This window comes from Catharus ustulatus, chromosome 2 (genome assembly GCF_009819885.2).
Source record: "Catharus ustulatus isolate bCatUst1 chromosome 2, bCatUst1.pri.v2, whole genome shotgun sequence".
Classification (NCBI taxonomy): Eukaryota; Metazoa; Chordata; class Aves; order Passeriformes; family Turdidae; genus Catharus; species Catharus ustulatus.
In genome coordinates this window covers 91,974,770-92,263,127 of record NC_046222.1, presented here as the reverse complement: position 1 = coordinate 92,263,127, position 288,358 = coordinate 91,974,770, and the positions used below count along the sequence as shown (strand labels likewise).

General features: G+C 39.7%; 1 protein-coding gene across 1 annotated transcript; it reads right to left on the bottom strand.

The window, feature by feature from the left end:
• Window positions 1-158,081: 158,081 nt before the first annotated feature.
• On the bottom strand, window positions 158,082-276,893 carry GABRB3 (gamma-aminobutyric acid type A receptor subunit beta3). Its single transcript, XM_033051844.2, has 9 exons — window positions 276,683-276,893; window positions 276,408-276,499; window positions 276,247-276,314; window positions 194,959-195,179; window positions 189,180-189,262; window positions 187,995-188,132; window positions 178,645-178,797; window positions 173,507-173,751; window positions 158,082-162,012 (listed from the first exon to the last, which is right to left on the bottom strand). Exons 1-9 carry the CDS (start codon window positions 276,760-276,762, stop codon window positions 161,662-161,664), a joined length of 1,431 nt encoding a protein of 476 aa, XP_032907735.1. The 5' UTR covers window positions 276,763-276,893; the 3' UTR covers window positions 158,082-161,661.
• Window positions 276,894-288,358: the final 11,465 nt, after the last annotated feature.

Below are 288,358 nucleotides of genomic sequence, written 5' to 3'. Positions count from 1 at the left end.
TGGATTCTAGGTGGGCAAAACCAGCTTGCTACATCTCACTCATCTGTTGAGGTGAGGCTGTGGAAAATTCCTGTTTCCAATAGGAGAATATTCCTAAATAAGACAGTAGCTCCAGAGGTGTATATGCAGCACAGAACTGCAAATCCTGCCTTTTTTGGAAACTTGTGTTAATTTGTGCTCCTTCCTCTTCTTCTGCTGTGTGTGATGCTTCTGCTGAAAGAAAGTCCTTTCAGGGAGGAGCAGCACAGTGGCCAGTATTAGCTGATAGGCTGAATTAAATTTATGTAAAATGAATGAGCAAAGGTGAGAAGAGTTAAGAACACACAGTCTCCATCTCTAAAAGCTGCACTCTGTGTGGTGGTTTAGTTTGGAAATGCATTTTCATATGTCTAATAGAAAGAAATGTTCTATCAATTTCTGTTTTTAGGTGGAGAGGCTTGCATTAGCCCAAGATTACCAGGAGAAATCACAGCTATAGCATCCTAGAAAGGTATGCACCATACGTACCGGAAATATGGATTAAAGAAATAATTAGTCTCTTGGTATCCTCATGTTACGATCAGTATTTTTTATTTCTTGCTGGCACACAATTTTTAGCTTGGAAGTAGTTTTTTGTGGGAGTATATGTGTACAATTTTAGTAAAAGTAGCCTCTGTTGCTGAGGTAAAAACCCACCAGTTTGCCTCACTTTAATAATAATATTGAGAAAAGAAACAACTCTGAAAGCAGCACATTGTAGCAACTTACAAGTTTACTTAAAGGCTTATTTTTGTTTAAAAAGCAAGTAAGTTATAAAGGGGCTTGACAGAGCCCCTTTTTTCAAAAATCTTATTTTTCCAGAGAAGCTGATCAGCCTCTTCATCTCTGTAAACAAAAAAGAGAATTACTGGAAATCTTTTTAGGCTTTTGAAATTCATTAGGCAGTTACCTAATAGCAGTACTGACATGCTATGAGCCAGCGCTAAGGCACATAATTTGAAAGGCATGAAAGGAGAAAGAAATAAAAGCAAGGGTAAATTACATTAAAATTTATCAAGCAAAGTTCTAGGGAGGAGGTAGTAGATCCACATTGAGTGGAGCTCTAAGGTACAGCCCATATGAGTTCTTCCCTGTGGCAGGTTTACAGGCTGCAGGGAAGGGAGATGTTGACAAACCATCTGGCTGGACTCTGTTGGGGTGGTCACTTGAGTACCTCGTGGGATGGGCCATTCTCCTGGCCTGTAGCCTGTGGCTGTGGCCATAAATTGGAGGCTGCATGACCTGCTGTGGAATGTGCTCCTGGTGTCCTCCCCAAAAGCCCTTGGGAGGTGGCTCTGTGCGGACTGAGCACACGTCAGCCTGTGGGTTTATGTCAGGTGATGTGGTGGAGAGGGGTCTGTAGTTAAGGCAGAAAAATGTAAGCCACACCATCACAAGCAGAGCTTTCAGCCCTTCATTTGGCCTTATCCAAAATCCAAAGGGAGAGCAGCAGACAGCCCTGGAAGGGGTCACAGGTCTGGAGAAAGGTGCCAAGAACAGGACTGATAAAACCTGCTTTGCTGAGAGCATCTGATGTGGCCGTCTGCGATTTGGATCTTTAGGAACAGACACCCATCACCTGGAACAAGATTTGCCCTGGAGCTGATTCAATTGAATATTTTCCCATCTTGTTGTGAAGGTGTGAGAGCAAGGTTGAAGCTGGCAAACACAACCCCTCTGCAGGGTGGCAGAGGGTAGGGAAAGTGAGGTGGCAAACATCCTGAAAATTGGTTCTGTACCTCAGAACACTCATGATGAACTGAGCAATGCAAAAACTGGTGTGAAATTCACGGGGTGTTACTTTGTAAGGAAAATTGAAAAGTTCTGCACCTCCATAGGCAAAATCAACTCACTGCCAAAATAGAAGACCATAGAACTTGTGGATCCCATCCCTGGAGTTGTTCAAGATCAGGCTGGCTGGGTCTTCTAGCAACATTGTTTAGTGGAAGGTGTCCCTGCACTTGGCAGGAGGGTTGGAAGAACAAGATGGTCTTTAAGGTGTCTTCCAAGCCAAACCCCATTCTATGGTTCTGTGAAAAAGCACAGCTGGCTACAGGAAAGAAAATGAGAGAGGTTAAACACCATCAGAGGAGATTGATTTTTTTTTCTCAGGTATTATTACAGTCAGGCTAAGTAGGAAGCTTTTTTTGGGAGACATTGTCATCAAAGGATGCCTTAAAACTCAAATGAAATAAAAATCTGTCAGGAGTAGTATGGGATCTCAGCATGAGATTAGGACAAAGTTAGCATTAACATATTAGATGTGAGCAACTAGGTCATCAACTTCCATGGCTTTTTTGTATGGTCTGCAGAAAGATATAGGTTAGTCAGGACATCTAATTTGCTCTTATAGTTCTCTATTTACTACCTAATGCACTGAGACTGTGCTCCTTTCTCAGTCAGTTGTATTGTATTTAAATTTAGGCACCAAAGTTCCCCCAACAATAGCATAAAACCAAGAGAAATTTTTAGAGAGTGTTTTTTGCACTGCATGCTCAGAATTGCTTCTGCCCTGGGTGGCTGTATCAGGAAATCCTGCAGCATTATCCTATTTCTTTAATCTGGTGTAATAAGCAGAAGAAACAATAAAGAGTGATGTGCAGGAAAGGGAATGAAAGTCAGATCCCCACAGCTGGAGAGGGTTCTGGTGCTGGGAAGCAAAGCACACATGAAACCAGGCTGATGTGCTGCATCCCTTGAAAAAGGGAATCCAAAGTAATCTGTGAATTTGTAGAAGAATCAGATTAACTGAAGCCACCAAAATATATTTCCAGTATAGCAGGTCTGCAGCCTCAGAGAACCCAGTCACCTGTAAACCTTGATGCTTAATTGCTTTCTCACATATGAAATTAAATTCAGTTTATCCTAATTTTCTACAAAAGGGAAAAATGATGATCTGCTTGTAGACAAGTCTTAGCTGTATTTAGAAATCAAAGCATTTTCTACCAAGGGGAATCCCCCCAGCTCCACTAGCACTAGGCCACCAGTGAAGGGAGCCTCATGAGCACAAACCTGATGGTAGAAATCAGCAGTTTGCCTTGATGGGGCTCCTTCCTTGTTCAGAGGGAAGAAAATGCAGCAGTGTAAATAAGGTCCTCCCAACCTCTTCCCTGATAAAATCTTGGTGATGTCAAAGAATGATTTCTGGTTTAAAGACCACGTTTTTTTTTCATTAACCTTTCTCATGACCAAGTCAGAACACAGCCAAGGGAGGACACAGTGAGAATGCATTTTAAATATAATGAGCATGGACTGTGGACTGAGCTTCAGGTGTGTTCAGCTCAGCTCACTCCTGTGCATGGCTGTCTCTCCTCCACGTCAGCAATTTCTCTCCACTGAGTACAACGGCTGCTAACGTCAATGATTTCCACCCCAGCCCTGTTAGTACTCACCATAGGAACCAGTATTTCATTAAAGATTTCCTTTCTGGATAGTCTTTCTGCAGTTGCTTTTGTTATTGATCCAGTCAAAGAGATGAGATCAAAAAAATGAGTGAAAGGACACACAGTGCTACAGTTTTTAAGACATTTTATTTTTGTAACTTCAAAAATTAATTTTATGAATCATCTTCTGAATTTGAGGTGAGAGCTCTTTCTCCTTTCTTTGACCCGAAAATTCAATTTGGAATGAGAAAGGAGGGGGAAATGCACTAATTTTTTTTTGTCCGCATTATAAAATTCTTTGGAAAAAGTGTCTACCATAAGGCAGTGTGTCATGACAGCGTGAAGTATGTCCAGCAGCATGGTTTGCTTGGTGATTTGGGGTGGCCACCTGGTTCACCTTTGGCTAGAGATGATCCCAACTTGGCACCTGCCCCACCCAAAGCAGTGCACTGCGGCTGTGGGGTGTCATGGGCACTTTGGGGGGTCACGATGCTCAGTCGGCAGCTCCCACCCTCCACACCTCCATCTGAACATGCCAGAGCTGCTTGTCTCCTGGCTGGGCCAAAAGGGACTTAATTCGTGCCCCAGAGCCAGCCCTCCTGGTGTGACATTATTTCTGTTGCAAAACACTTCTTACAGCCTGGTTGATGTATTACCAAGGACCACTTGACAAGGCTCAGATTTGACCAATGTTTCCTTAAAAACATGGCATGACGTCCCTGACAAATGACCACAGGCTGGATAAACAAGAAAGATATGACCAGGTGGTTCCTAACCCCAGAAGTGCTATAGATTATGTCAGCATTGGCATTCACCATAGTTTATATAATTTTCCCTGCTTATTTTTGTCGGGGGGAAAAGGCAAGGGAGAGTGACAAATGAGGGAATCTGTTCCTTTAGGAGAGATCTTAAAGTGTAGGGTTTTCCTGCAGTTCGCTATTCCTGAATGATGAGAAAATGTGCAGTAATCTTATCCTTGTTATGAGAACTTAATTTCTTTTTCCATTTTAATTTCTACTATTTTCTGCTATTTAATTCTGCTTCTTCTAGTCAGGTCAGTCTAACAATGTGTAATGCAACAGCAGCTCACTAATTTGCAGTAATGATTAGAAACTCTTTGAAAAATAATTTAATTTGCAAACTAACAAGTAGCTAAGCAAATGGAAATGTGCAATCAGTCAAAAGGTGTGTTCAGCTCATTTATGTTGTCATCCCTGATTTGCTGTTTATGACAATGGCATGTTTTCAAGCTGCAGTACTAAGGCAATTCCTCATGTTATGCTCACTAGCCCATGTGTTGTAGCTAGGAGAAATGATGCTATTAATAGGAGACTGCAGTACCTTCCATTAAATCTTAGATGAGAGGTGGAGAGGCTGCCAACTTCTGTTGCAGATTATAAAGTGTGCAGTCTAGCAAGTGCATATTTGCAAGACGCAAGTGCATATATATTGCCATCTATGCCAGGTACATTAAAATGTCCAGACATCTACTTTTTTGCCATTTCTGCTGCCATAAGGTAGAAATAAACATGAGTCATTTGGTGAAACCACAACAATGGTAAGGACTTCTATCCACTTTCACCACGATCTGTGGTAATAATTGTTCTTAAATAAACATAATTGCAGATTGCCATCTCTGAGCACAGTGACATCTGAAATATGCTTCAGGTTCCATTATAAATGGTACATGACCAAAATGGGCTGTCCATACAGAGGGAAATCTCCTCTTGTGCAGAGGGATGGGCAGCACTGACAGGTGCCTGATGTCAGCAAGGGCTGCCAGACCCAGCTGCTCAGGAGGTCACAGCCTGCTGGGGTGGTGCAGCATCTCCCCACCTCTCTGCCACCAGCCACAGGTACTCTCCTGCCACGTGGGCCACTGGAGCTGCCTTCATCTGGGGGTGCTGGCATTCCTGGAGTCAGTTGTTCCAGAATCCTTTGTATGGCTGTGGAGATATTGCACCAAATGGGACTTGAATGCTTGTTCATCACAGCTGCTTCTGGAAATGCACAAAGTGGTGCCCTGGCAACTCACCTTGCTATCATCTCTTTAAGGATAGCCTAGAGTAGTTATTTGTTTCCTGAGTACACAGGACAAAAAGTCTTCAAAAACTTTTTATAATAAATAACTTAATTTTTTTGGATTTTTTTTTAAATCAGCTCAAATGTGCTAGGTGCTGCACAAGCTCATGGAAGACTCAAAGTCTCTTTTGCAAACAGCATCTATTTTCATGCCAAAAAGGATTCAGGTAATCCATAAAGTGTATATTATCTATATATTTTTTTTAAAAATTGACTAAAATATTAGCTCTATCATTCAAAATACAACCACAGTATTAGTTTATGGGTTAATTCACTATCAGGGTTGAAATTATTTGTTGTTTTTAAATTCATCCCTTAGCAACCTGGCATGTTCTGCCCTGAAATAATGAAGCTGACCTCCCATGGCAACATGCCCAAAAAGTTTGCTTGTGTGTAAAGAAAATTCAAATAAATTATTGCTAGCTTTCTTATAGGATTGGAAGATGGAAATAGACTGCCAAACAGTGGAGCATAAAGAAATTTAGGACCATGCTTCACAGCCATCATTGGCTCTTATTCTCAGTGTCGTTTTCCTACTGTCACCCTACTCATCTCTGTGTGCCATTCCCTGCCTCACAGAAGCTACAAGGATGGGGCAACCTGCTCTGGTTTTGAACTTCTTTCTTATTTGAGCAGGGGTTAGGTGGCCTCCAGAAGCCCATTTTAACCTAAATTATTCTATGACCTCATGATAAATGACCTCCCCTCTGCATGGAAGCAGCAATTCTATAATCACACATGCAGCTATCCAAGCTACTGCACCCAGCACTGGAGCAGGATTTTGCAGTGCACCTGTTGACTGCACTTATTTTTCCCTGAGATCTTGCACAGTTGAAATGTTCACACCAGTGCAGCTCTCCAGAGTCCCTCCATTGGGAAGCAGATTGGTCTGACTAATGAGAAAACATCAGTGTTGGGAAATTTCTAGCTGTTAATGTGATAAAACCTGGTGTGACAACTTCTCCCTTAGGAAAAGCCAAGAGAGGATCTCTGCTACTGGCACTGCTGGGAGGTTCAGTCATAGCTATGGGATGACCCTCACCTGAGTTCTTTGTGAAAGGGTGTGCTGAAGGAGGAACTTCCCAATCCTTCTTCACTCTTGTACTCAGGCTAGGATTCAAATCAAATCAACAGAGATGAAAAAACTTTTTTTTTTTTAATTGACTTTTCTTCATTGAACTGCTGATGGCAGCATGGTTTTAACACATTAGCAAAACCTGTGATACTTTGGGCTTGATCACTTCGCAGAGGAAGCTTTAAGCTTTTGCACCTATGTGAAAGAATAAAAAACGTTGGGTACTCACAGCTCTGCAATTTTAAATAAGGTTAGTATTTTGCTAGCTACTTATGCCTAATCCTTGCATATGAGAAAGGTTAATGGGATCATTGCAAGATCAAATGTTTATGTGGCAGTGGATTAACCTTTATTTCTAACTCAGTTTTTTTAAAATGTAAACTCTGTTCAGTAGGGATACCTGCTAGATACACTATGGCAACAGTTCAAGCCTTCATTAACTGAGTGTTAAATTACAGTGATAATCATGTAATTTTTAAGCATTTGGATCCTTCTATATTACCCATCACAACACAATCACAAATGGCATATTCAAACTTCAAAAAAACTTGAGTGAGAAATAAAACTATCTTTTAAACCCAGTCTGAGAAGCTGGACTTGATATATTTTTATTCTGCTTTGTGGTAAGAATTTTGTAACTCCCCAGGGAGGGAGAGATTTGTGGTTTAAAAATATGATTTAGATGTGGCATCTTTATTTCTTATTTAGACCAATCTTTTTCTTCAAACTGTCTCCAAAATGCATGCTACAAGGACAACTTGCAATTGATGGGGATTTTTCTGCCTTTTTTGTGTTTCTGAAGGATCTTCTGAAGGAGTCTAGCATGACCCTGAAAGACAAAGTGGAGGCTTTGTGCTTTATTACCTCTAAAATGTAGCTTTAGATTGGGATCAGCCACAAACAGAAACATCATCTGACATCTGAAGAGCACTCAGCATGGATGGGAAGCCTCTGCTGCTGCATTGGCCTCTGCAGGGTCACACAAACAGGGAGCTCAGAAGCTCTCATCCATGCTTTGCTAAACTCCAATGGCTGTGCTCACATCCTGCAGTCACTGGGATCCAAGAAGCCTGTGGGTGCTGATCAAGGCTCGAAGCTCATCTTAGCTAGGTCAGGTTTTGAGATTACAGTCTTTTTATTCCTTGCACATGTGCAAAATCATTATGGATAATTCTTTCACAGCAAGAGTCCCAAAGTCAGTGGTTTTCTATAGGTCTTATTCCAGAATGTCAACCCATTGCATTTTTTAATATTTTCATTGTCATGTACACTTGCAGGGGAGAAGAAGAGGGCAGGTTCACATGAGATCTATTTAAATAATTACCTTTCCAAGAGATTTTTTTCCACACTGCCTCCACCCAGGTTCCATTTTGTGCAGCCATGCTCAATGTATCACCCCAAAATACCAACTGGAGACCCGTTGCTGAAGACGAGGTGGAACTAGACAGGAGGAATCTGTTTGAAAGGAGTATCTGGTGAGGCTAAATTGAAATGTACAAGTCACAAACCAACCCACAAACAACTTTGCAATGGTGGGATGAGGGTGAATTCCTTGGTTAGTGTCTTGTTTACAGACCCTGGATTATCAGTGTTACGATTCTAACAATTTCAAATTGCATTAGAAATATTTTTTCTTCCTTTACATGTGAAGCATGAAGGAGAATACATGAACAAAGCCAATACCAGAACAGGGATTTGTTCAGTTCTGAAAAAATTATATGAGGAAGAACACAATGGAGTAACAGTATTGAAAAAAGATGCTCATGAACATCAGGAACACAATGTGTATTAACTCTATCAATCTCTTTGGCAAAATAATAGAAAACTAAGTACAACACACGCCATTTTAAAGTTTTTATGAAACTTCAGTCAGGTACTATGTTCTACCACTTCCAAACTTATTCAAGAAGTCTTATTTGTACTACATTTCTTAATTTCCAGGTGTTAGGACAGATCTTTAGCAGATGAAAACTGACACAGCATGAAGCACCTAGGGAGCATACTCAGGAGGGTAAAGTGAAGAAACTACATGTGTATTTATATAGTTCATTATTTTCAGCTCTGCATCTGATGTTTTTGGCTGTAGACTAGTGACAACCTTGAAAAGGTTGAATTTTCACAGCAGAAGGTTGAGGGTTTTTCATGCTGTTTAGGGGTAACACATGCCTCATTAGCCCATAACAACCCAAGAAATGTTGCAAGCGTGCTAAAGAACATATTTTCAGTCCTTCGAGCAGAAGCTGGTAAGAAAAGTTTTATTCCTTAGCTCTTAAAATTGTTTGTTTCCACTGTTTTAATCCCTGAAAAAGTGTTGTCCTCTATATGGCCTTCTTCATCATGAGGGTTCCATCACAGAAAAAAAAAGAGCTGGTTAAGGATATGACTGTATAATTCTGAGGGGGCATTGCTGTGGGAGCATCCAGCAGTGGGGAACCAGCCAGGACACTACAGGAATAAGTACAACATGACCTTGCTACAGGTTGTGTGCACCTAAAAGAAGAAGCCTGCACTGGACTTGAGGGAGTCCTTCAATAAATATTCTTCCATGCACCAGTCCTACTCAGGTGTGGCTCAGGCCACTCTTCATCCATCCTTCACGTTGCCCAGATACATAATTAGCTTTAGACTGTTGTATTTGTATCATTTGATAAAGATAAACCTCTGAAGCATCATCATATTAGAGGGAGACCAATCCATATAATTAATAGAGCTGCTTTTCAGAATTCAAGAGCTTTAACCAGAGACATAACAAGTCTGGCTATTTCTTATCATGATTTAATATAGGTCTAGGCTGAGAAGGCTACACAGAAACAAAATCTTGAATGGTTTCCATAGGATAGCCATGGACTCTTGAGCACAGAACAAAGTCTTGGACAGCAAGATATTCCTTCACCTTCATTAAAACACTTATGTCAAATACTACTTCAGATTTCTTTAACTGTTGTAGACATTAAATTACTGTGTAGATGAGGAGATCAGCAGTGGGAAAGCAATCTATTTTAGCTGACTTTATGACATTGTAACATTGATTATAGAATTCCTTCTTCCTTAACATGACCCCAAATGAAAGCTGCAAAAAGCAGAAGATACCAATACCATAAGAAGAAATATTCCTAGCATATCTCTCTTCTTCTTTCCCCTTATATACAAGAACCTCTCACTAATGATGGCATCCAGAACAGAGATATACTTGATTTTTCTATCTGTGCAAGAAGGGTGAAATCTGGTTTAGTCTGTCCTCTTTTGTAACTCTTGTCAAACTTTGATTTGGAAGAAGCAGTTTGCAATGGTTGCAAGCATCCTACAGGAGAGATAAGAGGATTTATAACTATTAAGATACCAGCTGAGAATTTATTCAGATATTTCCTGCTCTTTTTATTATCTACATCTTGAGTTTGACATTTTTGCAGGAAAATTGCTGAAGAAGATCTTTCTCTGGCATTTTTTCCAGAAAGTTATTTTATTTCTTTATTTATTTTTAATTTTGGTTTTATTTTTGCAAAAGTATGTGTTCCTTCACCACGATCTGCTGCAAACATTTTTAGCGGACTTGGGGCCAGATATAGAAGACATAAGTATTTAAGAGGATATAAATCCCCAGAGTCTTTCTAAGTGAGAACGGCCACTTCAGAGCTGCTGAAACTCATTGTATGTCTGTCTCTTTCACTTCAAAGCCAAAGTCCCCCAGGTCTGAGTATTTTGGGTTTGAATGTGCTCTCGTAGCTGGAGTTGATGTGTTCATTTCTCCTGCCTGAACCCTGCTGGCAGCCAGGCACTGGGCAGAGCAGCAGCTCTCAGTGGGACCTTGCATGGTACCATGCATGTACACACAGAACCTCACAGAAAGGCAGAGTAAGAGCAGTCAGTGCTTGGTTTGCATGTAAGATATTATCATTTCCCAGTACATCCCTTGCCCATTCCCAGCCTGTAGGAGTCGAATTCCTGACACAGTGCCCCAGCCAGGGTGGTTATAAGATTTGAAAACCATGGCGATTTCTGATTTCTACATAGACCCTTACAGAGATGCTCATGCCTGCAGACAGTTCTGATACATAAGAGATTTTAAAATGGTATTTTCTTAGAATTACTATGTTCAGCCCACAGGAGTGAGACCTTTGTGCATAAATTTTTTGGGAAACTCAAAATAGCTTGTGTTTGGGCATCTGGTGTAAAGAGGGGTCATATGAAATGAAAAGACATGCTGATTTCCTTCACTCTCTTACAAATGTGCTGCTGCAGATTTCTGCCGAAGTATTCATCAGTATTAAAGCAGTATATTGGAGGTCACACACATTTTCATATGGTGATGTGTATAATCCTTTTATCATGGTATTTTACTTGGAAAACTAAAAAAAGTGAGATGGCCGATGAAGTAAACTGAATTTATTCCTAGACAGAAAGATCTCTTAAATAAGTTTGTTGGTTCACTGTTGATGGGATATACCAGGAGTATAGTACAGATAGTGACTGAAATAGTGATACCAGTAACTCATGGTAAGTGCTGTGATTATGGAAGGATCAAGGCTGCCTGGTAGCATGCAGGTTTGGGAACTTCATTAGAAGGATAATACATAACCGTTTCTGGGGAAATGTGGGAGTATGGGAATAATTTCTTCCCTAATAAGAGCCAATTCAATATTTACATGGTTTAAGCAACAGTAGGTTATTTGTGGGATTGTGGGATCAGTTAAAATGAGCTAGGGGAGGTAAGCTGGTTCACACCCCTGCTCAAACCCAGGTAAGCTATGGCACCAGACAAGATTGCTCGGGGATTTGTCCAGCTGGATCTTGAAAACTTCCAAAGAGTGCACAATCACTCTGTACAACCTGCCCCATTTTCAGACTGTCCTTGTGGGGAAAAAGCTTTTTCTTAAATAAAGAAACCCTCTAGTTCCATGTATGGAAATTTATGCCTCATTCTCCTGTCTTGTACCACTATGAGGAATCCAGTTCTGTCTCCCTGATGACCTCTGGTAGGCACTGAGGGGCTGTTAGGTGCCCTTAAAGTGATCTCTGCTCCAGGCTGAAGCAGCCCAGCTCCCCCTGACTCTGCTCACATGCCAAGGACTCCAGCCCCTACTGCCCTGGAACCTTCTAAAAGCTCCCTCCAGTTTTCGCATGTGTTTCCTGGATTGCAGGGCCCAAAACTCAATGCTCTATCTAGTGGTGAGTGCCATAATGAGAGGGACAATCCTTTTTCCTTGGTCTGTGTGTCATGCCCCTGTTCATACACACAGGAGCTGGTGGCTGCCTTTCCTGCTGGGCACATCACATGCTCATGTTCAGTTTGCAGCCTCCCACCTCCCAGAGCTGCTCCCCAGTTTCATCTTTTTCAGGAGAAAAGCTTAGATGATGCCCTTAAATTAGGCCCCTACCTTGCAGATGTTTATCTTTTCCACTGTGTTGAGTGGAATACAAACTGTCATCCTAACATGCATTCCTCATAAAAGGTTAATTTAGTACCCTTGACTTTACTGGGATGAGTCATGAGTCACGAGTTACTCATGTGCATAAATGTTTTCAAGATCATGCCTGGAGCATGTACCTGGGTTTGGAGGTCTTTTGATTGACAAATTCATTCTGTTCTCTTTTCTTTAAATATTCATTTGTTAACTTAAAAATCCACTTATTCATACATTACTCATTAAAATATGAATAAAGTTAGTTATAAAAGGTCTAACCTATAAAAAAACCACCTGCTTTTTTCTCATTTCTTTTGCAAGCTCTTAGGAAAAGTGTTATTCCCATTATATTTGAGGGATGCTAATGATTAACAAGGTTCATTATTACTGGTGTATGCTGATATATCAGCACTTTGAAGATGAAAAATCTTGGCTTTTCATCAAAATGATTAAACTGTTATCTCTGTCCACTTCAAAATCCTTTAAATAAAAGATCATTTATTAGTAATAAAGGATTAAGCTGCCTAGGAATGATGCAAGGACATCTTCATTTTCATTGCTTAATAAAGCAAATGTGAATTCTCAGTTTTCTATTTTTGGGTTTTTTTTTCCCTTGAATTTCTCTCAAGGTCTCTCTATAATTAATTTCAGCTGGTAGCTAATTCACCTTAATTATTGCACCTTCACAAATGTATCCTCTGACCAAACGCTGCAAAACCTTAATATGCTGGGTCATCTTTGGGAAAAACATTCCAAGTTTGATGATTTCTTGATTTATTGCAGCAAAACTTGCTTACAGAATGATTCCAGGTTTGAGATGAATTTACCCAGGGAATCTTTTGCATTAGCAGGGAAAAGTGATGGTACCTGGTTTCTTTTTTGCCAGGTAACTGCCTTTGACTGGAGATATATATTCTCTCTGAGAATGAAGAGAATGAAGTCCAAAGACAGGATGAACTTCATTCTTGTTTGATTGCAAAAAAAAAAAAAAAAAAAAAAAAAAAAAGAAAAAGAGGATAATATGACTTTAATTTGTAATCTTGACTGTGAGTCTGAGACACAGATACCTCAGTGGACAGGTTTGTTTCTTCTGCTCTGCATAAGCTAAAGACAGTGGGATGGTGTGACTTTCTTTCTTTTTGGTCCCTGGTGGTATTTACCAGGACCAGAGAGTGCTAATATCAATTAGCTGCCTCTCAGAAAGCTTACATTTAGCCAGCAGAGAAAAGACTGGAGGCCTTACTTGACGAGTTCCACAAGAACCTTTATTTCATGCGAGGGCAGTCAGGCAGGATTCTCTCTGAACAAAGGGCAGACAGTCATATTTATAAGTTCAGGGGGGATTCAAACTACAGCCAATAAAAGTTTATACAAAGAACAGCATCCAATCTAAGCGAGAAGTTCTAAAGGTGAACTGACCAATTACACAGACTAATTTCTAACCAATTATCTTCCAAAGTGTTAGGAGAGTGACCAAATTCTTAAGGAATTTGGCTCAACCTTGGTATCTAGTATACCTTATCTATTATAGCAAGTTCCAGGGGCCAGGGGAAGATGGCTTTGGAGGAATTGTATCATCCACAGGATGGGGCACCCATGGCTGTGGAAGTGCCAGAAAAGAGGCTTTGCCTTCCTGCAGAAAAGTAAAGCCTTGGGGTTTATGACTTGAGGACAGTAACAGTGCCATGTATTATTTGAGTCTCCCTCCTTCCCCTTGGACTCCCTCCTTCTAATTGGTGCTGTGCAAGGAAAGCTGAAACATATGTGGAATTTCACATGGACTTTGCTGCTATTTGAGGTCTTCCTGTTGGAATTAAAAGCATGGTCATTAAAATTTCATGATGCACTTCCAAGAAAAATGCTCCCTGTTTAGTAAAATAATTAAAAGCCTGCATGGTCTCTGCAGTAAGTGGCTATGGAGGGATGAATGGGAGTGCTGTAGAAGAAGTGTACTCGCTTTAATCTGCATTACATTAGCCAAGTGGGATCCATGCAGGAGAACTGCTAAAAATCTATCATTCAGTAGGGCTGCACCATTTCCAGACTCTTGGGGAGTGCTCCATGATAATTTTGCATTTCAGACACACTGTGGTTGGGTCAGACCAGAGTAAATCTAAGCCATATTCCTCCCCAGGGTGCTTATATAATTCTAAATAAATAAAAACTTCCTACAGCAGAGTATAATACATCAGAAAACCACCCCTCTGTCAGCCTTCAAGGTGTTTCTGTCAGCCTCTGTGCTATTTTAAGCTCCTATATAGGTGGCAAATGCTCATCTTGGCACTGAACCTCAGTGACATAAATGCTGCATTTCAGCAGCAAATGATGTTGAAGGGGAGGGCAAGGGAGCTATGGCACTCACTCCTCTGTACAGAGAAAGGGTATGTTTTCAGATTTTTTTTTTATCCATCCACCCCTACAGCCCTCTCTACTCCTTTAAATGCATGCAGGCTACTATGAGTATCAAATTTTATGTGGTGGTCACTAAAATTACACTGATGGCTTCTAGGAGGCTCAAGTCAGCAACAGGTGCCACCATAAGCAGCAACTTAAAAGTGTCTAAAAATGTGTGGAAGTGGGAGAAGTTTGTCATTCCACCCAAAGGCTCCTAGTAGCTCCTGCATATAGTGCTGAGGCTACCTAGATTATACCTTGCCAAACTGCAGCATTCAGCTGCCTGTTTTCTAACTTTCCCTACTGCTGTATTCAAATCAGTGGCACACAGTGTGTTCCAGAGCTTGTGCACTGAACTGCTTGTAACTGCAGTTGTTCACCACAGAAGCTTCTTCCCCATTAGAACTGCTTCCAAACATCCTACAGCTGCTACTGTGACAGTAAATAGAACAAAGAATTTCTTGTGCACAAACCTGATAACATGGATCTCTAGAAGAGAAGTACAGAAGGAGCCAAATTCCCAACACTCCTGGTTGGAAAAACAATGGCTTCTGGAAGCTGCTGTAAGATGCATTCAATTTATTTAACTTGCAGAAACTCTGCATCTTTTTGCAGGCTGAAAAATGTTCAGCTCTTTTCATAAGCATGCACTGCTTGGCCTACAAACTGGACATAAACCTTCAAAGATTTTTGCGTTTGATCCAGCAATTTCTCTTAAGCAATCTAGTGATTTAGTTTTGTTTGCATGTATGAGGAATCTCGTTGAAGTCATCTCTATAAAGTAAAGCAAATCCTGAAGTGCAGCAATGAACAACAGTGTCAGAACCAGGCCCAGATTCCAGGTCTGAAACCATTGGGGAAGGTTTTGGAGTGTGTTCTCTTGTGGGGTGGCATCTTATCTATTATTTTGGGTAACAGGGCATGTTCTCCTCTGCACTTTCTTCAGTACTTGGCAAGGTTTACATTTCCTCAGGGTCTTTTTCCTAGCCATGTTCTCCTGTCACAATCTGCAATTTTTGTTTTGAACTTAGTAGCAAAATGCACAGTAATTGGACTGCAGCAGTGTATGCTGAAGATTTTAGGTCTGCTTCACCTCTCTGTCACCAAGACCTCTGCATGACCTTGCTTCCACAATCTCTGCTTTCCCTGCTTCCACTGGCTCTTGTGGGCTGTTAATCACATATTGTTTCCCTGACTCTAATTAGGGGGAGACTAAAATGGGTTATTTATGCCAGCAGTTTCTGGAAACTGTATATGTATAATATGTCCTGAACAATAACAGAAATATCACTCTGAAAGCAAGGTACACAGACAGATTTGGGGAGGGGACTTTCCTTACAGATTTTGTAGCAAAGTCTGTGATATTTATTGCAAGGATATTTTTATGCCGTTTGACTGAAAGGGGAGGATATTTTCCTGAAAGAACATTTGTGTAATATATGGAGCACTTATTTATTATTAGGTATGGAGAATTTTGAATTCGGCAACTATTTTCTCTGCTGCCCCTGGCTAAGTTCCCACTACTGGCATAAGTCACAACAGCAAAATGCCACCTCTCCTAGCTATAGAGGGGAGTTGCTTGCTTGGGAAGAGTTCGACAGCTTTATCCTTTCTTTCAATAGTGCCACTTTTAATGGCCTTGCAGTTCTCCAGATAAAGGAAGTTGTACGTCTCGTTTCTAAACTCAAGAGCGCACAAGCATTTTTCAAAACTTAGGTCTTAAGCAGGAATGTTTCGATTTTTGTAGAATATCCTCAATTCATCCTGGTAGTCTTGTACCTGTGACCCAGGGTAGCTGCTTTTCTGCCTACCCTAAGGCATCTCAAGGCCAGGCTATGTGTCTTCATTGTACCTGGGATATTCACATGGCATTACTCTGAGCTGCAGAGCAGTGCAGGTATTAGCCATGCTCACCCACAAGGTGGGCAACTGGAAAGAGAAGGATTTTAGATGGTAACTAGGTATATGATTGCATGTATATGATAGTAGAGAACTGAGAAACATCCAGAGATTCGACAAATATCAGTTAATTTTCTGGACCATGAATGAATATCTTTCTTCAATTGTCTGAACAATTTCCTTTACCCTTCAACCTTTTCTGCTCATAGTAGAGCTCCTTCCATTACAGTGAATTTGCAAGATTTGGTCTTTCTGCAGAAACTGTTACTGTAGTCTGTTCTTTGAGGAAACAAAAATTTTAAAGTCAATGATTTGAAAGCCCACAAACATTCACTGGATTTATATCTTACTTCTAACCATTCTCCTTATCTCAGTGCTCGTTTCTCCTGACAACCCTCTTGTACTCCTGCAGTGAAAACTTTTTTATGTAGATCAAAATACAGTATTCATAAATTACTCCAGAACAGCTCCATTTCAGTGTGTGTTTTCTGTCTAATGCAGCCAAAAGCTTTAGGATATACTCAAGACTGTGTCATTTATGGCAGGAGCCTGACTTAGTATTCAGCCAGTGCACTTTAGTCACAAGGTATTTATTCAGTCAGAGTTCTTAATCAGTCCAAAGTCTGAAGTAGATTAACAGATCTAAACTCATTAAAGACACCAGTACTAACCTTAAGAATATTTATGAATTATTCAGATCATCTTCTTAACTTCAGATTAAATATTTGTTATTTTCAAGTGCTTTCTAAAATTATCTTCATTGTAGGTATTTGGGTTGCTTTTGGTATGAACCCATTTTCTTTTGCCATCAAATATAATCATGCAGAGAAAAAAATATGTTCACTAATCATAGCTTGTTATTCCTTTTTATTGCTAATCAAACTTTTTTTAGCTTTTTGAGATGCATCTGAGTGTAGAGTAAATGACAGATTTCTATCATGTTGTCCCCATTTCATTGTGTGGGGAAAGAACAAAGTGGACAAAGACACCATATGCTGATTGATTTTGCATAAATAATTCGGTGAATGTTTGTGGAAATTGAGCTGATTAGCAAAAATCATCCTGATTTGCCAGGTCCTATCACTGCAAAACAGGGCTACATTTACTGGGAAAAATGATTCGCAAAATTTCTCACTACCTAAGTTCTGTTTCTCACCCTCAGACTTAAAATAGATTTACATTGGAAGATGTCTAGAATGAAATTGCCTCTGGTACTTTGCAGAAAATACAAAAGGCTATGTAAATTTTATGTCAAATTTATCACCCTTCAGCTGCCCTGCCCCATTGATATGGCACATCAAAAACGCTCATCACTGAGGGGTTTCAGTGACAGAGCATTTCATAATTGCTAAGGAAGCCAAAATGAAAAGGCCATGGAGGCTGATCATTCTTTCTTGCTCTGACCCTTCAGACTTTCATGTTTCTATTAATTCCTTATCAGAAAACCAGTAAACACCTGGAGTGTTTTCAAAACATGACTAGTCTTCTTTTAGATCATATAACTCAGATCCATAGAATTATGGATGTGTTTTCTGTCTTTCTGTACCTCAGAATCTTCCCATTGAACTCTTTTCAAGTTTGGATCTTTCTACAAAAGTTTTAGTTTACCTGACAAGCACTTTTTAAGAAATATCCTATATGTTTACTAAGCTACCTGTGTAAAAAGGTTTGTAGGTGAGACAGACACAATGTTGTATCTGTGTTAATATATTAAAATGAAAATTCAGAAAACCTGTGGGTTTTCTTTCTGTAGCTCACAGAACATACTTTAGTAATACTTTTAAAATACAATTTTTTTTTACAGGAAATGTTACAGGAAGCTAAGAAAATTTCCCTTTTTTCTTTGTGTCCCTTGTTAATATGCACAACAAATTCCAATCTTTTCTTTTTCTCTCTCCCATAAAAATTCCCACTGCTTCAGAAATCCTTTTATACTTGGACAGGAAGAGTAGTTTAAAGCATTGAAGAAAATGAGTTAGGTGATCTGAAACATTTAGAGTAAAAAGGCATTTCCAGAGCATATATGTGTTTTTAATAAGTTTATTTAGGCATTATGGAGTCAAACAAATATTTTGCTTTGTTTTTCTTCAGAATATAGATCATATTAATGTTGCCATTCTTTACAGACACAAGCAAAAATCCATTATGTGCAAGTAAAATAAGTATATGATTAGAGTCAAATAGTTCACTGGTCTGAACATTAAAAATATCTGTGTGCTTGTTAACTTGACAACAGATTGGGGTACAACCCTGGCCCACAACTCCCTCAGTTCCAAGTATGTACTGTATAGCCATAGCTTCATCTCATTGACTCAAACTGCATCATTACATGAATGCATTACTACCACTCAAGTGAATTATTGATCCACATAATTTCTGTCCTTTGTTACTCATTCTTAAACTAGGTCGTTGAAGTGCTGTGATTACAGAATATTATTGTTCTAGACTGATCTGTGGTTGCTCCTATAAATTATTGGTCTCATTTTCTCAAGCTGATTTTTTTTTTTTTGAGAATTCCATTTTCGACCTTATTTTGTTTCAAATGATTGAGTTTATGTAATTTTGTCATCATAGCAACATTGTAGGTGATTAGAGAGATGTAGTGTTTCTAAAGGACCAAGAAAAAATCACCTAAAAAAGAACCACTTTCCCTTTGATCAGCAACCCATGGAAACCTGCTGTCTTCTTTTAGACTTTATAGCTCTTTTAATTAACTTAGTACTGGCTTTGCTATTATACAGAACTAAACCACTGCAAGAATGTTAAGGCGATAATAAACATCTCATTTAAATCCACTAAAGAGAGAAAAAAGTAATTTACAGGAAGATCTCTGTCCTTAGTTTACCCTTTTGTGTCAAACATTTGGAGAACATCTGGGAACTGACACAGTTTTTCCTAGGACATAAAGGAGTCCCTCCGGAGAAAGCAGGCTCACTTAGTGAGTGAGATGAGAAACATTCATTCTTTGCTGCCTAAAATATGTCTAAGAAGCTGGGATCAGTATCAGCTTGCAAAATTTTCTTCATTTCCATTTCCTTCTTTTGGTGAATGCAAACCCCAGTTTTAGAATTACATAAACCTTCTAATTTTTTATCAATTTCTTATATTTTTTCAGCTGAGACCTCAATGCACTGATGACTTTTAATGCATGGATTTCCAAAAAGGAGGAAAATTTGATTCAACTAAATTCCTTCTGACTGAAAAAATGGTATTATTATGGTATGGAAGAAAAAGATATCTCATTATTTTAACAAGTTTCATGGTTACCTTTAGGCAAAGAAGGGAGGAGTTTAGAGAGGGCTTAGGAAAGAGCATTGGAAATAATCCAGAAATCAAGATAGCCTGCTTCCCTCAGCAAGGGATTTAAAAACTTCAATTTATTTATTTTTTAAGTAGTACTTTGAAAGATGATTTGATCAAGTGTGGCAAGTATGTCCATGAATAAACAATTGCAGGTGCTGTAGAGATTGTTCATCCACTGATGATCAGCAAGAAACTGAAACTAATCACGTTCCAAATGGAAAATAAATGTGATTTTCTGGCCATGATTGTACCAGAACTCAAATGGAGGGGATAGAATCCAGGTTGCTTAACACCCATAAATCCTGAATAGATACATTTATCAAAATTGTTCTCTGTCAGATTTTGCAGACATAATGCAGGCAAGTGGACTATTTGATAAGCCCTTCATGTCCTGGCGATGCCTCCTACCACAGAACTGGCCTGAACTAAATTTTTCATCTCAGATGATAACATTTAAATTGAAAATGTGCATTCTGAATGAATTTGATAAGTGATGATCTTTAAAGTGCATTAGATCCTTTTTCCTTTAATAACTTAATTTTGAGTTTTCAGTGGCTAAGTTAAGTTTAATATTCTATCTTTATACCCAGATTTGCAATGAGGAAGTCATGCAGGGTGCACCTAGGCCTAGCTGCAGGTCTGCACATTCAGCAGTGTCCATCCCAAATCCTGTCTTCCATTCATCCCAATCTGGAACCATTTCATTTCACACCACTTCACTTTGTCTGGCTAGTCTTGTCCTAGGAGCTTGGAAACACTCTGAATGTTCTAGCTAGGGCATAGTCACTGTAATTAGAGAGTGGAAAATTGCTTTGCAAGAGCACAAGAACACTAACATGCTATCTCCTATGAGAAACGGAGAAGTTCCTGAAAAGGATGTGTTTTCCACTGGGGGAAAAAGGTCCTTTGGGGATTGATCCTGCTGGCTGCTGACTAGAGAGACATCTCCTTGGCAGGCACTAGGCAGTGCCCCTTTGGGGAAGCAGCACGAGGGATAAGAAGGCACCTTAGGAAGTGGCATTTACTGCACAGCTCCTTGAAAGCCTGAACCCCGTCAAGATTTTCTGCAAACCCTGTAAAACCTTCTCTTAATGATGAGCTGTGCTAATCCACTCAGAAACAACAGCAATCCTGTACAACTTGTCACTATTATCAGCTAACTAAAGCAGTTTCACTATTGGACTGAGTCAATCCAGTGGACTGAAAAGACTTGCAACATGGTGTGTAAATTCCAACAATGGATAAATTAGAGGTAATTGTGAGCTGTTTCTGGATATTCTGTGAACAGAAGAAATAGCTAAACTCATTAAAAGTACAGTTCCTTGCAAAATAACTTTTTCAGTCTTACTAATGAAAAATCATACACAGACAAAATGTCTGCTCTTAAACCTGGTCCCTAATGCAAGCTGTTTTTCAGGAATGGAAAACAGGGGTGTCACTAGCCCCAGTAGTCTCATCGCAGAAATGTTGTGCTTTTCTGTGCAGTGTTAATAGCTGTCACTGTTGCTAACTGAAAAGTACTGCTGTACTTGGCACTTTAATCTCTTCCATCTTACTTGCCAATAGCCCCAAACTGCTTGCTGAGGTGGAGAAAGAATTGAATTAAGTCAAGTTCCATGATGAGACACATACCTGAACTCTGCTAAGTTTATTTGGAGTTCTTTCAGTTGCTACTTGCTGCTTTTTCAAGAAAGGTTGAAATTCTGATGCCGATGGTGATTATGGGCTATTGTCTGAACAACATGTTTTACTGTTCAGAACTTAAAAGGAAAATAGCTCTTTTCAAAATGTGATGTGGGTGATGATTATTTCACTCCAGCAGCTTCATTTCATTGAAACAGTGATGAAATTATCAAAACATTGGCTCAGAGTTCTTGCTTGTATATGTTCTCTCACAAAATGTAGGAATTCAATGCACAAGAGAGTAAAATAATGAGATTAACTGTATGTCTTTGTGTGGTTTTAGCTATTTACAATTATAAGAAAAATAGAGCAAAACCAGATTAAATTCTGTGTGCTTTGCAGGAGTTTGGCATCTCACAGGACACCTTTTAATGTCTTCAGTTTTGTGACTTTGGACTAATACAGTGGCTTTCAAATTCAAGTGCCAACCTGTGCTTCCAAACTGTCATTAAATGGCAGTCTTCCTCTTTTTTATTTCAATGGATCATTTGATCAAAACAAGTTACAAACCCAAGAGTTTTTAGCTTATATATTTGTTAGGAGACAAAATTTTTACATGTCCTATTTCTGCATAGGCAACATGATTTTGTATAAGTCTCCAGAATGCTTCATTGACTCCAATCCACTTCATAGTCCATTGGGTATGAAATAAAACCAGAAGAAAACTGGCATTCACTGACACCTTTTCAGTTCAAGGGCCTATTGTGCATTCCAAATATATCTGAAGACACATTACAAGGCCACTCATCATGGGCATGAAGTCACTGATGGTGTTGCATGGAAGACTTTAATCCATAGAGATTGTCACCAGTGTATGAGCTTTGTGCTCTTGATGAGAAAGCAGAGAGAGCTTTGGAATGACTGTGGATTTCATTTCAGGAAAGCAAGAGCAGAAAGGAGTGGTAGGCTGCCACTTCTGCAACATCTGATGTTTGATCTTGGTGGCTCAGCCATGTGGGTTCATGAGAGAGGATTCCAGATTTGGGACTGTTTTGACACCCTGAAAATGACAGGAATATTTACTTTCTGTTCACACAGATTAAAGCGGGGGAGGAAGAAAAAGAGTTTTACTGAGAAGACGCAGCCAACAACAGAGAGGCCATTTCCACCCCATACACCTTGTTAGTTAGAGCTTTACATCCAGCTTGCTTTTGGCAACTACAAAAACATAATAAAATTAATAACAGTTCATTGCCTCCAGCTGCTCACAAGAAACAGATGCAGTTGTGGACCTATTTAGTCAGCATTTCTTCCTTCCCAGTTATACCTCATCTTGAGCAGGGAATATTTGAATAATGAATTGTGTATTTGACTATGAAGTAGGACAGATATAAATAAAATTATTCTCCTCAACTGCTGCATTTTACTAAGAAGCAGTTTTACAGTTCAGCATGGGAGATTTAGGGGAAGCACATTGTGAGGAATGTGCAGTTTTGTGTTCATTCATTTGGGATGTTTCCTCTCAGTTGCATCCAGTATGAGATAAATGTGTACAGCAAGGAGAGTTCTTTGCCCTGACATGAAATGGCTGATCTTACCCTCCATCTTGGGCATACTCTCGGATTTTGTTACCTGCCTGAATCTTTCTTTTTCCTTCACAGATAAGAGACCATAGCATACCCACACCTGTGACCCTTCTGCCAAGGCACCTAGATAGAAATTTTTGTTTGAAATGTTGCAGATCCCCTTTTCTGAAATGTGTTGTGACCCTGGCATACATCCATTGCAAAAACATTTCAAGGGAAATCACATGAATTTTGAAGCCTATTAAAAACATGATTTACATGTCCTATATAATTCAGGGTAAAATATTTCCCCTTGCTGAAAAATATCCAATTCTGTCTGAAAGTAGGAGCCAGCAGAAGAGGAATTTTTCCATTGACCATTGACCTTCATATAAGGATAGCCAAATCAGTTTGGTAAATTAAGCCTTGGATAAACACTTTGCAAGACTTTAGAACTTGTGTATAACTCAGCTGACAGAAAACTGAGAGGTTATTCATATAGTCAATTATATCTTAAATGAAAAACAGGCTGGAAGCATTCATAATTTAGAAGAAACTCGTAAGTCCCTAAAGAAAGAAAAGAGAAACTATTTTAGGTACATTTCTACTTCAAATTAAATGGTCACATAATGGCAAGAGCTGTGCCTGCAGCTTACATCACAAAAAAAAAAAAAAAAAGAAATAATAATAACAAAAAATGACAGTAATAAATTTAGACAGCCTTATTTAAAGAACCAGGCGACTGGAAACAAATGGTTACAGCTAGAGATATAAATAGTCCAGGTAAAAGATAATGCTAATAATGAAATATTAAACACCAGGATAAGAAGAATTTTAAGTGGCAGCACCAAAGGCTTTTATTCTGCAGCCCCCCATGTCCTGACTGGCCAAAGAGGTGCCTGAAGTCAGCATCATGGTGCTCTCACAAAGGAATCCCTGCAGCTGAGCACTGCCTGGCTCCTCCCCTGCCCCACCACTTTCTGCTATCCTTCTCCTTCAGGAAGGACCTCAGGGAGTCCATCTTGGCCACCTTCTTTCATGAAGATTTTGGGAATTTTTAATCACATGTGGATTGCTTGAAACTGACCAAAAGGTTCAGACAGCGTTTTGGAGGCAGGAGAGACACAGGCACTCAGGCAGTGATCAAATACATCTAATTGCCTCGGGAATGCAGGTAAAAAGCAATGCCCCAATGAAGAATTCCATTTAAAAGCTGCTTTCTTTCACATGCTCTGTGATTCTCTGAGCTTCTCAGTCTTGGTTATGAGAGGGAACCTCATCAGTGTATACAAATATCCAAGAGGGGGTGCCAAAAAAAGGGATACAGGCTCTTCTCAGTGGTGCTGAGCAATAGGACAAGAGGCAATGGGCAGAAACTGAAGTTCCACAGGAAGTGGATGGGCACAGGAAGTTCCACTTGAATATGAGAAAGAACTTCTTTGCTGTGTGGGTGATTGCACATGAGAGCAGATTGAGTTCTGTTCTCCATACAGAGAGGGTGTGGAGTCTCCTTCACTGGGGATATTCAGGAACTGACTGGGCACAATCCTGTGCCATGTGCTCTGGGATGACCCTGCTTGAGCAGGAGGTTGGACCAGCTGCCCCACTGAGGTCCCTTCCAACTCAACTGGTTCTGTGATTCCTTGAGTTTTATAAACAATCAGAGCTCTTAGGAAAGTAAGAATTGTGAGGCTGCAGAGATTCACAGATTCATCTTACAGTGACTCATACATTTAATTCTTTCATTACCTTGCCTTTTTCTTAAGACACTCAAGCTGACTTCTGCTGTGGAAGACACTTTTTCCAAATTTGCTAACATCTTCCTTTCAGGGTTGGTAACACTGCACGTTTTTGAGAATCTTGCCATGTAGTGTTCCAGAGACAATGTTTTCCAGTCTGGAAAAATGATTCCAAAAATGGGGATAACATGTTATGTCAAGCCAGTGTTATACTAGTCACAGATCTAGCATTGAGCAAGACTGAGAGATAAAATGACTTGCTAATAAGAAAACACAAATTTGCTACTATGAAATAAAGTTTAAAAAATAAAGCAAAATTATTGAGTTCATGCTTAATATAAGAAACTTTCTGTGCTACTCCAACATTGTCAGGCTTTGCAGGTCAGTTCACACTGGCCTCAGCACCCTGCCCTGGGCTTGTTAGGTGCTGGGAAGCTCCCAGTACTGTGTCTTTCCTGCTCCTAGCTGGGGCTAAAGTCAGGCTAGAATGCAATTTCCCTTTGAGTTTTTTTTTCTTTTCTCATGACCAGCCATAATCCTGAGTTCGTGTTATGCCCCCTTTTGAGGGCTGCAGTTTGGATTCCCATTTCCATTTTTAACTAGAAGCAACAGAGACCTGGCTTTAGGTATCAGTCTCTTCTGTTCTGTTCTGTTTACTGGGCCCTTAAAGCAATCCATAGATAGATAAAACTATTTTGTCAGGAGATATGAAATGTACAAGATTTATTACACTTTTTGCTACACATGACAGTAAATCTAAAGGATGACAGATATGAGTGTGGATTGTTTGGATAGCACAGCACACTCATATGCTTCGTGTAATAGAATAACAGAGGTTTACCACCCTGCAGTTGAAGTTGTTTTAGGTCTTTTCTTAGAATGTAAATGCTCAGACTTTTAAGGGCTACAGATACTTTTATACCATGAGCTTTAGCAGGTACAGACCTCTGATCCTCTACATAATAACATGAAGTCTGCTTGAGCATTAATTCTGCTCTTAACTGTGGTTTGAACAAGACAGTGTGGCCAGGCTGTTATTTAATTGGGTTTTAGACATATCATTTAGCCACAGTAGATGATATTTTCTAAGAAAATTCACTAGAGGGGTTTAAACTGTAAAACCTTTGAAAAGCATAGGTTTTCCAAATTATATCCCTTGTAAAACCGTGTAAGGGATATCTATAAATGCAGGTCATTACTAAATCCCTTCAGGAAATATAAACAATGGCCACTGAGTATGTTTGAACAGGATTGAGAACTTTGGGTGAAATGGCTTTCTGGGACAGGATGTGCTGTGGTATGTGTTATTAGCTGTTGACTCCCTTGGTTGATTACAACAGCTTTCGTGTCACTGCTGAGCTGTTCTGAAGGAGAAGATTTTCAGTGCATGCATAAATACTAGGATGTCACAGTATAATTCATTTAAATAATCAGTCAGCTAGTTGATAGCTGACTGATGATGTATTTGAATTAGAGAGAAACAGATTCAGGGTAACTCCTGGCTTGTTAGCTGGAGTGCTCACCAGTTAATGTGTCTGAGTGTCACATTATCCAAATGGTGTCTGCTGGACTGGGTCTCTCAGGGCATGTAGGCACTAGGAGGTTAAAGCATGTATCCCATATGGGCTTCAGCTTCAAGCAGGTCTTGAGCCTGATGCTCAGTTCTACCACAAAATCTCAAGCCATGCCCCTCAGTTTTCAATTATATGAGTACTCAAGTAGATTTTTTTGTAAATGACACCCTTAGAGTCCTAGATCTAGATCACTGCAGATGCTAAAACTTTGTTGCTGACCCTCAGCACCTAAATCAAAATGTACAGGACGTACATGGTGTTGAATTCAAGTATTTCACTGAAAGTAATGGAAAGGCTGGGCTGGAATGAGTGGACCCACAGGAATATGGAGTGACGGAATTTCAAGAAGTTAAATTTAATTTCAACAATTAAATACTGAGCTCTCTGAATAATGAATAATTGTATCATTGTAAGTGTCCACTGGCCAACACATTAGCTTGGAGAAGTGTTGATGCATGATGAAATATGCAAGCAGATCCAAACCCTGCTGCTTGCAGGGACATCATGCAGAGATAGATAGGGACAGAACACAGATTTCTTTGTCATGATGGAGCAGTTCCAACCCCTCCAGCAGCCTATCATTAGGCTGGTGGAAACAAGAGCTTGAGACAAACTGGGTACCCAACTTCTTTGTTCCCTCCTCACAGCACCTATCCCCAACCTGATGCCTGACCCCAAGCATCTCTAAAGAAGCACTGTGAGCCAGCACGGCTGTTTGCTAGTGCTCAGGTGGAGCTAACACACCCAAATCAGCAGTTACTTGCTAAAAATGACAATTTCAGCCCTCTTCTGAAAGAAGGCAGCCAGGTAAACTGTCACTGTGAAATGTGCTGTAGCTATGCCTAGCACGGTGCGCTACAGTGAATATTTTGATTTCGCTTTCACAGCCCTGAAAACACAAGGCAGTGTCTGGCGGTGCAAGAGCCATGCAAATTTCATGAGCAGGGAAACAGCAGATTCCTGCTCTTCTCACTGACACTGGCTTAGTGCAAGCTCTCGCTTGAAAAACAGCCTGGCAGAGAGGAGTCAGAGATCCAGATGCAGCACAAAAAGGAAGTAGACTAAGAGCAAGACTACATAGACTGGAAACTGGCATTTTCTGAAGGATAGGAAATGAAAAGTTCCTCTTACTCCTTTTCCAGTGACACATGGCAAGTAGTTACATAGAGTGCTCTGGGGTGCATCACCCCTGGTAGTTTAGCTGGGGGTGCTCCAAGAGATGCTCCAGGGGATGCCTGCACGTCCCTGAAGCTGGTGCTTTGGGTCCCTGTGCATGAGCCCCCATCTTTTATCTAGACCTGTCTCTATACAGTAGCAGATCAGTCTTTTTCCAGCTGATTCTGGAATTAATGATGGTGTGGCAGAGGGATTTACTTAGCCAAACTCATTAAAAAATAAAACAGCCTGTGAGAACATGGTAATACATAGTACAGCATATCTGTAAATATGGGCCATGACCAAGGACTATATTAATGTAATTATCTTCTTACAGTAATATTTTATGCTTGCTTACTGATTGGTATTTAAATTTGTGGGAAGTTTGCAAGGACCTTTATATAAGTACTCATAATACCCTTCCTAAAAACTTCAGATGACGTAAGAAAAGAGAAACTAACTATTACCAGGGCAAAATTATTCCATCTATTTTACAGCTGAGCAGGTGAGGGGAGAATTGAATAGGCAGCCTGCTGAATGCCAGACACCAATGCTATGTCTGTGAGGTCTTGTAAAATCCTATCTGATGCAGCCACATCCTAGACAGTCAGAAATAATGTACAGATATATATACAGCAATTCCAAATATCTCCTGGGGCAATGTGTGCACACAGGAATAGCAACACTATGTAGCCTGTGGAGATATCAATGAGAAAACCAAATTTAGAAAAAAGAGAACCCTTTGCTTTTTGTTTGCTCAGGTTTTATTTGCTTTCTTATTTTTCTCAGTTTCTGTTTCCCCTGGAGTACTGTCTTTTCATCTTTTATCTTTGTAACAGAACATTTCGTTTTCAGTAGTCCCCAGCATGCAGTTCCATCAATAAATATTTTTACACTTGATGACTGAAAAGTGTCCAATATCAACCTGTTGCTCCTGTGTGTGCATGAGAGACTTCAGAATCCTGATCTTTCAGGGCACATGTACTTACTGTGAAAAGCAAATTTGGCTCCTAATTTGGCCTTAACTTTTGCAGCATCTATGCCCAATTTTTGGAAAAATATTGGTGCTTATAGATTAAAACATAATGATCTCAGGGAAATTTAGACAGGAAGCTGAAACAATTCTTAAAGCTTTAAGTACTGTATAGAATCAGCAGCTTTTAGCTTTACATTTCCATTGCTATGTCTGTCATAGAAATACCATTTAGCATTTGTCTTCTCTTACTTCTCATTTATTTCTCAGCATTTTTAGTGATGCAAGACTTGTTGATACATGGGAGAGAAAAATGATACAAATACTGCTGCAGAAAATATGGTTGTAATTGACGTTCATGCTTTCCATCAGGTTGCTTTTAGTTCTGTCAATAAGCCTCAGTTATGGAGAAAGATAGTGTGCTTTCCAAAATGCACAAAAAGCCTGCTTCAAGTTTACACCCTACCCTGCTGCTCAAGCAGCAAATAGTATTGTCAGTAGGGACTGCTACCTATGCAGATGGATTGAGCTCCTTAGAAGCACCAGAAATTATGTTCTGAAAAACTGTAGGACTGTGTGCTTCCTTCTATTTATGCTGTCTCTGGGGCCTTAGTGCCTACTACAAAACAGTTATGATAATAAGTAACTTGAGTCCCAGTGTGCCTCGTGGAGAAGCATAATGAAGCTGTCTGTTTAGAAGCTCGTCTGGCCTTTAATTAGCTCCTCCACAGAGCCAAGCACACCCTGCATTGTGCAGGAAGGAACAGTCCTGTACATGTTTGGACCACACAGCTTCCTACCCCTCTGGCTGTTGGTCTGGGAGCTGCTAGCTCACACGTCCCCTGCACATCCTCCATCATGTGGCTGAGTCCCCCAGGGAAACACAGGAGGGCTGCACTGAAGCTGGCACCACAAAGGACATACTCCCCTCAGGAGCATGGTCAGGATCTTCTCCCATCACCTCTGACTCAGCAGCTGAACTCTGGGCACATCTTTTGCTTGAGAGTTTCAGGGAATGATTTCCAAAGGTCTTTGAACTGAGAAGACCAAACACCTGTAGAGGTCTCTCTTTACTTGGTCAGAGGAGATTTATCTCCCTTCCCACCAAGACTCATGCCTCGTGCTCTGCAAATCCTCTCCAGAAAAAGCTGATAACGTGGTAAAACTTTCAGAAATTATCGTTTCTCAGGTTGAGGTAATTCATACAGAATCCTTACTATTCAATTTATTCTGCCATTTTTGGAGTGATGAATTCACAACATTCTGCAGTAATCGTCAGGCAGCCACATCTAAACCATGTAATAGCTGGGTGTTCTAATGGGAACTGACAGCTGACATGTACCAAAAGTGTTACTTACCATAGCCTGAAATTGAGGGAATTATGTGACAAAATTAAATACTTGCATGCTTCCAGGCAGCAGCTCTGATTTTAGTAAGGAACAAAGAAATACAATTACTGCACAAAGTTTTCCTGTCTGTTAAGTTTGATCTGGGTTTTATATCTAGAAGATACCACTTCAAACTATGCCATCACGTATGCATGTAAACACATTCATTTTGATGGATGTCTCAACTCGCTTGACACAAGAAGCAGGACAATTTCCTGCCACAGCAGTATCTTTGAGGAAGAAAAAACCCCAGAACAACTACTACCCAGATTTCTTATCCTTTTAACAGGCAGCCATTTAAAAATACTTCTTTGTAAAATTTAGTTTAACATATGGGAGTCATTGGACAGGATTTTTCTTCCATCATAAAGATTTTTAGGCAATTTTATCACCTTAATTTAGTAGCTCTGATTTTTTACCTTTTTTACCATGTAAAGATACAAGTTTTTCAAGTCCAACAAAAAAAATTTTAAAAATCCTGTGCTCTGCTTTTTAACAGGTGTATTTTGTAAGTAAAAATGGCAAGTTTCTTCAAAAGGGATTCCTGTAGGTGGACTCTGCAGTAGCTGAGGTGAGAAAGTGGAGGACTTCAATAGGTATCAGCCTGTTTTGCTTTCCAAAGTGCCAGGTTAACAAGGATCAGGTGGTGGTGTAATGCCTTACACATACTCAAAATATCTTTCCAGCAGGGGGATGTAGAATTCCAGTTTTTTATATGTTGCAAGACTGGTGGGATGATTATTTTTCTATGTCATGAATACCAGAATGGATCTATTTCAAAAGAAAAAAAAAATAAGAGCAAAAAACCCACAGAAATTTGTTAGAAGCATTCCCAAATCTGAGCAAATGCTAGATTGTTTCTTTTTTCATAATCTGAATAAATGATGACCAAGAAGGCATTGTAATCACTTGCCAGATCACTGTCTGGGAAATGACTGGGCCAAGTACTCCCCAATCTGGTCAGAAGAAATTATGGATGAAAAGTGAGATAGGATATTGATGCATACTGATGATTTAGAAACTATTTGGCCAGTATGTGGCTCACTTAAGACAATGCAAACTGGATCTCACATTGTTCTGGAGCATGTTTTTCCATGGCAAAATCAAATTAAAATAAAGTAGTGTTTAATAAAATAAATGAAAATTGGCTAAGTAGACTAGAATCTTTAGACCAACAAATAGAATTTCCCTTGCTAATGTAGTTGAATTCTAAGGAAAAACCTGAGCCCAGTCCAAAGCAGTTTCTTAGGATTTTGACCAACAGATTAAGCATTAGCACCTGCCACTGAGTCTCATGTGGTCATTGACAGCCTGCTCCTGTGGAGCCAGCCTGGATCCTCTCTTTCCAAGAGAGACGCTTCCTCCTTAGGAAGTTGTAGTTATGTCATTGTGAGTGCAATCTCCTACCTGTCCTCTCTTTTCAGGGGAGAGGTGAAACCTGGCTTGATTTTTAGGGCAGTGCACCTAAATGTGATTAACTTAATGATCAGCCAGAGCTATTGAAGGCAGGTGGGAGCCAAATGCTGTCCCAGGAACTGAGTGGAAGTGCCTCACCTGCTGCCTTGTAAAGGACCCGAACTTCAGCTCAGGCAGCAAATGTCTGAGAATCATAGCATATTCTGGGTTGGAAGGGACATACCAGGATCATCAAGTCCATCTCCTGGCCCTGTGCAGGACACACCAATGGTTACACCTGAGAGCCATTGTCCGAATGGTTCTTGAGCTCTGTCAGTCTGGTGCTGTGACCACTGCCCTGGGGGGCTGCTCCAGTGCCCAAACACCCTCTGCATGAAAAACTTTTCCTAACATCTAATCTAAACTTCCACCATCCCAGCTTCATGCTGTCTTCTGCTCACCAGCCTTCCTTTGTCCACCCCTGGCTGGTGTAAACCAACAGCATTACATTCAACCACACAGGATTCAAGAGGACACCCCTGTGAGGCTGCATCTGCCCAGAGCAGGGTGTGTAGGTGCAGCCTTTGAAATCCTATTTATTTCTGCCTGAGACACGAACCGTAAAGAGAAATAGTCTGGGTTAATTCTTGAACTCCCAGTTGCCAGACCTCTTTCTCACATTAACCCTGTTTCCTTTTTTACCCAAAGATTCCTGATGCATGAAGAGATGCAAGTTGGAATTTATACTTTTGACTGACAGCTACTTACTCTTCTTGTTGATTGAAGAAAGAAACATTTCTTATTTAATCAGAGCAAATTACATTCAGAGATATAAAATCATTACACAAAACAAAGTGACTGGTTAATCCAATTAAGATATCCTAAACTAGAAAAACAAGCTGTTGTCAATATACCAGTGTCAATTCTCACCAGAGCTTTGAGTTATCCTATAATTCAGCTCTTTCAGGGGGTCTAGTCCTGCTTTTATTGAAGGCAATGGCAGAACTCCCAACAACACCACGAGGAGCTGAATCCACTTAATAATCTGCAAGCTGCTGGTTCAGTAAGTCATGGTAATTATGCATATGGCCATATAAAGTTCAGCTGAAAGTCTTTAAAAAAAAGGGGAAGAGAAATTCTGTTGTAATAGAAAATTACTGAAGACTTAGATTGAAGAGATAGAAGGTGATAAATCATTTGACATTATAGGATGTGGACAAATTGTAAGAGAATTACATTAGGGATATCAAGACGGGCATGAAGAACAGGTCTGTATGAATGAAGTCTTTGAAACTTTTATTTCAGCATTAAGATAGAATTTTACAGGTTTAATTACATGCTGAGATTTGCACTGTTGGAAGCAACTAATTTCAGCAGGGCTGTGAAGAGTATAAATTAGTATATTACTGACTTACTCAGATTTGTGTTCCTTGAAATAGGGAGCTGGCTTCAAAAGAAAGGGAATAAAAAGAGGGAAATCTGTGTAGATCTTACAGCTAGAAGGAACCATTTAAAATTGCTTCAGGGGAATTTCAAGTTAAATTTGGAAATAATTTGTCTCCAGAGATTGTGAAATCTTTATTAGTAGCAGTCTTTGAGAGTAGGTGTTAGATAAACTTTTTTTAGGAATGTCAGAAAAAAGAGCAGATCCCAAACTGGGAAGGGAAGGTAGGCTAGAGAATGTCTTGAAACCCTTCCAGGCGTATTTTCTTTCATTTCTATTTTTATTTTTTCAAAGTGATGATTTCTTCTAATTTATAGGTCTCATAATTTTACTCACTGCTGCTTTATAGAATGTAAAGACTCCTATTTGGCATGTGGTCTGGTTTTAAGAGCGTTATAAAATAAAGATTCCCTTCATCACATTTATGACAGCAGTGCCTAATGACCAAGGAAGAATGGTGCCACTGCACTAAGTGTGGCACTCAGCAAGCATTAGAGGGCCAGCTCCTCTGAGGCTTTGGGCTGGAAACCCTTTGTTTCCTTTGTGCACATGGTGAATCACCCTCATGCCACACGGTCCATTTGGAGAGCTCTGTTGCACTTCCTATTTTCTTCCTCTGAAAGTACTTACACTGTAATAAAATAATTATTTTGGTCAGCAGATTTGACTCTGTTCTGTGAGCATATCCCACTGGGACTGAGATGCCCTGTGCTGCGAGGTTCCCTACCTCTCCTCTAGATAAGGGGGAGGTACCTTCCAGGCATGTGAGATCAGTGTTGCCTTACAGCCATGGTTCTCCTCCTACTGAGTATGTAAGGAAATTTAGATGTCAAGACCCCTAAGCTAGAAATTTCAACCTGGTTGAGGGTTTTTATATGGATTTATTAATTAAATTTCCCCAGTAGGATGCTTTCTCCTTTTTTTCCCTCAAATTCAATGGCTTCTTTCTTCTCAGCCAATGTTTCTATTCTCAGTCTTTTACCAGCAATGTCAAGTGCAGACCTTGTTTTTACCACATCTGTCATGAAGGTCCTACCAGCACATGCTTCTGAAGCAACTATTTTGAATTATAATCTTTCCACTCACTCTTCTTTATCTTTACTCTTTGTTGGGTCTGGTAAAATGAGCCTGCAGACAGGAGCATGGACACAACCACCATGCAGTTACAAGATGCCAAGAAGAGATTTTGCTGCCAGTGGGCCTTATATCCATGTCAATGCCAGCCATCTGCTGTCATTTAGGCATTTTCCCAGACTTCAAAAAGTTGTGTTGCTCTTTCACTATTGTTTTGATATTTGGAGTTTGCTTTTAAGGATTGATCTCACTGTGGGAGGCATTTCAGTTCTAGCCAAGTACCTCTATCAAATTTGATTCTGTGCTTTAATGTTTCCTTTCAACATCCAATGTTTTGAAGTAGGATTCCTAATCTAGGTTCACTTTTTTTTTCTGAAATGATACAATTTTCCTCTTGTGGTGCACTATAGTGACACTCACTGCACAGACTCACAGAAATTAGACTGCCATGAAACAAGACAGAATCTATTTCATCTTATTATTTTGTCAGCTTCTTACTAGTTCTGTTTCTGTTTGGAGGCATGGCTGGGGGAAAGAAAACCTGTACTAACCACTGTGAAGAAAATTAAGTCTATCCCAGCTGAACCAAGCACACTAGTACACACACTGAGCAGTACAGCACTAGTCAGGCACCTGCCAGTTGATTCTGAATAAATCTGAAAAATTCTGGATAAGTGCTTGGAAACCACAGTGTTCACCATTTGCAGCAGCAGTTGTAAGAGGGAACTGTGAAACATCATGACCTCAAAGAAAATAAAATGAAATCCACGCTGTAAGGGAGGTGATGGGAGAAATACAGAGCAGATCAGCTCTTTTTGATCAATACCAGCAAAACTGTAGTGGGCTTCTCTTGTTACTAATGGACACCTAGTCAAAGCCCAGCAAATGCAGCCTGTATCAAGATGGTTTCACTGCTCTTAATGCCTGATCTTTCAGTTAAGATGTTGCAGCAGTACCTGTCCATGCTGAAATCATACCCTCAAGTGCACCATAGAGCCTTCTAATGATAAAGATAACGAACCATTGAAATGAAGTGCTGGAAATTGTGAAACCTCTTTGTTGAAGGTCTTTAAATGGCAGCAGAATAAAAGGCTATCTGGAATGATGCAGTTAGAGATGATCCTGCCTTTGGGCAAATAGACAAAGTAATTGACCTCTTGATGTCCTAGCCAGGTGCATTTTTAAACTTCATAACCTTACATTTTCATTGGATAGGAAGCCTTGCTAATCTGTTTTTCAGAGGCTCTTGTACTGCCTCGGTGCAATGCTGATGCATCAATCTTCAGAGTGACATCAGAGCACTAGTAATGCCTGCTATTAGGTTTGCTTGCAAAATTACATTCCAAAATGACATTATTCTAAGATTGCTCTGAATGTAACAAGTCACCTCCCTTCCTGCTGCTAGGCTTCTCAGGTCTTTGAGTCTTCTTGCACTCAGAGAAAGCCTTCAAATGTGATGAACTATTTATCATCAAGGTTGGCAGCTCCATACTTTTTCAATTTAATAAGGGAAAATATATCCCTAATGTATAGAAGCTTGCAGGTTCGTTAGTTCTGTGGGCTGCATGTAAAGAATTCATTGCCTTTTAAATTCTGCATATCCTTCTCTCCAGTTTACCTACAGAATTTGCCTGGGGCATAATTTGGTTTTGTAACGAGAGCGGGTGTTAAAATTATCATTAGGGTATGTGTCTACCAGATTTATCTCTACCAAGTTCCAAAGTACGTGTTCAACTGGGTTTCTGATTGCTAATTAATTAAAATGTTATTTGGTTGGTAGCCTGGAAAATGCTTCTGTAGAACAATCCAGGTAGAAGAGATCCGCATTTTCTTCCTGGACTCTGCTTTTTTGGGGTGTAATGATCCACAGACTATGACATGTCAGCAAATTCCTATGGATTTCCTTGAAGAGGGGGACAAGTCTGAGAATATTTTGTTATGATGTGTTTGAAATGAGTATAATGTAAATAAAACAGGGTTTAAATTCATGGGTTCCTGCTCTAGATAATAAGACCCAGGACCCTCCAATGCCTTTTTTCTGTGAGAGTGTGTATTTTCTGTGCATATTTACCTTCATTATATTTTCTTATTACACAAGTTATTGATTATATTATATGATTTAGATGCAGCCTCTGAACAGAGAGAATATATCCCTATCTGATATTTAATATTTTCTTGGGCTTTAAAAAAACAACTGTTAATATATGAATTTAAAATTTAGTTAATACGGTATTTAAGATGTAAAACTCCTTAGTTGTTTAACCTGTCATTATATCTGGTTATTCCACTACATTATGATCTTGTTCAGAATACAAGAGAAAAACATCTTGTCTTCCTGACAAGGCAAAGCAGCAGAAGAAAATGGTAACACAAAGAGATAGTGGGTCCCATTCTGCCCCATTAGATTGTATTTGCACCACTGTTTTTCCAGGCATTTTAGCAAAGTTATTCTGAATTTACATCCATGTTGCCATGGACAGGATTTGGCCCACTCTGTGTAAAGGCTACATCCAGTTGTTATGGCAACAAGATTTCTAAAAACTGTGAGAGAAGAATACCAGGTTGTTGTGATAAATGATGCATCGAAAGTGACTGCTTTCTTGTGGATTGGTAGTTTTAATTGATGAGTAGAATCCGTCTATATTGATGGATGCAATTAGTCAAGATGCTGTTATAACAACTTTATCATTCCAATGACCAGATATTGCACAGGAGATGACCGGGTTAGGTTTCATAGCAAGATGAGAGATTGGTTAGCTTAAATGTATATGACAAACTTATGTTCTGTGCATTCCAACTGATGTCTGCAACAGCTGTCACACAGCAGCAGGAAGCATCCTAAAGCTAATGTTATCACAGTGACAAGAAGGAAACTACATTTTTAACATCTGAAGCATTCTATATTCTGAAACTGGCTTGTGGGAGAAAAAAAAGTTTCTGTGAGTTCCTTTACTTGTTTCTTTCAAAATCCTTGCCTGGAGATGTAACGTGTATAATGTTGCCTAATTAACTTCTCTCTGGTCTGTGCTGAGTTGAGGTTTGAAGTCTATAAATCTATTTTTCCAGCCCTCTGAATTTACAAAATATTGGGCTGAATTGGCTTGAGTGGCTCCACCAGCCCCACCCCCCATTACAAATTAGTCTGCAGCAGTCGAGTCCTTGGCAGGAGAGACCTGACTCACACCCTCCTCCTCCAGAGTTATGGGCAGCACTGATTAAAAAGCAAACACAGAAATGAAGCCTTGGGAGGCTGAAGGCAGAAGTGAAATAAAGGTGAATTCAAGTTTTCACAACACAGCATATTACTGTGCATATACAAAGAGATGCAGTTCTGTTCAGTTTGCAGACATGGAAGTTCAGATGCTTGCATGTGGGTGTCCATATGTGCCTAAGCTTGCAGCACAGCCAATGGTGCCCAAGTCAGTGGCACGTGGTTCCTTCACCTCAGTGGCCACCTGTTGCCATAATAGATGTTTTGGGGTGTCAGAGACATCAAGGACTTCTGGGAGGTCCAAACCATATTTGAAGCAGAAATTGGATATAGCTAAAATGGCATCAATATTTAGGCAATTGGATCTTGTATCTGTAGATTCTGAAGTCTAACTGTAACAGTCTTAAACAGCAGTAGATACCTTATATTACAGACCTCTTATTGTCTAAAAATGGGAAATGAATTTTGCACCTTGTTTTCCAGCCATAAGCCTAACAGCAAATTAAACAAAGACAGAAAAGTGTTTGGGGCTTTTTGTTTTTAGTTAATTTCTCATTAGGTCAATTGAACTCAGAAAAAAATTTCTACTATTTTCAGAAGGGAGAAGGCAGAATGCAAGATTTAGAAATATAGAAACTTAGTGATTTAGAAATATAGCTCACTACTAATGATGCCATCTGGAGGAGTGTGCTTCTAAGTCTTCATAATCTTGTTTGTTTAAGATGTTTAAACATAATCTAAAGTGCTATTTAGACTCTTTGCACTGTCATTGTAGAGAAAGACACTTCCACAGGGTTTCCTTTCCACTATTAACTAGTGAGCCTGACTTATGGGGCATTGTGTTCAGAAAAGCTTCTAGATGACCAGAGTTTGATTAGATTAATTACCATGAATGATGCAAATAACTGGTACAACAGCAATTTGGCTGCTCCAGTCCATAGGTAAATAGGAGTGCATGAGATCAACTCCATGTTTTCACTTTGACAAAAAGATTTAAAATATTGACAATTACTTATATTGAGAACTTTTTTTAGGGCTATATAAATCTGGAAATTAATTGATAAACTAAGTTTTCAGGTGAAATCACTAAAATGATTTAAAAAGGGACACGAACCTTCTGTGAGCTGGTTTAGGTTCTGTGTTTGCGTCCTGCAGTGGGACCAGAAAATTTTAGGATACATATCAATCAATAGGAAGAAAACAGTCACCAAGACTCAAATTCAGCAGGGTACTTGAGCATATAGATTGTTTGTTTGCTGAAATTTCTCCTGTGCTAGAGATTAGGCACTTGCTAATCAGAGCCTAGGTTGCTACAAACTGTAATTTGCAGCATTATCCAAGATATTGTTCTGTCTTTCAGTTGCTCTACTTACCTCATTCCCTGGAGGTCATGGCACAACATTGCTGAGATAAAAGGAAAGTTAGGTCCAGTAAATTCTCAGTGCACTTCATGCATTGTTTTGATGGAAATTTCTTCTCAGAAGCCAGGATTTAAAGACCCCTCAAAAGGCAACTGCGTCTGTGGCCAGGTTCTGGGTGTTAATGGGTGATGCTGCTGGGAATGTTCCTGTGTGATGCTCCTTCAATCCTGTGGCCTTGCTCTTAGCCAGAAATTACTGCCCCATTGGAGGAGCTGCAAAAACCAGCATATCCTGGCTCCTCAGCTCCTGCAGCTCCCTGCTGTGCTCAGGGCAAAGTAGCCTGCACACTGCCTGCTCCCATCACAGCATGGTCTCTGAATGGCCAGGAAAAACCACAGCAGCTCAGGTGGGAGCGTGGGGGTGGTCAGTGCATGGGGCTAGGGCCACAGAAACTGGCTGTTAATAAATCAACCAACACCTTTCAGTCAAACTGTTGGAGCTGAGCAGTTGGTTGGTTTTTCTTCCTCTGACATAACGTGTGCATGCACATATACTCAGAGAAATAGCTCATCTCTTAGAAGGCAGCAGAAATGAAAACCACATTCCACTGCAAATAATAATGGCTGGAGGCTGCTATAGCATTGTCATTTTTAGCTCTTAAGCAGTGACAGTGCTTTCTGTGCTGTAGAAAATGAAGGTAAAATGTAAGTCCTGTTCAGATACTGTTGCTGGGAAGAAAATACATAAATATGCAGCTTTAATGAAAAGAAAAAGCAGCAGTGGTTACAGTCAGAAAACCATGACATCTTTTTTATTTATTCTGGGGATACTATAGGGATACAGGTTGAAAAATAAGTTAAATACTGCAGGATATTTATACATTATAGCCCTGACCTTGAGTATGCTAAAGCTGCTTTCAGATGTGCACAGCAGGTGATGGTTTTGCCTATTTTTAACCCATGGAACTCCAAAATAGGATGAAATTAAGAGAACATACATAAAGCAACAGAACCAATTCTAGCAGATTCCTCTTTCCCTCACACTCAGCTGTGCACATTGTGATAAAATCTAAGGCAGCCTATTTGCTTTCTGATTTATTGTGGGAAGCTGCAGGTGTAGCTCAAGAGAGGAGAAAAATGAGCAAGATGGAACTTATCTAAAGCTGTGACTTGTGAGCCCCTCAGCAGTAGCAGTTCAGCCAAAGTTTTGTTTTTCAAGGATCTTTGGTCTCAAGGCAACAAGGAATCTGGGTAGTTTGGAGTAGTTAGAAAAGTCATAATGTTCCCTTGTCCTCTGGCAAACAGTCAGAAAGGAAAAATGGATCTGGAACAGAGAGCAGACATCAACCTTTCTTCTGTTCTCTGTAAGGCATTGACCAGGGCAGGAGCATGAAATACTGCCTTGGCACACAGAGCAAGCATCTGAGCTGATGTAAGATTCCTCTGTTGGAAGCACAGGGACAACATCCCTTGTCAAATTGCATAGAAAGGAATAAAATGAATATACATTATTTTCCTTCATATTTGCAGAGTTGTTAAAAAACTCATGGCTCCATTCTTCAAGGAATTAATCAGGCATTAATTAAATGAACTGAAAAGTGTGGTTTATGTCTATTTGGAGTGGAGTTGGAAAGTGGACATGTACCAAAACTGACTTTGGTGTGACCATCATACACAGTGCTGCATCCATTTCCATGGAAGTTCATGTGAAGATGAAACAGGCAGAAAAGTCTTTTTAAAAGCCTGAGGGATGTTTTTTGATAGAGGTCAGGTTTAAATGACCTGTTGCTGCACAAGTTGGGTTGGTGCCACAGATCAGTCTCAGGATTAGAGGGTGAGAGATGGGGTACACCTATTTATTGTTCTCTGTCTGCAGTCTGCAAAGACACACAAATAGGAATTTGAGATGGATAATTACTGAGACCCTCAAAGCGTGCCCAGTTACACCAGCTGATGGATTTTCTGTCTCTGCAATGAAAAGAGTTGAGAAAGAACAAAGTGGCATGGTGATAGAAGCTGATGTAACTTCCTCTTTTTTGCTGAGAACATGTACTGTGATACAAAATCAGGAAATTAACAGCACATTAAAAAGTACTTTCCATATGGCCATTTAGCAAAGTTAATAATTGAAACAAGTAAAATACATAAAAGTGCACCATGAACTATATTAAATTGGTGCTGTTTCAAATTAGATTTATATTTCAAGAGGACATAATGGGACCAAATATTTTGCTGAAAAAAAATTAAAAAGGATAGCAATTATTACTAAAGCAGCTGGAAATTTGCCTATCTTACTAAGTTATGACTTCTCCAGTAAATATTGGTCAATTAAAATATTGTGAACATTAAATATTAAAATTGTCAAAATCCACAAAATCCTGAAATTGATACTATGAATTTAAATCTAGAAGCACAAAATATTTTGAAAATTAATAAGTAGTAAGATGCTACTTTCAGTTTTTTCAATGAAAACATTTCATCTAATAGTCTAAATAATTTTGCTGTTTGTTAGTTACCAATCCCATAATAATAAAAAAACCTGTTTGGAATTTGCTCATTTTTAAATTTTTTACTATACTTTTTATTTGTGTTATATATATACTCTCTTTAGAATTATTCTCATTGTGTTCCTTTCATTTATCTCAAAGGGTTTCCTGCATCAGAAAATACTTTACAATAGATATATTTTATAAATTTCCCTTAACCATCTTTTTATTCCACACTGATAACCTCCTCTTATTAATTCTTTTAATCCATGCAGTGGTAGATTTACTAATCTGAAAAGACATCCAATTCCAATCTACTAGAAAATAATCTTAAAACCTGATTTCACCTAGAAGAAAGTTTTTAAGCAATCATGACTGACTCTTCTTTGCTCAGCGCTCATGTTGCTGAAAGATTTTAATCATCAGCTGTTTGGCCCCAGGTATCAGGCTGAGAAAACTGATAGTTGACATATATTTTCTCTTCTTGAAGAAGAAAACACAGCATTTCTGTGAACAGATGTGTAGACAATAGAAGTCCAGAACGGTAGTACTCTGTACTAAAATGAACTGTGGTCATACAAAAAGTTAAGAAAATAAAATTACCAGGTAGTATTAAGGGGGTTCTTCTTTGTTTTTGTTTCTTTATTGATTTGTTTGTTTTTGGAATTTAATTTACCTGTATGTTTAAACAGGACAGTTGCATAATTTGACTCCACAATTTCACCAGCAAAATCCATCCCTGCAGCATAACAGTGGTCTGAAATCTGCATCACCTTATTTCTTCCTTCACTGCAAATCATCTCTGCTTTTTCTTCCACACAACTGATTTAATCATTCCCGAATGGCAGATACTGACCGTTGGATCCATCATCTCTGAACAATGAAATCCTGAAACAGGATTTCAATAATCCAGTTTGTTTCATTTAATTTATTCTGAAACATTTTTAGAGAGTACCATCCAAGTTATACAGTTTTGTGCTATTTCCTTCAGATCTGATGGAAAATATTGTCCCTCCCAGGCCCTGGGTTAGGCAAAAATATCCAGGGAGAAAATGTTATTAGGTAAACAGGTAGTGGATGCTGCAGACAGGTATCCCTATTGCTTCACAGGAAAAATAAGAGCTGCTTTCTGTCCTGCAATGGGACTTTTGGAAGAGAAAAACATGGGGTTCTGGGAAGGAAAACATCTGGGAGGAACAGGTCCAGGTGTCCAAGGGCAGCTCAGATCCCAAAGGGAGCCCTGGTGTCACTTCCTGGGTTGTGAGAAGCCAAAAGCTCTGGGCAGCTTTGTTGAGAGGGTCCTCTGCAGAGAGGCAAATTGTGTTCCTCATCCTGTTTCCATGGGGATGGGAAATGTGCCTCTGCAGAGACAGCAGCACAAGGGGGACCAGGGGAAGAAAGATTTGAGGCTGCTCCTCTTTCTCAGGCACAGCACATGCTCCTCTAAAAGGAAATAAGAAATTTGTTTTCTGCATATTCTGTAAACATTAGGTGAAAACACCCGAGAGCTTTGTTTCTCCTCCCAGATACCCATCCTGCTAATCAATAAATTCTACAGCTGGGGATGGGAGGATGATTTATGGAATAGTGAAGTCTCAGACTTACACTCCTTTGTTGATGTATTGATGCAGTATATTATGGAGGCAATATACTGCAGTGAAACATTGATTCAAAACATGGTTTTAACCACCAGCAGCAGCATGGAATAACCCTGTCTACCTTATTACATTCTCTTTTTCTCTGTCCATGCAATTAAAACATTTGGGGTGATGCCATTATGACATTGCTGACCTCTTCAAAAAGATCCTCATTTCTATGAGAGTCACACTTGGACAAGCTGCCCCACTCAGCTGGTGCACAGAAGGTGTTGGATGCTGTGCCCGCTGGGGGCAGCTAGATGGTGCAGACACAGCTGGATGGAGCAGGTGGCATTTGCAGCCTGTCCGAGGGGGGCTACCAATGCCTCTGAAAGAGAAGAGGCTGCCTGATCCCTGCTATCACACTGCCAGCACACTTTATTTACTCTCTTTGTCCTCTCTCCATCAATGATGAGCAGTGTTTGTTTTCAGGAGGCTTTGCTTTGCCACCTCCCCAATGAGCTAGGAGCAGTGCAGCCACCAGAGGATATCGAGCAATAAGACTGCATTAAGAAACCTCCTAGGGAAGCTGGTGTACCACAGTGTTGAAATTAGACAACATGTTGTACAACACAGCCTCAGATATTCAGATGCACATTTTTCCTTGAGGTCCCATAGGCACACTCAGGTCTGAGCAGTGAAGAGTACAAACAGCTGCAGTCCTCAGGAGCCAGTGGAATGCTGCTGTCACCAGCTACTGAAGTCAGTGACTTTGGCACACCTTGAGGAAAATGTCTGCTATCCAAACAAAATGTGATTTCTCATCAGGGAGTAGAGCAGGGGCTTGCAGGAGAAGCAGAATCTGATTGCAGAGCTCCACAAGGAGATTTGCAGAAGGGAATTCAGTGTTTGGGTATTTGAAATTTTTTTGTCTGACTAGCATCACATATCAACACAGATGTGCTGGTATACTCTGATGTAGAGTATTGCCTGCTAAAAAATTCTAACAAATTCTTTTAGGGAAGAAAATAGCAATGGGTTATATGCAATGAGAGTGCAAATCTTGTTATAAATTCAGTGATCCAACAGACTACTCATACATTTAGATCTTCAGTGTGCCTCAGATACAGTGATTGTTTTAGAGCAGATGGAGAACTGAGAAGACACCCAAAGCTCAAGGGAACACCTGGCATCCTTTCTGAGGACTACATAACTATGCATCTTTGGACCATGTACTTATTAGCTTGTTGGGGAGCCTTATGGGATGCAGCTAATGGCATTAATGAATTTATTTTCTTGTAAGGATCATCATAAAAAAGAAGAAGCCGAGAAGAAGGATCTGTTTAAAACTTTTTCTTGAGTAAGATACAAAGGCAAAAATTAAATCTGTGTTCTAGAATAGGGCATGCTCAGGCTGCTAACCATTTGCATTTTGCAATGCACCCAGTTTTGAGGGAGTGGTAAGAAAGTTGTATGGTTCTCTGTTGAGGCATCTCCACACATACAGACAAAGAAGAAAAAAAGCACCCATTCCCTTTCCTCCATAGCCTGTAAGTATATCAAGGAACTGAATATGTCTCTGGAGAGTGACACAAACATCCTTAGCATCCTGGATTGCTAAGGAAACACAAAATAGAGCAAAAGAGATGAATTAGTTTTTCTTAGGCACCTGAAATTTTCTTCAGGCAAAAGTAGTCTAGCATTCAGCTACCAAGCAGGGAACCACTTAACACTACTAAGCACTTGTTAGAAATTTTCAAACTAGCGGAGGAATTCTGGTGCAGATGTCACTGTCTGTGTCTATTTCTGGCTGTGTTGCTGTGCAATTAAACTAGAACTCTTTCCTGCTCATCTAAAGGGTAGGGTAGCAATAAATGAAGGTAACCTTACAGCATTTTTTCCATGAGGACATTAGCATTTGCAAAATATTTCCTTGCAAGAGTCTCAAAATATTTGATGTCAGTTATTATCCTCTCATATGAGACAAAGTTTAACAGCAAGAATCTGATTTGTGGCAGAAATTTCATTCACTAGTGATAGAATTTCAAAATAAGTGATAGAATCTGGCACCTAATAGTGTATATCCTTTTCAGTATGTCTTGATAAAAGTTTCATGTTGATTAGTTACTTGGGCAGCTGGCCAGTGTTCTCTGCTAATTGTAGAAGACAGAACATTTATTTTGTAATAGACTTTGGGAAAAAAAACTTCCAACTTAAATTAGAAGATGCTAAATGAGAGCAGGTCTGACTTGTGTTTTGAAAGAAGAGAAAGAAAAGAGGAAGCAATACTGACACTTCAACTTCAGCAGATGTGTCTCTTCCAATGAAGTTTTCTTGGATTCCTTTGGATTTTCAAATCACAGACCAGGGAAAGACTTTATTGCTTTTCTGAATTATTCCATTTTGAGGAATAGCCTTTAGTGTCAGAGCACAGAAAAAAAATAATGTGCTGTCAATATATGCTGGAAATTATTTGTAACTTGACAAGAGACCATTGAAAGGTTTTTTTTGTGTGCCAAAAAAACACCGTAGGTACATCTTCTCATGCTGCATCTGTGTGAAGTAGGTTTTTGCTTGTATGTTTGTGCTTGTTTTGAATTGCAGCTCTCTGGAGGCCTCCATACTGTTCTTTTTCCACAGTAAATCCTGTCTAAAGTGGAGCAAAAAGACCTTCAGCTGCAGAATTAAAGGATGCTTCAGAATCAAAGGAACTGAATTCTTCAGAATTAAAGGACTCTGAATGCTTCAGAATTAAAGGATCTTCTTTGTGCACTAGAGATTTTTCCTGGAGTTTTTGCTTCCTTCGAGGAAAACTTGAAGAACAGACTCTAAGAGTACATGAACCATTGTAAGCCCTTTCAAAAGTCTCACTGAGCAAGTTGATTGGGGCCTTACACTGCTCCATTAAACATTGTTGCAGGGAAAACTGCCCACATCCTTCATGACGTGGTGTGCTGAAGAACAGCATTCTTCTGCTGGGAAAGCAGAAAACTGCTCACCAAGGAGGATTTTCCTTGACTATGGCTGCTTCCACCAAGATAATCAGCCTAGAGAGGACATAAGAGAATCCTGATTATGTTTCAATCACTGACAGACACAACAACTTGTATACACTATTAATCAGTTTGTCACACATCACAGTATGCACTGAAAATATTGTGATAGATGCAGCTTCAACTGTATATGGAACTGACAGCAAATGGAAGATGCTGGAATTTTGCCTTCAAAAATACAGAAGTTCCTTGGCCTATTCATCCAGCATGTTACTTTTCCACTGAGAGGAAGTGCAACTCTTAAAAAATTGTTCTGTATTCTGCATCTCATGGATATTTTCACCTTGATTTTCTTCTATCTTAAAAATAGTAGGATAACCTGGGTCAATAAATTCATGTTAGGTGCAATTGAAATAGATCACTTGTGCACAAGTGGTCTTCACAAAGTCAGGATTTAATAAGGAGAAAATGGTAAGGGGCAGAACCATGTTAAAGAAAGCTTGGGATGTTGCAGAAGATGACCACTGAGAAGTGGAATACAACATACAACTTGGAATCAGAACAGCAGTCCTCAGTGACAGAAAGGATGATCAATTGACAGTGTGTAGAACAAATAATTTGTGTCCTCAAGTTGACAAAGACATTGGAAAAATAGTGTAGCATTCAGAGGTAGGTTATAAGGAAGATTCGAAATATGAGCAAGTTAAGTGCAGTTAGACAGTAAGAAGCACAATATGAGGACATATAATCACCTGCTGCAAATACCTTGGCTGAAACATAATGCACTTTTGGAAAAGCCATACTGACAAAAAAGAAGACTTGTTGCAGAATTCAAATGGATGTAAGCAGAAAGGCAGAGGATAATACTGCAGAATTATTTGCTGAGTGATATAGATATATTCTCAGTTTTTTGGAGGTAGTTTCTAATTCTGGTATGGATTCTCAGGCTCTGCATGGAACCTGTGAGATTCTTTTGGCAGAATAATGAGGATCATCAGGTTTGGTATCCTGAAACTATCCTCTTCAGTGGCTCCATTTTAATTGATTTGCCATCTTTTTTTGCCTGGCTTTCATCTGCTGGTACAACTCTAAGCAGCGAAAATAACTAAATTTTCAGGTCTAGCATAGTAACACTTCTGAATAGTCTTTCTTGCAGAGACCATCATCCTATTAGTGTCCATTTCACTCTAAGGTTTGTAAGATTTAATATGGAAGATGAGTTATAAAGACAACTATTCCCACAGTCAAATCGATTTGTCTGAAGTGCTCAACAGAATCAGGAATGAACAGAGTCAGAACTATGAAAAACAGCAGAAGAAAGTATGTTTCAGACTTTTTCTAAGTCATAAGCAGAAGATAGGTGGTGTTTGACTGCCAGAGGAAGCATGACTGGTCATGTAGACCATTGCACTGTAGCTAACAGGAATTAGGCAGCCCTGCAGACACAGAGGTGAGAGCACAAGAGGGGATAAGGTTTCCCTGGCAGTGGTGCAGAGATTCCCTTGCAGCCCACGGAGAGCTGTGCTGGAGCAGATGTGCACAGTGCAGCCTGCACAGGACCCCACCCTGCAGCAGATGGGTGGGTACCCTTCACCTCAGCCCTGTGCTCTTGGACAGGGGATTGGAAGAGTGGCTGTGTGAGCATCCAGCCAAGGTTAACCCAAGACATTGATCTACCACTTTCAAGTTCTGCATAGTGGTGCCTTCTTTGCATTGCAGCATATATAATTTACACAAGTATACAATTTACACAAGTATAATTTACACAAGTATAGCCAAAAAAGTTGAAATTATTAATTCTTCTCATCCTTTTCAAAATTGCTGTTAGTTCAGTGCATTAAGCCAAGTAACAACAGAGAGACCTTTAGGAAAAGGCTTAGAAGGACAAATTCATTCTTGCATTCCATCTCTAAATTTTAGTCAACTTCCCAATTCCCTCACATTGCGCTACACAGTTGTTGTGTTTAATTACAAACATTAATAAATTTCTCAGTATGAAGCACACTTGTGACTTTTACCTTACACACTAATAAGTTGAGTTTGACAGCAGGAAAAAGAAAACTTCAAGCACTGACATCGTTAAGGTTAATAACACAGTAGTTTACCAAAGCAGCTCCATGCCCTAATTTGAATTGATTATCTAAATAGTTTCATTACAGGATGCTAACTAAATCAAGCCCATTGTTTCACAGAGAAATGACTTTGCTATCCTAATTATTAAGGTAAAACATCTGTGCACTTTGTATCTTGCTTGTGACTCCTATCACTTTGTTAGGTTAATTATAAATGTAAAAAAATATTTAAAATAAAGTTGGATACAGAGTGAAAGAGTCCATGGACATCAATGAAACTTTACAATTAAGAGGAACAGAGCTTACAGTTACCTAATTCCTCCAAATGAATGCAATTTTGACTTAAGTATAGCCCTCCTTTTAAAGCAAAATTCTTATAACCTTGCATTCAATGCGGAATTAAATTTGCAGTGGCATGGGAAAGCAAGTAAATGTAGGGATTTTTGGAAAGTTGAGATCCTTATAGTGGAAAGTTACAACAATGTCTACACATGGGCAGACATTACTTGACTGTAGGGGTCAGACCAAAAGTAGATTTGCACAGAGGAGAAGTCAGTGAGGCAGTTTTGGGGAAGATAGGAAGGGCAAAAGAAGATATAAATTACATGGGCTGAGATGTGGGGCCACAACAATCTCTTTGTAAAAGTTAGGTAAGCCCTGTGCAGGGGAAACATCTGGTGGAAGTGAGGTTAGCAGAGAAGGGGAAGAAGTGACACCCCCAGCAAGACAGAATCATCCTCACTGTGCTGCCCAGGTGCTTCCAGAGGTGATGCAAGGAAATATCCTTCTGTTTTCTTGTTATTTTGCCCTGTCCTTTCCTCAGAAACCAGCTCTCAGGTGGCTCAAACAGTTGTTACATACCGACTGGAGTCTCAATGTCTCTAAAAGTGCAAAGCCATGTGTTAAAATTCTGTGCTGGAGCTACCGTCAGAAAAACCCCTGCCCTTAAGTTCACCAGCTCTTAAATATGCAGTATCACAGTGTTCTTAAACCATCCTTTCACACAATAAGTCTTAATTATACTCTTTTCACTGGATTTTTACAACTCCTCCAGTAGTCCTTGTACCAGACTGCAGTAGCTTCACTGTGTTTATGGAAACATTTCCTGCTGGTGGGGCATATGAAAACAAAGGCATTTAATGATGGGTCTGCAGCAACCTTGGAAGAGCAGCGCTTTTGTCTGCTTTAGATCACATTACACAATCTTCTTTATATCTTTTTCATTTGCATCAGGGATACACTGCCTGAAGAATGACCTACTTTTCTTGCAATATTTGCCTTGCTTTTAATTATAGCAATTATCACGCCCTGATCGCTGGCATAGTCCCCAGAATGTTGACTTTTTTTCTTAATGTTATTGTTATATAGATTACACAGACTCTTTGCCAGCATGTTGCCCTCTAATTATCGAGCTGAAGATGTTGCCTATGCCTCAGACAAGCAGGAGGGTTTTGTGTGGAGGATCTTTGAACATTTCTCAGGAGGCTGCTGTACAACAATCGTTAAACATAGACTCCTTTGGGGTACAGGTACGGCTCCATGCTTCTAAATATCCTCTTCTTTTTCAGATCGTTCTTCCCTCACTTCTGTGCAGCCTTTTAAAAAAAGTGTGTAGCACAGAAAGAGCAGCCTGGAAACCATCGAATGGCAGGCACAACTCTCAGTCTACTTGTAACAGGTACCACTTTTTATAATTTTTAGACAAATGCATTAGGAAGTTTTATCTTCACAAAGGTATTTCAAGTTTTTTTCTTAACTAGATTTTTAGATTTCTTTTTCTGTCTTTAACCTGAAAATTAAATCTAAGTTAATTATATTGCCATTCAACAACAGTAAAATTTGTATGTGGTTCAAGTGATTAGGAGAGTGAACCAAACTGGTTGTCACACCAGAGAGAACAGAAGTAATACTTTTCTGCTTCGTGAGGCAAAGCAGTATTTGTTATTCTGAAACCTGGTTTCAGAGCAACAAACATTTGGGCTTAAAATCCCCAGATACTAGTAAAGATCGCTTTTGCCAGAAACATAGTAAAGAGGGGAAATATTCTTACATCATGAATATTATAGGATTGATTGCATGACTTGATTAATGGAAAACTGTTTCAAGAACTTACATCTGGTCGAAAATGCTATTGCTTCAATCTCAATCTTTGCTTGCAACTGTTCTGTCCTGAATCCTTATTAAAGAATTTCAATTAAAGAGTGAAGGGTTTTTGCTGAATGAGATCTATGTTGTGTCCCAGTCTGAACAATAAGAAAGTAATTGGCTAGCCCAGACAGGGAGGGTATGGCTGTCATAATCTGATGTTACAGGTGTCTTTTCTTATTGTCCTTTTTTGAAGCAGACTCTACATATGTGTGGAAAGCCTTGGTCTCATACTCCAACAATATTACCAGGCAAGGAACAGTTAATTGACAATGTTTTTATATTTATGAAAGTAACTGAAAGATGTAGTAGATGTATTATTGATACCATATCAGAATCACTGCTGCTTCTACACTGTCTAATAATTTAGTTTCCCATTTCATCCCTCGGTGAACTGATCGTATAATTGCTCATGCTGCAGAAATGTTAATTTTCTTATGGCAACTTTCTTTTGGAACAAGCTGATGTGCTCTGATTAATGAAAACAAATGAAAACAAAAACCTGGCTTTGCTTCTGGGGGAAGCCCAGCTCAGGAGCTACTCCCAGTGGGCAGACGGAGGATTTAGTCCAAAACCTACTTCAACTCTATCGTAGCAATTTTTGCACCTCTCAGTATGCTGTTGTCCCCATACCACGTTCCAGGACAATCACTGCATACCCAGGTTTCATGCCAAAACAAAGCCCAGATCACTCGAGAAATCTACATCTGCAATAAAAAACCATTGGTTTCTGATGACTAAATATATACCCCATGCACCCTGGCTGTTTGCTTAATAACATGGACCCAGCTGCTCTACTCTGGAGAGGCATCCAAGGCACTCTGCTCTGAGTCCCTCCACACTATTTAGTGAAGAGTTGAAGACCATTTCCAAGAGCAAACAAAATTTTGTAGTGTAGGTGCAGCCAACAAGAAGTCCCAGCTGTAACCCTGCACCAGTGTCAGCTCCAATTGTTATATGAGATGAGCAGGCCCTGTTCCTACAATGTTATTCTTGTTCTGGCAACCCCTGGGACAGATCTCAGGTGTACCAAAATATCTTGCCTGGGAGGGCAGGTGGCCTAAAACTGCCAGTTCAAGTGGGGCTTGGTACATCCTGACAAAACCCTTCAGGTACTTACTTAAAGGATGTCCACAGCCATGTTCATTCCTTCCCCACCAGGGAGATGAAGGGACAACTGTAGACAGTAAGATCTGTCCCACCAAACAATTTGGGTTTGTGGCTTGAAAGACTTCTGCCTCTTCTCCCTTCCTTTCAGATGAATTTGTTTCTATTGCTATGAATTCATTCACATTTCTTGACATCTGCATGCCGTGCTATATGTTTGCACTAATTTCTTCATCGGCCAAGCCAGTCCCTTGGCTTTTTAGTGATGTTCTATAATAAATATCCAACCCTGTGAACACAGCAGGAGGCTTCTGACAGTTTAATTTTATTCCTCAAGGCGTGAAGTTCTCATTGTGATCTATCTTTGATTATTTTTTTTTTTTAACCTGGAAAGGCGAAGTTTCTGGTTGATTTCATCTGTTTACAAGCCAAGGAGTTGTATTCCTTTGGGGTGCTGTAAAAGGCTGACCGCTTATGCAGACATAAACATGGTGTGGGGATTAACAGGGGATTGAGAGGACATGACTTTCTGTAAATACAGCAGGAAAACATCAATTTTAAACAATGTTTTTCTTCACAAGGTGCTTGATAGGGTCATGGCACACATGTACAAAATGGGCATAAACTCTATCACATCCTTCTTGCCAGAAGGGAAAACAGAGCCTTTGCAGACACAGACCCCACTGTTAGCTGTGCACAGTAAATAACTATAGAAATGCAATGAAGGCAATCAGCATAGAAGTGGTTTTTCCCAGAGTTAAACATTAAAATGTGTCAGAAATCTGAATTAATAGATCTTCATCTATACACATAAATTTGGTCTGATTTAAATAGTGTGAATGTGTATATAATTATTCAATTTAATGATGATTTTCCTTTCCTTATTAACCTGCTCAAGACATATTTAAGCACCACTGAAATAAGCAAGTCTAAAAACAATTCAAATATCTTACTTGAGTCTCAATAATCCATTCAAAATTTAGCCCAGGTTTGAAATACCACAGTACTTGTTTTGGACAAACTTTATATATTTCAATGAGCTACACCAATCTCTCCATTATTTATGGTTATGATTTCATTTGCTACTAAAATAATGTCTCTTTACACAAACATCGGTATCATAGACAACCAGACATACTTGACAAGGTTATTTAAGATGGAGACATTTCAAAGACACAGGAAAAGTCTTGAATGATGACCCTTTCATTCAGGAACACTCTTTTGTAAAGATCTTGTTATTTTTTTCCCTTGATGGGAAACATCACTGCTACTGGAACCTTCACTCATCTGCCTTAGCCCTATGGGCTCACCTTGGCTCAGCGAGTCTAAGTTCTCATCATGGGAAGCCAGAACAACTTACTTTGAAGCAGTGCATTATTTATTCAAAGGCAGAGAGAGGGAGTTCAACAGTGTCACTTCTATATTTCATTGCAGGTCAGGGTGATCTGCTCGGTTCAAATCCAAGTTCTGTAACTCCAGATAGGAAGAAGTAGAAAAACCTTGGAGTGCTTCTCCTTCAGTGATGCCTCTGACTGCTGCTACCTACATGCTGCTCTTGTTAAACAGAGGAGAAAGAAAATCTGATAGACTGGTGACACTCTGACTTCAGGTACTTGAGTAGAGAGAAGAACACTTTGCTAGCCCTGGCTGATTAGCTGATGACCTTCCATTTAAAAGCTCATATTAAAATATTGTAAAGAATTATTGATAACATTCTCCCGCATTGTACTTCACCTCAGATAATATTTTACGTAATTTTTTCCCCTCTCTCAAACTCTAAAAGCCTCTTTTCATTTCACTTTATCCATTATACTTTTGTAAAAGTAGTAAGTTGCTCTCAGTCAGCAACAGAGTTCCAGAAGAAGTAGGAGATAAAAGAGAAAAAGACTAGATCTGGGAAGCTTAGTTCTGGGAAGCTCTCAAACATCATGTAGTCAGAAAATACAGAACTTGAGTGATATGACACTCAAAAAACAGAGAACAGTGTAGATTCTTAAGTGTTTTTCAAAGGCTTAATGGTATCTATTGAAAAACTTTGGAGCATCAGCCCTAAGAGTTACTGTCCACACGTTTGTTTAACTAAATTTTGACAACAGAGCAGCTCAAGACAATTCAAAGAGGTTTGTAACATCTTGTTCCTTCCTCACTTCCTCTCAAGTTTTAATGAGATCTTTGAAAGTGAATGAAACTATGGAAAGGAGACACAGAAGGTTAGGTTCCAAATTACCTAGATAGCAAGTTCTCATCCACATATTTCTTGGCTCTCCCCTGCCTTGTGGCTGTTGTAAAGGAAATGCCCTGAGGGCTATTTGACACTCATGGGCACTGTTAGTTCTTTGTTGAAAACTATCCTCAATCTGAATGAAAGATGAACTTCCTCTGCAGCAAGTTTCCATTTAAATGAAGCAGTAATTTGCATTAGGCATCTAATGATCCTGTTGCTTTTTCTGCAGAGCCACAGAAAAGAGAGGTTGAGAGTTCTGCCAGGGATGGTGGTGATGTGAGTTTAACCTGTCAAGTTTCTGTGTTTTGTAAGAGACCAGAGCATATATCAAAGCAGGATTTTGCCTAGTTGCCTCCCCAATGAGTGCAATATTTTTTCCATTCAGTAGCTGCTGGCATAAGATTACTAAGTGGTACCAAATTTCCATAAGATCACTTTTTCTAAAGCCTCAGTGTTAGCAGATGGTTGAAGTACTACAGGTAATATGTAGCCAAAAAGAACCTATAATGGTATAGGTTACTATAAAAAAAATATTACAAGTCTGAGATGGCTGCATTAATCATCACTAACATTTCTTAGGCTAGTAGCAGGAAAACTTTTACAGCCCTTCACATTGTCATATAATACCTGTCCCCACAGGTTTTTAAAACAGGCATAAAAATCCAGTAAGGCCAGAGTTTTTGTAATTCTTTTCCGTCATTCATTTCTTAAATATTTAGTACCCCTTACTAACACCAGGCAAGAGATGGCCACCAATGTAATCTGAAGTTACTTCTGAAAATGATGAATGCAATGGCCTTTTTCTGGGAAATAAAGACGTTCTTCATGCTTTTGATAGGAATATAGAGTCTAACAAAAGTAAATCTTAACTAAAAATAAGAACTCTCTTCCTGTCTCTTCAAAGTCTGACATAAGTCAAGGAAAGTACGTTTTTATGTGTGCCTTTCTTCTCCCCATTCAAATGACTGGGAAGACCATCAACAATGGTCAATTTTTACACTCTTTCACACTCCCTCATCACCTCTTATAGTAAATAAGGGGCAGTATGACTGCTCAAGGAAAGCATTAACAATTCAAAAGCTTTGCAAGCAGATATCATGAAAGGAGGAGACTTCTCTCTAGCAGAGTGATAAATATTAAGATTAGATTAGGAAGGCAGAGTGATAGCGTTTCAGTTCACACCTCCTGCAACCCACAGCACTTTATCCAATTTGTTCTCATCACCAACCCCGTTTATAAATGAGGAAGCCACATACCTCAGTATTTATAGGTCAGAGCTGCAGATCTATTTAGTGACATTATGAATTCTGTAAATCAAATCACATCATAAACTATGAAAGGGTTCAACAGCATCACAGTAAAAGAAGAGAGAATTTATTGCCAGGTAGCAAAAAATATTATAGATTAGTTTTTTCTCTTGCCTAAAATGGATGTGTTGAGAGGGTAGAAGAACTACAATTAACATCCTCATATGAAGCAGAACCTTCTGTGGGCAGCCAGGAGTGATGAGATGAACCATAGGTATGATTCCTTTTGATCAATTTTCCCCCTGCCTGTCTGGTAAACCTGCCCTGGAAATAAACAGTGCAATTCCATCCAGTTCTGCTTAGAGGACATGGAAGGGAAAACAGAGACAAAAGAACAGTGTCGAGCACTCATATGCTGCAGTTTCCCCCTTTTGGAACAGTTTCTTACAAGTCCCTGAGCAGCTGATGATGGGTTTTAGGCTGTTTTAGGCCATTCAGTTTGGCTCCAGCACTTGTCAGGTTCAGCCCCAGCTGTAGCAACAGGGATAGAGCAATATAGTGCAATATAGTGTTTGTCTGTCTCTGAACTGGGTGAACTCTCCACATGCTCTGAGACACAGTTACTGACAGGAGCATGAAGTGCTGGATTTGAAAAAAACCTAAAAAGCCAAAATGGTCTGACTGATGTCTCCCTTTCCAGATAGGAGTTTCTGGAGAAAAGTGAACCAGCTGACTTCAGGCATCTATTGAAAATCAAGTTTTAAACGCTCTAGGAAGAAACGACTCCTTGCAACAAGAAGTTCAATGCTTGAAGGACCACTTACTGCTGTTTTTGGCTTGCAGCAGCTTTTGTCAAGTTGACACAAGCATGTGTAAGACATGTACTTGGCCCAGGTGTTTTCACCTGAGTTAAAATGCTGCAGTAATGATCCTGTTTGTAATTTGTGCTGCCTGGATTTCGGGGCCACTTTTATCACTTGGTGTCCTTTGGATTCAGTATTGCTCTTGACCCTGATTCCATGTTGGCTTCTGGTGTCAACATTCTCTGTGGTAACAGGTATGAAATGCCAGCAGGAGCAGCCATACAATCCCAACATATATTTACCCCAGACACTGCATTATCCCCAGACCTTTCTATCAATTCTTGAGCCTTTATGGACAACCATGTATTACCATACCTGTGTTTTGCTGGCAAATGCACAAAAATTAGTGCCTTGGAAACATCGCTATTGCTTTTGCATGAGTATTTTATGTTTTTATAACTGAGCCTGCTTCTAATTTTTTGTATTCCTTTATAGAATGGAGTTTAATTGCCGAGACCAAAGTAGCCCTTATATCACCCCAGAGAATGATAGTTGTTGTAGTCAGAAATCTACTATGCCTGGAAAGTGTAAAACAAGAAACTTTGATTCTGCATTGTTTGTCCAATTTTGGTGGGTTTGGGCTGTACATTTCTTAATACAAATATAGTAGTGCTGGCCATGGTTAGTTTCAGAGAATGTTTATGTCTGGGAACACTTCAACATCAGATTCTTATTGAATGACAAAGCCAAACTGGAGATTTGACCAAACTGGTCACAGTGGAATCACAAGATACTATGGTTTTCAGAAGGAACCTGAAAGCTAATGAAATTGTATGAAATGTGTACAAGTAGGGTGTGTTATGTCTTTGTTTAAATAAGCAATTACTGAGCATTAATATGAGGTACTGAGTAGTCTTTAAGGAAATGAACCTTCTGTTTCCAAAGTGGAGCATAAATTTTACAGCCAATTAATTGTTGTTTAAAGAAAGATTCTATAAATTTAAATTAATGTCTGGCTAAATGTGGGAGTTGTTTGGGAAATACAATTCTGCAGTTAGAGCTGCTGTGTGGTTATACTAGAACTTTGAGTACTCAGCTAGCACATTTGAAAGATCCTTGAACTTCGTTGCAGACCTTGTCAGCAATGGAACAAAAAATATCTCAGAAGCTATTGAAAGTGTCATTCTCTTTCTTAGTTTATTCTTGTGTTTCCTGGGCACACAGATGTATTTTGAATACATTTGGCTTTGAGGATCTATGTAGCTGAATGGAAACTTGAAGATGCAAACAAAAGGGAAAACAAAATGTTCAGGATAAGACAAGGTGAAACAAACAAGCATTAAGAGAAAGAAGAGGCAAGAAAATCAGTATTTTCAACAGTGAGTTCTCCTAAATCACAGAATTTTGTCCTAAATGAACTTGGGGAGACCAACACGCTGCTGGAAGCATCCAAAACCAGTCTGGACCTGCATATATCAATGCCATGGTGTTTCAAATGTACCTGAATGAGCAGTCAAGATATTTGTCATACGTGCACACTGTTAATTTTCAAAGAAGGAATTGTCTGAATATTAGAAGTCTGATATCAAACCTGTAAGATATTTCTGGCAGGACCTGGAAGATGTTATGCACCAGTTAATGGCAGTAGATGTTGAGACTGAGTGCTGATGGTCTCCATAAAAATTCTGTACCCTCAAAAGGAGAGAACACTCACTGTGTTAGCAGATGGCACCAGGTTGGAAAGAAATCTTTACATGCTGGTGGGTGGAGCTGCCGTTCACAAGAACCACAACAGAAGAATCAGCTGAAAGAAGAAATGAAATCCAGCAAATTAAAATACAAATTCCTGCACCTGGAACAGGAACACTCCATATAACTGTGCAGGGAGTGAGCAAGGTACTAAGGAGCAGCTTTGCCCAAAAAGACCAGGAGAACCTGGTATGCAGCAGGCTGAACATGAGTCAGGATCATGATGAAGACTAGCAGAGACTGGGCTGTATTCGCAAGAATATATAGCCAGGAAGAGTTTATTCCTTTTTGTCTGGCATTTACAAGGGTTTGAGGGAGATTCTGTGTCAGCTTTTATCTTCCTCATTCAGGAAGGACATCACTGAGCAGAAGAGAGTGTGTGGAAGGACCACTGGGAAACACATGATGAGTGGAGGGGAGCCTTGACTTGGTCAGGCTGCAAAAGAGAAGGCAAAAAGAGGAATTTAACTGTTTTCCCAGGGACCTTGTAGGAAAGGAGAGTTGAATGCATTCCAAAGGTGCAAGGACAAGAAGTGGTGGTTGCAAGCTTAGCAAGGGAAACTTCACATGGATAGAGGGGGAAAAGATTCTTCTTGTAAGTGTGGTTCAGCACAGCAGTGTTGTCTCAGGATGTCATGGAACAGTTTGGAGACATTGAGGTAGGAGAAGGCACTGAGTCACCACTGATGCCAGTCAAAGAAAGAAATTATAAATATATTTGAAATTATGATAATCAAGGGAAGATGACTGAGGACCTTTTTTCTTCTTGGCCTAAAAGCTGGAATGAAGACTGCCAGTGAGATAAAGGGGGGGTAAAGTAAATAACACCAAGTTTTTTCTTACATGATGAAATATTGGGTAAAACCCTGAAGTTACAGTTTTAAAAGATGATACAAGTGTCTGGAGGATTACAGGGATAAGTAGAACAAGAAGAGCTTTATTAGTTACAGTGCCAAAAAAGGCAGATAAGAAGAGAGATAGAACTCCACATTTGGTTTTAAAGAAGTTCTAGACATCTGAAACTCACGTGAAGTCTTTGTCAGGGCAACTTAGGCCTTGTCTCTCTGCTACAAAATGTTTTCAGCAGTCCCAGACAAGAATTTATGTTTTAGGATATAAAAAAAATCCCTTCCAAAGCAATAGAAAATTTTATACAACAGGACCAAGCTTTTCCTATATAAAACCATGTTATTCCATTTTATATGATATATAAGAGCCAAAAAGTATAATAGAAACATCAAGTAACAATCAAAGAAATTTTTTTCTTTACACCTAGCAACCAAGGTCAGAAAATTTGCTTTATTCATTTAATAATTGGTCAATCCAAAAGTACTAAAACCTCTCTGTTTCCCATAAAGTTTTGCTAAGATCATAAAACTTTGCGAGGAAGTACTAGCACAGGTCATGTCAGACTGCATCAAAATGTCATGTGCTGCTTGCAGTGATGTCTATGTCAGAATAAGCTTTGGCTTTCCTGATGCGAACTGAGAAATGCTTCTGCTGGCTCCACTCGAGCTCTGGGGTTCAGGAATGCTTTTTGGTCCTGGATGGGGTTTCCCAAAGCCAGGACATGTGGATGAGATCTGTGTTCTCCCTTTCCATCAGGTGGAGCCCAGGTGTGGGGATGAGGAAGGACAAGGATGTGATCCTGCAGTTCCCCAGCCTGCAGGGCTCCCCAGGGCTCCCACCACCAAGGGAGCACCCCTGGAGCTCATGCTGGAAGTAGGTGCAGCCACTGTGATTTATTCCTTCCTACAATAAAAAATGCTGCAGTTATTTCCCAGTTTAGCAGAGAATTTAAACACACCAAATTTCCATATGCAGGTACATCTGAAAACATCATGAGAGGCATTTAAATGTAGACTAGGACCACTTGGACAATTGGAGCATCATTGAATACACAGAGATTTTTTTTTTTCTTTTTTCCTATGGAATTGTATTAAAGATGTAGCAATCTGGAATTAAAGAGTAATTTAGAAGTAATTTTATTAAAACTTACAGACTGTTAAAGATATATCTGAACAAGAAGACAGAGGGGTTTTTTTACTATTACAGAAGCCAAACTGAAAAAATGAAGTCAGGTAGGCATTAGATGTGCAGCGCTGATGTTCATAACTGGAGTCATGATGAAAGACCACAAAGTCTTATTGAATTTCACAACACTTTCAAAAATTCTATCATTATCTATTTATGAGACTCATTTAAAGACTTAAGCAGAACTCAGCAACTGCAGATTATATAAAGACTGAAATTTTAAGGAGCAGTAAATATTCAAATTAATATAAAAACTTCAAGATTTAAAATTCACTATAATAATGCTGTAAACTTCTTGCAAGGTTTCTCAGTCTTATCGTACCTTCACCTCTTTGAACTGTGGTCTGAACAAACCCAGCTAAATTAAAAATTCAAAAGCTCTTGAGACTCACATTGATATTCAGGTACTTTGGTGCTTGGACATTCACATTGCATGGTTTAATTAGCTATCTAACAGCAATCTCCACACTTAAGGAAAGGGAGCACTTCACAAGAAGCAGTCAAGAAGTTTGCTTGTATGTACTTATGAAATATAAAAATATGCCTGGAAATTAATCTGTGGACTCTCCCATCTCCCCTACAAATGACATCTGCTCATACTACAGCCTTGAAACCGCTTCCTTGAAATTTGCCATGTGCTTCGCTTCTCCTGAATGATACATCTTTTCATAACTGGTGACTCATTCATTTCCCATATGTATTGTTTTTAAAGTATCAGTGTCAGGGAAACACATAGCATTATTTCAAGTGAACAACATTTCTCTGATTTTGCTATTAATGAATGACTCTATTGTAACAATATTATCTCTGCTGAAAAATAAGACAATACATGAGGTAATTTTACAGCAATTCCTACAGCTTTATTGCTTAACAGACATGCAGAATTCTTTCGCTTCTAATTTCTTTTTCCCACCAACACTATAATTTAGTGTATGCTTATTTTACTTCTGTTATGTCCTTATTTAACCCTTATAAATATCCTTTTATCTTTCTGTTTTGACTCTCCTTGACTTATGAGACTTGATAAACTTCAAGATGTCAAAGGTTCCCAGTTTTTACCAAAGATGCTCTTATTTTTACAGTCCCTCTCCTCGTGGAGAGCATTCCCCGGAGAGACATGTTTCAGGCAATTGGAAGGCTCAACATTAGGACATGTAAATGTTTAAATTATGGCTTGCAGATCAATGACAAGAAATAGGACATCTATTTCTGGTAACATTGTGGATTTATAGTTATGAGTCAAGGCTAATGCAAGGTGAACTCCTCCCTTTATGATCACTGGCACAAATGCATTAGCTCATCCATGAATTTAAAAATCGACCTCCAGACAGTTAGTTGGTAATTTGGCACCTTGCTTTGATTGTATACAATTTAACAAAAGAACACCCAGCACTAATTCAACAGTAATATTGCTTCTGCCTTTCAGGAATGATTTATTAATTTGGATATGATGTCCAAATTGCATTTCTAAAGGAAGGGTGTTTACTGTGTTTGCAGTTTATTGCCTTACTTCTCAAGGACATGACAAAAGTAAAATTGTTGCTAGTGATTATTAGCTTGAATGAAAATATGTCCTGAATGATGGTCCTCTGCACAGAAATCCCTGGGGGTGGAAAAGTGGTTGGGAGGGTGGTTGTTGCACCATGATTTCTGGCACTTTACAGCCTACCTCATCTGGAAACTGCTACCCCAACTATCAGCCATGTAAAACAGGCAAGGGTTTTGCACACCAGCACTGCAGACCCCTGCGGATGCACCAGCACTTTGTGTGCCTCATTCTTGCAGCTGCAGCATGGCCATCTCAGCACTTCCCCTGTTCATCCACCACTCAAGAGGCTCTGCCTTGCCTGTGTTGGACTCCCTTGTAGTGCAGTTATGTGCTGTTGTAGTGTCAGAGCTGTTTTTCACCAGTAAAACAGGCTTGGGTTTGCCCAAATTACAAACATCAATCTTTAAACTGAAGTACAGAAATGTACTGCACTGTTTTCTGTACACCAGATGCCATCCTTACTCTGGTCCTAGAGGAAAAGGCTTTCCTTTCTTCACCGCTGCCTGAGGTACTAATACAAAGCTTGACTTACTATTATGTACAATGTTTTTATTGTCAGGGCAGAACTAAGAATTTAGACATTGGATCATTACTTATATATTACTTACATTACTTATATTTTCACATAATACACTTATTGTCAATTTTTAAATCACACAGTTTAAGTGTTGAAGTGTTAAAGACTTCTTACATTACTGACATTTCAAATGAATGACCTGCTTAGTTATTGACTCTCTTCTCAGTTTACTCTTTCTGTTAGCCACTTGCTCCCTAAATCCTTTAGAAATTCATTACATTAGTTATTGTCCCTAAGACTGTCTTGGATGTGGGCACCCAGGTATGAACTAACATTCCTTCTTGTCCTACTTTGTAGCCATAGCCCTGCTGGATATCCGGTGAAGAGCACTTCAAAAGGGTATTTTCTAAAGGTGATTATCTGCTCTATTAGGAGGTCATGCAGATGTAGGTCTGAGATGTAAATGTCTCTGCAGCTGTGAATCTCACATTGACTGCTCAGTGAGGCCTCAGCTCTCTCAGGGCTGTGCATTGTGTCTCCAGGTAGCTAGTGAGAGGTCATCTGAAAGGATGCTGCATGTTGGACAGCAAGGCAATTCCTGTCCTGGAACTGAGCTGTTGCTGTACATATTCTTTTTTCTCCATTGGATGCAAGGGAATACATAAAACCAAGAATGCCATCCAGAGAATAACTGTAATTTTTTTTTTACCGTGGTTTTTGGTTGGTTAGTTGGTTGGTTAGAGTTGGTTTTATTTTGAGGATTAGTGCAGAAGTCTCTCTTTTCCTGTCTGTCTCACTCTTTTCCTCACTGCTTTTCATTAATTTCCTCTGGCTGATAATCTTTGGGGTATTTCCATATGAACGTAAGTAGCACTGGGGCGATTCTCTTTCCCCTTTCTGCTTTCCCTTCTCTCAGGATACCCTCTTTTACTCTGTAACCTTCCAGTATCTGTAGTCTTGCAGTATGCGAAGCCTCTCACTCCCTACAATGTCCATAATTAATCTGCACTGCTGAAAAACTTACTGGGCAAATGTGAAACAGCTGTAAGGCAGAGGATCAAAGAAAGGCTCTGTCTCACCTTGAGCACACTCTATTACCTTAGCTGGGATCTCAGAAACTACTTGCACCTCCTCTTTCACATAAATTCTTCTAGGTGTTTGCACAACAGAAGATGGGGAGCTCAGATGCCAAAGCTTTGCATCAGGAGTGAATTTGCAACACCCTGACTTGGCCTTTCAGTTCTACCAGCAAAAATTAGAAAATGGAGCAAGAGTATCAGACACTCTTCAAATATTATGGAGGTAATATCTTGGTTGCCTCTTCCACAGTTTTAAAGCTGAGATCATGGGAAATCAAAACTCATTACAATGCCATCATATTTACTTTTGAAACATTTATTTTTATTCCCACACATTATTTAACTTTTTATTGGCAATGTCACTTCTGTGGCTACAGTTGTGCCAGGGACAAGGATTGTGCATTGACAGGACAGGAGGGAATGGTTTCAAACTGAGAGAGAAAGTTTAAGTTAGATATTAGGAAGTAAATCTTTACTGTGAGAGTGGTGAGGCACTGGAACACGTTGCCCAGAGAATTTGTGGACTCCCCAACCCTCCAGGTGCTAAAAGCCAGGCTGGATTTGGGATTTGAGCAACCTGGTCTAGTGGAAGATGTCGCTGTTCATAGCAGGGGATTTGAAACTAGATGGTTTTTAATCTCCCTTCCAATCCAAACCATTCTAGGATTCTATGATCTGCCCTGCCCATTTCCTAAGGCAGAACTTTCTCCTGGATCCCTTTAGTATATTCTCTTGAGCAGGCCTTAAGACTGCTGCATGAATTACAGGGAGCCTCTTTATTACCTTTAGCAACTGTGGTAATGCAGTGAAGGCCTTTTGGTCCCCAAAACTCACCTCAGAAATGGGAGAGGAGTAAAAGTAGCACAAATAAATCTCACGGAGAAAGGGAGGCTTGGGGAATGAAATCCCAGGCTGAACTTTGGACTTTGGAATTGCAAGTATGTTCTCCTCATGTTTGTTACTGAATTTGTGCCCTGATGACCAAATGAATGAAAAATTCCTTTCAAAACCTTGGAGAGAACCTTGATGTCAGGAATAGCATGCTAAAGTATACTCTGGATAGCCTTATGATAAGGATATAGTAGGAATGATTACACCTTCCAGGCACTCACTATATGTATGATAACCCAGATTTCCTATAATTCAGTTTCTGTCTGAAAATATAATTTTAATGTTGAAAGCATTTATTCTTTGCAAATTCAGTTCAATTTTGTCTGCTTGGCATGGATGATAAATTTCCAGCCTCCATAATCAAATATTTATTAGAATTGTAATCAAGTTATTTTAACCTAAAAGGGATTTACTTAGTAGTCTCAAAAAATTGTTCATCTCCTAAAGCAGGGCCAAAGATGATACTGTCCTTCAGATTCAAGTAAAACTCCTGCTGAAATGAAAGGCAGTTTCACATGTGCAAGGACTACAATATATGCTCAGGCTCTGGCATTGCTGTTAGGCTGCTGGTTTAAAAAGGTGACGTGTCTGAACTGGGATTAAAGATCAAGTCACCAAGCCCCACCTTTCATCCCACATGTGGGTTGCAAGAAGTCTGTGCTGGATAACATATGACAATTTAGTTTTTTCATAAGATAACTCAACAAATAGTAGTTTGTTATTAAATCATTTGACTTTTATTTCACTAGGGACTGCACTAATTTATAAATTGTAGCAGCTGCATTTTTGGATTTTCCCAGCTGCTACCACATATTAAATTTGGAAATCCTCTGACACAAATAAAAACACTGTGTTTTTCTTTCTAAGAGCATTAAGTAGGCAAAATTGAAATTTTTGTTCAAGGGAAATGTGCTAAAGAATCTTTTCACCTTCTCATTTATTCCAAGTTGAATCTTCTTTTGTATTCTGCCATTGGGTCACTCTGAACATCACAGACACGTCTAAGGATCTTGGTGGTCCTTTCAAGAATAATGTGTTTGATAATCTCACCTCTATTTCTAAGTGGTGTTCACTGTAAAAAGCAGCATTGGAATAATGTAGAAGTGGAGTCTCTTTCATGGGTCACAAGGCAGTAACACAGAGGGTATGAGAGCTGTCCCCTCAGTGCCTTGACTCACTATGCTGCTTGCACCTCCTGCTCTGGAAGTCTCTGTTCGAAGAGGACAGGAGCACAAAACAGTCAAACCACTTCTTAGATAAGGTGGAAGAATGCTGTATCATATGTCATTTTAATAGGTAAATTCACCTCCTGTAGATTAATTTTTTTGCTGCCATCTGCAGATGTGCTTATAACATGAACATGGACAAAACTGTTACCAGAAAATATATCGAGATATTATTGCCCTTTAATCCCAGCAGGCTGCACTGCTGTGAACTCAAATTTCTGTCTAATCAACTGAAACTAATTAAATAGCAGCTTTCAAAGTCATATTGATTCAGCTTTACAAGTCCCCCACTTTTCTAACAAGATAATGCTAAGCCTCAATTTTTGTATAACTACACAAGAAAAGTGCTTCCAAAAGCTATAATAAAGTCAAAATAAGAAAATCCAGCTAAGGTGTGGTTGGGGGTTTTTTGTGTTTTTTGTTTGTTTGTTTGCTTTTTGTTTTGGCTTGGGTTTTTTTGGGGTTTTTTGAGGGTTTTTTTACTTCAGAGGGCCAGAGGTGCAAGTATTGATGGACAATAGTTTTTTCTCTTCTCTCAGGGAAGTGCCTACCAAGAGTTCCCTGCACTGCTTGAGATAAAATTTCCTGGTAAAGCACGAAAGAATTTGAAGTTGGTTCAATGTTTGGGAAATTTTTACAGCTGTTTTCTGTCAAACAAAAGTCCATCTTCAGCTTCATCTCAGACATTGTTTGTTGGGCAGTAACTAGTGGGGAATACTGCCAACTAGCAGAGAGGACATGGTCTAATGGAACAAAATTTCACTTTAGAACCCTGAGAGTATAAAAAACAGAGGGCTCTGGCTGCCATACAGGTTTGCTGCTTCCACAGGTCAACAGAGGGATCATTGGTAGAAGAGTGCATAAAACTTCCCCAGAAATGTATGTTTTTACCTGAAAACTGTAGGCAGTAAGTAAGGACAGACATTTCTGCGCACAGGAGCCTGTGCTTGTGTAAACAGGGAAGGTCTGATGAATGCAATAAAAGGTGTAATTTGTGTAGGGTGACAGCAGAGCAGAAACAGATACAGGATGGCTTAACAGATCAATTCTCTCCTCACCTTAATAAAATTTATTCTCATAAAGAGGTTACTTTTTCAAGTGAAAAAAATTAAAGGAAATATCAAAGTAGAAATCTCCACAACTTGCACGTCTAGAATTATAAATAATGCATAAATACACAATATATATTAAAAATATAAAATATAACACCATATACAACACAAAATGTATAATTTATATTAAATATTATGTTATATATGAATATGTTACTTATCACCAATATAGTTTAAAATGTACTGAATATATTAATAGTTTATGTCAGATATTATATATTACTTTAATAGTATATGATATGTACAGTAATTTCACTATTATAAGCCACACCTGATTATAAGCCGCACGTCCGGGTGCCAGCAACTTTTCGTTCTTTGTCCATATATAAGCCGCACCTGACTATAAGCCACATGTTACAATACAGAGTGTGATAAGAGGTATCTATTCTATCACCATTTGTTGAGGGTGAGGTCAGTGATCCTTATCTCCCTGGGAGATATTCTGCTAATGGGCCATCCATTGAAACCAGGTGGGGCATCGTTCTTTATCTTTTCACAACCCATCCTTCCTCCAGTGAGTCATTTTCTGCTAATGGCCCATTGAGTCCCACTGTGTGACTGATAAAATTACTGCATCCCATTGGAAGTTGCTCCAGCCAGGGGGAAGAGCCCAACATTTCTTACCAAGATAAAATAGAGGTTTTGGGGACACTAAGGGAGCCCCTTTCTTCACCGGACTCCAGAGGGAAAACCGGGTTTCTCCACATCACCACTGGACCTTTAGTGGGAAACTGCATCTTCTACAGGAGCACTGCTCCTACTGAATCACATCTGTCACTGCCAGGGGACTGCAGCCATCATTTATATGGACTGCTACCAACACCCTGCCTGACGGGGTGTCAGGTTGTACTCTGACTTTGTCAAGGTTTGGAGTTTGTTTCTTTGTAGTACTATGTTTCTATTTTAATTTCCCTATAAAAGAACTGTTATTCCTAATTCCCGTATCTTTGCCTGAGAGCCCCTTGATTTCAAAATTATAATAATAATTTGGAGGGAGGGAGTTTACATTCTCCATTTCAAAGAGAAGTTCCTGCCTTTCTCAGCAGACACCTGTCCTCCAAACTAAAACAGCAACTTTTTGTTCTTTGTCCATATATGAGGCGCACCTGATTATAAGCCGCACTTCGTGTTCGGACCAAAATTTTAGTCAAAATGGTGCGGCTTATATTCAAACTTCTGCATTCTGGAAGGAATCCTTCATCACCAGACCTTTAGGACCAGACTCAACAAGGGAAGAATCCACCAAAATTGCCCAATGTGCAAACAAGGGGAGCTGAAAGCTTTTTCTCTAGTATTTCCTTTAAGTGACAAATGCTGTAAAATGCTGTTTTGATTCTTAGAGTGAACCTTAAAAAATTAGCAAACTACTAGAAAACGAACTTGCCATAAAGTTCTATGAATAGAGGTGATGCAAATTGTTTTCTGGAAAAACCTATTTGTCCCCTTAGGAGGGGGCTGAACCCACATGCAGCTCAAGGTAAAGGCACCTTGGCAGACAGGTGCTGCCCTGGCTATTCACAAATGCCCCTTTGTTGCTGGGGATCAACACAGAGGGAAGATGACGTGCTAAACCAGGGAATCTGTAGAAACTTCAAGGCAGAGAGAATGTCCAGGATGCTGAGGGGAGGTAAGAAATCCACGTCAGACCCTTCTGGGCTATGAAAACACACCTTGCGCTTTTTGGGATGCTGAATGTCAAACCTCTTCTGCAGTTTGGTACTTCATGCCTTTTCTTAAGCAGTCAAACCTTTATTTAAAAGCCCTGAAAATGCTGAAAAATGTTAACATTTCCTTCAGAGCTTTTTAAAAGTAAGATTTCATTTTTACCGATTCCTTTTCAAATCAACAATTTACTTGCTTACTTGAAAAGAGGGGAGATGGATGTTTCAATCAATACCCCACAGCTGCTCTCTACTAGTGCTGTGTAGGCTAAGGAGACTTTTTTTCTTTTTTTTTTTTTTTTTTTCCCCAGGCCACTTTGATTTATATCATGTACTTAAGTACTCATTAAGAGTGAAGCCCAGAACATGAGTCTTCCCCATATCAGATTGTTCCAACAATTAGCCTGCAGAGCCATCCCCCCGTTCTCACTAGACCATGTCAGTGATCACATTGTGTGGTAGTGCAGGAACTGCAAGAGGCAGGGCAGGCACACACACTCCAAGCCACCAGCTGGCAGAGCCCTGGCTCTCCCCAGGGTCCCTCCCAGTGTGAGACTGTCATCTCCTCACTGTCCCCTCCTCACCTCTTCATGGGCCTGCCCTTGTCCGTGCTGGCACGTCCAGCCCACGAGCCCTCATCTCTCTGGTGCTGGCCCTTGGTCCCAGCTCTGTGGGAGGGAGGGCACTTGGCACTTCTGCACTTGGGCACAGGAGATATGAAGGACTTCCGCGAGAAAATCGTCAGAAACAGAGTTCGAAGGGAAGACAGGAGACGCTGTGCTGGCTGGATATATGGACAGAGCAGGACTCAAACAGCACCAGCCACATTTTTCCTGTTTTACCTCTATTTTCTTCTGCTTGTTTCTCCCCAGTACACTGCTCCCTTGCTTTCACCACCTTGGTTCCCTTCTCTAAACATCCCGTCTAAAATGCTCTTTCCCAATAAAGTATCTTGTTCCTCCCCGTCTCTCACGTGACCTGGGCAGAGTCTCTCCCGTGGACTCATCTTGAGGGGTCTCACCCAGCTCATGGGCTGGCTGTTCCAGTGACAACCAGGAGGGGCCAGGGCAGGGGAATCCACTGGCCCCAAGCAACTTAATGCAGTTCACCTCCCACTCTTACCATGGGCCTTCTGCAAGCCTTTTTTTATCACAGAACCCAGCAAACTTTTGAGTAGACCCAACAGAAGGTCTACACGCAACAGACATATTTATCTTGGTCCTCAAGGAGATTCATACCTCAATATTCTGCTCTCTGGAAGCAGGCAGCCAGCAACCCAGAGACTGAGATCCTTTCAGGGAGTGGAGAGCACTTTGTTCATGCCATTCATATGTAGATGTTTGAGTTACACCCCAGGAAGCAGCCAGCTCACTTTGGTTTCCCTTGGAGAGCAGGACCAGTTTGGGATCCCTCTGATCAGAGCAGGATGAGAAGTTCCACCAAAGTAAGGAGAGTGTGTGGGAAGAGGGTGGACTGCCTGAAGGAGAAAACAAGGTTCCAGAAGAAAGCAGTGAAAGCACTAAAAAACCCCCATGTCTTTTCATGTAGCTGGCAGGAAACAGAAAGTCCTTGGGCATCACGAAAGCCTGCTATCAGGAGGCAGTTTTTGATAACCTTTCAGTATTGATTAATCAGTTGCTGTGTTCATTGAAACAAAGCCCATGGCTTGTTTAGGAGGTGGCAGCATTGCAACTTAGTAGTGTTCAAAATACCATATCACTATCAAAGCTAATTTAACACTGATGAGATCAATAGGGCTCCTAGGGCTAGGAGTAGATGAGAAACATGGCTCATTACATGCTGCTCTAGTTCTCCAAGCAAAGAGAAAAAATGTGTAGTAGGGTGAGAGAAAACAGACTCGGAAACTGAGAAGTTCGGAAAAGGAGGCAGGTGCTTTTGACTTCCTTGCCTGAAGCAGCATCCCTGAAACAGGGATGAAAACTAGGAGAGATTCCTTTCTATATCCGACTTTCTCAGGTGTGCCCCTTAATTGGAATGACCTTTTTTGGCCTGGTTTTTTATTCAATACTTGTTCATTTTTCCTTTACTCTCTGTCCCTCTAAAAAACATACAAAATCCAAGTTTTCTCTACAAAGGTAAATCTCTATGCAACCCCATAATCTTTGGTGCAACCAGTGTAAGCAGCTCTTTTTTACAAAACTAATGAATATTGTCTGGTAAATATTTTGCCTCCTGCTGTGGAGCTCAGAGTTAAGACACAAAAACTCCTGGAGTCTTCAAAAAAGGAAGTGACAATGCTTACACTGAAGTGCAAGCCAGGTGCCTGGATGGCACGCCCCAGGTGTCTGTGCCATGCCAGAAGAAAAAGGTGAAATCCTTGTCTCTTCAGGGAATTAGGTCTTTGCCAGCCCTGGAGAGAGAGCAATGGATCCCAGAAAACAGCAGTATTTTTCGGCCAAAATATTAAGATGAAAGGAAAGTATGTGCTGTTTCATAGTTTAAAAAGGGAGAACCTCATTTCATACAGCAGCTTAATAACTGAACTAGCAATCTATGTAATAGAGTGCTCAGCAAGAAGTTGGGAGCAATCAATTCCCTGCCTAAAAGAATTCAGCTTCATGTTGCTGCAGCATGGTCAGTCACCAGTGACTGTATCACATTCCCTTCTTCCCCTAGTTATGATTTCTTCATCTTGCAAGTGGCACAACTATGGTGCAACAGACATGGATTGGATTTTCATTCTGTCTCTACCTCTAGTGCCATCCTAGAAGAGCCCATGTAGCCCTTCTCTCCTCCTCAATTACTGTGTTACTGTATGGCTAAAGTTTGGTTGAATTCTAGTACTGTTTAGGTTAGACAAGCAAAGATAGACAGTCTAGATCTTCTGGTCCCTCTCAGAGGATGCTGACTCCTCCTGCATAGGTCCAAGGGTATGATAAGTTGATTGAAAAGCACTGAAGGGTTTCATATGGCCAGACTATTCCCTTGTGGTTTGCAGGTTCATACCCAGCCTGTCATCGCAGTGATGAAGAGGAAGCTTTGGATGGCCCCTGAGTGATTTATTTGAGAAGTGTTTATTTACAAATTCCTATCTGGCACGTACATCATCAACAATCATATTTCATGGTAATGGGAAAGACACTCTGTGTAATTATCTCAAAGAGGCAATGATTACCTCCATTTAGAGAAAAGATGAATTCTGAAACAGGTCAGGCTCTCCTTCCCAGAAGCACTGCTGCTTTCCATGGTAAAAATGGTGTAGTTCACGTAAGAATCTTCTTACTTGAAAAAACTGGCTGAAAAATGCATTTGGACCATGATTTAATTTCAGTTGCTAAACTCTGTTTCATGCAATGGTGGAAGTTCCTGGAAATATAATATGGTATTTTTGTACCTTGTTAGAGAAGCTTTATTTCTCAAATATTTTTATGCATTCCGTTTAACTTCTCAGCAATGTCCCACGTGGATCTGGAGACTGGACTTGGTGACTTCAGGAACCTTTCTTGCAAGTTTTATCTAGCAGGCTGTGGAACAGCACAGCACCAAGGCTTTGCCTCCCCAGTTGACTCCTGTCTCTCTACACCTCCTGAAACCTCTGGAGCTCTAGTGGAAATTGCAGTGGTGCTTCTCCAGTCACATAGAACCAAAGAAACCATACTCTGGGGCAGAGCCCCTCAGCTGAATTATCTGGTCTGAGTGGCTGGCTGCTGCATGCCAGCCCCTGCTCCCACTGCTGCTGCCCCAGCAGCTGTAAACCCACAGGATTTTGCCTACATGGTCCCAACATCTGAAGGATGCTCAGCCTCCCCATTCCCATCATCCTGTGCATGTGACTGTTCTTGGGGTCTTTCCTCCTCACTGCAGCCCATTTTCAGGCCATAAGCATAAATATAGAAGGGTAGGGTCCTAGAGACTTATGAGGCTTTGTGAACACTGCAGCCATGACACATTACCTTGAAAGAGAAAAGATTCCCTGGAAAAGTTAACAACAAATTCAATACAGGGATATATGCAGGGGTATAAAGCCTCATCCTCTCAAGAATTTCCATAGAAGATAACTTTGAATCAAATAACACAGTCAAAGTTCAAACCAAAGAAGATGAACTCAAATAAAAAATGAACAGAGCTCAGCTAAAACTAGAATCAATAGAGTAGAGAATTTAATGGCCTGTTCATCTTAGTATCATGTAATTGAGCCCAAATGACATTTAAGCAGAAAGAAAACTGGCCTTATGGTTTGTTAATAATTACTCACATTCCAGTAACAAGCCTACAGGAGTGTTCCTTAAATGCATGTTGTGTGTCAGCATTAGTACCCAGTCCAAGTAAGGGTAGCTGATGAACTCCAGCCATGAAAGAAGAATCAAGTACAAATTAAATATTTAATGGCTTTAGCAAATGCAGTGGAAGTAGATACATAAATTACAGGGGGAAAAAAAAAAGGCAGCATCCCCAAAGTAAGGAGAACTTAATTCAGCAGCAGTCTGGTTTGAGGGTTTTCAGTTGCTTTTATTTTGGAGAGTTGCATGATAATAACATTTCTAGTTTGGGAACTTGTGAGCCCACATTTTTCAGTATGTTTTCAGAAGCAAAATGCAAGTAACATTTAGAAAAGTACACTGGATTTATACAGTACAGTTTGTATGCTTTTGGTCTGCAAATAATTTCATCAACAGGTTTTGAGATTTATTCCAATTAGCCAGTAATACACAAAATTATAAAAAATTCTATCCAGGGCATTTCCTCAGTGATGTTCAATGGAACTAACCAAATAAGAACTCATGAAACACATAGCAGCATTTAGGGAAAGGAAACGTTTTAATTTTTGAAGAAAGTCTATGCATCTGCCTGAAATGATACTTTTCCTGCTTATTTCTCTTTGTAGGCTAGAAGGGCTAGGAGGATAGTGGTGAATCATTGTACAAGGGGAAAAATTATATTCTTATAGTGTAGTAGAGTGGGACTCCTTCCTTCTTTTTTTTTTTTTCTTTTTCTTTTTGAGTGATAAATATGTTTCTGTGTTTAGTTAGGACCGAAGCTCTCTGAGTTTAGCAAGTCTTGGATTGATTCCAAGGGGGTTTCTGCCAGGGATTAGTTCTGTAATCTCATTGTGTCACTGGTTGGGCTTTATTTTCCTTTTTGAAGAATAACTGAAGTCTCAGTGTATAGGGACATGCTCACAAGTAATTAAGTTACAGTCCTGTAGCTGGAAGGCACTGTTCTCTAGCAGAGATGAAACAACTGACCATGTTGGCTTTCAAAGCCCATTGGAATATGAAGTACAATCAATTATTTAAATCAACAAGAGTCTTAATGGAACTGTTAGAGGAATATCAGATTTCAGCCATGTGTGACACGCAACATTTTGCATTTTGAATCACATTAAAATGGTGTGTGAAGTGAAATAGATGTTGTGACACAAGGTCATGAACAGCAAACCATTTTACTTCACAGTGTTACACCCAAGGAAGAGAGCTGGTTACCCTACTCTAGCTGGGGAAAACCAAATTTCTTGTACAGAAAGCATCTTTTCCAGAAGTACTAATTCAATTGCTTGTGCATATGCAAAGGTACCCATACCAGGCCACCAATATTTTCATTCCACTGTGGACCTCAACAATCAATGACTGTATCTGCAGCACAGCTTCTGTCTTTTAATCAGGCTTTCAAGGTCTCCTTTCTCTGCTTTGTCATGTAGATTAAACATAATTAAAAAGATAATCCTGCAGAAATCAAGTGACTGCAGTTTCTAAAAACTGTTATTCCATTAATAGCTGTGTTTCTTTTCTTCACGAGACAGTCTTCATGAGATGGAGGGCTGATCCAAAGAAAATGTAGTTATTAAACAGAACTAGTGTTACCAAATCAAATTTCTATTACACTTGATTTTCAGTATCCTGGAATTTTATGCAATGCTCATTTCAAAAGTCTTCACATTTCTGTTAATGTTTTTACTTGAGGCATGAGGATAAGTAATTTTTATTTATCGCTTGACCAATTCTCCATTTAGAAGATCTTTGCCTATTTCTGCTACATTTAATTGTCCTGGATTTTCAGTCATATATGATATGGGCAACATCTAACAGGAATGTTTTCCAGCATCATTCTCAGATACAGTGCTCTCACTATTATGAAACACTTCTGTAATAACTTTATTAGCTGAAAAAAAATGAAAAAAGGAAAAAAGAAAAAAAAGCATAAAGTGCTGAAGAATCTTCATATACAAAACCCAGGGGTAGGAAGCCCTCAGCAAAATGGCTGCTATGATTTTAGTCTGAGTGACAAGGTGCAAATGAATGAGAAAGTGTACGTGACATGTAGTTTGGCTAAGTGAGAATGTGAAATTTTGGAGGTCACTATTCCTAGGAACAAAAGGCATAAGGCCAGCAGAAAAATATTGGAGAAATTCACATCTTTTCTGAAGATCTGCAAAGAACTGGCCCGTAGATTGGTTACTCTGAAAGTTTATCTGAGCTGCTTGAGAGTTTAGGTCCAGTTCCTGGGGACCTGAGACATCAAAGTATGGCAAATCAAGAAATCTGAAATTCACATTGTAGTCTTGTAGCTTGGGCTGTGACAAATGATATGTGTTAGATGAATTAATACTACTATTATTTTTATTTTAGTTGGTAGTAATAGTTTTTGTTTTCTTTAGACTTGTTTTCAGTACAAACAAGTTATAGGCACATTTCTGGGATTTTCTGAGTATTTCCAGCTCCTCTCTTGGCTGCTATCCTTTATGGAGACTTCCCTGTCCAAAGGCATCAATACCAGCTCCTCCTTTCAAGACAGCTAACACTGGACTGGAGAAAAAGCTTTACATCAAAAGTTTGATGCGGGTTTTTAGTCCAGAAATTTTTGATGGATAGAGACAATTGTCACCAGTCTTGTCATTAGGGGTCTCCTAGAAATAGTTATATATTAAATAATTATATTTAACTTTTTATGCAGCATTAGGTTATGGAAAAAATCTTCCAGTTCCTGCATTGGGACTACTACATTTTTAAAAATCATCTAGCATTTTTTCATGCTGGACCTGGGAATGCTCTTTGCTTTATTTTTGTCCAGCATGTCACATTTCTGTAGAAAGAATTTTTAATTGAATTTGCTGCTGGAAAATAATTTTTTAATTTTTTCCCCCAAGACATAGCTATTTCCTTTTTTTTTTTTTTTTTTTTGGAGACAGTTCAGACATCTGCAAAACCATCTGGAAACAAGGAGAAGTAGGTATTTTGTGACTAGATTTTTCCAAACGGCCACAATATAATTAAACTATTTTTCCTGCATAGCCTACATAATCTCCAGAAGTGTGGGTACTCCAATCAAGCACCCATGGTCTAAAAATCAAAGAGCTTTGAAACAGTGGTTTGGGTAAACTGGTATAGTTTGTAGCTTCTAGTTCTTCATAGGAGCCTTGAAGTTACAACAGAAGCAGCCACAGCAGGTCTGTATATTGAAGAAAAGTAGAAAAGGTGTCAGAGTGAACATTTTTTGGGTTATAATGCTGCTGGTGGTACTGTGCAAAGGTTTGTTGTGGGGGGAGTTAAGTAGCAGAGGAAGGAAAACTACTCTCCAAAGCTTCCTGTACTCCTAAGAAAGAGTTAACATTCCCTTTTTCAGGTGCTGGATAGAAACATTGGATGTGAAATGCTGGCCCATCTCAAACCACTGACAGTGCTGTCATTAGCCAGGATGGAGCTCATATCCAGAGTTCAATACTTGTCAATCACTTCCAAAATGCACAGCTCTTCTCTCTGTCTTAGTAGTGGCACTGATCACAACCTGTCACACTAATATTACCCTAAATCCAGGGAGACCCTGGACATGCCAGGGACTGACAGAAGTTCTGCCTCTTCAGGGCCTCTACCTCAGCATGGTAGTGCCCCTGAACAGTTTGCCTTAAATGTAGAGATGTCTCTGTCTAAGACTGAAAGGAAACAGAAAAACATTAAAAGGTACAAAGGGAAATACTGAAGATGCTTGGGCATTGGATTTGACGTTTTTATTGAGCAAATCTGTGAATGCTAGTGCAGCAGGACTAATGAATGCACTGATGTGCTCTGCTCCCTTGTGGCCTGGAGGAGATTCCTGCTGCAGCATGAGATGAAGGCTTCTGTGTTTGAAAATATAAGTGGGTTCCACAGAGCTGGATTTTTGCCTTTCAAGGGTCCATTCCACAGATTCAGCTCAGTGGAAAGACGGTACCACTCTTGGTGCTTTATTGGTTTCTTCTGGAAATAGCAAAGAACTTCTGCTCCTCTCCTCCATCACTTCTCTGGCTTGCACTTCCTGTAACCTTTCCTCAGTGCCAGAAAATAGGTATGAATCAAGACATCATTGATCATTTGATCATTTTTCTCATCAAAGTGGAGACATTTTTGCTTACAGAATTTCCATTCTCCCCTATATAAACAATCAAGGGGAGAGTCTGCCTGTTCAAATTGCAAAACATAGAGCAATGGGCCAGGAACCATCTTAACTCTTTTTCTGACAGCACCCAGCATGATAGGTTGTGGTCTGTTGCTTGGATTTAAGCCTTGCTGTGTTGCAAACACTGTATGTCATGGAAATTTGTCTGAAATAAGATTAATTTGGGGAAAAAACCCAAAAAAATACAACCTCAATAGCATCTTTTATTTTTCCATAATGGATGAAGAAAGATTTTTATACAACTCATTTACCATAGACATAAATTAATGCCTAACAGTCTTGTCAGGGAGAGAAAAAAATTTTCACGATGCACTTTGATGTATTTGTTAACTGACCCCTTTCCTACTGCCTTTAATTAGAATTTCATATTTGGTAAAATGTATCATTTGTTTCTGACTGCTGTGCACCAAAAGAGGAGGGAGAGAATAATTTTTGAACGAGCATTCCCACCTGGTAAATATATAGCTAAACATCCTACATCTATTTCATAGCCAGTTTGAAAAGTGGATTAAAAAAAAGGATAAAGTGTTGCACCATTTATCTGACTTTTCAAAACAACTATCACCTATTTCCATAGTGAGAAGGAGATGGAATAAGAGAAATGTAGGTCTAATTTATTTGTCGCTGTGTTTTCCTTCTCACATTGTTTATCCATAGACCTTCTGTCATCTTTATACTCTTAAGAAAATAGAGAATTAGGGTTTGTATGTATTACTTTCTTCCCTAGACACAGTTCTAGAAAGGGGGGAAATACACAGGGAGGGCACAGACTCAGCAGTGCTGCTGCCTGCCTCAGTGAGTTGATGAGTGGAATGGGTGTTAGTGCTGAGAGGGGTCCTCCCTTCATGCCACAGTGTCATGTTATCTTAAAAACTACTTGGTCCAGCTGTGCAAGCCCCCATGTGGGCTACCTCATTCTAAAAGAGCTGGGCACCCTCCTGCTTTGCTGCCCTCTTGCACTTCCTCCCCTCTTGCATTTCGTCCCTGAGACAAAACCATTCACTATCACAGATCATTTCACTTGATTATTGCTATTTGCAGCCACAGGCTTCTTCCAAACACAATTATTAACCTGTGTTGCTCTTCAGAAATAACTGCTGCTTCAATCTCCCACTGTTTCCTGCTTCCCCTGGACTCTACTTGGTGGCAAATGAAACCCAGATCTCCTGGAAGAGATGGAGAGAGACTCAGGACACCTCAGCAGACTGTTTTAAAAACCATTACCATGATGCCTCTTCCCTCGTCACAAGAGGTTATTTGAAGGCTACCAACAGCCCAATGCAAGCAGAACTCCTCTGAAGCTCATCTACCACCCACTGAAGTGTCAGGAGCAAAGCCACTATCAGATGGACTGAGCTTTTGAGATTAAAAAAAGCAATGCAGTCTGTGATCATCATGAACCCAAACTGTCTTAATTGTCTCTTGTAGACAAGTCTGTCGGTAAAGGATCAGGACAAGCTATTTTGCAGGTAGCCCAGGAGAAGACATCATGAATGAAACTGCAAAATGATGGAAAAAACAGGGAGGGCAGAGTCCATTAGCTCGTGAAGTTTAGAGGTTTTGCTTTATTTTCTGCAATATGTATACTTTGTCTTTGCTTGAAGCCTGAAAGGGAGAAGGGTTGATTTCTATCTCTTGGCTGGACTGTCATTAAATCCCACTGATGCATTGTCTCTCTTATTTTCTCAACTCATGAGTGAAGCTGAACATGGAGGAAAAAAAGGTATGGAAAAGGGTTTCCATGAATCTGCTTTGGTCAGCTAGTAGACAAGAATACTTAAAATTTTAGCCAGTTGGAAATACCACATGCTCTTGATTGCTCTCATCCCCTGAGAAATCTTTGCTAGCTTTCCAGCACTAGATTGTGCCACTTCATAATGGGTTAAACAGATCTTGATTTTTGAGGACCTGTTTGCAAGCTTTGTCACCAGTATGGTTCCTCTCCACTTGAGGCACCTACTGTGTCTTTCTCTGGATGCTACTTACATCACTTTCCAATAATCTGAGTGTCATAAAAATACTCAGAATGAACCAAGTATATGTATTGCAACACAGGAACGGTGACTCAGGTCTCTGCAGGAATTTGTCTGGTTTAGTTCAGGCTTTACATCTCAGACACTCCACAGTGACATGAGGACATTTCCAAAAGAAATGCAACATCCTATAAATTGCTTTCACAATCTTTTTGTTCTTAATTAAAAGGACAAATTAGTGAGATGGATGACAGCCTCTTCTCCCCAGAAACAAACAATAGGGCAAAAGGAAACTGCCTCAAATTGCACCAGAGGAGGCTTACATTGGATATTAAGAAAAATTAATTCATTGATGGGGTTGTCAAACACTGGAATGGGCTGCCCATGGAAGTGGTGGTGCCACCATCCCCAGAGTTATTTAAAAGACATGTAGATGTGGCATTTGGGGACATGGTTTAGTGGTGAGCTTGGCAGTGCTGGGTTAATGGTTGGACTCAATGATCTTAGAGGTCTTTCCAACCTTAACAATTCTATGATTCTAAGGGCACTCAAAAATCTCACACAGCACACAAAAGGCAAGATCACAGGGAGAGAGAAGAATTAATTTCCCCTCTGAGTTAATTTCCCTTGGCTTTTGGCATGGCCCAAGTAAGATGGGCATTCACCCAGGCTCATTGGGGGGTGAATCAGCTCCCAGGTGCTGAATTGCTTTTGAAGGAGCTCATTTCTTTTAACTGGCAATATTGGGAGCCTTGGCTTCTCATTGAGGAGGTAAATTAGATGCCCAAAAATAAATGGGGTGAGGAATCTGAGCCAAGGAGCCTGAGGACAAAAACTTTATCAAATGTTGATGCAGGGAAAAAAAATAATTAAAACTCATGGGGCTTTTGTAAAAAGTTGCCCTTCCAAATAATTTCAGGGGCTATAGAGTTATACTGCAGAGATGGCAGCTCCTCCGAACCAGTTGTTTCTCTGATAAGGCTTCTATGAGCCTTTTATCTCCCTTATTTCCCAGTCTCTAGAAGCTGCAGTAACCAGAGCTCAAGTAGTGCATGTACATATCAAAGTCTGAAGGTTTCATAAGGTATGTGAACAGAAGATAAGGTTTTAGGCCTTGAAATAAGATCCAGCACAATATGAGGATCAAATATTTTGGGGTCCTGGTTGGAGATTTTCTGTGAATCTCCTATCAAACACTCTCAGGAAAACATTTCCAGTACTGTTAACAAATGCCTATTTTTGATAGACTGGTCAGTAGCTCCCATAGATGAGTACAATACAAAAATATGCCAACAAACCTTTCCTGCGATGTAAGAACATTGAGAATATTTTGAGTGTTGCTATCTCTTTCAGGATGGTATAATAGACACTCATTCACAATTACAAACCTTTTATTTTTTTCCCACTCCTATTTATTGCATGAAGACTTTTCTTTTCAGAAATATTTACTGTGAGATTTTAAAAATCCAAATTATCACTTTGCCAACATTTTGTTGCATATTCACAACTTATTGTGACATGATGCCAACTGCTGAATTAATTATTTAGTGAATATTTTGTATGACACTTGAAGAAATGTGACAAAAGTGCTGGCTCCAGACCCTATTTTAAGATCTCTTATTAGCAAGTGCTAGAAGTACCTCCAGGTATCTTGCAATTCTGGAGATTGTATAATACAACAAAGGAAGTGGAACAGCAAAATATTAAATTCCTGAATTTCCTTGTAAGATGTTGAGAGAGAGAACTGACTTGGGTGTACTTGTCCTTTGCAAGATAGCAATGAGGAAAAGCTTTTTAATCTAGCTAGAAAAAAAGGTAAATATCCTACTGACATATCCTTGCACCAAGTCTGGAAATATTGGAGGAGAGATTCCACTTTCCAGTCATGCAATTTCTTCTTTTCTTTCCTCTCATTTATTCCATGGCCCATTTCATATAAGTACTGAATTGCATTTCATATAAGTAATTATCATTAATTTGCAATTAGATGTCGCAAAAGCTTATTCAGTCATCTTGTCCAAAGCCTTGCTGATCCTGAATTCCCTACAATAAAAGGTAATTCCTAGAAGACTCAAGTTTAGCTCATTACAGTACTGAGGATCACGGAGAGCAAACCTTCCACCATTTCACATAGGCACCCAAGTCTCAGTCTAATATTTCTGTGATGTGCAGCTCAGTTTTTCTCACTCTAATTTCATCCCACTGCCTCTGGCTATAGAGCTCCACAGCTCTACAGAATCTCTCTTCAGACTTACTCGTCTTTATGCAGCCCCAGTTCAAAACACAAAGTGTTGATTTCTGCTGGTTCAAAGCTATGTATATTTATGACAAAATTTTCTGAATGGAGTATGCTAAGATGGGATTTTGAGATAGGAAGCTGATATTCTCCTAAGTGCTGAGAATTACTGCAGGCATTACTTGGATCTCACCACTGCAATAAGCTCATGGGTCAGCCTTTGGCTGTGAATTATTTTTAGGCAGCTACAACACTTTCAGCTTTCTCTCTGTCACATCTCTAGGGACTTACACTACAAAAGTGGACATCAGAGGCAAGTCTACCTGAGGAACAGAGGGTGAGGACACAGTTTCTTAAGTTTGTCCATGCATCCCAAACTTTTAGATCTCTCTGGAAGAGAGTAAGTCAATTTGAAATAAGAAGTTAATTACATATGGTAAAAATTCACCTGATCTGGTTGCTCAGTTCTTTCCAGAAATGGTATTTTTCTTCCAACAGATATCATTCATAGCAAGAAGACAAGAACAAAAGGCCATTTTTCATTAATTTTTCCATTTTCAAGTCCAGCTTTTGTGGGTGTCCCTCCTGCTTTGGAGAGCTTTCTGCCACAGTCTGAAAGGGTGAGTCACAACAATATTTCTTGTGGCATGAGAAGTGCTTAAGGCAAGTTCATACATATACACTGAGATTAATGTAATGGATTTATCCATATCTTAACTCCTTCATCAATTAAAGTGGATCTAATTTTAAGATAAGAATTTTTTCTTTTCTAAAATCTTGAGATGTGAACACCTAAAAGTTAAAAAAATGTGTAAAAATATGTGTAAAATTAAAAGGTACATCTTAGTTCAAACAGATTTCGACCCCTGTGTGTATCTGAACAAGCCCCTCTTTGACTGAAGGGTAGACAGGGTGAGAAAGAAAAGGGATACTCAGACAGAAGACAGCTTTGAAGTTACCAGCATTGAGTATTTTAAAATCCACACTTACCTCAGTTCCACTGACTTGAATGCTATCAAAGCATATCTTTAAAAGATAGTTTTGCAGAGTGTAACTTGAAAGGTTTCTTCATCCCAGGAATAAAGATGTTTAGAAACAATTTCAGTAGCTTAGCTCGAAATCCCTCATCTGCAGACATCTGGAGTGTGAAGAGATATTTTTAAAAAGTCAGGAATATGAAACTTCTGGTAAAAATACTCTTCAAAAGTGAGAACAGCAACTATGAATGAATATGTAGAGATGAAATCCTGTCTGCAGCCACTAGCACTGTTCCTTTAACAGTTACTAGTATCTCAAAGAAAAGTAGTTTTTCACTGTGACTGGGGGCTGAGATCCTCCAACCATTCCAAAGAATGGCATTGATCAACAAAGAGGAAAAAACCAAACTCAAGTCTTAGAAAGGGACTGGTAGCTTGCAAATATTTGATAAATCTCTGTAAAACTTTTCGTCTCAATCTTTTGCAGTCCTGAAAGAAAATGACAAATTGCTTTGCCTGGCACTGTTTCTGTCAAAAATGTTCTCTGTGTTAAATATATCTTGGGATAAACTAGTCTAAAAGGTGCTCTGCCCTGGTCTTGACCTGGTCTTGACTTTACCATGATGACAACATCCCTCTGTTAGCACAAGCCTTGATTTCTCCCACATACTCTGGTATTTCCCTGCTGACTCCATGCTGTGAGCCCAGCCAGAAAGTTTTTAATGCAGTCTTTTCTTCTCACTATATTTGCTGGGCCTTTTCTGTTCCTGTGACTTTTCAAGATGATGGATATATTAAATAGCTGGTTAAATAGCTGGTTGGTATTCTACAAATAACGAAAGGGTGAAGGGAGAGCATGATTTCCCAGGAAGCAGGCTGGGATATTATTGTTAGTTCCACATAATTATAGGCAAGCAACATGCAATGCAATATACTTGTTGCATAATAAAGCAAGGGCAAATATTAACAGCTGCTGCCAGAAGGGTGTTATGCTTGCAATAATCAGAAACAAGCTGCTGATGGGCTGTGTAATAGAATTACAAACCAGTAAAGAAAAACTAACACTCTCTCTGACAGGTTGGTGTAGGTAGAGATGAGATAATTATGACCAAATAAATACCACAACAATAAAAATTCATAGGGAGGACAGCATCAGGCAGATGCAGCCTGCAGTGCAGAACTAATGAGCAAGTTGTTGGTAAAATTCTACTCTGTTTAGCTGCAAAATGTAGATTAATTTGCTTTGTTATAAGACACAGCTACTGAAAACCTCACAGGCCTACAGATGCAGTAAGAGGTGGTGAAAGGAAATTGCTATGCCACGTTTGTACTCTTCAGTTATGTGTGAGGCTTTTGCATACTATTTTGGAATCTGGGATAATTAATTATTAGCAATAATTTATATAGACTACTACGCTACTTCTCTTTCACAAAACTGATAAAAATGGCCTTGCTCTCTTCTTTCTTCCTCTGGTCTCCTTCTCTTTTCTTCCGTACATGTGTGAATTAATGGACAAATATTCTACTCATGATCCAATTGTGCTTTGTGGGAAAGTGCAAAGATCATGTCAAACTGACAACATTTTGAGGTCTGCTTGTTCTCTCAGACCAGATCATCTATGTTTTGTTGTTACCAGATATACAAAAGCTTCTCAGAAACATCAAAAGTACATAATGGCAAAAGAGTCAACTCCATAGCATCTGACAAATGAAGAAGGATTTTACCTACGCCACATCACCTGCCCAAGTCTTTGCCTATGACAGACCAGGCTGGTAGACATTACCAGGCAGGTTACCAAAATCACAGGATAATTTAGGCTGGGAGAGATTTGCTAAGGCCGTCAGGTCCATTTCCCATTTGGAGCATTGCTGGCTTCCACATTAGCACAGCTGCTGCAGGCAGTGCTTGGTTACAAGATCTAGGAACTTCAAGGAACATCTAGGAACTGCACCTGGATGCTCTCTGGATGCTTTGTCCTTGTGTCTAGCTATTCTTGAATTCTTGGGGGTTTTGGGGTCCTCTTTCCTCATCCCTTTATTTTGCTACACACCAGGAATGAGATCCTTTTTTACACTAGTAACACAAAGTTTACCTTTATGCCACTTTCTTCTTTCAAGTTTTCTAGGTATAATCACCACAACCATTATAAATGTTATATCTACTCCATTCCTTTGCCTTTCTTTGGTGTATTTCCTTTAGACTCTGTTTATATGGGAAATTATTCAGGGCAGCATGTGTCACATCTTAAAATCTCTGTAAAATATGATAGGATACCATGCTGTAGCCCAGTAAACCAATAATTATGAGGATAATGATTTCTTTCACAGCTGTCAAATTACTTTGACTAGAATCCAATTTCTAAAGATACAGAAAATTAAATATTTGTCCTGACTTTTGTAAAAAAAAAAGTTTTAAGGGAATATGAATTCTATTTTTATCATTATTTTCATTCATTTATGTAATCAGTCTTCAAAACATTAGATATACAAAAAATATTGTGATGTCAGTTTATAGCTATTTTCCTACTGTTAAAATAGTGATTTATACTGAGTCTGCTGTACCTCTCACCTTGTGTCTTACTAGTAGCTGCACTTAACTGCATTACCTTATTAACATTGCCTACTGATTCAGGAATTACCTTTTTTCTCTTTGAAAAGTTTTTGTTTATATCAGTTTTTAAAAACACATGTCATTTTTTAACTTAACTTTAACTGTGTTTCTATTTAAGTATTTGTTTTCCCCATAATCCACTGGGGGATAGTTGAGAGTCATTACGTTGAGACAGTTTTCAGGAGCATTTAATTGTAGGAGTATACTTACAGAAATATATCTTTGGTTCCATGCGTGTAATTTCATTGAACTTCATGAGTCGGTTCCTATAAAATTGAGAAAATTATAAGGTCTATAATATGCGTACACAGAAAATAAGCTTGAATTCATGAGTAAGGCTGTTTATTACTCAAATTATCTGTCAGTCTTCATGGAATTATTTGAAAAGCTTGAAGAAAAAATTAGCAAAAGCTGAAGCACGAACATTTTGTTGTTCTTAAGGAGGATTTTGTACAAAAACTGAATACATCTGCCTAATAATTAAACATTCATCGTTGTACAAAATACTGAGGAATCATTTCAAACATATATGAGCACTGGCCTATTCTAGCAGATGAAAGCATATTTTGCTGTTTTCACATATCTGATCAACCATAAATCATCTTACATAACAGTACATAGGTACATTTCATTCTTTCTTCTTCTGTGGTTAGACACAGGATCATCTCATTATACAGTTGAGTGAAACCAGAAGAGGCTCTTCACTTTATTATAAAACTCACAGTTAAAACCTTTTTTTTTTTCTCCTCTTGTTTACAAAAATATATGTAAGCACAATATAGGAAACCTGGAAAACTTCAGGGCAGTAGTCACCCAAAATATGTGTGTGTGAATTAGTTATCTGATGACTTCGCAACCTATGAGCACTGTTAGAGCTGTACATGGTATTTGTTCAAAGCCTTCAGCAAAGAGCATCACAGACAAACCCATTTCGGGATGACCAACTCATGATGTTGTCTGGCCTTAAAACGTTTATTTTGATTCCTCCATTGGTCAGGAGTTCTGTCCAGCATCCTGCTTCACTAGTTTTGTTGGGTGACTAGTCACATTATTCAACTTGATTCTTCTGTTCTTCCAAGACATTTTGGTGTCTTTCTAGGCAGGTTTCAACCCACTGCAACTTCAGAAAAATGAGCTTTCTATATCCAGAGTGAGGAAAAGGCTTTCTGGTGCCTAATTTGGTGAGAGGCTGAAACTGGAGATCCTGACCATTGCTGATGAAGTGGTCTTTGGTCTAGTTCTAAACCATCAAATCAATGAGTGCCAGAAAGCATTTCCAGGCTCCTTGTACTGACACAGTGTGGGCCAAATTCCTGAGCACAGCTCAGACCACAGCATGAACAAATAAGTATTCCTGAAGGGCACTTTGCATGCAGCCACCAAATTCTAGGGAGTGAGAGCATTAATAGTGCACACTGGGGCTCTTCTGTGCCATTTGATCTCAATATCTGAGGGTGGTCCTTAGCATATTTATTTACTAGTACATGCATAGTCCAAATGAGATGTAATCAGTGAATTAAGTACAGTAGTTTCACGAATACAAGCCGCACGGATTATAAGCCGCACCCCCGGTGCCTCGACAATGTTGCTGTCTTTGTCAATAGATAAGCCGCACCCCGAATATTAGCCGCACTTTCGTTCGTCGCGAGAATCCGTGCGCAGCTTTCACAAATTGGCCAATTAGTAACAGGATCACGGCATAGCGGGCTTTACTGGCTCGGGGCGGGGCCAGGAAGGCTCGGCCCGCTCATGGTTGCCGACGGGGCCGGGTGGCCCAGCTCAGCGCCACGGCTCGGCGGGGCTGGCCGGGTGGTGCTGCCGCCGCCGCCGCCGGGCTGGCTGGCCCCCCTCTCCCATCAGCACCGCCCCGCTGCCGCGTTCGCTCGCCCGGCTGGCAGGGCTGCCGCCGCCGGGCTCGCCGCCCGCCCCGCTGCCGCTTTCGCTCGCCCCGCTGCCGCTTTCGCGAGCGGCGGCGCTTTCGCGAGCGGCGCTTTCGCTCACCGAGCGGCGCTTTCGCGAGCGCCGCTTTCGCTCGCCCCGCCGGCAGGGCTGCCGCCGCCGCCACCAGGCTCGCCGGCCGCCCCCTCCCGTCTGCACCGCCGCCGCGTTTCCTCGCCCTGGCCGGCACTGCAGGCCCCCGCACCGCCGGGCTCCCCCACGCTGCTGGCCCCGATTCTGCTGGGCTTCCCCCGCTGCCAGGCAGCCCCACCCGCCGGCCTTCCTGCTTCTGCCATGCTCCCCTGCACTGCTAGCCCCAGTTCTCCCGGGCTCCCCCGCCATGCTGGCTCAGGCTCTGCCGCCCTCCCTGCCCCGCCCTGCTGGCTCAGGCTCTGCCGCCCGCCCCCACACTGCTGGCCCCGCCTCTGCCAGGCTTTCCCACCTCTGCCGGGGCCGGCCGGGCTCCAGCTTGGCTTGGGGCTGCCGCGGGCTCTCACTTCCGTGTTGGCAGCTTTTAGAATTTTGTTAATAGATTAGCCGCCCCGGAATATTAGCCGCACTTCCGGGTTTCCACCAAAATTTTGGTCAAATTGGTGCGGCTTGTATTCGTGAAATTACTGTAGTACCCGTTCCTCTTCCTTAGCCTGTCTCTTCAACCAGTAAATGAAAATTGTGTAAGAGCTCACCACTTGCTTTTACACTATTGATTTCTAGGCAGCATACCTAATTCTTTTATTTAAATTTTCCTTAGCATACCATCGAAATAATTGTCCAAATTGTTCACTTCTTAGACCATAAACAATCCAGAGGTTCCTGATAGCACATCATTTAAAAATGAGATCTGACCAAAATAGTATTGTGAATTCATCTCTCCTAATATTGAGAAATTACTCACTAGAAGGTCCTCTTTGATTTCAGTGAGGTTGGTAAGGGAACAGTGACATGCTAAAATAAAGAAATTTTCACTTTTAATATTCTTATTAAAACTTTTTGCAGCTCCTGCATATCAATATGACCCAGTGTTAAACTGGTATTTTAGATGAAATTAGTATTTTAATTAATACTATTTTTTTAATGCTTAAATGCAGCACATCATATAACCTCTGAAAAATGAGCACTCTCTTTAAGAATTAAATCCTGCAATATTACATTTCCTCAGAAACTAAATAAAATCAGTGAAAGCTAGAACGTTATGTGCCTTTAAAAACATAAGCATGATACCGGAGCATTACTGGATTAAATTTGAAGCATAGCACTCTATATATATGCAAGCAGGTAGGCACTTTATTATTTTATTTGGTGTATGTCTAGAAAAGCTTCCACCACTTATTTGTTAAGCCAAACAACTTTTTCATGATTCCACATCCTTTTGAAACTGATTTTGTTGAGCCCCATCAGTCAATATTGACTCCTTTACCATTTATTTTGTTTACAAAAGCTGCTCTGGAATCTGTTTCATGCTGTAGCAGAAGAGCAGCTTCAGCCTGTAAATCTCTTGTTAGTTCACTTTTAAGACTTACATATTAATACATTATGAGTTATGCCTCTGGATGGCATCATGTATTGCTCTCCAGTCCAAAAAATAATTTATCAGCTATATGTAGCCACCTCCATAATCTTAACCCAGATGTGATCTGCAGTATATTTACTTGTCTTATAACTCACTTGTAAACAGACAATCAATCTTGGTCCAGCAGAAAATCTCAAAGGTACTCTAAAGGCAACTCAAAGATTCTGCTCATAATATTATATCCCCTTTTGTCCTAGATGAGAAAATTACTGAACAAAATCTTTTTGAATGCTTGTTGCAGAATGGTTTCTTTTGTTCTTGATATGCTCCAAATATTTGGATGTAATAAATCTGTATCATTCCCAGAAATTTCTATATTATGCTGTCCCTGTAACTGGAAGAGATGATTTTTACAAGAGCCTTTAATTATCATGTTACACCCACCTCACCTCATGCTGTATGTGTTGAGCTTTATGACTGCCTAAAAATTTCTATGTGATTTCTAAAGCCCCTTGCCTGCACCTGTACTTCACCACCCAAATCCTCCAAGACCTTCAGTCTGGGTTTGGCTTGTTTCCTGGCTTCATTTTTCTGGCAGTATTGCAGTGCACCATACACATATACATGGAAATTTGGAGTGGTAAACCTGGAATATGTATCCAACAACGGTTCTTGTGAATGCATAACTCCAGTGAAGGCAAATCCATGAAAGAGCTTCTTCAGTCCATGGAAGCTGCTTCTCTCTTTCCACTGCTCTAGCTATCACTTCTCTTCCTCCTCTTACCTCCAGCTTCGTTGTCCATTTATTTGAAAACAAGGAATAAGTACCTTCAGGAAATATATTACCTTTTTTAGGAAGTTTTTTCCATATGTACTGTAACATGACATTTTCCAAACAGAAGACATGCTGCAAAACAAAGGTATACATAGCAAATTTTAATTACATTTAGCTAGTGCCCAGCTGGACTAGTCCTTGCTGTTGGCACAAACATATGCTAACGTCTTTGCAGAATCCTAGAGAAGCAACCAGTATGCCTGCATTAAGAAATGGATCTCAATATTGTATTATAGATTCGACTCAGCTTCTTTGCAAATCTGCATTTCTTCCTGCAATTACATCAGTGTAAGAGGAGTGAGAGACTGAGTGAGCAACAGCTTCCCAGAATCCACCGAACCTTAGCTTTTTTCCTTCCTCTTCCTCATACATTTCTGTAAGGTCTGAGCAATCTGTATTAGAAGAGGGAACTTTTGTATCAAATCTTTCTTAATATATTTATCTTATTAAAATTTTGGCTGTATTTAAAAAGAAACATGTGAAAATGATGAAAAACCTTGTACATGTTTGGGTCAGAACTCATTCCTATGCACAAGTGTACACAGTTCCAGCATGCTGCTTCAAAGCTTTGTTGTTGTGGTGGAAAATGCTCTTGGAAGTTAAAAATCAGATAAATAGAAGGTCAGTTATTCACACAATTGTTAAAGCAGATTGGGTTTCAACCTAACATTTAATCTGTAAAATGTGTCCTAGAGTTATACCAGTAATGCTCTCTTATTATGATAGAGTCCTCTTGGCAATACAGCACACTATTAGTTGGGACAAAAAGCTCTTTTTCATTTTATTCAACCAAAGGAACTGCAGCAGAACCTCATTTAAGTCCCAGGATCAGCCAGAAACCAAGTATGCTTGATGTTCTTTCTATTCCTTTGAACAAATGCACAAGCAGCAGTACTGAGATATCATCAGTGCCAGAAGACCTTCTTCACCTCCATTCAAAATAAAAGCTTGCATTTGGAATTTCATCAGCTGGATCAGGTTTTTTCCTTGAGTTTGGTCATAAGAGACCAAGAAGACGGGTGAATAGTTTATGTACTTCTGATTTTAAGCATTTACATATAATAATCACACTTGACTGAATAGAATCACTTTCCTCCGTCATTAATCATGATGGAGGAAATAGACCATTAATCATTATGGAGGTACATACAATATGCTGTTCTCTTATTTTAAAAGTAACAGAGCTGAATTCTCACATCCAATAAGGTTGCAAAAAGGCCTAATACATATTCTCTGTGTGAATTCAGTGTCCATTGGTGATTACATTGTTCTCTAAAACTAGAAAAATGTTAAATTTCCAGTATGAAAATATTTTTTTAAAGTTGAAAATTAAATTTAAATTTCCATCTCTACTTGAAAATAAGAGATTGTGCCCCAAGTAAAGGGACAATAATCCCTGTTTGGAATTAACAAAATAGAAAAAGGGAATAATAAATAGGATACTAGTATTTTGGTTTAAAGTTTCTATAACCTTCTTTATTACTGACTGTCTCTCTAGAAAGAAGTTCAACTTATTTGTACACAGATGACACATATTTACCTCCCTTTTTCTTGTGATACCATATGGCTCCATTATGAATGTCGCAACTACTGAGGGACTCAAAAAAGGAACAGATGACTACTGGAAAATTAGAAGGTATTTCTAACTAATTCCTGAGCTTCTGGTGGAGATGTGCCACTGTAACATTCTCTCCACTCTTTATTTCCTAAAAAAAGAAGGTACATTAACAGGAACTATAAGGTCTATGGGAGACAAGTTTTTCTGTTTACCACAGGGTTGCTATATTAAGAGAAGACTGTAGAAATGCATAACCACTGAGAGTGATTTTAGAAGTGCAAAAGGCTGAAAATATTATTTCATTGAATTATATTCTTCACATTTATAAAATTTATTTATAACTGCTTTTCAGAAATGTCATAGGGACCTGTCAATATATTATTTTAAATTCAGGAAAAAGGAAATGGTTGATAGATTCAGTTGGTAGTTTCAATGTCATAGGAGGAAGGCAAGCAGGCACATGTAAGTGTAAAAACATGGCCCAATTCCAGCAACCAAATATGTAATAAAAAATGTCATCTCTCTTGAATTGTGAGAATAGTATAAAGATATTAAAATCAACTTGATCTTTTATCTGCAGATCTTGGAAAGCAGTGGGAAGAGACAACAGTGGGATACCACACAGAATTGTCCTTGGACGGCTCCTAACCTCGTGCCCTACAGCAACAGGCTAATGCCGAGGGCAAGTCATTGAGTAAACTAAGCAAGGATACAGGGCACAGAGTTTTCTGGGGCACAGCTTATAGCAGAATGATCAGAGAGCTGATTCACAGAAGTAAAAGATGGTTTTCTCTCATCGGTTTCTGGCTCCTTGTCTGCAGTCATAATAAACGGTGTACAAAATGTTCCCTCAGAATTAATTTTCTAAAACCAGACTATTACTGAATGAGTAAGTTCATGTGGGCAGTTCCAAGGGTGTGAGGATTTTACCATCCCACTCAAAAGATGCTTGAAATCCAAGGAGTTCCTTAAGTCAGATCATACAACACTCACGAGCCTTGGCCCTGTTGGCAGATTCAGGTTTTTCCAGAGAGTTGCACTGGAAAACACAGCACTAGATAGAAGTAGTAGAGCCTGAGGATAGAGCAAAGACAAACTGGAGGAGAGAGGAAAGGCAGAACTACCAATGACACATTGAAATCAATAGCCCTGTAAAGGGAAAAGCAATTTCCAGCAGAGCTTTTAATTGTCAAAAATTACAGCTACTCTTATCAAGACTAAAATATTGTAAAAGGATGACTGCAGTTATAAAAACAAAAGGTTTGCTTACACCTTTCTTTTGCTGATGAATAATGCCTTGATAGAATCATCAGGCAGATGAGACCCAAAAAAACCCTCCAGCTTTAAAAGGTTAATGAGTTCAGTATCACACAGAGTAACAGAAAGCTAAGAAGCAATCACACTTGCTACTGAGACAATATTAAGGGACAGCTTTTTTTTTCCACTGTGGGGAACTAATGCTTGACTTTATTAAATTCTGTATAGATGGTATGTATATGGTCTGGATATTTCACTGAGTAGAACTCTGTTCTGATATGCTCCAAGACATGCAGGATATCAGTTCAGTGCTTTCTGATTATTTTCTTTCGCGAGTTTAGAACAACCGAATTTTATGGTCTTTTTCAAGACTTCTAATTTGGCTTTAGTCTTGTAAAAAAACAAGACAGATTATTTGAACAGATATTACTGCATTTATTTGTGCCATTTATTTGCTCAGAATGATAAATAGGAATATTTTGAAACAAATTTTCATGCAGATATAGAATAAATGTATGGCAGCTCATTTTCTTGTGCTATCAAGGGTCCTGAGCCCCTTCTTTGTGGGCTGTCAATCTCTCTTCCTTGTCATGGTCAGAGGTAGCACAGCTCCTCACCTCTGGGGCAGCAATAATCCACATTTTTTTCACTGCTGAGGCTAGAGGATTTAAAAGTAAGACTTCAGGTGCATCCTATTCTCCACCTTTGCAAAACCTGGAAAACAGCAGGAGCTAGCTATTGGTTCTCACTGCAAAGATAAGCTTGTGAAGTTCCCATCATGAAGAACAATATAATGTTTAAACCCACTGTTATTTTAAAGCTTCAGAAAGTGCTCAGAGATGAAAGTCAGACTGAACCATTACAGGGGAGAGACTATGTGCAATGGCACAGACATACCCATTCTGCAGGAGGGCCAGACTGTATGGAGGAGCAGGGAAGGATTCTGATGACAGGAGAAGACTAATTACTGGATCCAGCCTCTGAAACAAGCTGTGGAATTTTAATCAGATGGAACTAGACTGGAAAGAATCTTGCTTTCATGCATCAAACATCATGCAGTCAAGAAAAAGGTAGATCTCTTTTATAAAAGAAAAATATTTGGGAAAAAAATATGGTGGAGCAGAATTACAATAGAACTGAGTCATAAAAAAACCAAAAACTAAAAGAGTTTCTTGAAAAGGATGTCTTAGTTGGTCTTTTCACGGTGATGATGACAGGGAGGATAGAAATGAATTATACTTTAAAGAACTTCTGTAGCTGCATAGAATACTTTCCAAAATAATTTAGAGGTCTTTTGAGTGCTTGATCTCAGAATGTGAACACTATAAGGTGTGCATGTTTCATAGCAGAATATTCTTACACAGTCCTTCTCATGGATTACTTCTGGCCCTCTCCTGAAAAGGGTAGCATAACAATGACTACACTCTGAAAACCTGAATAGATGTGAAGTCCTTTTTCAGTGCAATGAATTCACTTATTTACCTATTACCACATGCACTTCTCAATTCTAGCAACCATCTTCATCCCTGGTCTTGACTGTACCAGGGTACCTGAGCTACTTCAGAAGGAGCTGATGTGCCTGCATTGCTCATCTGCCACCATGCCAGTCAGACACTGGCTGGAAGCAGTGCATTTGTGCTTACAGAGTGTAATCCTGCTTAGATAATTGATCCAGATTCCCAGCAGTGCTGTGCACCTGAATTCTGAAGCTCATTCATTTGAAGGAGAGCAAGGTGGCATTTCTAAGCATGACAGTGGGCACAGATGTCCCTGATTCCTCTGAACACTGATGTCACCTGTAAGAATTGGAGAAGAGTCTGGGGTTGTCTAACCCAAACAAAATTCATCACACCAGATTTGAGGCATCTAAAGTTGAGAGGTCTTTCACAATTTCTTATAATCGAAAGTAAAAGACACCTGGAGAGTGGTTCATCTGATCTGCTTCCAGCACTAAGGATGAGATGAACTGCAATGTGGAGGAGCCTGTTTCTCCAGCGGCCATAAAAGGACAGAAATCAGATGTAGATCAGGCTTCAGATGCTTGAATTAGATGATGACTCATCTCAACATCCTATTTCTACCTTCAATGAGGAAAAACATGCACCTCCAGAAGGTAATTCACCTGTCAACTTAGAAAGGCGTTTCTTTCCCGCTATATACTAAAACTGTGATCCCAAAACTGGGATTAAAACGGAAGCTTACACACTGGATGGCTAAAAAAGTGGTATGACTTCAAGGGAAGGTGGGCACATTATTTTTTTCTCTACATAGGTTTATAACAGGAACCTAAGACTTTGTGTTTTTATCAGGATTTCTAAATTTATAAAATTTGCATGTTAAAGTTAATAGTTTTACACTATGAACAATATGCAAACTTTACTAAATATGAAGTGATCGTTACTTTCTTTTATAACCTACATGGTTATAAACATATTAGCATTAGATCACTTTCCCTCCTTTATATCTTATTCACCCACACTTTAAAATATAATTCTGAAATACAGTGAGTAGTATAACAATAAGTTCCATCATAAACACTCTCTGAGTGAGAAAAGATGCTGGAATGCCCTGATACTGAAAGATAGAAGGCAATAGTGAGCAGAGATTTACACTCATGTCTCTAATGCAATATGACGGGATAAAAACCCAGCATCATTTTGTGGATGGGTACCCAGAGAAGTTGTGAAACAGGAAAGAAGCAGCCTTTGCCTACTGCACCTTGACTGCTTTCTTATCAAATGTAAAAAATTGCTGGAAAAGTGTTGTCAGACTAGAGGGGTTTCAAAGGAAAAGGGCTACAAAAGGGTGCTAAGGAGTTAAGTGCAGTGTGGTAAAACTAGGGAAAACAGTAGCAATCTAAGGAAGAAAGGTGTCAGAAGCTGCATGAGATCCATCTGGTCTAGCATTAAATGTCCTATCATGCACGTTTTTCCCTGGGGCATTCCACTCCTTAAAATTAGCATGAACAAGCAATAATATGGAAGAAGCACTCATTTTTATAAGTTAGGACAACCCAAATCTTTCTCTGGGCTACAAGCTGTTATCTACTGCCTAATGTGATTTCCTCCTGTCAGTGAGGTAGCAGTTTTTATGACTTTCTTGTTACTCCAGAGGAATGGACTTTGGGCTTTCTGCCCATTTTGTTCCTCCAGTTTCTCTACCTATATGAGACATGCATCAGCAGCTGGCTAACTTCTTTCTTGAGAGAAAATTAGTAGTATATCTCCACCTTTTAGTGTCACTGTGGTTAAAATCATAATCTTGCCCATAAGGCACAAACAGTCTGAGCTATACTGGTCAGGGTAAAGTTTTGGTGCATTTCCTGGAGGCAGACTAAGATGCCGCATTTTCACTCAATGAAGACCAGAAACTTTGAATGGCTTGAGGATAAATTGCCTAACTTAGCAAGCAGAAGTCAATGCAGTAGTCTGATGGTCTAATTTGAAACCCATGAACTAATTATTGATGAACTAATGATATGATAATACCAATATTATTTTGTGTTTTTATGTCTGGGTTTGGTAAGGTTGGGGGGGGGGGGATGGGGGGAGGGATATTGTGTTGTTTTGTTTTGTTTGTTTTGTTTTTCTAGAGCTGAAGAAGATGGAGTGTTCTCCAGGTTGAAAACCTGAGATTGACAATAGGGTGGGGTTGATGAGTACTTAGAGAAGAATAAACTGCTCTGGGAGGAAACCAAAAATCAAGTTTCTGAGAATGGTTTCTGGAATATTGCTACAGAACATAAATATTTCCCAACAGGACCCATACTGGAAAAAAGCCAGAAACACCGCCTGCAAATATTTACAAAAACGGGTAGGCATCTTAGCAATCTGAAGTCATTGACCTTTTTCTCAATACAGCAAATGGAGTGTCTATATAAGCATTTAAAGACTTAAGTGTCTTGGAAGATATGCCTAGACTTAAATATGATTACTGCTGTAAAGAATTAGCAAATTATTATAATGCACTCATTTATATAAATGTCACGTCATACAGTTTATGGTAAACTGTGAAAGAAGTCACATAAAACATATGACCAGACAATCACTTCAAAAGTATTGCTAACACAGAACTGATGAATTGCACTGATAAGAACAAGAAAAAGGAATGTCACAGCAACATATGCATATAAATGCTGGTGGACCAGGATATAGAGGACCAAGAGAGGAGATATCTGGAATTTGATTAATCTGGCTTAACTTTGTTGTCTAATTTTGACAAAAATTAGAAAATTTTGGTAGTTTTCTCTTAGTTGCTATTAGTGCTCACAGAGATCTAGTAAACAAGCAGTGCATATACAAGGTGTTTTATAGAGTGGCTGTTTGCAGACTGCAGTGAGTTGATTTTGCCATTGCTGGTTTGCTATTGACTAGGGTGGAGTCAGGCTAGTTGCTCACATGGAGGCATTCACTGTGTAGCTCACCAAGTTAAGATGAAAATAAAGAAGAAAGGGAAAGGCATGGACTGATAGAGTTACATTATAGAAATAGGGTGAAAGAATTAAAATGTTTTAAAAATACTTGAAATTAACTATGCTGGTGGAAAATAAATGTGCCTCTCCATGTGACAACTGTCTGGAATGCCAACTGCATTTTAACCACCAATTTCAGTAGAAATGTGATTATATGGCTAGCTTAGCCATCAATTTTTTATACAATTTTACATTTATATAATGTGCACAATTACATTTTATATAATTATAATTAGATAATTTTATATTTCTTTTTTGTCATTGGCTATATTTTATTAAAATTGAAGTAGTACCACAGCTTCATAAATCTCAGGAACTGTTCTTCATTTGATTTGCTTTTTTAGTATCCCAACACATTAAGACTTTATGCATTTTTTGTAGCTATTCAAAAAGGAAATAGGCTCTTGAATGACTTAATAAAATTAAATAAATCATAATTGCACCATTAGGCTGCAAGGTAGATGAGTATTATGAAGGCAACTTATCTTCTAAAGATAACGTTTGCTTGCTATAACTTAGATTTCAGAAACCAAATTTAGACGTCCCCAGGTGGCTGATTGATGACCAATAATTTTCCTGCAAATTCTATGAAACATAGAATCATGCCTTAGAGACCACCTAGTTCCACCAAATAGACCAGGTTGCTCAAAGCCCTGCCCAACCTGGCTTTGAACACGTCCAGGGATGAGGTATTCACAACTTCTCTGGAGACACTACAGAGAACCCTGGTTAAGGTTAAAAAGGTCATGTGTTTTTTTTAAATTACGTTGTAGCGCAGTTTTTCATTTTTCTAGTGTCCTGCCTGTTGTCAGAGTGAATTGCATGTCCATGTATCAAAGTCTGTATCAAGGGATGAGGATAAAAGATGAGGTCAGATCTGCCTAGCAAAGATCTCAGTATCCATCACCATTCCAAACTTTAAGCTAGAAAATAGTGTGGTCCAAAAGAATCTAATCTGTAGAATCAGATGTGGAGGGTCTGATATCCATATTGCATATTTTCCTCCATGGGGTGGCTCTAGCCTCAGCCCAGACTCAGTGACCATCATGAGCTGAAGAGCATTTGGTACATTTTGGGAGTATATCTATTTAACCCATCTGAAAGGAATCTGCATTCAGGCTTGTGAGATTTGTCCATGGAACACAGTGAGAAGGAGATCAGCTTCCAAAGCACACCTCTCATTGAGCTAATATGCTAATATAGATATACCCAAAAAAGACAAGTGTTATACCAAGACCAAACTTGGCCAGTGAGAGCCTCAGCCTCTACAGATGTCAGAGAGGTTGGATGGGACTTTATAGGTCATAGATTCAAGCTCAAACATCTACCTGTTGTCAGAGTCCTTTTTAAGTAGCCTCCATTCCTCCGGTGTAAGGTGAATTTGATGGTACATCTCCCTGTTCAAGGGAAATTATGAAGATGAGGAAAAAGACTGTGAAGTACTAAAGAGGCTATGGTGATGAAAAATAAAGGTAGACTATCTCTCCTAACAATACAGAAAATGCTTCATTAATAATTTTTAAAGGTCTTTCCACTGAAATATTCCAGGACTGTGCTGTGCTGCAGATCACAGGGAAGAGCTTCACAAGGGACCAGCTTTGAGCAACACCAATGTGGGCCTGGCAGGTCTGGAAGTCTCACATACATATACTGATAATTGCTCATTGCAAGAGATATGAGAGCACAGGGCAGAAAACTGTTTATTTAGGCATGCAAGAAGTGTGTTTTCTTCAGAAAAGACTGAAAATTGTCAGTAAGGTCTAATTTGTGGAAAATAAATTTCCAGTTCATTTTCTTCCAAATGGCTGATTTACTTTCTCCTACATGGAAGTAGAGCATCTGGCCCTAGCTAGCAATTGCAACAGTTTGAACAGTGTACAGAGGAGCAAGGGACTAGACATTGTTTTACATGTTCTGTGAATAATAAGACATTTAAGAGAGTTTCCTTGCAGATGATAAATCAACAAGCACAATTTAATTCCTTGATTTATCAAAGTTACATTTACAGAACATACAAGTCAAAAACTTAATTCTGCTGGAATTGTTTCTTTCACTGAGATATTTTGGAAAACAATGTGCCCTTCACTCAGAGATTAAAACAGACAACCTCTCTGTTAATTTAAATTTACCATACTTGTTTGCTAGGCTATCACTTGTTTTCATTTTTCTAGACAAGTAGCTATTGTTCACCAGCCTGTGCACTTGAACTGCAGATTTTGTCTGCATGAAACCCATAATTCAAACCACAACAGAATGCAAGAGCCCATTTGGAAAATGATGCCCATCAGGAAGAGATTCATTTCTCTGCATGAATTTTTGGCAACACACTATTCTTCATAATTTGTACTGCAACTGTTCTCGTTTACTGGCACTACAGGTGTACCTTTGTGTTTTCATTTTTAACTGCAGGTGATTAAGGAAGAAAAAAATTCCCTCAGTGATAAGTCGTCTATCCCATATTTGTCAGATTTCCTAGGGCTTGACTTACAGCTTTTTCAGCCTGAGTCAGCTTGACTATTGGATTAATGAGAAAATTAAGAAACACCAACCCTAGGTCTTGAAAAGATCATCAGACTGCTATTTGGATGAGAGTGATTACTATGATCTGCAACTGAATGTGCCCAAACCAGGTACAACACCTTTGCAGCATAAAACCTGCATGACATGAAGGCAAAAACACATACATTTGCAAGAGTGGGGCTTTATTGCCAAAAAACTTGTCTGCCTCTCTGGTCTCCTTAAACAGGGTTATTTAAAGACACTGTCCATGTTGATTTAGTCACATTTCTTCAGTGTTTATACTCAAAGGTTCCATATCTGAAAATAATGGAAGTATATCAGAAAGAACTTTACCTTGTGTTTCATACCAAGAAAAAAAAAATAATATGGAACTAAATAAATACTCTCTAAAACTGATTCCTAGTAATTTATTCAAATAGTGTCATGGACAATCAAAAAGCCAAATTCAAATTGCATACCACCATGGGGGCAATTATCAAGTTGCTCACAATCGCTGAAATTAGGGGACTCCACTGTTGAAGGTATTTCTATAGGTTCTAGCAAAGACAGAGTCTCAGGATGATGAGAAAAAATGCAGGCCATTTTTTTCTCTGGAGGACTTCTAACCAAAATATAAACAAGCATTTAAACTTCTTTTTGATTCATATATTATGGGTGCTTACAGTAAAGCAGAAAATATCTCTCCATATATTCTCATTGCACAAATATAGAACTCTTGAGACCTACCAGTGGGAAAAAGACATTACAACTGGACATGTATCAGCAAATGTAAATTAGCATTTTAAATAAATGCTGACACAGCTGTATTTACTAATTACAGTCGCCTGGAGGAAAAAAAAAATCATATCTTGTGAATAGATCACGTTCCTACCCATCCCAGATACCTCCTGCTGAAAATCTATGTTCACTTAAAACCATTCTGTCTTCAAAAGGACAGATGTTCCAGATCAGTGCAATTACACAAGAGAAGGAAAATCATAAAAAGGAATTCAATCTTCAGAGAAATGCAGGCTAGGCATTGAGTAGGGGAAAGATAATTCAGACCTGCATCCCAACCAAGTTTTCTCAAAGCTTATTTGGATATTTCATTCAAAGCAGAAGGTTCATCGTATCACGTAGAATTTGCATGTTCTCTTTACATTGTTTTTTTGTGGTTTTTTTGTTTGTTTTTCTTTTTGTTTATTTGTTTGTTTGAAATGAATTGGTAATTCGAGCAGCAAATTACTTTGATAGAAACAATGCACTGGAATGCACTTCAAAGCAGTGATTTTACAATAACTTGCAAGCATTGCAAGTAGTCATATTTGCAGCTAAGCCCCAGCTTATGTGAAGGATGATGGAAGATTTGAGGGAAGCATAGGAAAATGCAGCTGGATACATGTGGATACATACAATGCCCTGCTAGCTGGCTCATGCAAGCGCAGCCACACTGGATTTGGGACTTGAGCTGAGTCTTCTGCACAGCACTGTGCTGTACAGTCTCTGGTCCTTGGCAAGGCTCAGGAGCTTAGGAGGAGATGCAGCAATGCAGCTTTGACAGCTTTCTATGCAGCCACAACTGCGATTCCTGACAGAGCTTGGAGCAAGTTCAGGTAACCTTGCAGCATTAGAGAGTGGATTTCATGTTCTACCTGCCTTGCCATGCCTGACCTCCAGCAGGACACTTTGGACACCCTGCTGTGGCTGTGGCATCTCTGCAGGACTGGGAAATCTAACACAAGAGATGCTTTGCTTTTAGTGTGGCAGCTGGAGGACAAGGGGCTTATTCCATGGCTCCTAAGTGGCATTAAAGATCTGGGACTGGATCCTGGAATCCTTCCCAAAGTGTCAGAGTGCTTCAGAGTTGTGACTTGCTTCAATATAGATCTTAGAAATAGATCTATAGGGTGCACTTTTTGTCTTGCAATTTTGTACTTCTATCATTATCGTAATTCTGGGAAATGACAACTTTTAAATACATGTTTTTTGTCCTATAAATCTTATCTTCTTAACTAAAACACAAGTTTTATTTTAAATAGTTGAGGAACAGAAAAACAACTTTATAAAGGCTGTCTTATAATGATTTGTGTTTTCTTTTGCCAGCCTTCCCTCATTAATTTTGTACTATTCCCTTCCCACTTACAAATAATTCATGGAATATTTGAGAAATCTCATTGTATATTTTAGCCTGGGGACCAGTGGACAGAACATGCTTGAGCAAGGCATTGAATTTGGATTTTCTGATTCATAATGAATTGCTATAACTACTAGGCTGTTGTAAGAAAGGGAATATACAGCCCCTGCCATTTGAAGCATTGCATCTTACTTAGTTCATTAAAAAACTCCTGTAGCATCCAGCTCTTAGGAAGAAATTCAGGCTCTGGACTCTATATGGACAGTTTAATACTCCTTATCTAGGGTCCATGATGTGAAACTTAGGCAAGTATATGTGCTCAGAGGGTCTCCAGATGTTTTGCAGTCCCAAATACTGAGCTCATCCCATGAACTCAGGCAGGATTGTTTGCTGACAGCACAGTCTAAAAACAGGAGCCCAGGCAGTGGAGGCAATGTGCAGTTGTACCTCCCTTTCATATACTTATGATCTTTACTGGACTGACTCCAAATCCTCAGCAAGGGTCGGTCTTGTACCCATTAAAATGAATGGAAGTTTTCCCACTGAAATCAATATAATGAGAATCAAAGTCATTCTCATTAAGTACAATTCCCAGAGATTTAAGAGCCCATCATTTTATACTGACTGCTTATCAGTCAGTGTAAGAAATGGACCTCATTATGGAAAAAAGCTGCATTGAGCTTTGCATTTTCAAAGCATGGCTTAAATATGAACCAATTAACTTCAAAGTTTTCACCTGATGCAGTGACAAATCATGCTGACAAACATGCTAGTGCTAGTTATGAATCTCCCTAAGCCAGTCTCCATGCCTAGGAGTTAAGTCTATAAAAAAGTTTTGAAAGAACCAAAGTTCTATAGTCATGTTTTATAAGGGAACATGAATCACTTATACAGAGAAAAATAATGAAAGGGTTTTACTGAGGAAGGTATTTGCCTTTATGTACCTTGATGTTAAAGCACCAGTAAGTTTATATGCTGCTAAGAGAAGTGAAAAGAATGGGCTGGTCTCTGAGGACATAAAAGAAGCTTTTTCTTGCTCTCCCATGGCTGCCAGAAATTTTGCAACTGATATTTTTTTAGATAAAAAAGGAAGGAGAAGTAGTCTACAGTTATCTCCAGGTTTTTTTTTTTTCATTTGATTTTTAAAATATTTCATGTGTAAAACATCTTGTGCACTGCTTTTAATGTTGAATCTTCAGACTTTTTTTTTTTTTTTTCACATGTCCTCAAAATGTCACCTTCTTTAATGTGGAATGAATGTCCCTGACCATTCCTTGCTTTTCTCAAAGTTTTGGAAGACGGATTTGCAAGAATTAACTTCAGTGAATCCAGAAAAACCAAACTGTAATAACCAAGAACAGACAGACACCTTTTAAATCAAAACAAAACAACATTCTAAAAAAAAATTAGTCCAACTCCTTGATCCTTGCGGGACCCCCTAAAACTAAAATTATCTGACTAAGGCCCATGTGGTCCCTGAGCTCCGACTGTCTTGGTGCTGTGACCTCTTCCCTTGAGACCCAGTTCCAGTGACCAACCATATTGTTTGAAGAACCTTTTCCTAACATCCTGTTTGAAAATGCCCATGCAGCTTCCCACCATTTCCATGAGTCCTGTCATCATCCAGCAGAGAGAGGAGATCAGCACCTGCCTTCCACCGAGCACCTCAGGGAAGGTGTGGACTGTGATGAAGTCACCTCTCAGCCTTCTCTTCTAAGTGTAACAAACCAAGTGACCTCAGCCACTTCTCCAAAGTCTTCACCTTGAGGCCTTTCACCATCTCTGTTGCACTCTGGGCACACCCTGAGAGCTTTTTATTCCTCTTGTACTGAGACTGGTACCACAGGATTGCAGTGTTCTGAGGCACCAGCCCCTGCCTTGGCCATGCTGGGCTGCCCAACTGGGTGTTATGGGTTGCAATACAGAGTGTGATAAAAGGTATCTATTCTGTCACCATCTGTTGAGGGTGGGGGCAGTGATCCTTATCTCCGCAGGAGACATTCTGCTAATGGGCCATCCATTGAAACCAGGCAGGGCATTGTTCTTTATCTTTGCACAACCCATCCTTTCTCCAGGGAGTCATTTTCTGCTAATGGCCCATGGAGTCCCACTGTGTGACTGATAAAATTACTGCATCCCTTTGGAAGTTGCTCCAGCCTGAGAAAAGAGCCCAACATTTCTTACCAAGATAAAAACAGAGGTTTTAGGACACTAAAGTAGCCCTTTCTCCACTGAACTCCAGAGAAAAACAGGATTCCACCACATGACCACTGGATCTCTGGAAGGAAACTGCACCTTCTACAGGAGCACTGCTTCAACTGAATCACATCTGTCACTGCAGGAGGATGCAGCCACCATTTAATGGGACTGCTGCCAACACCCTGCCTGACAGGGTGTCAGGTTGTACTCTGACTTTGTCAGGGTTTGGGGTTTGTTTCTTTGTAGTACTGTATTTCTATTTTAATTTCCTTAGTAAAGAACTGTTATTCCTAATTCCCATATTTCTGCCTGAGAACCCCTTGATTTCAAAATTATAATAATTTGGAGGGAAGGGGTTTACATTCTCCATTTCAAAGAGAAGTTCCTGCCTTTCTCAGCAGACACCTGTCCTCCAAACTAAGATACTGGGCCACATGAAGGCTAAGCACACGCTAGGATGTATTAGCCATACAAGGGAGGCAAGGGATCCTTCCCCTCCCTTCAGTACCTGTGAGACCACTTTTGGAGAACTTTGTGCAGTTTGGAGCTCCCCTGGGCAAGGAAGATTCTTTCATACTGGCACTAATGCAGTGGAGGCCATCAGGATGGTCAGAGGCTGAAGCACACAACAAATAGGAAGAGACTGAGGAACATGTTCATTGTGGAAAACAGACTGTTTTATGAAACTGATTTACCAGGAAGGTGAAGAAACAAAATTTCTCAAAGAGGTTGTTGAATTTCCATCCCTGGTGGCATTTAAACTGCAACTGGACACAACCCTGAGCGATATGGGCTCACTGGATCTTCTTTGCTATTGGACTAGAGGACGACCAAGATTTCCCTCCAACCTAAATTATTCTTTGATGCTATGAAAAGAGGGCATAAAAATTAAAAGATCTGGAGCATATCCTGCCCCTGAGAATAATATGGATACAGTAAGCTCTTGTACCACTTTGCCTAATTTTAGTGTGCATCCCCTTTGTGACAGCTCAGATCCTCTGGTGAACAAGCAGTTTGCAATGAAAACTAGTTTCAGTGCTTCTGTGCATTAATTCCTCTTTTTTTTTTTTCACTTTGCTTTATCTCATTTTCTTTGTGTGCAATTATTTTTGCACATAAAACAAGCATGTTTATCAAAGTATGACTTTCAGTTTTAGGCCTCTCTCAGCCAGCATCTTAAAGACCCAAATAAGATGCAAAGTGGCAAATGGACCTAACAAAGAAAGGGTTATGTACAGAGAGATAAGGCAAATGAGAAGGAACACAGGTATTATTTCATTGATAAGTTCTGAATGGTACCCACAAAAGCAGACTGAAAAAACAGAGCGTGTTCTCATTCCCAAAAAAGAACCATAATTCTATATTGAAGAGCAGAACAATCTAAAAAATGAAGGGTCCTTTAATTTTACGTTTCAATATGGCTCAAAAAAAGATGCGACATAGAAAACCTGGGGCCTTTTTTGTTCCTGAAATTATAGCTTGCAAAGCCATTACCATGAATATCTTACTCTTTCTAAATGATCATTGTCTTCTTAATATTCCTTTGTATAATACACCATCAAAGTTTAATTCAAGAGCAAAATTTTTAGCCATGAAGCACGTTCCTAGTGGATGTCATCATCTGCAGTCTGTATACAGATCATTTTCCTGCTTCTTTCTCTCTTGCACATGTATAGGTGGACTGCAGTAATTCTTTGCAAAGAGTGACATTTTTCTACTAAAAAAAAATGTTATTTTCTCCCCTCAGCCATCCCCAGAGAAGCCAAAAACTACAGATTAATATAATTTGACTTTCTTCTCCAGGTAGCTTCAGACATTTTAGGGTCTGGAGGTGCCACTAGGCTCACTCTGTCTTGGAGAAAAGGCTCTTGTATCCCATTTTTGTGTCCCTGAATTAAATACTACAGTCTGTACTTAACTAAACTATTTATTCCAAAGAGAAGGAGCTTGATCTCAAAGTCAATTTTTTTTGTTATTTTATCTTTCTATTAAAAGTTTGCAGATGACTTCTTACTTACATGTGTCTGATACCAGCTTTTGGATAATAGTATTTTCTACTCCTTGTTAGATCAAGCAATATTTTAATTTAGGTCTTAAATATTACAGTCAAGTCATCTTTTGATCTCCTTTATAGCAATTTTTTCTATGCTATTTCTTTGTACTCTTTTTTCCCCAAAATCTCACCCTAACATGCCTTTTTTTCAGCCTCATGAACATTTTGTGTTTGTAATTTTTCATTTCCTCATTGTATTTGACACCAGAAGAGGATTTTTTTTTTTTTGGGTCTTCCATTAAATGCCAAGAAGACTGTTTCCATATTCTTCTTAATTTCTTCTTTGTATCATTATGAAGATCACATCAATTCTTCACTCATAACATTATACAGTGATACTGCCTTTACTCTCCCTGGAATCTTCTGAGAATATTTACTTTATACAGTATTTAATAAATATGTAAATAGCAAACATATGGAAAATTATACTCATTCCTTCAACAGTCTACAACATCCACAGAATGCATTGGCAGTGATATTATACCTGCTTCCTGATGAAGCATAAAAATTCGAGTAGATGATGTTTAACAGCTGGAACTGTCCTCTATTCCTACCAAATGTCAACAGCTCATCTACCCAGTATCAAGTAGCTACCAATCCTTAGCAAAATAGGGAATTTACCTTTACCCTTCAAAAGAAGGCCTGGAAGAGCTACCTTTTGTTGTGTCCAATATGTTTTGGACATGAAATGTGATCTTTGCCTTTTAGAAAGAACTCCTGGCTATACACATTTTTGTATTCATCTCCAAACTGAAGCCTGATGAACTCCATATAATTTCTTGCCACACCTTAAAAAGGAACATTACATCTTATGTCTGATTTATATTTATGTATTTGCTGTGCTCCAGTACACTCCTGCTATGAAACAAGAGCCTAGTAATTTACAAGCTCCACATCCCTATGTAGGCAGCAAGAATAACTGGCTCTGTTTTAAAGTTGAAGACTCTTTTAGTGTTTAACCTAGTGATTGGTATAAAACACACATCCTCTAAAATACAGAGATAAAGAATTGCACAGTAGTAAATTTAGTGCTAGGAGAACACACTGCATCTTCCCCATCAAAGTCATTGAGGTATCTGTGACTTATTTATGTGCTGTCAAGGGACAGCAGTGGGTGGATTAATCTGAACATTGCTTACATTCCTCTGGTGTTCAAATTGACCTTGCTCACCTCTGGGAGCACCACTGAGACTTCTTGTTATCTGTTAAATCCTGTGTTCATTCTTTCCACCCTGGTGCTAATTTATGTGAGCTGCAGTGGGTTGACATTGTGGGTTGGAGTCACCTCTCCTCCCTTTCAAAGCTGGCTGTGTCCGTGCCCACACGTGACTGTGCCTTCCCAGGCTCAGCTTGGAGTCACTGGAACTCGGTGCTCTGACTAATTTTAAACATCCATGTTAAGACAGATTAAATCACACTCAGAAAAGCCTGCCTCTCTCTGCGGATGGTAAGCCCAGGCATGAAAATCTACAGTGTAAATCTGGGCATCTGCTCAGGTGAGCCCCACGCAGCGTGTCTGGCTCTAATTGGTGCTGGTTGCAAGGCTCCTGCCAGTCCCCTGCCCTCGGTGATAATGGGGATGGCAGGAAGAAGAACACAGAAGAGGCTGCTTTGCTTTGAAATACTAACTAAATACAGCAGTGGGTCAAAACAAGCCAGTACTAATGCATTCTCAGTGGGAAATGAAAACTATTGTTAAGTCACAGCAAAAGTCCTCTCAGCTGCTGAAACAAAAGAATGTTCAGTTTTCAGTTTCAATTTAGAGGCAACATTTTCAGCTGCATGTTTTGATTCAGGTAAAAGTGTGGGCTGGTTTTCTGCTCAGGATAAAAAACCCCAACTTTTGACTGATTTATTCAAATGTTAACATTTAAAATCCCAATTCTATATCTGTGCAAGGAGGCTTTTATATATTTACAAAATGTCTCTGAAATAATTCAGAAGGCAACAACACAGTTAGAACAGAATATTCAAGCATGAATTATTCAGTTTAGTTCTAGGCAAACTGTAAAACAATAGATATCAGTGAAAATAACACATTGGTGGCATTTATTATTGCATAATCATTGAATCTTCAAACATATGTATTGTTCAGCAGGAAAAGGTAAGTTATGCCATCAGACATGGTCCTGCTCACATGGGCCCTGTTTCCCGTGTCAAATGATCTGGCCAACATCAGCAGGTAAGACAGAAGGGGAGCAGTAAATGATGCATGTGTGCATGCAGTGTGTGGGTCTAACATCCTCACTGTGCAGAGGGAGCAGTGCTGAAGAGGAAAATGACTTTTGGACTCAATGACAGCAGGGAGTTGCACAGATATTTTGTTTTGAAATTTGCTTGAAAATTAGCAAAAAAAAAAAAAAGTATAAAGTATTTGTATCTTAGGAGATAGGGCATGGAACATCAGCTCCACAGCCCCTGCCAGGCAGATTCCCTGGGCACAGGGAGCAGTGAGCACCCAGAGGGGGTGACCAGTGTAGGAGGAGTGCAGGGGGGACTCACAGCCCAAGAAGTACTGGTGGACCTGGGGGCTTCCCCTCTGTGGAGTGTTGGGAACAGTGAGGGTGACACACAGCCAGAGCAGCCACATCTCTTGTGTGCAAGCATATCCGAGATCAGACTTCTTGGGATCATCTGTAGAAGGCTAATTTTAGAAACTTGTAGGTTACATTAATATTTTGTAACTGTCTAGTGTTTTTGTTTTTCTCTTACATTGCCAACATTGATTCTGCATAAGTGGTTCATGGATTTTGAGTCAATGATCTTTCATTAATAAATAAATAAATGATTTCAATGCTGAACATTTCAAATCATGGGAAATTATGTTCACAGTTTTTCATTGTGGCATCAGGAAGGTCTGCAAGTAAACATTTCAGTCTACACTGCTATCTTTACAGTGTTTTTGTGAGCTGTTTCAAAATAAAACTTTTAACTTCACAGTGGATGAGGTCCTTAAAAAAAAAAAAAACAAAAAAATCATTAGATTTTCAAGCTCACTAACCCTGTATGGAAGTGTGAGCATGCAAGGGCATATTTAAAAATGACTGGAGGAGGGTAACTCTAATCTATCTTTCTGCCCTGTGCCTCTCTGTTGGTTTGCCAGGAAGCATTTACTACAACCAAGCATTGCTCAGATTCCTAAGGACTCTGGGAAGTATTTCTCCCCAGACTCCTTAATGTCATCTTGAATGACCCCTTCCAGCAAGCCTGGTCTCTTATCACTGTGACCTTGTCATCTACAAAAGTAACTGAAAGTGGTTGACAAGAGTTTTTTCTATATTGGAAGAGTCTGGTTTGGAGGACTCATGAGCATTGGGAAAGCGAGGATCCAGGCACAGAACATTTCTGGTATTTCTGTACAGTTGCTACATTCTCCTGGGCTGAATAATTTGTAAGCAGAGTTCCTCTCTTTCAGTAAAGCACCATTAAGTGCCAGTGCTTTAACACTGAAGCTACATTTTTTCCCATTTTCCTTTTTTTCTCCATTTCTTTTGTGACAGTAAATGATTTTGAAAGAAAAATTAATGACAGTGGGGCCTGCCTGGTCCTCCAGGTATCTCTATAATGGACATAAATGCACAGCCAGCAGCTACTTCAGCACCTTACAGATACATTAACTGGTAACAGCCTTTTCTAGGAAAAAAGGTGTGCTATCACTGATGGAACAAACATATACATATATATGTGTGTCTGTGAAAATGCAGAAAAGTATAGCAAAGAAGCTCAATATTACAAAATTGTAATTTTCACAGGGAAAGACCTATGTCTTGTCTGGCATTATTCTGGCACTATTCTGGCTCATTACTGACCATGCAAGAGCTGTTAAGAGAGACTTCCTTAGAGACAACAAGTACAAGAGCCTCTCAAGGTGCCCCTCTTCTTCAAGTCCTGAATAAAAACTCCAGTGTTTCACAGGTGCACAGCCCCTGTATAGACAATATCCACCTAACTAGCACAGTAATAAGTAACTGATTATTGCATTTAGACAGCCAAATATAAGCAGTTGCTTCTTCTCTGGTCTGAGCATGTTTCTTTCTTTTTCTCCTATATGCATTTCCATTAAAGTACAGTAATTTCGCGAATACAAGCCGCACCGTTTTGACCAAAATTTTGCTGCCACACCGGAAATGCGGCTTATACTCAGGAGCGGCCAATATGTGAATAATTTTCTGACATTTTCAACCTCGGGAGTGCAAACCAAGTCAGTGCAAACTGCAAAGTCGAGCACCTGCCAGTAAAACCCTGCATTTACCCGGTTGTTACAAATTAGTTACTCTGTTGCGCAGCGGGTGGAACTGCTCTGTGCAGGCAGCACAGGGGGTGGGGAAGGCGGGGTAGCTCCCTCCTGCTTGGCCCCGGGGACCGGGGGGAGGTAGGGGCTCTCTCCTGCTGGCCCCGCGGCTCGGGGGGCTCCCATCCCCACCTCCCACCACCGCCGCGGGTGACGGCGGGTTCTGTGCCCCTTCTGCCACCGCAGGACAGTGCCGGGCTGGGGTGACCAAGCCCAGCGGCAGCCAGCCCCGAGTGGCCCCACCGAGCGGCAGCGCCGAGCTGGGCCACTCAGCCCTGTTGGCAGCCCCGAGCCTTCACGGCCCGAGCCGAGCCAGTAAACTCCGCCCTGCCACAATTCTGTTACTATTTGGCAACTTTGTTGCACGCGGGTCCTCCCTGCGAACGACAGAGCCGCTTATACTCAGGTGCGGCTTATTTATGGACAAAGAATGAAATGTTTACCAACACCCGGCGATGCAGCTTACACTCAGTGCAGCTTGTATTTGTGAAATTACTGTAGTTGCAAGACCTGCAACTGGGGCTGCCTGCCCCCTTTCATACATGTAGCTATGCTGTTCCCAGCTTCCCTGTAGATTACTAGGTTCATTTCAATAATTGTAAAAGAATGTCACCTCTAAGTTTGACTGCTATCATCCTGAGTAAAAATTTACGACTTTGATTCTCTGTGCTCCCTGTGGGAAGAGGAGTTTTCCAGGTCTAGGCAGCACGGTCTGTACAAGCACTCCAGTTTCTGCTCTGATGGAAATCAGCAAATTCTCTTGGTATCAGTGGTGCAAGATTTGGCAGAGATACACTGCACGATTTATAGCAATATTTTCTTTTGTGACTGCCCGGGTTTTCTGTTACAGATAAATTTTGCAGATGATGAAATCCTGACTGTCAAATTAAAAAGAAGAGAATGACTTTGGGGAAGATTGTTGAGCTACTTTTCTACACCACGGACAGCAGGAGAGGGGCTAAGACATGCAAACTGGAGCACTGATGCGGACTGGGGCTCAGCTGCAGGGGGGCTGTGAACCAAGAGATGTTTAGTATTCAGATGCTAAATTGCTAAGATACAAGTCTCCTCGTTGAGGGAGATTAGGATGTCAAAACCTGACAATGCAGACAAAAAACAGTAGTGGAGCCCATGAAGTAAGAGGAAGGAGCAAATGGGAAGGCAAAAAGGAGGAGAAAGATTTAAGTTTTCCCTCTGGGAAATTAGTTTTCATTATAATTTTTTGTATTTTTGCCAATTTCTGGTTGACAAATGCACACCCAGAAAGCAGGAATTAGAAAAAAAATCTGTATGACAACATTTTTTTCAATGAATATGTATTTATTATTAACTCCTTGTGCGCACTAGTAAAGGTTCTAAATAAATAACCTGTAAGTCTGTAGGGTAAAATAGCTGCATCTGGAGAGGGAAAAACAGTGTAATTCCTGATACATGAGTCACAGCACTACCTCAATTATCACAGTGGCTGTCCAACAAATGCTTGCAAAAAGTTTTACCTTGAGACATGTTTGCAAGTTCCTTAGAATGAGGTGTGAGTGTCCCCTAAAAGTCTTGTGAAACAGAAGTCTCAGCTAATTTTCCTCTCTTGCATGAAGCCCCCTGTGGTCTGACAAGTATTCCACTGCTGACTTAAATGAAGGCAAGGTATTACTGAGATACTTCCCCACAGATTTACAGTGAAATATTTTTCTTTTTCTTAGCATGTAGGTTTTTTTTTTCTTTTTGGGGGAGGGGGGTGTGTCAAAACATATATTATTTTACTAGTCTAACGTCTGATTGTTATTTCTTTTTCCAAACCATTTAATCTGGATTTTGCTGCTTGACTTGAAGATGCTTTTCCAATGTCCTCAGAGTCCTGCAGATCCCCACAAAGTGTCTCAGATCCTCCCTGCTGACCTCTTGGGTGAACAGTCTCAACATCATGGGGCAGTTTTCCGCCTCCTCTAACCCTCTCACTGCAGCTTTTCCACCCTGTCCAAAGGACTTGAATATACTCAGGACCCCCTACTTGTATTGTGGCAAATCTTCAGCTGGCTGCTTCAGGCAGGGAACACTGGGGACAGAGAACACCTGGGTTTCAGTCTCAGTCCCCCTGAAGAGTTACACATTTTCCACATAGCTGAAGGGTTTCAGCAGAAGGGAAGAGCGAACTCCTTTCTATGTACCAAGTTGTCTGAGGATAAGGCTCTTTTCCTGGAGTGAGAGCATAGGAGAAAGATTTGTGCTGTGGGGGTGAGGCTTCAGCTGAGCTGAAGTTGTTCTCCTGGTTCTCTTTCCTCCTAGTGAATTATTTAGCCTTGTGGCTAATGAAAAATTCATTGCTTTTTGTTGATATAACTAACAGTGGGGCCTGACTCCTGTCTTATTACCGGATTCAAAACTTTATAGTTTATAGTTTTGTATATTTAATTTCAGCCCTGTTTTTCTCCATTTCTCATGATTAAGAAAAGATAAATAGTAGGACGAGGGTAAAAGACTCATCCAGCAATAGTTAGCTTTCTCTGTCAAATTTTGTCATGTACTGTCTATACCCATAGTAAACATTATGTAGGGGGAAAAAAGCCCCAAACCAAACACAAATCAGGGAGCTGGAAAATTACTTTTTAAAACATTCTTTTTTATTTATGTACTTATTTCAACACCATTACCCCCCAAAATGCCAAAGTCCATTTTCTGAGATGAGATTCTCAAACAGAAAAGAGGAATAATTAAAGATGAGGGATTGTGTAGTGGAAATTAAAATTTCTCATTAACCATGCTTAGTAAGCCTTTATGGATCACACTGCCTGGACTACATCCATAGTACCAGGATTGCCATTACTCTTCCTTGGTCCAGGTTAGGGTCATCTAGCTGGGTGACAGGACAGAATCAGGCATATCTATGCCCACTTGCCTCATGATGTTGGTTCATACAAGGAGGAAAGCCTAATGTGAGGGCTGATGTAGGTGCGAAGGGATGCTTCAGGAGATCCCTGCATGGTAGAACATGTATAACCTGCACATATAAACTTTCTTGAATGGAGCAGAATACAACTGCATGCTGTCAACAGTTAAACTCTAGCCATGGAAGAAGTAGGTCAGTGCATTTTTAACTATGGACTCCTTCCCCAAAGTAAAAGTGGATTAGCTGAGTTAAGAGCAAGCTTTACTCTCTTATTCAAGTCACACCCCAGCAAGGGATCCATGTGCACTTGATTGATGCAGTGTCACAGCAGTGCCAAGTTATGTGTTTGGCTGCCAGTGGTGCTGCTAAGGTACAGACGGAAAGTAAGAGCTTGCAGTGTGTCAGACAGTGAGGCAAAGGACAGGAGAATGGAAGATTGAAGGGGAAATGTCAGTGGGTGTCTTGCTTGTACGAAGGCCTCAACCCCACAGGAACCTACATAGTAACCGTGAAGAAAACAATTACAGGAAAATGACCAGTGGCATAAAAACTCTGGTACTAACAAAAGGGAAAAGGAAAAATTAGTAAAATAAACAGCAAATAGCCGGTTTTCCAGCCTTGGTGTATAGAACACTGCTTTGGCAATCTTAAATCAGATACCATAGGGAGAAGAAATGTCAGTGGAAAGTGGCACAGACATATTAATTGCTAAAAATTTTGACTTTTTGGCATGGACCTTTTCAAGCAAAATAAGATCACATATCCTGCTTTGCTAATATCCCCCCACCTCCTAATTTTTTTCCAGTGTCTAAGTAAGACATCAGAAGTTGTTCCATACTTGTGTGGTCACTAAAGTGAAACAGTGAGCAGTGAAGCGAGTGGGACCGATTCCTCTCTTGGTCTCCTCACTTCTGGCATCTCACAATTCTACTACAGAGAAAAGCTCAGCTTGGCCTGTCCTACCCGGGGTTATACTGAATTCCTGCTTTGTTGTGGCAGAACCTTAACAAACAAACTGATTACCACTGTTTTCTGAGGTGGATCTCAAAGAAGATCTTTCCTAAATGGACATTTTTCTCCAGGCTGGTAGCCTGGAGAAGGTACCATACAGTCATTGCACTGCTGAGCTGTGGGTTCAGCACTAACTATGCCTGGTGAAGGAACTGCTTCTCTTAACATACAGTCATTTTTCAATCTCAACGGTGGTGTACCCAAGTCACATGTACATAATTGTATTTCAGCTTTTACTGTAGCATGTAAACCCCCTTTTTAGGGTCAGACCTTGGGAGTTTAGGTGTAATTGACTTTAAATGATATTTAGGATCCCAACAGACTATTGAAAATTTTAAGTTAAGACTTAGGAGTCTAACTTGTTTAGATGTCCTTGAAAATGTTACCATCAAATGTGTCTGGTGAAGTCAATAGAACCTGCCAAGCCAGTGCAGGTCAAAAATCAAATCAGAAACAAAAGTGTCAGTGGATTCTCGCTTTTTACTCTCTCACTTGTACCATTTTAAGTTTTGCTCCCCTAAAGAGAAAAATAGCAAAAAAAAAAGTTACTTGTAGCAGTTATTATACTATTTTTAATGTTTTTTAACATTGCAACAGCACTCATTCAATCTTTTTCTTTTTTATCAGTTCATCACAGCTGCATTTGAATGCTCAGGGTAGACTCAGGCAGTTAAGGTCTCCTCACTGGCTTACAGATATTGCCAGATCCAGAAGAAATTAAAGTTTTCATTGCAAAGAAATATCTTTAGTACATCTCTTTCACTTAGGTACAGCTTCATTTTACATGTCAGAGTTAGTTTTAACAGGCATCAGATGGGAAGGGAAGTCCCGGGAAGGGAAGTCCCAGGAAGGGAAGGGAAGGGAAGGGAAGGTTCATAGTTAACAAGCAGCCCTCAGAGGGAATGAAGGAAATCCAGAAAAATGGGTTGGCAGTATGATCCTTTCATTTTGCATCTTGCTGGCCAACCACATTGACTGAATATTTTTGTTTCCTGATGAAGAAAGTCTTTTTCTCAGCTTCTCTTTGAATGCAGAAGCACTCTCCAGATTGCAGCTGTATGTGTGCAAATGTCTATACCTCCACAGCTTCTAAAAAAAATTATCCAGAAAGCAGCAACAGGGAGGAATGCAAAATCCTTTTTAAGAAGCTGAATTTCCTTACCCTCAAAGTTCCAAGCCTGGCATGTGGTAAAGGCTGTGTGGCCAGAATTTGCTCAGCTGACAAGTTAAAGCTTGCAGATTTTGCTCAGTGTTTTGCATTAATGAACAGGGATTAATTTTACTGAATAAAGCATCAGTGCTACTTAGAGATCTTGTGGGAGCAGTCATGGCAGACTGCTTGGCAGAATTCCTTCATCATCTAGTTAATAACTTTAGTTTCCTGCACTGTTGACCCAGAGATGTCTTTGAGGAGAGATGGATGATAAAAATAATTTTTCTTTTAATCTTTGATTAAACATGACAATGATGTACTTGGACTGATATACATATTGTAAGAGGTGTTTCAAGGGAAGAGGCCATGGGAAAGGATGGACTATCTTTCATTGGCAAAGCCTTTCTGTATATGTTCCTGGTGAATCAAATTTCTCATTGTGGTAAGTGGTTATTCTTAACTGAATGTTAGCTTTGGGACCAAGTCTAATTTATTTTGTCAAGGAACAAAATTACAGTTTATCCTCCTAAGTAGATTTTAGTAGTTTTCTGGAGTTAATACAACATAATATGAGGAACTTCATGAAATCACATGGCAACAGGACCATTGTCTTCTATGTTCAGTCTCTCTTTTTGAGATTCCCAGGTGCTAAGTTTGAAAGTGTTGTGAATTCTGTTCTGTATTAAGTGGAAAAAAAAGCAGTTGTTCTGGAGACAAATTTTTGATCAGTTCTGAAAAACGTCTTTCATGGCGAAACAACCACTAGTAACTTGAATAATTTTATCTCCCTATGTATACAAAAACATCCCTACATATCTGACATACTGATCAGAACACTGTGCAAAAACTCAGCAGTAGCAGTGCTATCTATTCCCCATAGCTTACCCTAAAAATTCATAGTAAATGAAGAGTACAGAGATCCAGGTAACTCTGATTTTGCCACTGCTGTGTTATGGGTTACTGAATGCAGAAATATCTATTTTGGATAAATAGACCATGCTGGGCTGCCAAACACACTCATCCAATAAATTTGTCATAGGAAAGAGCTAGAAAGGTTCTTCTTCTTAAGAAATTCTTGAACATCTATTTTTTTTTTTAATTTGAAAAGACAGAGTTTATTGTATTTTTTACTGTTTTTCTTTGCACCATGGAGGGGAAATGAAAGAATGCTACAAAATGGGTTCTCTTTGTTGCAAATTAACAGTTTTCTGGGATGGGGCATGGAGCAACCTGGTCTAGTCGAAGGTGTCCCTGCCCATAGCAGGGGGTTGGAACTAAGTGGTTTTTAAGGTCTCTTTCAACTTCCAATGATTCTGTGATTTTATAAGCGACCAATAGGATTTTAATAGCCCTCCAAAATCCTGTCTGCTTAGCATTAAGGTTTAATTGCTCTCCAATCAATGCTGATTCAGCTTCCATAAGTCAGCATTTAAGTCAGCCACTTAAGCATCCAGAATCAAATTTCCCAAACACCCAAATGTTTCCAAGACTAAAATGAAAGCAAAATTTCTATGATTTCTGAAAGAAGAACGATTAAAAGTCTTTTACTAAGATTAGATAAGTTTAGTTATTGATCTTTTGTGAACTTAAAGAAATGTCTAAAAAAATGAAATTATTCTTTTTTAAATGTTGTAAGTTGCATCAACATCCTTCCTTTTTTTAAATTTTAGAAATAAATTCTCTCCTATGCTCCTTAATATAATATTTGCTGTCTGAAAAGATTTGCATAAAATATTTTGTGTTTTATTATTAGGCCTTTTCATTGCACTTTCCTACACATAAGATTAAATTGGAATAAACTATTTATGTCAATTAAAACTAGGGATACGGACATGAAGAAAGAAATGAAAAAAATGTTAGTAAAAAATGTTTTATTTTTGTTTTTATTTTTGTTTACAAATCATTGGCTAACACCACTTGAGACAGAATTGCAGTACTCTGTCAGAAAAGTCTATGTGAGATAGCATTGTCACAGATGTATATATGATTCATGTAACGTTTCAATTACATCCTATTCTCTTCTCTGCTGCTAGTTTGTGTACCTGTTGTAGATTTTTGGAAACCAAAGCAGTGATTAGTGATTAAGAACACAATTTGTTGGATGAACTTTTTATTAAGTAGCAATTTTCAACCTAGAAAGGTTTGGTGGACAAACCTAGGGCTTGTTGAATACTCAGCAGATGAAAGGCCAAGAGAATGAGGTAGCTGCATGTGTTAAAACTACATGTTTTAATATGCATGATTAGCTCTTATAACAAAACTGGAATCTAGGAGGAAGCTTGTGAAAAACAGAAATATTTCAGAAATAGGGAAAATGTGTGCAAACGTGAATGCTTTACGTGATCTCATTCACATGGCTGAGAAACCCATCTGTTTCTGTTTTCTTGCTTGCTTCCTTTCAGTCACACAGAGTTCTGTGATGCCACCCAAATAAAACCACCACCACCAAAGCAAATAAAGGCAATTCCCCTATCTGATGATTGTGGCCTTTCTCATCCCCTGCTGTGTGCACTTCTTAAAAACCAGTGTCATTGACACCAGCAGTTCCCAGTACACGATGTCTCATTTGTATACCACAAGAAACGGAGCTGGTAAGAAATGTTCCCAAGAACTAGAAAACCATTCATGGTCAATTAACAGCACACATTAATGGGTTTCTTAGCAACAACATTTGCTTTAAGCATAGACCCCTAAGGGACATGTTCTGTGTTGTCAGACAAACAGCAAATGAAGGCAGCTATTGATCTTACAGTCTTGTGTGCTGAATTACAACATACAGGGATAACTATTTCAAAATCACATTTGGGGACAAAATGCTTATAGTACAAGATGTTTCCATTAAGAATGAAGTGTTCCTTCCATTCTCTCAGTGGGATTTGCATCTAAAAATACGATTTGCTGAAGGAATTTCAATCATGAATTGCCAAAAAGAATGTCAAATCTCAAGTCTTGAAGTTATAAAAACATGGTAAAACTCCAAAACCAGTAGAGACAAAATCCAGGTGAAAACATGCAACCAGAATATTTTTAGGGGAGATACAGAACCAAGGCATTGAAAAGCTTTCAAGAGGTCATCCAGTTCTAGAAAAAATTTCCAATTTGAAGTGTGCATAGTTCCAGGGCATAACTTCACCTGACTTCACCTCTTAATGCTTCACATCATTTTTCATCTAGTATCTGATTTTTTATCTTTCTCTTATTCAACCACCTGGGCATACAGGACTGCTCATTTCCTTCTCTCTTTTTTTTTTTTTTTTTGTGAACTAAAAAATGCCATTCCTGGATTCATTCTGCCTATAAAAGGTTTTCTACACGTCTGTTTACTTTTGCTTCTTACTGAGAATTTTCTCTCCCTTTATTTTTCTTGAAGGTGTTATTAGAACCATAGAATGATTTGAGTTGGAGGGGACCTTAAAGATCATCTAGTTCCTGACATGGCCAGGGACACATTTCACTAGCCTGGGTTGCTCAGAGTCCCATTCAGCCTCCATTCAGTCTGGTCTTGAACACTTCCAGGGTTGGGGATGGAGGATATTGACCAAAGTAAGTCTAATATTCTCACTGAGCCCTATCTAGAGGGAAAGCTTTGACTTAGTACTGTACCTCAGAGCCAAAACCTCCTGTTTGTGTAGCTGCACATCATACAGGCTCTGTAACCCCTTCCCTTTCCTTGAGGTCTGGCCACACATGCTCAGGCCAGCTTTGCTATGGCTTGGTTGAATAAACTCTGATCACATTGTTGTGAAAGAGCTCCTCTTTCCCTGGAGCTCCATTTGAACTCAGGGCCTCTATGCTTGACCTTGCCTATTGCCTGTCTGACTGCTGCTCCAGGCATGGCTACACCTGGATGGGTACCTCACTGACCATCACCTCCAGACTTGACCTGGCTGGACCTCAGCCCTGTCGTGGCCCTGTGCCCATGCTGAGCAGCCACACAGCTCTGGTGGCTGGTCACCATCCCCAGGCTTGCTGAACCTATGAGACCCTGGCTGGTGAGGACAGGGCAGCCCGAGCACCCTGCTCCTGCTGTGGCAGTTGGTCAGGGCTGTGGTCTGGCAGCAGCTCAGGGTGACCCACAGGGTCCTTTCAGACCCAATCAATGTCTAGGGATATGTATTCTCTACTCTGTATGATGCAGTTGGCTGTTTCAGGTGGAATGCTTTCCCCTGTGTTTTACCTTACTAAGTGCAAGATGGATTAGCTGATGTTTCTTCAGTTTTTTGGACCACTGTAAAAAAACAAGCAAACAAGGTAATTACACAGATTTTCAGAGAGTTATTTTAAAGGAGAGCTGTTGTTATCTACAACCCAGGCATCCAGTTGTTTCTTCAGTTAAATAAAATTTTCATTTTAGCTAGCTGATATTACTTGCTAGATGCTTAATCAGAGGGTGTTACTCATCTTTGACCAGTTATGCTGGATCTGTCTTGTTTTCTGGGCTCATTTACAGCTATCAACAATGTTAAGCCTAATTTCAAATATTTCTTAAAACAGCAGTGGTTGTTTTGGCACTATTTTTGTTATGTTTCCATTGTTCTTTTAGCATTCATGCTAAAAGGTAACCAGTAAACGGTGGTGAAAATAAGCCATAGGCTAACTTTGTGCAAGTTCTTAAGAACTGGGGATAGACAACTTGTCTTCTCCTGGGTGGACTCTTTCTTCAAGGCCCATTTCTTAAAAATCAAAAAAAAAATTGTAATATTTGCAATACAATTTGTACAAAACCTGTACAACACAATGCAATTTCCTCTAAAATATATACAAGACATTTTATTTTAAAGTGTTATTCGTGTTTCTGTTCTTGTCAAGCAGACATTTTGACCAAGGTAGAAAACTGAGGTTAGAAAACAAATAGGAAAGAGAACATAGCCAGCATCTACCTTGGTTTTGTTAATCATTGACGCCTGGACTGTCCCTGGTGGTCTCTCCCTACTCTCCCTGCCCTGCCCATGGCCCAGGATGATACATCAGCCCACTGAGGCTGTCAGCCCCTGCCTCTGCACAGCAGTGCTGGTCCCCAGCTCCCTGTAGCCCTTTCTTGTTCTGCCATGGGTCCATAATCCATTCCTGTCCCCGGGGAAGTACCAAAGCCCAGAGCTGGAGATGAGTCAGTGGCTCCCAGGGCCCTGCTCCTGGCTGGGAGTGGGATGAACTTCGACTGCCAAGCATTTAGGGAACAAAATACAGTTTCCTATTAACAATGGCTATTGTGCAAATATTTCTGCTCCCCTCATTAGCTCTGTCCCTGCCCTTGAGGTCAGGGAGAAGCCATTGTTCAGCCTTCTGAGGGTTTTTTTCTGAAAAGACCTCCCAGTAGTTTTGCAGAGTTATCATGCTATGTCCTTGCTGTGCAATGTGTGTATGTACGTGACTCCAAGGGCAAAGGCAGCCCCATGCTGGATGCACAGATGAGATGAAGGAGGCTGGCAACCCATGTCCCACTGCCATCTGACCCAGGTATCAGGTGATTTCTTTGCTTTAGGGTGCCCAAGGCTTCAAGCAAGTGGTGGATTTAGCTGTCCTTGTCATAGGTCTCCAGACCTCCTGCTTTCCTGCTTTGTCTTGGTAGCAAAGGAGTGGTTGTGCCTGACTACATCCATTAATATCCAGCCTACCTACACAAGTGTTCCTTGCTGACAACAGGATTTGAAACTAACTTGCATAACTAGTTTTCATCATTGAATAGTCATAAGTTTTCTACTTTATTCTTCTTTCTAAATCCTAGAACAAAGTTTCTGTAATGTTTCTTCCTTGCCTTAACCACATTCAGAAAAACAACACTGTAGGTGTTCAATGCCTTGCAAAAAGTTCCAGACAGAACAGTTCAGGAACTTGATTTCACTGCCCACCCCATATTTAACCTTTGGAGAGCTTTATGGATGGACCAGACTGCAAATGCAAAGTCACATCAGAAAAAGAAATCTTATGAGGCACTTTCTTCATCAGATATTCCACTGTACCTCTGTTTGTTTTGATTCCACTACTCTTTTAAAGAAGTTAGGGCCAAAATAGGGACAAGGAAATGACAATTTGAAGAGATTTCTTTATTTACTGTGGAGTGCCTGTCTGCGTTTTAGTTAAGGTAAACTATTCCACCACAACAAATAATTTAAAAGAATGTTTTAAAAGTTAAACATTTTAACACCACACAGAAAAATTGCCAGGTTGTTCCTAAACATGTCTTGTAGGGTTCTTGTGGCCTAAAATACAAAATTTATGATTTGGCAAAGATTGTACAGTGGATGTCACTATTTCCGTGCAAGGATGTTGACTTTATTTCAAATGACCTGATGATGTCAACAAGAATCAACACCCAAAGTATTTCTCTCTTCAGACTGTTTGCTGAAGTCCCTTACCAATGGCCTTCTCGTTTTAAATTGAGTCATTCTGCTACTATTTTCTGCTAGTTGAGAATAATTTTGGAACTTGCCAAAGAGTTATTATTTTCCTTCCAGTTAATGTGTATATTTAACCAATTCTGCCTATGATAAAACAAGGTAAAAAAATTTGCAAGATTCTTGCTTTCTTTACTCTCTTGTTACAGATCAGAAAATTGCATTTTTACCAAAAAAATATCCTCTGGGAAAAAAAACCCTACTTCTTCTGAACAATGTCTTCTAAACCTTGGACTTCAAGAATCTTCCACCTCAAGTTATGAACAGTATTTTCTCTCTATGAAGAGATGGAGTCATCCACCTTCCCCCAAGTTTGCTTTACAAAATGGCTCTGTTTCCTAGGTAAAGAAAGAAAAAGTCTTTCAACATTCTGAAGAAAACTGGTCATGTTCTTTGGGTTATGAATAATTTCTGAAAATCAGGAGCTCTTATTATTCTGGTTTCTGGCTCTTGTTCTGGATCGTATTGTTTCCAAAGTGAATCTGTATTTCCCATTAATTTAATAATCCAGAAGTCACTCTATTCTATGCTCTAAGTGCATATCCTCAAGAGAAAAAAGTCATCATAGATACAGATACAGGAATGTAATTCAAGTTCTATTTGCTGAGGATACACTGGTTAAAGTGATACAAACAGGGAATGTACTCTTTGAAAGACAGGGGAATCCTGTCAGGAATCCAGCAGAAGTTGCTACTTGCCAAGACAGTCCTTTTCTATTGCATTGATAGATAACAAGTATTTCCAAGATAAAGAAAATACCTGGGAATAATAGAGCTCTTGTCTTACCCTTGCCTTGCCATACATATTTTCAAATATTGTTTAAATGATCCTTTGTGCCATGTGTCTGATTAGTACACTCCATTAGAAACGTCTCAAAGGGTTTATTTTAAGAAAGATAATCTTACAGTTCTTTCCCCCATCATCAAATTTGAAAAGTCAGAAAGATATTTCAAGGGCAACTCTGGATTAAATAGCTGTCTTCAGAAAATGTTGGTCATGGACATCACCATCAAAATATAGAAGTCTGTTGGTTCTATTCTTTTGTCAGCTTTGTCTGTTTTGTGCCCCTGAGTTTATGAGTTACAAGGCCATGGAAAAATAATTTGGCTGTCTCCCTCTTTGCCACCAAATCTGAATGGATTTCCTGACTTCTTACGACCTTCAGCCTCAGTGAAGAATACATCTCACCAACTAACTGAGGCGTCTGTGTTTGGCATTGTCCTACTACCTTCACACAGGTTTCTGTGTTCAAGAAATAAATGAGAGAAAGGTCATTAGCAGGAAAAGAAAGGCTGAATACACTCTGAGGCTCCCTCTCAAAGGCATGTGTTTCATAGGGTACCCTGGAGACATTGAATACAAATGTGAAGGGAACATGACAGAGTCTCCTGGTCATGGGATAAAAAAGCTCATCTCGAGGCAAATCAAACAGGGATCAAAGCAGTCTAATTCATGTCATGATTTTAACTGATATTCAGTGCATTCAGGACTGATATCAACACTCAAACAAATATAAGTTGTGCCAATGCTCATCAATGCAGTCTGTTGTGTTATAGGACAGGTGAAAGAGCAGAACCTCTTTACCAACAGGGAAAACCTCAGGAGCCCCTGAAGTAAGATCTTCTCTGCAGCATTCTGCTTTGCTTTATTTCCACATGCTGTTCTCTGCTGGGTTGCTCCTGGCTGCCTTACATGTTTTTCTCAGAAACAAGGAAAAGCATCTGAAACTGCTCAGCATGTGGAAACAGAAGAGGCGGTGGTGACAGAGTACGGGGGTGGAGTGTGTGCCCCAAAAATAGATATCCATGGGCTATTTAAATGTTCAAAGTTATCAGACTACCACCTCAGAGTGCCATGAATGTCTTTGAGGATGGAGAACCTAGGAAGGTGTCAGAACTAATAGCCCACAAGGATTTCTTTCCCAAATATCACTGAATTCCTTGTGGTTACGCGACAGCACCAAGCCCAGTTCAACACATTTAGTGGAGATTGGAGACTCTGTCCACTTTCCATGAAGTCAATGTTTACACTTAGAAACAGAGAATCATGGAATTGTTGAGGTTGGAGAACATCTTTGACATCAATGAGTCAAACCATTAACACTGACAAGTCCACCACTAATTCATGTCCTTAGGTACCACATCTACACATCTTTTACATACCTCCAGGGATGATGACTCAACAACTTCCCTGAGAAGCCTATTTCAGTGCTTGACAACCTTTTCAGGGAAGAAATTTTTCTGGTGAGCTTGGGAGGCAACCTCCTAGCAATGCTAAAATGAAGAGAATGAGTTTATTTTGAAATACCACAAGACAAAAAGTCAAAATAATGTCATGCATAATATACAGTAAGTGCCTTATGGTGTTAGAAACATAGCAATATAGTTCCATTTGGGAATCAAATTACTTTGGGGAAGAGGGGGAGATTGATAATGCCTATTCAGTATTACTGGAAGACTGTAGCTACAAAGACCCTCTTATTTCCTTTCTCAATGGAAGGTAAGGGTTTCTGCTTGCTGGTGTTCCCAGTATCTTGGCTTAATAGGCAATTACTCCTGCTTGTTACAAACCTGCCTTATCATGATTTAATATCCTTATTTCATACTAGACATTTGATTTAAGTGGGCTGAATCTTTAATGATGTACACTGCTCGAGTTACTGAAAAAGTTAGTCTACCCCAACTTTGGCAGTTAAAGATCTAAGCTCAGTACCTGTAGTACCTTTAAAGTTGATTCAAAGGAAAAAAATGCTTCCATAAATGACTCATCTTACCCTAAAATAGTCGTCCAAGACAGACTGAGTGAACTATCTCTGGAGGTGGCCATTTTTCCCTAATAACTGTAAAAGAAGACTGCTGTGACTGGCCCAAACTTAGCCATCTAACTTTCATACCTTTAGGATACATTAGATGCCATCTGCTTTGTGGCCTCTAAGGGTATCAAGAAATGTCAAAGAGGCAGTGTTGGAAAAATCAGGTTGCCAAGGAAAAAGGAGTGCCAGGTCCCTCATTCCATTTTGTCAGAATTGTGAACAATACTACAGCCTTTGTTTTATTGGAGATATTTCTGTTTTGAAGACAGACTTTCTGTGAAAAGTTCACTTTCACATTTCTTTTTTCTTCATCAAATCATTAGGTGTGTCACACAAAAGTTCCTTTCTGACACTCCAGATTCATAGCACTGTGAAAGGAGAGGTAATCACTGCCCAGGCTTGTGTCTTAGTCCCAGGCAGCATATGCACTTCATCCACAAGAAAACACTTATTCTTGCTTTGCTAATCCTTTAGCTCTGGGAATTATATCATTTAAACACTGCAGACAGCAGATAACTCATAACTTGGGTAATTTTAAAAAGCAGCAATTCTTAGCTTCCTATTACAACAAGGCGCAGATTTTCCAATTTTAATTTTTCAGCAGAAAGATGACAACAGCAGTGGGGAACCGACTCCACACCATAAGCTATAGACTAGGGAAGTACAACAATACAGACACAACTATGTAGAAAGTACACAGAAGCTTTTTGTGTGTGTGTGGTTTTTTGTTGTTGTAGGTTTCTTTTTTTTTTAATCTTTTCTGAGTTACAGTACAGATTTGGTTTGGTTGTATGAGGTATTCATGTTCCTAGATTTTGCTTTGTTTACAAAAAAAAAAAGATTTCTTGTAAATAAAAAGGAATCTGTAACTTTCTCAGTGAGATGTCTAAATCAATGAATCATATTAGAAGAAAAACGTCATAGTATTTGGGCACAAAAATTTTCTAGAGATTGTTATTGCTTTCAAATGACATAAACACAGAGACCAATACTGAAGTGACAAAGTCTCATTCAGTAAGAATCCCATGCCAAATTACAGAGACTCAGCAGAGAGACTGCTGCCATGAAACATTGATTTAACAGTAAATCCACATCATAGGGACAAGGCAAGGAGTGGGTTTCAGAGCAAGCCTTTGCAGTCACATACAAAGTTTCATTCAGCCTTTAGCCCAGCTGTGTACCCAATGTAAGGATATCCCTGTGAGACTAAGAGGCAAGGTAGACTTTAAGAGAACATCTCCATATTTAAGTATCTCCAAATCCAGCTTCCCTTTGCAGGGGGTTCTGCTGCTCTGGGAACTCTCCACAGCTATGCAGAGGGGGGCAGATCCTCCCTGCAACATCTGCTCCCTTCAGAGAGCCTGCAGAAGGAGCAAACACAGCAGGGGTGTACAAAAGTTGGGTGTCTGTATACTCCAGTGAAAGATAGATACTGTACTCCAGAGAACTGAGTGTAGGGAAAAATTGGAAGGAGTGGTTACTGCATAATGACTTTCTGCAGCTTGGAGATGACAACCATTAAACAGATCTCTGATTTGTTTACAATTACACCTGCAAGAATACCTTAGACCCTTGCTTATGGCACTCAAAACATGGATTAGACTTGAAGCAGTTTATATACGCATTAGAAAGAAATGCATAGAAAGTCATCCCAATACGAGTATATATCTTTTATAATCAATACTGAAACATGATTTAAGATATCAATAAAAAACTTGGAACCAGAGGTAGTTCTGTGAGTGAAAATTTTTAAGCTAATTTTTACATTTCTACCTCTCGACTGTTAGGAATTTAATGCTAAATGTCAATGTTTACAGTTTACACAACTGTAATTGTGTTAATGATGAGTTTATGTTTGTAAGTTCAGGCTTAGCAAGATTGATATTTGAAATAAATTTGTTGCACTAAATTTTAGCACTCATTGTTTGTTTAGCATTCATTAAATTACAGGTTTTACTTCACAAGTCTATCAAAAAATAAAACTGAGATAAATTATTTCCTTAGACTACAGGCTACAATCTGATTAAATTAAAATTTGAGTGCTTTGATTTCCATCGGTGTTTAATAAATACTTTTAGACTTTTTATTTTGCTTTTTGCTTCTTTTTGCTTGTTTTTGGAAATACCTTAGAGGTAAATGGTAAGGAAAAACCTAGCCATTGAATTCAGCATCATCCCTCAGAAAATATTTTGGAGGCTCAGTGCAATCTATTGAAAAGGCTGTTCTATCAAAATAAGAGTAAAATAGAATGAAAATAGCTATTTCCACTTCTTTGGAGTGATAGCAGAACAGAGAATGTCATCAATTCGTACTCATCTGAGCATAGCAGTTCTTGTTCTCATCTACTGATGTAATCTGTAATCTGTAAATGTGAATTTTGTGTCTCCACCTGCTCTTTAACTGCTTGGGTGAGTTAGGAAAGTTTCAAGACTGAAGAGCTGCATGTCCTTAGGCCATTTTGATGGCAGACACGTTCCTGGTGACCCCATGATCTCTTTAGATATATCACTGCCAATTAATAGGAGATACTGCAGTGCCTTTTCATGAGCTAGCAAGAGCAGTGTAATTGTATCTGTATGGTCCCTGTTAGCCACAGTTCAGTGTGGATTTGAATCAACAGTGCCTGTAGAAATGTGATCTGATTTAAACTCCAACCCTACGCACAAGCCTGTGTCACATATGGTTGTTCATGTCTCAATAAATTGAATAATTTTCTAGGTACTAAGGGAGATCAGGACATTTGGACTCAGCCTTAAGGAAAAGGATTACATACACTTACAGACTTGCCTTCCACTAGCATATTTGGTGTTGACAAGTTGAGACTTACAACTCTGTGAGGAGGAAGAGGAGGCACAAAAGCTAATAAATAATCATCTTTCTACCCATTGCTCATCAGTCTTAACTATTGAGAAGATTTGATCAAAGGCCTTCAATCCTTAGCAACCCCTATTCTCCCAGAAGAGGGATTTTGTAACTGCTCAGCTTGCTGACAGTGGTAATTGTACCAGTAACAACCAATAACAGTGTCAGAGAAGACTTCGCTCTTGTCCTTGAGCTGGTAGCTTTCCCAGCTATGTGTTTCAGGTTGCTGCTTGGATCATGCTCTGGATGGTACAGCTACCTACTGTTCAGAGCAGGCAGGTTTGCCCAAGCTCCCCTTTCTCTCTTCCTCTTGACATCTGTTGCACTCACTTTGCTCTTTGTCCATTCCTGCCCACTAACACACTCCTCAGCCCAGCACCAGCTGTGTAGTTTGCTCCCTGCAGTAGAATTTCCACGGGTGAGCAATGTGTGTGCCTTGGCTGAGGCCAATGCTCTGCAGTGACTCTACCACAAGCTGAATTCTTGCTCTGCTAAATACCCTTCTTTTACCTCACTCCATCCATACTACTGCTAGAGCAATAATATGAACTCCATCTGAGGCAGTTATTCTGCTTTCAATTTCCCTTTAATTTCTGAAGCTGGCTTGTTTGCTGTATTTCTGAACAGGGAAGCACAAATCCACCCTTTGACAAACATTAGGATAATTTGATGTCTCAGCCTGTTTATTTGTGAATAAGGTCTAGTAAACTATGATGATCTCCCAGGCACAAACACAGTAAAAGGAATATGAATACATTTTATCAAAATATGGTCTTGTTCTGTTGTCTCTTACACAACACCCAGCATAAATACCTTTACAGTTTGTCCACAAGTGCACAGTTGGTCTCCTCCTCTGTGGAAGGAGCTGTGTGATTGCATGCGGTTAGCACATTATTTGCAGACTGAAGCTTGTATCTGGAAAATCCAGCCATCAGGTTGTTGATTAGAGTGAAAACCAATTTATGGATCCACACCTTTTTTCCCCCACAACACAACAATATTCCTCTGACTTATTGTGGCCAACTTGACTATCTACCCACGTCATTGTTCAGTTGTAGTGCTTTTTTTTTAAATTGTTTTTCACATTCTGGTCATGGCACCATACTGTTGATTCCTTCTGCTAAAGCTCCTGTACGCATTATGACTCATCCAGACTTTCACTATCTTACATCTTTAATAGTACAAACTTATTTTCTTCTGCTTTAAGAGATCCCTCTCTTTGCATATCCATTCAGACTGCTACTGCAAAGTGCTGTTCTATGAGCCATTAATTTTGATCATAATACTCTTGGTTTGGAAACTTTTCACTGTCTTTTGTTTTGTTTTGTTCTGTTCCGTTCAGTTCTGTTCTGTCAGACACAGGCCACTTGTGATCTCATTCAAGGATCTTAACATCTTTGACTTTGCATTTCAGTTCTGTTTGCTATCAAAATGATTTCTTGCAACTCTTTTCAGTCTATGGCATCTCCTGTATTTTTTCACAAAGTCTTCTAAACTTTGCGAAGTTACGTCAAGATTGTCCTTCAGTCCCTCCTTTCTCTGTGAAGACAGCAAGGACCTTGGCAACATCTAGCCTGATGATGTGCTGGGGCCAATATGTCCAGTGCCTTTGCAGTACAACTCTCTCATTTACCTGATATGTTTGTTGCTTTTCTGCTTATAGTGTGAAAACTGGAGAAAGGATTCAGTTCTTTGTTTTGTGCTTCTATTTCCCAGTCCTGATAAACATGGTCCTCTTCCATGACTGGACTTCCTGACCAACTGTGGATTACTGCCAGACACTGTGGGACTCTTTTAAATCAACATATAGCTATGCTGACATAAGCCCAAACAAGAATACAAGCCTACTGGTGTGCTTTCTGAATGGTATAACCAATGTTGGGATAAGTACAGTAATTTCACACCTATAAGCCGCACCCTTTTGACTAAAATTTTGGTCCCAACTCGGAAGTGCAGCTTATACTCTGGGGCGTCCAATATATGGACAAAGTTCTGAAATTTGCCAACCCAGAAATGCGAGCTGCGGGCCAAGCTGAGCTCGCAAATTGAGCACCTGCCAATAAAACCCGCGATCGCACGGTTGTTACAAGTTCGTTACTCTGTTGTGCAGTGGGGGGAGGCAGGCTCCCGCTGGCAGCGTGGGTGAAGGCAGGCTGGGCTCCCTCCCACTGGCAGCAGGCTGGGCTCCCTCCCGCCGGCAGTGCAGGGGAAGGCAGACTCCCACGGGTGCTGCGGGGGGAGCAGAGCTCGCGAATTGAGCACCGGCCAGTAAAACCAGCAATCGCGTGATTGTTACAAATTGCTTACTTTGTTGCGTGAGCATCCTTGCTGCAAACAAAAATATGGCTTATAAACCAGGTCACCTTACATATGGACAAAGAATGAAAAGTTGCCGACACCTGGAAGTGTGGCTTATACTCCAGTGCGCCTTATACTTGTGAAATTACTGTACTTAGGATAGCTGCAATTGAATCTTTTATTACAGTTGCATAGTCAAAGCTGCAAAAAATCCTTATTTAGAAAACCTATATGTCTCTCTGACTCAACAGTGAGACACTATAAGGGTGAAGATGGGAATAAACAGCTGTGAGGGTCATCAATATTATGACAACAAGGGCTAGAAAATACATAGGTAGGTATTTGGTATACATGATTATACAAGAAACACAGATGTCAAATTATCTGGAAGGACTAAGAATGTTTTTCAGAGGGGTGACAAGATCTGATAGTGACCACATCATCATTCATCTTTGTCAGTTGTCATGTTTATCAAATCCTCCTCCCCAATTCCCCAGCACATGCATGGATTGGTACCTGCAAAGAACTATACCTACTGCAAAAAAATAGGGATCTAACCTTGTCTTCTTTGATGTTTCAACCATTATTCAGGCTTCTAATTGTTTTTCACCACTCGCTGCCCCATTGGAATGTTTTCCAAAGAAGCATTCCTGACACCAGTACCTTAGAGCAACATTACAGGTTCTCACAGCTTCTTTGCCACGATGATAAAATTCTGAAGCTGTTTTTCTCACAGTTGCAGTAGGTTTAGCCTACCATGAACTAACTAAGTTTGTTTGATCATATGCCCACCCCTCAAGTTTTATAAAATAGAATAATCCAGAGAGTTAAATCTGTTTAAAAACCTGGATTAAGAGTTGCAACTAGAAAGTTAAAAGTAGGAGGTATAGCATTTTGATATCTTCTAAATACCTTCGTTGAAAAGAGTGAAGACTTGATGTATCTGAACATAAATCCTCTTACCAGATGTCATGCTGGGGAACTGAACTGGTACAGCAATAAAATTTAGAAAGAGTTCAAGTTTGGCTGAACTTGTGAGTTTTTATTTTCACAGGGAGAGGTCCCATCACAAATCTCCACCTTGCAATATATTTGGGGTAATAGTCCCTCCAGTTTACAGAAAGCAATCAAGAAGTTATGCCCTAATTGAGCAAATACTCTGTTCTGCTAAATGTGTTCAAGTTACAGGCCTCTGTCTTGCTAATGTCATGTCCTAATTAGTTGCAGGACAAGAAATGACATACAGCAGTGGTCAAGGAAGATGAGAATTAGAGACTGTCATAGGAAATGATTGATAAAGCCTTTTATAAGGGTTAGTGTAATGGGGAACAATGACTGGAATAAAATTCTATTCACAGCAGTAGCTCCAAGACCTCTAATTGCTTCAGGTCTAATAGTGACATATTTGTATAAAACTTGGCTAAATCACAGAAGAAAGAGTTAAGGCTACAGAGGCAGATCCAGAGGTTAGTTAGATACTAGAATGCCATTTTTTCTCCCAGACATACACTGCCTGAGGCAGACTAGTCCTCAATCCCAAATCTGTACATCAAGATATGGTTTGGAGGATGGCTGGGTTTTTTTGGTTTGTTTTTTTTTCCCTTTCCATTTTTTTTTTTATTTTTTTTTTTTGCAGCCTGAGTGAGCTTTTGGATTCCTTTTCCATAGACAGTTACAAGAAGCTGGGCAAAAGGGTTGATGAAGGCCAAGTCACATATGTGGTGAATCCAGGACCCTGCTAAAATACACGCTTTCAACAAAAATTCATATGTTTCCCTATTTCATTAAGGTAGCCATCTCTCTAAACAGAAAAGTAAAAGCAATGTGAATTTGCTTGGTCTGAGCCACAGAAACTGTTCTTGACTGTGGTCTGAGAGACCAAGACACCAAATACATCTGGGTTGGGTACATTTCTGAGCCCAGCTCAGATCAACATGATTCATTCCATCTTCCTATCAGAAAACAAGAAAATTGTGTCTCTGAATCTCAGAGCAGGGAATTATGTGTTAAAAACATCACTTTCAACATCAGTTTCCGACAAGCACTTAATCAGACAGGGCAAAGTAGATTACAAAATCAAGCAATATAAAAGCAGCACATGTTTTGACCCTAAATATAAGTATTTTGATAGTCATTAAGTGAATGGCAGCAACTGCCCATCCTTTTAATGCAGGAAAAAAGTTTTTTGACAGCACTACATCATTTGCTGCCTTTTCAAAATGCTGTCATGTAAATGCCACCTGCACTATGGTCGTTCACAAGAAATGTCACTTCAGCCAAACAAGTCTGTGGTTGAGGCTCTGTCATTTTCCATCCAGTTTGCACAATAAATCAGGACCTGTGATAAAGGGATGCATGAGGCAGGCAAGTGAGGTAAGTGGGGAGAGGGCATGCTGAGAAAATTTGGCAAGAAAATTTTCTCTCAGCATTAACCAAACTGATAAATGCTAAGAGAATGCCATTTACATTACATTGGTCAGATTGCAAATTAAGTTTGGTGCTTCACAAGCTGCTTCTGTCCTCCTGAGACAATATTTGTAGGGCTGTGAAATATTGCATTTTAAATGTAGTGGCATTTAGGGCACCATAACATGGGAAACTGCTTCTGTTAAAAAAAGCCTGCAATTTGCATCAGCCCAAGGACACCCAAAACTTAATTTACCACCACAATTGCATCCCTACTTGATGCCATCACTCCCTTTTGTCTCCTGCAACACTGTTCAAAGCCCTTCCAATGGAATTGGAGCTCTCAGAAACTACTGGACCACCTCTGTGAGCCTGAGGTTCTACTTAGTGGAAGAGGAATATGTACATATCAGCAAGAACATTTCAGCTCTACCCTTGTAGCTAATAACTAGAATATAATAACTAGCCTTATTGATATAACAAGGATTAGAGACTGTTTGCAGCTATCCAAAAAGGAGTGAGAGCTGAATGAAATTAAATGCTGGCTTAAGTATTTTCTACTTCCCAATAGCTTAACTGGTGTCTCTGTAGGAAATCAGAAGAGAGTGAGTAGACAAGCTCATCTTTCAAGACTCACCAAGCCAGCAGGTTGTTTGGTTGCTTTAGGCTGCCTTCAGTGTCAGAATTTACTGCCATGTGAGTTAAGCAAGTTTTCTGAGGTCATGTCCATCACATGCTATCCAGTCAAGCTCACAGAGTTCCCCTGGTTATGTAGGACATTACTGTACTTGTCCCTGCAATACTGTATTTCTACAAATGAACTCTGACTCCTCAGTGGACTTTGGGGGCAAATAAAGATCCTGCCATCAGTCTTAGTAGAAACACAAATTCAAATGTATGTGACACTAAATCCCTTTTCCCACCCCTGCCTCGTTGCAACCATCACTCTGGATGGATTGCCTACGTGCAGATGGCCAGATCATCCTGTAGGAATGTGTTAAGTGGCACAGTGATGCTGGAGCAATGGTATCAAAAGCTGGGATAACAATTGCCCTGTCCCTATTTGAATCATCTCTTGTAAGAATAATTTGGGGGCAACATCTGACCTACAGGTGACTGAAAAATGAAAGTTAAAACCAAACTAGAAAAAAAAACCCTATAAGCTGCAGTAAGAAGTCTAGAGTGGAGAAGCAGATGCAGGCTTTGCCATGAGTGTTCTCTGGGGAATCAGTACAGTAACAGCCAAATACATTTTGTTCATAACCTGGGGAGAATTTATCCCAAGTATGAGCATGATGGTATTTCACTGAATGTAGTCAGCTTCGCTGATCAGAAGATGAAAGCCTGCAGTGCTTAAGAAATAGCGTATGAGAAGGAAATGTTAATGATGTGAAGGTAATAAGGACCATTTGGATTTTGTAAGGACTACAGACCACATATTCTGTTTATCACAGTGACTTTTAACTTGCTCTGCTAGATGCGAAAAACATGTTTTGCAATCAGCTTTAATTCCAAAAAAGTTTGTGTTTTTATTTATGTAGTAACTTTTCCTGATTTAAACTTGGAATCTAGCTGTATCTACAAGCTTAATTCAGTGAACTGTCTGGCTTGTGATATTGCCAGGGTGGATTCAGCCTGTTTGGAGCACATGTAATACTGCCTGACCTTCAGGATATGTACATTTTTACACAGCATCTGAATAAACTAGTAACTCATCCAAAAATATTTTTCCTAATATAATCATGCCATTTTAACAAACTTGATTCTCTTAAGCCAGTCAACACTAATTATGGGGTTCATTATCATGTGGTATAATTGAGGTCTATGTGAGATATTTTAAGAGTAGGTAAAATATCTGTTTTTAATTTCCCAGAAGTAGAGGGTGATGGCATCTACTTTTGCATTCTCTTTAAATTACTCTTAGTTTATTTTAATTGATTTTTATCTTCAAAGGTGGTTAGTAAGTACATTTTGAAAATTTTCTTGAGTGTAGATCACAAAACTACTTCATTCATGGGCAAGAAAAATTATCAGTTCTTTATTTATTTGTACTTCATAATTAACGGCAAAAGTAATCAACTGTGATTGTTAAGAAATTTACCACTTGCCATCATTTATCCATAATGCTGCATCTTCATCGGAACTGCAGGTTTAAGATAACCTTGAGCTGTTTTCAAAACTTTTACCAAAAATTATTCACAAAAACTTCTTCCAGTCATTTATTTTTCCAAAGGAAAACATGGCAGCTACAAACACAACCATACCTAAAGACCTTCATCAATGACCTGAAACAACTTTCTTAAGTGTAAACATCAAGTATCTCCAGACTTTGCAGAATGAGATTTGAGTTGTGTTATAGGAGGAATCTGTAGTTCCTCACTTTATACCCTAGAAGGTCTAGTCACAAACCTGGTGACCGGTCCCAGTCTGTGTGATTCTTGTTTTGGGCATTTGAATATTGTATGCTTTCTGCATGAAAATAACACAACAGAACTCAAACAAAAGTCAAAACCCAGAAGACTAGCATATGAAATAAATGACTATTCCAAGTGGGCATGGAATTCCAGAAGTAAACCTTGCAGGACCAAATCCTGCAAGGAGTATAGGACAGCATAAATTCTACCAGAATGCTAGTTACTGAACCTGTGTTCCTTCGCCTCACAGGCAGGTCCTTTTACATATCTAGTTCAAGCATAAGATCTAAACAATCATGATAGAATATCACAACTTTTATTTCACTCTTAAATCTATGGCAATTAACAATAAAACAGTCACAACCGGTTAGAAGGATCTCCTTCTTTTCTACTCCCCATCAAACCAAAAGGGATGTGTAAAAATTCCTCAGGCACACATAACAAGTGCCAATGCTATTTGGTGTTTGTATTTCCCTTAACAAAGAGAAACTATCTCATGAATACAGAAAGAGAGAGGTGCTTAAATTGTTAGATGCACAGATGTGCATTTTCCCAAGAGTACTGTGTGTACTCCATTTACCACTGAAGATCTCAATTTTACTACGATGTGAGTTGATTGACAAAAGTTATGGAGATACAGAGAAATACTCAGGACTGTTGTATCAACATGATCCCCTAATCTCCAGGATAACAGACATGGAGAAGATGAATGTCTGTATATAAATTAATAATTAAATTCCTGTCTTCTTGTAGCTGAATGAAATGTTGAGATAAGAGAAAAGCCGTGGGCTAAAACTCATTACAAGTACATTTCACAACCCCTCCTTAACTCCTCCTTAGGGCGGGATGTATGAATGGGGGTCTTCATACCATGTGTAGTAAGAGTTTTTTTTCTTGAATGGAAGCACATCAATCTAAGTTTTCAGCAAAGTAGCTACTCAGTGTCAGCCTCAGTGTATTTCTCACAGCACCTGCTTCCACAACACCTCTGCTCCTGGCTGTCAAGTTTAAGATAGTGCTTCCTGTCTGAGAAAATGCTGGAGCATATTACTAAGAAGATAAGAAAGACTAATTTCTAGGTCATGATAAGAGATTGAAAAAGGGCAGAGGAAGCGGAAAATGCCTGGAATCAACTGTATCAACTATATATCACCGATAAATAATTGTTGGACTAGATGATCTTGAAGGTCTTTTTCAACCTTGATGATTCTGTGATTCTGTAATACCACAAGTGGTTCTTGGAGATAAATGGGCATAGTTGGTCTGACCAGTGGGAATTTAGAGGACCAACATCAGAAAACCACCAGGCTTACCTTGTGACCATAAATATTGAATATTATCTTGTGGCCAGACACCTCGAGAAAAGGACTTGTATTTACTCTAGACAATTAGTGTGAACATTTGGTGCATTTGCTGGCCTTGGAAGATAGCGCTTATCAGTGTAATAAAGACACAATTGATTCACTAATTAGCCGACTGGTCCTCAGCAGAATTGAGGCAGAACAAGTTCATATGCAAACTACAAAACGAAGCAACTCTTCCTGTGCTCTGTAAAGACATAAATACCATTCGTCATTTAATTATGTTTCTCTATTCTCTCAAACTGCTCAAACACACTTATTTTTGTTAAAATTTCAAATTTATAGAGAGCAAGAAAACCAGAAGAAATCTAGACTTGTGGAACTTCAGAGAAGTTATGTGCTACTTTCTACAGAAGTGTGGGATTTTGAAGTAGAATTAAATGGGTATACAATAACCTGACAGTTCTTCAGCTATAGGTCTTCTGTAAGAATTCAGGCAATAACAATTAATCACACAAAGAGATACACAAGACTTTCTCTGGAAGAAAGAGATATACATAGAAAGAGATATACAAGACTTTATTTTAGAAAATACCTCTGCCTACCTCAGCTCTTTTCCAGCAGTCATACATTTATCATAGTACCAATTTGCAGAATTTATAAATAAATCCATGTGTGCAGTGCTTCAGGATGTTCTGATTCTCAAAGGTTAACCTCTTCAAATGTGGTAGCAGTTTTAATATGGCCTGAAAAAGTCATAAATCTCCATGGCACACCGTGGTATTTCAGTTAGCTCTTCCTCTTGTACTGCAAGCAGGTTAAGCACAAATGCTCTGAAAAACAAATTCTGGGCAGACTGAACACATCCCTAAATCTGAGTGTAAGGTCCTGCACCTTCATCTGGGCAATCCCCAGGATCAGTATAGGCTGAGAGATGAATGGATTGAGATCAGCCCTGCAGAGAAGGACATGGTACCAGTGAACGCAAATCTGGTCAAGATACAGCAATGTGCTCTTGCAGCCCCGAAAGCAAATTATATCGTGGGCTGCATCCAAAGCAGTGTGGCCAGCAAGTTCAGGGAGGTGATTCTGCCTTTCCACTCTGCTCTCATGAGACTTCACCTGTAGTGCTGCATCCTGCTCTGGGCTCCCCGAGATAAGAAGGATACAGATCAGTTGAGCAAGTCCACAGGAGAGCCAAAAAGATGATCAGAGGGCTAGAACAGCTCTCTGATGAAGACAGACTGAGAGAGTTGAGGTTGTTCACCCTGGAGAAGAGAAGGCTCCAGGCAGACCTTATTGCAACCTTTCCATACCTATGGCAGGCTTATAAAAATAGATGGGGACAGGCTTTTTAATAGGGCCTGTAGTGACAGGACAAGGAGTGATTGTTTTAAACTAAAGAAGGGTAGATTCAGATTAGATATAGTGAAGAAATTTTTTAAGATAAGGGTGGCAAAACACACACAGGTTGCTCAGAGAGATGTGAGATGCCCCATTCCTGGAAACATTCAAGCTCGAATTGGTATGGGCTCTGAGCAACCTGATCTATTTGAAGAGTCCCTGATTATTTAGGGGACTTTTAAAAAAGGTAGATGACTTTTTAAAGTCCCTTCCATTGCAAATTATTTTATGACTTTATGATAAATCTTTGAATATTACTTCAACCCTAAAAGTAGCTGGGAAGAAATAGTGCTATAAATGTCCTTAAAGTCTCCTGCACATACAGCCACCATATTGCTCATGGTGGTCTCATGTTGTTGGAGTTTCTGGAAAATGCCATTTGCATGTCTTGTTCTTGTGTTCCTGAATACCTGTAGAACAAAATTCCTGGGCTTGTTGGACTTCACTCTGAACCATGATGGCTATTATTCCTCCTATGCTTAAACTGTGTCTTCGCTGATGTTTGTGAAAAAACCACTTGCAGTCCCCATGCTGTCTCCTCCCCTGCTGCTGTGTGCAGGCATCCATTCTGCACTTCAATGGTCTTGCAGGCCAAAACTTTGTCTTCTGTGTCTGTTTAAGTTCCCCTGCCACAAAAGCAACACTATGTCATATACACTTTGTCTGGGAAAGGTAATGAGCAGCAAGACAGTACATTTGGCAGATGGCTGCCCGAGTGATTACCATTACAACCTAGGCAGCCAGATGCCAGACTCCAGCCCTCCTAGCCATGCATCCTCCACATAAAATACATTCTCTGCCCCTCTGCTTTACACTCTGGCTAAGTAGCTTCAAAGCACGGTTATGTACTTGGCACACACACACACACACACACACACACACACACACACACACACTCTCTCTCTCTCTCTCTCTCTCTCTCACCAGTTTGTCTCTTGACCCTGTACCTCACACAGCTCCTCTTGTTAGGAGCTGTTCTGTGATTGAAACTGGGGGATACTGAGCACCTTTAGTGATGGCAGGCATACCTGAACTACTGCACACTTTGGTTTCTCTTTCTGCAATTTCTCATCTGTCTGTCCCTTTAAGCCTTCTGTCAGAAGAGCCACCTTCATCCTTCTCATACTGTTAGCATACCAAACCCACAAGAAAGTAGAGGATATAATCTAACACATGTATAAATATTCTATATTTGGTTCTTTTGTCTCTCTTCTATATTTGACTGTGGGAATCCAGGACATTTCCCTGGCTTCCCTAGAACCTGGACAGGGGGCTCAGATGCCTTCGCACAGTGCCCAAGACCCCTGTGGGTTTGATTTAAGTCCCTGGGAAAAATTACCATCCTTATATGTAGAATTGCAAGTCACAAAAAATAAGTAGAGCATAAATTAGATAGTTAGAAGGTAGAAAATTGAGTTTTTAAAATTGTTTCTATTAAGGGTCTGAACATAAGATGGAGGAATTTGGGCGTGGTATGTCTTTCTTTCTCCTTCTTCATGGCATCCATCTTTTGGGTTAGGATGGCACTTTGGGATTGGTTCGAGAGAAAGCCAGACAGTGCAATGTAGGTGTCATGTATTCGAAATTAATTGTAAACAGCATGTACGTACAGGAATTTCACGATTATAAGCCACACCATTTTGACTAAAATTTTGCTCCCACCCCGGAAATGCGGCTTACACTCAAGAGCGGCTAATATGTGAAAAATTTTCTGAAATTTCCAACCCCGGAAGTGCCAGCCAGGGTGCCAAGCTGAGCACCTGCCAGTAAAACATGGCATTGTGTGATGGTTACAAGTTGGTTACTCTGTTGCGTGGCAGGTGGAGGCGGGTTCCATGCCAGCAGCGCGGGGGGAGGGAGGCTGGGGGCTCCGTGCCGGCAGCGTGGGTGGGGGGGAAGGGAGGTGGGGGCTCCATGCTGCCATCCCTGCAGCCCAGGGCAGATGTGGGGGGCTCTGTGCTGCCATCCCCACGGCCCGGGGGAAAAGCGGGGGGCTCCCACCCCCGCCTGTTGCTGCTGGAGCAGGGGGGCTCCTTCTCCTCCTGCCACCACTGCTGCAGGAGCGGGGTGGCTCCTTCCCCTCCTGCTGCCACCGCCATGGGCGTCGGCAGGCTCCATCCCCACCTGCCGCCACCACCATGGGCGCCGGCGGGCTCCGTCCCCGCCTGGCACCATGGCTCAGCGCCGGGCCGGGGCGAGCGAGCCCAGTGGCAGTGGTGGCCGGCCCCGAGCAGCCCTGTCGAGCGGCCCCATCGAGTTGGGTCCCCTGGCCCCATTGGCAGCCCCAAGCAGGCCAAGCCCTCACGGCCTGAGCTGAGCCAGTAAACCCCGCGATCCCACGATTCTGTTACTAATTGGCAACTTTGTTGCATGCGGGTCCTCGCTGCGAACGACAGAGAAGCTTATAATCAGGTGCGGCTTATTTATGGACAAAGAATGAAATGTTGCCGACACCCAGAGATGCGGCTTATACTCAGTGTGGCTTGTAATCATGAAATTACTGTAATAATTTACAGTATAAAAGATAACTCCTGCCCCAAGTGTGGGCAGTGTGCCTCCAACTGACCTGCAGGACAGACCTCTGCAAGTCAGGACAAAAATTCCTTAGATAAGAAAGGAAAAGCAACATTGGAAACCTCAGAAAATGGCTTCTGACTCTTCCTTCGGTGCTCAAGCTGGAAAAACAGAGACTGTAAGACCACCAACTACTGTGCAGTGAGTGTTCTCTGACTCAAACAGAGATGTCGCAGTTCACATTTGGCAAAAAATAATTTTATATAATTCTTCATACCAGATTTTAGCAAAAAACCCTGCCTTACTGCAAGATGCTAAGCAAGTATTTTGATGCTAATTAATCACACTAATGCTGCATTTTTGAGGGAGGAATTTTTTATCACTGATCTTTTGAATAAGGGTTAAGTTTGCTAGATTTGGGGTCAGCAAATTTTTGTTTTTTAGACTAATTATCTCTTTGGCTCTTGGAACAGCAATGGCAGAAATGCCTCTAAATCTCTCCCATCTAAATGCCAGTTAATACTTTGACCTTTTCACTTACATTTATTTTACATTCACAGAGCTTCAGGCATAGACTAAAGTGCAAACTCCTCCCTGTTCACACACTCTGACTAGAATTGCTTAAGGTTAATTAGTTCTTCAACAGACCCGGCCAGAGGTAATATCTTGAGTTACCTTGAACCTGGGCCTCTTGCTCTCTCTTGATTTTTATTTTTGTCTTCCTGTTTCTGTGGCTTTCCTAAGACAATTTAAAAGTAATGTCCCATCTGGATGTGTTCCTGTCTAACCTGCTCCATGTGAGGCTGCCTTGGCAGGAGGGTTGGACCAGACCATCTCCAGAAGTCCCTTCCGACTCCAACGCTTCTGTGAAAGAGAATGGGCTGCTACTGAACCAAAGTGTCACCTGCCACCTCCTCATGTCCTGTGGCTCCCTGCTCATCAGGCAGCCATGGCAGCAATGAATTCAACAGTAAATGTTTAATATTTCAAAACTAACTCAAGTCTTTATTCTCAATCCTACCTCAGAAGCTGCAGCCAAACCTCTCCCAGGAGCTCAGTTGAGACTTGAAGTGAGGTCATGGCTTACAAGCATTTCAGGTAGTAAAGAGACTCCTATGAAGATTTCAAATGTTGAAGGTACTCCTGCTTTGTGATTGCTGATTAAACTATGTGTATCCTCAGTGGCCACACAGCTCTAGGCAGCAATTTTGGCAGTTGTCCTGGTGTTGTCTAGTTGCTGCCTGTCACATCAGAGTGTCAGGTACCATGTTCCATGAGAAAGGCTGATTCAGAAGTTTAGAACAAACATGCCGAGGGACAAGTTTTCAGCTAATTCAAAAGAGGCTTTGCTATTCTGTCTTTAGGCATCTGGGGGGAGGGAGGAGGAGATTCTTGCATTACCCAAGAGAACTAGGTGTGTGTTCTCAGAGCTGGAGAAAATGATTCTTTTGGTCACAGGTACTTGAACCAGGGAGAAAGCATCAATTTAAAATAATATTTTCTAAATATTTTTGTCTAACTATTACTGTTAGTAATACACTTGGGTAGCTCTGACTTGTGGAGATAACGGAGAAGGGATGGAGAAGTTTGAAAGCTATAATTTCTGGGAAACCTCACATTGCACTGATGATAGCTGCTGGCTCCTTATGCACTAATAAGACTACCAGTGAATTGCAACAAGCCATGGACTGATCTTATCAGTAACAGTGAGAGACATCAGAAAACTGTGTTCCTGTCCAATGTGGGGAATGGAGAGAACACCTGTCTTGGAGTCACTATTTACCTCTCATATAAATTAGCAAGGATGAGACTAAAGTTCATCAAGTCTCCACAAAATCAGAAAAAAAATAATTTTCCAGATTTCCAGGTGTTTCTAAAACTGATGGAAACTGTAGTTGAACCTGGAGCATAACTGAGGGAAGAGAGGTCAGGCTCACAGTTCCCTGAAGAAAAAAGTACAGAACATGAAAACTTGGTTGGAACAAACTGCTGTGCTTAGCATGTCAGCCGTCCTGTGAGAGCCCAGAGAAATGCATGCACAGGGTCTCTCCTGCACCTCCAGCTGCTTGTGAAGCTTTGTGTCAGCACTGATTATCCAAAGACTCTGTCCCATGTGATCAGCTTCTGCCAGACCTGCCACAGGAACTTCTGGGCTTCTCTATGTGCTCCAGAAGCCACATGGATTTATGGAAGATTTTGTTCAGTCCTGACATGCTGTGAGGAAACCAGGAGTTAGTATAGATCTATAAACATGCTCAGAGGGAGCAATTATTTCTGGCATGTGAATGATAGGATCAATATGTACACATCCTCTATAGTCTTTTCCCGTCTGCTAAGTGCATAGGGGAGATTATTTTTAGCAGTGCAAGTTGTTTGCCAAGGTACATTTTTGCATCTTTGCTGAAGTTACTTCAGCCTGGGAAAGGCCAGAGGAGAGACATCTGGTGGAAGAACATGGATGAAGAACAAGTCTGTTTCTTAAAGAGGGAAAAAGTTTGGACCAAGCCTGCAAAGCCAAAAGCTAGGTTAATTAAAATATTTCATCCTGTCATTCTGATGTTCATGGAAGCAAACCAAAATACTTAATATTGCCCTTCAGGGTCAGACCCTGCTTTGCTTCACTTCACTTCTAGCTGCCTCTCCCAGTCATTGTTAAGTGCAAGCCTCCAGCTCATTGGGACATCAAGCTTATTAATCAGATTTAAGAGGAGATCACGTTGTATTGTCTGGGTCCCAGGACTTTCAGGTGTTTTATGCTGAGGACTGAGTCTGATACTTTAGATTGATCATCCATTTCTGGGTATTCAGTGGAAACTCATCTACAATTATGCTGATAAGGTTTCACCAAATGAGGTACACCACAAGCTGAAAAAAATTGGCCAGATTTCATATTAACAGAAAGCATTTTGAATCAAAGTAGAAGCACACTGAAAGATGTAGCATGAAAGAGGAAAATATTGAAATATACTCTTCCAACAACCACAAGTTAGGAGCAGGGATATTGTAATAAGGAGATGCATTAAGCTTCTGCTACATCTGTAGGATTCAAGCATTAATTTCTTCAAAGTCCTTGGAATATCTTAAATTGAATCTCCCTAAAAAGTCATACATCAAAGTTACAGAAGTTGAAGGCTACTCTTGTGACTCAGGGCTGAAATGACTACCATGGTCTCAATGACATGAGAAAAGAAGCAAAAAACAGAAGAGTGACAAAATAACTGAAAATAAGAGAAAAGAAAGAAAGAAAGAAAGAAAGAAAGAAAGAAAGAAAGAAAGAAAGAAAGAAAGAAAGAAAGAAAGAAAGAAAGAAAGAAAGAAAGAAAGAAAGAAAGAAAGAAAGAAAGAAAGAAAGAAAGAAAGAAAGAAAGAAAGAAAGAAAGAAAGAAAGAAAGAAAGAAAAAGAAGAAAAGCTCTACCATGTATGAGGAGAATGCAAATATTTGAGAAAAAGACAAAACTAATTCCCAAAGTGCTGCACATCACAGACAGAGTGACACACACTCAGGAATCCAGGTTTCTCCTCTATGCCTTCCCCATGAGGTCCTCCAAACTGTTCTGCCTTCAGCACACTACTCCTTGTTGGGCCAGAAAGTGACAGCCCGAGGTGGCAGTGTCCAGTATATTCATTCAGATTTAATGTGGCCTTCAAGCCATCCTTGCTCTGGTATTTTTGGTAATAAGAAGTGTAGTATGTCAGGATACTCTCAAATAAATGATGGCACTGGACAGTGGGACACAGCCACATTGGAGAGCTGAGGTAAATATGAAGTCCAGTGTTGCACCATTCACAAGAAACAGCTTCTAGACAAAATGACTCGATTTGGAGATATATGCCAGGTTTGTTTCTCCAGTTTAAGGAGGAGATTGTATTTTTCTTGAAAAAATATGAGGGAGTATGCAAGAAAAATAGCTGACCTTCAACTCTTACAGGTCAAAGAGATAAAAAACCCAAGAATAGCTTCTATCCCAGCTATGAGTGGTGAGAGAACCACCTCCCTTGCTGCCTCTCTCTATTCAGTCTCAGGACTCTTGTCTCATTTATGGAGTCTGTCTGTAATTAGTTTAGTCCTGAACACATACCCTGTCTGCCCTGAAATTTGAAACCTGTCTCTCCTTATGACTTTTTTTTTTATGATTTTTGTCATGCTTCCAAAATTTTGAGGCAAACAAAAGAATCTAGGCCCATTTGTGGGCTTCTATTTCTTCCTGGTTTATCAGTTAGGCCCAAGAGTTGTGATCATACAGCTCAGCTCTTCTCTGAGCCCCTTCTGGTGTCAGCCTCACTTAGCTCTTTGCCTTCTCTTATTTCAAATTCCTGTTCCCCTGTTCTCTTTCAAATTCTTGCTCTCAACACCACCAATGAGAAAGCAGTAATTCAACAGGTGTGCATCATTAGGGCATTAGAACAGATTTTTTTTTAAAGAAAGAAGCAAAACAGTTTCATAGAACATGTTCCATTTAGTCCACAACTCCTTCTGAAATTAAGGGAAATTATTCTCTGTTATTATCTTCCTTTTTTTTTTTTTTTTTCTTCTTTCACCGCTATAATAAATTAACCTGGAAACCCTTTTCTTGGTCTGTTTTACTGAGTATCAGTAATTTCAAGGGCCTTCAGCAATGTAGAGCATTCCATGCTCTCACAGAACTCTCATGACTTTATCATATGATCTGTAAGCTTGTTTATGAAGAAAAAGGTTATACTCTGGTTTTCTTAAACTTTTTCCAGAACACACCAGGCTTAGAGCCCTCCAGGTGCGTATATGAATGCAGTTAAAGTCGATCAGGGATAGTAAGGCTGAGAAGGCTGAGAGCCTAGGAGTTCCCAGAGCTGGGAAGAAGGTCTGGGGCAGAGAAGGTCGACTGCCCAGAGCAGGAGACAGTGTTTCTTAGGGTAAGGAGGTGGGAAGGAGGATGTGGAGCTCACAAAAATGGAGATCAGTTCAGTGATTTGGTTGCTGAATGAGCAGTGTTGTCTGTAAGGGTGGGGAATAGGAGATAGAGGTGAGGAAGAGGAGATAAAGATGAAGAGGTCAGGGTGTAGAGAGCATGTTTTAGGCAAAAATATACTTAATAGTTTTAGATTTTGGGCTGACACATGGGAGAAAATGGATAATTATATCCCCAAACTCTGAGCGTTGGTCTTATTCAGTTGTCAACATTCAGCTGTGAAATGAATTTTTCAGCAGTGTGTGACTTACTGGGTATGGTTGGGGCCACACCAGCGGGGGACATGGCACCTCTGTTGCTGAGGGGTCACAAACCTATGTCAAAAAGGATAGCGAACAAAGGAGCCTGAGTTTCTCTTCTGTTTTTGGTTTGGTTTTGTTCGTGTTTTGGGTTTTTTAATTATTATTTTTAATCTATGAAGTCTTCATGTGAAACCACTGTAAAAAAAAATTGAAATAATGCTGTTTGCAGACGTAATGATTTCAAAGATAAGCAGTGTCAGAATCAGGTGTGACTCAGTCTTTGATGACACATATACTAAATGCTGCCAGTGTCATACTAAAATGTAGTGTCAGAACATGTAACAATTCTCTCATAAGGCATACAAAGTAGAGAAGTATTGCATTTGATTATGCAAGCAGAATTTGAGTTTTCCCAGCTCATGAGTGCTTTTTTTGGCAATGATAGTAGTGTTATCTTAGCTTCAGGAGTACCATGTAAGCCAGTGCTAGAGTTAATGAGAGGCAGTATATACTGAACTGCATAATGTCATCTATTTTTACTGCATAACTTTGGAGCACTAATGCCCTTTAAACAGTTTATAGATTTTGCTTTGGCTGGGTGTTTATAGCTCAGTCTTTCACATGTCTGAATTCAACCTTTACAAAGTCTATCTACATACAGAGTTTTGCTAGTATGTAAGTAAACTCATGTGGATAGGTATAACAACACATTGTTTAATCAACTTCCTCAAGTAAACTATAAATGGAACTCTGTTTACTGGTTTGGATATAATATATGTGAATGGCATCTGTGTACCTGTGCTAAAAACAGACATATGAAGAAAGAGGCCATAGAAGATTTTCTCAAAAAATCTGGCTTTCTCATCCTGCTGTCTGTGTTTCTCTATATTGGGAATGCATGAGTGTGGCAACATTTTTTTTATAGCTAGGTAACTCATTTATCTATTTCCACAGCATTTTGACTTCTAGGAACCATAATTGGTGTTCCATTAGGCACAGTGCTAGCTTCACTTCAAATAAATATAGAAAACTCTTCCAGAATGCATCATTAATGACTGCATGACACACAAAATCATTCTCCAGGAAAGGAAAACAGATGGCTTCTTTACTTTTTTAATATTGCACAGAGTCAAATCTTGCAATTGCTTTTATTCAAGAAAAGCTTTTGTCTTCTCTGCAGTAAGATATATTCTAGCCTTTATTGCCTCACAACTTATTAGATAAATAATTACTGGATTTCCATCTATGACTGCAGGCACAGATTCTCCAGATACAGATGGGATTGGAGTGTATTTATGAAACTCATAGATCATCTTTAGTCAGTGGGTTCCTGAAGTGACCTTCAGATACATAAATAGGTGTCTGAGTCTGAAGCCTAGATTTCTATGAAGAAAACAGGGTATATAAGGAATTTCCAGAGGGTCAAAAGAAAGGAGGAGAGTGACTAAGTTGCTTTAAATTGTTCTTTGAGAGAAAGTCTACCTCTGAAAATTAGGTACAGTGCCTAAGAAAGCACTTGAGCACCTTAACAGAGTCCCAGTATAAATAGAGTCCCTGGTTGAACCCTCTCCTTGTTCTTCCAAGGAGAGTAGCACAGATCAGAGGAGTATCTTGACAAGTACTTTGGTTAGAAAATATCTTGAGTCCCAGGGGGAACCTGTGTAACTCCTCCAGCTGACTTAGATGAGAAGCACACAAGCACATGTTCAGCCTCTCTTTTGATCTCAGAGAAAGTGCATTACCTGCTGATTCTATGGTTCAGCTAGAAATTCATTTTTAGTAGACTTCTGGAAATCTATTTACAGGAAGATTCTTGTGTCTCTAGATGAGGGAGAGCCAGGCTCTTCACCAGCCATATTCCCAATCTGTGCCAAGCACTGGGATGTGAGGAAGGTGAGGTGGTCGTGGTTTCAGCTAGAAGTTAGTGATCTTCTCTAGGATGTTCACCTGAGCTCCTCTGTGAGTCACTGAGGGCAGACAGGTGAGTCCTCCCCCCGACTCAGACTCTGAGACACGTTGGTGACACAGTGCATGCGGACTGGGAAGGGGCACATTAGGTTTTACAAATCTTGGTTAACCTGTTGCATTCGAGTATTTATTCTCCAGACTGTTGAAGAGCATAAAAATAATAATAATAAATAAATAACCTTCCTCCCTGACAATAACAGCAACAGCCTGAAAATGAAAGGTGGAGGTGGTTGGCATCTACCTTTATAAAGCCTCACTCCTCAGAGAGCAGAAGATCCTTATAAGTCTCTCATTTGAGCACAGCTTTTGCTGGGAAATTAAATTATTTATTCCAGGGAGACAAGTGACTGAAAGCACAAGTGCTCTGCATTGAGATTTGCATCATCAATGGCCAACTTCCACACTACCTCAACTTCAGTCCAGAGTTTCCTTTGATGACATTGGGAATGAGGGCAGCAAATGCTCTGTCTGATCGCTCTGATCCCAAAAAAAAGAATCATTGCTTTCTGTTGAACAGCATAACAAAGGCATAACACGGTTGGGCAATTTAAAACATGTTGGAAAAGGGCACAATGCATCCACAATGCTATATTTGCAATGGAATATTTTTTTCCTATAATTTTTCAAATTCAGATGAAGAGGAAGCTCAGACCATCTGTACTTTAAGGATAACCTGGACAACAGATGTTTCTCTTACATCATGAACATTTTGCTCTCCTCTGTGATTTGTCGTCTGTTTTTTTGTTTTGTTTTGTTTTGGTTTTTTTGGCTGTTTTCATTTTTTTACTACCAAGTTCTTGCCCCACTAAGTCTAACTTTTCTTTGAGCCCCAGGTGTATAACAATGAGTGTAATGAAGTCAGTAGGGCTGTGCTGACACGGAGACAGTATTTCCTCAGTGAAAAAGTCTTTGAACATTGCTTCCTAATGCTGTCACACACTGCTCTGCAACCATGCAGGAGCTGTGGAAACTAGTGATTTTCTGAACCAGCAATTTTAGTATCTAGTTACAAAATGTAGCCATATGGTGATTTTTTGTCTTGGTCCTAAGGGTCTGTATATATTTGCATGTTTCCTCCCGAGTGTCACCACAGACCAAGAGCACTTTGGGGACAGAAAACAACAATAGCAACAGCAACACTCACTTCAGCTGGGTGGGCACAGATTGTACCATTCCCATGGTATTGTGGGGACCTTCCATTTGTTGGGATGTTTATAATTATCAGGTTATGTAAGTGCATGTGTTCAAAAGGGAAAGAGACACACACAGAGGGAAAATTCTGTTCAATGCCTTAGTAAAAAAATGCATTGACTGGAAATCACAAAAAAATGCTGTTTTGTCTCAGTAGCGTCAAATGCTTTCTTTTCCCTTTGATAAAAAACTAAGTATTTAGAAGTCCAAAATTTTATCTGAAAGTGGAATTTTAAGCAACGTCTTTCTTTTTCTGCAAAAAATCCTGGTTTCCATCATCCATTCAGTCACCCTGCTACTGACTCCATTTCATTAGCATGACCTGTATTTGCATTGGAAGCCCACTCCAAAATCTTTCTTGAGGTCAGTATAGCCTGGCAATGCCTCCCAACACTCTGTGGATAGTCATGATGAATGCCTGTGACCAAAGGGACTATTTGTATCCAACTGCTCACTTTGTAGCACTTCCCATTTTCCTCCTTTCTCTCTTTTAGATTTGTTTTCTCTCTAATTACAAGTTGGAGTATTTCTGGATACCAATAGGTAAAGGTAGGAGCTTGCTAACCCTACTGCTTAAAACCAGTTTGGGCTGTTCCAAACACTGAAAATGAATGTGCCTGAAGTTCTTAAAATTCAGAGAAGGTGATTAATGATTGATGGTCATGTCTATCATGCTTCTCAAACAGTGTTGTATGCAACTATGACCTTTATTTGCCTTTCAGTCCCAAACAAAAGTTCACCACTGTGTTGTGCCTATTCCTTACATCTGCTTACAAAATGCCTTGGGTGATGCTTGATGGCTCTTCTCAGATACATAATTGAAGAAAGGGAACCTCTGAGGAAAAAAACACTTAACCATGCTTAATTTTTTGAATTAGATGCTTAGGAGTCTTTGACCCTAAGGATGATCTCAGACACATCCCAAACAAGATAAATATTGAGGAAGGCCCTTGAAAGTGTTGGTTTTTTTATTCTCCAGCCTTCTTGAATTTCTCTCCTAGCTTAGAGTATTTCGTGTCACATTTCATGCAAGTTGTAATCTCCAAGGGAAAAAAGCACTTAAGCATGCTGTCAGGCTCTTACTTCAGGCTCTCAGCAATTTTCTCCTTCCTCTGAACACTAGTGTATATGAATGAGACTTATAGATATTGTCTGACTAAATAAATCAAATCACCAGCTATCTCATGGAAACTCTGGAGGTAGCTTTGCATCCATGCTCTACAAAATGTCAGGGTGTCTTTCAAATATTATTGAAAGTCTGCTAGAAATGCCATCCAAGGTGTTGTAGCTTGAAAACAAACACATGAATCTAGGGAAACAAGTTTGATAACTTTGTCCTAATTATCTCCAGTTTAGTAATAAGAATTTGAAAAGGTACATATATAAATTTGTGAAATAATAGATATACAGTTTTATTTTTATGTACATAGTAAATGAGTATACAAATATTATAGCAATGTAACATAATAGCATGTATGTTGTTAGAATATACTATTTCTGTAGGAAGGGACTTACAAAGATAACTTATTCCAACTGCCTGACCAGTTGAGGGCTGACCAAAATCTATTACATCAGTAATGTCCAGAGAAATACTGTGAGAAACAAAATCAAAAGCCTTACTAAAATCTAGAAAAACTACATTCACTACCTTTCCTTCTTCCACAAGACAGGTGAATTTATCAAATCAATTAAAGAGGACTTTTATTTGTAAACCCATTTTGAGTGTGCCAGAGTTCCTAAAGCTCTGTAAATCTAAGAACCCTGAGAAATCTGGGAACTCTAAAGGAAAAATCTGTGTGTGAACAAGAATATATTAAATCCATCCTAAATCACACTTGGAAAAATAAGTTTCTATGTCTTAAGAGATCTATATGTGAAGTGAAATATAATTTGGTGAATAGTCCACGGACAAGAAAATTATTGGGGAAAATTATTCACAGAATAAATTGTCTGAAAAACTATACATTGATGGATGGTACACAGAACGGGTAGCTAATCAAATTAATGAAAACAGGAAACATCTGTGGGAAAACCTGTTAACCTTGTCTATGGGTCACATAAATTAATCACATGAAGAATCATCAAACTTGACATAACTAATGTCTTATGTGTATCAGACTTCATCATACAGAGATGAATTGTGCTGACACGGCTTTTTGTCCAAGCTGGGTGTGCAGAATTGTGCATTCAGATATCACCTACTGTAAACTTTGGTATGTCTGTATCAGATTAGTAATTTTAAAGGGAAATAAATTTCTCTTGCTGGTGTTTTGTTTGATATTCCCTTCAATGAGACATCTGTACTTTGCATGTCACAGAGGGATTCCTTCTCCATTACTTTCACAGTTCTTGAAGACCCTATGGAACAACATGAAAATAAATAAATAAAAAAGAAGAGTTTGGATCCAATTTTCTTCCTTTCTTTTTTCACTTTCTTTTCTTCCACGTTTTCTACCACCACTGAGACACAGCACATAGCTCATGAAGAAATCTCAAACAGCCTAAGAAATGCTGAGAACAAGCTTTTGGTAAGGTACTATTGTAGTCGACATCTCTGCACTGGCAAGTGCTTACCATTCCCCTTGGGTGTCTCTAATTGTAAGGTATTGTTCATTAAAAATGGCAACAAGAGTTCACTGAGCCTGCATTCTTGTGATTAATTGCAATGTTGTCCTAATCACTTATTGTTATTTATACTTCTGCCTCCGTGCAACTGATTTTGCTGTACATTTGCACCGTTCAGAGGGTGACAGGAGGGACACAAAGGGTGGGTTTACATGATGCAATGGAGTTTTGTGGAGATATGTCTGAACCAAGCTGTGTGCTGGCACAGCCCAGAGATGTACAGCACCAGAAATTCTCATCTCAGAGCTACAAGGAAACCACGTCAAACCCATAAGCCCTGCCTCAGACGGATTTGCTACACTCTATGAGGAGCTGTGGAATCGCGGTTTTTCTGCTTTCAGTTAAGCTGGTGCTGTTTCCAGCTGGTGAAAAAATTACAGGCAGCTCAGTGCAGGTGCCTCTCAGGAACTCCCTTTGAGTGCTCCTTGCTGTATGTGATGCCTGTATAAATATCAGATACCAGGTTTCTGCTAAATCCTTAAGAGTCCTAAACATACCTTTAAAATTACCTATATCCACTGACTAAGCACTGATGCACATTAAAGCATCTACTCAGCAAAACCCTCAAAAAAGCCTCTGCAGCTCTCATCATCAGGACGAACAGAAATTTTGAGTTATCCATGGTAACTTGCCTGTAGCAAGACTGTAGCTTGATCCACCTTGAGTTGAGATTTGTTACCAATGATTTCTGATTTCCCTTTGATGATTGTAGCTAAGGTAACAAGCAATTTTAGATGCCTGTTACTGGATATTCCAACCTGAGACAGACATCAGTAAATTGATTTTTGGAGAAATTGCAGAGCAGCTATCTCTGAAAATGAGTTAGTCCCTCAGGCACACTAGATGTGGACGGCTTGGAGAGGTGCACACTTCACTGAATAAAGAACTGGCTGGATGGCTGGGCCAGAGAGTGTTGGTAAAGGGAGTTACACCCAGCTGCTGGCAGGTCACTAGTTGGGTTCCCCAGGGCTCAGCCCTGTTTAATATCTTTATCCATGATCTGGATGAAGAGATCGAGGGCACCCTCAGATAACTCCATGTTGGGTGGGAGTGTTAATTTGCTGGAGGGCAGGAAGGCTCTGCAGAGGGATCTGGGCAGGCTGGATCAATGAGCCAAGGCCAAAGGTGCAAGGTTCAACAATGCAAAGCAATACTCCTGCACTTGGGTCACAACAACCCCAGGCAGCACTACAGGCTTGTGCAGAGTGGCTGGAAAGATATCCAGTAGAAAGGACCTTGAGTACTGGTTGACAGGATTTAAACATGAGTCAGGGTGTGCCCAGGTGGCCAAGAAGCCAATGGCATCCTGGCCTGGATCAGCGATAGTGTGGCCAGCAGGAGCAGGGCAGGGATTGTCCCCTGTACTCGGCACTGGTGAGACTGCATCTCAAATCCTGTGTTCAGTTCTGGGCCCCTCAACTTAAGAAGGACGTCAAGATGCTTGAATATGTCCAGGGAGGGCAATGGAGTTGGTGAAGGATTTGGAGCACATGTCTTACAAGGTGCAGCTGAGGGAGCAGGGGCTGTTCAGCCTGGAGAAAAAGAGGTTCAGGTGAGACCTTATCACTCTCTACAACCACCTGAAAGAAGTTGGGGATTGGCCTCTTCTTGAAAGTAGCAAGCAATAGGACAAACAGGAAATGGCCTCAAGTTGGGTTAAGGGGAGGTTTAGAAAAGATTTTAGGAAAAGTTTCTTCCCTGGAAGGGTAGTCAGGCCTTGGAACAGGCTGCTCAGGGAAGTGGTCACTGTCCCTGGAAGTATTAAGAAATTTGTAGATGTGGTGCCTAGGGATAAGGTTTAGTGGTGGACCTGGCAGAATTAGGGTAATGGTTGGGCTTGATCATCTTGGAATATTTTACAACCTAAATAATTTCATAATTTTATGATTCTATGCATGTGCATAACAAAATTCTGGCAGTGACATACCAGCTCAATTTTTGGCGTATTTTTTCAGAGAAGCCAAAACTTTCTGTGTTGTTAGAGACCTTTCTTATGTCTGCCTTTTCTATTAGTTTTCTGCTTGCTACATACCTGCTCTGAAACTCTTCTGTTCCTCAGTTTCAAGCTTTTAGTTGCAACCTAATGCTATTTGCACAGCATTATTGCCCAGAAGCCTAAGTCAATGTTGGCAAGGCTCCTACTGGAATGTTATGTTAATAACCACTTGGTTTTGTTCTCAGGGAAAGCAATTTGTTCCAACAACTGGGATTCATCCTGCTTTTTTTAGTGAGTACACAACTACACTCCAGTACAAATATCAAAGGCCAAGATCCTTAAAAATAGAAAGGTAGGAACCACCAGCATCACTGCATCCAAGCCAACAGCTGCAGGGTCCATGGAGTAGCTGTCTGGTCCAAGCTGCACACCCACACCAGACCCCACTGTCACAGACCACTGCTCCTGAGGGCAAATTTACATTTCCTTACTTCTGATTGAGGATTTAGAGCATCTAAGCATCCCCCTGCCAGCTTATATTTAGACTTTTTAGCCAGACAATTGTTGAAATTTTGGCCCACCCTGGCATGTAAATACTGCAGGAAAAAGTCATGCAGATAAGGACTTGCAATATACTGCATTAATTAAGACACAGTAATGGGAATTAAGGTTGCAGAAAGCATGCCTATCTGTAATGTACTTGTTCTTCAGTACATGCAAAATATGTCCCTAATATTACGTGCATTTGTATTTGGCACTACAAGGACGCATCTCTATGGCATAAGCTTGGCATTTTGACTGCCTGGGAAGTTTAAAAAAAAATACCCCCAGACAATAAAAAGATGCCACTCACAGGCAACAAAAAGTAGTATGTTAAAATCTGTGTTTTTAAAATACATCTGTGAAATTTTTACAGTCATTTACATTCCAAGTCTGCAATTAGATTTTTAAAAAGCCCACAACTGCAGCTGTGACAAGCACTCTGTTATGTGAAAAAAAGGAAAAAAAGCACGTAAATAATCCTCTTGTCCTCCAGTAACAGCTCTGATGAGAACAAATTTTAGCATAGCACTCAACAATTCCCTCTTCAAGGTTGTTTTCATGTTTGATACAGTATGAATGGTAAACCTGAAAGAATTGGCAACCAAACAAGATATGCTTTTAATTCTACAAATTGCTCTTGCTATTGCACATGACCCTTTACACAGCATCTTCTCAGGCTTTTAGGATGAGCTGTAGAGCATTCCCAGAGCCACAGACAGGCTTTTCCTGGCAAACAGGGTGATATGGCATCCCATCAGCTCCATCATTATTCAGATGAAGGGGAGCTGAAGGTTTCTAGGGATGGCCATCCATCAGCTCCCCTGGAGCTGGGAGTGCATATCCTCCCAGGAAGTGGAGCTTGACATGCACTGGGCAGCCAAAGACACCAGCAATTTGTTAGCAATTTGCAGTGCACTGCTCTGTGCTTTGGCTGGTTGTTGCCATTGCCAGTGGTTTTCCATGATGTTCATTAAGGGTGACGTTTGTAAGCATTATTTATACTTAGCTGAGTTGGCAAAAGTAGGTGCTGAGGTTTGCCTGTCCTGAGTACCTGGCTTCATAAATGGACAATGTCTTACTTCAGTTTTAAACCCCCAGATAATCCAGCTGTTGAAGTCTCTTCCTGTCAGCATTAATGCTGATGTTGTAACAGAGGTGTGTTTGGTCTGAGCCCCAAGACCTCGTGGAAGAAACGTGGCATCTTGGAAGATATCCATTGCTGACATCAGAGAGCAAGTGGAAAAGTGAATTACACAGCAGAGAAAAGTGAATTACAGACACAAAAGATGAATAAAAGTAAATGACAAGGTAAGGACTGGGCAGGGGAAGAGACTGATGATTGTTGTTGGGAGAATGTGTTGAAATGACACAAGAGAGGACATGATAAGGAGGAATAAAAACAGTAGGAACAGTATATAATAATTTTGTCATTTATGATCCATAAAGAGGGTTATTACATTTTTTTTTCAGCAAGAGGTGAGAGAAAGACTAAGATGGTGGTCAGGGGAGAAATGCACACAATGTGACCTAAAATAGCTGAACTTGTTTCAGCTTAGCGAAAGGAAGATTGAGAAGGATGTGATTTATCTCTAGAAATAGATCAAGAGTAAATGCCAGATGGAGAAGGGTTATTTGAGCTAGAGGGCAATTTTGGCAAGAGAGCAAAAAGGGGAAAATTAGTCATAAATACTTTCAGCCTGGAGAGCTTTCTACCCATCTGAGCAGCAAGGGTGTGCACTGTCCTCTCATTTTGTGCCACTGGGGCAGTCTCTGGGATTTAAAAGTAGAACCTGATCACTGCATGGAGAAGAATCAGTGACAGGACCGCAGGACAAGGCAGGATGCGCCCAGTGTTCAAGTCTTTGGGAAAAGCCAATGAAAATGGAAATGAATGGAGGATTTGCTGCAGCCTTTTTGTCAGCTAGCAGTTATAAATAAGACTGAATGTACTGAAAATTTTCACAGTTGGTTGTCAGACCTTCACCCAGCCAGTCCCCCGAAGCTCTTACCTCCATGTTTTACAACCACTTTACAATGGAAAAGAATGCATATCTGTGAAGACAGTGCTTCAGAAGCTACCAACACCATTTCTTACTACAGCTGAAGCTTCTAAATATGCTTTTCAAAATCCTTTGACATGCCTCCAAATGAGGCAATTAAATAAATATTAGACATAAATTCTTCCAAAGTTGCTAAATTATTGGCAGAATGAAAGTAGCCCTTCCTTGGAGGTTCTCCTTCCCTTTGGTTGTTGTGATTTCTCTGTCCTTTAAACCTGTAGCAACTCACCCTGAGACTGGTGTCAGTGGGCAGGAAGCAGCATGAGAGTCAGGCAATGTTTTTAGTTTTGTATATAGGAAAGTTTCTGGCCAAAATTTCTTTAGCTCCTAAATTAGAACTGTTCCATAAATTCAACATAGTTCAACATGGTCAGGTCTCGATAATGTTTCCTTTCCAACAAAGCATGCAATATGTCTGATTAAACATCAATAATACTTTAAATATTATAGCAACATTTTTATTAATAAAGAATAATTAAAATACCTATCTGTTGCACTAGGATGCCAGCCATCTGGAGGTGGGGAGAGTTTTCTGACCTGCTCCCAGTTTTGGTGGTGGTTTGGAGGGTGTTTTCATTTAGTTTAGCGTTTTGCTGCTAAGGGTCAAGACTGGGTTTTGTGGACAACCATGAACAAACAAAAACTCAGCCAGGTTGTTTTTCACCTCAACAGCAAACAAAGTACTTGATTAAACTAAAATCACAAAAATTCCTATCCCTTGTGTCTATTGCACTCCTGGTTTCAGTCCACTACTGTATTTTGATTTTTTCTATAGAAGTCTTATAGTCTGGCAATTTTTCTATCTTGATCTTCACATAGTTGATTAAGATGTAAATTTTCCAGCAGTCTGGGTAATATTAATTTCAGGTGGTAAGAAAAGCCTGTTGAAACCTCTGAGAGCTTTTCTTTCAACTATAATGGACTTTGGATCAGAACTCATAATAGCAGTAATTTGCTCGAATCTATTCTAGTTAATGAGTGATTAGCAGATGCTTTTTCCCCTCTTTACCTAACACTTGATAAAACAGAATCCATGAGGACCTGTGTACCAAATAATGGTGTGATTTTACAACCCTCAAATTGCTTTAGAAAATAGATTTATAAATCATGCACATAAAGGCAATGGATATTGACAAATTCTCTGCTATTAAAGTGGTGGCTTGCTGTGCTTTATGTGAGCCTCTCAACAATAAAGTGTACCTGTCATAGGGCACTGGGAAAAACTATCAGGTCTTTATATATCTTGGTGTCTCCTTTCTGTTCTCTTTTATTTGAGGTGATTTACACGTCTTTGGTATTTCAGCTCAAATTCTCTCTTTTTTAGGACCAAATCACTATTTAAACGTTGTTAAACAATTGTTCCTTTGTGCAGGAAGAGAGTTATGCAAAGAATTACTTGCTGTTGTTCTGTAAGTCACCTTCCAACCCAAGCAACATTTCTAAAACTGAAAGATACCAACTATCAGGATTTGTTCTACTCGACCTTTCATGATATTTAGGCATCTGGCTTTCCAGCTCAAGTAATCAAGATGATAATTAAACCTACATCTTTGTGAATGTCAAAACTGTCATCTGCATTCAGAATGTTACAGGTCTGCAAGAAATCATGATCAAGAGAAATTTAACATCAGTGAGGTCATTAGGAAATTGTTCCAGCATTGGCTTCACCAAAAAGTACCTTGTCAAAGCAAATGAGATACATGGAAGTGTGTTATATTAACTTCCCCTATAGAATACCTAATCAGTGTTGTTATAAAATAAGCATATTCTTCAAATAGAACTGTCAGCAGTATATTAAATAATGCCCAAGCAGTAGTTGTTGGTAATGGGTATCCTTTAGAGTGTTTCACTTCTAATGTCTTACACTATGCACAGTGCATATGCATTTATAACACCAATTAATTACTTTCCTGCTGAAAATGGGCATAGTATTTTTAGAGAAACAAACAAAACACCTCTATGTTTCACATTGAAAATGGAAAATTAAATACTAATTAAAAAATTAATTAACAATGCTGTAGCCTCCAGCTTAGAATAAGGCAGAGTCAGGACTGTTAAGTTCGTGTAAAAATGTGTCTTGAAATTGTTCCCATTTGCAAATGAAGTCATGTCACAGTTTTCCAAGCCTCGAACAATCAGAAGGAATTTTCCAATAGCCAATGTGGTTCTGAGTTTTCAGCCAAAGCTGTAAACCCACACTCAGCTCTCACTGATACCAAAAGGAGGTGAGCAGGGCGCTGTTGGTCATGATATGGGATCACTCACATCACAGGCTGTCTTCTGTCATCTGCACTGAAACTGTTTCATCCAAAACATTATAAATATAGTCAAGTGGAGGAATTATTTCCATTTCCCTGGCATTATTTCTCTCTCATGCTCCCCATCACATGCAGAATTCCACCATAGCAACTCCAGCTGCAGAGCAGCATGCAACAGCACCTCTGTGCACAAGTTTCCTCTGCTCAAATCTTTCTTTGGAGATGGTTTTGCAGCTAGTCAAAGAAATGAAGCTTAAAATGTTGGCTTGGAACTCCAGATGTGTGAATGAAATAGCCAGGATGATAGCATGTGGTTTTGTTTCTTGAAAATAGGGTCTACAATGATGGAAGGACTAACTGGATAACTCAGAAGAAAGATGGAGTGAATTCAGTCCATGTGTCCTCTGCTGTGGCAGGAGAATTGTACAGCTCTGCAGGGCAAAGCAGCATGTCCAATGTGCAACTGTGCAGGAGCAGTGCCAAGAAAAGCAGGGTGTAGGGAGAATCCATGTCTTGAAGGCACTCACAGAGACATGCCTGGCCCCCAAAGCCTTTTCCTGACAGGAGACTCCCCTCCATCTAAGATGCAGTTAGATGTAGTGCTTTTGTCAGCTCTCTACATCAGAGGGACTTGCCCAAAGAATGCTCTGGGTCATGTTGCAGGGTGATTCTCAGCTGAGCTGGAATTTCTATCAAAACTGCTCAGCCAAAAAGCAAGACCTTTGAAAGCAAGAGGAGCACCCATGCCTGACTCCAGCCCAGCTCCCAGCCAGCTTGCGTAGAGAGATTTACTGTGTGCTGGTTCCTGCTCCTGCAGTTGTTTGTGCCTTCCACATTAAATATCTCCAGTGGAAAAAAAAAGATGTAAAGATTGTTGCTAGAAATTTAAAATACTTCAGTATTTACCTACATTACTTGTGTTTTGGACTGCAAACTCTTAAGAGTAGCCCTAGGCAGGAAATTTTGTACCAAATTACTTCTGTCCCTGTAGACTAAATGTATAACTCGAAGCAAAATGTGAACCTGGGTGAACAGAGAGAGGTTCTTAATTGTCTGACAGCCTGCAAATTCCTCTTTTTCTAGTAGTTTTCAAAGGATGGGAAAACAGGGTCCCTAGTGGCATTGCTGGCATTTTGGGAGGAGGTGTGAAGCAGCAGCTCGTTGTTGGACTAATTACAGCATCTGATCTGTGAGAGACTTTCTAACAAGCAGAAGATCTAAGGTCCAGCTGAGCAAGGCAGCAGTTGGCAGCACACGGCTGCAGGTTTGGGCTCTCGGTAGGTGGGTGGTTAGCCCAGTGCAGGGGCAATGCCAGCTCTGACCCGTGGTGTGCATGAGGGATGGACAAAATGCCCAGGAGACTACTGCTGGCCAGATTTGAAGTGTTTAGAAAAACTCCCCATGCTCTGTCCCAGGTAGTTTCATATAAAGAGCACCAGCATTGGGAGACAAATGCGCTAGCCCTTGAAGGCTAGAACATAACTGAAATATATTTAAATACAATATTAGAATGAATAGCCTAAAGACTACCATGATGTATCTTAGCCCTGAGCCCACATGCTGTTTCCCAGTGTACCTTCTGACAGCTGGGCTAGCAGCTACCTTATCTCCAGGCTTCTGCAGCAGGAGCAACAGCTGAAACAACCCAACTGCTGGTGGTAAACTGGGGGATAATTCAGAGTTAGCCTAAGGCTCCCCCTGGAGTTGAAGGAATGATCAATGTCTCCAAGGAGGGATTCAGAGCTGGGATCAGTCTTTCTGGAGAGCTCAGTGCAGGGAAAACCCAGAGAGGTGCTCTCCCTTTGCCTTGCTGGAGCTATGCCAGTGCAGGGGCCACTTTCTGGGTTTTCTCGTTACCAGGGAGAAGAAAACTTGCTAGCCTAAATTAGGCTGCAGTGCTGGGACAAAGACATACCACAGTGAATGTTGCAAAGGTAAGGGACGTTGTCCAAACAAATACTGTGCTTGCTTAAGTATTACATTAAGTTCAGTTAATTGGTGATTTAAACTTCGGCTGATTTTAGGGGCAGTTGTTTTTTCTTTTTGTAATACTACATATTTTATTCACATAGCTTTAGTTTTCAAGTACAAGTGATGCTGTATGCTGGGTAAGCTGTCGAAAGGTTTGATTTTCTGAATGTGTGTGTCAGAGTCCCCAAGTCAGCTCTCACAAGCTGTAAGAACCACATAAATTAAACAACCACAATCTGAAATAATTCTTGCAAAGCTCATACCCTGTATTTGGAGAGTTTGAAGGTACTTATGAGAGATTTCTTTGTTCAAAACCAGTTCAGAGAAGCCTTGAGATTCCCACTGTTTTTGGTTCAGTTTTCAGCTACTGCTGTACCTCTTTTAGCAGGTGGCACTTGCTGTTTTGACTATAAAACCAACATGTGTGGAAACAGCCTTGATACTAACAGGACCATAACTATTTGGAGAAAAGAACCCATCATTTCTACTAGAACATGAACTCCTTTGATATAATGAGTAGTACTTAAGTAATTAAATAGTATTTATCCATACATTGTCTCCAAAATATACAAAGAAATGAATCTCTTAGCAAATATTCCCAATCACAAAACTAAGCTTTGCTACAAGGTTGATCTCTCCTACTCTACAATGCAGGCTGGAATAGAAAAAATAGATCATGGATACTTACAACCTGGGAAACAAAAGTGTGCAAAATGTGCTGAAATAAGAGGCAGCCTTTCTGTTTATTTAAAAGGCCATTACAACTATGGTGCTGAATATTTTATCTACTTTTAAAAATATATAATTAACTACTATGAGATTTAAGCAAGAATATGACAACTTGTTCCTGCTTTCCAAATTTTCAAGGTATTTTTTTGTTTTGGGGAGGGTTTGTAGCACTAACATCAAGGTGTCTTTAAAACCCCCTTTCCCAAAATTCTCTGTATCCTGACTCCTCTAAAATAACTTGTTAATATTTAGCAATGAAAAGTTTAATGAACACAGTACTCAATTACTGAAACATATAAATTAACATTGTCTTGTTTTGATATTAAAAACTCTTTTGTGCCCTGGGTAGAAGCAGGCCTTTTCCCACAAAGCACAGAACAAACTTTTTTGCTCTTAACTGGCAATGCCACAGCTTGAAGACAAATTAGTTTGCTATTAAGAATCTTGCTAAGTCAGTGGATGGAGTTTTTCCCTCTTCCTTGATCTACTATATAAAGCACTAGGAAATATAGTTCAATGCTTCAGAATCTCTTCTGCTATTATGTGTTATTTAGAAAATGCTTCCATATTTCATCTTTTTCTGTAAAATGTGTAAGACTAATCATTACATGATATTTAACAATAAATTTGGCTAAACAGATTTGGCTAATCTTGCTCCCTCCATCCCCAGGAAAAAAAACCAAAAAACAACCAAACAATTTTAAATCCTTTTTAATAAATTAATATTCATTCATCAATATTTTCATAAAGCATCTCTTCATCATTCCATTTTACTATTCTTTTTTTCCACTGCAGAAGAATACCAAAAATACATAGCTGTGCCTTAAGCAAAAAGGACTGGGTTTTAGTTTATCTTTACAATGGGATGAAATCAACTTAAGAGTTAAACCACCAAGTATTTCTACTGTTTATTGACCTTTTCGGCTATAACAGAAAATAGTTCTGGTTTTCCTTTTTTTCAATGCCTTTTACAAACAAATTATGTGTAAATGTTATTTATAGTAGTGAGTTACAAAGGAGTTAATTAGCTATGAAATACATTACTCTGGTGTGATTTAATTGAAATTACCATTTTTAGAATTAAAGCAATCTATGGTTAAAATAATATACTGCAGCTAGTACACAGGGTCAAGAGCCAGAAAATGGGAGGTCAAGGCAAACACTGTTCATAACACATGGTTGTACGTGTTTGTTTTTGTGTGTAAGAAGTCGTGCTGGGACTGTAGGAACGGAATTGGCAAAAAAAGGCACAAAAAATGTGTGTGTAAGATGAAATGCTAACCTTAAGTGAGATTTTCCTGGCTTTTTTCAAGTCAAAGCAAGACTTGGATCTGTTCAAGGTTAAAGCTGTTTGTGACTATACCAATGAACGTGAAATCATTTGCAAAAGCTGAAACATGCAGCTGCCTCCTTTTTCCAAGGGCAGGCAAGATGGCGGGTGCAGTTCCCTGAAGGGGGCTGCAGTAACATGCTGCCTCCAGTAGTGCAAAGGGTCAGAGGGGGAGAGAGTCCTCAGACACTCAGTCCTCTTGCACATGCAGGGCCCTGAAAAATCCACATTGCCTCTTTACTCTGTACAGAAAGCAATTTTCTGCCTTCTTGATTGAAGCCCACCGAAGAACTGATTTCAGTGGGGTTTGGAAAATACATTTCTATCACAAATAAAAAGTCACTTCTTATTGAAGGTTTCTGCCTGGCCATGTGATTTCTAGGAGGTGGGGTTTGAAGAAAAGAGAGTGCAGTGGTTAAATCATGAGGGCAGGACCATTCTCAAATCCGACTTCTTAGGGTAGTTCTTTAGGGCACTTACAGGAAGACTTGCTTGGAGATAACTTCAGTGGGGAAAGCAAAGATTATAATTTATAATTTTTATTGAAATCAGATAGTTTTGTTTAAACATATTTTGCTATTAAGATAAAAAATTAGGAGAGGTTTTCAACAATTCTATCTAATATGTACTTTGGGAGGGTGTTAATTATTAGTTACTTTGATTATAAAGATGACAACGTGCTCTGTAATCCCTTCACAGTTTGAAGAGAATTAGAGTACTCACAATACATTGCACTTTTCCAATGGGACTTAATACTGAGGAGCTTTTAAACACCACGTTTTTCTGCTCCAGCTATACGGGTTCCACTGAGGCTCTTCATGCTGTGTAGCTGTCTGCAGATACAGTGCTTAAAAACTGCAGCTCCAGCCACTTTGCACCACTGCCAAGGCTGCAGCGGGACTGCGGTGCTGATCATGCCCAGGGGTTCTGGTGAACATTCCCAGCTAGGGATCGCCCTGCAGCCACGCTGCAAGCACTGTGCCCAGCCCACTCGTGCTCCAGGAGCAGCCCTGAGCACAGAACTGAAACACTCTGCAGCCAGGCTCATCTACACTGGAGTTTCAGAGCAAAGTTTCACAGTTAGCTGCAGATAGCGGTGGGAACGGCAATGGGCCGGACACGGCAGCAACCCAAGCACCAGTGCTCTGCTCACAGGGCAATCAAGTACCAGTGAGAACAGGGGGTGGTTGTTACAGAGCCAAGGTGGCCTTTTCAGCTTCATTCATATTTGGTGGTTTTGCTAAATATATGTCCACACATATTTTTGCCCACAGAAGTCTCCAACTAGCATCCAAAGCTCTCTGTCAAAAAATCCCATTGATATCCACAGGAATTTTGCATGCAGAGAACCGTCAGGGCTAAGCCTGAATTCTGTTTTTTTTTAGATCTATTTATGCTACTGTATTTGTTGTTATTTGAGAATGTACATGATAGAAACACTGTTTACAAAAAATATATCTTCTTTTCTTTAGAAATATTTAGTTCTGATAAATAACAAATTAGGTTTACAGATCTGAAATTGGCATACCTTGATGACTACAATCTACTAGACTGAAAAAAGTTGGAATCCCAGTGAGGGAACGAACTGGGATCAAACCCAAAATGGTCACATTTGCATGAAGGGTATGTTAGAACACCGTTAATGCTGAAACAAAACATACTCTTGTGATCTGTGATGGCAGCACACTACCTTGGTAAGTGTAGGCATACACTTTCAGTATATAAATAAAATATGAAAATGCTCCATTACTGAATCAAAGTATCGGAAGTGCTCTATTTGCTCAACTCTAGAGAATAAAAAGTTATAACATCACAGAAACAAAAATATGACATAACATGCGGTCACGATAGCAAGCACAAGAAAGAAAATATTGAGAAAATATACTTATATGCATATTATGCAAATATATTTTACATTAACATACAATGTTATAAGAATGTTAAATAATATGAATGCATGTTTAAAAAAGGCTACAGCTAGGTGATTTCATGTTGAAGTAACAAATAACCTGAGACATCTTCTATGCTTTCACTGGAATAACAATCTTCAAATCTACAGCAGATGTAGAACACGTTGACAGTAGTTGAATTCTCAGCTAAATTATACTAAAAATGTGCTCTTCTCTTTCAAAATGACATGGCAGCTGGAACCAGTCCAAGGGAAGGAAAATGTGCTGTACATTTACAGTACTTACAAAAGATTAATGTCACTGTTGATGGACACTTAAAATGCTTGTTTGAAATATTATAAACCTGTATATGTCTCCAAAGACCTACAACACTCCCATGATCAGCTTGCTTACTGCAGAAGAGAAAGCAAGAGATCATTAAAAACTATGCTCATCCAGGCTTGGGAAAAGATGTATTATGACATATATAAACCCAAGAAATTTTAGCAAAGAAAAATAAATTTGGCTTGATGAAACGGTAGCTGACGGATCTGCAATATAAGTAACTTATTTTAAACTTACCAGTGTAACTCTACTGCTTTATGATTAGTGTGTATGGCAGCATTTACAAAGGATGTTACTAAATACTGACTTTTTACATGATTACAGCTGTTCAAAAATTTCTATGACAATCAAAGTTTTGTAGTGATAATATACAACACTTATTTTCTCAAGGCTTGCTGCTTTGACGACACCTGCCTTTCAATTTAAAAAGTTCCTCTGAAGTGCATTCTATGTTAAAGTGTCCATAACCTCAGAATGAATGTGTTCATGTGTGTGTGCATACATATACTTTTGCTTTGCAGTATGTGCTTTAAAGTACACACAGTTCTTTGCTACATGTATTCACACATACATGAGTATGGTCTACATAGTAAAAGTTCATATATATATTTTTTTATATATAAATATATATATATAAATATATATATAAACTCTGCAGGCAAGTAGTACTTCACTTGTTATAGCTGAAGTCCTTTAAAAAATCTAAGTCACTCAGTTAACATAGTATAGCCAGTAAATTAAATTGAAAAGAGAAAATGTGAATGGAAACACCATTCTTGACCATCTGTCGATGGCATTCACATCCGTTAGATCGGGGATTTTTATTTTCAGTTGTGAGGACCTTCTTCGTAAATGGCCCCTCTTGCTATGGGTGCCTGTTCTTTCTGACGAACGCCTTCCAAGGCTTTCACGATGTGAGCTTTGTTTTCTGTACTGGATTCCTGAGTTGTCAAAGGATATAGTTGAATTTCGGGCCTCTGTAACGCTGGTGGTGACCTCGTTGCTTGCCACCTCGTTGTGAATTTCAAGCGATGTTAGCAGAATGTTTCCATGGGTGTCCATCTAAGGGGAAAAAATAGAAACATAAATTCTTTCAGAACACTTGACATCGATGAGCAGAATGTGGGTGTATGTAAATCTCCAAACCCATACACATCTAAAAAAAAAAAAAAGTAATTATTTTTAAGCATGTGATAATCTTAAAAAAGAAATGGCACTATTCAGCTACCTAAAATTAGGCAAGTACTTGAATACTTTTACAAACAGGGTTTATCATCATATTACCAAACATCCAGTACAAAACTGTACTTGGCAAACCATCATTTTCTTCTCCCTCTGAAACAGCCATATTTTAGAGGATGGTGTAGTTCAGTGAAAATTCTGAATTGCTGGCAATGGAGGAAGAGAATAAGGGATGGATCCTCTATCTGCTACAGTAGGAAATTAAACCAACTAACTTTTTTTCCCCACCGTGATTTAAAATAAGATTAAAAAAAGTGCCTGTGAAGTTTGCTAAAATCACAAGAATGGTTCTGATGTGCTGAACTCTACATTTTACAATCACAGAGATTATTTATTACTTATCTCCTGAAATTTTCCTTCCAAAGTCATTTGCAGAGTTTCCCAATCATGACTATTTTTAACTGCAGGGATTTTCTGAGTAATTGATCTTAAAACCAATGAACTTAAGGCATAAGAAAAAAGCAGCTGAATTGAGGAAATAGGAGGACTCTTCACCACCCTATTCCAGATGCAGTGACCAGTGTTTAGCAAAAAGTATATTTATCATGCTAACAAAGTCAAGGTCTTGTTGAGAGAAACTTGACAGCGATTTGCTTGTGGATATTTTGGTTTAGAATTAACAGTATTTTGCTTAATTTAATAGCAATTGCAACTACAGGAAAGTCAATGTTTAGCAGTGTTAGCAGTAACCCTTACTCAGTCAAGGACTAGGCATCACCCTGACAGACAAAAAAACAGGTTCCTGGACAGCCATATGACAGAGAGCTCCATATAAAAAACATCAAAACCCCACATAAATTTCCAAGTACAGAGCAGTGTGATGCACTTTTCAGTAATAAAGAAAAGGTCTTGATCATTTAGAGTCTTAAAATCTGGGCCAGACTCTTGCATAGAGTTGCATAGGGCTCCTTCAGTCCAGAAACCCTGAGTTCCCATGAGTGGCACTGAGAAGTTCCAAGCAATGGTGTCTGAGTCAGTATTTGGTGTTCCATTGGTGGGGCAGCACAACCCCACGCCCCAGGCCCTACACGCTGAAGGTTGTGCAGTCAATACAGGTAATGCAGGGGTCAACTCCAAATCTCCTGCCAGTTTTGGGGCAAGGAAAATGATGGCTGAAGGTAAAAATAAATACACGTGCTGGCACACGTGTAACTCTGTTCAAAAGAATTTAGTTCTACATGTCAGAAATAGAGAGTGAATCACAGAATACAGGATAACTTCCAGTTTTACATATGCAATTTATTCATCCATAATTCATCACACAATTAATAAATTTTTCTAACCTGACACATGATCTAGATGTGTGAACTGTGTAGCAGTTGAACATCTCATTCTAGAAGCATCAGTTTAAAAGTGGTTATAAAAACTGACTATTGTCAATGCCTTCTGAAGTTTGCACAGTTATCTGCTACCACTTCCTTTGCAAGCTCTGTGTGATGGATGTATGTGCAGCTAGATCTGTCCATATGCATTTAACTTTTTTCATTCTTATTAAAATTTTGTGAAATGGATATTTCTTTCATCAGTTATTGATGCTGCAGCTTATCTCTTCTCGGGGCAGACAATTATGATAGTATAGCAGTAATGCTTTGCCAAGGTGCTTGCAAATGGAAAAAAAGTATAAAATGCTACAAAGGATATACATGCAAATAGGAAAAAAATCCTAAGGTATATAACAAATCCTGCTGCTGCATGCAATGGCACATTATGCTGATGGGTGCCTGTAAATAAAAATAAACATGAGCAAAAATAATGGCATGGAGAAGCCTCAGTGGTGATTAAGAAGAATTTAGTTTCTCCATGGCAGAAGCCCTTTGGGTACAAAAGTAAGATCTTGAGGTTTGTAGAAAGGAGTTACTGCTGTTGAGCAGTCTCTGTAATCAGAGAACAAACACAAGTGTAAAATACAGTAATGGATATCATCACTACTTATGGTGGTCTCTGAAAAGAACCGATTCAATTTCTTCTGTTCTTTCTTTTTTTCCCCCACAAAGAGTACCAATTATGATCAGGATTTTTTTAATGCAATGCATAAAATATCTCCAGACCCCCATTGCACCAAATATCATCTTTCCCATCTCTTAGGCTTTGAGAAATGTCCTTCAGCTTATGGGAATGTCATAGCAGAGACCACTTTGATGGGCTTCACCCCTAGAGCCCTGCCACCCCCTTGCAGGTCTCTACTCCTTTTCCTTCCACCACCACAGATGCCAACTCCTCTTTCCCTCAGGACTTCCTGATGTCTCCTGATTCTGTCTGCCACCTACATATACACAGACATCAGCCCATCCTTGGTACTTTGCCCTTCTACACTGAGCCTGGACTGTTGTGAGCTGTCATTGTAAGAGCTTGTATTATGGAGGGTGCATCTATGCATTCCGGCTTCTCCTGATCTAGGAATCAGTTTTGTTCCAGTTATTTCCTCGTATGGCATAACCTTCTTCACCTTATCTGCCAGCCTCATATGCCCCCTTAACATGCCTTCTGCCTTTGATGTGCCTTATTTTAACTGTTCGTCACTGAATCTAGAAATCAAACCAGAAAGGGGGTTGAGAAAGTTGCAACTTTTGTGGAAATTCTTTTTCTGAAAATACCAGTATGTCCTATGAAGCTGCATGACAGTATACATTTTTCTCAAAATGTCAAATGAAACATATTTGGAAACATACTTTTGAAATTTATCTCTTTGCTAATGGAGCAACAGGCTTGCATGACAAAATATAAGGAAGGAGCAGATGGAGAGAGGAAGGGGTCTGCAGAAGCTGAATCAGCCTCTGGTCCACAGATACTCTTTGAGATTTTTTTTGTCTCAGATTGATTCCCTCAGAGGTTTTGAATAAACCACCTAAGCTGTTGACAACATTAGAGCACTATATGCTAAATATTTTATGACAATCTTAAGGTGATGTCTTGAAGTATGAATACTTAATAACATGCAGCATGTTAAAAAGTATTTTCACATAAAATTACTTTGGAATCATTGAAGCAATGATTTAAATTACGTTGACAAAGGTACACAAACTCTCGCAACAAATAAAGAAGCAAACTAATAATGGCAGGGCATCCTGTGCAAGTCACCTCATGTTTGCCTGAATACACAGGGAAGGCAAAATCCTCCATGAGTGAACATGAGTGTTGCTCAGTGGCTCCAGGGAAAATGTTACCCCAGGTATAGATAAGAAAAGCAGCTGACTGGATTATAGACTACATGGCTATGTGGACATACAAGGCCAATCTCTTTGATGAAACTCTAGTTTTACTCCTTATGAGCCTTAGAATATAATTTTATCACCTGGCTCAAAAATATCATTCTCTGCACTGGAAATTCTCCTCAAAATGCTAATACCAGACTTTATTCTCAAATGCTCTTATTAATCAGAGATGACAGTGGATTTGGCCAATTTCCCCTCTATTCTTACCATCCTTCTTCATCCAAAGTATTTCCCTTTTTTAACTTCTCTGCCAACCCTGTGCTTTCATTCTTTTTGCAGATTTCTTTCTCCCCACTTTGGCGCCACCAAAGCCATTCCTTCCCATTTCTCTGCTGTGGTCTCCATGTTTGGTTCTCACATCTCCTCCCCAACACATGCAAGGGTTAGTTGTTTCCTTGGAGTGCTTTCCAGTAAACTCATAAAAATAGAGGAAAACAGCTGCATACCAAGTCATTAATTAATTCTCTGCTGAATCAGCATGGATACAAATATGAAAAACTAGTGCTCTTATATAGAACAAACTTTTATTAAACTCCATCCCTCCCCACCTCTGAATAAGTACAGCTCCTGCACCAGGGTGAAGTGACTGAATCTCACCTAAGTGCATTTTGAGAAGCAGATTCACTTTTGAAGGTTCACCATTTCTAAACTATACATATTACAGTACAAGTGAAAAATTCAAATACTCCAGCAGCCTAATGTCATTACACAAAAATGACTGTGACTCAGCTAACTGAAGCCAGATGGAGGAGAATTAAGACAATGTTCACAAAAAACCTGCTTCTTGCTCTTGGAGCAACACCACGCCACCAGTGGACTCAACTTGGATTGTATATTCCAGGTCCAAAACTTCAGTGCCCTATTATATCTGAGAAGTCCTAAACTACGTCTTAATTCTACCCAGGATCCAGACTCATTTAGATGTTAGCTATTCTAGTTTAAGAAACAAAATATAACAGCTGCAATTGAATAGTTTTCTCCAATATTTTTTTAAAAACTTCAACTTTAAAGCCAGTTTTAAAACACTTTACTATAGCCAGAAAACTACCATAAGCCTTGATTTATTATTAGGTAGAGCCTGGATTGTTCCAAGCTCATTTAGTTCTCTGTTTAATATTCCATAAATTTTAAGGAGTCTGTTACAATGAAATCTCTTTTTCCTCATAAGTCTTGCAGAGGAAGCATTTTGTTCAAAAATAGGAAGCATTTTGTTCAAACCCCATAGGTATGTTTACTTGTTCATCAATCCCAAATTTTCAAATACCATGTAAACACTTCCCATCATGTGAAGCAATATAAATGCAAATAGGGGGTTTAAATAGCATAATGAAAAGCTCTGTCTCTGTAGTTAGTCTTGCATTATTTAAAAACAAAATTAGTATTTAAGTACATACAGAATCACAGAATATCCCACAAGGATCATCTGGTCTGACTCCTGACCCTGCACAGGACCATCCCCAAGAGTCACACCATATGCCTAAGAGCATTGAACTCTGTCAGGCTGGTGCTGTGATCACTGCTCTGGGGAGCTGCTCCAGTGCCCAACCACCCTTGGGGTGAACAGCCTTTTTCTAATATCCAACCTGAACTTCCTCTGACACAACTTCAGGCTATTCCCTTGGGTCTGTCACTGGTCACCAGAGAGGTCAGTGTCTGCCTCTTTCCCCTTCTTATGCATAAATGGGTTTCCAACATGTAGAAAAATATGCAATCAGGCCTTAAGTTTTATCTGTGCTTAAAGCTAAATACATTGACCGCCCTGGAGAATAGAAAATAGAAATATAATAGAAAATAATTATATAATAAATATAAATAAATAGAAAATAATAGAAAATAATTTAAAACTGCATGCAAAACAAAAATTAAAGTGTTGAGTGCTCTTCCTGAGTCTAAAAGTTGATACTTCTCTCACTGCCATTTAAATATGTTTATATTAATTAATAAGCACCAAAAAAAAATTGAAGCGGTAATTATGTTATATCAGCTTAGTAAATGAACCCAGGATATCCAGCAGAACTAGGAAGATAGAAAGACCTTGAAAAACAGGGAAAGTATGAAGAAGCAAACTAATTAGGAGCTTCCATATTATTATCACTGTCTATCGAGTAATAATGAAGTTTTACAATTAACCTTGATGTATTTCAATGGAGGAAGAAAACAAATGCATAATCCTCATTCGCCCTGTATTTCACATTGTGTGCGTTATTACAGGCTCTGAGATGTCCTGTGAATTGCACATATAATCCTTCTTACTGTCTCAGGATTTGCACGATTCATACTTGTGCAAATTGGCTGCAAAACAAAACCAGTACATGTGTGAGTCTCCCAGTGCACAATGAATGTCCCCACCAGGATGAGTGTTCTTTCACAAGAGCTGTGCTTACCACCCTTGACAGATATATTTCAAAATTTGGTACCTACTCATCACAGTGGTGATATAAAAATATCCCGCTGTTCAAAAAAGCACTGAAAAAAGGATCCAGGAAAAATGAAGATACACAGGAGAATGCTGCCAGTTTTGCTATTCCCATACTTCCCAATTTAAACAGAGTGATAATTCTTCCACAGAAGTCAAGATATTAATTTTCACAATGAAGTCCCACTTATGAGAAGGATTGCTACAATTAAGAAAGCTGCTAAGTAGATGTAAGTGGCCTGAGCCTCTACTCTCAGCAATGCCTGGTGGGAAGCTGCTGCCTTGGCCAACAGCGGGGGTTGGAGCCAGGAATCTCCGGAGCTAAAAATACATGCAGACACTGCCTGATGAGAAGGGCCTTTTTATAAAGGGTTATGCATTATTCTTGTCAGAGGAGACTCTTCTCACATGCCTGACAGCAGAGCTGGAAGCTTGAATGAGATTGTATGATATTTCCTGACTATTTGATAGTTCCTTCCCAACTGGTACTCTGGGCCTGAACTTTTGGTCCCCCCCAAACGGAAAATATAAATTGCCACAGCTGGAAACAAAAAGCAATGTTTTCAGCAGGGGACTTTAACGTATATCCCATAAGGTCTGTGGATTGGCCCAGAAGGAGCAAAGTCCAAAACACATGCTCACCATCTGATTACGGTGCCTCTATGCTGCCTCTTCTGCAGCAGAGAACAAGTGAGAACAGGATTGCCTTAAAGCTCTCTCACGCTGATTTAGCCATAAATTAGGCTGTATCTGAGCCTTATTTAGAAGAAACAACTTATGTAGCAAAACTGAAAGCTTTGAGATCTACAAATGAAGCCTCAATCTGCCAACACAAATAGGATAAATGGAACCGATTTGTAAAAACGGCGATCAGTTTTCAAAGGAAACATTTTTAGAGACCACCTATTCTTTTCTGACAATTTTTCTACAATCAGAGAACTTTAATTTAGGCATCAATACAATATCATAAGAAATATTTTATGAAAACTAAAAATTAATTTCTTCCTTGATTCTAGAGCTTGCCCTCATGCACGAAGCAGAGGGTCAAGGTTTTTAAAAGAGAGTTTTCAATCCCAAACTAGTATACGTACAAAAATTGGTTAAACACAAAAAAAAAGCAGCATCCTATGTTTGTCTCAGTAACTATGGTTTACTGTGATAGGCTAGAACAAGTCAGTGAGGAATACTATTTACAGTGCATTATCTGAAATAAAATGTGATGCAAAAGCAGTCAAAAGAAGAGACGGCTAAGTGTGAAATTTCCTTTGTAGTCAGCCGCTGATCCACAGATGAGTCACTCATAAAGGCTCACTCAGGTTTCATCTCATCACCAGCTCTGAATCTTCTGAAACCTTTTCCAGAGATTCAATTTAGTCAGATATGCTTCAGTCATCATGCCAGCTTCAGCAGTGCTACACAGGACAACACTGCACAGAGTTTTTCTCTCCCCACTGCTTTTCTTTGTCACCTCTGCACCGTGAGGACACTGGCTGTGCCAATACCATGCTGCAAGAGCTGTTCTTTCCCTTATACCTGGAGCTATTTGGCTTGCTGGTTTCAACACAGGGACAGAGCTGGACAGCAAGCCATAATGGGAGCATTGGAGCCAACAGACAGCTCGGCAGCAGCAGCTGGTGGAGCCCCCCTCAACACAGCAAGCCTTAGTGGTGGCATATCAGGAATAACTCAGAGAGAAGTACCTAAAATGCTGGCACTGTAGAGGCACATCCATAGCAGCAGCACCAAAATCGGGGTGGCTGTGCCAGATTTGGCTTTTCAAACCCGTAACCTCTGATGCAGGACAATGCAAAAGCATTCATTATGAGAAGAGTTACTGAGCATGAAGTTGCTGCTTTGCAAAGCAATTATCAAATGCAACACAAACATACCCACATCTGAGCATTTTGTGGTCTAGAATATTTTTTAAAATTAAAACTCCCTCGTTCTACAGTCCAATACGACTAAGAAAGCAGCAAATGCCCTTTTGCTGCTATTAGAGGAGTGTTTATAACCAAGCCTGCTAGCTTGCACACCAGACTTTAGTTCTCTGTAAAAAATAGACTACAATAGTTGGTACCCATGCTGGTTCTACTGGTTTCCATGGGCTAAAACACTTCTGAGTGGAAATAACATGCCATTTTCCCATAGCCTTCTCTTTTTCCCTTTGTCTGAAAGACAGTCTCAGCAGCACTGCCAGTCTTGGGAACCATAAAAGCAAAGCCTGAACTCAGGGCCTGAACACCAGGCAACGTGTTGAGCTGGCCCTTCTCTGCTAGTGCTGCCTTCCAACACAAGAGATTTCCACCACATCACAGCCCCTCCTGACTCTGGCTGGACCTGATATAGCACTAAGTTGTTCTGTCACTACACCCACAAGTTACAGCATCTGATGTGGACAATAAATTGAATAATGTTTATTTTTTTATTTGGTTCAGTTTTGATTTGTCTTGTTTTTCTAGCACCCTGAGCTAGTATTTTTAATCAGTGACAGGGAGCTCATGCACATGGTTCATAAACAAGCAAATTCAATTACTAAAACAAAACAGCAACAGAGCAACCCAAAATAGTAGTCAGAAATAAACTAATAATAACGCCTTCTTCCAGTTTTATATTTGAACATTTTTCAATCTCCTTTCCAGCACAGCATATATTTGACAGTCATGAAATAGTGGTGATAAGTGCAAAGTGGGCTGCCTGCTTTTGGCATTCTCCCTTTCTTTAAAAATGTCACTCAGCCCCAAATCACATGAGATTGTAAGTATTTTCCAGGATTAGAAACCTTCTCTTTCTGAATGAAATTACACTCCGTGGAAGACTCAGCAAAACTACAAAACCAATAATTTCACTGAACTTGCGCAAAGTAGTCTTCATGTGTGTCTCTGAGCCTCCTCACTGTGCAGCACTGGGGTACACCGCGTGAGCCTCTCCCAGAACACCCAGCACCAGAGTCCCAAATCTAAAGCAAGAAGCAAGCAACTGTTATTTCTTTCAGATTCAATGGTTTTCAAGAGCCACCAAAGGAGGGACACTATCCCTGAACTGTTCAGACCCAAGGTTGCAGAGCTTTCAGGTACTGTCTTCCATAGAAAGTATGCTAAAAACTCTAGCATGACTCCAGTCCTGCTGCATCCATGGGTATCTGTACAGCATGGTAAGTGGTGGACATGATCCAGAAGACAGACATTTTCCTGATTCAAAGCTGTGGCATCCTGAGGCCATGGAGACCTTTGTCCAAAGTAGATCTGTTAGATGTGTTTTCCCTGAGATGCATATCTTGAAATCCATGGCACCTCTTGCCTGTTCTGATCAATTCCCTATGCTTTGCATTTGTCAGTGCTTCTCAAATGAGAAACTAAAATTTGACATCCTACATCCAATGAATCTTCTACCTATGTTTTGTTTCAAAGGAAGATTTCCAATTAGCTCTGCCTAATGTTTCTGTTTCTGTTGCATGCTGGCACTGCTTCTCTGAAGGCACTGAATCCAGAAATTGCAACAAAGCTCTGCTGAATTCCCCAGCTGAGGCCTGGGGACAGAATGTTTTCTACACAGAAAGGGACCATACCATATTATTTATCCTGTGTTACTTGAACAGCAAATATTCACAGTCAATATGAGCATATATGATTCTACAATGCATACAGAGTTCTCTTTCACACCTGGGACTCCAAGGGACAAAGTAGCACACTCTTCTTTATACTCTGCTATACTGAATTTGTATCCTTATTTGATACAATCATAGAATCTCTTAGGTTAAGAAGTCTTCTAAGGTCACTGAGTTCATCTGCTAACCCAGCAACACGTTCATCACCGCAGCACGTCCCCACATGCCACATCCACACGACTTCTGAACTCTCCCAGTGATGGCGATACCATCACTTCCCTGGGCAGCCTGTTCCAACGCCAGACTTCCTTTTCTGTGAATAATTGTTTCCTAATATAGTATCTAATCCTCCCCTGGTGCAACTTGAGGCCACTTCCTCTCATCCTGTCACTTGCTACACGGCAGAAAAGACCAACCCCCACCGTGCTACAACCATGTCTCAAAGTGCCACATCTGCACGTCTTTTAAATATCTCCAGGGATCGTGATTCAGCCACTTCCCTGGGCAGCCTGTTCCAATGTTTGACAACCCTTGCTGTGAAGAAATTTTTCATTCATGCACGGTTGATATTAAACCAGCAGAAAAAGCAGAACAGTTCATGATATTTGCTTGGGATGCTTCAGAAACAAAAGAGAAGGTTGTAAGGCAAAAACCAGGAAAAAAGATTGCTATATGATATGAGCAGATCCAGGATATAAAAATGGCAAGAACTGGGTAAAAAAATATACATTTTCATTAGCTAAGGTACTTATGATTATTTTGACAACGTAGATAGAAGAACTGTCAGACATGGGGTAGTATTGGACCCATTAACATGTCTTGTACTGAATTATGTAAATCATTTAAATGAATGAGATACACCAGATGGTTTCCAGCAGGAGAATTAAACCTTAGTGTGTACATCTGCATTACCTGCTTGCAGTTAAAATCTTCTCCATAGCTTTCAATTCAGATACTCTTTTATTTCCCCATCTGTATTTTTTTATTATTATGACTATTTATTTTTCCAATAAAGGGAATTCCTTTGTCCTGATATCTTAGTTCTAAGTAGAGCTGCCAACTGTGATGAGAATCTGGTTTCATAAAACAGTTGACAAAAATGTGTTTATTAGTTCAGAATTATTTCACATATGAGTGCTGATAATTAGCTGTAGTTCTGCATTACATTTGCTATAGCAGACAAAATCATTGATCATTATAAACAAATATAGTTTGAAATTATTTTTGTGGTACTGGTTTTGATAAACAGGTAGTAGTTTTGTCATTGTGAACTCTTCTAATTTATAGCTGATAGAAAAATACCCAGTCCTACTCAACAACTGAATGAAAAAGCCTCACTGGGAGCATTTTAGTGAAAAAAAGGAAAGATGTTCTATTCAAACTGACATGACTTGTTAATGTCAGATACTGCTGAATGCCTTGTATTTTTCTTCCAAAGATTATAAAAGGTATTCACTGGATAAAGTAATACTCCAGGCAAGGAAATAGGCTGGAGCAGAATCAGCACAGACCTTGCCAACATGATGCTTCAGAAATCAATCTGAAAGTTTCTCTAGGACTTAAAACTTTCCTGCTGGTCTTAAACAGCAGCAGATGACAATGCCACACAGAGTGTTGAACTATGCTGGCCAATTAATTAGCATGGCAGAACTAATCCTTTATCTGTTCTCTCCCATGGTAAATTCATCTCCTCTAAGCAAAGTGAGGAAAGGAGTGCTCAGACCCTGGATTCACTTACATTGGAAATCCACATAGGTACTTAAAATCACAGATTATATTTGATTTAGACAAATAAATGCCTTTGTAGATCTCAATTTTTATTTTCAAGCTAGCTTCCCTCCCACTGTCTTCTTCTTACTCGTACTTGTCATAAAGATCCTGCTCATTTCCACATTGGTATGCCTACATAAATTCTTCTATTTTGGTTCCTGAAAATGAAAATGGACAAGTTTGTCCACAAACAGATTTGGTTGATTGTCACCAGACAGTGATGTTTTTATGCAAGCCTTTTTGGTTTTTTTCATACCCATAGTCTTTGCAATGTAAAAACAGAGAGAATATATATAAATTAAAGAAACCTACCCGAGTGCCTTCAAACCTCGAGCGATCGTTGTTTGACTTTGTTGTTTTTTCTGCAAGTTTCTTCTGCCTTTGAGGACCTTTTCCAAAGAAAATGTAGTTGACAAAGGCATATTCAAGTAAGGCCAAGAACACAAACACAAAGCAGCCCATGAGATACATGTCAATGGCTTTAACATATGGAATTTTAGGCAAAGTCTCTCGCAGGTGAGTGTTGATTGTTGTCATAGTCAGCACAGTCGTAATTCCTACACAAAGAAAAAAGATCACATATCTTACAACTCCAAGCATTCAATTTTACTTTCCTTCTTGGCAGATATGCCTTGTCAGTGGGAAGATGCTTAAAAATTTGTAAAAGATGTCTTGCAGATGACATCACTGCAAAATAAAGCAAAATTAAAACTTGATGCATTTTTATTCTGTTACAAATATTTCATTCCTATGAGCAGGGGAACAGCTAACAAGGGGGTCTGGCAGCACTGCCACAGGTTAACGTAGCTTCATGGAAGCCAGTGCAGCTGTACTGAAAATCTTACTGAAAATCTCCTCCATGGCGACCAAACTGATGTGCAACAAGAACAGTGTTCACACAGATGGTGAAAGACTTCTCCCACAGTTTTAAGTTTCTAAGAGTTAGGCAGTTGGCTGATGTCAGTCCTGCAGGGTCTTCCTGTAGTAGATGGGGAGAGACAGGTACTTTTCTAGAGCAGTTCATCCCATCTATTTTAGATACCTATTTCAGGAAAGGACAATATATAAGTGGAATTTGAGATTACTAATTTGGAGAAGTAGGCTAGTTACACAGAAACAAGTGAGGTAAGCAATGAGAGACAGACAGGTATGTGAATTTTTGGAAGGAAGAAGGAGGGAGAGCAGAATTTTTATAGCAACAAACTGAACACTAATAAAATATCTATATCAACCTTATGTCAAGGGATTTATCTAAGGTTGGAAAGAGCACCTGGAAATATATTACAGGGCACTGTTTTGAAAATCTGGAAAGAAAAGCAAATTTATTGTCAGTCTGCCTGAATTCACAATAAACTGCAGGAGCTGTATCTCTGCTGGAAATTCTATGGGAATTGCAAATCACAGGTTGCTGAAAACACTGATTTGTGGAATAAGTCTCGTTTCAAGGCAAGCCATTCTATTAGGTCTCCTCCATTACTATTTTCTTTGATTCCATAATTATACCATCAGTTTACAAGTAGTCACTAAAATACAAGCACAACAAAAATAAAGGACAAAATAAAATTGCTGCCATATAATAAAGCACAGCTTCTTTTACCTGAAGAGACACAAATAAAGACAACATAACTCAAAATCAAGCTGTCAGTGTAAGCAGTGTCACTCCAGGGAACTGTAGTAGTACCCTATGAGATTGTGTAACAGATATTTTGGATATTTAGTAGGTTAGTGTCATACAGTTTTCAGTGCTTTTCCTCTAAACTGTGAAAGAAGTGTGCATTGATGCCAGATGTCTGGTGATCCGGAAGATTAAGCACACTGAATAGAAAGGTGGCTACCACTAACCAAAGGAAAATACCTTCTCTGGGAGATCCTGAAACCCTGCAGCCAAATGTCCTTTTGAAGCTCAATAATTTGTTTTAAAGCACAGCAGGAGGGGAAGAAGCTGACATTCCCCCAAGACAAGAAAATAAAATAATCTTGTGATTATATTCCTTCCCACAAGGGAGGACTTCAGAGATTATTCTTCTCCTCACTCAAAGGACTGAATTTAGGAACTTCTAGGGCTAGCTAGCAAAAAGTAGAGAGGGCAAAACTGATAGGTTTGAATATTTCTCTTGAGACTAGCTCTATATCACCATCTTTCTGCAGTGTCCATATCACATAGTCTCTGGAATGAGCTGGCCTTTGCTCTGTACCTTGGCTTCACTCTGGAGGCAACTATTTGGTTCAGTGCAGCAAGGGATCAGGCACAGGGGCAAAGCATGGGAGTGAATGGATAGAATCAGGCTCTTGCAGAGAATACAGGCTTCTTGCAGGAGTTGAGTAAAAGTTTGTGTCCCAAGAACTGCACAGGGAACTCTTCCCCAAACAAATACTTAGGAAATCAGGTGTACCTTCTTTGTACTGTGCTTTTCAGAGCCAGTCATACATGCCCAAAGGTGCTATATTGCCATTAAACTTTTATACCACTTCACATTAGGATGCCATGCAAGTTCACAGACACTACATAACTGGGAGCAGCTGATGCCTCCCCTGAAGCCAGGAAGGCCCTGCAGAGAGACCTTGACAAATTAGAGGACTGGGTGGGCAATCACCAACCATGTGAAATTCAGTAAGGGCAAGTGCCAGATTCTGTACCTGGGATGGGGCAAACTTCAATATACAGACAGACTGGGGGACAAAAGGCTGGAGAGCAGTGCTGCAGAAAAGTGTTGGGTGTCTTGGTGGATGGCAGCTGGAACATGAGTCAGAAGTGCCTTGGCAGCCAGAAGGGCCAACCCTATCCTGGTCCAGCATTGCCAGCTGGGCAAGGGAGGGGATTGTCCTGCTCTACTCTGCACTGGGGTGGCCTCACCTTGAATATTGTGTGCAGTTTTGGGCACAATATAAAAAAAATACATTGAACTATCAGAAAGTGTCCAATGGAGCACAACAAGGACTGTGAAAGGTTGTGAGGGGAAGACATATGATGAGCAAGTTAAGTCCCTCAGTCTGCTCAGCCTGAGACCTCATTGCAGTCTACAACTTCTTGAGGGGAAGGGGAAGGATAGGGACTGACAGGACCCAAGGAAATGCCCTGAAGTTGTGTCAGGGAAGGTTTAGGCTGGATATTAGAAAAAGGCTGTTCACCCAGAGGGTAGCTGGGCACTGGAATAGTCTCCCAAGAGCAGTGGTCACAACGCCACGCATGATAGAGTTTGAGAAGCATTTGGACAATCCTCTTGGGCCCATGGTGTGACTCTTGGAGATGGTCCTGTGCAGGGACAGAAGTTCGACTCCTGGGAGTCCCTTGTGGGACCTTCCAACTCACCATTTTCTGTGATTCTGTGATACCAGCTTGACTAATAAGGAGGTATACAAAGGAACACAGGATTAGACCCTTATTAGTGAATGTCATTATACAAATGCCACAGACATAATCACCAAGGCACTAATTGTTTTCTGAGAAGAAATTGTTAGATGGACTTTTGTCCTCTCAAAAGGACTTTGTACCAATTGGAAATAGAACATCTGGTCTCCTGAGCTTGCCTTGTAGTCTCTGATTTTTGCTCTAATATTTGTCTTACAGTACTTGATGAACTTGTGCTACACAGAAATGGGCCACATGAGACAGTCTTGCTCCTTAAATGAGGAAAGAAATCTCCTGAACCTGTAACAGAAGGGCATGGAATGTCACTGGGTATGATAACTTCTGCCTAACCATCTGTTCTCCGCAGTCCTGGCCAGTATGTATCTAGACGCTTATGGTTGTGTTAGAAGTGCTTCCCTCATTTGGTCCACCTGGGTGGATCTCTGCTATCCAGTAGCTCATTTATGAACACATCAGCGATATTTGGGCTCTATGCCCCACTTCCTATTAAGCTACTACTTAGCTCCAAGCTGCTAAACAAACACTGGCTGCTCAGTGGTAATGCCAGACTGTGTCATGCCCGTACACACCAGCTAATCCACAGTATATGCAGGATTATTGCACAGTAACTGCAGTTAATCTACAGCATCTCCGGCTACCCAAATTCAGATGCTGGGTAATACACTGCACAAAGGTGGCTACCCTGCCTGCTTTGGTATGTGGGACCTTTGGAGACATGGTATAAGGAAACAGGGAATCATAGGGACATGGGTTGGAGTCTGGGTTTGCTGTGATACATTACAGAAGAATAAGGGAACTAAGGAGTATGCTCCTGTTTTAAGAAAATAAGAGAATACAGCAGGAAGATAGCACAGACTTAGTGACTGACAAGTTTTGGGTAGAAAAGAATGTGTAACTGGGAAGCACAGGGTTAAAGACAGAATTTGGGACAAAAAGAGAGGCAGAATTATTTATAAGGAATTACAGATCCATTTCATCTTCCTTAGCTATAGCTATCCCTGAGTATGCTTCTTGTAAAGGATGAAATATTTGCTGTGAGATATTTTCATAGAACCTGTCCTGGTTCTGGGCAGGACAAGGGTTAATTTTTGCAGTAGTCAAGAGGGAGCATGGCTAAGACCCAAAGGTTAGTCTATACCACGTCATATCATTGCCAGAGGTTGCAGGAAGGAAGTCTTTTTCTGGAAGGAAAGTTTCTCTTCAGGTTGAGGCAAGTGTGGTCCCCATTGAGTCACAAGTTCCACAATGAGCATTTTTTGCTTGTGAATCATTCTCTCTTTTGTACAGTTTTGTTATTAGTATGTTGCTGCTCCTGTTCATTTTCTTATCTCAGTGCTTTTTCCAGTAAATTGTTCTTACCTCAGCCTTGGATCTTTGCCCTTTGTGCCTCAATTCTCTCCAGCCACCCGCAGGGGGACAGGGGGAAGGAGGTGGCAACTTGGTTTTAGCAGAAGCACTAAATTGGAGAACACCATTCCTAAACTGTGACAGAATCACAGAATGGTTTGGCGTGGAAGGGACCTTAAATGCCACCTAAGTTAGCTGCCATGCACAGGGACCTTCCACTAGATCAAGTTGCTCAAAGTCACATCTAACTTGGCCTTCAATACTTCAACGGATGGCAAACCCATAGCTTCTATGGGCAACCTGTTCCAGTGCCTCACCAACCTTAAAATCTAGAATCTCTTCTTAATCTAAATCCTGGCAGTGGTGATTAAAGCACCCAGGACCTCAGGAGGAGGCTTGGAGCCACATTTGTCCTTCCACACTGAGCTGGACCAAAGCCCACGCTCAAGTATGATTGTGGAGCTGGTCTCCTAGATGAACTTACTGACAACAATGTTAACTTTGATGAGAACAAGCCTGGAACCTGTATGAACAGCTCATGTCAGAGATTTAGTGGTAGCTACACTCTTGCATGCAGGGGAAAACATCACTTTTGAGGCAATACTGGGTGACATGATTTTGATGCAAATTAGTTTGGAATTTCAAAACAGTGACATCACATTGTAGCTTTTAGCAACCTCTGAAGCTGCATTAAATCTGACATTTTAATGTCCCACTCATTCTTAGCACATACCAAGGGCAACTCTTGCTGCTGATGCATCATAATTGATCCAGAATGACACCCATGATAAAATGGTAATCAGTATGGAGGGCATATAGGTTTGAAGAATAAAGTAGCCTATATTTCTCTTCAACCTGAAGCTCAGTGAGAGTCTTGGATAGGCACCTGAGAAGAGAGAGAAGAAAACACTGTTATTTATACTGAAGGAAAGACACTTGTAGATAGCTGCCTTCAGTTTCGAAACGAAAAGCAAGCACATTTTGTGGGGTAGTATGACATCTGCAGAACAGTAGGGATGACACCTTCACTGTATTACTCACTGGTATTAAAAGAAACCTTGCAGTGAATAGAGTGATAGCCAAGTAATTTGTATTTGGGAAGAAAAGAGACAGTAAATTGCTTTGGACTATTGAACAGATAGGTGAGCACTGGTTAGTTCTTAAAAACAAATGCTTAGGTCTCCAACTAAAATGCTTATCTAAGTACACAGTTTTATGTATAGAATTTATATTGAGAGGGTTTTTCATAGTTATTCATTTACAATGAGGAGTTGTTCAAAAGATGAGACTTCTTAATTACATCCGAACTGTAAGAAACATGCAACCTGTGGTGTCAAAAATAAATTATAATGAATTCCACTAAAGGAAAAGACTTCAGACTAGATCCTCTAACATCAATTACAAATTTTTCTTCCAAACATATTTTAAAGAAAAAAGTTGAATTTTGTGTCTGTATATACAGTAATCTCACGACTATAAGACGCACCCTTTTGACTAAAATTTTCACCTGAACCCGGAAGTATGCCTTATAGTCCGGTGTGCCTTATCTGATGTACAAAGTTCGGAAATTTGTGAACCCAGAAGTGCGATCTGCGAGCTGAGCTGTAACCCGCGGGAGCTGCGGCCATGCGGGGGGAGTCGGGAACCGCGGGAGCCATGGCCACCGGGCGGGGGAAACTGGGAACTGGCGCGGCCACTGGCCGGGGAGAAGCGGGCGGAAGCAGTGCGGCCACGGGGAAGCGCCAAGAAGCGCCATGGGAAAGTGCCGAGAAGCGGCGAAAAAGTGCTGTGGAAAAGCGGCGAAAAAGTGGCAAAAAAGCACCGTGGGAGAGCACCAAAAAGCAGCGAAAAAGCAACGCGGGAAAGCGCTGAAAAAGCGCCATGGAAAAACGCTGAAAAAGCATCACGGGAAAGCGGCAAAAAAGCGGCAAAAAAGTGCTGTGGGAAAGCACCGAACAGTGACAAAAAATTGCCATGGAAAAGCAGCGAAAAAGCGCCGTGGGAAAGTGCTGAAAAGCGGTGAAAAAGCATCTCGGGAAAGCGGTGAAAGAGCAGCGAAAATTGCCGTGGGAAAGTGGTGAAAAAGTGGTGAAAAAACACCGCAGGAAAGCGCCGAAAAGCGGCAAAAAAGTAGCGAAAAAGCGCTGTGGAAAAGCACTGAACAGCGGCGAAAAAGCGCCGCAGGAAAGCACTGAAAAAGTGCCACAGAAAAGTGCTGAAAAAGCATCATGGAAAAGCGGTGAAAAAGTGGCGAAAAAGTGGCAAAAAAGCGCTGCGGGAAAGCGCCAAAAAGCGGCAAAAAAGCATCACGGGAAAGTGGCGAAAATGCAGTGAAAATTGCCACGGAAAAGCAGCGAAAAAGTGCCACGGGAAAGCGCTGAGAAGCGGTGAAGAAGCACCGCGGAAAAGTGCCACAGGAAAGCGCCGAAAAGTGGTGAAAATTGCAGCGGGAAAGTGGCGAAAAAGCGGTGATAAAGCGCTGTGGGAAAGCACTGAGAAGTGGCGCCGCCGCTGGCTGAGGGGAAGCCGGAATGCAGTGCGGCCGCGCAGTGGGAGCCAGTAGCCGGGAGCCAGGAGCCGTGCCAGCTGGCGCCGGGGGCGGGCGGGAGTGCCGGGGCCCGCTGCACAGGGAGGGCGCTTGGGGCTGCGTTTAAAGGCTACACCGATCTTTGAAAAATGTTTGCAAATCGAGCACCTGACAGTAATTTGTTACTTTGCTGCGCGCCGCACGGCTCCTCGCTGCAAAAAAATAGTGCGCCTTATAGTCCGGTGCGCCTTATATGATCTACAAAGTTGCGAAAGTTGCCGACTCCTATGGGGTGCGCCTTATAGTCCGGTGTGCCTTATGGTCGTGAAATTACTGTATATGTCATGAACAAACAGAAAAAATTACAATGAAAAGAATTAATAACCTCAATACCAACTTAATTTCAAATTGGTAATTATCTTACTGAATTGGTGTTAATCTTACTGAATACATTTTAGACATATGAATATATTTAGAATTCTCAAATTTTTAAAAATAATTGTGACTTTTTTCACCAAATGCAAAGATGATTAAATCTGAGTACAGCTGTATAAGAAAAAGGTAGTCATTCACACATTAGCTCCATGATTTCAGTGTTCACACTACCAGACTTGGATATACTTCTAACAGCTCATCTAAAAGATCTAGTTAGTCCATACCCTAAAAAAAATTTCAGCACATACCAAGAACCCAACCAGATATTAGAATACTTCCCAGTCATTCTAATGCAAATATGCAAAATATATGAAAGAGTACATCTAGAGAAAAAAATGAAAAATTAAAAACTTCCCTTTAAATTGTATTCATATGCTTGCATATGAGCTTAAGAAACTAAATTTGCCCATATAGACATGAAAGATGATTTTCCTAAGAAAGAAAGGGAAAGAAGGAATAGAAAACTACAGATTTATCTTCATCACATTCCTGATAGTTTGTTACACTTTGAGCCATAGAACAGAAAAATGCCACACCATTTCCAGGCAGCAGGAGCATCTAGGTAATATCAAACTTGTGCAAATATCCTTAACTGTTGTATCAAACAAACAATCTCAGAACAACTACGACCAAGAAAGGAAATATCTGGTAGGTGTATCTGGTTACTGTGATTACTTCAATCACTAGCAATGCCTTTTAGTTTCACCAACAGAAGTATATTTGTGGAATCAGAAGAATGTATTTCATCCTGATCAGAGCAAGGTTTTTTGCTGTCTGAAGCAGTCAACACAATTTTCAGCAAGCAAACATCTATACTGCAGCTTGCTTAACATCTTCATTTTCCAATGAACAATGTTTCATTTCAAAAGACAAGTTCTCTCATTGAAACCAGGCCTGCTGTTTTTTACAAAGCTTAACTTTTTCATTTGGATTCTTATGAAAATGTTTCTGTGGCCTTGTGTCTGCAGACTATATAAATAAAACAGGAGACCATAATGAAATATATAAAAATTGCCGTCATGAAATACATGAAAAATGCAGCAGACCTGATCACCTTTCTGTAATAACAGCATCAGACAGAAATCTTTATAAAGTTCTGTTGAGAAAAAAGATTTAATATAATACACCACCCACTCAAAGGATTCTATATAAATGTGTATAAAACTTTCCAAAAGTCCTGTCCAGGTCTGAAGATATGTGGAATATAATTGATAGAGGTGACCACTGAAAAAATCTCCCATAAAATACTGATTCTTTGATTAAATAGTACAAAGGATTAATTCAAGAAAGTTCAATAGAACTGAATCACTGAATTAAAGTCAATTCTTGGTTTGCTCCAGAGCCAAGGACCCTGGATGCACTAGGGAAATTCAGAGAAAGAAGAGAGAACTTCACAGAAAATGGTGTGGGTGAAAGAGGTGTGTATCAACAGTGGAGAGAATAATGTGTCACATATGTTAGTAATGTTCAGTAATGAAATTCAAACAGAGAAACCTTATAACAGAGTAAACTTTTGACATTTATCTTGAAAGCTTCACCTATGACCATCATCCATTACCTCAGCACCACTTCTGTCTAATTAGGTGAGGCAATTACTGAAACTAGTGAGATTTGGCCTTCAAAGTGGACTCCCCAGAGAGCTGACCTCAAGGCCAGAGACACCAACCTAAATATGCTTCAAGCACCATGTACTTTGTCCTGAAGTTAGAACCATGTCTAGGGCCAGGGCTGTCAGTGCTTTCTGTCCTCCTGCTCTAGAGTTGAAGTTGTAACAGAGAGATTCGGTTGCTCACCTGATGGTGCTTTGATCCTTTTGAGATGCCCTGTGACATCTCAGACACCAGCACACAGCTGAGGGACATGATACACCCCCTGCATCAGCACGTGGATAATACAAAGACTGCCTTGTGCCCTCTCAAACAGCAGTCGATTAAGGAACTCACTCACTTGAACTGCTTACATGTGAGCCTGGTGTCTAAGCTCCAGTTCATCCAGCAAATGAAACCTAGAAGATTATCCACCACCTCCTAAAATGGATTCCTATAGTGTACTGAATTTGTCTCCAGACTCCATGAACTGTAAACTAGATTCTGACCAATTTAGACACCTAGTTCAAATGTTGACACTGAAATTATATTCACCATGAATCAGAACGAGATGAATCCAAACCCTGCAAGTCTCAGAGTAGATTTTGATGGTATGAGGCTCCTGGGCAATCTAAACAAAAGTCTTGCTGGTATTACAGCTGCTTATTGCAGTTGACACAGATAGTAGAGTACAGACTTTGTTAGGGTCATGTTGAAATTGAAACATGAACTGGAAGCCTGGGTTTTTTATCATACTACATAGCCAGGGTTCTCCTTTAGGTACCTCTCCCTGAGACTATGAGATTTTATATTACTTTCAACTGAATTGCTTTTATGTCTTCAAAAATTATCTTTTGACCCTGCCTCCAGCCTGTCATCTCTGCTACTGTATCTCACCTCCAGCAAACAGGCCACAGGAGTCTGTGGGGAAAAAAAATTAATAGAAGGACCCCTCCTTATTTCCCCTATAATAGTTAATTTTCCCTCTTTGTCTGGATGGCTAAAGCTCAGTGAAAAGGATGGGTCCTAACCTTCATGGAGCAAGGACTGTAAATTCAGATCTTTCTTTATCCAAGAAGGATCCATTCTGTGGATTGCTTATTTAATATAAGTTGACTTCTGGGTAAGCACAACAATTACACTGTTCCTTGTCTGGTTATGATTGCATAATGATTTGTCAATTAAAGCTCAGTACATTTAGAGATTAATTAGCAGGAAATTCTAGTTGTTAAGTTTCCATAAAAATTCTGTGTTTTTTTCCTTTGAACCTTGTTTCGCCATGCTATCCTTCCTCCCATCTCATATAACATGTTGATACATATGGGCTAATTTAAATACTATAGGAATAACAGAATTTTGCCAGAAGTATTTAAATCTAACAGTACTGGGAATGAAAGTATGAAAATACTTAATCAATACTTGAGCCCCCAAATGTTCCTTTTTCACATATTTGGGCACTTGATAAAATGATTACTTGTTTCTGTTCCAATTTCATTAAAAGCTAACAAGCTCAAATATGAGGTTTCAAGGCTAAATTAGTCTCTTGCTGTTTTATCCAAGTATGAAACAAGATAACAGAGTTGGTCAGTTACAGAACTCTTATTTTAATTTGTTCTTCTGGGAAGGTTCTTTGGCTAATTGGAAATGTACTTTATGTACTGATCTTTCAGAATATAGCAAATATTTAATTTTCAAATATTTTAAGACTACCCTCCTCTTACCAACAGGTTGCTAATATGGATTTGACTGCAGTGTGACTTGAAGCTTTTAGGTGGTTTACATATCCCCATTCCTGTTCATTATCTAAGCATTTTGGGACAACAACGTTTAGGAGGCAGATTCAGGTAACAGGCTTAGCACTACATTTCAGGTGTTTGAAAGCAGATATTTGCACATGGATGGAGCATGAGCTGTTAGTGGAAACCATGGAGATTTAGACTTAGAGCCAGCTGAATCTAAGGGTGTGATTTAAGTGCCTATACCGGGGTGTCTACGGCCATTTGAGATGTGATGGGCTAAAGAAGAGCAGAACAGAACACTACTTGAGTAATCAATACTGAAGCACTAGATGCTGAACATAGGACACAAGGCTGTAAGAGGCCTGGACAGCAGCCCAGCTGCTAACCAGCATCTTCCACAGCAGCTCAGGAAGCAGCAGATTGGTATGTTTAGGCAACTGGATAGTCTTAAAATATTCCTTGGAGAAAATAGAAGTACTCAAGAGCTGAATACTCTTTAGGCTTCACTGACAGCACTGATTGGATAGCAGTTGACTGTGGGCTTAATTCAGTTACTGACACATGAGCATCCAGTGTAATTTAAATATCTTATGGTATCCTGTATGGCCTTCAGTTAGTGTTAGAAGGATAGTCAAACCAGGTATTTCTTTTTCAGAGCAATTTAAAAATCATGAATAAAGGGAACAGGTTATTGTACATGGCTCTGTAGATACCTTCTAGAAGGTTTTAATAATTTCCCAATCAAGTGTTCTCATTTTTTAAACTGTATGACCATATTTGTTTCTCCACTAATCTCAGGTATGCATTTTCTAGATTTTCACTCACACTTTTTTTTCCATAAACCCTTTTCTACTGCTCCATTACTGCCTTCAAGAGTGCCATCCTTGATCACAAATACTAAGCTCAAGTATTGTCAACTTAAATCAAACTTCTTTATGATGAGATTTTTGAGTTTGTTAGTTTCTTTTCCTTTTCTCCCAAAAAAGATCTTACTGGCTCGTGTTCAGTCTGAGATCAATAACAACCCCTGCATTTCTACACAGAGAACCCTGGCATAACCTGGCATTCTCTATCCTTAATTTGGATAGGAATAATTAGTTGCATAGATGTTGTATTTTGAACTTGTCCATACTGAATTTTATATTTTTTTCAGGCACATTTTGCTAATTTGGCAAGATAAATTTTAACTTCCATTCTATACTTCAACAGCCATGCAGTTCTTCCTGCATTCTTGCAGCTCCAGAAAGATTTCTGTCATTATCGATGGTGGTTTTCCCATGCTTATCATTGCTTCTCAGTAGTAACTATGGGAACAGATTTTTCCCTTTGCCTAAGTTATACAAGATTATACAGCACAGTTTCTTTCAAAGGATGGGAGAAATAACTGATCCAAAAGCTGTTTATGGCATGACTCTGAAGTCTTCTTTTAGTTTTATTCAATCAAAGCGCACTACAACTGAAATATCTGAAATGTTCACTGGGATACTGCGCTCAAAGAACTAATATCTACCCCTGAGACTTCAGTAACCTCAAAGCCAAAAATATGCCTAACTTATTTTCCAAAAACATGTAGAAACTAGCCCTAATTACTAGGACTGTAAGAAACTCTTGAGAAGAAACTTGAAAACTGTCTGCTGACTTTATGTCTGATCTGCAGCAATGCTTTAGATTTAAACATGGGGTTTTGAGAAACAAATGTATGTTTCCCTGCATGGAAATACTTGTCATAAAATGTCATAATTAAGCAAGCACTTTAATAATGCCCTGTATCAAAGCAATAGTAAATTCAGTATTGTGTCTTCAGCAGTGAAAAAAATGAAATGTTTCAGAAAATGGTACAAGAAACATGCTGTTCTTTGTGACTCCCTAATGCCAAGCTGTCTTAAACCCTGAAGCATGAGACTTTTTTATTCCTTTTGCTAGTTTTTTTAAGAAAGAACCATTAATATTCTGAACATTTGGGCAGTCACAGAAATATGTGCTCCTAGTTTAAGTCTCTCCAGTATTTATCACATATCTCTTTGGATTTCTTGTTTGCCTGTTTTTTACAAATCTCTCATCTCTACATTACTAAGTCATGCATTTAGTGAAATATTTCATGCTGAACTGAAAGGTGGATTTGTACTGTCATAAAAGTCACTCCACAAGTAAGTCCTCTATATTCTCATTGTTGTCTGACAGAGCCTTCCTACAAAAGCATATCCAGTCCTGCAGAGGTGCAGGTAAGACCTGGCTGCCAAAGGTGACACCAGCTGCAGGACGGGATACAGGATTAGAGCAACTGATTCTCTATAGAAAAAAAATCTTCCATTCACAATGGTAAACAAGAACATCAGCAGTTGGCAAACCCCCTCATAATAACTTCAAACCCAGCAATATTTACATTTTGTTCTGAAATACAACTTGTGTTTCTGTGTACTTTGAAACAGATGCTGTGTCCAAAGAGTGGGTGAAGTGATGCTTACAAACATGATTGAGCTGTGCTTCATTTGTTCTAGTGTGCTGAGACAGATGGAACAGCACACTCCTGTGGTCTGAACAGCACTGAAAATCCGAAGGCCCCCAGAATGAGCCAAATAATGGTCCCACATGTGCTGACGGCTTTTTGTGTTGCTTTGGTTTTGTCACACATATTCCTATTTGGGTGTCTAACATCTAATATATAAATCAACATAGTACTTTGTAATCTAAAGACATCCAGTGCTGTGAGATACTACTACTTTTTATTCCATCTTCAAGGAAACAAGCAGGGAGTTAATTTTAGCACTAAACAATGATGACAAATGCACTGGATGGCTGTATATAAAATAATATATCCATCAGTGCAAATCAAGAGATAAAAGGCATTAAATTCACTATATAACAACAAAGCAAACATGCACTGAAAAGTCACAGGCAGGTGTATATAAAATGGGTGGCTTTTTCACCTAGCATGCCAAAACACATTTATATATGATCAGTTACCCTGTGGGCCACATTTAAACTCATGATTCAGAGGTGGATGACTTAATATTTATTTATTTATTTATTTAATTTACTTATATATTTATTTAGATCATAGATATTTAGGTGTCTAGTTCAGTATCACATACATACACGGAAAAGAAAAATAAACAACGAGGCAAAGAATCACAAAATACTTTGAGTTGGAAGGGACCTTAAAGACTACAGAGTTACAGCCCCACTACCATGGGCAGGGACACCTTTGACTAGACCAGCTCCTCAAAGCCCCATCCAACCTGGCCTTCAACACTTCCAGGGATGGAGCATCTACAACCTCTCTGGACAATCTACTGTCTCACCACTGCTACAATAAAGAATTGTTTCCTATATCTGATCTAAATATACACTCTTTCAGTATGAATAGTATTCAGTATTTCATTTGCCTTTGTGCTATCACTATACATTTTTGTAAAAAATCCCTCCCTTGCTCTCTTGTTGGCCCCATTAAATGCTGGAAGGTTGCTAGAAGGTTCCCTTTTCCAGGCTTAACCCCAGCCCTCTCAGCCTGTTTTCACTGGAGAGGTGCTTCAGCCCCCTGGTCATCTTTGTGGCCCTCCTACAGACTTGTTCCAACAGGTCCATGTCCCTCCTATGTTGGAGGTCCCAGAGCAGAATGCAGGTCTGGAATTTTCATGGGCTCCTACCTCCATGCTTTGTCAAGTAATTTCTTTATCCTAACATGCAATACAGGCTACATATCATGACTGGTAATAATAGTAAATTATTATTAATAAAACAGTGATTTTCATGCACAAGAAAATGAAACACTAAATGGGCAAATGGCAATACTTGCCTGTGGCAAAGACAACATTCTTCGACACCAGTCTGTATTCCACGATAGAGAACTGAGGAAGTTCAATCCTCTCCACGCCAGTGACTGCATTATCTCCACCTCTCCAGTAAAACTCAATGTCATCAGTTGTGTAGCCATCTGCAGGCAAAGCAAGAAAGTCAGAAATAACAGCAGACTCAAACATAGCTTCAAACATGCAGCTTGTCATTTGAGACAACAAAAAGAATTGGAACAGCTGGAGAGCTGTATGGTATTTTGCCTGTGGGAAGGTCTCCCAAATTTCTACACCATTACAGTCTGCCTGGGAATTTTAGGCAAAATATTCAGCTTTCTTTTTATCTCTTTTATCACTCATATATTATTCACTAATGGTCACAGTGAGAAGAAAACACTATCCAAGATTTAGAACACCAAATGCATTTAGCATTAAAACCAAAGGCATATTTACACTGATAATCACCAGAAGAAGGTGGATTATTCAATGAAAACAGAGAAACATAACTAGGGCAAACCTTTTCCATACACAGTAACTGTGAGTTCCATCATTTCCACTAGCTTCCACTAGTTCAGGACTACAGCTGAATATGGAATATATACTAGTTTTTTCTGTATATGGCCCACAATTTCCAGCCAGTAGCAGAAATGGACCAGGTACTTCTGAAGTGCAAATATATATCTGAATATTGCAATCCTAGGTGAAAAAGAGAATATTGTTCTTTTTTAACACAATTTCAAATCACAAGTAGGGTCAATTTGAATTCCCAGGGTAGGTTCCGCACCAAGATGATCCACACATAATAAAGCATACTGAAAGAAAATTGTATCACAGTGTTTGCTGTCTTGAAAATAAATCTGATAAAAATACAAATATTCATCTCTCATGTTGAAGATAAGCATCCAGTCACTACCTCTGCCAAGGCAGAAATGCTAAATTATTTCATTGTGTTCTAACCTAATTTTCTAGGATGTATTCATCTATCTAGAAATGGATGACTCCTTATATCTTTTAATAATTCAAATAAACAGACCCCCAAAAAATCCAAATGGTGATAATTACATGATTCTAATAGTGTTGATAGACACACATGTAACTATTACACAGTTCTATAGAACAAAAAATTAAAAAAAATCAAAAAACCACCTAGATCCAAACTAAATTTCACATGCATTTCCTTAGGTACGTACAGCTTTCTATTTCCAGAGTACAGTTTTGTTCATCTAATGGGTATCTTCTCAAGTCCATCATACATGCTGCAGTGGTTGTGATTCTGAAATACAAGCATAAAACAGTTTTACCATACAACCAGTAATTCAGGTTTTGGGTGATGGGGCTGTTTATCTTCCAAAATAAGGAAGAACCGCTTACAATAACTGAGAATGTGGTCTGTATTTTTATACTGAACAGCAGCCTAATAGAGCAGCAATTACACTTACTTTCAGTGGAACAACTTGCTGTGAATCGCCCTTATGCAACCAGTCCCTTTGGGGTTCAATGGACCTATCCTCATATGCAAATATTACATGAACATTTGCTGAGATTAAAAGAGATGACTTCATAACAGAAACCATGAAGTGAAAATAGTCTGCTACAAATGTCAAAATGATTACAGCTGCATGAATAACTGATTTCTTGGTTTTGTGGCAGGTCTAGGAAAAAACTCTGAAATGTTGAAAAAAAACCTTTAAGTCCAGCAAAATTATTTTTTTAAAATTTTACTTCCCTGATTTTTGAATTCAAAGAAGGTTGTGTTGTGAAGCTCCATATTGAATTTTAAGTTTTCTCCTCAAATAACTATACACTTTTGCTACTCTGTCTATTTAACCATTTAGCACCCTAAGGATGGTTTTGCAAAACATTTCAGTGTTGATGAATCAGCATTATTCATCAACCTCTTGTGTATCAGGAGAGTCAACAATAATCATGTGCAACCAGAACAACTGTCTTAACAGCTTCACACAGCACTGTCACTTTATTTTGTAATTAATGGATTTATGTATTTGTACTAACTTTAGACAGATATAACCATATGCACATAATTAATCTGCACCATATTTTGATGTTTTTCTGAATCACAGCCTTCACCAAGGGTATGTACATTACTATGCATCATTGTTTTTATAATGGCTTCATATAAATTTCACATTTAAATTATCTTCTGAATCTGACTAGCTCCATTGCTTACTGATCCTTTTTTGATATAAACAAGATATGGACCTTGCACACAGTTTGTTCCCAAACAAATAATATTCTTGTGATAATTTACGATAATAAATACAAGCTGGGAAAAGCTGTGGGAAAAGTTCCTCTAAAAGCTGGAACCCTCAATTTTATTTTTTTTTCATCTGTTTTATCTGAAGTTCTTGCTTCTACCCATTAACCTTCTCAAATTACAGTCTTCTAATCTGGTAAACTACTTTAAAATTCCAGGGCAATGTTTCAAGAGAAAAAAATAATTAGGTGCTTTTCTTCACAGCTTTCACAGTAAAAATGTTTCATGTTATTATGAATGTTCTAGCCAATCTCAAAGAAAAGGAAGGAAAGAATATCTATCCTTAGTATATAGGATCATGTCAGATGAGTAACTACATAATCTGTAAAGAAAGGGATTAAGACCATTATTGCTATCTCACAGGATAACAGAAAAGTTCTGAGAAGTTGCTTTTGCAAGAAAATATTGTAATTTTTTCACACAGGGAGAGACAATTGTATGAGCACAAAGGCAGTGAATGAGGAAGGAGAGGATAAAGCTCAAGGACCTGTTACTCAGCACATCTTCTAACTTGTGTCCCTACCAGCAGCTAATGAGGAAGGCACACACCTGATCTTTGTGCTTTGCAGCCCTACCTAGAGCATGATCTTGTCTTTGTCACTGCTCACTCCTCTGACTGTCCTCTGAATACTCTGAATACCACAGGGTTTGAGGTACTAAGTATTGTATTACAAGAGGATACTTAGGTCAGCCTTCCTCCAAGCTGCATCTGGGAATTGCTCTGGTTCCTCTGATAACACAAATTCCAGTGGGCTGGAGCAGTATACAAGCAACAGTTCCTCAGTTGCTCTGCGGTTTCGGGAAACATCTTCTCAGGAATCAACATTTGCAAATGCCCTTCTGGAACCTCTGCAGGGTGCTAAGACACCTATTAACTATGAAGATGATTAATCATCTGGGTTGTTAAACCTGGAGAAGAGAAGGTTCCAGGGTGATCTTATAGCAGCTTTCCAGTTCCAAAAGATAGGCTACAAGAAAGCTGGAGTAGGACTTTTTAGAAGGGTGTGTAGTGGTAGGACAAGGAGGAATGGCTTTAAACTGAAAGGTGGTAGATTTAGGTCAGATTTTAGGATGAAATTTTGACTTTGAAGGTGGGGAGGCACTAGAACAAGTTACCCAGAGAAGTTGTGGATTCTCCATCCCTGTAAGTGTTGAAGGCAATCCTGGACAGGGCTTCGAGAAACCTAATCTAAACAAAGGTGTTCCTGCTCACAGCAGGATGATTTTTAAGGTCCTTCCCAGCCCAAAGCCTTCTATGATTCTTTGAATATCTCCTCAATACGATGACTAAGAGCAGGTCTAGCTAAGCATATAAAACTAGGATTAGCACGCAGTCTTAGAGGAGAAAACTCACTCTGAAATCTGTGATTATTGATAAACAAGCAATGATAACCTTAACAAAGCCATACTGATTGTGCAACGAAAGGATCTTGCTTCTGAGTCAAATAATAACTGTGTTCAAAGTAAAACAAGTAGGCATGCTTGGAAATTGTTGATATGAAAGTTCTCTCCCATGCTTTAGAAGATTCGCCTACACTAACCTAGGTCTCATGTGGGATCCTGCAGCAGAATCCACATGAGTCAAGTTGATACAAAAGGGAATGTGCTAGCAGACTCTTAACTATTATGTTGTATAACTAGCTTTAAATGCCAGCCATAGAGAACACAAATTATTAATTTTACAATATTGTAAAAAATTATACAGCTGGCAAACTTATAATCAACTTAATAATTGTGTTATGACTTTTAAGGAATGTATTTTTATTTTGGACTGTTCACATACTCTAGTGGTTTTGTGTCAAGTTCCAGGACCATATTCTTGCTCAAGAAACTTTTTTACACTACAGAAAAACTGATGTTTTAAATTTAATAAATATCCACTAGAAAAGAACATACAGCTAGAAATAGACAGAAACAAATTTACCTCAGTTTTTTCAAAGTAAGTTTAGTACTCAGAGGTCCCTCCTGAATGAATGTTCAAGCAACCAACTTTAACTTGCACAAATGCCCACCAAAAGCAAATATGAATGGCTCAGGCTTGTGCATGCTCCTAAGAAGAGCAGGATTACTTTTTATGGGGTGGGATGGTGCCTGACACAAGACAACAAGGTTTTAAGAACTTATTATCATGGCAGTGACAGAGAAGTGGCTACAAGCCAAACAAAGATGAAGCAGGACAGACACACATATAATTTGTGTGAAAGTAATACACAAAAGAAATGTTTTTAATAGTTTATAATGTTTCTAATTGTTTATAATTTCCTACTCTGTTTTTCTGTCCTCTGCATATAGATTATCTTGTCCTTCTCTGGTACTATATTCCTGGACTCATGGCCTTTGATTATATTGCTATACTGTATAGGAACCCAATCTGTGATGGGCTGTAAGGTGCTGCATACACAACTGAGAGAAGGATATTTTATGTCACCAAAATTTTACTGTATGAATCAGAGTAGGCAATATAGATACTACATATGTGACTAGGTCACAGTCCTGAGAGTTCACTTTCTTGATACAGAAATACATCAATCCAAAACAGAATAGATGTAAGCGTGGTTGCTTTGTCTGACTGATCACAACTAACCAACACCTTGCAAATATTCATCATGTTTCACAAATGTGTAATAATTATGTGAGTCCTTTCAGATAAAATGCATATATTCCTCTACTCCAATTGCTTTTAATATTGTACTGCCTGCCTAAAAACAAGAGGTTTATGCATGAGAAACACACAAGCAGTCCGACTCTATTATTGATCCCCAGACTACAGCCATTTCCTCCTTAGTCTCTTATGGAAAAAAAAGTTGTTAATCATAATTTTCCTTGTAGACTGTTCTGAAGAAGGTAGAATAAATTCAGTGTGTTGCCCAAAGAAAAAAGACTCCCCAGAAATGGGCTGAACTTCAAAAAGCTACTGTTCCATTCCCCCACTATCACAGACTTCTGCTGCAGTAGCAAAGTGCTTTCTCTAAAGCAGAGAGGAACCTTGGATGACTGAAGGTCAAGTCTTTCAAAACTGTGATAAATCCTACATTGTTCGGAAGAGAGCACACATCCAGTGTGGACTTCTGATCACTTTCAATTATATATGTGTTTAGGAACTGCTTTGCTCTGTGGATGTTCTGTAATTTCACCTATTATTCTGAGTGACCCTGTGCTTTGTGGCACATTAAAAACACCAAGTTCTGGCCTCAACCCACATTGCCCCTGGACTGCAGCTTGAGCCCAATGCCATTGGGATGCTCTGAAGCCATAACAGAGAAGTAGTAGCGATGGAACAACACAAAGCATAGGCCTTTAAATCTGCAGAGATAAAGCATAGATACTTTCTTCCTTTTGATCACAATGTCCAATATTTTGCCATGGTTTAATTTAAGACAGCAATTCTTCACTGTGTAACTTTGCTGCTTTGTATCACGGATATCTCACCCCCGATATTGCATGCTTTCAGAGAAAAGAAGTGTGCTACACATGAGCCACTGGTGAAAACCCTGCTGAGCAAATCCTATTACGTGAAATGCATCTGCTGTGGACACTTTTATTTTGCAGAAGAGGAAGTCAACTTATTCAAATACACTGCTCTTTGACAGATAATCCTCACCTGAATGGGTCCAAATGTTTTCAGAGTGTGACAGAAAGACTTCTACACATTTCTAGGACCACAAGAATTCTAATCTCCTTACTTTTTTTATTATATTGCTTGTGGGGATATTTCCTGACATGAAGAAAACAAATATATCTCAGATAATTTTTTCTCTTATATTTAACCACTTGTGGAAAGAATCCTAAACCCAAATCAGGTAGAAAGTTCAACCACTGATAAAAAAGAAAAGCAAGTAGAATACTGATACCCATCTGCACCACTTTTCTGATCTCATTTATGTTAGGGACTTTTTATCCTTCATTACCTATGTCCACCAATCTTGAGTATTATCTCTCCTTAGATATACAAGAAACTTCCAGCTATGGAAATGGAGCTTTCAATGGTAAAGATTTGTTTTGCTGGCTTAAACCACTGGAGCAAATGAAGTAACCTGTTCAAAGAAAGCAATATTTTGATAGTACTGTCTTTTCCATAAGGATTTTTGCTGGTGTAGTAAGTTTATTAAAGGAAGGACACTTCAGTATTTCTAACCATAAAAGCTATGGCAGAAAAGAAAGAAAACACAAGTCAAACTTAAAATAGGTACAAAGTAAGAGAATGTAAGGTCACTTTGTACCTCTGGTTTGAAATGTAACAATTACAGTGCTGATTCCTGCTGGAAGAAATCACTAAAAGCACCAGGTTGTGATCTTAGCTGTGGTTGACTCCCTCCAGCCAGGGTTCCTTCTGGCTTTTTTTTAATAGACTATGAACACACCAAGAGAAAACATAAGCACCCACATTCAATCTTACCGCCTGTGTTTTGGACAGGATTTTCAGGTTTACAATTAATATGTGCCTTTCTGCTTCCTATAGCCAGTGGGCTTTCCAGATATGGTGACTGTACAGAAACAGATAAAACCTGACTGAAGGCGCTTCTGGCAAAATTAAGAAACATCGAGTGTGTCATTTGTTTTCTACTGGCATCTCTTAGAGTTGCAGGGAAGGTTACATAATAAACTAACCAACGTTTGTAATAACCTTGTACCAGGAAGCAACCATCAGCAACACATCAGAGCAGTGATGAAATCTTCATCAGGGAAGCACAGACCTGAGGCCGTAAAGCACCGTTCCGTCGGGGTGAAGGCGAATCATTCGGTTCTTCACAGTAACGCCGTGCACAAATGATTTCTTGTCGTTTAAGAAGTACGTGTCAGGCACCCAAAGCTGATCTGCCACCCGGTTATCGAGCGTGAGGTTGAGAGGGATGCCAGCATAAGCCAGCCTCTTATCTCTCCAGTACTGTTGAAAATACATAGTCAAAGTGTAATCCTAGGGAGGAAAAAGAAAACGAGAAGTACAACAGTCAACCATACTTTGTGTAACTAGGAAAATAATCTCCCTGTTGATAGCTTATTCTGCTGTTGATTAAATTTAAATTTTATATTTTAAAATGCTTAATAAAATTAAATATTTGTGTCACTTAAATAGCTCATATCATACAAGCTGTCACTCTAGATTAAGGGGGCATTTCAACTCTTATGAAATTCAGCAGGTATTGGTATCTTTTGTCCTGCTCCTGCTTTTCTTTCATGTAGTTCCTCTGACAGCTGCCCAAAATTATTGTATTTGTGGAATGAAAAATGACACAACGGGTAAATACTGCCATCTTCCCCATTTTTAAAAATGATAGATTAATGGGAAAACATTTAAAGTATTTTGAAGCAGCATGCAAATTTCTGTCTGAAAAATAGGCTGAAAATATGTTGATTATACACGTACCTTTGCGTGAGACTGCATTTTGCAGTAACAGAAATGTTTTCCCATTAACAGGCTACACTGGTTAGTACTTTGAATAACAGTAAATTGTATTAAAGTCACACTAATGTCAATGTTTGGTTTTCATAATTTTTAAGGTTTATGGTGTCTACTATGAGCTGCAATCACTAACACAAAAGCCTAAACATGGATACAGAAGCTCAAAACATCCATTTTAAAATTCTTTATTTAATTTCAGAATTTGCTAACCTGACTTTTTCATGTCATAATAACACTATATTGAAATGCTTTGAAAGCCTAAGATGCTAGGCCTCATTCATTAGCTTCATGGTATTATAAAACATTCAAAAAAACACCTGGGAACATTTTAAAGTTTTGTACCAGTAAAATTGAAAAAAATAAATCACATGAAAAAAATGAAACTGTAAGTACAGGCCATTAAAACTCTGATTTTCAAATTACAGAAGTGCTCTAAACAATAAAACTCTTCATGAGATTCTTCACAAAACACTGAGAAATTTATGTGATCTCCAAACACATTTAAATATTTAGCAGCAGGTGTGCAAGCCACAGGATACCTGCTTTTGCATCTGGTTCTACAAGCTGGTGATGCAAAACCCCTCAGGCTTGCCGCTTGTTTGGGAAAAGGATGCTCAAGTTTTCTAAGCACGGCTGCTGGGAATGGTCCATTCTTGTAATGGGTTTTATGTGAAGACAATCCAGTTTCAGGCATTGCTCCTGCTCTGTTTTCCCTCAAGCCCTATGGTTTTTCCTTGAAATCACATGAAACTTGAGCCTGCTTTTCACACTCAGAGTCTTTGCATTTTTGATTCAGTGATTCATTCTTTTTAATGAGGGAGATGCTATGGTTTAAAGAAATCAAATGTAATTGCTTAGAAAAATAAATCATTACAGATATCAAGGAAAAGCTGTTCCCATTTTAAGAAACTAATAGGAGACCTTTGAAAACAAAAGGGCCCAGTGATGGGAGAAAGGAGCCCACGTGGAACTGCCTGGAAGGAATCTCATTCCTCAAACCTCAAATCTGACATGACTGCTGAAGAGAATGAGCTCTAATCTTTTTGTCAGCAGCTTTCTTCAGTGGGACTAATGGTCTCTGCTCAGCAGCGAATGAGGTGCACCAGAACTGGGTGCACCTGCCTCGCTCACATTACCATGCCACAAAGGCCACCTCCCTCCTCACGTTCTCTGCAATCAGTTTTCTAACACTGATGCATCAGAAAAAATATCCTCTACCAGCTCTGTTTCGCACTGTTTAATTAAAGCTTGTTTCTGTTAACATTCCAAACTTGCCACCTTCTGTAATGGTCTGCACAGCAATGTCAAGAAATTTGGGATTATAAAAGTTGTGGACACAGGAGCAGTACACCAAAAGCTCACTACATGTAATTGCACAGCATATGCAGAAAATAATACTAAAAAATGAAATAAAGAAAAGGAGTGGCATTGCACAGCATTGAAAGAAGTGAGCTGGCCAGCACCAAAATGTGAGAGAACAGTACATCTGAAAAAAAAGGTTTAGGTTAGCTTTCTTTTTCCTTTGGTTTGAGATAAAATATACAGTAATTTCATGACTATAAGGTGCACCCTTTTGACTAAAATTTTCCTCCGAACCCGGAAGTGCGCCTTATAGTCCGGTGCGCCTTATCTGATGCACAAAGTTCAGAAATTTGCCTACCCGGAAGTGAGAGCTGTGAGCCGCGGGGGGAGCCGGCAGGGCCATGGCTGCCAGGTGGAGGCGGGGCGGAGCAGCGGCGGGCACGCCCCCGGCCCCGTGAGGTGGGACGGCCCCTCCAGAGGCATAGCCCGGCCCTGTGGAGGGGGCGTGGAGGGGTGGCGGCCATAGCCCGGCCCTGAAGAGGCAGCACGGAGCAGCAGTGGGCATGCCCTGGCCCCGCCGGGTACAGGCGGGCCCAGGGGCCCATGGCTGCCGGGTTGAGGCGGGGGTGGAGCCTCGCTGCAAAAAAAAAGTGCTCCCTATAGTCCGGTGCGCCTTATCTGATCTACAATGTTGCGAATTTTGCCGACTCCCCGGGGGTGCGCCTTATAGTCCGGTGCGCCTTATGGTCGTGAAATTACTGTATGTTAACATCTAATGAATGGAGTAATTAATTAGCTGAATAAAACACACATAGCAATAAAACCACTAATAATATGACATTTTATTTTAAAATAACATTTACTATGTCACGGAACAACTTCACAAATTACGCACAGAAACACAGCAACCATCAAACATCTGAAACTTACTGTGTCTTGAATGAAAAAAGGACTTCCAAAACACATTCTCTAAGGTATAAATTTCACTAGTGCTTTCTCTATCAACCCTGCTTACTTCTTATATCCTCTTCATTTTAAACTTTAAAATACCCTCAACACTATATACCCATTAATGTGTATGATTATTTCTATTTTTTACATTTGGGCTCTGCCAGCCTTACCTGCTCTAAAGAGAAGACAAAGAATTAATACGAACCATTCTTGGCCACCATTGCATTTTTTTCAACTCTCTCAAAAAAAAGGAGTAGCAAATTTGCATTAGAACTGCACTGAAACTGTTTGGCTTTACAAGATAGAGTGATAAATGAGCAGGAAAGGCCAGTTCCTTAGGGTGGCTCCACCCAAGCCACTCACTACCTGCAGAAAATATACTTTTAAAAACCCATATGGATATCAGCTCTCCTTCTTTGACTAGCTAATTTTCCACACTTTGTATGTAAAAAGAAAGCTCTTCCCTAGTCCAGACCCCAGAGGAAAACACAGAAATGGTTTGAGCATAGACTGGAAAGTATGAACTAGATATTTCAGGGAAATGAGACGATGAACTTTTACCACTCAGTAAGTAGTCTACAAAGTTTATTAAGGGCCACCTCCCTTCAGGGAGCTTATGATGACTAGTTCTGATATAGAGGTCAAGAGGGTAGATGTCTAAAGCTGGAAGAGATTCATCCCTCTACAGCTACTGCATTAGGCTGCTATTGTATGTCAAAGATGACACAGAGCTGCCTGCTTTAGGAAATTCTAACTACTGCAAAGAGCCGTGGACAATTTTCTCAGCAGCAAAGACCTCTATAAAACATTTCATTCCCCCAACAATACAATGCAACATTCAACATTTACCTCTCCAGATCCTCACAGTAATAACACACTTCAGGTCAAGCATGGTAACAAAATCACTCAAAGCCCTGACAGGCAACAAACACAGTGCTTCTCAAGTACAGGTGAAATGTCCTTAAAATGGGAAAAGCTCGACTGCACAGGCAATGTGATCTTTCTTTTGTGCATTTAAAGACCCTGGAACATTCCTCAAGGATAAAGGACAGTGTTGGGCATCCTTGAATTTCTAGCATGGCAACAATGCCACTGCTGTAAGGAAAGGCACACAGAAAGGTGTGATGGCTGCTCTTTCAATATTGTTTTCCTTGGTCAAGGGGAGTGGAAAACAGAATTTAAAAAACCTCAGATAGTAGATAATACTTTGGATATTATCAAGATAAGACATTTTGATACAACAATAAAGAGGTTGATATCACAACTTAAATAGTATCTAATACATTTGTGTTCTTCGTGTGTACTGTTTATGAATACATTCTTTTTAAGCAAGAATTCTGGATTAACAAATATTGTATGTGCTAACATACAATAAAATCTAAACATAAATTTTAAGCATTTTTTACATTATATTTGTCTCTCTTAGACTAAGTATACCGTGCAGTAAACACAGCTAACCCACTCCTAAGAAAGTACTTCAGACAGATAATGTACACTACCTAATGCACTGACTAAGACCAACGAATGAAAAATACTAATATGCTGTAATAGTAAAGGAAATAATTACTTGTTTTCTATTACAGGGCTTGTTATCTCTAGTTTTCCTCTCCTGCACTCAATAACAGTGAAAGAAAAAATCTAAAATATAGTTTGCTCATCAAAATAAAATTAACATAATTATAGCAGCAATAACACTCTAAATTTGACTATCACTGTTTGCTCTCTTACTATATTATGTATCAGAGATGCTACAAGCTATTTATTAGCTGTAAAAATGTTCCTTCCAAATGACTGTCAGATAAACACTGCAATTAATAATTAAGATAGAATACTGTTAATATGGCAAATAAGCAAAATAAATTCTTCATGCAAAATGAAAGAATATATTTAAAATTACTGGAAATATGGGGAAAAATTATGCAAAACCCCCCCCGTATTTTACTGCTTGGGAAGATAGCTTTGTGTCTACCTGTAATACAGTTTCCCAATTTAAATTTGCATTTGGATGTAAATTCACACCCTTGTTTTCTTGATCAAAAGACAAATGTGATTATTACCACCAGTTTTTGGATTAATTAATTTTGATGAGTTAATAAAGTAAGTCCTCATTCAGTGGATAAAAATATTTATTTAAAAATCCATGCCTTAGTCTCTTTAATAACTTCAAAGTCTCTTCCCTTACCTTCTACAAGATTTCAAAACTTAGATATGGCTCTTGTAGTATAAAGAGCTGTTTCTGCACCATTGTTGATTGAATTATATTCTTCCCAATAAGCCCAAAGTCATTTGCAAAGCCAAACTCATGAAACTTATGCTTTGACAACATATCTGTAAATTTGTCACTGTACGATACACAGAAGAAACCTGACATATAGATCAATGCACACATTAATTCACATAGCTAAACATGAGTTTAATAAAGACATAGGCAAACCATAAAAAATCAGAATTCACTAGCAATGCTATTGTGTGAGATCACATTTTTCTCAGCATTCAAAATTTTCTAACAGCTTCAGCAACTTTCATATTAAAGAAAACTTTTATCAAAGAAAGAATTTAGAATCATAGAACCATTAATGCTGCAAAAGACCTCTAAGATCATTGAGTCCAACCACTAACCACCATGTTCAGCACCAAACTTTATCCCCACATGCCACATTTACAGGCCTTTCAAATACTTCCAGGAATGGTGATTCCACACTTCCTTGGGCAGCCTGTTCTAACACCTAAAACCTGTATTTTCGCATTATATTTTACTTGTTGACATTTTGGGTTGTCCAATGTCTAAACAATACAATTTCTTACTTAATCACCAGAAAATGGAGAAAGCCACCGAAGTCTGTGGCTTTTACAAGAGAATGTAACATCTTTTACAAGAGAACTGCCTGATGAGAATGTTTCTGATGTAGTTCCTGGGCAGCCTGAGCGAAGGAGACCTGAGCATGCAGTCACACACACATCCACTCTGTCCACCAAAGCATCTTCTAGATGATTTCTTGGCCTACCTGCTGTTACAGTAAAGGTTCATCTCACCTATAAGATCCCAGCTCAGGCTTTTCTTTGACACCATGCAAAATCTCTACAATACTAAGAGGTTGAAAACATCGCACACATTTTCCCGAGCATGTGGCTACAATACTCTTCCTTTAAGAAAATGCTAAAGCAGCTGAATCACACTGATTTCAGTATGACCCTCCATCCATCCATGTTGTCTTGGTATCTTTTGTACAAAATTACCATTCCTGTTTTCCTCTTCTACCGAAACACGAAAGGATGGTGTTATAAACAGGAATTATTGAGCCTCCAAGAACCCACTTGATTCTACAAAACAATTTTCCAAATAAATGTGTGATTGCACGGGTCTTTCCTGCCCCTCATACCCTTTGGCACAAGAGCTTCCACCTCCACTGACACCCCAGTGCCGTCTCCAAACAGCCTGTTCCTCTTTGAGCATCCTTGGGTGCTCTGAGGAGGGTTGCCATACCAACCAGCACTTGGCTTTCTGCAGGCAAAGAGAGCACAGTTGACATAGCAACCAGCCAAAGCAGCCTCTCTGCTGCTTTTTGGGCACAGGTGGTGGTCAATGCAGCGGAATTGAAGCTTGTGAGCAGAACAAAGGGAGCAACCAGGCACCCTCAGGGGTACTGCCCCACAGCACCTTCCTGCCACGGCCAGTGGAGCTCACTCTTCAAAATCCAAGTATTGGCTCTTCTCTCTCTGTTCCTCAGCCCATCCCAAACTGATGGGGATGCTTTACTGCTCTTGGGGTGTTCTCTCATCCCAACATCAGAGGACACCAGTTGACAAGAAAGCAATTGCTTGGGGTAAGCTTTGGAAGGAGAATATAGAGAAAGAACAAGTTCCTGCAAATATTTAAGTTCAGGGACATAAGACAATAGGAAGACAACCCCCAGGGTATTTAATCCGTGACAGATGAGGGTAGGGGGAGAATATTTAGATATACCTTTTCTGATTCACAGGTATTACAACACCACAGGGTTCTCAGTAATCAGGAATTTCTATTCCCAAAGGACTGATCAAAGGAAAACTAACACCTTTACACATCATGGGTATAATACTCTCTGATCCAGAGCAGAAAGCTAGCAAAATAAAAGTATGGTCTTACACTACATCCCTGAAGAGCTGTCCAAAGAATTTGTGATAAATTACAACCAAAATCCACTTGCTGATGCACAGATAAAACAAAAAAATCAGTATCTGATAGATACCTCCTAAGAAAGAAGAATAGACATGTCAAATGTGTAGATGCTGCTCTTGAAAACTCAAAAGAGAGCAAGTCAGAAAAAAATACCATCAAATACCCTTAAAAAAAAAAAGACATACAAAATAAAAATAATGCTAGGCTAGGTGATTCACTGCACTTGTTTCAAGAAGCACATTTTAGAGCCAACAAGGCCTCAAGGAAACAGGTACATTTAATTGGACTAATTGAAATCCTGCTAACAACATACAGGGAAGAAAAAAAGCAACTTCTATCAGTTGTCAGCTGGTTCCCACGATTGAGGCAGCTGACCTTAGAGAGATGGGAACTGACAACTAATGGATTGTGCCTCCTACACAGTAACAAGATGTGCCACCAGTGAGTTGGAGAAATGAGCTACTGTCCTACAATCTTAAAGCTGTAGGTTTACTTTTTTTCAGTTTGGAGATATGAAAACAGGTTAAAAAATCAGGATATACCAAGTATCCATTTTAGAGAATGAAGGACTCCTCACCCCTCTACTTTCTTCTTTCCATAAATCCATAGTTATATCTTTCCTTCATATTTATTGAATTATCAATAAAAATCTGGAAGGAAAAAAAAATCTGAGAACACCCTGTTAGTTGACATTATTTGTCATATTTATTCAGGCCTTCCAACTTCTTAGACTCTTGAATGCATGAACTATTTTAGTGTCTGCAAGGTGTCCCAACACAGATTCTAAAGCTGGGCATACACAGATGTGTTTTAAATACTATGACCATAAATACACAGCTCTGTGCCCCTCTTACTTGTTGTGATTAAACATGAAAGACATTCAAAAACATTTTCAGTAAACAGTATTTCACACTGAAATTCTACAAATTTTTTGTCACCACAGAATTGTAAAAAGACCTGTGTAAAGGCATTATAGAACTTACAGAGTTTTTTTAATCACTCCAGAGTCCACAAAAAAAAAAAATCAAAACTATATTTAGGAAGAGTGAGCTGAGGGATACATGCACTTGAATGAAAATACAGATCTGTTCACAGCCACACTTTTTGGTAAAAAAAAAAAAAAGGGAGTATTTACTCCTCTGTGAGAAGAAATTCTTAAATTTTCTCATCTCCCAACCTATCCATTTGCTGACTCTGGGAGCCAGCCAATCTCACTGGCAGTGGAGCAGCAAGGCTGACACCCAAATTTCTATTTGCTGTCTGTGAGTATCTGAAGCAGCAGATATTCTTACAAGAAAACCCATTCAAGACAGACACAGTGAAAGTGCTCTTTGAGAAGGAGAGCAAGAACACACTGGCCATCAAATGCTTTAGCTATGCTGAACCTGAAACATAATCTGTGCATTTTCAGTACCAGGGCTGGAGGGCATCCCCTCACCCTGCCAAAACCAAGGCCCCAGGAGTCCAGGTCAGCCCCTGGGTCCATCAGCTCCTGCCCACTGATGCCACAGCAGGGCTGGTCTCCAGCCTCCACAGCCCTGCCCCAGCTGGCCCTGGGCCCAGCCAGGCTCAGCTCGCCCATGACTTGTCCCTTACCCCAGGGGAGTTCATTTCTGTTCATTTCAGAATAAGGGAATGAACTGGCAGAGATTTATCCAAGGTGCCTGAGGATTGCAAAGGTGATGCCTGAACCACCCTCTGCTGCCTCCTCCCTCCCCTCCAGACCCATCACTCATGCTGCCAACTCCTCTCACATCTTCCTTTCACTCCATCAGTAATGCCAAGTCCAACTCTACATCTTGCAGTAACAAAATTAGGATGCATGCTAAGTCAAAAGGAAAACATGCATTTACTATCAGCTCATTACTGCAGGTAGGATAAACTCACCCTGTGACACAGCAATGCTCACGAAACTCAGCAAAGCACAAAATAAATAAATGGACAAAATCCCCCAAATGCTGCACTCAAGAGGAAATATTGAAAGCATGCACGATATTTAACATCCAGACAAACTTCTTACTGTACAGAGACCTGTGGAAAAAGTGAAAGAGAGTGCGTCCTTCTGACAGTGTCCTTTAATGACCAGGGTGTGTGATTTTATAGAGAAATACCCTGGGAAGCAGTCTTCCCTCTTGCATGGGATCTGAACATCCTGCAAAGATCTGCTAAGAACTTTTGGAAGGGAATCAAAATGTGCAATTGCAAAAACAAAACGGAGGAGAGTTTCAAACTACAATGCTGCCTAACTCCTTAAGCCACAAACAGTGTGGTCCATAAAAGCAGGTATGTCCAGGGCTCTGTGTCTATTTAGGACATTTAGAGAAAAACTGATCCTGTAGTGGATAAATACTTTCCCTTTGAGTGAATCTCATGAAGTTCAATAAGGCCAAGTGCAAGGTCTGCACCTGCATCAGGGCAAACCCAAGCACAAATACAGGCTGGAGGAAGAATGGATTGAGAGCAGCTCTGAGGAGGACTGGAGGATGCTAGTGGCTGCGAAGTGGGACATGATCCAGCAAAGTGCACTCAGCAAAATTCCTCATATACATCTGTGCTAGGTGGACACACTGATTTCAAAGGCACACCTCAAATTCAGAAGCACAGACAGAGACAAGTTATTTAAAGAAACTGAGTTGCCTATAACCACTGTTCAATTACTTGCTTATCTCCTATTGCCAATATCTCAGAAGCAGAAAGTGCATTTATGAGGAAAGAAATAATTTTCCCCATGAGGTCTTTGGGTGAACAAAATTATGATTCTCTACAGCTTCCTGAAAGGTGGTTATAGTGAGGTGAGGGTTGGTCTCTCTCTAGGCAGCAATGACAGAACCAGAGGACACAGTCTTCAGCTGCACCAAGGGAAATATCGGTTAAATATTTGGAAAAAGGTTTTTATGGAAAGAGTAATAAAGTACTGGAATGGTCTGCCTGGGCAGGTGGTGGTGTCACCCTCCCTGGATGTGTTAAAAAAAAGACTGCATGTGGCGCTCGGTGTCATGATTTAGTTGATGTGTTAGGGCATGGGCTGGACTCAATCTTGAAGGTCTCTTCCAATCTAGTGATTCTGTGAAAATGTCTCTGTGTAGATCAGCGTGAGCAAGATACATTACATACCACTGCTTTCAGACAGAGATTAGTATTCTGCAGAGTTGCTCAGTTAGGATGATCAGGTGACCTCCCAAATATGAAAATTATACCCTTGATCATCTATCTACCTCTGCTCTTGCTCCAGCAGTGTCTTTCATGCTGGCTTCAGACAATAGTGTAGGAATGGAGGGTTTAGACTCATCAGGAACTGGACAAAATTTATACAAAGTCTTTACAGCAAAAAATGGGCTTTAGGTAAAGCTGCTGTTAAGCAGGAAGGTCACCAAAGAAGACGACTGAATTAAAAACTAGAGGAAAACTAAACAGGTGCAGAAGAAAATCTGGCTTGGGGAGATATCCGAGAGGGGTGAAATTATAAAAAGCTTTATATCCTTGAGAAGACACATAGAACAGAAGTTTGTAAAACTCATGTAGGACACAAGCTCTGTGCTCAAACATCCCATTAAAAGATAACAGAAAAATCAGCAACCAAATCAAATACATATATCCTACTATGGAAATGCTACACATTTTTTTACTAAACTAAGGACACTTAGTTTTAAGATAGAATATTGACCTAACAGGAGCATCAGAGACTTGATGGAAGGAAAGGCATACAGTGGAAACCACAAACTACTCAGGCAAGAAGAAAAGAATGTAGTGTATGTTAAAGAATGCTTTGCATTAGATAATTGCTCTGAATGTTGCACATTATGGATTAAGATACCAGGACTACAGAAGTATTAGAAAAAGCTGTCACCCCTAATCAGGACCACAGTGGTGTGAGTGACATACCAAGAGAGATTTAAAAGACAACAAGAAACAAATTAGTAATCAGAAACTTCAATCACCCCCACATAGATTGGGTAAATGTCAGGTTGGGGTGTGATGCAGAGACTAAATGACACCACAAATGACTGATTCATGGAGGAGCTTTTGCTAAAAGCTGAAACAAGCCAAGATACCCCTGACTGGGTTCTGAGCAATGTGCAAGTCATGGGGCAAAATGCTGTGACAGAAACACTGATCAATAACCCTGACAGAATTGGGAAATTCTCTTTTAAAACTGAGAAATTACGAAATTAACATGAAAATAGTATTTGATTTAAAAAAAAAATAAATAAGGCTGCTTGCTTCAATGGTGGAGAAAAGATTGCTTATAGTCATCATAATATGAACTTTTAAATATTTAAAGCAACTGTTGAGTAACAAACAAACAAACCCCACAATGTTTATTGTAACTAAAAAGATGTACTTCAAAAATAAGAATTCACATCCAAAGGAGAAGAAAATAGCTAAGATCTACAAGAAAAGCAAAATAAAAAAACAAGACAAAACTGCCTAAGCATTAATTTTTTAAAGGCATAAACACTTACTATAAACCATCAAATAATATCAAAAGAAAACCTTGTAAAGCAAGAATGTTTTTACATTTATATTGCTAATGACCAGGTATAAGACAAGAAAGAGAGACCAGCACTTTTTGCAACAGTGGGAGGTCACCTGCAGATCTGAATTATGATTTGTGCAGGTCTCCATTATCCTCATAAACATGATGGACAAGAGATGAACACTGAGGTAACCTAGATTGGCTACAGCATTTCTTTGAATAGCTAAAACGACAGGTGTGAGTGTGAGGAGGTGCATGACAGCAGCATTCTGTGTGCTTGAGTGATTAAAAAAAAAAAAAAATCAATGCTGATGCAAAGTAATGCACATGGGGAAGAAACAACAGTTTAAACTATGGACTAATTTTCAGGTTCTGAGCTATGGCCACTCAGGAAAAAAATTGTGGTATTAACCAGCATTTTTATGAATAAATCAGTTCAGTATTCTGTAAAGTCAAAATAAGCAAACATTATGACTATTTGGAAAAGAGATAGAAAGGCCAGTTTGAATGGAGCTCTGAGCAACCTGATCTAGTGAGTGGGATCCCTGCACATGGTGGCAGGGTTCGAAACAGATGATCTTTACAGTCCCTTCCAATCCAAACCATTCCATGGTTTCTGAAAGTGTTGCAGAAAAAAGGAAAACTCACTGCACATCATTTTAGTTGACTTACACATGGAACAAACACTGTGCATAGTTCAGGCCCCTGTGCCCACCGGGGCATAAAGGTACAAGAAACTGCAGCAAGGGGAATGAAAGGCACAAAACTCCAGATAAAACCAGACTAAATATGCAAGGACTTTTCTGCCTACTGAAGAAGCAACTAAGAGATAAATTGAAGATATCGGTAATAATGTTGTGGAGGAGGCCAACAGCTATTTACTCCTCCTCACTTGTAAGAAATAGAGACCAGCAAATGAAATTATCAGATGTTTGGCTCTGAACAAATGAAAGGATACTCTATTTCCACACATATGGGTATGTATGTAGATGCTTAAACCATGTGATTCTTACCCACTGCTTGATACCAAAAATAAGCAGATGTCCCAGGAAGCCCCTGAGCAGTTCCATAGACTATCAGAGAAATAACATAACCTAAAGTTAAGTCTCAACCTACTTTTATGCTATGCTAAGAGCATTCATCCTTGTCCACAGCAGGAAACTGAATACCAAGAAAGGCAGATTTAATGTCTAACTTCATAAAGCCATTCTCATGGCTTTATCTTCTTGGAGCATGCTATGAAGTCATTTAGGACTCTGCAGTATTGCTCGGGAGCTGATGTGACTGTCCTGTGGTGTTAATAAGCATTGCTGGCAGGGCTGACAACTTATTGTTCCCAGGGGAAAGGAAGTTGAAGTTGTAACCTGAAACACACAATTCATTTTTGATTCAACTGCATATGCAGATGATTTTGAACATGAGATTTTTGCAAATAGCACAAATATGTCAATGTAGAATATTTTATTGCCTGTCAAAGTTCAGAAATTATTTTAGAATCACTTCTTTAATGATTTTGAGTGATAGTCATGTTCATTTTAATTTGTCTAGCATCTGCTCCTGGCAAATGTAAGCAGATGTGTCTAATTATTACCTTTTGATACTTGGATATGCATAACATGAGTAAGATCATCTTAAAGAACATGGACTTTTGTGAAGAGGAGGCAAAATGCCTTTGAAGCTAGTGACATGGCAATGAATCAGATAGCTAAAATATCTTTTTTATACTTGTGAAGTTGGCAAATAAACACAAGTAATACATTATTCCAAGTGAAAATGTTGTTTGAAGATGATAGATACATATGTAAATTTAAATTAGGTTGGAGTTCAACATCAGAACTATGTTCTTTCCAATTTAAGCTCATAGAATCATAGAGCATCCTGAGTCACAGCTAGAATCATTGAAGTCCAGCTCCTGATGTGTTGATCAATAGGGGTGACTGATCCTTCACCTTATTTTTCAGCTGTAACACCATTCACATTTGAGTGGGTTTTGCCTATTTAAAGATTCTTAATTGGTTAAAATGGTGCATTTAAAACAGCAGTTAAAATGGTGCTTTTTAACACAACAATTACAGGCAGAAGTTTCACCAAAACTCTGCTGCAGAAACACAACTGCTTGTGCAGCTTCTCTTCTCACATACATCTCTAGTCTTGGATTTTGGGCCACCTGTTGACAGTGCAGCTCCTGGACTTGCTGCTGTGTCCAGCCCAGCTGGCTGCTGCCTCACAATCCTGCAGGCAGGCACTGCTGTGCAAGGGAGCAGATGCCAGCTTTACATCCGTGATTCTGGCAGACCACTGCCTGCCCTGTCCCTGGTGAGGCTGCTGCTCTCCATGGCAGCACGCTAGAGAGTCTCTGGAATCTTTGGGGTTATAAAACATGTCAGAAGTGTGGTGGGTTTCTAGGGTGATATGATCAGGAAAAGCTGAAATCTGACAACTGCTGTGAGAGCAATTCTATCTCAATTCCAGAGGTCGCACTATTCACACCAAATGCAAAGTTGGTTACATTATCTCATACACACAGGTCACGCCAGTAAAGGAGGAAATAATTTACAGTAATTTCACGATTATAAGCCGCACCACTTTGACTAAAATTTTGGCCCAAACCTGAAGAGCGGCTTATAATCAGGTGCGGCCAATATATTGATGAGGTTCAGAAATTTGTTAACCCGGAAGTGCGAGCCTGCAAGGTCCCAAGCCGAGCCAGAGTCCGCCTGGCCCTGGCGGGGGAAAAGCGGGGCCGAGCTGAGCCTGCATGGCCCCGGCAGGGGAAAGGTGGGGCCAATCCAAGCCCACACGGCCCCGAGCTGAGCCAGTAAACTCCGTGATCCCACGATTCTGTTACTAATTGGCAACTTTGTTAAAGTTGTGCAAGCATCCTCACTGCGAACGAAAGTGCGGCTTATAATCAGGTGTGGCTTATATATGGACAAAGACCTAAACCTTGCCGACACCCAGACGTGTGGCTTATAGTCGTGAAATTACTGCACTTTAAATTCTCAATTAAGAATTCTCAATTAAGACCACAGAAAAAATTCTTTTAGCAGTTTAAATTTTAAGAATGTTTATTTCACTATTATGACCCCTGGTTTTAGCCACAGTATGCAGACAAAATGACTTTGCTCATGAGCAAGTATCAAACTTCATACAAAGAATGTACAAAGCTTGAAAATAGTTCAAATGAGAAAGATGTACCTAAAACCATATTGAAGGTCAATACAGACCACTGCAGAAGCTGAACATAATTGTTCTTCCACCTTAGCGGTCTATATTAAAATTTGACTGTTTCTATTAATGCAAATAAATACTTTATCTCCACTACTGGCAACATTTTGTGACAGCTACTACAGTGTACAGTAATTTCACGACCATAAGGCACACTGGACTATAAGGCGCACACCCCCGGGAGTCAGCAAAATTCACAACTTTGTAGATCATATAAGGTGCACCGGACTATAAGGCGCACTCTTTTTTTGCCACAAAGATCCGTGCCGCATGCAACAAAGTAACAAATTAGTAACGGAAACCCGCAATCGTGGAGTTTACTGGCAGGGGCTCAATTTGGAAACATTTTTCACAGATCAGCGTAGGCTTTCAAAGGCAGCCGCAGGCGCCCTCCCGGTGCAGTGGGCCCTGGCACTCCCTCCCGCCCCCGGTGCCGGCAGGGAGGCTCGGCGCAGCCGCGGGGCCACCTCCCCCTTGTAGCTCCGTGCTGTCGGGGTGCTGTTCCCTGTCACGGCGCCACGGAGCCACTGTGCCGTTTCCTCGCTCGGCTCGGCGCTCCTGCCGTGCCGTTCCCCCTTGCGGCTCCGTTGTGCCGCCATGCTGTTCCTTCTCGCGGCTCCACGGAGCCGCCCTGCCACCCGTCCATCGCTCGGCTGCTCGGCTGACCTGGCACCCGTCCTCGCTCAGCAGCTCAGCCGCACCGGCACCTGTCTTCACTCGGCGGCACGGTCGCACCGGCGTCCATCCTCACTCGGTGGCTCGACTGCCCTAGCGCCTGTCCTCGCTCGGCGGCTCGGTTGACCTGGCACCCGTCCTCGCACGGCTCAGCGGCACGGCCGCCCCAGCTGCTTCTTGCCCCTTCCCCGTGGTTGGCAGTGGCGCCGCCGCTTCTCGCCCCTTTCTGGTGGTCGGCAGCAGTGCCACCGCTTCTCGCATCTTTCCGGCGGCCGCATGGGCAGCACCGCCGGTTCTTGCCCCTTCCCCGCGGTCAGTAGCAGCACCACCACTTCTCGCCCCTTTCTGGCGGCCACACTGGCAGCGCCTCCGCTTCTCGCTCCTTTCCCGCGGCCACAGGGGCTACGCCACCGCCGTCACTTTCCCGCAGCCCCTGCAGTTCTTCACTCCCCCTGGGGCCGGCGGCTCCTCGTTCGCCCCGCACCGGGGCCGGGGCAGCTCCCTCCCTCCCTCCCCGTGCAGCTCATGCCAGCCGTGACTGCCCGCTCCCGCCCCTCCTCGCGACTCGGCGCTCCCGCGGCACCGCCCCCTGCTTGCAGCTCACACTTCCAGGGTGGCAAATGTCGCAACTTTGTACATCAGATATGGCGCACCGGACTATAAGGCGCATTTCCGGGTTCGGGAAAAAATTTTAGTCACAGGGTGCGCCTTATAGTCATGAAATTACTGTATATCTTTCTCAAATTAGATTTGAAACTTTCAGTTACAAGTAGAAATAGAATTATCAAATTATTAATTGCATAAAACAAGAGCATAAAGTAGCCCATACCTCTAAATCAGAAACTAAATGTAAATCTATGCGTGATATAACATTACCTCCCTCAGGTTTGTCCAGGTTCATCTCACAGAGAATTCATTCCTATATAACCAGTTGCTCTAAATGGTCCCAAATCCAGCAGCTCACCTTCAGCATAGAAGCTGCTGGATGCTGAACACATTAAAACATCTGATGCTTTAGTGGGAAAAGAGATCTCAAATTTGGCTGTAATGGCAGAAATGGATGCATTTGATAAACATGGTTGATTGATTATCTTTAACAAATAATGTAACAAATGTGTTTACACTAAAAAAAACCTCACTTTCTTTGAACTCAGACTGTTCCCCAGCTAAGTGATTTATTCTATGCTTAGAAAAAGGTCTTTGCTTGAGTTATTGATATATGCATTATTACTACAACAGCATGACATGGTAGACATATTGCAAATGGATTCATAAGGTGGGTCTCTGATTATATAATTTGTGCAGTAGACTTCTCACTAGGGGTAGAACTGAGCCAAGACCCAGACTCTCATTCAACAACATGGAAAGGATCCTGGTTTATTTTTCCTTACAGCTTAGCCATCCTGGCTCTGACTACAGTAAGCTCCTGCTGTAGGGTCCAACTGCAGACTCTGACTGTGGCTGCTTCCTGCTGGACTGTGACTGCAAGTGTTGGTTTGCAGACTCTGAACACAGCTTTCACACAGCTCAGCTATGACTGCAGGCTCTAACTCCATCAGACTCAGACTGACCTCACAGCCGATCTTTTAGAGTAGCAAATCCCTTTCTTGTTTTGCCCTTCTTCCTCAGGGCTCCTCTACCTCCTCCAGGTCCTCTTTTTCTAGGCCCTCTATCTCCAAGATCCTCCTAACTACCCAGCCCATTTATCACTTATCTTTATTAGTCACAGCTGTGACCCATTAAGGGCAAGGCTGTTCTGCTTCTTTGGTAATTAGTACATTTGTGACTTATCAGGGGTGAGGTTGCCTGTAATCTCTTCTTCTACACCTACAGATAATAACTAAATACAAAGAATTTATCTTTCTTACCAGGAGCACAGATTATACATGCATATGTACATGCAGGCATGCAGTCTCTAAATCCTGGTTCCATGCTACTGCATATGAGAGAAAAACACAGCATCTGTCACACTAACTCATCTTTTCAGTAACATGGCTCTCCTACCTAGGCTTTAAAAAGTTTTTGAGTTATAGTCAACCTTTCAAAAAAAGTAATTTGTGATCATTTACAAGCCACCTGAAATACATAAAGGGTTGAATCTATTGTTTCAAAATCTTTACCTGTGGCTATGAATTATAGAAGGCTAATTTTATTATAAATGATTTCTAAAATATCACTAGGTAATACTGCTTTTTTTGGAGAAGAAATATTTATATCACATACTTCAAATTTCAAAATCGATTGACATTTCTTTGCAGGAATAGTCTTCAAACGTCTACAAAATGCAATGTCATCTGGGTGTTTCCATTAAAGACAATGACAAATTATATTGAAAACTGTGGAAAATTAGCCCCCTGCCTTTTATAAGAGTAAAATTTCTTTGACTGTCATAGTTTGGGGTACACTTCACTTACTCCACTAAGTTAAGATCCCCTTTTAGTCACAGGGAATGAAATTATTTGAAATTGGGGAACAGAGAAGAGGAAAGTTGTGTGCCCAGGGACTGAAAACAACAAGAATAGCTGATCAGTCACTAGAAATCAGAGATTATGAAGCTGGGTGTTTTGGGCAGTTACAAGAGCACTAGGAGTTATCAGTGAAATGCATATGTGAAAGATGCTACTGTGATCCTAGCATGCAGCAGGTGATGGAAGTCGAAGTGCCACTGCACAAGGTACCAGTTAAAATTTCCTCTAAAATACACTGAAAAGTTGTGGTCACATTTCTTCAAAAACTTCAGCTGGGAAAAGTGCAGGGGAAGGGCTAATGAAAGCCCAAGGGAAGAGAACTTCTGAATAAAACACTGGCTTGTTTAGCTCAGTGACATGAAAAATGGAGAGCACGGTGACTCCATCCGCGCGCTATGTGCACTGTTTACTTTCAAACTGAGTAACAGGAGATGGAGAGATCATTGCATCCACATCTTAGCAAAATACACTGTCAGGGTGTATCTGCTTTATTTACTTTGATCCTAAAGAAGGAAATACTCCCTGCTCAAATGTAATCTAAGACGATGCACACTTGATTGCCTCAAGAACCACCTAGACACAGTTCTTCATCATTTAGCATTAGCCTTTCACATAAAGTCCTAAAAAACTCTAACTTTTATAAAAAAATAACCAACAGGGTTTTTTTAAAGGTATTTGGGTGCAGTTAGGATGTAGGCTCCAAAACTACCTATGATCTTGAACTCCTTACTGGAGTTCTGTGAAAAAAACATTGTTCAAATTGTAATGAAAATTCACCAGAATAATTTAATGATATTATGATATTTTTTCATATTTATTGGGAAAAAACCATTAATTATATTAGGAGGTATCAGTTGCCTAATTAATGATCTGATTCGTTGGTTGCTGTCATTGCTTGCCACTAATGAAAGATTATTTATTTCAGATGACATATAGTGTTAAAACCAGAAAATCTGAACTAAACCAGAAGTTTCTTCTTCCTTCTATAAACTGTGTTTCTGCTAAAGCAAATTCTTCATTTATTGATTCTTTTCCTTTTAGCATTCAACCTACAGTCATCCATTATACGGTCTATGTCACTGGAGCTTTATCCTTTTTGCCATAATTCTGTTTCTGAGTATATCTAATTTGATCTGTGCTTTTAAATGCATTTCTCCTTCCATGGAAATAATATTTCTTCCTCTAAATATATTCCCCCGTACTTGTTTCTGCTGCTATGTGCTTTTTAGATTACCTTTGTCACAGTACTATCAGACCAGAGCAAGAGATTCCTCCTTATTTCTCTGCTGTGGACTTAATCTGAATTCACACAGATATAATGGTGCAGAAACTGAAATAGAACATTTTAAGGTGCTGGGATCAATCTCTTTTCCACAAGCCAGTACTTTTATTTATGTGAATGTGTCTTAATAAATATTTCTCTTCCTTCTGAAAGTGCTGTGAATAATAAGCAGTCATGGAATTCTGCAGGGGTGTTCTTAGAGATTTTGCTGGTTGCTGTTTGCTGGCTTTTGCCTTTCTTCTGTCCATCAACTGCGTTTATTATATTCACTGTTAGATGTAACCAGTTTAAATCTCACTAAACTAAATCTCTCTAAAACACATAGGTAATAAATATAACACCCTGACATGGAAAAAAATAGAGATCTTTGAAGCCACCCAAAAACTAACCATTTTATCAATATGCTCAGGTTTTTATATAGTATCCGAGCTACCCAGACTCAGGTTTATCAGGACCATAAATTCAACAAGCAGAAAGAAAAGACTAAAAGACTTCTGAAGTACAACCAGAAGCATTCTGCATTTTGTTCGAAGATTTACATGCAGGTAAAAAAAGCTAATGGCTACTGAACCCTCTCTTTCTGGCAGCTTCCATGGGCTGATACCACTCTGTGTTTTAAAGCTGAATTACAGGAGGAGTATTCACTGGTTCATTCAGGTCTCATCACCTGGATATTTATGCATACAGCATTAAGGAAATGGAACTTAGTAGTTTGGAGACTTTAATTTGAATTATATAGATTTCAAACCAATCCCTCCAAAGGGCCTCAGAGAGAAATTGAGAGAAATTGAGAGAAATTAAAACATTCATTATCAGGAATGAATCACAGTAGATTGCTACTAAACTAATCCAATGCAGTCCCTGCATTTCCTTATTTGTTGCCTTCATAAGAAACATTTGTCACAACTTTCTCAGGATGCTGAAACTTCCTTCAGATGGATTAACCAAACTATTTCTAAGCAATTTTTAAAAATCCATTCTAAAAATAAGTAATTCTATTCTGAATATAGCACCCTTACTGAACATTTTGTTCTTTTAGTCTTCATATGCTGCATCTTTACAGATCAATTCATTCTTTACTGAACATTTTATTCTTTTACTCTTCACATACAAGGAAAAAGTTGACACCTTTTATTCAAAACATTCTAAAATATTCTGGAGTGTACACACTTTCCCTTCACTGATCACTTTAACTGTGAAGTTGTTACCAGAAATTCTTCAGCAATCTTAATCCAGCAAGTTCTAAACTATAAAGTAACTTCCGACAGTCTTTGCTGTTTTCTGTCTCAGAAGACAACTAGAACAATCATAAAACCATAAAAATTCAGCCCTACCATGTTAAACCTGCAGTGCAGTTTTTACTAGGCCTCCAACCATAATGATGAAATTCCATTCATTTTGTGTACCTGTCACATCTCAAGAAGAAACAGCTTTGCAGAAAACACCACAACTGATTTGTACCCATTTGCATGTGTACAATTTAGTTACAGTCTAGAAACAATCCAAGCAGCAGAGATGGAAACTCTTGTTTGGAAATGCAAATGTTCTATTGCAATGAATTCAGCCTGGCTTGAGGCATTGTGCTTGCTCTTGTCTGGCAATACAAGATGCAAATATTTTGATTATCTATTGCTGTCACATGATACACTGTCACTAGCTGATAGATTTTAAACCAGTACAAATGAAAGGAAATATGCAATATCCATGCAATAGATATGGACCCTAAAATACTTCTGTCATATATTTTCACTGAAGCTGGAGAAAAAACCCCAAGCTCTAGTGCACTTTCCTTAAGAAGCCTTGCAAGTATTTCAGTCAAATGGAGATACAGTATTTTTGCAGGTTTGCTTTTCACTAGAGAACCCTGAGTTCTGATGAAAGAATAGAGCAGCACCTTTCACATGATTCAGTTAGGCAAGGAAAGTTGTGTGTCATACCAGTGCCCCAAACAATTTGAAAATGCAGATGTTGGAGATCTAGTATCTTCAGAAATACACATATGAAAAGCAGAAAGGACCAAAGTAAAAATGATAGAATCACTCAATAGTTTGAGTTGGAAGGAACTTAAGAAGACCACCTGATTCCAACCCCCCCACCATGGGACACCTCCCACTAGATCAGGCTGCTCAAAGTCCCAGCCCAGGTTTTCAATACTTCCAGGGATGTGGCATCCACAGCTTCTCTGGGCAACCTGTTCCAGTGCCTCACCACCTTCAAAAGAAAGAATTTCTTCTTTTTATCTAATATAAATTTATCCTCTTGCAGTTTGAAACCACTCCCCTGGTCCTACCACTACACATCCCTGTACGCAGCCCGTCTCCAGCACTCTAGTGGGCCCCTTTAGGTCCTGGAAGGTACCATAATGTCTCCCTGAAACCTGCTCCAGGCTAAAAATTCCCAACTCTCTCCGGTTTACTCCATAGGAGAGGTGCTACATCCCTCTGACCACTTCGGTGACCTTCCTCTGAACTCCTTCGAACTCCTTGTCTTTCCTGCAGTGGCGACCTCAGAGCTGGATCCAGGTGGGGTCTCACAGGGCAGAGTAGAGAGGGAAAATTGCATCCCTTGAGCTGCTGGTCACGCTGCTTTTGATGGAGCTCAGGATGTGATGTGCTAGCCCTGACCCCTGAGGAATGTCACTGGGACATTGGGCAGTTGAGTGAGACCATCCAGACAATTCTTCATCCACCTACCAAATCCTTAGTTCAGAGAAGAAGAGCTCATGTGGGACAAAGTCAAACACTTTTCTAGGCTTGCACTACCACTTGCACTGTCAGTGAGGAGACCTCTGCACGTGCAGTCCTGAGACAAAGTAAGAGCCACAGATGGGGTTTGGGGTGGAGGGCTTATGACCTACTTATTTCTGAACACAAGGCAGATTTCTTTGGTATCCACACAATGGTACCAGGAAAACAAGACTTTTCAAATACTCTTGCTTTTGTGTGTTTCCCTTGTAAATAAACACCACTGCTAGACCAAACAAACCAAACACATTCATTTCCCTTTCTCACCAAAAAGGTAACAAGATCCAGTATGCTATCACTCTTCATGAATCTCAACACAGTAATATCCCAATGCGCTGCCACAGTTGTAATGATTAATTAACTAATATTCACAAACCCAATTTCATTATTTAGCATTTACAAAATTGGTTCTGTCTGGAATACACACTACAAAGCATCAGACGAACGGAGAAGATGAAAGGAAACATGCTCAGAAGCTGTTCATATATTAATGCACTTTAATATGCTTGAAATAACTTTTCAGAAAACTTTACTTCTCACTTCAAATGTTGAGACATAAACCACTGTTGAACTAGAGATAATTGATACCTCGTGGATGCAGAACAGGGACAGACGGTTTCACTTTATACATAAAATATTTTAAAAAAAAGGTAAACAAAGGAATTCCTAATTACCTATGCATTGAACTCAAGGGCTGAATCAGCTCATTCCTAGAGCTATGCTACCATTTCAGTGCTTTCCATTCAGTAAAACATCAGTCCACAACAACTGGAGTATGTGGTTACAACACGAGATTTGTTAATTTCCTGCTCATAGAAAATTTATTGTCTTATTATATTAATTTAAAAAACAATTTGCCTGCTTAAGAAATAGCAAACATCTTCAGCTTAATGCCTTTTCTGGGGGTAGCAGGTGAACACACCTCTTTTTTTCAGAATCAGTGACTGCCATTTCAGGCTGCAAAAAATAGAAAGCAGCAAAATGTCAGCTGACACAATGAATATCTGTATAAAAGCAATGATACAACTTGGCTAAAGCTAGGGAGATGTATGTGATAGCTGAGGGCTGTAGAGATGTCAGCCTGCTATGAAGATTTTATTGTATTTCTTATTAAAAAAAGAAACATCATTTGTATTGTGCACTACAGATACAGTATTTTTGTATTTGTTAGTGCTTAGCTTTCTATCAGCACTTTTACTTGGTCACTGACAAATTTGAAGTATTAGTAGCCACAGAATAAAGGTATGCAACAGGATGTAGACTTCATTAACTGGCATCTGCTTATACACTTGTTCAATTAAATGAGGTCAATACAAGTGTTAAAGCAAACTTGATCAAAAAAGTAATCTTATTTACTTAGATAAACAAAATAATTGCATTAATCAAACTAGAGCACCTGCCAAATTTCCATTATGTCAGTTTTAGTGAAGAAAAAATCCCAAACTCCGTGGGCAGCCACTCCAATGCTTCTGAGGGTATTTGACCTACACAAGTGCACATCATTTCCTTCCCCATAAACATGAGAAAAACACATTTCTTTCTTACATCTGTCCTCTTTTGGAAGCTTTGTACTATTATGTGACCTCTCCCACCAATATAATCTGTCTGGCACTAATTCAAAGAGTTTGTTCTTGCCAAATAATTTTCCCTATGACAAAAAACCTTCCTACTTCTGCTTCTGTACTCCCACACACATTAACATCCATTTTTGATAGCCTGGTAACTGCCAAGCCTTAGCAAACACTCAAGAAAGTCTTCAGCAAATAAACTGTTTTAGCTGGAGAAAAACTAATTCAGAATGTTTTTATTGTCTTTGAAAACAGCATGCTAATATTCACACTGTCCACTTCAGTTGGTTTGATGTTGTTGCTTTCAATGGCAGTACATAAAGACCATGAGCTCATGAAAAACAGGATGAGGATTAAAAGAGTATCTAAATGTCAAATAACTTGGGTAAATTGGGGTCATCAATAAACACTGTGGTGAAACTAAAATGTATTTTCCTGGTACACAATGCTGATGTGACAACAGATAAGAACAGTGAGACTAGCAGCAAATTATGTCAACCAATTAATTCCTACTGATACCAGTACAAGCCCTTACTTCGTTTTTTACAAAACAAATGACATCATTTAAAAACAGGATGGAAAATCAGTGGCAATGACTAGTAGGAGATTTTATTCCCTTTTTTAATCTTAATGAAGTGACAGTACAAAAAATTATAAATGAAAATAACAAGAAAATTCTACCTAACAGATACTGTTAACTTACATTGTGTAAGACTTCGACATAATTTCAGCAAGATCTATAATCCTTCTAGTTTTGCTTTGATGTTTGTGTGTATACATTGCTGGAAAGAATATATACAGTAATTTCACGACCATAAGACACACGGGACTATAAGGCACACCCCCTGGGAGTTGGCAAATTTTGCAACTTTGTAGATCAGATAAGGTGCACCAGACTATAAGGTGCACATTTTTTTGCAGCGAGGAGCCACACGGCGCGCAACAAAGTAATGAATTACTGGCAAGTGCTCAATTTGCAAACATTTTTCAAAGATCGCTGTAGCCTTTAAACGCAACCCCGGGCGCCCTCCCCGTGCAGCGGGCCCCGGTACTCCTGCCCGCCTCCGGTGCCGGACGGCACAGCTCCCGGATCCCACTGTGTGGCCGCCCTGCATCCCGGCTTCCCCGTGGCCGGCGGCGGCGACGCTTCTCGCCGCTTTCCTGCAGCTGTGCCACTTGTCGCCGCTTTGCTGCGGCCGCAGGGGCTCGGCCAGTGCCGCTTTTCGGTGGCCACAGGGGCTGCGCTGCCACTGCTCTGATGCCGTCGCTGGGCGGGCTCTACTCGGGGCTGTTGCAGGCTCGCACTTCTCATTCCCTCCGCACCCAGGCCAGGGCTGCCCAGCTTCTCGTTCCCTCCGCCCCCGCGCCCGGGGTGGCGCCGCCCGGCTTTTTGTTCCGCCCGGGCCGGGGCCGGCGGCAACTCCCTCCCTCCCCTCACGGCTCCTGCCAGCTGCAGCCACCAGCTCCCGCCCCCCCCTTGCGACTCAGTGCTCCCGCGGCACCGCCCTCCCATTGCGGCTCACACTTCCGGTTTGGCAAATTTTGCAACTTTGTCCATCAGGTAAGGCACACCGGACTATAAGGCGCACTTCCGAGTTCGGGGGAAATAATTAGTCAAAAGGGTGCACCTTATAGTCGTGAAATTACTGTACATAGAAACATAATATTTTTTTTACTGAAATCTGTAAAGTAGTCATGGAAGCACATTTGTTCTGAAAAACAACTATTACAAAAATGAGAAAGCCTATTCAAATCTAGGACTGTAAGCACTCATTATGAGACAAATTAACTTGGAAAACTTCAGGCTTTTTTCCCAAACAGTACAGATTATTTTAGGATCTTGTAAGATTTTTTCAGCGACTGTTTACAAAATTATTCCAGTCCACAATATACTGTCCTTCAGTGTGTTACCTACAGGTCATTTAGTGCTCAAGGTTTTGCTTTTTCAGAGTGCTCAGAATCTAGCACCCCAACACCAGTCTGTGACCTTGTAATACAGTAACCCATCTCACATCTTTTGCGAAAAAGAACAGATTCACTCTACTGGATACTTGACATAAGAACACTGAATGTACAGACAACCAGAGGAAGACACGATTTTCTGAACCATCTAGTAGCTTGCTGACTACTTCATCAAACAGCTCAAATTTTCCCATTCCAAGCCATGACTTCTTTTTCCTTTCCTCCTGCCTTTTTACTCTCCCCTCCTCTTCCCTAATACCTGCTTTTCTTACTCCAGCTGTTTCTTTCTCTTTTTTTTCCCCCTTTGTTATAAAAAATAGCAACATCCAACATTATAACCGCTATGTAGCAAAGGCAATGAAAAGAAATTCAAGTGAATGTTGTATGACAACAGGAACGGTACTCCTTGAGCTCACCCAGGATATTCTTGCTGTATTTTAGTGCTAGTCTATCACATTCTTAATCCTCCAGCCCTGGTTTCCTCCTGAGCAGAGATGCACACAATGATTTCTCAGCAGGAAGATGTGATTGCATATTTCAGTTACAGCTTCCATATTCTGAACACTTGTGATCACTGAAAAACTCCTTCACTGCCAAGAATACCACACATTGTTGGACACTAAAGAGGGAAAAGCTTCTAAGGAAAGAAATACTACATGCTATAATAAACATCTGAAATGAAGCCAGCCTTGTATTTGTTTGATCAACAGTAATTTTAGGTACAGGCTACATGGCAACCACATTTTCTTTTTCATGAATGACAGAAACAAGAAAAAGAAAACCGCTATTAATTCTTCAGAAGCATCAAGTCCTTAGGCCTAGGGTCACACTGCTGTATTTTAAGCACTTACATGAATGAGATACATAATTGCCCCAGGGCAGTGGAGAAGAATATTTGGATCTTAGGCAAGCTGAAGCCTCTGAGGGGTACTTCCATTTCCACTGACTGTATATGCAACCTAGGACAAATGCACTCATAATTTAGATGTCTCATATGAACCCCAGAACAGATTTCATAAGCAACTTACTCAACCTGGACTAAAATGGGTTGAAACAAAGCCATCTCCGAACTAAATACTGCAGAATCCGAATCAGATGTTTATTGCAAATGCAGTTTTAGATTTGTTATTCCAATTTGAACCACATAATTGCAAGTAACTATTGCCGATTCAGCTCCTCCTTACATTTCTAGAGCTCAAGAGTTGATATTTGTTTGTAATGGCCTTAGAAAAAAGCTTTACATTTCACTTTCCTGGTGATTCTAAATATTCTGTTACAGGAAGGATTGCCTACTTACCCCCCAAGAAAGTGAACAGATAACTAATCTCTTCAAGCACAGCGTATGTCACTATAAATATTTCACCACACATTTTGTTGTAGAAATAAAGTAAGAAGTAACACACCCACTTCCCCTAGAATTGATTCTGGCACTTACACTTGCCATAAAGACTCAACAACTACTGGACAAGAACTGGTGTGTGGCTGTCATCTTAGAAAAGTTTAAGTTCTAATCCCAAAGTTATAAATAAATAAATAAATAATTTTGTTAGACTATCTAAAGCTGTAATTTAATATGTATTAAGAAAGCTTTTCTGTTTGGTTGCTTTTTTCATTTACTGAAAGGAAAAAGGGAGTAAAAAGAAGGATCACAGAATTATTTAGGGTGGTAAAGACCTCCAAGATCATTGAGTTCAACCTTTGACCAAACACCTCCTTGTCAACTAGACCATAGCATTAAATCCCACATTGTTTCTTGAACACCTCCAGGGACAGTGACTTCATCTCTTCCCTGGGCAGCCCGTTCCAATGCCTGACCACTCTTTCCATAAAGAAATTTTTCCTGATGTCTTAATCTAAATGTCCCCTGGTGCAGCTTGAGGTTATATCATCTCATCCTGTCGCTGGCTGCCTGGAAGATGAGCCCGACCTCCATCTGGCTACGACCTCCTTTCAGGGAGTTGTAGAAATGATCAGGTCCCCCCTGAGCTTCCCTTTGTCTAGGCTAAACAATCCCAGCTACCTCAGCCACTCCTCATGGGACTTATCCTCTAGACCCCTAGACCCTTCACCAGCTCCATTGGCCTTCTCTGGACACTCTTCCAGCACCTCAATGTCCTTCTTTAACTGCAGGGTCCAGAACTCAATATGGGATTCAAGGTGTGGGCTCACCAGTCCTGAGTACAGCAGGACAGTCACTGCTCTGATCCTGCTGGCCACAGTATTTCTCATACAGGCCAGGATGCCATTGGCCTTCTTAGCCAGATGGGCACACTTTGCCTCATGTTCAGTGTCTGTGGATCAGGACCCACAAGACTTTTTCCATTGAGCCATTTTCCAGACGTAAAATAATTAATATTACAAAACAAATTTTGACTCATAACCAGACCCTACGCCCAACCTAGCCTTATTTCCACAGAGAAATAAAATCTTGGACAAGAGAAATTACTAACCATAAAGCCAAGCAAGTATTTCCATATTAGAAGCACAATGTGGGGGGGGAAAACCCTGTCTGGCAAGCAATTTATTACAATAGGTGTAACTGTAGAGAGGTGACTGGACCTCTGGCACTAAAATTCATCCTCCTGGAGCTTATTGCATTTTTGCACTCTGCTCTGGCAGATCTTGGTGTTATCTGGTTCTGTGCTTCACAACACCCTGGAGTAATGCCTTAGGTGGGCCTGGAAGCTGATCTGCCTGTCCCGTTGGTACCTGTCAGCAGGGACTGGTTACCAGGATATACAAACCTATTCCTCTTGCATAGCTAAAATTTCTGCACAAGGCTGCAGATGAGATACGTAACTATCAGATAAGCCTGGAACTCTATTCCTGGAACTGTACCTGGATGCCAGATGGAATAATTGCAACACCCAAAGGGACACTGTGATTGAGCCAAGGACTTTAAAACTCCCAGCTACAAAATGAACACAGATTTAAAGAAAAAAAAAAAAAAAAAGAAAAAAAAGAAAAAAAAAAGTAGAAAGAAAATAGAAAACAGATGATCAGAAGTTTTGCAAAGGTAATACTGAAATAGCTAGCCATGTCAGAAGTAGCAGGCAAAAGTATGGCCCACAAATTCTGATGCTAAACAAATTTCATTTCTCCTGTGTAAATTCTCCCACTTTCTGTTCTATTTTGCTAACTTAGTCATAGAAGAAGCCCCACGCTGTTTCATTTTGTCTTTATAAATGAGACCAAAAAAGACCAAAAAAAAAAAAGAGATGAATGATGACGAGAAATACTTAAATGATTCAACTCCTTTTCAGCCCCTGTCTGTGATGTTCATTTCCAACTCTTCCACCCTGACACCCTCAGACTATGTTACCTGAAGGGGAATTTCAACTCGCAAAGCGTCAAAAATCGCCAGACAAATCCTGGTAATTTAAACACTGACTTTCCTGAACAGCTCCTTGCCAAAGTCTTCAAAAGGAGCAGAATTTTTACCTTGAGTAAGCGACATATCAGTTCTTAGTATCTCTATATGTACAAGAAATAACCATATAGATACATTCTTCAAGGAATTCTTCCTGTAGAATGACATGCCTGGCACCTGTGCTTCTGGTTCAAACATTCCAGTTCTTTCCATGAACAAAGGGGAATTAAAATATAACTTAATTACACTAATATTACAGCTCCTACCTATTTTATGACCTAAAATGATAAAAGATATAAGTTTGGGTATTCAAGTATATGCATATCTGGAGAGTAGAAGAGTATTTACACTTTATTCATCTCCTGTGTTCAGAAGCAATCTTTGAAAATTCACAAAACAGAGTCAACAAGAAAAGCAGGGAAAAATTCAGTCATTCTCATTAATTCTACATCAAATTCATTAAGCAAATTAATAGCAGAAATGTGTCTGTCAGACATCACTTGTTTTAAAATCATTAAAACTCAAGGAAGTATAAATAAGAAATTAATATTTATAGGAATTAAATTATAAGAATTAAATATAATTACATAATAATTAAATAAGAATTTAATAAGAAATATTGGACGGAGAGTAGAAGAGCTGTAAGATACAAGCCTTTAAACAGAAGGGCAAAATAGAAGGGCAAAATCATACTCCATACAAATTGTTGTTCAACTATGGTAATTTTACATATTTTTAATTTTTTTACAATAATTATTAAAGAACTGTTGAACAAACTTTTAGGATTTCAAAAAGGCAATATGATTTAGTTCTGGGACAAAGTAGGACCAATTCTGTATCATTTGTGTGCATTCTCTTGAAGAAATCTAGTGAGGAGAAATAAAAATAAGCTCATGCTATGGAAGTGTCCTTTAGAAACTGGGAAAAAAACATTCTTGCCATTCCTGAGAGTGTTTTCCGGGGAAATTACATCAGGATAAACGTACTGGAAGGATACCTCTGTGTAGAGGCAGACAAACAGGAAAGAGGCTCCAGGCAACGCAGCAGTACAGAACTTCCAGGAGAGTGGCTTCAAACAGGTTCAGCAATGAGCTGACTTATGCTGATGGCTGACAAAAGATTGAGAAGCAGAAAAAAGGGAAGGAGCAAAGGAAGGCAGGAGCTTTTAGTATGATTCAAGCCACTGTAGTCAAAGAAATGAGAAATTCAAGTGGGAAATCTTAAAAGGTTGGAAGTAATTCAAGGGGATGTTGGCTGAGTTGGGTGACAAGGTGAAGAAAATGCTGCCCGGTTTGGTGCAGCCACAGCAGAGCTGCTGCTGCACAACACTACCCATGTTTGGCACTGATAAGGGGAGCTTCTGCTGCTTGTCTGGAGAGACCAAGGACTTCAAACAAGTTGCTCTATCTGAAAAGGAACCATGAATGATTAAGCTTTGGAAACGTGTCAGAGTCCAGGGCAGTCCTTAAAGAGTTCCCAAAGGTAAGCCATCCATCCTGAGCCTGACTGCTCACATGCTTCTGCCCTTGCACAGAGTTCCCAGGCTGCCTGCAGAGCACAGAAGAGCTGGCCGACCAACACAGACCTGGAACATTGCTCTAATGAGCACACACGTGCATGGGTTGCATCAGAGAATCTAAGGATAGTGACAGCAACCACAGAGACTAAATCTAAACTATACCTTTGTTTTCAAAGACATAGGGAAAACCAAAACCAGCCTAAATACCAGCAGATAATATTAGGAGTAAGGATGCAATTTTACCTCCCTGGAAAAAGAGGTTAACATCAATAGGCTTGCTGTACTGATGCCAGATGGACTTTTTCAAGCATCTGTAGATCAAACTGAAGTCTTCAGGCAAATCAGAGACAAATGCATGTCACTGTCCATGACCCACTCATAAACAGTATCACAGAAAACTAAACCAACCAAATAAGCAAATGCAAACAAACCTGGAGGCATTAACTGAGAAGTGTAATGTTGTAATTCCTTTGTGGCCAGCTACTCTAGTAGAGACATAAGGCAAAATTAGTACAGGTAAGCAGGACTTAGAACAATTTTGACAGAAGTGTGACAAGCATATGATCAAAACCAATATGCTTTTAAGTTAATTTACACAGAAATGCTTTATAGACATGATCAGAACACTGCAAAATTCTAAACGAACATTTTTCTGCTTGGATTAGCCGTACTAAATGTGCAATAGTTTTACCCTTTCTTTCTATTTCCTTTTTCTTCACAACTCAGAGTTTAACACAGTGCCTCTTAATTCAGATTTAAGTGAGAAGATGTATGTCACTTGTGGGGGGAAAAAAAAAGACAACAGCAGAATTAACCATTTTTACTCGTAATTTAGCAACAGAACCAAAAAATACCAACATTATGGAGATGCCAAGATGGTACTTTAGAGCCACACTTTGCTTTTTTCCATAGTGTACATATAAGGCAATTATTTCAATCTCCATTGCATGTCACCTCCAAGTGATGAGAATGGTGAATCTCAGTAGCAAGGGACCTGCTTCTTGCCTTAGACAGCTGCTTGTTGCTGTGCTCTGTGAGCACGATGCCTGGGAAGGCTGGAAATAATCTCCTATCCACAATCTCTTCCCCACTCATACTTGTGTGGGAGAGCAAGAACCACACAGGTCTTGCTGTCTCCTTCTCTGTTCCTGTACCCAAATATATGGGAGACAGCCCATGGTAGCATCTATACCAACAAACTACAACTTTTCAATTTCCAACTAGGATTAATCAAATCAGCTGCAAACTGACCATTAGAAAGGAGGCTAATGAAACAACAGGTAATATCACAATGTCAAATATTTTTTAAATACAATCACAGTAACAAAAGCAGAAAGACAGACTTTGAACAACTCAGTACAAGAAGGAAAGCAAAAAGGGACTGCTACATAATTTTCTGTAATTCTGAAAGCTAAATCCCCTTCATCTCCAGGCTACTGGAGTAAAATACAGTACTTATGGAATCTGAAATAGATTCTCAAGGAAAAAGATGTACCACTTTTATGCCAGGCATAAAGGCTATTTTATTTGATGTTTTCCAATGATAGTCATAATAAATCCTAAGCATGGATCTTGCATAATCCTGCAGCGCATTCTCTCTTGTTTGTGGATTTAATTAGAGATGGATAAGGTATGGCCCAGATAACTTTAAATATCAGAGAAAAATATTTAGAAGTTACTCAATTAAGTAATTATGCTTCCTAGTGCAATTGTATGCTGTTTATTTCATTTGTTTCAAAACATATGCCAAACACCTTCCTCTAATAACCATCAACTAGCAACACAGGACAGATGTGAAGGGTGTACAGTTATGCTGAGTACTCTCTGGTGGAAACTTTAATTTGCATGGAGGTCCCCGAGAGTGCTTGGTGCATATTATGTAAAACAACTGTTGAAAGAATAAACAGGGCATAGGGAAAAGGGATGGACTGAGGCTTCGTAGTCTGAGTTAGTTGTTTGTGTTTGGTACTTTGACGATGCTACAGAGTTGTTATAGCAACAGGCCAGAACCCTCTTGGGGAGAAAAAAAGAAGGGGGAAAAAAACCCAAACAGACTGAAAGAGTTTATTTGACATGCAGGTCACTGTGCATGGTTTGATTGAACAGGCATGGGGAATGCGCACTGTCCCATTCCAATGACCTCTGTACAAGCTTGACTTTCTCCATTTCTTTCACCTGGGACTTTATGATCCATTAGATTCTACAACCAAATGTGCACATCCCCACTTCAATCTAAATAAAATCTTAGCTGGTATGGTCAAGTAGAGGATATTACAAAAAACTGAGAACTTTTTCCTGACTGTATTGGGTCTGGCTGAGCTGGAGTTCATTTTCCTTTCGCAGCCCTCACAGTACTGTCCTTTGCATTGGAAAGGTGCTGGTAATACCCCAGTTCTTTGGCCCCTGCTGAGAAATGCTGGCACAGCATCAGTGCATCAGTCTCCTCAACATTCTGCACCAGCAGGATGGGAGTGGGCAAGATCCTGGGAGGGGACACAGCCAGGCCAGCTGACCCAAATTAACCAGAGGGACATTCCATGTGAACCTAAGCTCAGATATAAAAGCTAAAGGAGAGAGGAATGGGGGGCATTTGTTATGTCACAGTATTTGCCTTCCAGAGCACCCCCTATGTGTGCTGAAGCCCAGGAAGTGCCTGAACATCACTTGCTAATGGAAGAAGAAATTAATTCGTTTTTTACCCCTCTGCTAAACTGTGTGCCAATTTCTGCCTTTTTTTTTTCCTTAGTCTTTCTCCTCCCTGTCCCACTGGGAAGGAGAGTGATAGAGCTGCTTGGTGGGCACCTGGCACCCAGCCACGCTCAACCCCTCTATACTGACTTCAGCTTTTCATAAAAGTTCTGAATTTCCTTAACTTTTCCTCTCCTGCCACTCATGCCTTCACCACATTTACTGCTTTTGGGATCAACAACAGCTACTAATCCTTTTGAAAGGATTAGTAAGGTAAGGGAGTTGCCCTGACGTAGACTGAACTTGGAAGCATGGGAACTGCTGAACTGCAAACCATGTCAGGCTCTTCATCATTGTTTACTGCTATGCTTATCTGCCTCCTTCTCCCTTACCTTTGCTGGATTTTGCTCACCAAAACCTGACCCTTCCTAACAATTTTCTCTTTCTCAAGAATAATAGTGTCTGGAAATTTCAAGCAAACATTTTTCATTTTATTAATATAAAACACCAATAAGGGATGATTCATCATTATCGACCAATTTTGAATATTAAAACCTTCCAGATGTGTTAACCATGTTGGATTATTTGGCAGAAAAACATGAAGAGAATTTATTTAGCAATGCATCACAGGAAAAAAGGACTGAAAAATCGGAACTTTAGTATCTTCATCATCTTAAAAACAATAGAGAGAATTAAAAGGGTACTTCAGAAATGTATTAATTTTAAACATTCATGTCAGCATTGGTGTGGGGAAAGTCACACATCACCCTGATGTAGTAATGAAGGCTGACTATAAAGAACCAAAGCAACCTGGACAAATATTCTGGCTGCATGGCATGTAGCATATTGTAGTTTTTTATTTAAATTGTCAAATGTAGATACAGGAAGGGTAACATCAAATTATGACAACTACATTATTTGGATACAGCAAATCTAAGTTTCTAAAAGCCTTCAGGGCTCAAGAGTATGTCAAACATAGTTATATTCTCATGTTTAGTGGCCCTTAAATGCATATCCTAATTATGTAAATAGCTACATTTTACATAAAATTCCTCAAGGACTACTGGCAGGCAAAGGGAAACACCTTTTGTACACACAAACACACACCAGGAAGTGGGGTCCCCAATGTTTCAGCTCTTTTTAACCTAGGACTGGTACAGAGCTGGAGGAGAAGTGCTTCAACAGGCATGAGCAGAGAATGGCAATTTTCACTGATGCTTTTTACCCACTTAACAAATCCACATAAGACATAAATGTTATTTCTTGCACTATGCAGGGAACGAAGATATTTTTGAAAACACATCCAGTTCAGCCCAGAAAGGAATTAGCCACTGTACATTCAGCTCCACGGGAATGTGCTGAGGATTACTCATGGCTGTGAAACCTGCTCTCAGCATTCACAGCTGATAAGCATGCACTGCATGGCCTTTTGGCTGTCTATATTTGTACCACTCTGCTTAGAGGGCTTTGCATTTGCTTAGCATTGGTCAGGTCATTACATCAGGCATCAGTGCTTCCCCGTAAAGCAGAACGACTGCCTGAAGCAGTTTTAATCAGTTTGTAACTGGAAATGTTCCATACAAGTCAATGGCTATCAGTTGTTGGAGTGTGCATAATGTAATTAGCATGGGCTACAATTGCTATTTTGGACTTAAATAAGGGCCTTTTTGCTAAAATTTTGCTTTATATGGATAGATACTGAACTCTCGATCTTGCAGTAGTGTCACAGTCCATGGAGGCTTTATTCTCCAACTCAAGAAATTTAGACTGTTTAAAGAGGACCATTATGCACAAATACTTCTGGAGTGTGAGAAGGATGAAGGGCCTGTTTGGCTTTCTACAAGTCAATATCCTTCTGCCCTAGCTCTGAAGAACTTAGAAGCTGTCTTTCTCTTAGTCAATACAGAACATGTATTGATTAACACATGTTGGGGGTGCATGAAAAATATTACTGCTGTTACCACATACCTTGTAAAGCCCTCCACAGACTATTCCCTGTTATGTCACACATTCACCAGATAGCAATTTTGTCTTCTAAGTCTTTTGGACTCAGCTGTCTTATTTCAGCAGAACCCTGAACCATAGCTCTCTGCTCCTAGGTGTCTGCACCCCTAAAAACATTTCTGAACTAGGTCAATACCTTTCCTTTAAGCTCCCTCCAAGATTCAGGAGTTCCTGCAGCTCCTCCTCAGCTAAATCAGTGCTTCTGAAGCACTTTCCTGTGTTTCTAAGTTATTTGGTAATTAAACAGACCTGCCTGTGAGAGGAAGGTCATGCAATTATTCCGAGGAAAACAAGACAACTTTTCCAGGCTCCTGATAGTGTCTGCTGCCCTCTCATTGCATTTGACATATTTAAAGCCTACCTTTCTCACAAGGTAAAATTAGCACTGAAGCAGATAATTTTTAAAGCATCAATTTGTAATGTTAAACAGAGCAAGGGACTTTCCCTTTGAATTCACGTGTTAACATCCATCCCTATAGTCTGTGTTTTCCCTGTTTTAAATGGCAACAGGGAAAAAAAGCCCAAAAATGGGGAGGCAGAACAACTGCAATGAGTAATGATAAACTAAAATTGCATTTAGTGCTACAAAAAGTTTCCTTTTGTTATTAAATAGCACCATTAAGCCAGCACCTGAATGCACTGGTATAGATTGGGCTGTATTTGATAGCTACTGCAGAGAACAGACATGAACACAGTCTTCATTCTATTCATGGTCTCAAAGATACTGAGATATAAAAATATTTTTGGGCAGAAATACAAACAATTCTACTGATATACTGAACTCTTTGAATACTAAAATAATAATCTGTTTTTCATATTCCATCATCCTCTAAATGTACTGGAAAGCACTTAAAATTAGAGCTTTGTTACTGGCATTCCAGCAGAAACGAGTCACGAGCAGCCTGAAACCTTACCTGTGATGGAGAACTGCATTAAAAAAGGGTGGGGAAGATGAGGGAGGATAGCTCCCTTTGCAGAGGAGCATAGCACAATTTGATAAAATACAAAAATGAACCAGACAGGAAAGATAGAGTGGCTTCCAGAAGATGAAAAGCACGAAGTGAATGTGATGGAAGAAGATGAGGCAGTGCAGGGCTTCCCAGTGTGAGAGCTCTGAATCCAAGATTACTGGCAAAAAAAGCTAAAAAACCAACCTGCTTTGAGTGTCTGCACTTAAAAGAAGAAGGAAAAAGGAGAAATATGTGAGATAAAACAGAAAAGGAAAGGCAGTGTCACTAAAGGACATGGAAGTAAGCTTGGATCACACCAGGACGTATTTTAGAAAATGACTGTAGCTATGCATTAGCTATTACAAGCAGAAGGAGAAAAAATAAAATTAGTTGTAACCTTAAACAAGCATAGAATATGAATGGAAAGGCAAGCCTGGGGCTCCTTATTTATCCATGTATTGTTGAATCTTGATCAAGGAAACAAAATCATTTGGATCCAAATGGCAACAACGATCAAATAAAAGTATATTGACAATAGTTAGTTCTCATTCAGACATAGGCTAGAGAATTCATAAAAGAATTTAACTATCATATATGTACAAAGGGAGTACTTTGGTAACAATCAGAAAAATAAAGAAATTCAAGCATGATAGCTTGTCTTAATACCGCCAATGCTGAAGAAACCTTTCTAATCACATTCTGCACATTTAGAACTTTGAGAGGAGGGCGTTTGTTTTTGTTTTTTTAACTGCTGTGTCTGTAATATAATTATTAATTATTCAATGCATTGCTCTGTGGAGAGAAATGCCAGTCTATTTCAGATCATCAGCTGCTGGAATTACAGCCAACTGTTCATTTGCTCATCCTTCTTTATAGCCTCAGTCTAGTCCCTCCCTGTGATCTTTGCACACTCCTTTTGCTGTTCCCCTCCCCCCATTCTTGACAGAGAGGTGGACATTTTGAAGGCCAAGCATGAAGGGAAGCAAGAAGAGACTACTTTGAAATCCTTCCTTCTCCCCATGCTCAGCAGACTTCACTTGCAACCTTGGGGTATGCTCCCCTGTTTCTGAAAGGCAGAAGAGAGGGAGGAGGCCACTTGGACTGGTAACCTGTGCCCAATCTCCTGACCTGCTTTAGAAATATTTGCTGTTCAAATACAAACTTTAGAAATATTTGCTGTTCACTGTTATTTATATATGAGAGAAGAAAAAAGGGGATCTGAAGAACATTTCTACCCAGATATGTCTGCACATATTTTGTTTTGGCTCAAATCTGATTGTAAACTTTAAAAGAATCCAAACAAATCTTGACTTCCTATTCACAGCAGGGAGGCTTCACAGGAGTAATGTATGCACTCCCAGATATCCTTGTTTATCCTTGCTTCATCAAGACTAAAATGCTAAGCTTCATAGGCAAGTTCTATTATGCAAATTAACTTGAATAGTTCAAAATGGCTTAATTTGTATTGAAAAGATCCCATTAGTATGTACATTCTTCAAACAAAAGGGAATCTGTATACTAGTGTAGGGTGTTTTTAGCTGTATAATTAGTGTAATTGTAATAGCTGCAAAATGAAAATCTGTAGGCACACCCTAGAAAACATGAAGTAACCAGTAATAACTACCATTCCTATTGATATAATGTGCTAACTGGCTGAAGAACTCCCTCGTAGAGACTTTTAAATGTGTTTAGTTTTAGAAAGAGCATGAAAAATCCCAGCATCACAGGATCACAGAATGGATAAGGTTGAAAGGGAACACTGGTGGGGTCATCTGGTCCAACTCCCCTGCTCAAGTAGGGTCATCCTAGAGCACAAGGCACAGGATTGTGTCCAGACAGCTCTTGAGCATCTCTAGCAGGGCTAAATCCAGCACAGGTTACAAAAGACATTTAGTTCTATACCTAGGGTGGTTTACAGCTTATATGAAATATTTCATTCCCCTTAATGAAGTCTTGAAAAGCACATAAAACACACAGTTAAGACACAAATGCTGAGAGATGATTAAGAAGTTGTTTTTTGGTATTTTTTAAGCTTGACTAAATTAATTCACATTATCCAAAACATTCCTAACTTTGTATCTGGGCAGAGGTCACACGGAATGAGGGGGCACAACACACATGCTCCAGGTTGAGGACACACCAAAGTGAGCTGCTAAGCAAGACCTAAATTACACCTTTGTGAGGAAGCTCAGCTGGGAGGCCAAAGCCACAGACAATAAATTACCACTTAGCCCTCAGATATTTCTTCCTTCAGACATAAATAGAATTCCATTCTTCCCAGGGGGTTGGGGAATTTTTTGCATTGATGACAGATAGGTATGATTTTCTATCCAGACTAGGGAGAGCCATAATACAGCAACTCCTTCCAGTACCCCTGCTAGCACTCCAGGGGACCTGGCTGCTGAAGTGAGCTCCTGTGCAAATCTCAGCCTGGCTCTCCACTTCCTGTGTAATAATCATGCTGCTTTTCAGGAGGCTAACGTCATGGTCTGAAATTAAAACCTTAAAACCACAGACAGAATCCGGAATGTGAATTTTATTCTGTATTTGAAGTGTTCTTTGCTGGCATTCAAATAATGTAGGAGAATAAAAACTCTCAGAAGAGCAGGGTAACCTCTGTTAATAAGACCTTTGGAAAGCACATACTATTATGCTGAATATATAAGAGGTAAGGATATAATTCTCAAGCAGAAGGGACTGAATTGTGTCTTGAGACAGGAGTGTCACTACTGAATACTGTTTCCAATCCAGCTGTTTATGATGGTGTACTTACTCAAATGATGGGGTGACCAACAAAAAACTATTGCTGTGCCTATGAACGGGTCTCCTTCAGCTGCCTCCTTGTGCTGGCACAGGACTGACTGCTGTCACCTGTCCTTTGTATCAGCTGGAGACTGCAAAGCCCTCAGGGCTACCAGTCTGGTTCTGCTTCACCAGCAATCAGAATTGGATTTTAAAACTATATCATTACCTACCAATATATCCAAGGAAAAAAAGACTTTTTATGCTACTGATGAGCAGACCATAAGTTAGCCCGCATCTTTGATATCTAAGATGAAAATATTAGTGTTTCTATTATCTTGCAGAACCAAGCTACACAGCTCCCCTAAGGAGTTTTCACATTATTTTCTGCACACTAAAATCTTGGATTTATATTCTAGAAGAAAACAAAACTCACTCTTTTCCTAGCAAACTCCAGCTTGCAAGAGGAGATCAAGCACATTATGTGAACAAGCATTCAGAGGGAAAAAAAAGAAGTCTGGCTGTTTGAAATGATAATTAATTTACCATAACAAATAGAAAGAAAAAACATTTGGCAGGTGGTGATTGACTTAGCATTGCTGCTAGCAAATTTCAGTTTACTTTCAGTAACAGCATGTTCACTGCATAGTAACCCTGAGTTCACTTTGCCAAAATCAGTGGAGAAACAGCCTGTCAACTGCAATAGATGTAGCTGGCTCTAGGGAGCTGGTCTAGAGTACTTAGTTTCAAAGTAGTGAGTAGACAAGGCCTGTCTTCCATTTGGAGGCACACTGTTCACAGAATCACAGAATGCACTGGGTTGGAAAGACCCCTGGGAGCATCGAGTCCAACCCATGACCCAACACCACCACGTCAACTAGACCACGGCACTGAGTGCCATGTCCAGTCCTTTCTTAAACACCTCCAGGGATGGTGACTGCATCACCTCCCTGGGCAGCCCATTCCAATATCTAATTGCCCTTTCTGTGAAGAATTTTTCCTAATGTCCAACCTAAACCTCTCCTGATGCAGTTTAAGACTGTGTCCTCTTGTCCTGTTGCTGGCTGCCTGGGAGACCAACCCCCACCTGGCTACAGCCTCCTTCCAGGTGGTTCTAGAGAGTGATAAAGGTCATCCCTGAGCCTCCTTTCCTCCAGGCTAAACACCCCCAGCTCCCTCAGCTGCTCCTCACAGGACTTGCTCCAGACCCTTCACTAGCTCAATTTGTCTTATGTGGAAGGACATGTTCCAGCCCTTCAGTGTTTTTCCTGCATTGAGGGGCCCAGAACTGAACACAGGATTTGAGGTGCAGCCTCACCAGTGCCGAGTACAGGGGGACAATCCCTGCCCTGCTCCTGCTGGCCACTATTGCTGATCTAGGCCAGGATGCCCTTGGCCTTCTTGGCCACCTGGGCACACCCTGGCTCATGTTCAGCTGCTGTCACCAGCACCTCCAGGTCCTTTTCCACTCTTCCACTGGGCAGCTTTCCAGACACTCTGCCCTGGCCTGTAGCACTGAATTGTGGTTTAATGTGTACTTTGCTAGTCTTGCTGAACTTCATGCCAGTGGTCTCAGCTCATTGCTCCACTTGTTGAGATCCCTCAGCAGAGACCTCCTAGATCCTAGCACCCAACTTAGAGTCATCTGTAAATCTGCTAGTGGTGGACGCAATTCCCTCATCCAGATCATCACTGAAGATATTAAACTTGGCCCAACACCAATCTCTGGGGGACACCACTGGTGACAGGACATCAGCTGGATGCCAAACCATTCACCATCACTCTCTGGGCCCAGCCATCCAAATAGCTCTTATTCAGCAAAGGGTGCACCTGTCCAAGATTTTCAGGAGTGTGCAATGGGAGATGGTGTCAAAGGCTTTGCTGATGTCCAGGCAGACAATATCCGTGGCCTTCCCCATATCCACCAGGCAGGTCACCTGATTATAAAAGGAGATCAGATTGATCAGGAAGGGCCAGCCCTTCCTAAAATCACTCTGGCTGTTCATAGTTATCTTTGCCTCTACTCTTTATATTTACATAAGGTATATAAAGTACTGAATAGTAATCTAATTTTATCTGACCATTTATGTTCAATAAGGCTCATATTGATCCATCCTGTACATTAAAATGTGTAATTTGAGGAAAAAAAAAAGGGAAAATGGAAACAGGAAACAAGGGCTGAAGAGCAGAAGGACTACAGATTAAATATTTAAAAAACACAAGCATGGCTTGATCATCTAAAGAAATTCCTCAGCTGAGAAATGTTAGTTTTCTACAAACAGAGTTGCTCCCTTGTAAGTATTTATAAATTACTATTCTGCTGGTGAATAGTATGCAACCCATTAAGCTCCTAGAGATGTTATATCTACATCTGAAAAGAATGGCTCTATTTTTAGCCACAAACATGTTCTGGGTAAAGAAAAGCAAAGTAAAGCCATGGCAATTAAACCTAATAGCTGTGCACAGCAGTCCTGTCAGGCTGCCTCTCCATAGGTGAATGGAAAATGCAGTGGGACTAAAAGCTCTGCAGCTAACGGAAATTGCACAGTTAAGATGCTTTTCTGATTTGGTATTTGTAATCTGGTTTTTTTTAGGGGAGAGAAGCCATGCATTTGAGATTTTCTTCTAATTACAAAGAAATATTATATTTCAGTGAAATTTGGTCCCTTGATTCTATACCATATTCCTTCCAGGAATTAGAAATAAAGTGATTTTCAATTTCTCAGCTCCTACTCTTTTATGGATAAAAAAATGAAAAATGAGAGGAAGATCTAGTCATTCACTATTTGGTGATGCTTTTTTCCAGAATTCTCAACTCCTCCTCTAGTCATTAGATCCTTGAAATAACACCCCACACTAACAACCAAGCAAACAAAAAAACAACCAAACAACCAAACAACCAAAAAAAAACTCCACCCAAAAAAAAAAAAATTTAAACCCCACAACCCTGAAACAAAAGGAAAAGAAATTCCTAATACGACAAAATGCTCATTTATTTTTCAGATATTGTAGATATTTCTCATTAGCCATTAGCCCAAGTTTGACAGTGCTTGGGTACAGCCCTTGTAAGATAGGTACTCAGGATAAATAGGTGCTAATTATATTTTGAAGAGTCTCTTAGCACTTTTCCACATGTTGCATCTCCAAAAATTGTCTGTTCTGAAAATTTCAAATAAAGCTCATCTGAAGTGAGATGTAGCTGAAAAGAGTCATTAGAAAAGGCATGAAGGCATTCTGGGACATTATTTGTAGGTAATAATGAAAATAAGAAGAACCCTAGGAGCTTTGAAGATTTTTAAAGAATGCAAAATGACTAAATACTGTTTTGGAGTCCTAATCATTATGCTTAACTACAGGCAAACACAGTTTTGGAGGAAACAAAATTGCTAAAATGGTGGAACTAAGCTGTCTACCATGTTGTTGAGTGACATCAATTTTTCATAGCAACAAGCAAGCAAGTTTTACATCCAGCGGTGCTTTAAGATGAAATTTTCAGGATGACATTAGTACCTGAATTAGAGAAGCTGCCTTGGGTTTGCATTGGAAAAACATAATACCACTAAACTGGAAGATTTACTGTATCGAGTTCTTACACACTACAGCACTTGATACCACCTTTGCATCTTATGTCCAAAGAAATGGACCCAAGAGCTCTTCCATGTGATGCTATGAAGACCAGAAAATAACCACAGTGTTTGTCAGCCCTTGAACAGGGTGCTGAGGTCCAGCATTGAAGACATGTGTTGGAGGCTTCACTCTGAGGATGAAGTATTGCAGTGCTTCTGCTGTGGTAAGGGTCAGCTGTAGGTGGAAAAAATGGCTGATAACTGGCACATATAACTGAGCTTCCAGCACCTGTGGGGGGAGACAGCTTTCTAATGTATGTTTTAGGGATCCTGAAACCAAGCATTTACAGAGTGGAAAAAAGGATTTCAAACCACAGCTAACAGAAATGCACAATCTCAAAATTTGCACATTAGAATTCCCTCTTAAAAAAATAGGGTTAGAACCCATTTATGATCTCTGAACAAACCTAAGCTCTTGGACAGTCTCTATGCAGTCATTTCTTTACACAACTGCTGCCTTCTTACCCTCCAGCCCAGAGTTAGAAGCACCAATTAATGTGACTCTCTGTCTTAGTCAAACGGTTTACTTCCAAATGGCTGGCACAAAGATTTACAGTAATTTCATGATTATAAGCCGCATTTCTGGGTGTCAGCAACTGTCTTGGGTTACAATACAGAGTGTGATAAAAGGTATCTATTCTATCACTATCTGTTGAGGGTGGGGGCAGTGATCCTTATCTCAACGGCAGATATTCTGCTAATGGGCCATCCATTGAAACCAGGCAGGGCATTGTTCTTTATCTTTTCACAACCCATCCTTCCTCCAGGGAGTCGTTTTCTGCTAATGGCCCATTGAGTCCCACTGTGGGACTGATAAAATTACTGCATCCCATTGGAAGTTGCTCCAGCCAGGGGGAAGAGACCAACATTTCTTACCAAAATAAAAACAGAGGTTTTGGGACACTAAGGTAGCCCCTTTCTCCAGTGGACTCCAGAGGAAAACCGGATTTTTCCACATCACCACTGGACCTTTAGTGGGAAACTGCACCTTCTACAGGAGCACTGCTTCAACTGAGCCACATCTGTCACTGCAGGAGGATGCAGCCACCATTGAATGGGACTGCCACCAACACCCTGCCTGACGGGGTCTCAGGCTGTACTCTGACTTTGTCAGAGTTTGGAGTTTGTTTCTTTGTAGTACTGTATTTCTATTTTAATTTCCCTAGAAAAGAACTGTTATTCCTAATTCCCATATCTTTGCCTGAAAGCCCCTTGATTTCAAAATTATAATAATTTGGAGGGAGGGGGTTTACATTCTCCATTTCAAAGAGAAGCTCCTGCCTTTCTCAGCAGACACTTGTCCTCCAAACTAAAACAGCAACATTTTGTTCTTTGTCCATATATAAGCCGCATCTGATTATAAGCCACACTTCTGGGTTTGGACAAAAATTTTAGTCAAAACGGTGCGGCTTATAATAATGAAACTACTGTAATTTTTCCTTTCTTAAGAGGGCATATGCTCCTACCAACTCAAACCCTGAGCCTGAAGTATCTCTTCATCCATAATAAAGGCATATCACAGCAGTTACAGATAAAGATGTTGTGTCAATAAACACCCTGGACCTTTTTGTTACAGCTTTGTATCTCTGAAGGTCTGCAAGGAGGGAAAGCAGGAATCAATATGTGCAGACAGCAGGAATACTGAGTAACTGCCAAGGTGGACAGACACAGCTCCCCAAAGGCTGGAGGAGAGGCAAGGGAAATGGAAAATCAGGAAGCAGAATAGAGAACCCACAGACCCATGAAAACTCCTCTTCAAATATTTAGTCCCCATGTCTAGCAGAGAAAATATACAGAAAATATCTTTGTAGAGGAAAAAGTCTGTATTAATTCTAATATATAGTTCAGACCATACTTTAGTAACTAATGGTAATAAAAAAGTATTTAACCTGTAGTGAAATAAACATTAAAAGAGGAGGAAATTGAGTGTTAAATACAACTAAAACTGAAAGATTTAAAAGCACTGAAAAAATGTGTCATTCAAGTACCCTTGGGTCTGTCCAAAAGCTATTAAATGCAAGAACCAACAATAACAACAACAATAATTCAGTAATTCTGAGATGCCCTTTTTCATCAGAAAAAGAAATTTTAAAAAGCTTAATTTTCATCAGCAATGCTAAAAAAAATTAAATTAAATTTTTAAATTTTTATACTAATACCATCCTCTGGGATGCATAGGGAGCTCAAGACAGAAACTGTAACTTAGTGCTCTAAGTTCCATCAGCTTTACTAAGGGCAAAAGATCCAAGTCCACCTCCTGCAAGGTTTTACTGTGAACCCTTACATTATGCTACTAGGAGTACATTACATTATGAACTAGCAGTTCACTGTCACAAAACCCACAGAGGACATGTGAAATAAGACTTGCACATATATATAAAGCAGCAGAGGGAGAAAGAACCTGACCTTAAACTGTTAATTTAACAAAAAATACAATTGTGCATTTCAGCCTGAAGCCAGTGTTACATAAGAACAGTAATAGAGAAACATGGTTTCCATGCAACACAGCCTGATAATCTATCTCAATAGGAAGCTATTTTTAGTTTCTGAGAAAAATGACATCTTCAGATGAAAGCATCACTTTCACTATACTCAAAAATTACTTCACATCAGTGATAAGTATAATGTGTACCATCTGTTTACATGTTTTGTACAGATTTGATACTTTACCTGATACATCTCCTACATTTTAAGTTCTATTAAAATACACATAATTTAATAGAATATTTTATTCAAGTAAGTTCTGTTTATTGAAATTAATAAATACAATGTTTTTCTTGATGCCAACTGCATTGTTATGTTCTGTAAATAGAAGTCAATTATATTTCCATGATATTAATTGTAATTTTTAAAGATACTGATGTAATTTCCCTGTAAACCAATTTCTAACAACAGTACTGTACAATAGGATAATAAAGTTTTTTTTTCCCCAGCTTACCATTTGCCCATTTAAAAATTCTTTCTCCTGGATGCATGGTATACATAATGGTCATCATAAGCAAAATTCAGAAGATGCTGTTAATTGTGTCACTGTTTTGTACTGAGACTGCACTACAGGGTTAATTTAAAACAGAATAACCCATACCAGAAGTCTCTGAGCTAGTACCTAAAACAAACTACACCAAGGAATGTTTAAGATTAAAAAAAGCAGAAAGGAGAGCATGGCAGCAAAAGAAGTCATGTTAGTGTCACAGAGAGGGAGCACCATGATTTCTATGTATAAATATAGCAGCATGACAAAAGAAGTGGGAAGGCAAAAACGTCAGCAGAGAGGGAGCGCAACAGAAGAGGGAATAGTAGAAAAAAAAATTTGCTTGTTAGAAGTTTAGGCAAAGAGTTAGTAGAGGGACAGATGACCACACAAATGATCAGGGGTGACTAATGGCCTGTAATTCCAGCTGTAACTCTGCAACTTGAGAGTCACTGCCCTCAGTCCAGCCTGTTGGTGAAGTAAAACCACCTAGAACCCCAGGCAAGTGACTTTAACCAGTGGAGGGTGCTTCATGAACAGGACTGCAGGATTGTGAGTACAGTCACTTGAGGCTGAGCTACCATCCAGCTTTTCAATTAGTGAGACCAGCTCTGTGTCCCCAGCAAGAGCAGCTGTTGTCTGAGCTGAGGGCACAATCACCACAGGCATGCTTGTGCACACTGGTGTTTACCTGTACCAAGAGACAGTGATGGCCAGCATGACTGTTCAGATTTATGTTTTTCCATGATGATCAGTTGTGTGTGTATGTTAGGAAAAATGTGGATTTAGTTCATATTTGGAGGCAATAATGCAATTCAGCACTACCAACTTCATCTCCTGGGAAAAGGAACAGTTATTTAGCATAAACACTTTGTTTACAGCCCAAACTCAAAAACATTGCTGGCTAGCCAGCTGACATATGCCCAAAGCATATTTATCTGACAAAGGAAAACTCCCTCAAACAAGGACAACACAGTAATGAACAAACAAATTATACATATTGCCCTCCTAACACTGTAATTAGGATGGGATTTAAAGATGGCAATACCTTTAAGGGAATACATAAACCAAAGCAGTTACTGTTTCTAAAAGAAAAGCTGAAAATGTCAAAAATTCTAATGGAATTTGTACACCTACAAAAGCTTGTTTAAAATTTCTGTATCATTGCATGCTGCTTCATAATTCTGCCAATGCCACAGTTCTAGAGCTTTTTTGTGAAGTACATTAGCTGAAAAAATAATTGACACAGGTGGACTGAGCACTGCAGTGCCATGACTGTCAGCCTGGCACAGAGCTGGTGAAGGCGAAAAAAGCACTTGGGGCTACAGGAAGGAGAAAGCAGCAAAGCCACCTTTGCCAGTGGAGAAAATAGGCATCCTCAGTTCCCGTAGCAGGAGTCCCCTTTACCCTGAAACAAAATGTTAATGCTCTGTCCTTCATTTTTAAATCTTTTATGAATTCTGGTATTGCTTCATCAACACTAAATTCAGAAGGGCGGTCTATGTTAAACCCTCAGGCTTTGGCTTCTATCGAATGGATTACTAAGATAATATTATTTTCGATGTTGTTGATATCAAACACACGATGGAAGGGGGTTTTTTTATCATTACATTGTCCCATGTGTGTTTCATAATAAGAATTCCTGCCAAAGAAAACACTGATGCCCCAAAGCATAACATCACCTTGTATAATAGCAATATAACAAAATAGCTAAGATATTTTAAGACTTTGAAGTGAAAGTAAGAATCAATGAATGGGAAAAAAAAACAAACCTGTTAATGAATAAGTAAAGAAGAATAAAGCCTAAGGTGATGGGAGTTGCTTTTGGTGGATTTTTTTCCATTTTACAAAGTACTCTTTAGAAGAACATGTAAGATACAGATTAAATATGTAATATATGTAATCATATATTATCACATTTGAGATGTATTGCTGCCAGAGCCTTCCTTTTAGGCATTGATCTGGGATGAAGGATGAGCTTGACAAGGGCTATGTAGCAATGGAACACAGAGGAGTTTGACTGTCACCTGAGAATGCAAGAGCCAGAAAACCATGAATAAACATTTTTTCACGTTTTTATGAGCAAGGGGGCTCTCAGACAAACCCTTTTAGTGCCTGTGTAATAGGGAAACTAGTAGATGGATACTGTGCTGGTCACCAGGGAACTTGGAAAAAATAAGGTGCATTTCAGTGGATGTTTTCTGGCAAGTCTTTTGCAGAATTCAGAGCAAGACACTCCATCAAGAAGTGTGTGTCCTTGTGGCACACACAAACAAAACTTTAGTTAGTAGCTGTAAATTCTTTCTTTAATGCTAATATTATGCACCAAGTCTTTATTTAAGGGGTTTCTGTTTCTTTTAATATTGTTTGTTTGTTTGTTTTTTAATACAGACAGTGTATTATAGCTATATTTCAGTTGGGGTCAACCTGAAATTTGTTACAGCAATTGCTGGCACAATTTTTGACCAAATGTGTTTGGACTGAGACAACTTGGTCATTCAATTTAATTAAATTCTCTACTCTTTTCCATCACGTATAATTTAAGCCATGTGTAGAATCTTAAGATTAGTGCAGCAGTGAGAAAGCAAATCTATCTACTGAAAATTCTCCAAGCAAATCTTGCAGATACTGTTAATAAGGCAAGTCAGAGGCTGAATGAGAACAATCTTAGGTTTAATAGTTTTTAAGACATTGTACTTTTAAGGAATAATAAAAATTCTTAATGTTAGTATCCCAGTGGTGTTATTTTATACTATATACTCTTTAGCTGGCACAGACCCAAGCACATTGCTGATAAAGCACCATAGCTGAAATCATTATGCCACTTACACACTTAGAATGTTGGACTAAGCAAGCTGATTGCTATTATTAGCATCTGCTTTTTGATGCAAAATAATAACTCGGAATATAATTCAGTGGAAGACGGGAAAAAAAAAAAGAACCAATTTCACCTGTGGCACAATTCCAGTGAATATACACGAGGAAGACTTTGGAGCAATTCATCAACTAAATCTCTTGTATTACATATGTTCACTTAAGTTACCATGATTTTATTCTGAAAAATGCTGAAGCAGCACAAAATAAGCAATGAATCTGTATGCAGCAGAAATTTCAATTACCTGAAATGTTTCTCAAAGCTCCAAGTCAATCTTTAGCTGTCATAGAGAGATCCTAATGCAGGATTTTCTAATATTTTTTCTTTCACAAACTACACCCTTGTGGGTCCCTTCCAATTCAGGATATTCTATGATTCTATAAAGGCAGCCTGTGGGGCTTTGTGCTTGTTTTCCTCCCTGCTTTTGAAGACTTGTATGCTCTAAAGCATTGCTAATCTGTTGTGATGGAAAAACTTCAGCAGTTGCTATTTACTCTGTTTTGGGTTCCCTATTTCAGTCTTGAAGCAAATTAGCCTCCATGTGACTACCTAGCTGGACTACATATTTCTGCTCAATACTGAAAAAAATCAGAGCACATACACACTCCCACATCACAGTAATCATGACAGCAGTCATTTTTGCTGTCAAACCTTCTGGGGTCAATCTTGCCTCCTTGTCTCCCATTTTTAAGGGTAGGTACACTGGAAATCTACTGGCTTCCTTGCAAACTACAATTCAACAAGATACTCAGGAATTGTAGCCAAGGCTGGCCAAAAGGATGTTCTCAGAATCCACTTGATTCTGTTGTTCACACTTGTAGCCAACCTCAACACACACTTTAAAAAAACCCCAAAAAACCAAAATAATAAAACGATTAGTCAAATACACACACATGCTTGGTTTTGGTGGTATAACAAGAGGAAATAGCCGCAAGTTCCTGCAGGGGAGGAAAAAATTCTTCACTGAAAGGGTTGTCAAGCCTTGGACTTGGAGCGGCTCAGGGAAGTAGTTGAGTCACTATGCCTGGAGGTACTTAAAAGACATTTAGAAATGACACTTGGGGATACACTTATCTGTTGGACTCAATGATCCTAGAGGTCTTTTCCAATATAAATGGTTCCATGACTCTATGAATTTTACAACAAATAGAAGAAAAATTCATGAATATTGCAGAATGTTCCTTAAGGTATATAATATATATTATTCTATGTATTAAGCAACTGAAAAGATATTTAAAAGGAAAAGGAAAATTAGACACTGTGCATTTCTAGCATTAAACAGCATCATATACAATTAAAAGCAGGGAAAGCAGGGAAGAGACAAAAGCTAAAAAATCTGATCACTTATCTTCTGACAGGCCCAAAAAATTTGACAGTACCACAGGAAACTCTGATACTTTCAGCCCAGTTAAAAAAACTTTGTGTTTTTCCAGAGTGAGCTGAAAAATAATTAAACTTATTACTGTGTCAGAAGTTTTCTACTTTTCATGCTATTGATTAACTGCTGGCAAAAATTAGTTTACATGTCTTGCATTTTTAATAGAGATCTATGTCTACTGCCCTCTGGACAGTCTGGATCTCTTAAATTACATCTACTTACTAAGAATTTTAATAACTATTTCAGTGATTGATACTTTCTGGATCATTAAGAGCTGAATACAAAGAAAGTAGTACTTCAGTGATAATTATCAAACTGTACTTGAAGGTAAATACCCAAAAGAAAAGAAAGTCTTCAGCAGGAATGAAAGTATCTTGGGAAAAAAATTATCTTGCTTTATATATAAAACAAAGTTTCCTGAGGGAATTTGGAAAAACTCTACATAGAGAATATCAGTTGGGGCACCCTTTATGTTCTGAACAGGAAAAGCAAGCAAAGGAACATGTGTTGAGTGGGAATAGGTGAGGGCAATCTTTCAATGCAAATTGTATCACATAAGTATCATATTATTTTGCACAAACTTGCTAATATTATGTAAGAAAACTGCAGGGAAATCTGGACTCTAGTCTTCATTCTGCAGTAGTAAGCCTTTTACAGGCCACTTGAGCCCCAAATGTAAAAGAACTGTTCAGTAAGGGTAGGACTATCAGAATCAGATCCTTCTCTCTCTCTCTTCTAAGAGTAAAATCTGATGGTTTTACTAAAACACAGATTTTACTTGAAAAAAAATCAAACAATATATAAGGAAGTCTCAGAAAATTTTGGTTTTTGAAAAACATATCCCCAAGCTATTTGCAATTATTTAGGTGTTACCTAGCAATTCTCTTCAGTTTTTTTCCTTTGGGGTTTGGGATTTTTTGGGTTGGGATTTTTTTTTTTTTTTGGTTGTTTTGGTGGGGTTTTTTTTTTTGTTTGTTTGTTTGTTTGGGGTTTTTGGGTGGGTTTTTTTGCTTGGTTGGCTGGTTTTTTTGGGGGGAAGAGGAGGGGTTGGCAAAACATCCTGTTAAGTAACAGAGAGGAGCCAAGGAGGAAGCCCTGTGTTTTAACTTACTCACCACTAGTCTGATTCCTTGATCACTAACAAGTGCAGGTGTGAAGTGAGCTACAATAGATAGCTGATATCAGAACAGAGATTAGACCATTTTAACAATGATAGGCAGAGTCAGGGAAAAGGAAAGAGGAAAAGACAGAACAGTTGTAATAGATACTCCAGCTGGTGCAGAGCAAAGGCAATAGCAAGGGTACATCGAATCACCCTCCTGATTGCTTTAAACATGCACCAGAGGACATAGGAAAACTGGGATTTCACAGCATGATAAAGCTTGAAAGAAGCAAAATCTCTGAGACAACAGTTTTGCTGCCTGATGAATCCATCAGAAGGCCCTCCAGAACTTGAGCCACTGTAAATACCAAAATACAAAGTGATAATGCTGATGTAACACAAACAACAAAACAGTAAGTTAGAGCAATCCCTCAACATCACAAATACTAATCAGCAAAATACCTGACACAAATTCCAGCACCTCAAAGACAGGCAATCTTGTCCAAACTTGTGTTTCTAAATTGAAAATCCATCTTCATTTGTACAACTGCTGAGCTGGCATTAACCTCACCACTCCAGCTGGAATGGATGGGATGCCTGAATCACAGAAGTTTATGATTTTAGATTTCAGCTATTTGCTGGGTACCCAGAAAAGTTCCCCAGCTAAAAGCATGTTTTTGAGCAGGAAAGGTGTGCCAGGTAAGGGATACAGCAGCTCATGCACTATGAAATGTTCTGCAAAAACTGTTTATGACACACAAACTTGTACAGTTGTCTGTGCATCTCATCAGCTTGACTCATTTACTGCCACATGGGCCCTCTTAACAGCGAGTAATCATTACAAACAGCATTGCTTAGAGTTCACTCAATGTTCTCCATCTGTGGACTGGCCAAGAACAACTCATGAAAAGTATTTTCTACTAAAGATTTGTTTTCCAAGCTGTTTCCAAGCCTGCTGGTATTTTGCTATGAAGATATTTTCAGCATTTTGGAGTTCTGAATGTAAAAGGTGAAAGGAACATCCTTTAATCAAGCAAGATTTGCCAACATTCTGATCATTTCATCCTGCACACTGGTCTAAGCAGGGCTAGCCCTGAATGCTAATATTATTATTTAACTCCTTACTGACCATATCTTCCTAACTTTAATCATGTTGCACACAGGGCATAGTAGAGTTTTTTACTCTGGAAATACTGGCTGCCCTTAAATAAATCCACTACAGATTTCTAAGCGAACAGAAAGTACCATAAAATTACTGAATGCCATCCCTTGCCACGGTAGGATTTGATGGAGTCAGAATTCCATGTCCTGTGGAAGAACCAGGAGTTGAAGTTACTAAACAGTAGCCTCAGAAGGGCAGAAGCAGACTCTTAAATTAGGTTGATAAGATGAATACTGGTGGACATTGCTTTTTCTACTATATTACTAATCATTATGTGAAAGGTGACACTTCCAGTTTGCACGCTTAATGTTCTTATGCTCAGAGCATTTCTATGGGCAAAACTTAAATTGCTTCAGTGCTTGCAGAAGCCACACACAGCAGTTTAAATATAAGCAATGCCTGCCCAGGTAAACAGTGCAGCACAGTGAAGTATCTTCTCCAAAATCTCAGGAACCTCACTTGTGATGTTTTTTAGCATGGGATGAAATGACCAGCCTTTGAGAGTGACAACAGAGAGAACTCCACTGTCATTTCAGAATCAAAGTTCTTGGACACAATACAAACTCTTTTGGCATATTTTGGGTAGGCACCTCCTGATCAGCTTCAGGACTAAAACGATCCCAGGTTCATCTCCTGATTGCCTGCCAGGGCTGTGTCTTTGGCACTGAGGTGGTGAAAGAGCGAAAGTTGATAGATGATAGGGATAGGGATAGATACATAGATAGACAGATAGATAGACAGATAGATAGATAGATAGATAGATAGATAGATAGATAGATAGATAGATAGATAGATAGATAGATAGAGATAGACAGAGATTAGAGAGAGATAGAGATAGAGACAGAGATAGAGATAGAGATAGAGATAGAGATAGAGATAGAGATTAGATATAGATGTAATGCTGGAGCAGGTCTGCTTCCCAAATTAATCTGATGGACAGCAAGACAGAAACTGTTTAGACATGAGTTTTTCTGTGTGGTAGGTGACACAGAGGAGGACTGAGTAAATACAGAAAATACACTTTAGAAATGGAAACAGAGAGGTAAAATGTCCCACTCATGCTCTCATGCCCATGGTGCAACAGTAGGATGGCACCACAGCACAGCAGTTCCAGCCAGGACCTCCAAACACTCCAAATGATGTATGAGGACCATGACACCATTGCTCCAATAGGCACAGCCATTTTGTGTTTGGATATGCCCTTGAAAGAACCAGTCCCACAGAGACACAACTTTGAGGGGGGATGTAGCCACCTCCAGCCAGTTCTGGTTTGGATGACTCCATGGAGTTCACTATATTGAAGTGGATGATTGCAAATGCAGCACAAGCTGCTTGCCTTTAGTTTCTGGATGTCCAGAAAAGGGGCATTAACACTGCCCTATCATGGTCTTGGTTCAGAACAGTGAAGTCTGAAAATTTCTAGTAGAAAAACACTCCAGTATTTTACCAAAAGGGAGGGAACTGAAAAAAAAAAACAAAAAAACCCAGAAAAATTTCACTCCAGTAATGTCAGAGAAATATTACAGTGAAAGAATGTGGATGATAAAAGAAGGGAGAAGTGGCAAAGAAGATGAAGAAAATGGGCAAGGAGCCCTAGGATCATTTTTTAAACCCAGATTTTGTTCATTGCAGCAGAAACAGAGGTGATTTCTTTTGAAACTTATCTTCCATATCTATACTATTACTGCACTGTTCATTTAGGGTGTCCTCTAAGGCAAAAGCTATTACAAGTGCAAAACAAGAAACAACATTCTGTGGAGCAAGGCAGGTATATTTCAGCAGAGGACAAAATTACTGGACCTTTTTATAAACAAAGTTTAAAGTTGAGATTTCTAGTACTGCAGGATAGTGGTTTGCATGAAGTTTGGACAGCAAAGAACTTCCAAGTTTTATCACAGTATTTACTCCATTTCAGCAAGTGTATCCCTTCAGCTAACATATTCCTAAACTGAACAGAGCTAGGCACTTAAATGTATTTTTAAGAACATAGATAGGTGCTTTGATGCCTCTCAGCCGCAGTTTGCAGCAAAACAAATAAGACCCGTTAAATAAACATTAAAACATTACTAAACATTTCATGAAGAAAATATTGTGGGATATAATGCATCAGGAGACCTGAGTATGCTCTACTTCATGGTCTGTTGCCACAGTGCTCAAAAAAAAGCAGCTCAGGCTGAACATTTTTGAAGGCATTCAGAACCTAATTACATTTTGTAAGGACACAAATGTTGGTACCATATCCCAATATTACTAAAAGGAGCACAAATATTATCAAATCATCTGTACTAATAGAAGCACCCAATTTTTATTTTACATAATCTACATAAAGGCAATGAATGCAAAGTGTATCTTTTTCATCTTAACTAATCAAATTTCCAGCCTGGAATAAGCAGTGTAAGTCAAAGCATGATTTCTGTGCAGTCATTCAGTAAGAGCCCAGTACACATCTCAGTAGGATAATGGAAGAGCAGAAGAAGCAGTTTTGTGCTTAATATCCAGGTGTAATATTTGCCACATTTTGTTCAACTACAAGTTTTCGAAGCAATAATTTGTGACAGGCATTACCATTAGGAGATTCATAGGGAAAAAAAAACAGAGTTCTTAAACTCTGTACCCATTAATATTTTTTTTCTTCCTTTACCTAAAATATTCAATACTACCAAAGTAAACAATCTACTTTGTATTTCCAGCATATTTCTGGATTAAATATTGACTTACAAATGTTTGTTTACCAGCAGCTTCTCCTCAAGATACTGGTGTTACAGAACATCAGTGTTTCACAATTGTAAGCACAAATAATCCAGGCTGATGTTTGCTAAAGTGGGTTTTTTCATCTTGGCATGTGAAAATCTGACGGGGGGATTGTGACCCAGCCCTTACAAGCATGCAGTAGCACATTTGAATTTAAAAGCAGAGCACCTGTAGTTGAGGGATCTATGTTCTAATTCCCTTCCCTAAAATACAAAAGCAGTCTAAGTCCTGTACTCCAGTCACTGAGAGAAATTTTGGCAGTTTGATCAACTTGATGTGCAAAACCTCACAAAGTTCAAGATAGATTTTTCAATATCCTCCAAATCAAACAATTTGTCCCAAATACAACCAATTTAATTAAATACACTAGGACCTATGAGGCTGTGAAGTGATTTGGCAGTAGCTTTCCATATAGACTGAAACCTCTGCAAACACAAAGCACAGTATTTTTCAAATTTCCAGCAGCTTTTTTCATTCTCTCCCTTATTTTTCAAAGAAATAGGGATGGACATCAAATAAATGGTTTGAAATAGTCCTGATAAAATTATATGCAAGCTCAAAGCTGTAAACAACCCAGGCCAAATTAGTTCTTCCTCTTCTTAACATTTTCATTAGAGAGTAAAATTTTATATACATGCCTTGAAAACCTGATTCAATTTAATTATGCCTTAGCTCTCATCCAAGTAACATAAATTGAGTGATTTTGGTGATAAACAAATATAGGAGGACTACAACCCACTTACACTGCATACTGTATCTTTTCAAATCTGTTCAATAAATACATATTTAGTTAATTAAATGCCTAGCAGTTGTCAGTGGACAAACATTGAAGCTAAATACTGACTCTTAACTACACATAACATAGGCACTTACCAATCCTTAATCTGATTTCATTGTCTGAAAAAAAAGGGAGCCTATTGTACATACCCTAATAAAATTCTCAATTATAATAAAACCAATGTATGCCAAGTTGTAGACAGATTTCAGGTGGTAATAATAATAAATTAGGCTGTCTGTGCTCTTGATACGTGTAAGCATTACAACTCCCTATAAAAATACTAAAACAGTGGAATAATTATTTATTGTGTTTTCTCAATTAAATATGGGTCAAGAGATTTCAATGAAACCTGTCTTTTTGATGTTCTCTGTGAAGCATCTGAAAATTTAAATAAAATGGCTGAGGTTCAGAGCTGTCAAGCCAGAGAAATTTCACTTGGAGGAGGAATAATGAATCATGGTGCCTTTCAGATAATTAGGACTCTTTCCTTCTCCAACATTTTCAGATACACTTATTGTAGATATACAGCTAGAAATGCATCTGGGCACATAGCTGGCAAGTAAAACAACTATAAAATTGAGGACTATCCACTTCTATATTCAAATCATCCCACCCCTATCAGAAGTGAAAAAAGAACATACAGAACCTAATGGAAGACTGAAGAAACTTAGCTACTATTTATTTTACCTTAGTCTGTAATGGAACATGCTTCTTTCAACCACTTATGTTTTACTCACAGTACTCCAACTTCACATCAAGAAAGACTGTGTAGGGCCTTGCATAAAGACTTTTTGAAGGACCAGTCTCATGAGAGAAGAATCAAAAATTATGTCTGCTTCACTAAAACTTCAAGGAAGAATAAATTCTACCAAATTCCTCTGCTTGCCTTTCTTTATTTTTCTTTCTTCCTTTCTTTCTCTCTTTCTTTTGTTCCAAGATCTCTCCTTCAATTTTGCTTCTAAATCCTCTACCACTCAATCCACTACCTCCCTGTAATTTTCTTTCTTTTGGACTAGAGTGGTTTTATTCAGAGATACATCCCTTTACCAAGGACCTCTGCACAAAAAAAAAAAACCACTTTAAAAACTGAATTCTCACTGATCAAAACCCAAAACACAACAAAATGTCTTACAAATTGGTTTTGTATCTGAGAAGCACTCATAGAATTTCACTTCATAATCAGTTTCAAGATGTGACAGACGTGAGTAGACTTCACATCTGACACCCGGCCATAAAACAGAGCAGTGCCAACCTTCCTGCTCAGCACTGTGACTTTCTTCTCACAGATGACACCAGCCCATCCCTCTGCTCCAGTGCTGGCTCTCTCACTTAACAGAGAATATAGATTGCTCCAGTTCAACGCTTTTTCTTGGAGGTTAAGATCATGTCATGAATATGACTCAGATCTCAATTCAAAAACGTACTGAAGACAAAAAGTGTTCAATGAGGTCTTCAAAGGCAAATACTAGTGGCTTAATACTTCTGCATTCTCAATCATTTGTCTTTGCTAAAGATCACAATGGCATTGAAGAAATATGTTTTACAAATGAGGTATGTACACCCAAAGCTATATTATTCAGATTTTATGAGTCATCTTGTCACTTAATGATTTGAAATTGCTTCTTCCTAAGCATGTAGGTATGCAGTTTATAAATGGAGATTTCCACTAGTTAACTGCAAATCTCCTCCACAGCTTAACAAATCCCACTGACCACCTCTTCCTCACAGTTGTTCTGAACAACCACCATACAGATTATTCATGGGTATGCTATGTTATGTTTCCTCTAATGACTGTATTGCTCTCAATCTTTTCAATATCTGTGCACTATAAGCAGAGATTATCTCAGGATTAGGGTGTTGATTTAGAGTGTATCAGGTGGTTGGAGAAACTATTCTTGTGTTTGATGTGATGCCACTTAAACCTTACGCCAATTTGCCATTCCTTCATTGAGATCTAAACAATTTCTAATTGTTAACGATTATTTGGACTTTCTTTCCTGATCTTCCCACAGAATGTGCATTCTGGTTTTAAAATGTAAAAAGGATTATGTGGCAAAAAACAAAGTGCCAGCTAATACTGTACATGATGTTGCACTTGAACTAGCAAAGCATGAGAACAATGTAAGGGAAAAATAAGGCTTTACTCATAAGTATCAGGTCATTAATCAAATAGTGTTTTTAAACAGACCATAAACCTTGAGACTGTATTTTCTAAAATTTTCCACAAAAAAACCCCCTATTTTTAAAGCATTTTTCCCCAGTTACGACACCAAGTCAGGTGCCTTTATTCACTTTTATTTAGCAAAACCTTTCACATCAGGACTGCCTGTAACTCACACACTGACCCGAGTGTGCCTCACAGTGATGCTGAAGCCAGGACTTCAAACATCATTGCAGTTTGAAGAACCCTGGCAAGGTTCCCCACTCTTTCTCCATCCCTTCTGCATTACTCTGCCACAACAAACCAAGACGAGAGGACTGCAGAAAAAGCCTGACTGGAATGCCCAGAATGCTGTCACTTCCAAGGGGGTTTTGAACAGATGAACTGAAAGGAAATTCCTGCAGCCAGATTACAAACTGTGAGCCTTGGGGCTGTGCTCCTCCAGAGGCTGAGCATGTTTCAGCAGAGCAGAGAACACTGACAAAGCTGACCCAGAGCACACACCATGTTTTTTTTTTCCTTTCTTTTTGCAGCTGGAAATCTCTCTTGGAAGCAGGTACAGAGATTTGTGCTTTGGAAGCAGGTACAGAGGTTTGTGCTGTCAGAAAGAGGGGAAAAGAATTAAAAGAGCACAGCTGCTGCAACATTCCATCACCTGGGGGGAGCAGCAGGTCTTGAAATAACAATTCCTTGGGGAAGGCTCCCAGAAGGGAGCAGCCCCTCAGTGCCTCACCTCACCTGAGTCACCGACACCACTGAGCAACCTGCTCCTTCTCAAATTTCATTTTATGGGAGCTAAATATTCTCAATTTGACTAAATCTAGTGGCTCTGAGGCAACAGTAAGTATTTCAAGTTCTATCTGATTTCTGGTGCAGCAATAAATTTAGGCCTGTGGGAAGAATAATTTATTTTTTATCCCTGACTCTTCATTTCTCTGTTTCTTTGTGATATAGAAAATAATAAAAATGGCAAGACATGTTTATCTTTTAAAACCACTTCTATTCCCAAAAGGTGAAGCTGCATTTGCTCACATTTCCACTCAAGAACATGATAAAAACATTTAAACCAAAATGACTAATTCTTGTCAGAAATCATCCACGCTTCTCAAAGATGACAAAAAAGGGATTAGAAATTTATGACCATAATCAAGGCAGGTTCTCTACATTAAAGAAATTGGTTTGAATTAACATACTAGAAAACCTACCCAGAGCCTCCAGAGACTCTCTGGGATGCTCTGGGAGTTTGGAAGTCACTTACAGCTTATTCAGAGGGTTTTTTCCTCCAGTGGCCACTCTGCTGCATTATGAAACGCACTATGTGTCACTGCAGTAAAAGAACTTGTAACAAACTTCATTGGCACCAGCATTAGAAATTTATGATGAACTCTCCAAGTATAAAAGACCATTTAAAATAGCTGCCAGAAGGGAGAATGTTAGAATTGCTACTGCTTTTATCAGTCCCTGCAGTAAAACCAATGAAAAATGTACCTTAGAGCTTTAACAGTAACATGTTAATAAAGTCAACATGTTATAGGTCAACATCTGGTTTTGAAAACTTTAACTATGATAATGAAATTGCAGAAAGAAAAGAAGCCTTTTTTTTTTACTGCTTCTCTACATTTTGCTTGCAGTCATCCATTTATTATTAAGAAATACTCAGCAACTCTAGCAAAAGAAAATAAATTTCAAAATAAACTATTTTTTAATCCTCTAATTTTAAACAAGTAAATACTAGGAAAAAATGCTCAAGGTGGTAGTGGAATATTATAGGCCTGAAAGAAGGATACTCTTTAAAACACTGTTTTTTAATGCCCAGGAACAAAAAAAAAAAAGAGTTTAGTGAAACAATACAACATTTAGTGTTGGTCCATCCTACTTCCTTCTCTTTGAGAATATAGAATTATCCATGATTTTTACCTTTCTAAAAGATTAACTATATTTGCAGAAGACTGAGTGCAACACAGGACTGTTCCTTGGAGGCAAATGCCTACCTTACAGGAGAAGCAGTTCAGACACTACAAAAATGCTCAAGCAGAAATATGATCTGTACCAAAAAAAAATGTCATTTTGAAAAATTAAATGACAACAAGCCAGGACACATTTATGTAAAATGTCCAAAGTTTGCCTGTATTAATTTTTAACATTATGAGATATCTTAAAGGAAAATAAAATGACAATCCAGATGAGTAATGTTCTATTAAGCAATCAGCAAGTTATAAATAATTACATGTTTGTCTGTGCCCCATTAAATGAATTTTTTTTACATTTATGTGCATCCTTACATGCACATAGTACTAGGAGTCTAATGTATCGTAAGATATACCCAAAATTATAAGAACTAATTTTTTCTGTTAATATATTCTTAGGACCCAGTAGAGAGATATTTTTGAAGCTGGGATCTTTGCCTGCCTATTTTATTGTATTCCTTTGTGAAATGTTCCCAAAATCAGCATGTTTCTGAAATAACGGTCGTAAGAGGTGTTTTGTAATCATCATTCCAATTAATTTAAACAGATTGTTTTATGCACAGATATAACTAATAAAGTTTAAAGTTAAATGATGCCACTCTCACACTAAATTATTCTGCAGACAAAGGAAGAAAATGCAACATTTTTCCCCTAAAAATAACCTGAGCAAAACCTGGGCATTTAATAGCGGGCGATCAATTACATCCATAACTTTATTCTAGCACACCAAATCTAAACTAGTGAAGGGTAGCACAGTTGAATACCATCCTATTTTCATACAAGAGATGATCTAAAGCACCTCTAAAAAAATCCCAATTGATACAAAACATCAGTTTTCTGCACTGATTGCAGAAGTGAGATACTGCAGATACTGGCACACGCCTTGAGTTATGGGATGATCTCACCAAAGAAACAAGTTTGTCATCTGTATCGGGTGCACGACAGTGGTGACAGGCCACCATCTGAGATGCATGTCATGTGTCAGCACAAAAAACAGGAAAAAAACTTTCTGCAGCAATTCAGAAGGCTCTGGCAAGAAGGCAGCTTGTTGCTCACTACTAGCAGTCTCACTGGAAGACACCACTGAAAATACTGCAACTTCCAGAAAGCCTTTTCAGTTTCATCCTGAGTATTTCCTTTCCTCTTCACTATAATTCACTAATGTATATGTAGCTACACAAGTTATTGAGGATATAAAATATGTACTTTTTCTGGTGGTTAGAGTGTAAAAAAAACATATTAAATAATTCTGTTGTGAAAATAAATGGGCAAATTATACATCAAGCATAAGATTCAAGGAGATTCAGTCTCTATTTTAAAGCAATTTGTAAAGCAGTCTTGCTCCTCCAGTAGCAATCACACTAATTCAATGACATGGCTTTTAAAATGCCACATCACTGCACACACCTGGACCTACTTTCCTGAGCTTGGACTGTAAGCAGAACAGCAGGATCTTAAGGAGCACATAATTATCCCAGTATGGTCCTAGCACTAACTGTGCTGAGAGCTGAGGGCTTTCTGTGTTTCTTGTGATACCTGTGGTTTTACCTAGGAATTAAAAATCTAATCAATGCATGCATCAGTTGATGACTTTTACAATCCTGGTATAAAGCAACACTCTTAGTCAGGCTCTGCTTCAGTTCAACCTGCTTACAGTGTTTTAGAGGATATGCTGTTATATCTGCACACACACTGCTGGCTGGCACACCCTGCCCTAATGCTACACTTTTCATCCTAGCTTCATCACACAAAACAGCTTAACAACCCTTCACATCTGCCCTGCCCACAGTGACAGCCATTCTCTTGATGCAGTCATTCGGCTAACTGCACAGAGGAAACAAAACCCTAAGAGCAGCAGACCTCTGTTGAGTGGATGTAGCTTTACAATGGCTCATAAAGATCTGATCTAATAGGCTGCATTCACATGCTATCTTTTGAGACTAGTCAGTCAGAATTGATTGCAACTATAAACCCTCAGAGAAATATTTAAAGGTATGTGATGCTTACTGAAAATATCTGATGCAACTGGATCTCACTGGGAAGGACTAGATTCTTTTTAGGCATGCTTTTTTGGAAAAAAAAAAACAACTAAAAAATAATTAATCAAATAAATGACCAATCACATCTATGCAATAAACTGATTTCAAACAGAGACTTCCTAGAACATGACATGGAATAAAGTTACAATACACAGGAGTGGTCATCATATGCTGAAATGGTTTTACCTGTGCTAAAATAACAGCGACAAAAGAACTTTAAAGCTTGGGCTTTAATACGCTTCTGCATTCCTGGAGTTAGCTGCGCTATTGCTTCTACATAGTAGTAAATAAACAAAAGCCATTTTAAATCTTTATTTTTCCCACTTGTGCAAGAGATCCAGCAGACATGGAGAGATGATTTTGTTACACACACACTCTTTTACTTTGGAGTGCTTAGCACCATAATGAGTAGATTCCAATAGCACTGTAGTTGTTTCCATGATGATCAAAAGTAGCACCAAAATTTGTCTGCCAAAATATATTGATTTTTGAGAAAACGTAATTTAGAAAAAAAAGTCACTGGAGAAAATCAATGTTTTGTTGCAGCATCTCTGTTAATGTTTCAGTATTATATTATTCTGTATTCTGTTTCGTATTAAATTAGCACTACATACGAAAAAAGTCAGCATTATGATAATAATACTAAGACTACTACTTGGCGTGCTCCTGGTCTAAACTCCAGAATTCTTTCAGAAGGCTTCTGCAGGGCCTATTCTTTGTACCCTGCCAAACTAAGAGCTTTAATTCCTCAAAAGGCACCTTGAGTCTGTCTCCTATCTGATCACAGCAGGAATCCACACTGGAGTCTAAAAACTCACAGCTGCTGTTAAGGAGGGGTGAAGAATGTATAGGCACTTTCAAATTCTCTTGCACCATCTGGTCATTTGGCCAAAAAAGTCTTTGAACTGAAAAAAACCACTTGAAATAAACCACTGGGAGGAATTTTTGAGCACTCTGCAGCAAGGATTAGCTTCTCCCTTTGTCTGCCCACTTTCTGTTCACCCACTGCTCTTCAGCACACCTGGGACTACAGCTATTGACTGAGCTGGAAAATTCTACACTGGTTCCAGGGCAGATAACAGCAAAGAAGATGCTGAGGTGAAGAACATGAGAAAGTACATACTGAAAAATTAAGACTGTATCAGTGTGTGTGCAGTAGGAACCACAAACTATGTCTAATCTGAGGCACTGGGAGACTCATCACCAACTCCTGATTAAAGGTGTTTGTCTTCAGGTGCCATACCTCAAGCATGACCTCACCACTGGAAGATAATCCTGTTTTCAACTTTTTTATGAAGCAAACACAAATTATTGCCCACTTCCTAGGATGCAACACTTAAAGCTGAGTTCTATTGTATTTTCTGTTCCAGATTTCACAATGACTTAGTTCTGAAGTTTTATCTTTTTAGAAATGGAGGTGTCACGATTTCTGGAAAGAATACATCATTTGCTCTCAATTCCTATTCTGCATTTAAAAAATGCAGGTTTTAACTTCTTTCAAGATGTATTACAATTTCTTTTTTCAAAGCTCATTGAAGTCATCAAAAACTCTCATCTCAGGGATTACACACTACCTTATACCATGGAACTTGGTACTGTAAGCAAAAGGAGCTTGAGGAAAAGTAGTCTCTATTAATCCATGACTGAACATTTGAAGACATTTGGATTTTCTCTTCCTGAATTCCCCGTAGCATAATTCAAACGTTACTTGAGAAAAATTTTGGAGGACTAGTGCCATTTAAAGCAGAAGATCTGCTGCTTTGAAAATTCTGGAACAGAAAGTCCATAAATTTAAGGGAGAGTTTACAGCTTTTTCCCTGTAGCAGCCACAGATAGACACACACTGCTTTATACTGCTTGCACCTGGAAGTTTTCTGACATTCAGAGAAAACAGCTGGTGAAAGCAAGCAACTTCCAAAATTTGCACGTGTGCACAGAGGCAGATTTCATGGCAGTGTCAGTAGTTAACACTGGGCAGCTCTGGAGATTTGAAGAACACAGTTAACAATGCGATGACAAGCATTACAAGATGTAGTAGAAAAGTATGATGTGCAAGAAAAAAACGTGGCCAAAACTCATATATAGATATTTCCTTTATGTAGGTGTATATAGGCTAAAAAAGCAGAAGAATTTATTTTAATATCCTATAGATTAAGCATTAAGAAACCAATTGCACCACAGATATTCCTGAAGCGAAATCATGGAGGCTGGGAGATTTTTCCAGGGAAACACCACTTTTTTTGTGTTATTCATCAAGCATCTATCACTAGCCCCAGTGAGAGATATGATACTGGGCTAAAACACATTTGGTATGAACTGACACAGTAATTCTTACACCTGTTTACCACTGCCACTCACAAACAGTCAAAAAATGAGAATAAAGAAGAAGGTATGACTTCAAACTAGTTGATAATTGAGTCATGAATAAGTACATCAGATGGCGATGTGCTTCAGTGTCCCAAAATGAAATGAGAATTAATTCTAAAAACAGGAGTCAGTACGGCTTTGAGTTATCTATATTAGCACTGTGGTTCTAACTGGGAATATGTTCTTCAAGTGCATCTGCCACATGGTCTCCCTTTCTACACCCTGGTGTATGCTGCAAACCTGTTCTGGAGCATCTCACAGAATCATAGAATAATAGAATGCTCTGGGTGGGAAAGGACCTTAAAAACCACCTGGTTCTAACACTGCTGCCACAGGCAGGGACACCTGCCTGTATCCCAGGTAGCCCAAAGCTCCATCCAACGTGACCTTCAACACTTTCAGGGATGGGGAATCTACAACTTTTCTGTACAACTTGGATGGGCCCAAGCCAGAGGTGCTCTCACAAGCACACCTAGAGCACTAACTATGAATTACGCCCACTGAACCAAATCAGAACTACTTCTACAAGGCAAAATCTCAGCATTTAATATGGACATCAGCCACCCAGCTGCATTCCACAGATCTGCACCTACTGGGTTGACCAGAACCAACCTTTATCACCAAAAACTGGACAAAGGCTCGGGTTCTGTCACTGCTTAGCTGAAGAACCTAAGACATGCTCCCTCTTTTGTCTGTTATCTCCCAGCACAAGACTTTTAACCCCCTTTAGACTGAACTTTGAGACCTATTAATGAAAAGTGAATTCCAGTTATTTCAAGCACAGAGTAAACATGATGCTCTGGTAATCCATCCCCTTACAGACTGTGCTGTACCTTGAATTTGTAAACTACCTATTCCTCACCCACATCTCCCTTGTCAGACTTTCCACTAGAGCCAAAACACATTTGGGCAAAAACAAGACTCTCTGGACCCTGTGAGGTGAGGACCACAGAGCACACAGGTAGCTCAGTGCCAAGAGGGAATTTTTTAATGGAAATCTTACAGATTGCTGCTAGAAATGGAAATACCAGTTGGCTTTATTTTCCACTGATTTGATTCCAAAATAGATGATTTCCCACTTTTGTTACCACAAAGCTTCCACAGTAATTCTACATGGCATAAAAAAAAAAACCAAACAACAAACACCTAATTTGATCAGTATACCTCAAACAAATTTTTATCCATGTCAACTTTATTGTCATTTTTTCCCCCTCATCTCTTATACATACTGAATATGAAATATTTATTTAGACTGCTATAAAAGCAAGTGGAAGCTAAAGTTGCATCACAAAAAAAACTCTAATAGTGCCAAGGTATCACACAACTAGGCACGGCACCCCACGAAGACAACCTGCCACTGCAGCATCAGCCAGAGGTCTGAGGCTTGAGTCTGGAGCCAGGCACTTTGTCCAGAAAAAATGCTTTGGGAAAACCTAAACTGCAAACATCACTGGAGCCTTTTGTCACACAAAACTGCGGGGAATTTTTATCAGCTCTGAATTCCTGCTGAGAATTCACCTCCATTTAAAAGTTCAACACGTATAGCTTAGTGAGGATGCTTAATAAGGTTAAATGCAGTACAGACAGTACTTCTGGTACAAAAAAAAAAAAAAAAGCTGAATTTATTAGTCCTGCAGATCAGTAGATAAATTTCTCAGAGAGACTCTATAGCTATCTCTCTACTAGTGAATTAAACATGACTAGAATATTAAACGTATACTCTGGTAAGAGCATCTCAAGTCCTCACTATTAGACTATCTCACCCTCCAAAATGGGGTGTCCATATGATAGCTGGGTATCAGAAGCTCTTGCAGACTCCTGAGCAGTGCCTGAAAAGCAATAGAAAGAGAGGAACAGGGGCCAAAAACACATGTGAGTGCTCCAAGAATTTACTGGTAGGGTTGGTTGGAGTTAAGAGTACTCAGGAATGTTTTCCAAAATCTGTTGTGAAGTTACCTAATGGCAGCAATGCCCGTACATGTCCCTCCACTGCCTTTTTTCTGGAAGTCAAGAGTCATGGTGGGACAGCAGAAGAAACACAGACACATACAAACATAAAAGTTGGTCAGGGAAATTCAGTTCCTAGGGATATTTCTTCATGGTCCAGCAGTAACTGTTGAACTGTAGAGTCCTTAATAATTTCTTTAGAGTGTATACTAACTCTATCTGAAAACAAGCCTCTGAAGATTATTAAATAATTAAAAAGAAAAAAAAAAAAGCCTCCTCTTTTATAATGTTTAATACTCCGGTTTGCTTATTCCCATGAAGGGAAAAGAAAGGGAAAGGATGGTGTTGGACATACTGGTTGATGTAACAAAACTTTTCATTTAGTTTCCGTATTTTTTACTGGGACTTTAGCTTGAAAAGAATTAAGAAAACATTTTGATCTCCATCAGATAGAAATGAACAGCTGAAGGGAAAAATGGGAAAAGTTTTCTCAAAACACCTTCTTTTTCCTCTGATCCCAAACTAGCCAGGCTGAGCCAGCTCTCAGCATGAACTGCAGCACAGTAAGGACTACACAAATAAGAAAGACAAGTCCTCTAAGTGTCAAACAGAGCCCATTGCACACAAATTCTGTTTTCTGCTCAGCCTGACAAGCTCCTTTCTGTATCTCACCCAGACAGAAAAAGAGTATTAGCTCCAGGGGGGCATTTTCAACAGAATGCCCAAAGAGAATCCACAGTTTCTTATTTAGTCTCTTGCAGTGAGACAACATCCAACATCCAGAAAAGGATCAGGCTATTTCCTAGACCTCTAGATTTAAAAAATCCCCTTTTTCATACATAAAACTTACAGAACAACACCAGGCAATGTATCAGCAGGAATCCCAACTGGCATTTTTGTCATTAGCCGCTAAAGAGAACCCTCTAGTAACAACAACAAAGATAACCTGGAGAGTAATTAATGCAAAAAGGCAGGTTTTCGAAACACATCATCATTTGAGAGCTCCAGCCAATATTCTTGCAAACCTGAGGAGTGATACTGTTCACATCTGTATGAAGATGTTGAACTGAACACCAGCCTCAGTTCAGTTACATATTTTGCTGCTTAAAAAAAAAAGAATTAAAAAAAAAAAAAGAATAAAAAAAAGAAGGGACAATTTCTACATATTAAGGGATGACACAGGTCATGTCTGAAAATTTTTTTTTTTCAAATAAATGAATATCTGAAGTGTTCTTGGACTTCAGTTTTGTAATTGCATATAATTCTGCTGCTGCTTTTAGCACACATTCCAATACTCACAATGGTGGAGTCCTAGTTTTTCAGGGAATATACACAAAATTGAAAACATGGCCATTTCTTGTCCTTCAAAACACCTAAAAATTCAGGTGATGATACCTAACTACTTAAAAATTCCACTCTTGCTGTGAAGATTGCAAGCCTGTAACTTTAGTGTCATCCTACGATGACACAATGGGATAACTGATGGTCAGGGTATCAGCATTAGCGCTGGATGGATTTGCTTCTGCCATCCTGTATGACAGACAACAGAAGATGGGCCAAAACCTCTTCTCTTTGACCACTGGAATTGCACCACTGCATGTAACAGCCAAATTTGACACAATATTTGCCCTGGAAAGGAAAAGACAACGAGTTCTTCAGCAGTCTGATATGACATAATATGCTAAACTGGTCTCCTCTGGAGTTTTTTCAGTCAATCAATAACTGTCTTGGAGGATTACTGAATACATGATTTTGATGGCATGGAGACTACAGCTCCTTTTGAGCGCCTGTCTGTTTACCGACAGGTTTTGTGAAAAACAATCAGCATACCCTGCCCCTGCTGAGCAATGATAACCAAACAAAATTGAACTTTCACTCCACTGTGATCATCTAGTAATCTAAAAATTGAACAATTCCCTCCTGTCTTCCTTCCTTGCATTCTCAAACACCATTAGAAACAGTCACAGTTATGATATGGCTCAATGCAACAAAAGCACAGGTAGGAGTATACTGGAGGATTTTTTTTTCCAAAGGTCTGGTACTGCAAGTTTTTTAAATATAAAAAATATAACCCTCCTTATATTTCTTTATACAGCACAAATTTCTGCTATTCAAGTCAAAATAAATAAACAAGTAAGACATTGTATAACGGTATCATTAAAAATCAGCACTTTCTGTTTTCAAAGAAATTAGCATGCCATTAAAAAAAATAAATTACTGACAGCTCTGCCTCACCAGCAGAAAAGGCAACATGGCAAAGAACTTGAGGCTGAGCATCGAGCACTGAGGCCAGGGTGCTGGCTGTAGGCAAGGGCATCTTTAAGAATATGAAACAGCCTAACTGGAAGGGGGTTGGTTATGCTCACAAACTGATGAAAAAATATCACCCATCTGACAAGAAAAGATGAGCAGAGAATAATAGACATGAAGACTTGGCAAGGGACAACAGGGAGAAGATGGAAATATACTAGTGGCCACAATAAGAGCTAGGACAAAATCTAGTTGCAGTGATAGATGACCACAATTCAATGACAGATTGAAAAGTAACCCTGACACTTTCATCCTCTGATTGCCTTCATCAACATTACATCTAGTCAATTCTTCATACCCATTATTTCCATGTATCTGAGGATTTATCACTCATTTTTGAAAGGTAGTGTTTAATTTTGTGTCCTGTAGAAGCAATTAACTAAATCCATCTTCTGAATCCTCAGCACTGCTACTGCATTATTGCCATGTTTTAATCGAATCCCTCCAAAGTGATCTGCCATTAAGTATAGATTCATCATAACATCCTATTTCAGGTTTGCTTTTGTTTTATGATCATGAAGGGCACCACAACAACTTGAATATATAAAGAGACATAGGATTCAACAATGCCACACACACTAGGGTACAGATGACATTCAATATTGCTCTATAAATGTTAAAAAAAACAGTATATAGAGGTGGAACAAATTCTAGAAATATTTTATTACCATATTTTGCCATATCAAGCTCAGAAGGGCTAGCTAATTGTGTGCCAGAAAGTAGCAAGCTATGTTTGTATTTAGCTTCATTCAGCTTTCAGAGAAAGGGGTGGGATCTGATTTTCCACACAACAGATTTTTTTTTAGACTACATATCCTAGGAAAAGGATAAAAATAATGATGAAAAAACCCAGCCTCCTGCTTTCCAGCACAAAAGATGTGAATAATCAAGAATCAAGAGGGATGAGAAAGAAAAATTGCAAAAGATTCATACCAGAGTCTCATGAGATTTGGTCACTTGCTCAAGCTATTAACAAAAATCATTCAGGGACTTTTAGGGAAAAGTAGCAGTAAATTACTGTGACTTCTGTCTTAAAGACAGCTGCGCGGTGAACACCAGCAGTCAAATTAATGGATATACTTACATCTCAGTAGAGTAATTCTTTTTTCATTTAAACCACCTTGCTCATAGAGAAACCTTTGTGCCAGCAGGTTACTAAATGACACTACACACGTGTGTCTCTAAGTAACTTACAGGAATATAATGCAAGACTGTAAGTGAGATCCTTATAGATGGGACTAATGAAAGAAGAGCCTAACACCACAAGTGTTAGGGCTAGATGACTCCTTGAGGAAGGCTATGCAAAAGGGATCTTCTATGGAGGTTAGAAGCTTTTCTTTTTAATTTAAAGATCATGAAATCATAGAATACCAGCTTAGAAAGTACCCCATCTTCCAGATCACTCTTGATGATATTAAGCAGATATTTGTAAAACCAATAAAGAATGTTTTACTAATGGATAACAAGATTACATTATGTAAATTTCTGGCTTCCCTTTCCAATTTACAGCAGCAGCATCCAATTCAGAAAGCACCCAGTGGCACATAAATGGGTATGCTGGGAAAGACACACAGTATCAGCCTTGATGCAGTCAGGTTAATAATATATGAGCATGTGACTAAAGTGGTTCTACTGGAAAGATAAGCTGATCAACTACCTTAAATGCATTTGCTAATTCACTGCACATCTTTTGATTCCTCTTTTTTTTTCCTGTCCATTTAAGGGGGATGATTTATAAAAAGAATTGTAGGCAGGTAATCAGCATTTTTAAGATAGCTAAGTTATTCCCCAGCTCAACCATTTTTCTGGGAGAAAAAAAACCCAAAAAAACCAAAAAGGATGAAATGTCAAAGGAGACATCATTTTTGATTAAAAGGAAATAAGATATTTCCTCCTTAAAATTGATTTCCCTTAATCACCTCTCGTTCATCACACAAACACGCACAGGTACTGCTAACTACTTCTCCACATATTCCATAAGCCTTTACTGCCCAAAGACAACCTGCTTTCTGTGTCACACCAGGTAAAGGTTAAGTCCAGGCCACCTCATTGATGCAATTAATTTGCACTTACATTCTAGGTACCTAGCAAAGGCTGCTTATAGGGCTCTGGTACTTTCTTTAGTTTGTTTTCACGGAGTAAGTATGCTGGAAATCCTTCACCTATAGACCTTTAACTATCCAAACTAAATTGAACAACATCTGAATTTAAGTGCATGTAAACTGCCCAGTGTAGCTGTCCTGTGATCCATCTCGAGCTCCTCTTCATCAGTGGCTGTCACTCACCTCCCACAGCTTTCTGCTCAGTCATGCAGGTCAACAAGCAGCATTTGAACTGTGTGGAGTTGCTGTCAAGGGGCATGAAGCCAAGCAAGACCAAGAGACAGAGTTCACCCCTCATAAACAAGTCTGCAACAGCAGTTTCCCAACATGCAGGGAATATCTGTCCACCTATTTTCTCAAAGAGGGGAAAAAAAAAGAGCTCTGACAGCTGGGTAGAGTCAAGAGGTCATGTAGGTGGCATTCATTTCACTCACGGCCAGAAGGGTAATCCTTTTGGCTTAAGCCACATTCACTGTACAGAGAATGTAAATAAACAAGGCACAATGAATTATCTACAAGCTCATTGAGCTCTACAATGAGCTGTCTTCTAATACAGATCTGCCAGTCAGATCTGCTGTCTCGCCCTCTGGAGAGTCACGGCTCTCCCACTAGGAGTGATGGCTATGTAACCTCACATGGATGCAATGAATTGCACTTTCTGGACAGATCTAACCTAACAAATGAAGTGAGCTAAGGAGGTTTCTTGTCTGAAGGACAAGTATTGTTGCACAGCACAATTTGTTTCATCTAGATTAACTTATTTCACAGCATGACTAGCTGCATCCAAGCTGCCTTCTAGAAGTGAGGCTGGCATGTGCTAACCTCCAGAGAGTATCAAACCTGGGAAACTTCCAAGACAAATCCATGCTAGTGACTGACATACAGGTGTATGCCTGAGCACAGGTGCTGTGCCCAAGCATGTAAGTCTTGACATTCTACAGATTACCAGGAGCACCACAACTCTTAAATTTAGCAGTGCCATAGTTTGTGGCTCAAAACCAAAACTAAGGGTCACAGGGTCACTGTTCTGCAAATCCTGAAGACCTCTTCCTATTAAATGCTCCAGTTGGTATGGAGATATTTTTGTTATCTAAATAGAAACCTATTGTATATGTTTGGAAAATGCTTAGAAAGTTCAAGTGCATAACCTAGGATTCCTATCTGAATAGCCTAGGAGGTCAGAAGCCAAACCAAATCACTCCTGATGCAGAAAAAAAACCCCATGTCAATGTGTCATATTATGAAAAAAAGGCTTAAATAAAAGTTTTGTGTCTTTAACTAACAAGACTTACCACATGACCCAGTAATATTAATAATTTAAATGCAATTTTATATCATCTATTATTTTCAACTTCGAATTTTCATTCTAAAAGGCACAGTAGAATAGGAAATCGCCAGGAAAAAATGGTTATCTGTTTGCAAAATAACATTTGATTAAATAGGAAAATCAGTTAACATTTTCACCTTCTAAATGTGGGAAATTCAATTTCTTATTCTTCCTGAATTATTCCCCCACTGAAAAAAGTGGCAGGGGCTCTGATTCCCTGCACAACCAACTGCAGCTCCTGGAAGGCAAAGCCCTCAGCTTTTTGACTACTTGAGCCCAGTCTAAAAGCATGAAGGACCCTGCTCAGCCAAGCTCAGGTGCACCTGAACTGAACTACAGCTCAACATTTTACACTGCAGCTAAGCAATGAGCTCATATGCTAAAGCCATGATGAGTATAACAACCAGAACGGGAAATCTTAAAATATTCCTCATGTGAACAGGACATACTTAGAGGAATGAAGCTCTTACTTTCAAGTAACTTGGATTAACAGGCCAGCAGAGTAAGACAGTGGGGCTATCTTATATCTCAAAGAACAAGGAACGACCTATTTTTAATCACGTGGATTTGAGCTTGCTTTCAAATGCTATCTTCTCTGTCCTACATTTTGATTCAGAATTCACACAAAATCTACATGAAAAACTCTCCGTAGTTCACACTGTGCACCGAATTCGCATGCAGTGCATTAACCTGCTGGCTAATGCTACTTAGTCAACTAAAGCTCAGCTGTGTACCAATTCAGCGCTGTCTTTTAATTATCTTTGAAAAAAGCGGGTTAAGAAGGAACAACGTGGAATTCATTCCAACATTAACTGGGAAAAAAGCATCTATCCTAAGTCAGTCAATTCCTCCCAACGTCTTCTCCAACCCATTACCCTATTAGTGACTCCAGATAGGTACTTCAGGAGGGCCAGTCATCCTTGTCTTAAATACCTGGTTTAGAACAAAAAATACTCTCTTATGGAAGTGCTTCTCTCTGTTCAAGGGCACTCTCATGATCAGCTCTGGCTGGATGTTGGTCATGCACCAGATAACCTATTTAAAGTTTGTGAGACAAGTCTTATTCAGACACATAACTCCCACTGGTACAACCATTCTGTACAGAGCACTGTGTTGACATAACTTCACAGCATCCAGAAATTCTACTAGCTGCACCAGAGGTACCTCTGGCATCTCTGAGAGTGCTGTATTGTGCCATGGAGACATACCCATGAACTAATGAAAATTCAACATCCATATTAGTATTAAGAAAAAAGTCATTAACTGCTATTGAACTGCCAATTATCCAGTGTAACTGCAGACCTCCCAGCACAGCTGTTTTATCTTCCCTCTCTGCTACGTGCAATATTACATTCATATTGCAGATTACATTATCACAGCGACCTGTAACCAGCTCCTAACTGCTGAGAGAACAAATTATTTTGCCAAAGTTATCAGTTCAAATCCGTAATAGTGAATAATGAATTAGACATGCCCAGACTTGAGGATTTTTTTCCTTGCACTATCTGTAGTTATGAGGAACTGTGACATTCAATTAAAAATACTAAATAAACTGTCGCTTTGAAATGATTCTTCTTCCAGCTATTTTTTATGACTCCATGTCACACGGGAGAAAAAAAGAAAGTTTGTCCTGGATAATCTAAAACCCCTAATGGTAGTTAAATATTACTCAACCTCTTTCACTGAAAGTTGTTATTATCCTTCAGTATTGATGGATTGCACTTGATATTACCCAAGTTTAAATTCTTTATATAATCATATCTTTATTAAAAGGAAAACTGTGGGGAAAAGTGAATTGTTACTAAATCATCCCAATGCTCTGGTGACACCTAAACAAAAGGTACTCTTCTCAATCACAAATCACTGGAGACTGCAAAAGAAACCTGGAGAGGTATTAACATGTTCATTTGCTTCCTCCCCAAGTATCCACCACCAGCAAGTAGCAGAGTCAGGACATGTGGTTCTGTGGACCTTTGTGTCAGATGTGTCATGGAAGTTTCTATGTTGGTCTGTCATCTTCTGCCAAGCATGACATTGCCTGCCATGCCTTTATCAAATTGCTAAGCTTTCTGTATCCCTGCAGACATTAAAATATCTGAATTAAAATTCAGTGCACTAATAAAGATCTTCATATAAATATCCCTCTTTCTTTTATCACTTTTTCTGTCTGTCTTCAAGGGAGTGAAAAAATTGCTAGGTATACAGTAGGTAAAAATTCATAAAGTTTCTGTCAATTTTCCACTCCTGTTAACTTAAATTTATGCACTTCTTCATTACCTGGGCATGATAAAAGTCTTTCTGCAGAAGTGAAAATACATAAGGATGACATGCACAGAAGTCCTGACCTTGTAGCTTCACAGCTTTCGTCAATGACTGCTATGTATATGTGAAAGAACATATATGTGACACCTGGTGCAATTGATGCAAAGGTACGGAGAACACAATAAAGATTTATGTACACTGGTGGTGATTAATGACATCTCAGCTGGCAAGGCATATACTTAGGGCACTGGCATTTATTAAAAATGTCCTACGGGAAACTTCTCATCTTCTGAGGAATCAGCATGATATCAGCAGGAGCATCTGAAACCACACCAAGGCACACTTGTGAGCGCTGACAGAAATAATAATTAAATCAGAGCAGAGATTCACAGAAATAGAGTGCTGGAGAACCCAGCAAAGCATCAGCTAGCCCAGCCTCTTCAAAGGCAAGAGCAACACCACTGGAAGAGGTATTTATCTAATCCCTGCTTGTAAACCTGAAAAAAAAGGAGATGCTACAAAAAATGTAGCTAGATGAAAACCAATTTGAAAACAATTCCCTAATTTCCTTAATTTCTTCAGGTCTAAGTTCGATTGGTTCTAAAGAAAAACTGATCATCATTCTCTCATCACCAGCATCCTACCTAATGGGAACTTTTGCTTCTTCACTCCATCTTATTTTTCAGTGTTAAACAAACCCATTTACTTCAATGTCATTGCATTGCTGTTTTGTAATTATTTTAATTAGAAACACTTTTTTCCATTCCTTACACCTCCTGTTTCTTTTCATCTCCATGAAAGCCAGCAATGAAACACTGGACACAGCATTCTTGCTTAGGCTTAACTAATGACAAAGCAAACTCTGTGTTTCGTGAAAGACACTTCTATTTATGCACTCCAAGGTAAGACGTGTCTTTTTTCAATTTACTGCACCTGTGACTTTTTCACTTTCTTTAGATTCTGGTCCTGTAAGACTTTTTTTAGTGTCCTACTGCTTAGCCAAATCTTTATCACTTAAAATAATGGATTCATTGTTCCTTATAAATGCAGCACTTCGTGCTTGCTCCTGGTTTATTAGGGCTATTCCTCTAGTTTGTAAACATAATTTTGAATCCCTTTTTGTGCATGGAATACTTGCAATTATTCCAGATTGATGTCATCACAGATCATACCTATTTCATCATGCAAGTCTGGATGATTCAATGCTGGCAGCTGGAGCTGGCTTTTAAATAGTGTATTGGCACCTCCCAGCACCATTAACTACCTCCCTGTCTCTGCATAAGCAGGTATTCCTTCCCCTTCAGAGTAGCTGCTTTCCACTGCGGATAGGCAGAAGCCTGTCATCAATTTCCCTGGACAATCAGGAGTTATTTCCCTATCACACTGTCTGCTACAAGCACTTCTTTCCCTCTCTCTGTCAATAAGAACTATGAGACATAACAGAGATGGAGAGAGACTGAGGCAGGCTGGGGGAGTTTGTGGGTACTGTCCTGAGGAAGAAAAATGGATGGAGACAAGGCAGAGGATGGATGATCTTGTGGCCAGCTGGTAACTAGAGAGCAGGTAACCTGTAAAATAGACTATCCTCCAGGATCAGTGCCTCTTGCTGTGCCCCTCCTGTAGTGGATGGATGCTGGCTCATCACCAGCACAGTGACAGCACTCTTTGCAGGGCTATGCTGGCCTCAGGAGATCCTTCCCTGCTCAGGCACCACTTCTTTCTTCTTCCTTTTTTTCCCCCGCTATATTATCTATCAAATACACATACGTGTATATACACACATATAGGCACAATTATTTATGTGGTCTTTCTGCAATAGTGTGATCTACTATTCTCCCTAAATACATTACATTATGAAATCTATAAAAGCAAAATCAGAATAGAAAGTTGCATATTCTATTTCATACTTCTGTGATTTGTGAGCTAGTAATGATCTTCTAGCTAGAAAACTTGTCTTTGCAATACCAGAACAACTCCTTTAATTTCTCCTCTCTTCTCATCTGAATCTTCAAAGCAAAGTATGTCACAATTCAGTTATGATTTCCTGGTAACATCAAGATTCTATTTGCAAAGTATGTAGAAAGTATCTGTTTATGGCAGGAAAGATAAGCTACACTTACAGCAGGAAGCACAGGTTACATTTCGCTGTGACTACTCAAAAACCAAGTTGCCTTGGCTCTCTCCATACCATTCAGGAAACAAGGACACCTCCCAGAAAGATTAATCCTTCCATTTAAAAAACAACAACCACACAGGCATCTAAGTTACCTGTTACAAATTAGTGACTCTCTTCTCCTTCTTATTACAGAGGGAACCTGGAGCTTAAGCTTTGGCTGTACATCTGAGGAACAATTCACTTACCTAAGCAAAGGTGTCTGGTGCCTGGGTCATGCAGGACCCCTGCCTAGGCTGGCAGGAACAGCAACAGATCTAGGGAGGTTCACTTCAGTTCTAGAGAAGCAGCTGGAGTCCAAGCAAAATACCTTGAGGCATCTAAAATATCTAAGAAGCGCTATTACATTGCCTTATTTTATTTTAAGCTCTTTTGATTGCATCACCTGTATTGACAAGAACAAGACTCAGCTGTTTAAATTTCAGGAGGTGGTGTTGTGTCTAAAACCTGGGCACAGTGACATAGAAGAGGATGTGCAGGAGATCTGCACCAACCTGGACTGGAAATGGGAGGGCAAGTATGATACCTTGAAACCAAAACTACAGTAGACACCTTTGCCCAAGCATCCACATTCTGTTCTAGATCTCCATTAACTGCACTTGTAGAGTTTAGCAATCCAGCTCTCACTTAGACATCTAATGCTATAAACCTCAATTTACAAAAACTGAATCCACCAAATTTTTTATCACCTGAAGTAAGATGTGACAGATTTCATTAAGCATGACATTCAGTACTTCAGGTGAAGTATGAATTAATTCACCTAAAATAATTATTTGTGTATCCCTGTCAAGGAAAATAGACACTATTTCGTCTCAATGAGTAGTAACTTCAGTCGACCTTAGGGCAGCAGCTAAAACAGTTTGTCAGAAAGATGTCAAAATTGCTTTGAAAATCAGCAGGCACTCAATGAAGTCCATATGCATACTTGCAGTTTTATAAAGGCACAAGCATAAAAATAAAAATTACAGTGTTAGCATGGAAGAGATTACATCTTTTTTTAGAGTGGTAGCATAGAATAGATGACATCTTTTTCAGAAACAACAACTCATCTGTTTTAAGGTCTGACTTTATGTCAAACTAATTTTCTGACTAGAGTATTCTCAAAACAGCAGGATGACTATATAACAAATGATGCCTCCTGGGTTTTGCTGGTTTAATTTTATCAAAATTAGATGCTTTGAGAAACCCTAGATGGACAGCTCTGAAGTCCTCTCTATAAACAAAGACAATGCCATAGACAAAGACAGTACTTCTGAGAGCAGAAGCACGTTTCCTGTTCTCTGCAAAACATTATCTCTCAGAAGAAAAGTTCATTTTTGCACTAATTCCCTTGTTTTCTCCATCCACTTCACAGCATTACTTCCCATAAACTACTTCCCATAAACACATTCTAAAATTATAGTAAAATGAAAGCACAGTACTTTAGTCTTCCAGCTATAATAATGACTTTAAAGAAGGGGTTATTTGGAGATTCAACACATTGATTATTTAACTTCCTAAGATATAGAAGTATTTAGATGCTTGAAAATTGAATGCCTGGAACAAATGCATTTGATTCACAGACCAAACACTGAAGAAAAACCAGACTGTTAAAAAAATTGCAAATTGTGGACACTGAGTGGAAATAGGCTGACAGACTAGTAAAAACACAAGAACTATTTCTTTTTCAATTCATGTCATGTGAGCAGAACACCTAAAAAACACAGCAAGAACAAAATACAATCAACTTGAATAATGAAAAATGATAAAATTTACAGCTAAATTATTGAAATCTGACAACAGTAATCTTCCATAATCTTCATTTGTAAGATGACTTACAGTATATTCTCAGTATTACATCTGTCATTATTATTAATCAGTATTTTGTTAGGATATTTACATTTCTGTACAATTTATAGAGGTTTTAAATGCAATTATTGACAGTAGGCACAAAAATAGGTAGGTGCTTAAGTGCCCATTTATACATATAATTTGTGAAATAGACAAATAACTATGGGAAAGAATGTACAGGTTAAGCAGGGGAGTAAAGCACACTGACATATAGATATAGACATATGTGTAGGGAATTAACAGACTGCAGCCCTTCCCTGAGCAATGCACTTCTTTTATACAACTTCATTAATTCCCCCTTACTACCATATATATGAAACTTGCAGTATAACTATAAATCATGTGATTTTTATATCATACGTGTTTACAATTTCAAAAATGAGACTCAATAGTTTCAAGATGTTTTGAAATCAAATAGAAACTGTTTATTTACAACTCCTCAGTAAAACAAGTTGATGACCTGCAATCCTGATACTTGCATCTGTCCTCCTGATCCAGCTTAGCATTTCAGCATCAAAAATAAAAATGTTAATCGTTCCATGTAATCCAAGGAAGATGTACATGGCTATCAGTAAGTCTGTTCTAAAAAATATCTACAGGTAGCCTGGATGTATAGGGCAAAAGACGTAGTGATTCTCAACAGAAAGACTAAAACCACACAAGTAATTTTTTTAAATGCCGGAAAGCTTAATAAATAGCTAGTAAATAAAGATTCATAGAGGAATATATTAAATATAAACCTACAGTTTGATTATGAATAGAAAATAATATGATTCAAGCTGTAATTCCTGTTACAAAGAATTGTCATCATGTCATTGAAAGCTACATTACAGGCTGCCTAGAAAGCAGCATAATAAAACTTGCTGTAATAACATTTTATTTATATCCATGAAATTGAAGAATGGTAAATCTCTGGTTATTTTATTTTTAATACAGAGATGAATTTTAACAAGGTAATTTATAAAAGGTTACACCAATGTCTAGATTTAAATCAAAGGAATTAATGTCCACACTACCACAGTTCACAGAGAAATTTTTGTAACACATTTCAATAGTTGATGAGGCTAAAGGTCAACACTCACAGTATCTGTTTGGAATTAAATGAAAGAATATGTCAAAGTTTAAAAGTTTAGTTGGCAACCAGCATGAAGTTCAACAGCTGTGCCTCAGGTCTTCAAACTAACTGGACCCTTTTTTTCCCCATCCAAATTACTACTTAGAATAAATACTTGAGTAATCTTGAAAAGCTTCTTCTCTTCATCCTTACTCACTGTTCATTGATATGTACTGAAGAATCCTTGCAGACCAATAAAAAATTACTTAAAAGTAGAAGTAACCAACACAGGTATTACATGAATATAGCTGGGCTTAGTCAAAGATGACTTCTTTTCCAGGCAGGTGAGACAAGCTCAGCTGAAATTCTGGTTGTAGCAAGATGTTCACCAATCAGAAGCCCTTCCTGCTCATTTTTCCTGAAATAAACTAGTACAGTTTCTTATAATACAAGTACTTTAGCAACGTTCTTCAGAAACACATTATTTGTTTCTGTTGCAAGATCTGTATTGACATTTTTCAGATTTTGCACTGTCCATGAGGGGGCACAGAAAAAAAACACTTCTCTGCAGCTGCTCTGGCAACTAATGGGCAAGAGTGGGCACTGACTCCTGGGCAGCTGGAAACTTAAGCACTTGGTACACTGACACAGTGTTTGGGCACTGACCATCTTCTTGAGGAGCTCCTGTATCTCTGAGGCTCTGACTACCCATCCTAGCATAAGAAGCACTGTAATTACTTACTTTTCCTTATAACCCTGCTACAGTGGGTTGGACAAGTTGTTATTTAAACCTAACAGGCTTTCTTGCAGCTGGGAAAAAAAAAAGAAGAAAGGAAAAAGCACAAAAAGCAGCATACATCCCCTCATTTTCTTTCCAACTCAGTATGCCTTTCTCTGATATTTATTGCCTCTCTGGCACTTCAAATACAGTGTTATATATTAATTTAATGAGTCATGTAATGCTTCCCTAAGACTGGAACATATCCAGAGGTGGGGAAGGTGGCGGTGGGGAAGGTGGCAGTGGGGATAGTGAAGTCAGACTTTTCAATTACTCTTCAGAGGGAAGCTTTCATTCAGCTCCTTTTTTTTTTTTTTTTTACTTGAGAAGCAATCCTACAAGTACAGAAAAGCCTGTCAAATATATGAAGTGTCTCTGCAGTTGCCTGAATCTGCATGAAGCCTAAGACAAACTCTTGTAAGTAAGAACTACCTCGTTTTTTTCCCTCCTGAATGAGTAGAAAGGCTGGCATTGGTGACACTTTTAACTGCAGACAGGTAACTGTATCTCTGTCAAAAACATTTTTTAGAAGATGAGAAGTAGATCATAAGTTTCTCTCTCAGAATTTCAAGTAGAGGGGGTGAAAGCAGTGGTAAAATTAATGAAAATACAGGGATCGTGTATCAAGCCAAGATATGCCAGCTTGTAACACTGCAACATTGCATTGAAGGAGAGGTAGTGCAGTGCTAGTGTCATCTGTAGTATAAGAAAGCTCAGTTTCCAAACGTGTACATATTATTTTTAATGCCACAAATGTAACTACAGCACTGCAGAGTGACTGGTCTTCCTACACGAGGTTTGCAAAAGAAAGAATACAAGGAAAAAAACTGAGAGAGAAGAAGTAACTTGCAGAGGAACGTGAAAAACCCACCTCAGATTTAGGATTAGGGCAAGAAACAGAAATTGTACCTTCTAACCTCGAATCATCAAGTTATACAGATGAGAGGACCAAAACGCAGAACAACACTAAACACGTCCCTGTCCATCGGCAAACACGACAGCCCCGCACAGCATCACTTTCCGAGACAAGCCTAGACTACTATTCCTCCCAAGTCCATTCACAACCGCGCCAGCTCTGGGTGCTCAACAAGCCTTAAAGCACTCGCACATGTCAGAGTTTACCCAAAGAGAGTTCGCATTTTTTTGCCCTGAACCGCGCAAGAAGCAGAGAGATGCCGACAGCCGCAGACCTCCATCACCGGCTCCGGCGAGCCCGGCCCGCATCCCGGCCCCATCCCGGCGGCTGCGGGGCTGCGGCAGGTGCCGGCGGAGCCCCGGCCAGCTCCGGCCGCGCGGGGGCACAGGGGGAGAAGGAGAAGGGAGGACGACCGCCGGCAGCGAGAGGGGAAAAAGGGGGGAAGGAGGAAAGCGCGTCTCCAGGGAAATAAAGTTTTCGAGCGAAGAGGGCAGCGCTCGGAGCGCCGCGCAGCCCCGCCGCCACCCGCCGAGACAGCAGCGACTCCGTGAGAAAGCACAGACGGGAACGGGCGGCCGTGACCCGGGAGACAGCCCCGGGCTCGCCCGCTACTCACCATGTTGACTTCGGAAACCATGTCGATGCTGGCGATGTCGATGTTCATCCCCACGCAGACGGGCGGACCTGCGGGCAGAGCAGACCTTTAGCCGGACCCGCCGAGCACCGGGGACAGCTGCGGGGGAGGGAGGGATCGGCAAGCCGGGCAGGGCGACTCACCTCCGAAATCCGGCCGGAGGCGGATGTCGTAGCCCTTCAACAATTTATCCACAGTTTCTTTCACGAAGGACATGTTGCCGGGATCGTTCACACTGCGGGGAGAAAGAGACGGGGGTGTCGGGCGGCAGAGGCAGAAGCCGGGGTGCGGGGGGCCAGGGGCGACGGCGGGAGCGGGGCGGGAGGGGGAGGGCGGGGGAGCGATCAGCTTGTTCCCATCAGCTTGTTCCCCTGGAGAAACGCATCCCGCGCCGCCGCCGGGGCACGCTGGCTCCTACCTCTGGGCGCAGCAGACCACGGCCACCAGGACGGGAGCAGAGAAGATCCCGAAGATCCTGCCTCCCCCAAAGCCCCACATCCCTCCGCTCCGCGCTCCCTTGCGCAGCAGCAGCAGCCGCCGCCGCGATCCGGCTGCCCCGGCTGCCGCTGAGGAAGAGGCGGAGGCGACAGTCCCTGTTCTCCCCTCACCTCGCCCTCCCCCCAAAAAATATCCCCCACCCCCTGCCCCAGCAGCACCACCCGGCTGCGCTCGCCCCGCGGCCGGACGCCGCCGAGCCCCGGAGGAAGCTGCCCTCCGCCGGAGCCCGGCCAGCCGCCTCCCTCCCTCCCTCCCTCCGCCCGCCGCCGCCCGCCCTGCCGCCTTCCCGCCAGCCGGGAGGGGAGGGGACGGAGGGAGGCAGGGCACCGCCGTCCCTCCGGGCGGAGAGCCCGAGGTGGGGCGCCGGAGGAGCGGGACTGGCGGGGCCGGGGCTGGCAGCGAGGGGCGGCGGCTCCCCGGGCACCGCCTCGGGGCACACCCGACCTGTGCACGGCCCCGGCTCCGCGGGACCCGCCCGACCTGTGCACGGCCCCGGCCCCGCGGGACCCGCCCGGACGCGGCGGTGGTCGCCGGCAGCCCCCGCGGGGTGTCCCCGCAGCCGACTCCATCTCCCCGGGGTAGGAGTGGGACTGCGGGGCTAGGGCAGCCCGCAGGGTCCCCCCTAGAGCCAGCTGAGAGAGTCTGCCCGACGCCCTCCCTCTGTCCACCCGTACCCCTTTTATCGGTGACTGTGCCCACCTGCCCTGGGGCGCATCCTGGGAGCGATGCCCGGGTGAGCCGCTGGGGCGGGAGAAGGAGCTGGGCTGGGAGCCCTGCCTTGACCTTAAGGGGCCTGAAGCTGTCTGTGCCACGGCCAGGGATGTGGTGTGCATGTACAGGTGCCGGGCCTGAGGCTCCTTCAGCCTGCGAGAGTGCCAACTGCACTGACCGAGATGGACACGCTTTGCCAGGCAGAACCTCTGCTGGGTTCAAACCCAGTGCAGTCAGGCTTGGACAGTAATGAAGGGAAATGGCACTGCTGCCAGACATGCACGGTGAGACTCGTCACCTCTGAGCTTCTGTATGCTCTCAACTTTGTATAAAATGTTTGTTAGGTGAAGACAGCACAGTTGTTATTATTTTAATCTTCTTCCATGTTAATTAGTCCTTTCAGCAGGACTTATTGGCATGGAAACAGAAGAATGTTGACTTTGGTATATTGGTTTTGGTTGCAGAGGCAGCTCCTCACTGCTGGAGCTCTTCACCATGCCCTATGAACATACAAGCATGCCCTTGGCCAGCTTCTGATTCTGGTCACATTGCAATCAGTGGCCACTGGTCCATGACAAAGCACAACATTTCAGTAGCCAAGGGAAAAAAGCTTTGCACTTGTTCTCTGACCACCTGCTTTTCCCTTCCACGCATTCTCTTCCCTTAGGGAAATTGCTATGAAAAGGATGGGCATTGAGTAATGCCGTGGTGTTATATACAGGTGAGAAAACATGGAAGGCTTTTTCTCTCTCTTCAACAAATTACTGAAAGGAAAGACGAGTGCAATCCATTGTCCTGACCTTGTTGCGTTGCGGTTAATAATAAAGATCTGAATAAAGGAAGGAGCAGGCTCAGTTTTAAAAACAATATTAAGCTCTACAGGCAATGCAGAAAAATGTAAGAGTGGGAGAAACTGAGTGTTGCCAAATCTTGTGATTTCATGTTAATATTTGGATTTTTAATAGTGCCATAATTACTATGATTATAAAGCAAGTGAAAATCTTATATTTTATTTAAAAACCTTATTAGGCTTATGATGAAAGTTTGAGAATTGTGGCATGAAGTTACATGACTCAAGGGCTCAAAAGTGAAAAGTCAAATAATAAGCAACTATATAAGTAATTTTAAGGCCCTGAGTCCTGATGTTTTTTTAATGCTTTAGATGTGCAGTATTGAAGACCAGTTTTTTCAAAGACTTCAGAAGGAGTAGATTTAGGGAAAGGTACTAATAATTCAGTTCTGTCCCCCTAAATTCTGAGAGAAAGTATTAATACCAAAGAAAATATTTCTTATGAAGAGCTTAACATGGTTTAAAAGCACATTTAAACACTAATAACTTTTCTTAAATACATTGTCAGTTTTATAACAGAAATAAAAAAAGTTAGAGAGCACTATTTCTGATTAATGTGCTATCCTGGTACTTTGGAAACACATCTGAGGTAAGAATGAATTAACAGTGCTGTAGAGTCATATTTTATCACACTTCATTTAAGTATTTGTCTTCTTGATCTTACAGAGCAACCATTTACTTGGGAACAACATAATCTAGGCGGGAGCTGATGGAACAAGGAAGTATTTAGTGGGTTATGGAGCATTTGTTCCTTGGGACTGTGGGTTCAATTAGGCTTAGCAGTAACTGAAAGATGTTAAAAACTATAAACAATCAATGAATTTCATGACAGGTAAAAGTCATCTTGACTTGTCTGTGCCATGGCATTTGCAGTGAAAGTAGCACTGTGATTTTATCTGCAGGAAAGGCTCACAACTAAGCTTCTGTGGCAATGGACTGGAGGTGAGACTCAACAAAGACCTGCACCAGGGGCAGGATTCAAGGAAATAGTCTAAGCCCAGACTTAAGGGAAGCTATTTAATGCGGAAAATACGAGAATGAAGAAATAAGGAAAAAATAGGGCACTCCTTGTCCTGCCCCAGAATTTAACATGCTGATTTTGCTTCTGGAATGAGGCTCCCAAACATCTCCTTTCAAAAGGCAAGCAGGTTATTTCAAGACGTGGTTGGAAGGAGTCTGGGCACCCTTTTTCATGAAAGCAAAACAAAGCATCTAGTCACAGCCTGTAGATTGTCTATCCAAGAAATTCCCAAGGATGTATCTCCTGAGATAAGCCCAGACTCTAGGATCTCAGGGTAAACTTTTGCTTTTTGAAACGTTCCAGTTTTCAGCAAATAGTTAAGTAGGCTAGAGGGAAGGAGCTAACATAACTCTGTGGCCTAGTGGTTTGGCTGTTGCCTGGGAAGTACTGTTATTTCATAAATAAACCAGTGATTCATGAATTAATTACTGGATAAAATAAATCAATGTTCAGTGGTATAAGGAAAGGAACCCAATTCTCTCCTCCTTGTAGTTGCCTTCATCGTTGTTCATTGACGCTCCTTGCTCTTTTTTCAATGTACAGTCTTTCGTCCCACTAAAACTATCTCTGTAAAATATGAGACTTTGAATACTGTAGTTCAGGGACTAAAAATTCATCACATTTTCTACAACTTTGGTGAATGTTCCAGCCTCTGGGCCACTGGACAATTAAGATCAATGAGATAAGCATAGCATGTGTTCTTGACTTCCTCAGCATTGCCAATATTGTAAAGGCCACTTCATCAATGGATCTAAACTGCAAAGGCAAGCGTTATGTGTGAATGAGCAAAAGAACTGTCCTTGCTGCAATGCAAATAAGTGTGGATGAACAAAACTGCCAAGCCTACACATGAAACAAGTCCTTGGGGTAAGTTGGATTATGATGGATTCATCAGCTAAGTCTGGGTTAGCAGGTACAGGGGCTGGTCTCTAGAGCAAAACTTGTTGCTGAGGACCTGATATCCATGCCATGCCCACCTGTTCTTTTGGGTTTGATGTTTTTTGTTTTTTTGTTTTGTTTTTTTTTTTTTACCCCATTAGGAAAAGTGGGGAAATCTGGCCCACTAGACTAAATGCTCGTTAGCAGTTAGAGAAATGTGCTGCTGGGGTGCATTTTTCAACTTAGTTTGAAAGGAGTCATGTTCATGTACTCTGAGACTGCTCTGAGATGTGAGACAAAGCACAGTAAGTGGGAATGATCAAGTGATTCACTTTGCAAGTACAGTCCTGGTCTGCAGTAAAATGCTATGTAGATGCATCCATCATCCTATTTCAGAAGGAGCTGGAACAGAGCACACTCAGCCCTTGTCAAAGGACAGAAATGGTTGAAGGCAGTGGGATTGGAATGAGAAGCGACTCAAAATTTTGGAACAAATTCCGGTTTCCTTCATCATTGTCAGTACTAATGGAGATACAGCAGAGGAGGCAATGACAGGGAGGCTAGAGAAGAGGAGAGGTCTGCTCACAACTGATGCATTTGCAGTACTACCACTATTAGTCACCAGATGTAGGAGAAAGCCTGGCCTGGGAATCAGGAAAGAAGAATTTGATCACACCATACAATACATCACTGAACTCCTGCAATGGAAAGTGGTACTGGGGGTTTACCTGACAAAATGAACTTAACTCCATTTACAGACTGAGGTCAGAATCACTTATTAAATTTTTTTTTTTCATTTTACTTTCTGGCTTCTCTGTCATTTAACTGATTTTAACAAAGATCCAGTCTTATCCTGAAGCAAACTGCAAACACAAAGGGTTCAGAGATACAAAAGAGAGAGAGACTGAAACTAAAAGAAAGTGGGAAGAATTGCTGTTATGGCTGAAATGTTGTCTTCTGAGGAACACAGAACATTAATCTTACTAGGCTGAGACCCATGCTGCTGCTTACCTGCTCTGCCTTGCAGCAATTTTAATAGCCTGCTGGTTTAACCTGCTGAGAAGGTGTAATTAATAAAAACTGGCTGGGAAAAAAATACACAAGGAAATTTTCAACTCTATTTTTTTTTTCTAAACCTGCTTTTTCACTTTAAGAAATCAAAAGTTGACAATAATTTTTGTAAAAACACCAAACAATAGAAAACTAGTATTTCCTTCAGAAAGCTCAACTTTCTTATTTTCTGCCTTACAGTGTCTCAGCAGAAGCAGAGCTTTAGAGTGACAGGCAGATGCTGGGAAGCTTTAGGGCTCAGGCAATACTCAGCACTTTGGCAGTTTTTTACACTGTGTTTTGCCTGTTCAGATAATAGAAGTGGTTGTTGGACATACTATCTGAGGAGAACAAGATTATGTTTATTTACTATATATATTTATCAGAAATTGTGTGTAATACTTGCTGATGTTGGGTAATACTCAACAGTTTATTTAACTGAAGAGTGAGTTTATACTATTGTCCCCATTTCTTTCAGACAGATTGAAAGCAGCATTGCATGAATCCATTTGCTTTGGTTGCATAATTTGCTGGTTTACAATTAATTATACAGAAATATTAATGGTGTCCTGTCGACAGTTCTGATGTAGTGGAGATCTGAATGTTTCAGTGGGCCACATAAAGAATAAGTTATTAATCCATATGAGTAATGGGGGAAATTTGCCTTTAATAAGAGGCTTGACCCAAATTGTCTTGAGCAGCTGTTTAAATTTCAGATGGATATTTTTTCTTCATATTCAAGAACATAGAACAAAAATTTGAATCATCTGAATGAATTTAAAAGAGTATTCCTGCAACATTCCATTCCTTATGCTGAAAAACCTCTGGATTATGCACATAGTGAGTCAGACACATCAAAATAAAAATTCATTGACACTTTGGCAGAGAAAGAAATAATCATGACTTTTTATAACTCACATTTTTTCATCATAAAGATTAATGATTGTGCACTGAAATAACACAAATACATTAGAGAAGCCTGTGGTGCATTAGAAATACTATTCTTTTAAGTCTCTGTCTGGATGAAAACAGTCTTTTGAGAAAAACAGACAAGTAACTGAGTTACGACATTTTTTATTATTTTACTGTAAGTGCAGCTGAGGAAGTGTTATTTTATATAGGACTTCTTTGTTAAATTTCTACATGAATGGATTTAACTAAATCCCTTTTTCAGAAGCCCGTTATTCTTAACAAAACAGTATGCCACAGGTGCCTTTTTACTATAAGGCTATATCAGAAGGATATAGTCCATATGTTTATGTTTTCATATTTATCAATACCTTTATGAATCTTATTTGTTATAATTATTGGTTATGCAATTTTTTTGCTAACAGCAGCCAGAATTCCAAGCTGAGATCCCAGTCTCCTTTTGCAGGAGATTAATTATACTGAGTGAAGAAGACAAGCATGAGTTGTTTGAATTCCTTACATTTAACATTATGTATATTTGTTGGAAGATCAAGCCGGGATCCTAACTGATGCATCTGTATAAGGACTTGCTAAAATATCAAGATGTTGGTTCCTGGCATTTTCATCCAAATGTCTCTTTGAATTTTAACAGAGGAAAAGGGGAGAGAGAGCAAACACTTCCACATAAAACAGGATAAGCAATGAGAAGGAAGTGAAGTGAATTTTTTTAATTTTCTAGACACAGTTGTGGAAGTGAAAATCCAGGGTAACAAAGAAAAAGCTATGGGTAGAACAAAGTGAAAATCTGATTTATGTCTTGCTCTTATCCTTTGAGAAGGATGCAAATCCTTTTTTGCTTACTCTGAGGAGTGCCCTTAACAGGAGCCACTCCATGAAAGACGAGGGGAAAGGAAAGGCTTTAGAATGCAGAGGTGTGTTTGTATAGAGGCTGCATCCACAGCCTTCCACTGCCAAGGCACAGAGCTCTGCTGGTCTTTCTAGATGCATCCTCTTTTCTCAAGGCTGTGCCAGCTAGCCCTTCACTCTCATTCCCCAAACACTGGCATCAGAGGCAGACACAGTTAAGCTCATAATACACAGATCAGGATCGTGGGCAATATTCCATCTGTGGAATAACATGTAAATTAAGCTGGTTGTGTAACAGTATTTCTTTGTCATATGCAGTGTACACAGAGGGGAAAACCACTATATTTAAAGGGAAATCATTATTAGGCCTATATAGAATCACGTGTGATGGTTTAAAATATTTTTCATTTTGCCTTAAAAATTACTTTGTGGCTCAGGAAAAAAAGTGTTCATAATAATTTTCAACATTTTGAAGGATTTGCATTCTATTACAGATAATAATCACATGCTTAAAGTACTTTTAGTAACTCACCTTGTGTCATAAATTGCATATAGTTTTTTGTTTTCTTCAACTGCATTCCTAAAAAGAGAGAAAAAGAGCATATTAGTTGCATTCCTTGTGTCCATTGCCAAAACCCCCCCTCGTTTATGGCTCTAAACATTTTCAGACCATTATTGTAGAATCTAGAAATGGGGGGGAAAATAACCTATAAATTGACTTGTTCAACCCTTCACATGACAAGATTGTAATAATCCTTTGGAAATTGCCTAAGTGGGTTTTTAATTATAGATCCATGACTCTGTTGCCAAGAAATGAAAAAAGAAAAAAATAGTAACTGCTTTTGTGAAAAACACAATGAAAAGATATGTTTTTGATGGAGCTACGTGAATAATTTTCAGCAATGCTTTCCAGTTGATCCAGATGAACATTATCCAATTCAGTTATTTCATTTTTTTTAATAAATAAAATTAAAGAAATACATTGAAGTATAATGCACTGTATTCAACGTGAGTAAATAATTTAATTCTGATATTTTGAATACTTTTAGATATGATTAAACATTAAGGTTCATATAAAAAAAGGCATATTGAAAAGTTGAAGCTGGAGTCTGCATTTTGAGCTTTTTCAGTTGAAATCCATGTGACTTTGCAGAACTCATTTTTGCATTTTTTAACTAGAAAAAAGAGAGTTTTTTTTTCCTGTACTTTTTTTGTTGCACTGTTTCTGAATACGTGGGAAAAAAAGCACTCTTCTGAAATAGTGCTAGTGATTTGAGGGAGAGCAAGAAATGTCTGAAATGTGTTGGCTTTGCTGGAATCAGCAATAAAATATAACTTTTAGCTAAGTAGTTTCTGAGAAGGCGTGATGAATCTAAGAGGCACTCCATAATAAGTATTGATTTGTATCTTACAATCTGATTTATGTCTCTGTGCATTACTTTACCTGTCTGCTTTGAGAAGTTAAAGAGAAGCAACTAAAAGCATGGGGTAAATGATCCTGAGTTTGGATGCATTAAGCTCCACTTACATTGCAGAGGTAGATGCTGGGTTTGGTCCCTGTTCCTGGAGTGGTTATGCCTTTTACATTAAATATGCACTGGCTAAAGGGTATTAGCAGCTGGATTTTGTGAATGCTCAACTCTCTTGTGCATTGGGTAAGGAGATTGGGGCCTCTCTCATGTCTTGGATCTCCCTGAAATAACCAGCTGTGTAAAACACAGCAGGTAGTGCTGGGCTGGGCTCAACTTGGCTGCCAACACCTGGTCCATTTAAGGTGCCCTGAGGTACCCGAGACACTGCATAGAGTTGCCAGTTACCACACAGGACCTACATGACACCCACATTCTACTGGAGAGTTAATTGGATTTCCAATTGGAGAATTCCAATGGCTCAGAATGCCTGTGTATGGGAACTGGGCTGAAACTCTGAGGTCAGATTCCATCCAAGAAAAGGATCCCCAGCTTTCTATACAAAGGCTATATTAACTGAGTTAACTAGATCTCTGTTGACATAATGGGAACACCCAGATCTCGTGTAGACACCTGCATCTAATCTTCAGATTAATCCTACTCCAAATTTCACAATATTTTATGTTATTTTGAATTTGTTCAAGCATCAGGATTCACAAACCACATTGCTCTGGATCTAAAGATCACAGTATTGTATGCCTGCAGCCACACCTGGGCATGCTCTGCTGGGGTTTGATTGATATTCTCAAGTACAGATTCATTTATTCTCCAGATTTCTTAGCTCTCTGCTCCTCCATGACCCTCATCAGGTAATTTCTTGAGCTCAGCAAAGGAGAGAAGAAGGGAGGAATAGCAGAGAAGTAGCATCTGAAGCCTGAACACTGACCCACATATATCTTCTGATTACAGTCAGGGATCTCATATTAGTAGAGCCACATGGTCAATGCTGAGACAAGAAGATGGCTGGGCTCTCCTCTGAAGTACACATTGCAACTTGCTGCAAGGTACTGGAACATCCACTCCGTTTGCAGAGGCCAGATACAGACAGTTAGGGAGCAAGCTCAGCCTACGTCATCCTTTAGGACTATGCTCCCAAACACAGCCAGTGACATCTGGGAGACAGACACAGATCAACCTGTAACCATGACAACTGGCATGGGCAAGCAAATTAGCTATGGGGGGAAGAGGGCACCACTTCTGAATGAAAATCTAGAGTATAGATGGAATAAGTATCTGGTTTCCATCTCATTACATAAATAGATCCATACCCATGAGTATAAAAGAAATTTGAATTCAGTAGTGTTTTCTTAAATCAGCAGATTTGTGAAAATTTTCATAACTGGGCAAAACATCATGTGTGGCCACTCTGTGTTTATAACTTTTGACATCCATCATCAAAAATGCCAGTGGCAGGATAGAATTAACTTATCTTCCTTATTGGTAGAGAGATGATAATGGAAAAAGAAGATAAGGAAAACCATCAGGCAAACATAATGGAAAGAATCAAATTTAATGTTTTAAGCATTGAAGTTTCAACATCAGCTTTTATTCAGACTGATAATGCACTCTATTTTTTTCTTCTCTTGCAAAAAAATATGTAGACACATCTTAATGTTGAAATTCTCTTATTCGGTAGAGTGGTAAAATCATCTGGTCTTTGCATTGAAAAATGCCTTCTTGTGAATGAGGACTAAATGGAGTTCAGGAGTCTCCTAGCATGGCTGTGTCTGCCTGGCACCAATAGAAGACATACTTCTGAAAATATTACAAAAGTAAATCCCCTGTCACAAAAGCAGCACATTAAAAATATTTCTATTAAAAGCACTTTGTTGTATATGAATATCATTATATAATTGATTATTCCCATTAAAATGCTTTGCCTCCTTATCACAACTTTAATAAAAGAACAAAACTGCTTTAAATATTATGCATGCACTTGCCTAGAGCCACTATTAAGCAGAGAGGCTCTGTGTGCAGCCAGGCAGTTGTTGATGGTAAATCAAATGGAGGGCATATGGTTTCAGTATGGCTGCTAGTGGAGTTTTTGTTGCTAGAAAGAGCTAATGTTTTGCATTTAGGATTATTAAAGTCACAGAAATAGTGGTTTATCTTTTCCTCTTTTTTTGGTCTCCAGCTCTGTTGAAGGCCCACTAAATATAATACAGAAAATCATGCTAGGAACAACCCGTGCTGGAATGTTAGGACTTCCCTGAACTACAAACTTAGAATGTTGTGTGTTTTTATAAAGAACACACAATTTCTGGATGATACTATGAGTCAGAATGCCTCTGGTTGGGATTCCTCCTTGCTGATGTAAGCACCAAAGATTAAATGTGTAAGTCTGAGCCAGTTACCATGGACCACTTTAATAATTGGTGAGGACAGCAAAAGCAAGTCCAAAGACTAAAAGAAACTCCAGAGGCTGAAATAGACTAAAATAGTGTAAAAGAATCACCCTCCAGAAGTACCTAATAACTATGAACATATAGCCCATAGCTAGCAAGACATCTAACTTTTGGGTAGGTAGTATTGCCTAAGATATATCCCATTTATGTGATTTAATGGGAATGAAGGCAAGATCTGTTTCAGTACATTGAGCATATTGCCCTACAAAAGTTTATTAGACCAAGATGTCTTTAGGTTGGAGTTCCATGAAGAATATTTCTGCTAATGTTAGTGGGCAGCAAAGAAACAGAGAAGCTGCTAAGTTAATACTTTATTTCTGGAATTGCTGGAGTCTTTTACCCAAATGTAAGTAGAATTTTAAACAAATATCATCCTTTTTGTATTAAGGCCACAATACAAAGCAGTACTAGTGTGTGAGAGGCTGGACATGACCCAGCAATCTGTACTTGAAGCCCAGAAAGCCAGTTGTATCCTGGGCTGCATCAAAAGCAGCATGGCCAGCAGGGTGAGGTGAGACACCCCTCATGGAGTGGTGCATCCACCCCTGGGGTCCCCAGAACAGGACCTGTGGGAGCAAGAGGAGGGGCACTTCTCCTATGAAGAAAGGCAGAGACAATTGGGCTTGTTCAGTCTGGAGAAGGCTTTGGGATGGCCTAATTGCAACCTTCCAATGCCGAAAGAGAATGTATAAGAAAGATGGAGAGGAGCTTTTTACAAGAGGATATAGTTATCAGACAAAGAGAAATAGATTGTAATGAAAAGAGATCAGATATTACTAAAAAGTTTCAAACTGTATCAGTGGTGAGGTACTAGAACAGGTTGTTGAGGGAAGTTGTGGATGCCCCATACCTGTAAGTGTTCAAGACCAGGTTGGATGGGGCTGTGAGCAGCCTGGTCTAGTGAAAGGTATCCCTGCCCATGGCAGGGGGGTTGGAACTAGACGATCTTTCAGGTCCCTTCCAACCCAAATAATTCTGTGATTTTATACTTCAATGCTAATGAATCACAGGATGCTTAACAAGTACTCTTGACATTATGTGTCTAACAAAATGATTCAGTGTGAAAATAGAGAGACAAAGGCTAATTTTATAGCTTGTAAGACAACGTTAACAGTAAGGAAGTGAGATATTTTAGCTTCAGATTTGAAAGCATCTGAACTTGGAAGGCCATCACTGAGAAAAAAATACTTGCTTTTTCTTCTTTGGAAAGAATTCTCAGAGTACATTTCACACAAACTATTTGCAAACAGGAATAAAAACAAATGTGATGCTAAACTCCCTCTCCACTGGCTCAGGGAATGTACTCCTCATTACATTTGAGCCTTATTCACTTTGAAATGAAGAAAATAGAGTTGTTGGCTGACCCAGAAAACACAATAGAGGCCAAGTGAAGCCCATTCTACGTGGCTTTGGTGCAGTAACTACTGGTTGCAAC

What these genes read in the sequence shown, in the direction of transcription:
- GABRB3 (XM_033051844.2), bottom strand. Translation starts at nt 276,762, where the DNA reads ATGTGGGGCTTTGGGGGAGGCAGGATCTTCGGGATCTTCTCTGCTCCC. An exon ending in CCTCCGGCCGGATTTCGGAG is followed by an intron (nt 276,315 to 276,407) that starts GTGAGTCGCCCT and finishes CTCTGCCCGCAG; the next exon opens with GTCCGCCCGTCTGCGTGGGG. An exon ending in TACTCTGGAAATAGAAAGCT is followed by an intron (nt 188,133 to 189,179) that starts GTACGTACCTAA and finishes CTTTGCCTGCAG; the next exon opens with ATGGCTACACAACTGATGAC.